The sequence below is a fragment of the Lactuca virosa genome, chromosome 1 (genome assembly GCF_052849685.1).
Source record: "Lactuca virosa cultivar CGN04683 chromosome 1, Lactuca_virosa_CGN04683_v6, whole genome shotgun sequence".
NCBI lineage: Eukaryota > Viridiplantae > Streptophyta > Magnoliopsida > Asterales > Asteraceae > Lactuca > Lactuca virosa.
Genome location: NC_136426.1, coordinates 316192553 through 316480910, shown reverse-complemented (window position 1 = coordinate 316480910; position 288358 = coordinate 316192553). Strand labels below are relative to the sequence as shown.

General features: G+C 40.0%; 1 protein-coding gene across 1 annotated transcript; it reads left to right on the top strand.

Annotated features, from left to right (window-relative positions):
• Positions 1-107781: 107781 nt before the first annotated feature.
• On the top strand, positions 107782-109690 carry LOC145168025 (Putative pyridoxal phosphate-dependent enzyme, YBL036C type). Its single transcript, XM_079087195.1, has 7 exons — positions 107782-108087; positions 108228-108294; positions 108464-108510; positions 108606-108693; positions 108940-109073; positions 109154-109252; positions 109414-109690. The coding sequence occupies exons 1-7, from the start codon at positions 107866-107868 to the stop codon at positions 109486-109488; spliced, it is 732 nt and encodes a 243-aa protein (XP_078943321.1). The 5' UTR covers positions 107782-107865; the 3' UTR covers positions 109489-109690.
• Positions 109691-288358: the final 178668 nt, after the last annotated feature.

Below are 288358 nucleotides of genomic sequence, written 5' to 3'. Positions count from 1 at the left end.
CTAGGTTCCTAGGGCTTGATTAACACGTAAAGTTTCCAACTTTACGTGTAAATAAACACCAATGAAGGTTTTAGGGCTCAAAATGCACTAAAAGAGTAGATCTAGGGCTTTCATGCAATATGGCTTCATAAAGGCAGTGGATCCGAGCTCCTAGAGCTCAATCATGCCTAGATCTAAAGGTTGATCGGCTTATCACAGACCCTAGTTCATACCCAAGCTTGGAAATGGCTCAAGAAGGACTTTAATGGAGCTCTAAGGGACTATAAGCATGAGAACAGAGGGAAACTGAGTTATACCTCAAGGAAATCTCTGAAATAACACCAAGATGCCTGGCCTCCTTCCTCTCCTCTTGATCTACTCTCCTTTCTCTCTCAAAGTCTTCAAGAAATCACACCAAGCAATTCAATTTCACAAGGAACGATGTTAGAACGATATAGGGGGCTCTGAGGGTGAATGGGGGCGAGCTTGGGGCGCATAAGGTTGGTTTAAATAGGGTGCAAACCCTTGGAATTAGGGTTTCACCAGACAGCGGGGACTCGCCGAGTCGCCAACTTAAACGTGTTCCATGTCCCGGCTCTACTCGGCGAGTCGGGCCTACAACTCGCAGAGTCCAAGGCTAAAAATGCAAAATACTTAGATAAATTTACATACCAGGAACCAGGTGCTACATTATCCTTGTGAGGCCTTAAATGCACTTAAAGTTTGCAACTTTACGTGGTAACTACATTAGGGAAGGGCGGATATGGAGTTTGGAACCTTAGATCCCACTGAAAAGGGCTGAACACAAAAGGGACTGAAGGAACTCGTCGAGTCCCTTAGTTAACTCGACGAGTCGGGTAGGGTTTACCCGTTTTCGAGATTCAGAATGAGTGCAGTGAAGGATTAGGGTTTTGGGACTGTATGAACTTTTAGTTTTCTTGTAAGTCCCAAATCTGCTTGTGTATCAATCAGATTCGTTTGATGGTGAGGAATCCCGATCAAACGGATGATGCTAGATCAAAATAGAAGAGAAGGAGAAGAAGAATAATACGAATCTTGTATAATTTGATTAGAATGAAATTCCCTTACACAAGATTCACACACTAACACACACTTAAGCTCCTCTCTTATCTCTCTCTTGGGCGTACACTCTCACAACCATGCACTCCTCACCACTAATACAATATATAGTAGACATGGGCCGTGAATGAGTTTACGGCCATAAACCTGTTCACGGCCGTAAACACAACTGTAAACACATATACAGCCGTAAACACCAAGCTATTTACGGTCCTAGACATAAAAATACATTTTCCTAGAAAAGTAAAGTATAAACCATATTTTTGACCCAACAATCTCCCCCTTGGTTTATAGCTTTCTTTTTCTAATGACCCAACAAACTCCCCCTAAAAAGTAGCTAGCTTTTCTTGTTAATCTTCATTGGGAGCTTGGCTCCAACTTTAATATTCAATTTCTTCACAGTTTCAAGATGAACTTGATGAATCTTCAATAAATGACTTCATCTTGAGCAGTTGAACTTTTCTTTAGAATTTGACATTGAACGCACATTGGGTGAGGAGGCTTCTTGTAGAGATTCTTGAAAATTGGCGCTTTCATCTTGAGAATATTCAGAGAGAATGACAAAGAGATCTAATCTTCTGGATCACTTCAGCCAGTTCATGAATAGCAACAAATTGATTGAGGAGGCTTCAATGCAATCTGTCACATGATCTCCAAGTGCAACTTCACCTTGCTTCTGGGGTTGAAGGATTGAATGTTTAAAGAATAATCTTCATTTCTTGCTCCTTCAAATGAGAATTCTTCGATGATCACGGATGAAGCTTCGGCTCAGAAAATCTCGATACAGACTCCATGAGTCTCATCTATACCTGAATTCACTTTTTAAGACAAAACAAAACTAAAAGAAAACTTAGCATACAATATTTTTGTATTTTTCATATTTTATGGAAAAATAAAAACAGACAAAAATATTTTTTTTGGATTTTTAATTTTTTCTGAATAAGAAATAAAACAGAAATAACACTATTTTTGATTTTTGAATTTTCTGACTTTTTGTTTGATTTTTGATTTTTTTTTTAATTTTTTTTATCCCAAATCTGCTTGTGTATCAATCAGATCCGTTTGATGGTGCGGAATCCCGATCAAACGGATGATGCCAGATCAAAATAGAAGAGAAGGAGAAGAAGAATAATATGAATCTTGTATAATTTGATTAGAATGAAATTCCCTTACACAAGATTCACACACTACCACACACTTAAGCTCCTCTCTTCTCTCTCTCTTGACCGTACACTCTCACACCCATGCACTCCTCACCACTAATACAATATATAGTAGAGATGGGCCATGAATGGGTTTACGGTCGTAAACCTGTTCACGGCCGTAAACACAACCGTAAACACATATACAACCGTAAACACCAAGCTGTTTACGGTCATAGACATAAAAATACATTTTCCTAGAAAAGTAAAGTATAAACCATATTTTTGACCCAACATTTCTCTACATTTGATGAACTCGGCGAGTCACTTAGGTGACTCGACGAGCTGACATAGGATTCAGTGGAATGGACTCGGGAGGAACTCGACGAGTTGCTAGGATGCACTCGACGAATTGAGGTCAACATGGACTTCGACCGGGGTTGACCAGGGTTGAATTTAAGGGTATTTACGGGATTACGATAACTTAATCATTTGTTGATTATAGGCAGTTGAGGAGGAGCAGTGCGTGGGATATATCTGATCTTAGCTTGTCAGTTCAACACTCGAGAGGTGAGTCTCCTCACCATACCAATGGGTCCAAGGCACCAAGGTCGGCCCATTATTTGTTATGTGATATGCTAGTTGGTTATGGAATATGTGATATGCTAGTTATTTGTGATACTTGCATGAAAGACCTCGGGGGGTTCCCGAGGCACCTATGTGTAAGAACTTGGACGGTTTCCAAGGCATCCTTAGTAAAGACCTCGGCGGGTTCCCGAGGCATTTGGGCTAAGACCTCGGGGGGTTCCCGAGGCACCCGGAGTAAGACCCTGGAGGGTTTCCAGGGCATCCTTGGGCTAAGACCTCGGGGGGTTCCCGAGGTACCCGGAGTAAGACCCTGGAGGGTTTCAAGGGGATCCCTATATGTTGTATGCATGGATTATGTGATATATGTAGCTGTTATAGCTAATATGATATGTGTTATGTGGATTGTGTGTGGGGTATGCTCTGGGGAACTCACTAAGCATTAGCTTACAGTTTGTGGATTTTTTTCAGGTACATCCGAGCCTAAGGGCAAGGGAAATTGATGGCGCGGTGTGCACTCTCTCTCGGGCATTTTTATGGGACACTCTGATGTTTTGAAATAAAATTGTAACTGATATGAATTTTGAAAACAATTGTATTTAGATTTCATGGTTTATGGAAAAGTGTTTCGGCTAATCAAAAATGAAAAATTTCTTTTGAAAACTTGGGTCGTTACAGATTTTGGAATGTTGAGGGTTAAATGGTAACTTCTAGGACTTGAATTGTAATGAATTATTCAAAATGGGGGTTATTTGGTAAATAATGGATTTAAGTTGAAAAGATTTGACATGGAGGGGCTGGTAATGTAATTATGAGTGAAGATATCATATGAACGGGCATATACCCGTCACCACCTTGACTTCAAACCCTAAACCTAATTTATCTTGCAGCCACCACCTTCCATTTGAGACCTTTCAGCCTCCACCTCCCTTTCTCATCATTCCGATCAGCCAAGGCCACCAAGGGAGCCACCGTCGACCTTCATTCTTCCCCCACGTTGGGATAGCTCAATAACGTTGTGTAATGGTGGACTACGAATGTCACTGTTCCATCGACCACCGGTACCAGTCGATGCCTCGCCATCATGGTGAGTCGTCGTCTTGCACATCACATTTCTCGTTGCCGGCGACGACTAGGACCGCAAGTGGGCGGATGTTCTTTTATGCCGCCGCTATTGCTGCACTCGGAAGGAGCTGCAACGCCTTTTCTCTTCTCCATCTCGTTCTGGAAAAGCATTGTTGCATCGCCGCCGCCGCTAATGCCTACTATTAGTGGTGCTGTTGTTGTCGTTCGTTGTACGACACCAGGTGGGTGGTTGCATTCAGATCTCGTGCGATGTGTGTGTGTTGGTGCGTGTGTTGCATGATCGGAAACCAAAAGAGAACCACCACCACCACCACCACCACCATTGTGAGGTGGTGGCTATCAACTCCGACCACCGCCTGCCGCCACAAGGGTGGCTGTGTGTGTGCATGTGTTATATTGCGTGTATGTTTATTTTGGGATATTATGTTGTATAATCGGATTTTTGGCCGGAATAATCAAGGAAATCGCCACCACCACCACTGTGAGGTGGTGGGTGCCGCCTTCTGCCCCCACCAACCACCGTGTTGGGTGGTGGTGTGCATTTATGTGTGATTGGGTTATTTTATTGAGTTTCTTGGGCATGTTTTGGACTAGAATCGTAACCACCACCACCACGAGGTGGTGGCCGCCGCCGTTGACCACCACTACCCGAGGAGGTAGTGGTTGATGCCCAACTTATTTAACCCTAATTGACCTAGTGAAGCCCTAATTGATCTAAAAACCTAACCATTTGACTAATTGACACGCGATTGGGTTGGAAACCCTAATTAGGGTTTAGAAAACCCTAATTTTGGAAATGTGAGTTTTGGATTTGTCGGGACCTGCGTTTGGACCACTGGATTTGGAATTTTGAATTATACCCGACCATATTGTATGTTTGGTCTAGTGGAGTGATGGACTTAATGGATTAAGTCCTTAATGGGTTAAGTAGGAACACTTAACCCTAATCGTCATTTTATGTGAAAAACCCTAATTAGGTTTGGGTTCTTGTTGGGCCACTTCTTGGACTGAGTTGTTGTGGTCCTTTGTGGGCCAAATGGGAACAAGTTTATGGACTAAGGAAATTATTGGGCTTTAGGATAAGGCCCATTGGAAAGGCTTGAGCCCAATTTGGAAAATTATGCCATAGATGGGCCATAACTGGGCCTTGATGATTATGAGATATTGGACCATCTGAATGCCAAATGTTTGGACTATAATAAATGGTTAGGCCTTAGGGTAAGACCATGTATAGGTTTGGGCCAAATTTGGAAAATTGGGCCATATGTTGGGCCTTGGTTGATTATTGGGCTTTTAGGCCTTCAGAGTTTTATCCGCGGGACTTTGACAGTGTGAGGTGGGTCTCCTCACCATACCAATGGGTCGAATGCACCAAGGCCGACCTATTATGTGTTATGTGGAATGCTAGTTGGGTATGTGATATGCTAGTTGATTATGTGATATGTGGTATGCTAGTTGTCTTTGTGATACTTGAATGAAAGACCTCAGGGGGGGGGGGGTTCCCGAGGTACTAGGGAGTAAGACCTTGGAGGGTTTCCATGGCATCCTTAGTAAAGACCTCGGGGGGGGGGGGGGGGGGTCCCGAGGCACTAAGGTGTAAGACCTTGGAGGGTTTCCAGGGCATCCTTGGGCTAAGACCTTGGGGGGTTCCCGATGTACCCGATGCAAGACCTTGGAGGGTTTCCAAGGCATCCTTATATGTTTCCATGTTTAGCTCATATGTTTGTATGTATGGTTTGATTGGTAGTTAGTGAAGACCATGTGGGGGTTCCCATGGAAGTGGGCTAAGACCATGAAGGGGTTCCTATGGCACCCGGAGTAAGACTATGGAGGGTTTCCATGGCTTCCTTATATGTTTATGTGCATGGCTTATGTGATTGGAATGGTTTATGTAGCTGATATAGCTAATATGGATTATGTGGATTGTGTGGGGTATGATCTGGGGAACTCACTAAGCTTTGTGCTTATAGTTTTGTTTATGGTTTCAGGTATCATCGGTTTGGAAAGGAAGGGCCCGACTTGATCATAGCGCACACATCCGTGTTTTCCGTAATATTTGATTTTGGGATGAACTCTGATAAATGTTTTTAATTAGCAATGTTTTTGGAAAGCTTGGATTTAAATGGTATTTGTGTTTTAACTGTAATGAAAAATAAAATTTTTACCCTGAATTTTTGGGTCGTTACAAGTTGGTATCAAAGCTTTGGTTTGAGGGATTCAGACCTACTTTCGGGTGTGTCTGAACTCAAACTAAGGATCTATACAGTTTTCAAAAGAAAATTGTTTTCAAGGAAAGAGTTTTCTAAAACAAGAAAGGGTGTGGTGCATGCAATCGGCCGAGGTTAAGTAAGTTTTCCCCAGAATACTCATATATGTTATCTGTTATGACTTTATCTATGAATCTATGAATCACATGCTAGTTATGTTGGATTAATGTCTAAGTCCATAACTATAATTGGTAAGACTTGACCCGACCCGACATGGTCCATTTGGGTTGCATGGCATCATGCATTTGGATAGACTATAATGAGAGAAATAACACTTAAGGTTGGTTAATATATTATAAGTTCTAATATATTTATAATGTTATTTAATTAGTATTGATCAAGAATTAATTTGGAATTAATTAAGTGATCAAAAGGAGACTAATTAAATATATGGGTTGATTGTGTAAATCATTCATTCTTATATATGTGGGCTTGTGATCCAAGATTCCTTATGTTGGACTAAGTCCATGGGGTGACCCATGGATACTCCATGGAATCCATGGAGCATAAGGAATGGGTAAAGTTATGAGTTACATGGTGTAACCCTAATAGCCACCATATAAAAGAATCCCATGGCTCAAGAAATCGTGCACTAATGTGTGAATATGAGGGCTAGACGATTTCAAGGAGTGTTCCATTTCTCTCAAGTCATTCCATGTGCATTTGGTGTTGTGTGAACCATTTGAGGTGTCACACTTGGGGCACTAGGCACTCAAGCTTCATGGAGACAAGCTACATCAAACAAAGGTATGTATTCTATCCATTTGATTACCCAAGTATCAAGTATTGTATGCTAGATAGGGTAATACCTTGGAAAGTTCATAATTGCATGTATAATAGAGAAAACATAGATCCAAGGTATTTAGGGTTGCATGTACACTTAGGAGTGTTAGAATGCGCAAAACCCATCAAGTTAGGGCTAGGAGAGATGCCTTTATATGTTGCATGAGCTGGTAGACTGCATGCTAGTGCTGAATAGTCATCGATAGATTGGCCTGATATGTAATGCTTGTATCCTTTGGGATGTTGGATGCCATGCTAGAATGAGAATGATTATTGGTATTGGTAACTGCTAAGTGTATGCTTTGAAAATTATATACGGTTAGGATCTTATAGCCTTAGAATAATTGATTTGTCCTTATTTCCTGATCTGTGTATAATTTGCATGCATAAGGCAACCGACAGTGAGGGTGGATGTGGATAGCATGAGTTGTGGTATGTGGGCCGAACGTTCTATGATAGTTTCATGGGTCGGAGATTACCCTAGGGTAAACCTAGGATGAGATTAGTGGCATGAGTTACCTGATTGCGAATTGTTGGGTCAAAAATATGGTTTATACTTTGCTTTTCTAAGCATTTATTGTTTTTATTATTTGGGCCGAAAATAGTATAGGATTAATTGTAGCTTGGACCGAGCATTGGATTATTTGTATTTTGGGCTTGGCCTTAGGTCCATATATATATAGGGTGAGGAGTGCATGTGAAGGATGAACACATAGAATAGAGGAGCTTAAGTGTGTGCATTTGAAGGTGTTCTAGAGAGAGAGAGAAAAGAGAGTGTGTGTTAGTGTGTGTGAATCTTGTATTCGGATCTTCATTCATATCAATACATACAAGATTCATCATCTTCTTCTTCTCCCTATCTTCTATTTGATCTGACATCATCCGTTTGATTGGGATTCCACACCATCAAACGGATCTGATTGATACACAAGCAGATTAGGGACTTACAAGTGGTATCAGAGCTTGGATTGTATCAGTCATTTTTGTCAGATCTAGAGCATATTTGATCTTATTTTTGAAAGATTCTTGCGTTTTTGGATAGATCTCTGAAAATTAGGGGGGGTTTGTTCTTCGCGTTTTTGATAAAAACGAGTTTTTGATCGAGTTTTGAAGCAAAAAGAGGTGAAAAACGCTGTTTTTCACGTAATCTGCGAAGAGTTTACGGTCTTTGAAGGGTTTACGGTCGTCGGCGGCGGCGGCTAGGGTTTTCCGGAGTTTACGGCCGCCGGAGCTTACGGTCGGCGGTTTACGGTCGCCAAAGCTTACGGTCGCCGGAGTTTGCGGCCTCGGCTCGGAATTCGGCTCGGTGAACAGCTAGGGAAGCCGGCTCAACAGCAGCAAGCTTCGCATCAGCGCTTCGCACCTCGCCTCGTTCAGGAGCCTCGGTCTCGCGCCTCGCACCAGGTCCTCGCATCGCGTCGTCGGTCTTCACATCTCGCATCGCAGCAGCGCCCTCGCATCGCAGCAGTCTCCTCGCCTTCGTACTTCAAAAATTGAAACGGATTTGGGGGTGCCGGGGATCGAACCCGCAACCTTTGGTTCATCAGCTTTCCGCCTTACCAGTTGATCTAGATTGGTGGATGTTACATTCCTTCCCTTTTTAACTTAAATACAATACCTCCGGTTCCCAGTTTCGCAAATTGACAATTTTAGCCCAAAAATTCGATTTCTTTTATTTTAAAATTCCATTTTCAACCAAAAATTTTAGTTTTTAAATTTTGACTTTTTACTTAAAATTTTGACTTTGTCTTTTAAAATTTGACCTTTGACTTTAAACTTTGACTTTCTCAGTTAACTTTTAAATTTTCAAATTTAGCTTTTCGGTTTGACTTTTAAGTTTGACTTTTGAGTTTGACTTTTTAAATTTGACTTTTAAGGTTGACTTTTGAGGTTTATAGTCAAAGGGCATTTTTTTTGGGTTTGACTTTTAAGTTCTAGTTGTGCTTTAAATGGTTTTTGAGGTCTACGAGGGAATTGAAGACATGAAAGAGAGTCGTCAGGAGATGTTAAGACAAAACTTCAACATGTTCGATTATATCCCTGGAGAAACCCTGGAAGCTCAGTTGCAGCGATTTACCACACTCACTACTGAGATGAATATAGCTGGGATCTTCTTGACTAAATCTGAGATAAACAAAAAGCTATTGAATTCACTTCCGAAATCGTGGGATATGAACGTGGCTGTCATCAAGACGACAAAATATCTCAATCGTCATAGTCTTGCTGATTTAATTGAAGAACTTGACGCTTTGAATTGTCGAAAAACAATGAGTTCTGCAAACCTTCCGGTCAATGAAGTTTCATGTTCTCAATCATGTGAAGTTTCATGTACACTATCTAGTGAAGATACGATTAAATTTCTTCGGGAACAAATTGATTTATTAAAAAGAGAAGTTGAGGACCTGAGATATGAAGGATATCAACTCAGGAAAGGACAGAAACCACTGAAGGCTGAATTAGAAACAAAGATAAAGGACTTTAAGAGAATTCAGCAAGACTACAGTGAAAAATGTGAACATTATGATTATATCAAGAGACAGAATGCTGAGTCAATTACTGAGCTTGATACATTAAAAGGGCAATTTGAAACTGCAAATTTTGATTTTAAAAAGTTTGATGTATCAAGCGAAGTAGTTTCCAACATGATAGACCATTGCATGCAATTTAAACATAATCAATCAAAGGGTTTAGGATACGATAATGTACCTCCTCCTTTTAATCATACATATCAGTATCAACCTTTGTCTAAAGAGGAGATTGCCAACGAACCATTCATGGTTTATGGCAAGCCATCTGGTTTTGTTTCAGGAGGATTTATTAATGTTGAAAATGCTAACGTTTCTACTTCCCCTGCAGATCAATCCTTAAATAAATCCAAGCAAGCAGCTGAAGAGAGTGTGTCTGATAGTAAAGTAGCAGAAGATGAGAATAAGGAGAAAACCATTGAACAAACCAACATCTCCTTGAGCTCTGAATCCGTTGCTTTGAACTCAGTTGCTTCTGATCAACCTGTTGTTGAGAAGTACAGGATACCAAATCAAGTTAAACAGAATGCATGCTGCAACTGTGTGTGTGGGAAAAGCAAGAGACAAGGCAAAGACACGCCACCAGGGGCAGGAAGAAACAATTTCCCAGTGAGGAAAAAGACTTGTTTTCACTGTGGAACACCTGGTCACATTGCCCGAAACTGTCCAAATCGCGCATACGTTCCCTACTACGCACATGGATGGCAAAACGTGCCAAGAGGGAGATATTCCAAAAGAAATCCCTCAAGGTCACGTTCAGACAATGATGACTGGAATGCGCAGAAGAGAAATAATCAAACTCCAAAGGACAAGAATCAAAATCCCAAAGTCAAGAAGGAAATGTCGGCCAAGTAGCCAAATCCAAGAGATGCTCTCGTGAAGCCAAAGTCAAAGGCATCTCAACGGCCGACATCAAGTTCAAAATCAAGTACCGAGCCACCCATCATATCGAAAAAGAAATGGGTTAAACCCAACTACAAATGGGTTCCAAAGGCTCACTCTCCCAAATCTTCTAACGATTATAATATTTCTACATCTTCTGTTTGTGATAAGCAGGACATGTCATGGGAGAGAGTACTATGCAAGGATGACAAAGGTCGACCCAGTTTCAAAATGGATTGGGTTCCAAAGAGCAACTGATCCCGCTCTGTGTCAGAGCAGCTATGGAGGCATATCATCAGACTTCAGTTTGTTGGTAGTGGCTGTTCCAGGCACATGATAAGGGACATCTCTCAACTGTACAACACTCAGAACATTGTTTGAGAGTATGTGTCCTTTGCGGGAAAGGAAGAAAGGAAGGGATCACTCATGGGGTTAGTGCTTAACGATGTGAAGAATTTTTGGATCTGTTCTGAGATTACGCGTGTTGTTCTCAGACCTTCTGGATGCAAATTCAATCGGTGACTTACAGTTTGAGTTTTCTTCTCTATACTCCTGAGTTTTTCTTAAGCTGATTCACTTTAAAGACTAATTTTTGTTTTAGGATAGTTTAAATTTGTGCATTTACTTTCGTTTCTCTCCTATGCACAAATTTAGGGGGAGAAATAAAATCAAAACAAAAATTAGAAAAGTTAAAAAAAAAAATCCAAAAACATTAGAAAATCAGAAAATCAAAAATATGTTGCTGATAGTTTTTGTTTGTAGATGATGTTTTGGGAAGTGATATAATCATGTGATAACATGCAATATGAATATGTATAAGGGACTGAATCTGAATTGTCTAGGCTCTGTGTTCGATGCGCTGGTAGGCACGAGAGATTAAAATGGACTTGACTAGGCATTAATGAACTTAAGGAAATCATAGACTTGACAAATTTTGACCTAGTTAAATCCGTTTAGCCTGACAATACGATGCTCGGATAGGTTGAGCAGGGAGATAAACACGGGAATCTACTGGTTACATTAAAGAACCTGTACTTGGAACTGTGGATTAACTTTTCCTCGATGTGCGGATTTTGTCCTTAATTCCGGTATTGGTGGGGTGACTGGTGAATTCCGATGAATTAGGTCTGTAGAAAATTGTTTTCTCTCTATCTGTCTGTTAGTCATATGTTGCTTCCTCTGCGTGATTGAACTACATCCGACCTGGACTGCAACATATGCAATTCTATTTCTCTGCATCTTCTATCTATGCAATTCTTTCTATCTGTTAGCCATATACTGTCTCCTTTGCGTGAATCACAATCCGACCTGGTACACAGTATATGCATCATTCTTTTTCTCAATCCCTGTAAAACTTCAGTTAGTCATATGTTTCACCCTCTGCGTGATTGGAAGAGATCCGACCTGGGTGTATATCATATGCATTCTAAATCTATCTTCTATCTTAACAATTGTCTGCTCACCCGATGTAAGGAGTATTCTGGAAGTCCTTGATTACTGGAGCATATCAGGAAGCGGGAAACATGTTCTAGTACAACTAAAACTGAACACTTACAAATTGTCTGTAGATCTCGCTGCTCAATTTAGGTGGACAACAATATCCCTGGTCGTCGTCAGCTGAATGGTCCTTAATGAATATTATCTAGGAACTTAGGATCACATTGTCTCGTCACTTAGAGTATGTCCTAATTTTGTCACAATCTCTCGTGTTTAAGTGGACCACAATACCGACGATTGACCAGATCTATTCATGAAGGGAGAGGTACTGATAAACGGATAAAGGTTGTTTAAAAACTTTGATCCCAAATCACTCTTAAAGTTAGATATCATTTTATTTTTGTTAAATTTGTTCATAGTTTTCTTCTAATTTAAATATTAGGGGAGAATTAAAAATTTTAAAAGCCAAACAAAAATCAGAAAATAAAAAAAATCCAAAAATAGTGTTATTTCTATTTTATCTCTTTTTCAGAAAATATGAAAAATCCAAAAATATTGTGTGCTAAATTTTCTTTTAGTTTTTGTTTTGTTTTGAAAAGTGAATTCAGGTGTAGATGAGACTCATGGCGTTTGTGTCAAAGATTTCTGAGCCAAGGCTTCATCCATGATCATCGAAGAATTCTCATTCGAAGGAGCAAGAAATGAAGATTATTCTTTCGACATTCAATCTTTCAATCCCAGAAGCAAGCTGAAACCGAAATTGAAGATTATGTGACGGATTGCATTGAAGCCTCCTCAATCAATTTGCTGCTATCTTGAACCTGCTGAAGTGATCCAAAAGATTAGTTCTCTCTGATGTTCTCTCTGAAGATTCTCAAACTGAAAGCATTATCTTTCAAGAATCAGTACAAAAAGCCTCCTCACCCAATGTGCGTTCAATGTCAAATTCTGAAGAAAAGCCTAACTGCTCAAGATGAAGTCATTCATTGAAGATTCATCAAGTTCATCTTGATGTTGTGAAGAATTTGAAGATTAAAGTTGAAGCCAAAGCTCCCAATGAAGATTAACAAGAAAAGCCAGCTACTTTTTAGGGGGAGCTTGTTGGGTCATTTAAGAAAAGAAAAGAAAGCTATAAACCAAGGGGGAGATTGTTGGGTCAAAAATATGGTTTATACTTTGCTTTTCTAAGCATTTACTGTTTTTATTATTTGGGCCGAAAATAGTATAGGATTAATTGTAGCTTGGACCGAGCATTGGATTATTTGTATTTTGGGCTTGGCCTTAGGTCCATATATATATAGGGTGAGGAGTGCATGTGAAGGATGAACACATAGAATAGAGGAGCTTAAGTGTGTGCATTTGAAGGTGTTCTAGAGAGAGAGAAAAGAGAGTGTGTGTTAGTGTGTGTGAATCTTGTATTCGGATCTTCATTCATATCAATACATACAAGATTCATCATCTTCTTCTTCTCCCTCTCTTCTATTTGATCTGACATCATCCGTTTGATTGGGATTCCGCACCATCAAATGGATCTGATTGATACACAAGCAGATTAGGGACTTACAGTTGTATGTGTGGATAGACAGTCTTGATTATTGTATGTTGGTTAGATTTACCGTTACCTGAATGCTGCTTGCTTTGTGCTTTGTCGGATTCCTATTGATGTGGATCAACTACTAAGTGAATATGTTAAGTCACATGCAGTACAGGTTAAATAATCTAAGAGTGATGAATTTGACCCTATTGCACAGCTCTCGTCTGAGTCCAACCGTTCTAGGGTTGAATCTTTTACTCGAAAGATTATCTGATCTCTGTTGTATGTGACTATATTCATGAGGTAGTTGGTCGAAATTGGTGAGAATCTTTCAGCATCTGAGGGCAGGGTGAGGTTGGGAACCTAGTAAATCATAAGATATGCTCAAGTGAGTTTAGTGGGGCGGTTCGGTGAAGTTAGGAACCTAGGGGGAAGCCTAGGAGGTGCTACGGTGGGTGTTGTGTTGCTGTTTAGCAAACATTTAGTACATCAGTGAAGTAGGTGACTTAGAGGATTCGGGATGATTCTGGAAGAAAGTATGGATAGGTGTGGAATGTGGTATTGGGCCCGTACTACTGAAAGCACAGGATCCATACTCGAATCGGGAAAGTCTTGGAGAATCTAAGAATCCTGGGAAGGAGAATTATTGGTTATGCTCTGATCGTGGGGACAACTGTTTTTACAGATGAGGATGAGCACACATGGGGAAGGACCAGGGTTTGGTCCCGGCTCCGGTGGTGAGCCAGTTAGTGGAAGGACTGCCAAGATTTTGAGTTCGCCTTGGATATCTTGTATCAGGCGGTAAGGATTGATGGTGCGATCTATTGCACTTTAGGGATTGGAGACTATGTCTCGGGGGTAGTTTGTAGCCCGGTTTAGAGCAGAGGTTGCTCCAACTATTGCAGTTCAGCCGTTGACGATTGAGCTGGTGAGTATGTCAGGGTGCGAGACCCTGAATGATATGCATCCCAGAGCCCGAGGACGGAAGATCGATTGGAATACCCCAGGAAGAGAGGTTCAGGTCAGGTGCATTTAGTGGAGGGTCTTAGGAAGAGACCCAAGACTTATGAACGACGTTTGAGAGGCCAGTAGGGTCGGAGTCAGTACGACACATGCGGAAATTGTACGATGGAGTTATCGCTCCAGGAGTATGGGTTGTTACCAGCATAGCAGGATTGATCGTGTCAACAGGTTACATTGCGAGTGAATGCTCGACTTTGGCTGTGTCCGATCCGAAGGATCAGCGGTAAGGTTTTGGACCATTGTGAGGAGGCGAGAGTGTTGTAAGACTGTGGGGTAGCCCGTAACATTTACCGGTCCATAGGCTGCGGTAAGAGGGTGGTAAATTTGTATTTGCCTTCAGATTTTTTTTGGTAAAAGGGAGACTTGGGAAGTGATTGGATCATCCGATTGGTTAAGAATACAATAGTATTCTTCGGGATTTCCAAAGCTGAGTGATCATTGTGTTTGGATAACTATGGGGCGCTTGTGTTGTTCGGTGCAGGATTTGGGCTGGTCATGCATATTGATGGAAATGGATCGGAGATCCATAAGGCGTAAGAGGTGAAAGAGCATCGTCGAATCCAAGTGGTAGAGAAACAAGTGGCTGCTTAGGCCTAAGTTGTGTTGGTTGGAGTTCAGGAAACTCCCAATCGTCGGATGACATCGCCTTAATTATGCATAGTGAGCAGTGGGAATCCATAGGTGCGACCCAAACTACTGATGGGATATAGGATTCGGCTCGAGAGGTGCGACGATGTAATAGTGGAGTGTGGAAAGGCCATGGGTGGTAAGCATGGTTGGATGGAATTAGTGTTAGGCTGCGATAGGATCTTAGTGTCACACCCCCAAACCAGAATGGCGGAGACATTCGGGGGTGGGTGACTTCACGTAGTATCATAACAGTTGAATATTGTAAAGAAAGTAAACACAACCATCATAAATATAATAAAAACTTACATTGTTGCGTGTAATACATGTTTCAAAAGAATATTACAAATATGATGATTTAAAATGTTTTGATAATAGACGCCTTAGCGTTCCTTCTCCAAAAGCTGATGGTTACCTGTATTACTGATTACCTGAGAAATACAAGTAGTTTTGAAAAAGTGTCAACAATTAAGTTGGTGAGTTCATAAGTGTTTTTGTACTGATATTTGTATGTCCTTTAGTAAAAATAACTGAACGTGTTTTCCAGAAAATCCAATATTTTCTACATATAGTTTGAAAAAGTTCCAAAGGCTGGAGTGCAATAGTATCTTTCGTGCTCAAAATGGTGAAAGTGTATTTATACTTAAATAATGTATTTACTGAATGCATTCAAGAGTCTCGTAAATCAAACTTATTCTAATACTTCCGTGTGAGTTTTATAACCATGCTATTGACCCAGACTGCCTGTAACAACGTTCTTCAGGCGTTGTAGTGTTATGACGTTTGTCACCCCAGACCTGCCGGTCTAACTGTAGCTAACAGTTTAGGTGCGGGATTGTCAATCCCGTATAGATCTATACACAAGAATCACGCTCTCCCTCCAAGAGATTATGGTTTATAATACAGGACTTGAAATGCATACTCGAAAGTACGTTGAATATGAGTGTCTCACAAAACATAGTATCAAAAGATTTACGGAATGAAAAGTCTTTATGAAAATAGTTCCTTTTTCAGTGTTTATGTAAAGATGTAATGAATAACTCGTAAACTATACCCATTATAGTTTTTCGAAAGTGTGTTCCATTTGATGATATAAACTTGGTGTAATATCAACTTTGCATGTGAAGTGTAACATTGGTATTAATGTTGTTTAACATCCATAAACAAAATCTAGATAAAATATTTGAAAACATTTCTAACGACGTGTATTTTAAGTGTGAGTTTATCTCGTGTTTCACTTGTATTTCCCCCCCCCCCCCTAAAACATGAAAAAGACGTGAAAATGTAGGGGTATGAACTCACCTGGAAATTGTGGTGATTTGAAGAAAACGAGTTTTTCTCGAGCAGCACTTCGACCGGGAAGTGGTAAGTTTTCTCGGGATTCTTGGCGCTTCGGACCTTCGTCGGGGCTTGGATATGTAACCAGGGTGTCGGGGTCGTCTCGGGGTGCTAAACGTGGAGTAGAAGTGAGGGAGAAGAGTGAAATGAGCAAGGAAAGTCGGAAGTCTCGCATGCTATTTATAGGGTGAATTCTCAGGATTCACGTCGTGAACATGGGATAGTTCACGTCGTGAGTCTGGTCTGTAGACGCGACGCCTGGTGGTCTAGTTCTGGCACACATCAGTCATAGACTCACGTCGTGAGTCTCTTGCTCACGTCGTGAGTTTCGGATAAGGTTGGTGTGCGTGCCTCGAACTTCAGAAATTCATATCTCTCGCATACGAGCTCCGATTTCGATGTTCTTTATATCCACGCGTAGGTGAGAATATACTCTACAACTTTCATTTAGACTCCGTCGGCTAATTTTGAATTTAATTTTTAATATTATATTTTAAATAGGTCGGGACAGGATAATTCCGTTAAAAATCCATAACTTCTTCATCCGACGTCAGTTTTTGTCTGTCTTTTTACCGTTGTACTACTATTGTCGAGACCTTCAATTCTCGTTTAGGTTGCGTCGGCTAAAAATCGCTCGATCTTTATTTCGAGTTTTTAGCTGTCTACTGCTGTTCTGAAACATTAGAAAAATCATAACTTCCTCATACGAAGTCAGATTTGGGCGTTCTTTTTATGTATGCTCATGGTTTAACATAATCTACGACTTTCGTTTAGATACCTAAGGCTAAAAAGTATTTTATTGAAGTTTCACTTTTTACGCTTAATAGTGTTTTACCGGTTGTGTCGCGGATTTTCGATTGGTCATAACTTCTTCGTTATAAGTCGGATTTGGGTGTTCTTTATATATTTGGAAACCTTGACAATATATCTAACATTTTATGCAACCCAAATGAGACTTTAGAACACTTCATTTTTGACGCCATTTTATTACATCAAAAATAGTTTAATATTATTTGACTTTTTGAACATTACATTGACTTGAAATATCGGGTTGTCACACTTAGCATTCATCGGTTCGAATTAGACTAACTGTGTGATGGTCACAAGCATGAAAGGGAGATCAGCTCGTGCTTCGGGCACACCGACCAGGGTTGGCAAGGAATTACTCTCTGTTCAGGGACGAGGACCTTTGGGGTCCGCGGGCGAGCCAAATGATTATGAGAATTCAAGATGGAACTGGTAGAGACTGTTGAGTCAAGGGTTTGGATCTTGAGTTGTTGGATCATATGGATAATCAGTATGTGACGCAAAGGAGTCTAGGTTGGGTAGCATCGATAATGATCTCTTGGGAATCTGGTGGTTAGACCAGGAGCGGGACTGGTAGTCTCGGGGAATGGCTTAAGGGTATTTACTTATCGGTCAAGTAAGGGATGTCCCGAGGCACCCGGTGTAAGACCTTGGAGGGTCTCAAGGGAATCACTATATGTTTGCATGTTTAGCTCATATGTTTGTATGTATGGTTTGACTAGTAGTTAGTGAAGACCATGTGGGGGTTCCCATGGCAGTGGGCTAAGACCATGAGGGAGTTCCTATGGCACCCGAGGTAAGACCTTGGAGGGTTTCCACGACTTCCTTATATGTTTATGTGCATGGCTTATGTGATTGGTATGATTTATGTCGCTGATATAGCTAATATGGATCATGCGGTTATGTGGATTGTGTGGGGTATGCTCTGGGGAACTCACTAAGCTTTGTGCTTACAGTTTTGTTTATAGTTTCAGGTATCATCGGTTTATAAAGGAAGGGCCCGACTTGATCGCAGCGCACACACCCGTGTTTTCCGCAATATTTGATTTTGGGATGAACTCTAATAAATGTTTTTAATTAGCAATGTTTTTGGAAAGCTTGGATTTAAATGGCATTTGTGTTTTAACTGTAATGAAAAATAAAATTTCTACCCTGAATTTTTGGGTCGTTACAGAGATTTGGGAGAGATTTGAGAGGGAGAGATTTGGTGTTGAAGATGGAGTGCCAATGTCTCTATTTATAGTATTCATAGAGCCTTCATGCATCAGGTAAGATTGGATACTTACCCACCAAGGCTCAGAGTAGTGACTTTCATTGCACTTTGATGGGTGCTGTTTTTAAGGTCGGCCTAAGTGGTTGAACCTACACCACGACTTGTGTTTGTAGCCCTTGCTAGGGTTTGCCCCATAGTGTTAGGTTTGTAAACCCTACTACATTGGGTTACGAGTATTATTTAATCCCAAATAACATATATCTGAATTATCAAGTTTGTTACGTTACTAACCCTAATTAGGGTTTATATTAGATAGTTGGCAATCCTGAGTGATAATTTGTATTATAATAGTAAGTTGTACATTAGGAAACATAACGTTTATCCTAAAACCCTAATACTAGTCGAGTTGACTTGGTTGACTTGTTGACTTTGGTTGACCCAAAATTGACAGTTGTCACATCATCCCCCGTTAGAAGGAATTTCGTCCCAAAATTATCATTTTGAGTGGGTCCTCAAGGGTTGGGGAAAAGATGTGGGTATTTTTGTTTTATCTGGTCCTTGCGTTCCCAAGTAAATTCAGGTCCTCGCTTGGCGTTCCACGGACCTTCACTATAGGTAAGCGGCTTTGTTTTGTTCTCTTGATTTCCCTATCCATGATTTCCATTGGTTCTTCGACGAAGTGGAGACTCTCGTTGATTTCGATCTCGTTAAGTGGGATGACGAGAGTCTCATCAGACAAGCACTTATTTAAGTTGGACACATGAAAGGTGGGATGCACGTTGCCGAGTTCCTGTGGTAGTCAAAGTTTGTACGTTCCCAGGCCGATCCTGACAAGGATCTCGAATGGCCCTATGTACCTTGGATTTTGTTTTCTCTGTTTCCAAAACGTATCATCCCCCTTCTAGGGTGAGACCTTCAACTACACACGATCACCAACATGGAATTCCAAGGGTTTGTGTCGTTTATCTGCATAACTCTTTTGTCGATCCCGAGATGGCTTTAGTCGCTCACGGATCTGAACGATTTTCTTTGTCACCTACTGTATGATCTCAGGGCCGGTGAGGGTGCTATTGGTCGTTTGACCCCTTAGCCAGTTGGGAGTCACCAACTTCAGTCCAACCTAATGGTGATATGCAATTATGTCCATATAGTGCTTCAAACGAAGTGGTTTCGATGCCGGCGGGGTAGTTACTGTTATTAGAAAACTCAACTAGTGGTAGGTGAGCGTCCCATGCTTTGTCAAAGCCTATTACACAGGCACGAAGTATATCTTCCAATGTTTGAATGTTTCGCTCATTCCGACTGTTTTTTTAGGGATGGTAAGTTTTACTCAAGACGAGATGGGTTTCCAAAGACTTCTGTAACGACTATCAAAAACACGAGGCGAGTCAACTGTCCCTTATTCGAGATAATAGATAATGGCACGCTGTGCAGTCTCACAACCTCCTTGTGATACGTTCATGTCAGCTTTTCTATTTCATATGTTACTTTGTGTAACATCCCAAGTCCAGATATACCTTATAAACCTTGATCTTTTGAGCATTTGTCCATTTTGGCCCTTTTTAGAAAAAGGTGGTAAATGAGTACGCGGGGCGTACTAGAGTGTACGCTCAGCGTACTCATATGCGTGCATTTGACGCAGAGACCACCTAGTACACTGGGCGTACCAGAGGGTACGCTGGGCGTACTAGGCCCAGAATGAAAACCCTAATTGTTGGTGAGTCCCCTATATAAAGGATATGATGGCCTCATTCCTGGCCGCCATTCCCAGACACCAAACCCTCATAACCCGAAATCATCGTTCTTATAGCTTGTGAGTGCATTTGAGAGCTTGTGAGTGTAATCTTGTGTTCTTGAAGTGGAGAAGAAGCCTTGGTGAAGAAGGAGTGAGAGTCCAGGCTTTTGGATCTAAGCTTAGCTGTGTGGAAAGCTTCACATATAAAGCTTCAAGCTTTCTCACTCTTTTGATTTGTGCATTTATATGGAGTATTTTAGGGTTTTATCCCAAAAGATGGAGACTTTATGAGATAATGAGCTCCAGAGGCCATGATCAACCCACTTTAGTGTATTTTGTGGAGTAAAGTCATAAAAATCCAATCTTGGACGTTAGAAGCAAGCCATGCATGAGTTATGAGCTTTAAGAGGAAAGATGATGAGTGTTTTGAGTGTTTGTGACCTAATCAGCCATGCAAAGGCTTAAAGTCACTGACTTTATGGATTAAGAGATATTAGGGAGTCCAGATCTGTGATATGAGCCAAGGTCTTAACTGATTAAGACCAAATATCTGAGGAGATTGAAACTGGGACTTACGATGGGCGTAATCCTAGTACGCGCAGCGTAGGGGTCGAGCATCCCCGATATCTGCATGGCAGCTGAGTACGCCCAACGTAGAGAGTTGGTACGTGCAATGTACTCTCTGCCGTTGACTTTTGGTTGACTTTTAGGGTTTTGGTCAACGTGTGGTCTATTGAGCCAATGGAGGGGTAAAATGGTCTTTTACCCTTCTGTGAGTATATGGAAGGGTTAGTCTAGCTTCATGAGAGCAGCTATTAATTAGGGATAATTATTGTGTATGTTAGGCGGATGCTAGACTAGTGATTCGAGTTCGAGGTTGTCCAATTCTTACGAGGTGAGTCTTCTCACTATACTTTACCTAGAGTGGTATTTATGTGTGACCATAGGGTTGTATGTGCTTACTTGAGTTATGCATTTGTCTGTGTGATATATATGCTATATTATGTGTTACTGAGACCGGACCGGAGGGTCCAACGAGCTGTGAGACCGGAGGGTCCTCAATGAGACCGGACCAGAGGGTCTAACGAGCCATGGGAATGGAGGGTCCCACTGAGACACATAGGCCAGAAGGTCTTATAGAGTTATAGCCTCGAGTGGCTAATGTGTTGTATGTGGTATTTTGGGGAACTCACTAAGCTTCATGCTTACCGTGTTATGTGTTATGTGTTTCAGGTACTTCTTAGGATCACGGGAAGGCGCCGACATCATTGTACACACACACATCAGAGTTTGAGTTATGATTTAGAGGATCCTGGAGTTTGATATATATATATATATATATATATATATATATATATATATATATACAGTCTTTGATTATGAGATTTGATGATTGACATTGTGACATTTTAAGGTTTCATTACCGTGATAAATGTTTTTTTTAAATTGGAAAATTTTGGTTTGAAAATTTACGTCGTTACAAGTTGGTATCAGAGCCTTTGTTTGAGGGATTCGGATGCACCTCCGGGTGTGTTTGGACTCAAAATGAGGATTTGAGAAAAAAATTCAAAAATAAATAATTTTTCAAAAATGGGAAAGAGTTTAAGAGCAAACGAGTTGGAGCAGTGTGTACAATCAGCCAGAGCCTGAACGATGATTTCCCAAAATACCCTTACTTTTGTGTTATGAGATTTACATGAGATATTTTATGAGATATTATGAATACTAGAGAGTAGGCTAGGTATTTCATATGTTAGGACTAGAGTGGCCTGATTTGTGATGCCTTATCCTAGGAGTTGCTACTATCTGTGATTTGCTTTGAGTATGAGTATTTAGCAGGGATCACCTAGATGAGCTTGTGCGAGGTCTACTGCGAGAGTAGTCTGCGCTTTGTGAGATATAGAGTACTTGTGAAATCGGGATCCTAGGAGGAGGACTTGGGGTAAATACAGATGTGGTGTGGAAGGTAGTATTGGGCCCGTACTACTAAAAGCACTGGATCTGTAAGCAGTCCAAGTAAGAATCCTTAGGATGCTAAGGAACAAGTAGGGGGCGAGTGATCGAGTGTGAGTATACTCGAGCGAGTCTCTGATTATTTTGTGTTGTGTTTCAGAGACATCATGGTGGGTACGCGCCACAACCCCGAGAGCAGTGGAGCTAGCGATAATGAGATTCGCAGGATGATTCATGACGAGGTGGCCGCATCCATCCAGGAGGCTATCCCGGAGATGTTTGGGTCTATTAAGACCACCTTGATCGAGACGTTTGATGAGCGTTATGCTGCTTTTACCGAGGCGGCTGCTGCTGCAGCCACCGCAGCTGTTGCTGCTGCCAGGCCACAGGGGGGTGACTCGTTGCTGTACCGGGAGTTCAGCAACACGAAGCCACCAGAGTTTGATGGGAGTCATGATCCGATTGCTACGATGAGATGGATCTCTGATATTGAGGGGTGTTTCTACACTTGTTCATGTCCGAAGCACTTGAGGGTACGATTCGCTTTGAACCAGCTTCACTTGGGAGTGAAGGACTGCTGGAAGTTTGTGACAGCCAGTTACACTCCTGCAGAGCACACTGCAGTGACATAGGAGAGATTTACTGTGATGTTTCGAGATGAGTATTTTCCCCCGGTGGAGAGGGAGCGATTGGCCCAGGAGTTTCTGTCCCTCAAGCAGAGGACAAAGTCAGTGACAGTGATTACGAGGATGTTCCATGAGAGGGCATTGTTCTGCCCTGAGCACGTGTCTACCGAGCAGGCACGTATGAGCCAATATTTGAGCATTGCGAAGAGGGATATTCGCGAGTTCGTGGCGAACTCGTCCTATCGGTCATTTGTTGAGCTTCAGGCAAATGCCCAAAAGAGGGAGATTGAACTTGAGACTCAGGCCAGGGAGGAGGCGGAGTCTCAGGGGAGGGATCGGCGACCGGCACAGTCTCAGCCGGCAGCCAAGCGGGCTCAGCCCGCTGATTCGAGATCTGGAGGCCAGAAGGGCCACACTTGTGGGAAGTGCGGCAAGAGTCACAAGGGGATATGTCGAGCGGGTGTTTGCTACAAGTGTGGCAAGGAGGGGCATATCGCGAGGGATTGCCCCAAAGGGTCTGCAGTCTGCTTTCGCTACAACCAGACCGGCCATCGGAAGGCCGAGTGCCCCCAACTGCTACAAGGATCAGCACAGGGATCTGCACCCGCTACTGTACGAGCTACCGAGAGTCTGCCCGTGAAGGCCTAGGCACCAAAGGTTTGTGGGAGAGCTTTCCAGTTGACAGCGGAGGAGTTCCGCACAACACCTGATGTTGTGGCCGGTATGTATTCCTTTATTTATTCTATTTTGAGTTATTTGTTCTTATATTGCGATATGCTTAAGTACTTTTCTTGTGAGTTCTGTACCTGCCTTAGTGTTATTTGACTCGGGTGCGAGTCGATCCTTCGTATCATTAGCGTTTAGTCGCCACATCAGTATCTGACGTGAGTCGTTGAGTCGACCTCTGAGAGTTTCTATAGCCGATGAGCATGCGGTGGTTTTCACTGATGTGATCCGGGGACGTGTGCTCGAGATTTTTGGTGTTGAGTTTCCGATAGATTTGGTACCGATCACGATGGGTGATGTCTTTGTCATTGTGGGCATGGACTGGTTGAGCCGGTACGGAGCTGTAATCGACTGCGAGCATCAGTTGGTGACCATACGAGACCCTAGTGGGGGAGTGATTACAATATATGGCGAGGGTACCCAATCTGGGTCAGCATTCTGCTCGACTACCAGAGCAAGGCAGAGTCTACAACAGGGTTGCAGAGGCTTTTTAGCGTATGTGATGGATACACGAGCTGCTACCGAGGGACTAAGTTCTATCGCCGAGGTTCCAATAGTAAGTGAGTTCCCAAATGTCTTTCCGGAGGAGTTACCGGGTGTGCCTCCCGAGAGGCAAGTGGAGTTCCGGATTGATTTGGTTCCGGGAGCGGCACCTATCGCCAAGGCACCTTATCGCCTTGCGCCACTAGAGATGCAGGAGTTATCCTCATAGCTCCAGGAGCTTCTGGGGAAAGGATTTATCAGACCGAGTAGCTCGCCGTGGGGAGCACCGATCCTTTTTGTCAAGAAAAAGGATGGTTCACACCAGATGTGCATTGACTACCGGGAGTTGAACAAGCTGACGGTCAAGAACCGTTATCCACTTCCGAGGATCGACAATTTGTTCGATCAGCTGCAGGGCACATCTTGGTTTTCCAAGATCGATTTGAGGTCTGGATATCATCAGATGAGAGTCCGTGAGGAGGATATCCAGAAGACAACCTTTAGGACTCGTTATGGGCATTACGAGTTCGTGGTGATGCCTTTTGGGCTCACCAACACACCGAAAGCATTCATGTATCTCATGAACTGGGTGTGCAGGCCTATGTTGGATTAATCAGTGATCGTGTTGATCGAGAGAGGCTGTATGCCAAATTCTCCAAGTGTGAATTCTGGTTACGAGAGGTCCAGTTCCTAGGACATCTCGTTAATCAGATTGGGATATTGGTCGACCCGACCAAGATTGAGGCAGTTATGCGATGGGAGGTGCCGAGATCCCCATCCGAGATCAGGAGTTTTCTGGGATTGGCCAGCTATTATCGGAGATTTATCAGAGATTTCTCCAAGATTGTCGTCCCCCTCACCAGGTTGACCAGGAAGGGCGTTACTTTTACTTGGGGTCCCGAGCAGCAGACCTCATTTGAGACTCTTCGCCAGAGATTGTGCGAAGCCCCGATGTTAGCCCTTCCCGAGGGAGTGGAGGACTTTGTGGTTTTCTTTGATGCATCTATATCCAGGTTGGGTGCGGTGCTGATGCAGATATGGCATGTGATAGCATACACATCGAGGCAGTTGAAGCCTCATGAGACGAGATATCCCACCCATGATCTGGAGCTGGGGGCGGTGGTGTTCGCCCTCAAGATCTGGCACCACTATTTGTACGGGGTCCGGTGTACCATATACACAGACCACAAGAGCCTGAAGTATCTCATGGATCAGCCCAACCTAAACATGAGACAGAGGATATGGTTGGATGTGGCAAAAGACTATGACTGTGAGATCCTGTATCATCCGGGCAAGGCTAATGTGGTAGCCGACGCCCTGATCCGTAGAGCAGAGAGTGCTCCGATCCGAGATGTGTGTATGAGGATGACGGTGATGACTCCGGTCTTAGATACCATTCGAGAGGCTCAGGTTGTCACACCCCGCTAAAGCGGAAACGCAAGGTATGACAGCGACAAAGGTTTCATTGCAAAAGATAAAGATACATCACCATAGCAATATTTAAAAGTTTACAACCCATAGCTTAAACAAAACAAAGTACAAGTTTTCCAAAATGACATTGTTCAAAATATAACTTCATAAAATAACTTCCACACGATGCAGCATGCTCTATGATGATGAATCTCTATATCCACTTACTAATTATTTCCTGAAAAAGCATGTAAAACGAGCGTCAACTATGAAAATAGTTGGTGAGTTCACAGGTTTATAAAATCAAGATTTGGTATAAGACTTTTCATAAATACAAGTACATTGCTTTAATCAGAACAAAGTTCATTGCTATAATGAGAAACAAAGTTGATTGCTAAAATTGATAAACGAGTTTATTGCCATAATAGATAACAAGTTTATTGCTATAATGTGTAACGAGTTTGTATGTGTATGAGCAAACAATGAGTCTCAACCAAACCTATGACTGAAGCCCTATCAAGATCTGTGCTTATCGTTCCATAGATGAATATGGTATCATGCACTCCAGCAATAGGGCGAGTGAGGAGTTGTCAATTCCTAATAGCGCTATCCATAATGACCATTGGCTCAAAGAGTTAATGGTTAGAGATAAGGGAAGGGCCTTAGTACGATAAGTTCTCATGTTCCGTGTTGCATAGACATACATAGAGAGACATAGCAATAAAATAGCAATCATGTTTGATACAAATTAATTTAAATACAACATTAAAATAATAGTTTTTCGGGACATGATTTTCCACCCCAAAACATAAAAACTGAAAATAGGGGAGTGCGTGAATACTCACAACGTTTCGAGTAGGTACAAGTGGTACTTCGGAATGCACCAACGTCTTACTACCGGGATCCTACGACATCAAACACACACTAGTGAGTTTCCATGTCGAAATCTAATGCTAATATACTAAATTCTACATATAGTGAAATGCCAATTTATGTTTTAGTATTTGATTTTATATTAATTGGTTACACTTTTTCTGAAATAATGAAATTCTACAAATCGTGCGATTAATTACAACATTGGAATATAAATTTTCCAAATTTTTAAGTCCTTATTACAACATAAATTCACGGAAATAGCATTCAAAGGATAAAAATTCTCAAACTTTTTATTTAACTGTTATTACACAATACTAAGCTGGGAAAATTATAAAAGATATTTTTCAGTGGGTATTTCTATTTTTCCTTGTTTTATTCCTTTAAATAATCTTTAATTGAAGAAATAATATTAAACAGTTAAAATAAATTACCAAAAATTTTTGTAACATCATTTACAGTATAAATAACCTGAGAAAAATATCAAAAGTGGTCTTCATATTATATAATCCGGTTTTGGGTATTTATGTGTATTTAAGTGTAATTAACTTTAGAAATTAAGAGAAAAATAGTTTACAGTGGAGAAAAATCCTTAAACTTTTTATGTAACCTCCTACTGTAAAACATGATGTTCTGGTAAATTTTCATGAATGTTGGATAATCAGAACTATTTTTCCTATTTTTAAACCATTATAATTACCAAAAATTGGGAAAAATAGCAAGGCATGATGAAAAATGTTGAAATTATTTTTCTGAGTCATCCATCACAGGTAAGGTATGCGAAAATTGTTAGATAAAATTTTCACACTCTCCAAAGTGGTTTTGTGATTTATTATATCCTAACAAAAAGAAAAATTGGAAATCATACCAAACAGCAACAAAAATTGATGAAATTTAGTGAGGGGTCATTATCCATCATAAGAGTCATTCAGGAATTTGTTCCGGATTTATTGACCTCTGGAAGTATTTTATGTGATTTATGCCCTTGGTTTCTAGCAATAATTTTAATAAATCAAAGAAATAATAAAAGCTTTTGGTATTTTACAGATTATCACATGCATGTGAGGGCTTTCAAAAGGAAAAATGTTCGAAATTTATTCAGAAGGGAAATAGGGGTATTGAACCCAAACAAGATAAGAAATGTTGCATGCAATGGTGCATGCGATGTAAATGTGGCTGAAGTTTATGAATTTATGTAGCCCATTCAGTGGGGTTTTAAGCCACGAAATTTCAACCATCATTCACTGCATATGTTAAGTTTCTAAATTATTTTTCCCCAGATTTATGGTTGGGTTTAAGGCCATTGATAATGCTAGGCAAAAATGGTGATCATAGAAAAAGAGCTGTTTGCGCAACCATTTTGTAAAAATTGCCAAAAATCGGATATTTAATAGTTTACAGTGAGACCAGTTGGGTTTGAAAGTTAACTCATGAAATTATCCAATACAAAAAGAATATCATGATTTGGTTAAGAAATAACCGAGTTATGGTCTTTCAAAGTTGAACAAAGTAATCTGGCAGATTGCATGTTTGCTTTGAGTGCATCCTTAGGACATTTTGACAAGAACATCATGCATGCCTTTGATAAGGTCCGATTTCTAGCACATGCATGGAGTGAATGAGAATCCAAGATGTACTAGAAATGGTTTAAATGCTTTTGACCATGCAAGAACACAAAAGAAATGGAGAAGAAGATGTAATACTTGTTTTTGAAGTCACATGAACATATGTGCATCATTTTCACTCCTTGCATGGGTTTGATCCCGGATTTTCACCATTTCAAACACATGCATTGTGTTATGGTGAGAATCTACAAACCACAAGGGGAAAATAAAGATTTCTAGCCATGGAAAGGCATAGAATCCGAAAAGAAGAGAAAACTAAGAAGAAAAGGAAGTAGAATCATGAAACTATGGAAGAAGATGTTGTTGTTTACCTTGGTTTTGATCTTGAGGGAAGTAAGAATACTTCAAGGTCTTCTAAATCTCGAAATTTGGCAGAGGAATGGGGAGAATTTCGTGAGTTAGAGAGAGAGAGGAAGAGAGTTTGTGTGTGTTAGGAGGGTGGAGTGTGAGAGAGTGAAGAGAGAAGAGGTAGAGTGAGGGGGAAGTTCTAATGATTGAGTTTTGGGAAGAGGGAGCATGGGGAGAGGGGAGATGGCTGGTTTTTGAGTGGGTTAGGAGCCCTCTCTCTCCAAAAATTCAAATTAATAATTTCCCTCTTCATTTTTTTATAAAAATCTAATTTTTATAAAAGTGATTCTTTAAGCAATTGATTTATTTAAAAGTCTTGTTTTTAACTAATTAATTATGATTAATGCATGATAAATTATATTTCTATTTCATTGGTATAATCCATAATTTGATTAATAAAAATTTGATATTAGGAAGTTTATAGCCAAATTTTATAAAGTTTTTAAGCTTTAAGATTAATAAATTTGGATTTTGGGCTCTTTAGGGTTTTTGGAATATTGTTTGATATTCATCATCATAATGAAGTATAATTAGAATATTTTAATTTATTTTTAGGGTTTTATACCCTTTTTCAATTATAACAAAGCTTGAAAGTTTCATTCAAATTATAGCATTGGCATTTCCTATTGTAGTTAAGCAACTTACTAGAATCGTAAGTGTCAAGTATATTAGTCCTAGGTCTTAGATGGATCCTAGTTTATGTAAGATTTTGACCTAATTTATACTACTAGGCCATGACATGATGTGCATGAATGGTTATTATAAAGATGCATGAGTCCGAGAATGACCTGAATTGACAGTTCTCACAGTATCCCCCACTTAAAAAGAATTTCGTCCCGAAATTCATTTTATGTCATCGCTTGTCATCGTATGGGAAAAGTTGTGGATACTTTTCCTTCATGAAGTCCTCACGCTCCCAGGTGTACTCCGTTCCGCGTTTTGAGTTCCATCGAACTTTCACAATCGGGATCTTACTCCGCTTAAGTTGTTTTACCTCCCTGCCAAGGATTTCTATCGGTTCCTCAACGAAGTTTAGCTTATCATTGATCTTAATTTCCTCCAGGGGTACTATCAATGTTTCGTCGGCTAGACATTTCTTAAGATTGGAGACGTGGAATGTGTCGTGAATGGCGCTTAACTCTTGGGGCAACTGGAGTTTATAAGCTACCGGACCAATCCTTTCAATGACTTCAAAGGGTCCAACATATCTCGGGCTTAGTTTTCCTTTCTTACCAAAACGCACAAGCCCTTTCCAAGGCGACACTTTTAAAAGTACCTTGTCTCCTACTTGGAATTCTAATGCTTTTCGACGATTATCCGCATAACTTTTCTGACGATCTCTAGCAGTTTTAAGCCTATCCTTGATGATAGCAATCTTGTCAGATGTTTCCTGGATAAGTTCGACTTTAGTCAACTGTCTGTCTCCGATTTCTGTCCAGCATAAGGGCGAACGACACTTGCGTCCATACAATGCTTCATATGGAGCACATTGGATACTCGTGTGGTAACTGTTATTGTAGGAAAACTCAATTAGAGGCAAATGAGTATCCCAATTTCCTTTGAACTCAATGAAACACGCTCGTAGCATGTCTTCCAATGTTTGTATTGTTCTCTCTGTTTGCCCATCTGTCTGAGGGTGGTAAGCTGTGCTCAAATCTATCTTGGTTCCTAGTGCCTTCTGTAACATCCACCAAAATCGAGATGTAAAACGACTATCTCTATCAGAAATGATAGATAGGGGGTAGACCGGGCAATTCCTCCGGAAACACCTCGGGATAGTTTTGAACCACTGGAATCTCCTTGAGTTGCTTAGCTTCAGGTTCTCTTTCTAGCACGTGGGCCATGAATGCAATACAATTCTTTTTCAGGTACTTGTGAACCTTCACGCTTGATACTATGTTTAAACTTCTTCCTGGCTTCTCACCGTGTATGATAAGGGTTTCTCCATTAAGGAGAGGCACTCTAATGACTTTCTCGTAACAACCAATTTCTGCTTTATTTTTGGATAACCAATCCATCCCTACTATCACATCAAAACTACCTAGCTCTATAGGAATTAGGTCAATGCTAAAGAGTTTATCAGCTAAATTCAGAGTACAACCAGGAATTATATCGTCAGCCCTAATTTCATACCCATCAGCAAGTTCAATAGCATAAGCATTCCTCATCTTTCTCTATTTCAAGCCAATTAACGGTCTAAATGCTAAAGAAACAAAACTCCTATCTGCTCCCGCATCGAATATTACTGATGCAAAATGGTTGTTCAGGAGAAACGTACCTGTTATCACTTCAGGGTTCTGACGAGCTTCTTCTGCACCAATCACAAAGGCTACACCTCTTGGCCGCCCACCTTGATTTCCTTGGAAATTTTGCCTAGCTTGGCCTTGTCCATTGTTACCAGGTCCATTGTTCAGTTTGGGACATGCTCTACGGAGATGATCAGTACTCCCACACTCGTAACATGTCCTTTTTCCCTCCTTATTCACCTAACAATACTTCGAGTAATGGCCTGTTTGCTTACAGTTTTGGCACACTGGGCAAGCTCCCTTGTGATGGAAGTTACACTTATTGCACTTCGGGTGCGGTCCCGTGTACTGCTTTCGCTCCTGCACTTCCATGACTTTCTGTTCCTGAGTTTTCACTGGTTCTTGCTCCTGGGATCTTACCATAAAGTTTCTTGAGACTTTCTGCTTCCTCCCTGATTTGCCTCCATACTTCTTCTCTCCCTGATCTGCTGGCTTCCTCTTGCTACTAGAGCTTTCCTTTGTTGATGCTCCCATCCTTATCACATCATTGGTTAGTCGATTTGCTAGGCTTACTGCACTTTGAATAGTAGTTGGGTTTGCTGAGGTAACCATTCCCCGAATCTCTGGTGCCAGACCCCAGATGTAACGATCTATCCGTTTCTCCTCAGGAGTAACCATGTGAGGTACCAGTTTTGCTAGTTCATGAAATCGGACTGTGTACTTCTCTATTTGTGTTCCAACCATAGAATGGTTCCAGAATTCAGATTCAAGCTTCTGAAGTTCATCCTTGGGACAATACTCCTCTATCAGCAGCTTCTTTAGGTCTTCCCAAGTTAGCTGATATGCCGCTGTACGGCCTCGGGTTTGCACTAGAGTATTCCACCAGGTTAATGCCCTATCTTGGAATAGGCAAGATGCATACTCAACTTTGTTGCGTTCGAGGCATTTGCTAATGTGAAGGACCGACTCCATACTGTCAATCCATTTCAGCAACCCAACCGCACCTTCCTTTCCATGGAATTCCTTAGGTTTACAGGCCATAAAGGACTTGTAGTTGCATTCTCTTTCATTGTTTCCCCGGTTTCCTCCACTACTTCCTTGGTTAGCATTATGTCCCGCAGTTACTTGAGTGACAATGTTTGGGATTGCTGCCATGAGTTGTTGTGCTACCACTTGAGCAACATCGGGTGTTTCGTTCTGTGGGCGGCCGCGATTAGGCCTTCCTAACATGGTTCTAAGACACAAGAGAAGAAATACGTATGAATACATAAAATAATGTATAATTTTTAGTTCACTACTATTTTGAAAACCATAAGTGTTGTCAAATTAATGGTTTGCATTAATACTATGCAGATAGATTTGAGAAAGGAAAGAAAAAAAAAATCTTTTTATTCAACTATTGACTAAATAAATTCTAGGGTTTGACCTCATAGTAAAAGTTTTCAAACATAAAATAAACTTCTTCATTACCATTTGAAATAGTCTTAAAACCAAAACAATACATCAATCCCAAAATAAAGTTTTAATGTCCTTCCCCAAAAGATACCCAACATGGGTTTTCATTTCATGACACAATAAAATACTAAAATCAGAACCAAGTACGAATCGCTATCCCAACAAGAAACATGCACACCACAATCAGTAACAGCCCTCCATACACATAACATGCGGTCATCGCACGACCTGCCACTCGTCTAGCAGCACTAGCAGTGTCAGCAGTCTCCATCAAATGCTGAAACAGGATTTCCATCCTTGTCAACACTTCATCCAAAACTTCCCGATGCTCAGCTATCACAGCAAGACTGTGATGTAGGCCCGCTGCCATCGAATGCATCCTCCGGGACTCCTCCGGGGTCATACCTGACTGCCTGATAGGTATCCCTATAACTCGCTGAGGTGGGGGTGCTCTCGGTCCTGCCATGCTGTGTCCTACCCGACTGGTTCCTGCCGTGCCAAGTCCTGCTGTACTGGTTGCTATCCTTCCTGGGATAGGGACACTCTTCCTTGCTGTCCTCCGAATACGAAGCCCATAAAGTGGTGGTTGTGGCAACACTGATGTAGGTGATGCCTCGCGTCGTTGACTCGGGGCGTTGTCATTTCTGATCTCCACCGAGTTCCCTGTATCTTCCGTATCCTCTGATGGGTCTTCTTCTACCGAGGCGGGGGGATTACGTCGAGGGATAATAGTGACGTAGCCGGACTCATCAGCTGAGGCGGTAGCGTGAGAAGATGACGATGTCGACATAGTGGACTGAGACATAGATTCAATGAGATATGAAATAAATGACAATGCATGGCTATAATATGCAATGCTTACACACACCAAAATTAACCTTTTTGAATTTTTGAAATAAAGTTTTCTCAAGAATTTTGTTGAACATATTCCTATTATAATTAGCTCAAGCTTTGTATAAATCTTTCCTTAATTAAACATAGGTGATCAGGCTATGTTTAATCGAGGTCCAATAATACAACTCCCGACCTAATTATACTCGTAATATGTTTGATGTAAAAAGAATTTCTTTGTAAGTTTTAGTTATAGGTTGTGTTTTCTTAAAAAAAAACCGATGTTCTCTATAACTTTAGCTCTGATACCACTTATGTCACACCCCGCTAAAGCGGAAACGCAAGGTATGACAGCGACAAAGGTTTCATTGCAAAAGATAAAGATACATCACCATAGCAATATTTAAAAGTTTACAACCCATAGCTTAAACAAAACAAAGTACAAGTTTTCCAAAATGACATTGTTCAAAATATAACTTCATAAAATAACTTCCACACGATGCAGCCTGCTCTATGATGATGAATCTCTATATCCACTTACTAATTATTTCCTGAAAAAGCATGTAAAACGAGCGTCAACTATGAAAATAGTTGGTGAGTTCACAGGTTTATAAAATCAAGATTTGGTATAAGACTTTTCATAAATACAAGTACATTGCTTTAATGAGAACAAAGTTCATTGCTATAATGAGAAACAAAGTTGATTGCTAAAATTGATAAACGAGTTTATTGCCATAATAGATAACAAGTTTATTGCTATAATATGTAACGAGTTTGTATGTGTATGAGCAAACAATGAGTCTCAACCAAACCTATGACTGAAGCCCTATCAAGATCTATGCTTATCGTTCCATAGATGAATATGGTGTCATGCACTCCAGCAATAGGGCGAGTGAGGAGTTGTCAATTCCTAATAGCGCTATCCATAATGACCATTGGCTCAAAGAGTTAATGGTTAGAGATAAAGGAAGGGCCTTAGTACGATAAGTTCTCATGTTCCGTGTTGCATAGACATACATAGAGAGACATAGCAATAAAATAGCAATCATGTTTGATACAAATCAATTTAAATACAACATTAAAATAATAGTTTTTCGGGACATGCTTTTCCACCCCAAAACATAAAAACTGAAAATAGGGGAGTGTGTGAATACTCACAACGTTTCGAGTAGGTACAAGTGGTACTTCAGAATGCACCAACGTCTTACTACCGGGATCCTACGACATCAAACACACACTAGTGAGTTTCCATGTCGAAATCTAATGCTAATATACTAAATTCTACATATAGTGAAATGCCAATTTATGTTTTAGTATTTGATTTTATATTAATTGGTTACACTTTTTCTGAAATAATGAAATTCTACAAATCGTCCGATTAATTACAACATTGGAATATAAATTTTCCAAATTTTTAAGTCCTTATTACAACATAAATTCACGGAAATAGCATTCAAAGGATAAAAATTCTCAAACTTTTTATTTAACTGTTATTACACAATACTAAGCTGGGAAAATTATAAAAGATATTTTTCAGTGGGTATTTCTATTTTTCCTTGTTTTATTCCTTTAAATAATCTTTAATTGAAGAAATAATATTAAACAGTTAAAATAAATTACCAAAAATTTTTGTAACATCATTTACAGTATAAATAACCTGAGAAAAATATCAAAAGTGGTCTTCATATTATATAATCCGGTTTTGGGTATTTATGTGTATTTAAGTGTAATTAACTTTAGAAATTAAGAGAAAAATAGTTTACAGTGGAGAAAAATCCTTAAACTTTTTATGTAACCTCCTACTGTAAAACATGATGTTCTGGTAAATTTTCATGAATGTTGGATAATCAGAACTATTTTTCCTATTTTTAAACCATTATAATTACCAAAAATTGGGAAAAATAGCAAGGCATGATGAAAAATGTTGAAATTATTTTTCTGAGTCATCCATCACAGGTAAGGTATGCGAAAATTGTTAGATAAAATTTTCACACTCTCCAAAGTGGTTTTGTGATTTATTATATCCTAACAAAAAGAAAATTGGAAATCATACCAAACAGCAACAAAAATTGATGAAATTTAGTGAGGGGTCATTATCCATCATAAGGGTCATTCATGAATTTGTTCCGGATTTATTGACCTCTGGAAGTATTTTATGTGATTTATGCCCTTGGTTTCTAGCAATAATTTTAATAAATCAAAGAAATAATAAAAGCTTTTGGTATTTTACAGATTATCACATGCATGTGAGGGCTTTCAAAAGGAAAAATGTTCGAAATTTATTCAGAAGGGAAGTAGGGGTATTGAACCCAAACAAGATAAGAAATGTTGCATGCAATGGTGCATGAGATGTAAATGTGGCTGAAGTTTATGAATTTATGTAGCCCATTCAGTGGGGTTTTAAGCCACGAAATTTCAACCATCATTCACTGCATATGTTAAGTTTCTAAAGTATTTTTCCCCAGATTTATGGTTGGGTTTAAGGCCATTGATAATGCTAGGCAAAAATGGTGATCATAGAAAAAGAGCTGTTTGCGCAACCATTTTGTAAAAATTACCAAAAATCGGATATTTAATATTTTACAGTGAGACCAGTTGGGTTTGAAAGTTAACTCATGAAATTATCCAATACAAAAAGAATATCATGATTTGGTTAAGAAATGACCGAGTTATGGTCGTTCAAAGTTGAACAAAGTAATCTGGCAGATTGCATGTTTGCTTTGAGTGCATCCTTAGGACATTTTGACAAGAACATCATGCATGCCTTTGATAAGGTCCGATTTCTAGCACATGCATGGAGTGAATGAGCATCCAAGATGTACTAGAAATGGTTTAAATGCTTTTTACCATGCAAGAACACAAAAGAAATGGAGAAGAAGATGTAATACTTGTTTTTGAAGTCACATGAACATATGTGCATCATTTTCACTCCTTGCATGGGTTTGATCCCGGATTTTCACCATTTCAAACACATGCATTGTGTTATGGTGAGAATCTACAAACCACAAGGGGAAAATAAAGATTTCTAGCCATGGAAAGGCATAGAATCCGAAAAGAAGAGAAAACTAAGAAGAAAAGGAAGTAGAATCATGAAACTATGGAAGAAGATGTTGTTGTTTACCTTGGTTTTGATCTTGAGGGAAGTAAGAATACTTCAAGGTCTTCTAAATCTCGAAATTTGGCAGAGGAATGGGGAGAATTTCGTGAGTTAGAGAGAGAGAGGAAGAGAGTTTGTGTGTGTTAGGAGGGTGGAGTGTGAGAGAGTGAAGAGAGAAGAGGTAGAGTGAGGGAGAAGTTCTAATGATTGAGTTTTGGGAAGAGGGAGCATGGGGAGAGGGGAGATGGCCGGTTTTTTAGTGGGTTAGGAGCCCTCTCTCTCCAAAAATTCAAATTAATAATTTCCCTCTTCCTTTTTTTATAAAAATCTAATTTTTATAAAAGTGATTCTTTAAGCAATTTGATTTATTTAAAAGTCTTGTTTTTAACTAATTAATTATGATTAATGCATGATAAATTATATTTCTATTTCATTGGTATAATCCATAATTTGATTAATAAAAATTTGATATTAGGAAGTTTATAGCCAAATTTTATAAAGTTTTTAAGCTTTAAGATTAATAAATTTGGATTTTGGGCTCTTTAGGGTTTTTGGAATATTGTTTGATATTCATCATCATAATGAAGTATAATTAGAATGTTTTAATTTATTTTTAGGGTTTTATACCCTTTTTCAATTATAACAAAGCTTGAAAGTTTCATTCAAATTATAGCATTGGCATTTCCTATTGTAGTTAAGCAACTTACTAGAATCGTAAGTGTCAAGTATATTAGTCCTAGGTCTTAGATGGATCCTAGTTTATGTAAGATTTTGACCTAATTTATACTACTAGGCCATGGCATGATGTGCATGAATGGTTATTATAAAGATGCATGAGTCCGAGAATGACCTGAATTGACAGTTGTCACACAGGTGGAGGCCGTGAGACCGGAGAACCGCAAGAGGGAGCGGGTAATTAGACAGGTGTCCGAGTTTGCGACGGATAGCCGAAGGATTATGACTTTCCGGGGGCGGATTTGGATGCCCTTTACGGGTGGAGCTCGGCGTATACTGATGGAGGAGGCGCATAGGTCGAGATTCTCGATCCATCCCGGGGCTACTAAGATGTATTTGGACCTAAAGAGAGATTAATGGTGGCCCTGTATGAAGCAGGATGTTGCTTGGGTAGTTGAGAGGTGCTTGACCTGCCGTCGGGTCAAGGCAGAGCACCAACGTCTGTTGGATATAGTGTCTAAGTCCATAACTTATTTGGTATGTACTTGACCCGACCCGGCATGGTCCATTTGGGTTGCATGGCATTGCAATACTTGGATAGACTAAATGAGAGAATAAGGCACTTATGATTATTAATATATTATAAGTTCTAATATATTAATAATAGTATTATTTAATTAGTATTGATCAAGTATTAATCTAGGATTAATTTGGTGATCAAAGTGAGACTAATTAAATATATAGGGTTGATTATGACAATCATCAATTCTTTTATGGTGGATTAATGATCCATGGTTTATGGGTTATGGATGTAACCAGATGGAGCTCCATGGATAGTCCATGGGAGTTACAAATCCATGGGTCATGGGAAATGAAGAGTCATGACAATTAAGGGCATTCATGTGTAAACCCTAATTGTGACAACACTATAAAAGGAACCCTATGGCTAGCAAAATGGAGACTTAGTGGAGCTAGTGGACCTAGTGTTACTAGAGAGGGCATAACCAATTTTGAGTGCTAGAAGTATTCTCTCAAGTTATTCCAAGTCTTGTGGTGTTGTGTGAAGCATTTGAGGCACAACATTTGGGGTGCTAGGCTCACAAAGTCTTGAAGGAATCCAAGCAACAACAAGGTATGTATTTCTACTAGTTTTTATGTTTTATGTAATCCCCATGCCATGCTAGTTAGGAAATAACCTTGAAAAAGAAATTTGCATGTATATAGAGAAAACATAGATTCAAGGTTATTAGGGTTGCATGTACACTTAGGAAGTGTTAGAATGCTCAAAACCCATCAGTGGTATCAGAGCCTAGGATTGTTTTCTGTATACTTGATGCAAAACTACTTAAAAATCGAAAATTCTGCATTCAGACGACTGGACTCGCCGAGTCCATGGGGAGGACTCGCCGAGTCCATGAACAAATTCATTCTACTCGCCGAGTAGAATAGTGCACTCGGCGAGTAGGAGCGTGCTGGGCAGTTTTTTCGAGTTTTGTTACTGGAAATGGATTAAGATCATTATCCCAATCTGTTTTGGACTTGTAAAATCTGTTTTTCAAAATGATAATGATTATGTTAACCCATTTTACATGACTTTTATCAATTTTCAAGTATTGTATATGTTTATATGATTTCTTGAAATTGCTTGACATGAATTTGTGTTCTTATGAGTTTTTTAGAAGATCATAGGAATTATGTGTAACCACCATGTATGTTTAATTCATTATCTTAATGGCTATGATGGTGTCCATAACTTGTCCTCAAGTTATGGATAACCAAGAGTCACTTCTTTTAATTATGATTAAAGAACTAAAGAGGTTTCATAAAATGAGGAGTCTTCATTTTTTATGAATCATTAAAACTCATAAGTTACAAATTGAAGAGACTTGGAATAGTTTCAATTCTTGCCCTCAAGTTTTGGAATTTGAAAAGTCTTATACTTTAATACTTTAATTCCAAATTAAAACTTAGATTTTTAAAAGGTTTAAAAATCAACACTTATACTATTATTATAATTTTATTATATAGATATGTATAAGAATATGTCATTCTTACCGTTAGTAGGCCTCATTCACGAAGCCGGTCTATAAGGGGGGTATAAGGTTGTTGCCTATAAAATGGTGACTTAATGGGTGTCCACTCTCACCCACCGCTTCCTTGATCGGTGGAGGGTCGTTAGCCGAACGGGTAGGATACGACTTTAAATACTCGTTAAAAGTATAATGAATTATAAAGTAACTATACATTATAAATTCCCAATCTTAGTTACTTTAGGAAAATGTGAAATTGGTGCTAGCCCATAAAATTACACTTTGTACCTTACCAAGTCGTTAGTGGAGCGTGTGTGGTTAACCGGCACACTAACATGGACTAGTAAGAGTGGCAAAGGGTAACTTGACTTTATTATAGATCGGTGGAGCGTGTGTGGTTAACCGGCACATCGATTAGGTAATATTGTTGAGGGTACCAAGTCAATTTGTATGGTTATTCACACCTTGTTTGTGATCCTCGGCATCCCAGTCACAAACTTGAGAGGGCACAATCGAGAGTCAAACATGCCATTGAAAAGTTCAATGTATCTCAAAAGATCTAGGAGTTTCAAAACCAATAAAACCTAATAATAAAATATTTCGTTCTTATGGTGGAAATTAGTAAATCGTCATTTACCTACCTTCAAATATTTTATAGTATGGATTACGGCATCCCTCTTCCAACTATAAATAGTTTGTTGGATCCTAGCCTTAATATTTCATTTGGGTGAATTATTAAGGATTCCTAATCTAATGAAACTTGTCTTTCTTTCCTTTCAGATGTCTTCCAACAATGCTTATGGCTCAAACCCAACAGGCTCCTTTTCCCTTATGAACTTGTGTGGTAAGGTCATCTTTGATGGATCCAATTTCAATGAGTGGATCATAAACATCAGAATGATTACCCGCTATGAGGACAAAGAATATGTCCTCGATAGGGAGCTTAAGGTTGTGAATGAAGCCACTGCTACTCCTGAAGAGTTTGCGGAGTTTGTTGCACATGAAAAGGATGCTACTAAAGTAGCATGCATCATGATGGCCACCATGACTCCTGAACTTCAAAAATCCTATGAAGATTTCTACCCCTATGAGATGCACCTGGATCTGATGGAAAGGTACCATCAGAGCGCGCGTCAGGAGAGGTATGAAATCATCTCCTCCATGATAACCGCAAGGATGAAGGATGGTGAACCCATCACCGGTCACTTGCAGAAGATGCAAAGGTTCGTTGACCGGTTGCTGAAGCTAAATGTTGACTTTCCTGAGGAAATGGCGATTGACATCATTCTCCATTCCTTACCTCCAAGTTATGATCAGTTTCGTATGACTTATCATATGAACAAGGAGGAAGTCACACTTAGCAAACTTCAAGGACTCTTAAGGACAGCTGAAAATGGCCTTAAGGGTAAAGCGGTTGCTACTTCTACTCCTTCAACAGGCCCTGTTCTGGCTATTGGGCAGGGAAAGGGTAAGAAGAGGAAAAGCCCTTCAAAGGGTACCAATGGTAAGACTCTTGATGGTTCCTCTTCAAGTGGGACAAAGAAAGGTCCCATTACTCCTTCTTCAAACCCAAAGGAAGCACAATGCTTCTATTGCCAGGATAAGGGACACTTCAAGCGAAGCTGCCCCAAATATCTGCAAGATCTAAAGGATGGGAAGGTTAAACCCACCCATGCAGGTATTTACACAATATTGTCTAACAACTCATCTAATGCTAATTCTTGGGTGCTTGATACAGGGTGTGGTATTCACATTTGTACTGATTTGCAGACACTAAGAAGAAGTGAGCAAGTGGAGCACGGGAAGATAAACTTAGTCATGGGCAACAGGAAAGCATCACCTGTTACCAAGATAGGAGTTTATTCTTTATTGCTTAATAATGGGTTAATGTTAGATTTGAATAAGTGTTGTTACTCGCCCGAAATGGCGAGAAATATTATTTCTTTTCATGGCTTGTACAAACAAGGTTTTACATTTTCATTTGATAATAAAAATGGTGCTATTAATGTTTATTACAATGATGTACTTTACTTTAAAGCATTACCTTGTGATGGTGTATATGAAGCTGTGAATGTTGTAGACAATCTAGGAAATAATGTGTTGTATATTGATTCTTCAGATAGCTTGGATAAAGCATCCTTGTGGCATTGTCGTCTTGGACATGTTAACAAGAAGCGCATAGGCCAACTCCAAAAGGCTGGAGTCTTGGAATCATTTGACCTCAAGTCAGATGATAGTTGCGAGTCTTGTTTACTTGGAAAAATGACAAAGTCACCCTTCACAGGTACTTGTGATAGGGGTGAAGGTTTGTTGGACCTTGTACACACGGATGTGTGTGGGCCCTTCAGAGTTGCTACAAGGGATGCTGATCGCTATTATGTGACTTTTACTGATGATTACAGTAGATATGGATATATTTACTTAATCAAGCATAAGTCAGAAACCTTTGAAAAATTCAAAGAGTTTAAGCAGGAAGTGGAGAATCAATTGGGCAGGAACATCAAGATGCTCCGATCCGATCGGGGAGGAGAGTATCTTAGCATTGAGTTCCTTGACTATCTTAAGGAATGTGGGATTGTCTCACAATTGACACCTCCCAGAACACCACAGTTGAATGGTGTAGCTGAGAGGCGCAATCGAACCTTGTTGGATATGGTTCGTTCCATGATGAGTCGAGCTTCGTTACCAATCTCTTTCTGGGGGTATGCCTTAGAGACTGCCGCCCATATCCTTAATCTAGTCCCTACTAAAAAGGTTGCCAAAACACCTCACGAGATGTGGACTGGGAAAGTTCCCAATTTGGACCACATCAAAATTTGGGGTTGTGAAGCTTTCGTGAGGCGTGAGACTCATGATAAGCTTGAACCTCGAAGTGAGAGGTGTATTTTCATCGGCTACCCATAGAGATCCTTTGGTTACCTCTTCTACAGACCCAATGATAATGTGGTTTTTGTGGCAAGAAGAGGAGTCTTTCGTGAGAGAGAATTCATAAGCCAAGGGGACAGTGGGAGGCAAATTGACCTTGAAGAGCTTCAAGAGTCAAGTGGTGAAGGAACCTTAAATGCTATCGACCAACCTGAGGAGGACACTCCTGTTGATCCGATAGATGAGTCTGTACCTCCAAGACGTTCCACTAGGGTGAGGAACACACCTGATTTTTATTATGGTTATCACATCACCACTGAAGGTGATACATTTATTAGTGATAGTACACTAATAGATTTGGATGAACCTAATAACTACAGGGAAGCCATGGCAGGCCCTGAGTCTGCTAAATGGAAGGAGGCTATGGACAGCGAGATTCAGTCCATGTATGACAATCAAGTTTGGAACTTGGTTGACAATGTACCAGGTCGTAAGACAGTTGGGTGCAAATGGATCTTCAAGAAGAAGACCGACATGGATGGGAAGGTACATACTTACAAAGCGCGACTGGTTGCGAAGGGCTTTACTCAAACTCCGGGAGTTGACTATGATGACCTTCTCACCAGTAGCTAAGATTAAGTCTATTAGAGTATTGTTAGCCATAGCTGCATTTCATGATTATGAAATATGGCAAATGGATGTCAAAACCGCTTTCCTTAATGGAAAGTTGGCTGAGGATGTTTACATGGCTCAACCAGAGGGTTTTGTCGATACAAGATACCCTAATAGAGTGTGTAAGCTTGATAAATCCATTTATGGATTGAAACAAGCATCTCGCAGATGGAATCTTTGCTTTGATGAGAAAGTCAAAGAGTTTGGCTTTTCTAGGAGTGAGGATGAGTCTTGTGTGTATGTCAGGGCTAGTGGGAGCATAGTTAGCTTCTTGGTGTTGTATGTAGATGACATACTTCTCATAGGAAACGACGTCCCAACCTTGCAGGAGGTTAAGTCCTGGCTTGGGAAGTGTTTCGCTATGAAGGACCTTGGGGAAGCTGCCTATATCCTAGGGATAAGGATATTGAGAGATAGGAGTAAGAGACTAATTGGACTTAGTCAAAGTACTTACTTGGATAAGGTACTGAAGAGGTTCAGTATGCAAGAATCCAAGAAAGGAGAATTACCAATCCAGAGTAATGCCAAGCTGAGTAAGACTCAGAGTCCGAGTACAGAGGCTGAGATAGCTGAAATGAGTCAAATACCATATGCTTCCGCTGTGGGCTCGATCATGTATGCTATGACTTGTACTCGCCCTGATGTGGCCTTTGCTTTGAGCATGGTCAGTAGATATCAAGGGAACCCTGGCAAGGCACACTGGACAGCGGTAAAGAACATTCTCAAGTATCTGCGGAGGACTAAGGATTGGGTCCTTACCCTCGGAGGCAGTGATGACTTGAGAGTGGAAGGATATAGCGATGCTAGCTTCCAGACTGATAGGGATAATTTCCGCTCTCAGTCAGGCTGGGTCTTTATCCTAAATGGAGGGGCAATTACTTGGAAAAGTTCCAAGCAGGAGACAGTAGTTGATTCTACTTGTGAATCAGAGTACATAGCAGCAAGTGAAGCAGCTAAGGAGGCAATATGGCTAAAGAACTTCATCGGAGACCTTGGAGTTGTACCAGCTATAAAGAAGCCAATGGAAATTTTCTGTGACAATGAAAGTGCGGTTGCTTTGGCTAAGGAACCGAGAGATCACGGGAGATCTCGGCACATTGACAGAAAATACCATTTCATCAGACATCGAATAGAAGAAGGACTCCTCGTGGCAAAGAGGGTATCATGAGATGAGAACCCGACAGATCCCCTCACGAAGGGACTGAGCAGGGTTAAGCATTTACAGCATGCGAGGCGCATTGGGCTGAGGGATGATATTAGTTTCAATAATTAGATTCCTGAAACTTGTAAAATGTAATTGACATTTGATGATAAATAAAAGTTGTTATTTATTTATGAGCAAGGTGTTACTATCTTGTGTTGATTGTTTACTATGTTTCAATTTTGCATGTTTTTACTTCCAGAATAATTATGTTATTATTCAAACCATCCACAGTCAGTCAAACTTTGGAAGTAAGTATTGATTTAAGACTGTCATGAATTTGGCTTGTATGATTTGTCTAAAAGTGCTTTGGACAATGCAATGGTTGCTACAACATTCATGAGTACTCATAAGGGCTGAGTATTGGATCCAACCCACGCTCACTTGCATCACTTCATGGAATTTATCTCGAGTGATCGTGAGACGGTAATATCATATAAATCTTCAAACCTAGAGATATGAGTTGTTGACTATGAGTTGGTTATTCATTGATTGTACGAAAACGCATTGGTAACTCGATGTTATAAAATGTGCCTTTGTGAATAATTCAACAAGTAGTTAGTACAAGCATATCAGTCGAAGTTTATCTGTTCCTTTTAGAAATAGAAGCGATATCTGGGCCCCTCGATGATTTGGCTTTGACCTATGTACCGGGCCCGGTCAGAACCTAATTGATGTGTTCAATTTAGTTCTATGTCGAAACAAATCAGAGATCGAGAAACAAATGCTGGACAATAAGTAAGACCATGTTCCATGTGTTTGTCCGGCTGATATCATGAGAACAGAGGATTATATGATCACTTATCTTAAATGGCGTATCATCTTCATCTCAGTTCCGAGAGACTTTGAAAGAGCTACGATTGCTAGTCGGATTTTGAAGTCATATTTGCAAATATAGTTATTAGACTTATCCAAGTGGGAGACTGTTGGATATAGTGTCTAAGTCCATAACTTTATTTGGTATGTACTTGACCCGACCCGGCATGGTCCATTTGGGTTGCATGGCATTGCAATACTTGGATAGACTAAATGAGAGAATAAGGCACTTATGATTATTAATATATTATAAGTTCTAATATATTAATAATAGTATTATTTAATTAGTATTGATCAAGTATTAATCTAGGATTAATTTGGTGATCAAAGTGAGACTAATTAAATATATAGGGTTGATTATGACAATCATCAATTCTTTTATGGTGGATTAATGATCCATGGTTTATGGGTTATGGATGTAACCAAATGGAGCTCCATGGATAGTCCATGGGAGTTACAAATCCATGGGTCATGGGAAATCAAGAGTCATGACAATTAAGGGCATTCATGTGTAAACCCTAATTGTGACAACACTATAAAAGGAACCCTATGGCTAGCAAAATGGAGACCTAGTGGAGCTAGTGGACCTAGTGTTACTAGAGAGGGCATAACCAATTTTGAGTGCTAGAAGTATTCTCTCAAGTTATTCCAAGTCTTGTGGTGTTGTGTGAAGCATTTGAGGCACAACATTTGGGGTGCTAGGCTCACAAAGTCTTGAAGGAATCCAAGCAACAACAAGGTATGTATTTCTACTAGTTTTTATGTTTTATGTAATCCCCATGCCATGCTAGTTAGGAAATAACCTTGAAAAAGAAATTTGCATGTATATAGAGAAAACATAGATTCAAGGTTATTAGGGTTGCATGTACACTTAGGAAGTGTTAGAATGCTCAAAACCCATCAACGTCCACATGGTCCATTGTAGCCACTGGAGATTCCCCAGTGGAAGTGGGAACAAATCTCTATGGACTTTATCACCAAGTTACCGAGGACTGCGCATGGAGTTGACGCGATTTGGGTGATTGTGGACCGACTGACGAAGAGTGCTCACTTCCTTGCTATTAGTGAGAGCTCTTCTACAGAGAGATTGGCCGAGATTTATGTGAGATAGGTGGTATCTCGGCATGGAGTGCTGATCTCGATAGTGTCATATCGAGACGTGCGCTTTACTTCTAGATTCTGGAAGAAATTTCATGAGGAGTTGGGCACGCGCTTGCACTTTAGTACTGCGTACCACCCGCAGACGAATGAGCAGAGCGAGCGGACGATTCTGACGCTTGAGGACATGTTGCGTGCCTATGTCATGGACTTCGGAGGAAGTTGGGACACTTACTTACCCCTGGCTGAGTTTTCCTATAACAACAGCCACCATTCGAGTATTGGTATGCCTCCCTTTGAGATTTTATATGGAAGGAGGTGTCAGACTCCTATTTGTTGGGGAGAGGTGGGTCAGAGAGTGATGGGTAGCACTGGTATAGTGCTAAAGACGACTGAGCAGATTCAACAGGTTAGACAGAGATTACTGATGGCCCAAAGTCGCCAGAAAAGTTATGCGGACAGGCGGCGATCCGAGCTAGAATTCCAGGTCGGAGATTTTGTCCTCCTGAAGGTATCCCCATGGAAAGGGGTGATCCGATTCAGGAAGCGGGGCAAGCTAGGGCCCCGATACTGTTGGGTTTTGAGCATTCTAACACTCCTATGGTGTACATGCAACCCTAAATACCTTGGATCTATGTTTTCTCTAATATACATGCAAATGATAATATTCCAAGGGATTACCCTATCTAGCATACAATCATAGATACTTGGGTAATAATATAGATAGAATACATAGCTTTTGTAGTGTAGCTTGACTCCATGGGGCTTGAGTGCCTAGTGCCTCAAATGTGACACCTCAAATGGATCACACAACATCAAATGCTCTTGGAATAACTTAGAGAGAAATCCACACTTCAAGAAATCGGCTAGCCCTTCTTTTTCACACATAGTGGCCGATTTTGGTGAATAATATGATGTTTATATAGTATGTTACAATTAGGGTTACACCATGTAAACCCTAATTGTCATGACCTTTCATTTCCATGACCCATGGGTTAAGTAACCTCCATGGAGCATCCATGGAGCATCCTATGGGTTTAACCCAACTTGATTATCCATGGAGCTTTGGCCCACTATATAAGTTATGGATGATTTACACAATCAACCCATATATTTAATTAGTCTTCTTTTGATCACATAATTAATTCTAAATTAATTCTTGATCAATGCTAATTAAATATTATTATTCTTATTATTAATATATTAGAACTTATAATATATTAATAACCATAAGTGTCTTATTTCTCTCATTTAGTCTATCCAAGTGCATGATGCCATGCAACCCAAATGGACCATGCCTGGTCGGGTCAAGTACATACCAAATATAGTTATGGACTTAGACACTAATCCAACAGTCTCCCACTTGGATAAGTTTAAAACTATTATTTCGTATGACTTCAAGAACCAACTGGCAATCGTAGCTCTCAAAAGCCGTTGTCGAACTCTGACCTTGTAACTGAACTCTGACCTTGTCAATGACTTGTCCATTAGATAAGGGATCATATATTCCTCCATTCTAGATATCATATGGACTGAGACATGGATTATAAATCATTCTCTCTGTCCATCTGTTGTTTCCCGATTTCCGATTCATGATGACTGACTGATTGAACAAATCAAATCAGTCCTGGCTTGGCCAAGCACTCACATGTGTCATCACTAAATCATCGAGGGCCCCACAGATATCGCTTTTATCCCGAAGGTAAAAGGAATGGATAAACTTCGACTCATATGGCTTGTTCTGCTACTTGTTGAATCATACACAAAGGCACGTTTTATAACATCGAGTTACCAATGCGTTTTCGTGCAATCAATGTACTATCAACTCATAGTAACAACTCATATCTCTAGGTTTGAAGAATATAAGATATTATCGTCTCATGATCACTCGTGATAAAATCCATGAAGTGATTCAAATGAGCGCGGGTTGAATCCAATACTCAGAACTTATGAGCACTCATGAGTGTTGTAGCACCACTTTGTCCACCAACTTAGACCTCTACAAGCCAACTCATGACAGTCTTGATTCATATCTACTTCGAACATATGACCGACTGTGGATGGTTTGAATAACTTAATCATTCAGGAAGAGCGAATTAGTTATTCTGGAAGTCAAAACATGCAAAGTGAAACACAAGAATAAATGAATTAAATATGGTATCAAATCCTATGAATATAAATAGACCACTTTTATTTATCACCATATTGATTACTCATTATTCATTGTTTCGGTTTTATCAAATTTATACTTGAATTAAAACACTAGGTGTCCCATGCTCCAAGCATGTACACTATGTTTTTCTAAACAATAGCTTTGCAATGCATCAAATATGCACTCTATGTTTGTCTATGATCCTTACTTTGTGAAATAGATCGATTGAACGTACTTTCAATGATTCTAATTTCACACTCCCAAATCCTTATCGAAAAATGTAAGAATTCCAAATTCCTAACATTTACCAAAATCTGTTTAGATTTTAAACTTATATCAACAGACCCTCTTGTAATGAATATGTACAAAGTCACAAAGACTTGTCATCAGTCATTACATGTTATTCCAATGGAGATCAATTCCATGGAGACGAAGTCTCAAAGCACATTGCTTTGAATATCCTTCTTGCATTAAGTCTTCTAATCTTACACATATAACTTCCACTTATGGAGACAACTCCATATTCTCATTTTGACTATCACTTTTGAACGAGAGATGCCTCTTTTCAGAATATGTCAATATGGTCCTTCCAATATTAACAGTATACTTCTAACTATCCTTGAGCAACCAATCTTTGGTAAACCTTAGATTGTCCTCGACAATTGCTTAATCCTTTTAGTCATATCCAATTCTAGACCTTTTCCCTTCTTAATGCCCCAGGCATTCGGAAAATTTTAGAAAGGACAAATATTATAGCACATGCAATCGATCCTGTACCCAAAGCAAACGGGACACGATTCATGATGTCTCACATAAAGACATGATTCTAGACCAGTCTTTTGCTACAATAATTTTTGTTTGCCATGTTTTCAAAATTTGACTATGAAGAGGGATGCTGTAATCATAACCGAATTTTGAGAACGCAATATATAGAATTTCCTTAAGTTGAACCAATTCAACATGAAATTCATATATATATTCTTGACTAAAATGATTAAAATCTCAATCTAAGCCTTTTAGAATTGAAATGAAGTATAATTTCCTCTCCCTTAATTATAGTAAAACAACTTTTTCAACCCTTGCAACCTCACGAGTTGAACTTTTGTTTTCTATAATTAACATTGCTAACTTGCAATACTTATCATAATTATCATGCTCCCACTAACATGATGATTACGAACATAATACTTATGCTCCCACTAGCTTTGACATGTATTCAGAAATTAGTGGACTTCTAGAAATCAATACTTTATTGACTTTCTTACCAAAGTTCAAATTTCTGATACTAGATTGCTTTGATAAGACTTTATCAAAATCATACACCTTATTGTAAATAGCTCACTGGAGTGTCTAAACAATTTAAGAACTATGAAAAGGGATGCCGTAATCATAGTCTCAATTGGTTAGACCTTTGCTATTTCTCATAAGTTCATGTTAGTGTGCTCTACTAACGACTTTGAGAATGTAAAGATTACTATCTACTTAAAAATCTACTTAGTGAAAGTGTTTCCTCACCATCATTTTCATGAATCGGAGAGAAACCTTATAACACTTAGATTTTACGGTGTATGAGTTCCTACCCATATGAATTTGTCAAAACCATAATCACAAGACAAGGTTAGTGACAAATCCAAACTCATATGGATTGAACTTGTGCAATCTTAAGTTCTTGCCACCTGGCAGCATAAGGGCCTGCCATAGCTTCCAAGTAGCTGTGCAACCAATTGAGAACTTTCCGAACTCCTATGCAAAGTCAACTTGAATAGACACAGAAATGTCAACACGATAGGTTATACACCTCAAGTCGTGTGCTAGTGAAGAACTCTAGGTTTTATTCTTGATTAGGTCTTGAAACTTTCAAGAGCTTTAGGGCTCCCACTGTCCTCTTGACATATAAGACTCACTTGCCAAATATACAAGAGATAGTGCGGATTCTTTATCAAGACAAACACTTCACACATTTGGCCTAAGTTGGTCTTTGTTTAACCCAAAACATCACAACTTACCAATTTCAAATGTACAAGAGTAGGACACTTTTACTCTTACATTTGACAAGTGTTTTGAACCTTTCTATAAGATATGTCACTCAACTTACAGTCTTGGAGTATGACTCTAAGACTTTTTTTGAAACGAAGTATGACTCATCTTCTTGATTTAACCATTTCAACAATTCATGACTCCCCTTCTTATTCATAAGAATGCACTAAGATGTCTTTAGAAGACCAATTGCGATGTGGTTCTTTAATCATTAAGATGATCACAAAACATTATACTAAAGTACTCTCCCATCTTTTCAGATTTGAGAAACTTTAATCTTTCTGCCTAATTTGATTCTTCTCATTCGTTCTGCCATACATCGAGACTTTTCCAATGCTTCAGAATTATACTTAAACTTATAAGTATAACCATATTTACTAAACTTTAGTAAATCATGACGAATAGTCTTAACGAGCTTTGTGGTGGACATGACCAGTGCACAAGAATGTGTACTCGATACCTTTAGTCCTTCACTTGATTCACACATCCATGTGAACAAGTCTTAATTTTCCAATGCTTGAAAGTTCTCATTCATCATACTATTCAACTTGCATGATTCCAAGTTTCTATCCAACTGAAGCCTTAGGAATGAGAATCTTTCCTTATTTGGTAAATTATGACACTACCACAAACGAAAGAATCAAGTCCATTTTTTTTCAAATATTGCTATCAATGAAATCATATAAACAACCATTTTTCACAAATGCCACTTGTAAGGATATTTAAAATAAATATAAAATTAAAACCTTTTATTTTATTTCAAAACTTTGCGGAAAAAACTTATCCTTACAGTGCAAATGCATATGAAAAACTTGTTGTTATCTATTCCTAAGCAATTTATCATAACTCCTTAGTAACAGCTTCAAAAATTATGATCACTGAACCATGCGATCGAAATCCATCTTCGCGATCAGAATCAGCATATACTTCCTTTAAGTTTCTTCACTTTCTTTGATTCTTAAAGCATCAACATGTGACTTAGTCACATCATGTAATGAGAATCTCATAATAGAAACTTAACAGAGTTAGATAGTGGACTTTTACCTGAAGAAGAGTCAAACTTCTTGACTTGATCACCCTTATGATCTTTCAGGTAAATAGGCAGCTTCGCAATCAATGCCCCTTCCTTTGGCAAGATAAACATATGGACTCTTTGGTAATGGGACTATCCCAGACTTAGCCTTTCTCTTTACCATTTGGTCAACCTAGTTGACTATGGTCAAACCCTTTCTTTGGGATGAGAAGGCTTTTCTAGATATCCGATGTCACCATTGCCAATGTCCATTGAAGGCTTGGGAGTTGATCTACTAATCAGATTTGCTCTGCCAGTGCTCCAAATCATTGTTGATTCAGTAGCACCAAGCAAATAGATATGATCATTAAGGTTCATGTCATAGTCTGTTTCATAGTAGTCCCAAAGGAGCTCACTATGTGACTTAGAAAGTGATTGAACATCCAACTTCCTCAAGACTTTGACACCCAACTCTCCCGGCTTGTCAATATGTGACTTCATCTCCAAGATGCGATCACACATAGACCTTGCTTGCCAATAGGGCTTGAGTGACCTTGAACTTGTGGGTTAGGGAGAACAATTGGAGGAGGTGGAGGAAGTGAAGTTCCAATAGATTTGGGAAGATCATAGATGTCTGAACTAGACATCTTTTGGGAGATATTCAAGATAGTTGATTTAAAGTCCTTAATATAACACCCAATATGAGATATTAAGGCTAGGACCCAACACAATACTTTTATAACTTGGAAGAGGGATGCCGTAATCCAAGCTATAAAATATTTGAAGGTAGGCGAATGACGATTCACCAATTTCCACCATGAAAACGAAATAATTTAATTAGGTTTTACTTGGATTTGAAACTCCTAGATCTTTTGAGATTCATTGAACTTTTCAATGGCATGTTTCAATCTCGAGTGTGCCCTTCAGGTTTTGTGACTGGGATGCCGAGGATCACAAAACAAGGTGTGAAGTAACCATGCAAATTACTTGGTAGCCTCAATATTTACCCCTCAATCGATGTGCCGGTTAACCACACGAGCTCCATCGATACTATGATAAATATTAAGTTACCCTTTGCCTACCTTGTTAAATCCAGGTTAGAGTGCCGGTTAACGACACACGCTCCACTAACGGCTTAAACAAAGTGCAAAGTGTAATTTCATGGATTAGCACCTTATTCACATTTTCCTAAGTAACTAAGATTGGGAATTAATAAGTGTTTAGTTACTTACTATATATCATTAGTACTTTTAATGAAGGGAGAATTATAGTCCTTGTCCTACCTGTTCGGCTAACGACCCTCCACCAGTCAAGGAAGCGGTGGGTGAGAGTGGACACCCATTAAGCTGCCATTTTATAGGCAACAACCTTATACCCCCCTTATAGACCGGCTTCGTGAATGAGGCCTACTAATGGTAAGACTGACTTGCTCTTATACATATATAGATTATTAACTTATAATATTATAAAGTATAAGGGTTGAATTTTAACTTTTAAAACTCTAAGGGCTTAACTTGGAATTAAAGTATTCTTGAGGGAAACTTTACATATTCCAAAACTTGAGGGCAAGTTTTGAAAATATTCAAAACTAATTAATTCCATAATTTATGTGTTTAAAGTAGTTTTAATTAAAAAACTCTTCAAGTTCCATAACTTTAGGACAAGTTATGGAAGACTTTAAACTAATAAAAGAATGTATCTTTTCTTTATTTTTGTAACTTATGGAACTAATTAAGGTTACACATTTTATTACTTAATGAAGTGACTCTTGAACCTCCATAACTTGAGGACAAGTTATGGAGTCATAAAACCATTCAATGAAGACAAGACTCTTCATTTTGTAACCTTTGCCAACTTTTATGAGTTTTAAGAAACTTTAATGTGACTTTTCATGTAACTTGAGGACAAGTTACACAAACACATTTTAGAATCAACTTTTAGATTAAAATGGATTGAAAACAACTATTCAATTAACTTTTCTATTAATCTAAGCAACTCATATGAACAAAGATAATTCACATCAAACTTTTCCATGTAATTAGCAATACTCTTAAACTAATACAAAACATGAATCTATTGACAATTATCTTTGAAATTAGATTAGCATGAACATTACCACATCAAAAATAGGTTTATAAGTTCAAAAACAGCTTAGGGTAATGTTCCTAGTCCAATTCCAGCCAAAACAGTCGACAATCTGCCAACAGGAGGTCAAACTCGTCGAGTTCAACATGGAACTCGTCGAGTTCATGCTCAAATACATGAACTCGTCGAGTTTTCTTCCAGAACTCGTCGAGTTTTTTGTTCTGACAGATTCTTTGGCTTCGAAAAATCAATTTGCATCAAGTATAAGAGAAAGCAAGCCTAGGCTCTGATACCACTGTTGGGTTTTGAGCATTCTAACACTCCTATGGTGTACATGCAACCCTAAATACCTTGGATCTATGTTTTCTCTAATATACATGCAAATGCTAATATTCCAAGGTATTACCCTATCTATCATACAATCATAGATACTTGGGTAATAATATAGATAGAATACATACCTTTTGTAGTGTAGCTTGACTCCATGGGGCTTGAGTGCCTAGTGCCTCAAATGTGACACCTCAAATGGCTCACACAACATCAAATGCTCTTGGAATAACTTAGAGAGAAATCCACACTTCAAGAAATCGGCTAGCCCTTCTTTTTCACACATAGTGGCCGATTTTGGTGAATAATATGATGCTTATATAGTATGTTACAATTAGGGTTACACCATGTAAACCCTAATTGTCATGACCTTTCATTTCCATGACCCATGGGTTAAGTAACCTCCATGGAGCATCCATGGAGCATCCTATGGGTTTAACCCAACTTGATTATCCATGGAGCTTTGGCCCACTATATAAGTTATGGATGATTTACACAATCAACCCATATATTTAATTAGTCTTCTTTTGATCACATAATTAATTCTAAATTAATTCTTGATCAATGCTAATTAAATATTATTATTCTTATTATTAATATATTAGAACTTATAATATATTAATAACCATAATTGTCTTATTTCTCTCTTTTAGTCTATCCAAGTGCATGATGCCATGCAACCCAAATGGACCATGCCTGGTCGGGTCAAGTACATACCAAATATAGTTATGAACTTAGACACTAATGCAACAGATACATCGGTCCTTTTAGAGTGACCGTCAGAGTAGGCAGAGTAGCCTACCGGTTGGAGCTACCGGTGGAGTTGAGTCAGATTCATAACACCTTCCATGTATCTCAGTTGAGGAAGTGTGTAGCCGATGAGACGACAGTGGTACCCCTAGAGGACATTCAGGTGGATGCGAGCCTGAATTACATTGGGAGACCGATCGCGATTTAGATCGAAAGGTGAAGGTTCTAAGGAACAAGGAGGTGCCCCTGGTTGTCCAGTAGCAGCATCGGGAAGGGTCCGAGTCGACTTAGGAACCGGAGTCGGAGATGCGGGAGCAGCATCCAGAGTTATTTGCGGAGCATGACTTCGAGGGCGAACTCTGATTCTAGTGGGGGAGAATTGTAACATCCCAAGTCCAGGTATACCTTGTAAACCTTGATCTTTTGAGAATTTGTCCATATTGGCCCTTTTTAGAAAAAGGTGGTAAATGAGTACGCGGGGCGTACTAGAGTGTATGCTCAGCGTACTCATATGTGTGCATTTGACGCGGAGACCACCTAGTACGCTGGGCGTACTAGGCCCAAAATGAAAACCCTAATTGTTGGTGAGTACCCTATATAAAGGATATGATGACCTCATTCCTGGCCACCATTCCCAGACACCAAACCCTCCTAACCCTAAATCATCATTCTTATAGCTTGTGAGTGCATTTGAGAGCTTGTGAGTGTAATCTTGTGTTCTTGAAGTGGAGAAGAAGCCTTGGCGAAGAAGAAGTGAGAGTCCAGGCTTTTGGATCTAAGCTTAGCTGTATAGAAAGCTTCACATAGAGGCATAAAGCTTCAAGCTTTCTCAGCCTTTTGATTTGTGCATTTATATGGAGTATTTTAGGGTTTTTTCCCAAACGATGGAGACTTTATGAGAATGAGCTCCAGAGACCATGATCAACCCCCTTTTAGTGTATTTTGTGGAGTAAAGTCATAAAAATCCAATCTTGGACGTTAGAAGCAAGCCATGCATGACTTATGAGCTTTATGAGGAAAGAGGATGAGTGTTTTGAGTGTTTGTGACCTAATCAGCCATGCAAAGGCTTAAAGTCACTGAATTTATGGATTAAGAGATATTAGGGAGTCCAGATCTGTGATATGGGCCAAGGTCTTAACTGATTAAGACCAAATATATGAGGAGAGTGAAACTGGGACTTACGCAGGGTGTAATCCTAGTACGCGCACCGTAGGGGTCGAGCATCCCTGATATCTGCATGGCAGCTGAGTACGCCCAACATAGAGAGCTGGTACGCGCAACGTACTCTCTGCCGTTGACTTTTGGTTGACTTTTAGGGTTTTGGTCAATGTGTGGTCTATTGAGCCCATGGAGGGGTAAAATGGTCTTTTACCCTTCTGTGAGTATATGGAAGGGTTATTCTAGCTTCATGAGAGCAGCTATTAATTAAGGATAATTATTTTGTGTGTTAGGTGAAGGCTAGACTGGTGATTCGAGTTCGAGGTTGTCCAATTCTTACGAGGTGAGTCTTCTCACTATACTTTACCTATAGTGGTATTTATGTGTGATCAGAGGGTCGTATGTGCTTATTTGAGTTATGAATTTGTCTGTGTGATATATATGCTATATTATGTGTTACTGAGACCGAACCGGAGGGTCCAACGAGCTGTGAGACCGGAAGGTCCTCACTGAGACCAGACCAGAGGGTCCAACGAACCATAGGACTGGAGGGTCCCACTGAGACACATAGACCGTAGGGTCTTACAGAGTTATAGCCTCTAGTGGCTAATTTGTTGTATGTGGTATTTTGGGGAACTCACTAAGCTTCGTGCTTACCGTGTTATATGTTATGTGTTTCAGGTACTTCTTAGGATCACGGGAAGGCGCCAGCATGATTGTACACACACACATCAGACTTTGAGTTTTGATTTAGAGGATCTTGGAGTTTGATATATATACAGTCTTTGATTATGAGATTTGATGATTGACATTGTGACATTTTGAGGTTTCATTACTATGATAAATGTTTTTTTTAATTGGAAAAAATTGGTTTGAAAATTTACGTCGTTACACTTTGATCGGTAGGATGTGTGTAGGTTTTGGTTAATTTGTCTACGATCACCCAAATAGTAGTGTGTCCACCCGCAGTCTTGGGCAACTTTGTCATGAAGTTCGTGGTATGCTCCGTACCTGGTCCTTCTATAATCGCTTGGTGTATACACGTCGTATATAATCAAGATTGAAAAGACGGTCGAAATAAGTGATTCTACCCTTAGCCCACAACCAAACAAGGAACAGGAGTTAAAGTCAAATCACAAATCCTATGTCTGTAGAATCTTAATTATATATAACCCTAACGTATACACTTAGTAATCATAAATTACCAGCAAGGGCCTTACTTTCTACGTGAGTGATGTGATTAATTCGGGTGAGAAAGTGATTACGACTACTTTTTCCATAGCTACTGCGTAGGTTTCATGTTTTGTTGCGTTTCGAAACTTATGGTCGATAAGCTTTATTTGCCACTAGTATTAATAAATATTGAGACCTAAAAATTGTTGTTATGAAGCGTACCGATAACCACAGGTGGTTCCAGGAGAGCCTCTCCTGCAGTGATCATAAGTACCTTTCCATTTCCACCCTGAAAATTGTTGTGGCAGTCCTTCCTAAAATTCCCTGGCTAATTGTACTCAAAACAGTTATGGTTGTCTGCCTATGCATACTGCTGGAGCATTGGTCTATCTGAATGGCATAACTTACAAACTTGTTATGACTATATCGGGTTCTGAACGCCTTTATGGGGACATCTTCTTCCTGAACTCTAAGTTGATGGTACCCTGATCGCAAATCAATCTTTGAGAAGAAGTCGAACCCATTGTAATTGGTCGAACAAAACATCGATCCTAGAAAAACAGGTACCGGTTCTTGGCGGTCAGCTTGTTTAATTCCCGATGACTCAGTCTTCATCTCAACTCGTCCGTCTTTCCTCTTCACAAATAAGACTGGCGCTCCCCAAGGTGAGGAGCTTGGTTTAACGAATCCATTGTATTAATACTTTGTGTAGTTGACTAGACTATTCTTGAATTTCTGTCGGGGTTGGTCTGTACGGAGACTTTGCTACGGGGGATGCTTTTGCAATTAAGTCGATTTTGAACTCGACTTGTCGTAAGGGTGGTATTCATGGAAGGTCTTCTGGGAATACATCGGGAAGGTTACGGACTTCTGGAATATCCTTAATGTCTTTCACTTCTTGTTTCTAGTCCACAACGTGGGCTAGGAAGGCGTGGTACCTCTCGTATAGGTACTTCTGAGCCTTGAAGCACGAGACGATTCGGAGGTTTATGTCGGTTTTGTCATCGTAGATTACAAGGGTTTTGTTATTTGGTAAGTTAAGTTGAACGACCTTTTTGTAACACATGATATTGGTATGGTAAGGACTTAACCAAAGCATGCCGATTGACTACGTCGATGTTTCCTATTGTAACTGGCATTAGGCCGATTTGGAAGGATTGGTCGTTTAGTGTTAGAGTGCATCCTATGTATTTGTCTTTTGTGGTTTTGGTATTCCCGTTAGCCATTTCTACGGTAAAGGTTTCATTAAGTGTTTGAGGTTTTTGGTTTGGGAAAATGTTCAAATTTAAGGCTCACAAAACTCCTCTCCGCACCGCTATTGTAAGGTATGCATGCATATGAGTTATTTAAGGAGAAACGTACCGGTAAGAACAATGGGGTCCCTCGTTACTTCCTCCTGTCCTGTTGTTGAAACTCTCCCGACGCCTCTGACATTTTTGTTTCTAGTATTTAAGCAGTCCCTTTTGAAATGCCCCACCTCCCCACATCTGTAGCAAGCATGACCCATCCTAACATTAGTGGCTTAGGTGGTCTGTTGAGCTAGTACCCTACAGGAACGAGCGGTGTGCCCCTTTTTGCTACAGTTGTTGTAGTGCTTCTCTCGGCAGAATCCATTGTGATGGAAGTTACACTGGTTGCATTTAGGCAGGTTTCCAACATATGGTTTCGTCGGCACTGAGGCAGCAGGGACAATGGTGGTATGGACTTCCACAATTTGTTGTCTTTTGGCAGGCTCTTGAGTCGGACGACCCCTTTTCTTATTCAAGAACTTTCGTTTCTTGGGCAGCACTCCCCCTTTTTCGTAGGTGTTCTTAGGTTTTTAATTTGGGAAGTCTTTGCAGGAGCACACTCGTTGGTGTCCTTGGTTGTCACAATGATTGGAACTGTGGATATCGTTCCCATTTCCGTTCATGTTGTTAGCGCTAAGTTGGGTCATGACGGCTGTCACGGTAGCTACTACAACGACTTGGAATGTAGCGGTCTCCATTTGTAGAACTGGTGTTGCACCGGTATGCTGGTTACTTCCGCGTGGTGGCATGATTATGTTGCATGGTATGAAATGAGTTCGTAAGTAACTATGGTCGTTGCTAGTTGTATCCCATATATATATATATATATATATATATATATATATATATATATATATATATACATATAAATTACATGTTTTGCTGTACGATTCCTAATGTTACAGCCAACATCCTCGTAATGTACTTATGGTAGTAAGTAGTAGTAGGTATTGTACAAACGTTAAGTTACCAAAAATAGAACATAGATGCCAAAACATTAAGTTGATTCGTGTTTCCTTGGTTTTGGAGGGCGTACCTCGCTTGATTTACTACTACTAGTTTTGATGAAAGATGCAATAAGCCTAACACATAGTGTGAGTAGTGTAGTCACTAACTCACTAGGCTATACTAGTCTATCATATACCCAAAATGACACACAAGGGTCCCCGCCATCTCACACATCTTGCGAGTGGCCTCCTCCGCTCCCTATTCCGCTATGACTGCTCTAGTTTCAGCTGCAAGGATTTGTTGTCTTATGGCGGTTATCTCCTCCTCTAAGGAGTGTAGGCGGTCCGTATTGTTTTCCTGATCTGCTTGTAGGTTTGGCATGGCATCCGTATGGTGTTCTTGTTCCTTGTGGATGTGTCGAATTCGCACCGTCGTGTTCCGGGCTTCGCCACCGATCTCCATTACCTTATGATGGAGAGCCTGAAACCGAGTGCCCAAGTGGGTCACTCGTGGTACAATCAGAGGTAGTGCTCGATCTGTGGGGGTAATAGGGCCTGGAGCATGGTGTAGTGGGTATATGCTGAATGTGGATCGTCGACCGACTTCTCCAGCCCATGTATGTAGTTGGGTTGCCCATTGCGGGGGCGAACCCTTGAAAGAGAGAGGTGAAAGGGTCTCATGTCTCTTCTTTATAGGGTAAGGTTAACGATCTTCCCAGCGCCTGCCTCCTTGTTTGATCCCTCCTCATGAACCCCTTCTGGTTCCTCCTCGATCCATCTTTTGGCTGCCATGGCAGGGTAGTAGGGGTCTTTGTCGCAAAATCTGACCATATCGTTTGTGCGAGAATAGAGGTACATAAAGAATCTAGGTGTATGGTTCTATAGTATCATAAAATACTCCTATAGTATTTTAAACTTTATGTTTGGTTCCTAGGGTTTCTTTTTATGGGTGTTGGTAAGTTTTAGACTTGTTGTTCACCACGGCTATTCCCCGACATATGCTAGTCATATCCTGAATAAATATAGTTGATCAGACTATATTTATCCCAGATCTGATTGCATACCCCAAGGCCTACTCGTAGTGTCCAACTTATCATAATACTTTTATATGGTTCTTGTTATGACACAACCCTAGTATGTAGGTATGTACTTATACTTTACTAAAATATCATTATATTTTAAAAGTATACTTGTGCTAAAATGTTTAGTGAGAGGGTTTTAGTTCCATTGTATTTATATTTGTATATCTTACATGGTGCGATATACTTAGCCACTATAAACAATGCTCTGATACCAATCTGTCACACACCCAAACCAGGATGGCGGAAACGTTTGGGGGTGGATGGTTTTCATGTATTGTATCATAACATAGAGAATAATAGTGACCAAAGCAAACACAACCATCATAAACATAATTGAAATAGTTACATCGTTGTATGAGGTACATGTTTCTAAATCAATTACAATATGATGATAAAAGATTTGATTGATGCCTTAGCGTCTCATCCTCAAAAGCTTGGTGTTACCTGTTTTAGTGGTTTCCTAAGAATACAAGTGGTTTGAAAAAGTGTCAACAATTAAGTTGGTGAGTTTATAAGAGTTTGTATGAGAAATTGTAAACCTTTCCTTGTAAAATGATAGTGTTTAGTTCCAGAAAATCCAACATTTTCCTTAAAAACGAAATGTAGTCTTAGAACTCTAAGACCGAAATGTAGAAGTATTTCCATAATTAAAATAGTAATATGCAGTTTTATCATCATATAAAACCGTTTGAATGAAATTTTTCCGTAAACTAAATGTGTCGTTGTTTCCCATGTGAGTTATTATAACCATACTAATGACCTAGATGGCCTGCTGCGACGTTCTTCAGGCGTCAGAAATGTTTATGACATTTTTCACCTCAGACCTGCCGGTCTAACTGTAGCTAATAGTTAGGGTGCGAGATTGTCAATCCCATATAGATCTATACACAAGTGTCACGCTCTCTCTACGGGAGATTCTGGTTATAATTACGGACTTTAGTAGGTACTCTGGTAGGTACGGTGAAGACAAATGTCTCACAAAAATTGATTCAACGAGTTTACGTTTTATTGTAATGAAAACATTTGTATGTGTAATTATCCCTTTTTCCAGGATAATTATATACGTACTTTTATATAAGTATACACTTTGCTCAACATATTACAAAAGTGTTAAGGTCTCATAAACTATATTTATATAGTTTATTATAGTAATTAGTTTTTTTTACCCAAAATATATATATATATATATATATATATATATATATATATGTATATTTTTATATATAGGGGCTAGTATACTTAGACGTCCATAAATAACAAATATTTTGTATCTAGCACAAATAAATGAGTTTTTAGTATTAAAAATGTCCATTTTTCTAGTTTTTGACTTTTAGCGTCACAAACGGCGGATTAAGATAGTTGCGTAAAAACTTATTTTTACCTTTTTGTGATTTTTAGGTCAAAGTAACCTTATATGTTTGAAATAGCATATCTTAAGTCAAATCTCACAAAAATAATGTAATAACGTTTTTTTCATGTAAATAATACTTTTGCACAATTTCAAGAAGAAGTTTGCATAATAACTTAGATTATTGAACAATTTTACTTGTAATCCCCACCTAAAACACAGAAAAACTCAAAAATAAATGGGTATGAACTCACCTTGTGTGTTTTCTTAATGAGTGGAAGGTTGAGGATGAGAAGTTTCAAGTCGAGAAAACTTGAAAAATAGTTGGAGATATGATGCTCCTATGGATATTAATACGTGAATATGTGTGTAAATGATTCAAGATTAGCTTAAAAGTATGTAGAGTTTATTAGAGGTTAGAGGAAGTACTTACCCACAAAGACCCAAGAATAATCTTGGAAAATTCGTTGCTAGAGAGGGAGTGAGAGTTTTTTTTGGAGAGAAAAGTAAATTTTTGGAAGAAATGGTGAAATGAGGAACAACCTCCTGATCGTGGGTTATAAGGAAGAAGTAAAGCAATTGGAGGGGTGGTTAGGAGGAGTTATAAGGGGGACAAGGATTTGACTAATGGAAGACTAGCTAGAGTTAGAGAAGTGACATAAAGAAGACTTGTGTCATGATGGGGGAACCACTTGTGCTAGTAACTTTATGTATAAAATAATATAAATCTTTCTAACTCTTGATATTCTTTTACAAAATGGTGTGCTTTATATAAATTAAAGCTTCAAGATGGGCATAAAATATGAGGTTAGAGGGTCTAAGATATGAAAAATATGAGTTTGATGGAAATCCCGACGTCAAAAACTCAAAAAAATGAAGAATTGTTCGAAACTGCCAAAATTCCGGAGTGGGGTCCAGAGATGAGGGGAAATCCGAGACCAACAGGTGTTCCGGAGTGGTTGGTGCGAAGTCAGAAGACTTCCGGGGCAAACCTGATTCTGGAGTGAGCACTCTTCCGGAGCCGGGTGAGTTCCATGGCGAGAAGATCCGAGACGGCAGGTTCCAGAGCGATATTGTCCGAGATGAGGAGGTTCCGGAATAGCAGAAAAAGGCTCTGAACTAAGAGGGATTCCAGAATGAGAGGGTCCGAAGTCAGGGGGTCCGGAATGGCAAGAGAGGCTCTGAAAATGAACACTGTATTCCGAGGTTAGCTTGTTCTTTTTAGTTTTCTCATTCTGTTTCGAGCTGTTTTCAACAAGGGAAGAGGCGGAATGATGTTGGTGTTTATGGGGAAGGTTAGAAGTGTGGTTTTTGTTACTAAGAGAGATTTGGGAGAGAGAGGGATTTAGGAGAGATTTGAGAGAGAGAGAGAGAAAGAGAGATTTAGGAGAGATTTGAGAGAGAGAGATAGATTTGAGAGGGAGAGATTTGGTGTTGAAGATGGAGTGTCAATGTCTCTATTTATAGTATTCATAGAGCCTTCATGCATCAGGTAAGATTGGATACTTACCCACCAAGGCTCAGAGTAGCGACTTTCATTACACTTTGATGGGTGTTGTTTTTAAGGTCGGCCTAAGTGGTTGAACCTACACCACGACTTGTGTTTGTAGCCCTTGCTAGGGTTTTTCCCCATAGTGTTAGGTTTGTAAACCCTACTACATTGGGTTACGAGTATTATTTAATCCCAAATAATATATATCTGAATTATCAAGTTTGTTACGTTACTAACCCTAATTAGGGTTTATATTAGATAGTTGGCAATCCCGAGTGATAAGTTGTATTATAATAGTAAGTTGTACAGTAGGAACATTAGGAAACATAACGTTTATCCTAAAACCCTAATACTAGTCGAGTTGACTTGGTTGACTTGTTGACTTTGGTTGACCCAAAATTGACAATTGTCACAAAAGTCCAGATCTACAAGCTCCAATGCAAACAACACTTCTCCAATGAGCCCCTTCTTCTCCAAGATGCACCATGAACACTTCAAAGCACTCACAAACACCTTCTTTTAGCTCACAAGGCTCAAAATAGGGTTAGGGTTTCGTGGGAGGGTGTTGGAGAGGTGGAGGTTGAGAATAGAATGGTTTTGGGGAAGTTAAGGAGCTTAAATAGGGCTCAAACCACAAATATAGGGTTTAGGCATTGATCATGTATGCCCTACGAACTTTTGGTATGCCCAGCGTACTCAGGATGCCTTAGTACGCCCAATGTACTCCCTTCAGTACGCCCAACATACTCAACTTAACACAAAACCGTCCAAACTTCAAACGGTCATAACTTCTTCGCTTCAACTCCGATTTCAACGATCTTTATATCCACGGAAAGGTATTGAGGAGATCTAAAATCCTAATATTTACTTTTGACTTAAAACACATCGAACTAAAATCCATAATTCATAAAAGAAGTCTGAACACTACCTTCATATTTTAACCTTTGACTCCAAAGCACAAACCGAACTCTTGGATCACACAATGTACAATACCCACATCCAAATGGGTCTAAACCTCTCGTTACCAAAGCTTGAAGCCATATGAAACTTGACCTTAGGGTCACGACCTCAAATTATGAAACGACCCGAAACAGGGTGTTACAGATCTCCCCCAGTTAAATTAGATTTCTTCCTCGAAATCATTTCTTACTAACTCTTCTGCCGAACCAACGATCCTGACGGAACTCTATGAATCACGAAGATGACTGGGAAAGTCACGTCACTTCAATAACCATCCACCCTTACTACCATCGAACCCAAAATAAAGGAAATCACAAGCCCTATCAAAGAATGAACCTCAACTTTGATCTAAGCCCACGAGTGTCCAACCACTGCGCCTGGAATTGAAAACCCTGATTGATGTCTAACTCCCGGGAAGGAAAAAAAACTCCAAACCATTTCCATAATGACTCAACTTCATATCCCGGACTAGACAAACCTATCTGTCTAGAACAAATTTACGGATACCCGAAACATATACGCCCCGACCACTTACCGGTACCGAAAAATCCTCATCGAAAACAAAATCAGCTCCATACTCAAAAACTGAGTAGGTACAGGTGTACCTGGTCTATCCGCTAACACGACTCCATTAGTCATCCACTCCCAATTAAGGACAGATCAACCAACCAATGCTCAAACAATCACTAAGTCCGCTTAACCCCAATGACGGCTACAAACCGAACCGAGTTCTCACATCACATTTGGCCCCAACCCAGCCTACGATTTCCCAATTTTACAGATGTTGAGGCCCAATCACAACCCTTCAGCCAACCATGTGATAATCTAAATCATCCTAGAGAATGCCATGAGCCAATTCACAGACTTCCGTCACTGTTACCACCGCCTACCAACCGAGTGAATGCTACGGCTGCTCCACAGTCTTATAACACTCCCTCCACTGCATCTTATCCTAGTGAATGCTACGACTGCTCCACAGTCTTACATCACATTAACAACCACACACTAACCTGGTGAATGTTATGGCTGCTCCGCAGTCTTACATCACTTCCACAACCATACACTATCTTAGTGAATGCTACGACTGCTCTGTAGTCTTACATCACTTCCACAACTACACACTATCCTGGTGAACGCTACGGTTGTGCCGTAGTCTTACATCAATCCTACAATCGCACACTAACCAAAAACACTGCGAGTCAAAATCCTGCCTACCAAACTATATTAAGTGTTCGGGTCGTGCTTCAGACCCCAAAGCGTTCATCAGCCAAGAAAAGGCAGAGAGGTCCTAATGCAACCCTCGACCTGAACCTAACCATGAATCCATATCATTTGTTCCGATGTTCGTCACTGGCCAAAGAACATTTTTCCTTGCTTAACCCTAAACACTCTCGCAACTAGAACTGCCTCTATAGTTGACTTAGGATGATACTGAGATGACTGGCCTTCCCAGTTAATCCTTAATCAAATAATGTCTTACCCGCACCACCCGATTTGCCGTTCAAGGCCCCGCCGGCCACACGGTAGTATGCTCCGCACTCACAATACTGACCTATCTTGGATTCTGTTGGATTAGGTGTCTAAGCCCATAACTATAATTTGTATGTACTTGATTTGATAGTAGCATGGTCCTTTTGGGTTGCCTTCACTCATGCAACTTGACAGGATGGCTAGTGGAGAGAGAGTAGAATTTATTATTTGAAATAATAAATTGGTACTCAAATGATTTTATTAATATATTATAAGATTAATATATTATTTGGAAATCATATTATTAATTAGTGATTAATCAGAAATTAGTCTGGGATTAATTTTGGGATTAAAGGAACTGATTAATAATGGAGGGAATGGGTATTGGACTCCTTAATTAGGAGTGGACCGAATCTTATAGGGAGGCCCAATAGATTTCGACCAAGGCTTGCTAAATAAGATTCCATGGGCTGCTTAAGCCTTAAGCAGGAATTAGGGTTTCCTCCAGAAACCCTACCAGCCCACAACTATATAAGGAACCCCACCACATGGGATTTTCGGCCAATGCTTGTGTATGAGATACCCTAGCCGATTTTCCTTGTCTCTCCTCTCATCTTGTTGCATTGGGTGTTTGTGAACCATTAGAGGTGCGACATTTGGGGCACTAAGCTTTCAAGAGTCATGGATCTTCAAGATTGTCTTGTTATTACTATATAACAAGTAAGGTAATCTTCTAACCCTAATTTATTTGTGAATTTCGAAATTGTATGCTACATTACTGTTATTGCTTTGGTATACAATTCGCATGTTCAATTAGTGAGAAACTTAGATCCAAAGCAATTAGGGTTGCATGATTACATATGAATGTAGATATGTTCAAAACCCATCAGTGGTATCAGAGCCTAGGATTTTTTTCAATTGAATTGATGCAATAATGAATTGTCCAAGGCGGAAACAAAATCGATTTTGTTGTCTGCTCAAAGAAATCGACGAGTTCATGTAGGAACTCGACGAGTTGGCTCGTCAGTTCCCCATTTTTTCTATTTTCAGATCTTATCTTGATTAGGATTACTACCTTATTTCGTTTTTACTGCCTAAAATCGAATTCTTTGTATGGTAATATGATATCCTTATCATAATTAAAGGATTTGGTCAAATTTGGATAATGATAAGATTATTTTCCCTATTTAAAATTTAACCTAGTATTTTAAAAAGTTTTAAAATTCACAATTTTGATTTTATAATTTAAATTTGAAATTAAAAGTTTAATTTTTGGAAATTTAAGTGGAAAACCCTAGAAAATATCCTTATGGATTTTATTAATAATTTAATTAAAAGATTAATTAAAAGACAATTAATAAATCCATGTATGGTTTAATTTTAAATTAAAAGTTTAATTTATTAAAAGATTAAACCTTAGTATTTTAAAAGTTTAAAATACAACCTTATACTATTTAAAATTAAAAGTTTAATATATATATATATATATATATATATATATATATATATATATATATATATATATATATATATATATATATATATGTATAACAAAAGTCAGTCTTACAGTTAGTATGTCTCATTCATGAAGCTGGTCTATAAGGGGTGTTTAAGGAAGCGGCCTATAAAATGACTGACATTGGGTATCCATTCTTACCCACAACACTCTTGACTGGTTGAGGGTCGTTAGCCGAACGGGTAGGATAGGACACTAAACTCTCATTAAAAGTATAATGAATTATAAAGTAACTAAACGCTTTTACAAAATTCCCAATCTTAGTTACTTTAGGAAAAATGTGAATTTGATGTTAACACATGAAATTGCACATTGCACCTTTTTGGGCATTAGTGGAGCATGTGTGGTTAACCGGCACACTAATATAGGACCAATATTGTTTGCAATGGTTGTCTCGTAAATTATCGTTGATCAATGGAGCATGTGTGGTTAACCGACACATTGATTAGGTGATAATGACATTGAGGGTACCAAGCTAATTTGCATGGTTATTCACATCTCGTTTGTGATCCTCGGCATCCCAGTCACAAAGTGATAGCATAATCGAGATTAAACATGTCATTGCATAGTTCAATGAATCTCAAAAGATCTAGGAATTTCATCTAAAACCTAATTTGTTTAAGATTTCGTTTTCTTGGTGGAATTGGTAAATCGTCATTTACCTACCATCAAATAATTTACACTTCGATTACGACATCCCTCTTCTGAATTGTGAATTATTGTGTGTGGTCCTAACCTTAATATTTCATTTAGGTGTTATATTAAGGATCTAAATCAACTAACTTAAATTTTATCCTTTTATAGATGTCGAGTTTAGACAACTATGGTCTTCCTCATCCTTTTGGAAAAAGCTTTCCGTCTGAAGATGATCTTCCATGTGTCGATCAATGTGAAAGGTCACTCCCTTCGTCGTGTATTAGTGGAACTGGAAATCATACTTCTCTTCCTCCACCTCCTCCAATGATTCTCCCTAACCGACAATTTCGTCAACTTGAAAAGTTCAAAGTCACTCAAGCCCTATTGGCATGCAAAACACCAAGATGGAAATCCTATACGTGCACACGTCCTCAAGATGACAGATTCAGAATGTTGGGTGTCGTTTTCCCAAGGAAGCTAGCTGTTGACTTGGTTCTTTACTCGCTTCCTGAGTCATATAGTCAGTTCCTGAAGGACTACTACATTATTGATCACGATGTGACCGTAATCGATCTGACATATTTGCTAATTGCTGCTGAAGTAGAAATGCTTTGGCGCACTGGTCAGACAAATTTGTTTGGAGGATCTATCTCCCAAAGTTCCATGGACATTGACGATGGAAAAAGTGATAGTCCAGAAATGGTTTCTCCTCCTAAGGGAGAGAAATTGGCCAAGGTCAAAAGGTTTGGCCATAAGATAAAGGCCAGTTCTGAGATAGTTCCATGTGCCGATGCTAAAGAATCCATTTGTTTCTACTGCCAATCGAAGGGGCATTGGAAGCGAAGCTGCCCAGACTACCTGAGAGATCTTAGAGATGGTAAAGTCAAATTGTATGTTTCTACTTCAGGTACATCCACTATCTGACTTTGTTAAGTTCCTATTTATAGATTCTTATTACATGATGTGGTAATCACATTTTGATGTTTTGTAGGATCGAAGAAAATGAAGGAAGGTTAAGAGGAAGTAATGGCTGATTTTGATATGAAGAAATGGATTTCAGTCACATGGCTCAATGATCAGGATTTAGATTTGCTGCTTAGTAGTTACGATAGATTGCTTAGGAACATGTAGAAACATAGTTTTTGTAACATCCCGACTCCCAGGTATAATATTTATATATTTATTTATGAGTTGAGCAACTCGACGAGTTGGATGCCCCAACTCCTCGAGTAGAGGCGGATTGACCATGTGGGTTTTATGACCAACTCGACGAGTAGGAGAGACCAACTCGACGAGTTGGCGCTGTGAGAGGAAACCCTAATTCTTCGGGGTTGGGTCCTATTTAAAGGACCTTAAGCCCTTAAATTCGCCTCACCAGCCACCTTACTCCCCTGTGTGAAACCCTAATCGCCTATATTGAGCTTACCATGAGATTGAGACTTCAGATACGGACCTTGTGAGGTCCCTAGAGTCCAAAGGTCCCAGCTTTATCTAGCTAATAGAAGAGCTTTCATAATTAAGACCCTAAATGGAAGTTGTTTTGGCATTTTAAGCCCTAAGTGCCATGCATGGACGTAATGCTTGCAGCTTTACGTGGTATATTAGCCTTAGGAGGCTAGATCTATAGTTTGGGGTTATGAATCTGTCTTAAAACGTCTGAATGAGAAAGGAGACTTAAGGGACTCGCTGAGTTGATGAGCTAACTCGACGAGTCGGCTAGGGTTTTCCTCGATGAGTCTGGACATGAGTAACTCGACGAGTTGATGAGACAACTCGACGAGTTAGGTTGGGCTTTCGCGACTTTTATGAAGGAACGATGGGACTCGACGAGTCACAAATATGCACTCGACGAGTCGTGTCAACATGGACTGTTGACTCGAGTGTAGACTTCAGTTGAATTTAGGGTTTGGTCAAGACAGGGAGTATGGGGACCATGGAGGGGTAGAATGGTCTTTTACCCATTCCAAGAGTTAGAGAGAGAGAGAGAGAGCAGCCTTGGTTTATTTAGAGTTGTGAATGGAGTGTTAATTAGAAATAATTATCATATGTGTTAGGCGGAGGTTATATCGGTGATTCGTGTACAATATTTATTTGCTTGATTACGAGGTGAGTCTTCTCACTATACTTACCTAGAGTGGTTATCTTTGTGTGACCATAGGGTCTTATGTGCTTATCTTGAGTATTGTGATAGCCTGCACTATGTCTTTATGATTTATGTTGTGTATTATTCTGAGTTTACTGAGTTAGGACCGGAGGGTCCACCCGAGTTGTGGGACCGGAGGGTTCCACTGAGACACATTGGTCGGAGGGTCCTATTCGAGTATAGCCATGATAGGCTAATGAGATGTGTGTGGTATCTTGGGGAACTCACTAAGCTTCGTGCTTACCGTGTTATGTGTTATGTGTTTCAGGTACTTCTCAGGATCACGGGAAGGCACCGGCTTGATTGTACACACGAGGCGAAGTTATGTTTTGAGGATCCTGGATTGTGTTTAAACAATTTTATGAACATGTGTTTTGATAAATTGTCATTTTGGAGATTTGTGAACTATGTTTTTGAGAATTATGTGATTTTTAAAATGAAAATTTTGTTTGAAAATTTATGGTGTTACAAGTTGGTATCAGAGCCTTGGTTTGAGGGATTCGGATGTACCTTCGGGTGTGTCTGGACTCAAACTGAGGATTTGAGAAAAAAGTTCAAAAGAATTGATTTTTCCAAAATGGGAAAGAGTTTATGAGAAAAACGAGTGGAGCAGTGTGTTCAATTAGCCAGAGCCCGAACAGTGATTTCCCAAAATACCCTTACTTATTTGTGTTATGAGATATTTATGAGATGTTAGGGATGCATGCTAGAGGATAGGCTAGGTATTTCATATTTAGGGCTAGTGTTGCTTGATTTGTGATACATTAGCCTAGGAGTTCCTACTATCTGTTGTTTGCCTTAATTATGTGTTGAGTAGGAGTATCTAGCAGGAATCACTTAGAAAGAGTTCTGAGTCGAGGGATAATCTAGGAGAGGTATCTAGATGAGCATATGAGGGGTGTACTGAGAGAGTAGTCTGTTATTCGTGAGATATAGAGTACGTGTGAATTGGGATCCTAGGAGGAGGACTTGGGGTGACTACAGGTTGGTGTGGAAGTTAGTAGTGGGCCGTACTATTGAAAACACCGGATCTGTATGCAACCCAAGTAAGAATCCTTAGGGTTACTAAGGAGCATGTAGGGGCGGGAAATCGAGTGTGAGTATGCTCGAGCGAGTCTCTGGTAATTTTTGTGTTGTGTTTCCGAGACATCATGGTGGGTACATGCCACAACCCCGAGAGCAGTAATGCCAGTGACGAGGAGATCCGCAGGATCATTCATGAGGAGGTGGCCGCAGCTATTCGAGAGGCGATACCGGAGATGTTTGGGTCTATTAAGACCACCCTGATTGAGACATTTGATGAGCGCTATGTCGCTGTTACTGAGGCCGCTGCTGCTACAGCCACCACAACTGTTGCCGCTGCTAGGCCATAGGGAGGTGACTCGTTGTTCCGGGACTTCAACAACACGAAGCCACCAGATTTTGATGGGACACAGGATCCGATTATTGCTATGAGATGGATCTCCAACATCGAGGGATGTTTTTACACGTGTTCATGCCCCAAGCACTTGAGAGTTCGGTTTGCGCTGAATCAGCTTCGCTTGGGAACGAAGGACTGGTGGAAGTTTGTGACAGCCAGCTTTACTCTTGCAGATCATGTTTCAATGACATGGGAGAGATTTACATAGTTGTTCCGAGACGAGTATGTTCCCTAGGTGGAGAGGGAACGGTTAGCCCAGGAGTTTTTGTCTCTCAAACAGAAGACAGAAACTGTGACCGAGATTTCGAGGATGTTCCATGAGAGGGCGCTGCTTTGCCCTGAGCACGTGTCTACTGAGCAGGCACGTGTGAGCCGATATGTGAGCATACTGAGGAGGGATATACGGAGTTCGTGGCGAACTCGTCTTACCAGACATTGGCCGAGTTGCAGACCAATGCTCGACGGAGGGAGATTGAGCTAGAGTTACAGGCCAGGGAGGAGGGAGAGTCCCAAGGGAGGGACCGGAGACCGATACAGTCGCAGCCGACGACGAAGCGGGCAAAGCCCGCTGATACGAGAGTTGGGGGCCAGAAGGGCCGCGCTTGTGGTAAGTGCGACAAGAGTCACTAGGGATCGTGTCGGGCAGTGATTTGCTACAAATGTGGCAAAGAGGGGCACATGGCGAAGGATTGCCCCAAGGGGTTTGCAGTTTGCTTTCACTGCAACCAGACCGGCCATCGGAAGGCCGAGTGCCCTTAGCTCGTTCAGGGATCAACCCAGGGTTCTGCACCTGCTGTTTTGCGTGCTACAGATAGTCGGCCAGTGAAGGCCGAGACGCCGAGAGCTCGTGGGAGAGCTTTTCAGCTGACATCGGAGGAGGTCCGTGCAGCACCTGATGTCGTTGCTGGTACGTATTTCCTGATTTATATACTTTGAGATTTGTTGCGCTTATTTTGTGCTATATATAGGTACTTTTCTTGTGAGTTTTGTACCTGCTTTGGTGTTATTTGACTCGGGTGTGAGTCGATCCTTCGTGTCTTTAGCTTTTAGTCGTCACATCAGTATTCGACGTGAGGCGTTGAGTCGACCTCTGAGGGTTTCTATAGCCGACAAGCATGTGGTTTTCGCTACTGATGTATTCCGAAGATGTGTACTAGAGATTTTTGGTGTTGAGTTCCCGATAGAACTGGTACCGATCGCGATGGGTGACGTCTGTGTCACAGTGGGCATGAATTAGTTTAGTCGGTTTGGATCTGTGATCGACTGTGAGCATCAGATGGTGACCATATGAGACCCTAGTAGGGGAGTGCTTACGGTGTATGGCGAGGGTACCAGATCTGGATCAGCTCTCTGCTATGCTGCCAGGGTGAGACAGAGTCTACAACAGGGTTGTTTGGGCTTTTTGGCGTACATGATGGATATGCGGGTTGCTACAGAGAGACCGAGTTCTATCTCTGAGGTTTCGATAGTGTGCGAGATCCGGATGTTTTTCTCGAGGAGTTGCCGGGTGTGCCTCCCGAGAGGCAGGTGGAGTTCCAGATTGATTTGGTTCCGGGTGCGGCGCCTATTGCCAAGGCACCTTATCGCCTTGCGCCACCAAAGATGCAGGAGTTATCCTCACAGCTCCAGGACCTGCTGGGGAAGGGTTTCATCAGACCGAGTAGCTCGATGTGGGGAGAACCTATCCTTTTTGTTAAGAAGAATGATGGTTCACACTGGATGCGCATCGATTACCGGGAGTTGAGAAAGCTGACGGTCAAGAACCATTATCCGTTACCGATGATCGACGATTTATTCGATCAGTTGCAGGGAGCATCTTGGTTTTCCAAGATTGATTTGAGATCTGGATATCATTAGATGAGAGTTTGCATGGAGGATATCTAGAAGACGGCCTTCAGAACTCGTTATGGGCATTATGAGTTTGTGGTGATGCCTTTCGGGCTCACCAATGCACCGGCAGCGTTCATGGATCTCATGAACCGGGTGTGCAGTCCCATGTTGCATCGGTCGGTGATCGTGTTCATCGACGATATTCTGGTATACTCAAGGTCCAGAGAGCAGCACGAGGAACATCTTCGAGAGATTCTTAGAGTATTGAGGGCTGAGAGTCTTTACCAAATTCTCCAAGTGTGATTTCTGGTTACAAGAGGTCCAGTTCCTGGGACATCTCGTTAATCAGAAGGGGATATTGGTCGACCCGGCCAAGATTGAGGCAGTTATGAAGTGGGAGGTGCCGAGATCCCCGTCCGAGATCAGGGGTTTTCTGGGTTTGGCCGGCTACTACCGGAGATTTATCAGATATTTCTCCAAGATTGTTGTTCCTCTTACCAGATTGACCCGGAAGCGTGTTACTTTTGCTTGGGGCCCGATCAGCAGGCCTCATTCGAGACTCTTCGCCAGAAATTGTGCGAAGCTCTAGTGTTATCCCTTCCCGAGGGAGTGGAGGAATTTGTAGTCTACTGTGATGCATCTATATCAGGGTTGGGTGCGGTGTTGATGCAGAGGGGGCATGTGATAGCATACGCATCGAGGCAGTTGAAGCCCCATGAGACGAGATATCACACCCATGATTTGGAGCTGGGGGTGGTGGTGTTCGCCCTCAAGATCTGGCGCCACTATCAGTATGGAGTCCGGTGCACCATATACACGGACCATAAGAGCCTGAAATACCTCATGGATCAGCCCAACCTGAATATGAGAAAGAGGAGGTGGTTGGATGTAGTGAAAGACTATGACTGCGAGATCTTATATCACCTAGGAAAGTCTAATGTGGTAGACGATGCCTTGAGTCGTAGAGCAGAGAGTGATCTGATCCGAGACGTGTGTATGAGGATGACGGTGATGACTCCAGTCCTAGATACCATCCGAGAGGCTCAGGTGGAGGCTGTGAGGCCAGAGAACCTCAAAAGGGAGCGAGTGATCAGACAGGTTTCTGAGTTTGAGACGGATAGTCGGGGGCTTATGACTTTCCGTGGGCAGATTTGGGTGCCCTATACAGGTGGAGCTCGGTGCATACTGATGGAGGAGGCACATAGATCGAGATTCTCGATCCATCCAGGAGCCACTAAGATGTATTTAGATCTGAAGAGAAATTACTGGTGACCCTGTATGAAGAGGGATGTGGCATGGGTAGTCGAGAGGTGTTAACCTGTCGTCGGGTTAAGGCGGAGTACCAGCATCCACATTGCCCGTTACAGCCTCTAGAGATTCCTCAGTGGAAGTGGGAACATATATCCATGGATTTTATCACCAAATTACCGAGAACCGCGTGAGGTGTCGACGCGATATGGGTGATTTTGGACCGGATGACGAATAGTGCTCACTTCCTTGCTATCAGTGAGAGCTCTTCTATAGAGAAATTGACCGGGATTTATGTGAGAGAGGTGGTGGCACGACATGGAGTGCCGACATCGATAGTGTTAGATCGGGATGTGCGTTTTACTTCCAGGTTCTGGAAGAAGTTTCATGAGGAGTTGGGTACCCGATTGCACTTCAGTACCACATACCACCCACATACAGACGGGCAAAGTGAGCGGATGATTCAGACGCTTGAGGACATGCTGCGAGCATGTGTTATGGACTTCAGAGGAAGTTGGGACACCTATTTGCCCTTGGTTAAGTTTTCTTATAACAACAACCATCATTCCAGTATTGGTATGCCTCTTTTGAGCTCTTATATGGGAGGAGGTGTCGAACTCCCATCTGTTGGGGAGAGGTAGGGCAGAGAGTGATGGGCAGCACTGAGATAGTGCTCAAGATGACTGAGCAAATTCTGCAGGTCATGAAAAGGTTACTGACAGTCCAAAGTCGCTAGAAGAGTTACGCAGATCGGCGACGATCCGAGCTAGAGTTCCAGGTTGGAGATTTTGTCCTCCTGAAGGTATCCCGGTGGAAAGGGGTGATCCGATTCAAGAAGCGGGGAAAGTTGGGTCCTAGATATATCGGTCCTATTAGAGTGACTGCAATAGTGGGGAAGGTAGCCTATCGTTTGGAGCTACCTGTAGAGTTGAGCCAGATTCATAACACCTTCCACATGTCTCTGTTGAGGAAGTGTGTAGCCGATGAGACGACCGTGGTACCCTTAGAGGACATTCAGGTAGATGCTAGCCTGAATTACATCGAGAGACCGATAGCAATTTTGGATAGAAAAGTTAAGACCCTGAGGAACAAGGAGGTGTGACTGGTTAAGCTGCAGTGGGAGCACCGCAGGGGATTTGAGTGGACTTGGGAGCCAGAGTCCGACATGCGCGAACAGTACCCAGAGTTGTTTCCGGAGCATGACTTCTAGGTCAAAGTCTGATTCTAGTGGGGGAGAATTGTAACACTTGGATTACGACATCCCTCTTCTGAATTGTGAATTATTGTGTTGGGTCCTAGCCTTAATATTTCATTTGGGTGTCATATTAAGGATCTAAATCAACCAACTTAAATTTTCTCCCTTTATAGATGTCGAGTTCAGACAACTATGGTCTTCTTCATCCTTTTGGAAAAAGCTTTACGTCCGAAGATGATCTTCCATGTGTCGATCAAGGTGAAAGGTCACTCCCTTCGTCGTGTATTGGTGGAACTGGAAATCATACTTCTCTTCCTGCACCTCCTCCAGTGATTCTCCCTAACCGACAATTTCGTCAACTTGAAAAGTTCAAAGTCACTTAAGCTCTATTGGCATGCAAAACACCAAGATGGAAATCCTATATGTGCACATGTCCTCAAGATGAAGTCGCACATTGACAGATTGGGAATGTTGGGTGTCGTTTTCCCAAGGAAGCAAGTTGTTGACTTGGTTCTTTACTCACTTCCTGAGTCATATAGTCAGTTCCTGAAGGACTACTACATGATTGATCACGATGTGACCGTAATCGATCTGACATATTTGCTAATTGCTGCTGAAGTAGAAATGCTTTGGCGCACTGGTCAGACAAATTTGTTTGGAGGATCTATCTCCCAAAGTTCCATGGACATTGGCGATGGAAAAAGTGATAGTCCAGAAATGGTTTCTCCTCCTAAGGGAGAGAAATTGGCCAAGGTCAAAAGGTTTGGCCATAAGATAAAGGCCAGTTTTGAGATAGTTCCATGTGCCGATGCTAAAGAATCCATTTGTTTCTACTGCCAATCGAAGGGGTATTGGAAGCGAAGCTGTCCAGACTACCTGAGAGATCTTAGAGATGGTAAAGTCAAATTGTATGACTCTACTTCAGGTACATCCACTATCTGACTTTGTTAAGTTCCTATTTATAGATTCTTATTACATGATGTGGTAATCACATTTTGATGTTTTGTAGGATCGAAGAAAATGAAGGAAGGTTAAGAGGAAGTAATGGCTGATTCTGATATGAAGAAATGGATTTCAGTCACATGGCTCAATGATCAGGATTTAGAGTTGCTGCTTAGTAGTTACGATAGATTGCTTAGGAACATGTAGAAACATAGTTTTTGTAACATCCCGACTCCCAGGTATAATATTTATATATTTATTTATGAGTTGTTTGAGCAACTCGACGAGTTGGATGCCCCAACTCCTCTCGAGTAGAGGCGGATTGACCACGTGGGTTTTATAACCAACTCGACGAGTCAGAGAGACCAACTTGGCGAGTTGGCGCTGTGATAGGAAACCTTAATTCTCCGGGGTTGGGTCCTATTTAAATGACCTTAAGCCCTCAATTTCGCCTCACCAGCCACCTTACTCCCTTGTGTGAAGCCCTAATTGCCTATATTGAGCTAAGAGATAGCGAGAGAGAGGGAGCTAACCTTTAGGCATTTTAGTGCACTTTTTGAAGAGAAGAGTGGAGTATCAAAGCAAGGAATGAGAAGAGACTGTTGGATATGGTGTTATTTCATCTAGAGCTTCTGTTGAAGGTAAAAAGTCTCCACCTTGCTCATTAGTATGTTTAGATCTCATTTTATGGAGTTTTAGGGCTTATTCCATCTTTCCTTGAGGCTTTTAGTGTGTTGAGCTTACCAAGAGATTGAGACTTCAAATTTGGACCTTGTGAGGTCCCTAGAGTCCAAAGGTCCCAGCTTTATCCAGCTAATAGAAGAGCTTTCATAATTAAGACCCTAAATGGAAGTTGTTTTGGCATTTCAAGCCCTAAGTGCCATGCATGGACATAATGCTTGCAGCTTTACGTGGTATATTAGCCTTGGGAGGCTAGATCTACAGTTTGGGGTTATGAATCTGCCTTAAAACGTATGAATGAGAAAGGAGACTTAAGGGACGCGCCGAGTTGATGATCCAACTCGATGAGTCGGCTAGGGTTTTCCTCGATGAGTCTGAACATGAGTAACTCGGCGAGTTGATGAGACAACTCGACGAGTTAGGTTGGGCTTTCGCGACTTTTATGAAGGAACGAGGGGAATCGGCGAGTCACATAGATGCACTCGACGAGTCGTGTCAACATGGACTGTTGACTCGAGTGTTGACTTCAGTTGGCTTTAGGGTTTGGTCAAGACAGGGAGTATGGGTACCATGGAGGGTTAGAATGATCTTTTACCCATTCCAAGAGTTAGAGAGAGAGAGCGGCCTTGGTTTATTTAGAGTTGTGAATGGAGTGTTAATTAGAAATAATTATCATATGTGTTAGGCGGAGGTTAGATCGGTGATTCGTGTACAAGATTTATTTGCTTCATTACGAGGTGAGTCTTCTCACTATACTTACCTAGAGTGGTAATCTTTGTGTGACCGGAGGGTCTTATGTGCTTATATTGAGTATTGGGATATCCTGCATTATGTATTTGTGATTTATGTTGTATATTATTCTGAGTTTATTAAGTTAGGCCGGAGGGTCCACCCTAGTTGTGGGACCGGAGGGTTCCACTGAGACACATTGACCGGAGGGTCTTATTCTAGTATAGCCATGAGAGGCTAATGAGATGTGTGTGGTATCTTGGGAAACTCACTAAGCTTCGTGCTTACCGTGTTATGTGTTATGTGTTTCAGGTACTTCTCAGGATCACGGGAAGGCGCCGACTTGATTGTACACACGAGGCGGAGTTATGTTTTGAGGATCCTGGATTGTGTTTAAACAATTTTATGAACATGTGTTTTGATAAATTGTCATTTTGGAGATTTGTGAACTATGTTTTTGAGAATTATGTGATTTTTAAAATGAAAAATTTGTTTGAAAATTTACGGTGTTACAGTTTTCATATGTATTTGCATTGTAAGGACAAGTTTTTCGCGCATTATCAATAAAGTAAATTTTGGTTTTATCTTATTTTCTTTATGGTTACTTGCAATGGCATTTATGAAAATTGGTGTTTATATTTCTATTATTAGCAATGCTGAGAATGAATTTGATGCTTAACTATATCGCTTGTGGTAGTGTCATAATTTACCAAGTGAGGAAGGATTCTCATCACCCAAGTTTCAATTGGACATAAACTTGGAGTCATGCGATTTGAATTGTGTGATGTATGAGAATGTTGATCCTTGGGAAATTGAGACTAATTTGTTGTTCACATGCGTATGTGAGCCAAGTGAAGGACTAAAGGATCTAGTACACATCGATGTGGACCGGTTAGATCTACCACAAAGGACGATAAAGTCTATTCGTCATGATTTACTAATGGTTCAGTAAATATGGTTATGGTTATAAGATTAAGTATAATTCTGATACCTTGAAAATATTCAAGGTATATCAGAATGAATAAGAAGAATCCATTGGGCAGAAAGATAAAATTTTCTCCAATCTGAAAGGAAAGGAGAGTACTTTAGTATTATGTTTTATGACTATCTTAATGATTATGGAACCATGTCACAATTGATCCTCTAAGGACACCTTAGTGCATTTATATGACTAAGAAGAGGAATCAATTAATTGTTGATGAGTCATACTTCGTTCCAAAATCAAGTTTTGGAGTCATACTCTAGTTACTCCAAGTTGTACATTGAGTAACATGTTCTAAGTAGGTTTATAACACCTCATAAAATGTGGAGTAGAAATGTTTTCTTGCTCTAGCACATTTGAAATTGGTAGTTGTGATGTTTTGATTAAAACAAAGAACAACTAAGACGAATTATATGAAGTGTTTCTTGATAAGAACCCATAGTAACTCTTGGATATTTGTTTTTCGAGGAATGTTCCTTGATAGAGAATCTTATATGCCAAGAAGTCAGTGGGAGTCTTGTTGATCTTGAAAAGCTTCAGGAAGACAATCAAGAATAAACCTTTTAGTAATCACTAGCACACGATTTGAGGTTTATAACCTATCGTGTTGTCACATTCTTGTTTCTGTGCCCATTCCAGTTGAGTTAGCAATGCTTATGAGTTTTATGTTTTTTCATTTGACTGCATAAGGCAAGGCACCTTGATCAGTGAAAGTACATTGATCTGTATGGGTGAGCTGCTCAATAACTTGTAAACACTGGTAGGCCCTTGTGCTACTAGATGGAAAGAAATTAAGATTAAGCAAGTTCAGTCCATATGGGTTTGAATTTGTCATAAACCTTGTCTTATGATAGTGGTTGGAAATGACAAATTCACATGGATAGGAACACATACACCATAAAATCTAAGTGACAAGAGGTTTCGCTCTACTTCATGAAAATAATTATGGGTAAACGCTTTCACTAGTAGATTTTAAAGGATTGATTAAGGTCATTAGAGTTAGCAGTTGTGACAATTGCGTTCTTAAATTCGAGTATGATTACGACATCCCTATTCATAGTTCGAGTTGTGAGAAATGGCAAATAGTTTGAACATTTGGGACTTATTGCTACAAGTTCTAAAAAGGTATAGACACACACATAAGCTATCTAATGAAAGGTGTATGAGCTTGAGAAGTCTAGATAAAGACTTATTGAAGCACCACATATCAGAAATCTGAACTTTGGTAAGAAAGTCAATAGGTGTTGATTTCTAAAAGTCCAGCTGATTTCTGGGTACATGTCAAAGCTAGTGGGAGCATAATTGTTATGCTAGAAAGAGTATAGTTGTTATGCTAATGGGAGCATAACTGTTATACTAAGTGTTGCAAGTAGGCAATGCTGGTTGTAGGAAACAAAGGTTACAAATTTGCAAGTTGCAAAGTTTGGAAGTTGTTTCGCTATATAAAGTTATTGGGGAGAGAGCACTTATACTTCTTTTCAAATCTAAAAGTTTAGATTGAAAGGATCTAATAGAACTTAGTCACGAACATATATGAATATCATGTTGAAATGATTCAACTTTGGAAATTCAATATATGGAAATATTATAGCAAGGAAATGATCAAGTATCATGTCTTTATGTACGACATTATGTATCGAATCCCATATGCTTTAGATATAGGATTGATTAGATTTGCTATAATGTTTACTCGTTCTGATGCCTAGGGCATTAAGAGGGAAAAAGGACTAGAATAGGATATGACTATAGTTGCTAAACAACTATCAAGGACAATCTGAGGTTTGCCAAAGATTGGTTGCTTGTGGACAGTTGGAAGTATAGTATAATTTTGGAAGGACCATATTGACATGTTCTGAGTGGAGGTAACTCTTGTTCATAATTGATAGTCATATAGGAATATGGAAATGTTTCCATAGTGAAAGTTGATTATTGAAATCTATGTAAGATTAGTAACTTTAATGCAAGAAGCATGTTCAAGGAATGCTCTTTGAATGTGAAACTTCATTTCCATGGAATTGTTTTTGTAACCAATCTCCAATGGAATGTTTTGTAATTGGCAAAGTCTCTATGACTTTGGTGCCTTAACATTACAAAAAGGATCATTGCATGTAAGTTTAGTCTCTAGCAAATTTTAGTTGTGGCAAGAATTTGGTATTCTTACGCTTGTGATAAGGATTTGGAATTGTGAAATGAGCATCATTAAAAATGTGTTCGATTGATCTGTTTCACAAAGGAAGGACAATAGATAAACATATTGTGCGTGCTTGGAGCATGGCATGACTGTTGTTTTAATTCAAGTGTTAAGTTGATAACTCGAAACATTATACAATGAATAAAGTCTGATTAACATGGTGATTGAATAATAAGTGTTTTATTTATATTCAATTGGTTGAGACCATATTGAATTAGGTTATTCTTGTGTTTCACTTCGCATGTTTTACTTCCCAAATAACTAGGTTATTCAAACATCCACAGTCGATCATACTTTTGGAAGTAAGTAGGGAATTAAGACTGTCATGAATCTGACTGTAGATTATCTAAGAGCTTAGACATAGCATTGGTTTGCTGCAATGAGCATGAGTACTCTTGAAATGGGAAATTTGAGTATTGGATTAACCCACACTCACGAATTACTTCATGGATTTTATCACGAGTAATTTTGAGACGATAATATCTTATATTTTTGAAACTGAGACATATGAGTTGTTGTTTACGAGTCAGTTGTGCATTGATAATACGTAAACGCATCAGTAACTTGATGTTATAAAACATATTAATGTGCATGATTTGATGAGTGAATTGTACAAGAATATTAGTCGAATTTTATTCGTTCCTTTTACCCTAAATGGGATAAAAGCGATATCTTTGGGCCCCTCAACGATTTAGTGATGAAATCTTAAGCGCTTGGCCAAGCTTTGACTGAATTGATGTGTTCAATTGTAGTCAGTCGTCATAAATCGGAAATCGGGAAACAAATCTTGGACAGAGAGAATGACTATAATCCATGTCTCATGTCCATACGATATCTTGTATAATGGTGGAATATTTGATCACTTATCTAAAGGAAACATCATTGACTAGGTCAAATTTCGACAACGGCTTTTGAAAGCTACGATTGCTGGTCAAATTTTGAAGTCATACTTGCAATCATAGTTATTAGAATTATCCAAATGGGAGACTGTTGGATTAGGTGTCTAAGCCCATAACTATAATTGGTATGTACTTGATTTGATAGTAGCATGGTCCTTTTGGGTTGCCTTCACTCATGCAACTTGACATGATGACTAGTGCAGAGAGAGTAGAATTCATTATTTGAAATAATAAGTTGGTACTCAATTGATTTTATTAACATATTATAAGATTAATATATTATTTGGAAATCATATTATTAATTAGTGATTAATCAGAAATTAGTCATGGATTAATTTTGGGATTAAAGGAACTGATTAATAATGAAGGGGATGGGCTATTGTACTTCTTAATTATGAGTGGACGAAATCCTATAGGGAGGCTCTATAGATTTCGTCCAAGGCTTACTAAATAAGAGTTCATGGGCTGCTTAAGCCTTAACCAGGAATTAGGATTTCCTTCAGAAACCCTAGTAGCCCACAGCTATAAAAGGAACCCCACCACATGGGATTTCGACAATGCTTGTGTATAAGATACCCTAGCCGATTTTCCTTGTCTCTCTTCTCATCTTGTTGCATTGGGTGTTTGTGAACCATTAGAGGTGCAACATCTCCGACACTAAGCTTTCAAGAGTCAAGGATCCTCAAGATTGTCTTGTTATTACTATATAACAAGTAAGGTAATCTTCTAACCCTAATTTCTTTGTGAATTTCGAAATTGTATGTTAGATTAGGGTTATTGCTTTGGTATTCAATTTGCATGTTCAATTAGTGAGAAACTTAGATCTAAAGCAATTAGGGTTTCATGATCACATAAGAATGTAGATATGCTCAAAACCCATCAGATTCTTCCCAGCTTGAAGGAACCATGGCGCTCCCTCCAGATATATCGATCCAAAACTCTAACATGGACACAAATTCTATAGTGTATCACACTTGGAACTATCCCCGACACCCCCAAGTGACCATCCCTCACTTGGATTCATCTACATTCTGATAACTTCATATTCAATGGATTGCCTAACCATCCCACAATCTTCCTACCTAATCACCACTGCGTTGAGCTTACTGGACTAAGATCCCATGATCAAACGATATCGGGTGCTCGCACCCCAAACCATATGAAGCACTTTACTACTCTCGACCAAGATTGCCGTATCCAAAGTACCTTCCCTTGATAAAATTCCACATCCTTCTACAATCCCGACTGATGACAAGGAACCCAAAAGACCCGCAATTGGATTAGATAGATAGTCACTTCAATGTTCTTCCTACTACCAAAACAAGATTGAGTCTGCTATAGACGATAATTCCACAATCCAACAATTTAGGGCAACATACCCATAAGCCATGATATACCATAACAGAACATTAATATCGGTTGTCACGATCATTGACCTCCAATTATACAGCTCAAAACCCTCGAAGCATCCCTACCTATTGACAATGAACGAGAACAACCAGTGATCGAGAATGCACTGACAACAACTCGATAATCTGAAGTTTTCCACTGAACTAAACTCATGCAGAACTACATATACCCAACCCTGAAGTTGATTGACAGATCAATCACCACTTATCTCAGACTATAGGTAGCAATCTATACCATGCTGGCGAATCCTTCAAACACCGATATTCAACCCTAGCGACCCAAACAAATCATGAACTAAACATCAACGAACCCAAATGAACCATTGACTACAACGAGCTTCCTGACCAATAACTTCCTGCTGCGAAAACGACCCGTGCATTTCTGAACTCAAACAACAAAGGTTAACTGGCTTTACATCCCGTCTTGACCGCATCTTGAACCAAAGCCTCGCATATCCGGACCGCAAATCCCTATAACCCGTTCTTCTGAAACCATAAACTCAACAGATCCTTGATCTTTCAAATAGCATGCCCAGTTCTCCCCCACTTGGGTCCGAACTATCACCAACTGGCGTTGCAGACAAACCCCAATCAAACCAACTCAACCATATACATACCATCCCTGACTCTTGGATTGTATAACACAATGTAATATAATCTCCCATATAAAGACTCAACAACTCAAAGACATTCTGAATCTCAGATGGAGACCTCAGAAACTTGCCAGACCTAACCGCCTCTATCGTCGAGAATCCCATGAAAAAGCACAAGCAATAATTCTAATAGCCCATTTATAACATCAATTCTCTATCTAAGAACAATTGGACTACCACAAACTTCACCTCTGATTCCATGACCTTCACTCCATCGTGAGACGCAGTCATGCAACATGAGGAATCATCCTCACAGTCGAGACACAACAAAAGTTTTTGTTCCTGATTCACTTTTCCTGATCATTTGGAACAACCTGCCAGAACACGCTCTAACTGAACTCAAGGAAAGCATACTTATGGTCCTCATCTTGTACAGTCTCCACGAAAATGACTCTCTTTCCACACAAATTTTTAAAGAACATAATCCTCATCATAGAAAATGTCATCATAAACCATTGGCTGATCACTGAATCTCAGGACAACAATCCTCAAGCCGCTCATCCCAACCGCTCCCTCATTGAGTCCTACGACTCAGTCTGACACTACCTCAAGTAGTTCCCCCAAGACCTCGAAATCGAATACTCATCATGGTCTGCACCATTTAACCCCACTGATATGTCCACTAAGGCCCCAACAATCATCAGACCCATCTTCTTCCCTGGCAGCCATAACCGAAAAGCTGATAATAACCAAAATGCTGCAACAAATTCATCGTGCCAAACCATGTTCCTACCCTCAACCAGCTCCTTAGAATTTTTGGGACTTTCCATGATTCGAGTACGGATCTTGTGCTTCCAGTAGTACGGGCCCAATACTACCTTCCACGCCTATCCGTACTCTCCTCAGAATCATCCTGAATCCTCTAAGTCGCATCCTCATAATGACACTCTCCAAAATCTACTGAACAATTATTGAATATATTAGTGTTGCGTCATTGGGCCTATGTTATCTAGTCCATTATGTATAAACGAGTTGGGCATGTCCACTTGTATTTAATGCTAGGGTTATAGTATATAGGTGCATGCATGCTACGTATGTTAGCAAACTTTTCAGAATTATCTTTGTAACCCCACTTTGCGCCTCTACAGAAGTAATTCTTCATCGAGTTCTTCTAAGGCGTGATTATTAATCATTCAGCACCAGTTTGATCATATTGTGTTCTTTGCCTGTTTTAATCTATTCGATCATTAAGGATTCGTTCCTATCAATTGGTATCAGAGCAGGAGACTGTGTTCTTAATACGCATCTCTTCTGTTTGAAGAAATTATTAGGGTTTCCGCAAGTATTGGATCTGTTAAGAGCCGTCACTGATTTATTGACGTTACTCTGTGATCTCAATATTAACCTAATAAGTGTTTACAGTCTGATTAGTTGCAGGTATTAAAAGATAATTCACCATGCAGAACGAAGACTCAAATTTCAACTCCTTGAATATCTCAAGCAGCATCGGATCAACCACAAGGATTCCAATTCTCTTTCCTCAAGAATATGAAGTTTGGGTGATGCACTTTGAAGATTATGTTTTGGGTTCAGAAGATAATGGTTATCTGATCTGGAAAGCAATCACTCTAGGTCCATTTGTTCATACAGAAACCAAAAGAAAAATCAAAACCTAGAGAGAATACAACCAACTGCTTCTTGATGTAAAGGACGTGCCTCAAGATGAAAAAGACAAACTCATGAGCAAAATTAAAGGAATGAGGATCATCAGATTCGCATTGCAAGTAGATACTTTTTGTCTTGTAAGTTCGTATGATACATCGAAGGATATATGGGATAGGTTGAGAGAACTCTATTCTACAGACGCAGATCTAGAACACTCGACTCAAACCCTCTTGTTATCTGAGTTTGGCGAATTCCTCCAAAAGCCTGAAGAAACTCTAAGTGCTACTTTCAATCGATACAATCATATTCTCAGCAAGATGATGAAGCACGGGATTGGACGTGAACTGATTGAGCAAAAGGTCATGTTCATGAACAGACTTCGATCAGAGTGGCAAGCAGTGGTGTCAACTGCTAAAGCACACGAACAGTTGAAGAACTATACTCTTGCGAAGCTTGTGGGAATCCTGAAGGCACGATAGAGTGAGATAATGAAAGAAGCAAAGGTGATATCTGGGATGGGGTCTCTAGCCTTTGTTGCAAAAGGCAAGACTGTTGCTGATGACGGATCTGATTCAGATCATTCTGAGTACGAGATCTCAAACGAAGACTTTGCATTAATGGTGTCCAACCTTAAGCGATTTGTCACACCCCAAAACCAAGAACGGCGGAAACGTTTAGGGGTGGAGGACGTCATGTAAAGTATCATAACAGTGCAAAGTAGTAAACAAGCAACAACATCATCCATTGCATTAAAAGTAAAGTTTTAATACATGAGTGTTCTTTCATTGTAATAAGACACCAAAATATGTAATCAAAATAAAAGACGAGTCTTGTCTGTGCTCCGTCTTCTCAAAACCTGGTCATCGTACCTGTCTACCGGTAACCTGAGAATACAAGTTATTTTGAAAGCGTAGATCAGCATAAAGCTGGTGAATTCATAAGTATTATGGTGTCATTGATTCGAAAAGCTGTTATGAAAGACTTGTAAATGTTTAATAAAACATTTAGTATAAGTGTGAAAAACCCTAGAAAATCCCATATTTCCTACTAGTATAAAAAGTAGTCTTCTACCAAGACCCGAATGCTGTGAAAGTTTGCATTTCTGTATCAATGAAGATTTTTCCCTGCACAACTATTATTATAAAAATATAGTCTACCTCATCGTTTATGTGAATGTGTCACAAAATAAAAGTAATAGGGAAAATTATATAATCATTGAAATCGTATCCTTTTGCCTTAGGATAAACACGGCATGGAAACTCGCCGAACAGTACAACCGAGAACATCCGTCGATGAACAGGTCCCGCTGTAGCTAGCAGCCAGGTGTAGGATGGTCAGTCCCGTATAGTATATATATAGTATTTCTCTCTGTATAGATATAGTATTTCTCTCTGGAAACATGTAATAGTATCTCTTCATATAGTAGTATAGACTCATGAATGAACTGACTCTTGTATAATTCCTTGTAATAGGAATAGTAATTTGTATCCCCTAAACTATACCTATACTAGTTTACTGGAATGTAAATTGAATGTCCAAGTAGGTTTATACACCCTTGCTACTCAAGAGTGTTGGAACTGAAGAAAGAATGAAAGCTCTCATATCAATACATATATACATGAAACATAAGTGTATAGATATGGTTTTTAACAGTAAATTGAAAGAGGTTTTGTAAAACATTTAAGAGTTTTGAACAATAAATAATAATGACTTGATGTTAGTTTATAAAATAATTCAACAGTAATTTGTTGATAACAAAGTAAAAATAACCGAAAAGCTTTGTATTTATCACATTTTGAAGTATGTGAAATCAGTTGTTTGAAAACACAGTTATAAATCACATGTGATTGATTCCATAACTTCTTGTTTTCTACTTGTATCCCCCCCCCCCCCATGAAAGCATTTAAAATCATTTAAAAGATTGATTAAGGGGTATGAACTCACCTGTAGTGGGTGGTTTGGATGAATGGATGATGTAGGATGCTAGGTGTCAAGTGAAGACTTGTACACACACAATGATCCTAGTTAACATATAATCACACATATATGTATCCAATTAGTCGTTTAAACAACTAATTAACCATGTTAAGTCATCCTAAGACATGTAAAACACTTGATTTAAGTGTTACAAGTACTAAGGATTGCATCTAAGTGTTGTAGGACCTTGTAATTGAGTTTAGGGTTCAAGGGTAAACTCCTTTGGAGTTTACGGTTTTGTGACCAACTCTTATTGAGTTTACGGTCGTAAACCCATTCTTATTGAGTTTACGGTCGTAAACCCATGAGTTTACGGCCGTAAACTCATGGTACTCGACCATTTTGTGTTTTGAAGCCATAAAGATCATAAGAAGCATTCCTACTTCATGTTTAAGCCTTAGGAAGAGATTAGGGCACCATTTCACTCCTTTAGGGAGTTTACGATCCTTGGACCACTTCTCCTTGGGTTTATGGCCGTAAACCCAAATGGTTTATGGTCTTTTGATGTTTTCAAGTACTAAACACATCAAGGAAGGGGTCTAGGCTAGTTTCCAAGGCTTGGTAAGGGACTAGGGCCACTTTGGCCCCTTTGTTAGGGTTTACGGTCCAAGAACACCTTGGACCGTAAACACCTTTGATCCTTTGATTCATTGTGTTTCCTAGATGATTTGAAGTGTAACAAGTCTTATAATACACTAGGGTAAGAGTACTTACTAGGTAGAAGCTTGAAAAGGTGCTAAAAGTCCAAGAACACTAGTGTGTGTTCTTGGTGTTTTTGGTGAAACTTGAAGATCTACACTTTTGGAATGATTTCACGGATGGAATCATGTAAGATCACTAGATTAAGTAAGATATCAACTTTTTAGGGCTAGAAACACTTACAAAGTTGAATATCAAGAAGAAAATCGGATGATACTTGAGAGGATTTGAGTTCTAGCTTTGAAATTTTGAAAAAGTGTTAAAAATGGCTAAGTGCCATATTTATACCCTTGGGGTTTACGGCCGTAAACACCTTGTTTAGGCCGTAAACTCCAAAATCTTGGAGTTTTGGAATATTATTGTTGCACAATAAACCCTAGGGCATCCTCTCTCTTGTTATCTCCTGAAGTACTAACTTTAAAACACTCAAACTTTTTCCAAAAAGCTTGAAAGTTAGTAGAAACTGTTCTGACTTTTATTGAATCGAATGATTGTACAGAATAGAAATTTCGGGTTGTCACACGATTTGCTAGGAAGAAGTTTCCCTCAAGCAAAAATCGAAACTGGCAGGGAAGCTACAGCTCAAAGAAAGTGAAAGAGGAAAAAAAGGTGGTTCTCAGAAAGAGGAAGAGAAGAAGGAGAAAAAGTTAGTTGGAGACTCCGGATACGATTGCAATCTTGCTAAGGAGTGCATGTTGCGAAGGAAGAATGAGAAGAATGAAGAGGAGGATGAGGAGGCCTATCACAAACGAAAGCTGGAAGAGATTAAGAAGAAGAAATCTAATGATAATTCTATGCCTGCTTTTGTTGTACAGGAAAACATGGCTCAAGGAGAGTTCGGAGGAGTGGAAGTCTGGTCAACAGACTCAGAAGATGAAGAGGTACGCAAGCCCACACATGGAAGGCCGTTCACTGTGAAACTACAGAATTCGCAGTACTCAGGAAGGTGCTTGATGGTGTCTGAAGGTGGATCGCAGATGCAGGAGAATGCAAGTGAGAGTGGAAGGAGCAAAGATAGCTGTTTCGCGACAAAGACTGTTCCAGAACAGATCAACGAATGCGAACTGATGATCAATAAGGTAAATTCCATTCTTGAATCACGTAATATTCCTACATCTAGATACGAAACAGAATTTAATGATCTAAAATTCACCTTTTCAAGTATAAGCAATAGTTTAAAGCAAACATGGCTATCAAACTCTAACCTAATCGATCAATTGAGCAGGGCAACATCCAAAAGTAAGGAGAGACGTATGTGGATCCAGAAGGTTGATTCAGATTTATCTAAGTCTAGGGATGAATCTATTTATTTACAGAGAGATAATTTAATGCTTTTGAAACAACGAAACATCTTTTGTTTAATTGCAAAAAGGCTTTATTTTAGTATCACTCAACTGCACCTTGATTGTGAAATCGGTAAGAAAATCCATAAAATGATCTTGCCATTTCTCGAATTAAAGGAAGACGAAATAGACGCAGATTGTTACAAATGATAATCTATCGTTTCGTCTGAAGAAACTTCTGATGCATACAAAGTCGGTCTTGAACACATTGAAAATTAGATTAATTCCAAAGACCACAAAAACATGTTGAAACAAATTTTGGATGAGAGTGACAAAAAGCAAATCAAATCTGATACTGTGCATAAATTTAATTCATTGAATGCCAAATTAAGTTCAGAAAGCAAAATAAATGTTGATAGTACTTCTGAATTTGATGAGGATAATGATATGAGTGTAATTTCTGTAGAGGATGAGGTTGACTATTCAGAGTTTGTTAAAAGTGAATCTAAACCTGCGAAGCCTCTTATTTCTGAAAATTCTATTGAATTCGCAAGAGTTGTTCAAAACAAACTTGAAATCTTGAAAGAAAAAGCAATTGTTTTCCCAAAGGTTCAAATAACACCAAATCAAGTTTTTAAAGTCAATGGGGTAACAGAAACTCAAACCGTCGAGCTGAAAACCATTGTCGACGAAGACAACAAAGACGGATGTGATGAATTCTTCTGGTCAGTTCCCATCAATAATGCTGACGAAACTGTTGCTTTATCTAAAAGAACTTCCTGGAAAGTCAAAGGAAGATATGTGGCTGAACCTTTAAATAATCGCTCAGCGTTTGAAAAAGGTAGTCCTAGTGGTACCAAGGAGGTTCGCAGCGAACCCAACTCCGTGAAGAAAAGCGAACATGAAATGAGAAAAGCGATTCCTAAGGTGAATATCCATAAGTCGTCAAAGCAACTTGCTGATCAAAAACGACAAAGAAATGACAGATATAGAAGAAATCTCAGTGAAAGAAAGCAATTTTGGAAATCCCAAAGTTCGGATTATGTTCGCCACGAAAGAAGGAAGAATCCTAAAGCGAAAGCTCGTTCGCAAGTAAACTCCAATCAGTGTGTGCACTGTTGTTCTCATAGTCCAAGGGACTCTCAGCAAAAAGGGACTCCACAACCCTTCTTCGCAAAGCAACAAATGGAGAAACCAAAGCCTTGTTTCTCTAAATCCACGAAGTCAACAAATAATAATATCAAAGGCAAGGGAAAGCTGTTTTCAGAACCAAAAGCTCTAACTAAGAAAACTAACGCGAATCCCAAAGAAGCTTAAAAGAAGCTCGTAAAAAATCAAATCCATAACAAGAATAAAACCTTTGATTCCATAGAAACTAACTCAAAGGATAACAAAATCAAAGTTTTCACCGTCAAATGAAAAGATGAAACCACTCTCATAAAACGAACATATATGGTTAATCTTGATATTACTTTTCCTAGTTGTGTGAAAGGCTCACAAGGACCCAAGAAACTTTGGGTTCCTAAATCTGCTTAATTGTTGCAGGTTATTTGTGACGAACAGTACGACACTGAATGGTACATAGACAGTGGCTGTTCTCGTCACATGACAGGAAGGAAGGAGGAGCTGCGAGAGTTCAGGTCTCTCAAGGATGGCGGCAACGTAAAATACGGAAATAATTCATTTGGTAGAATAAAAGGCTATGCCATGATAACAAATGGGGAATTTTCTATTCGTAAGGTGGCTTATGTTGAAGGCTTGCAGCACAACCTCATCAGCGTCTCGCAGTTGGTCGTAGGGACATGAATGAAAGTGTCCTTTGATGACGAAGGTTCAGAAATTATTGAAAAGAAATCCAAAAACATTCTTCTAAAGTCATAACGAAAGGGTGAAATGTTTCCACTGAATCTGAACCCGATACGAGGAAAGCCTGCCATTTGCCTGCTTACAAAAGCTCACTCAGACGAAAGCTGGTTATGGCATAGGCGTCTTTCGCACTTAAACTTCAAAGACATCAACAAGCTAGTTCTTGGTGATCATGTGCGAGGACTTCCTCTATTGAAATTCGACAAGGATCATTTGTGTGCCGCTTGTGAAATGGGAAAGCAAAGTAGAAAAAGGCATCCAACTATCGTGAACACGAAAGTTATCTAACCTTTAGAACTTCTACACATCGACCTTTGCGGTCCTTCTTCTATTGAGAGCGTTGGTGGTAGTAAGTATATGCTAGTAATTGTTGATGATTTCTCTCGTTTCACTTGAGTTTTCTTTCTTAGACAGAAATCTGATGCAACTCCAAAGCTCAAGGATTTTATCAAGCAGATTGAAGTTCAACTGCGAAAGCTGGTTCGCAGTGACAATGGGTTTGAATTCAAAAACCAAGCGTTTGAAGACTTTCTTGATGAAAAGGGAGTCACACACAATTTCTCTGCTCCCTACACTCCACAACAGAACGACGTAGTTGAAAGATGCAACCGTTCCTTGTGTGAAGCTGCTCGAACCATGTTATCGTTCACATGTCTGCCACTCTATTTTTGGGCTGATGCGATAGCTACCGCTTGTTTTACCCAAAATTGATCCATCTTGAATAAGCGATTCTCAATCACTCCTTATGAAATCATAAATAATCGCAAACCTAACGTTAAGTTTTTCCATGTCTTTGGATCCAGATGTTTCATCTTCAATTCCAAAGAACAACGGAACAAATTCGATGTGAAAGCTGACGAAGGTATATTTTTGGGATATTCACTCACATCAAAGGCATATAGGGTTCTCAACAAACGCTCAAAGAAAATGGAAGAAACCTACTATGTTACGTTTGACGACAGGTACTTAAGACAAATTCAGTCGACCAAAAGTCAAAACCAAGAAATCTTTCCTAAACCAAGTCCAGCCATTATTCCTGTGTCCAACCTTTATGAAGAATTCATGTTACTCTTCGATGAACTTGCGAAAGCTATCTCATCGGAAGCGAAAGCATTGGATAATAAAGTCGACGAACTTAAGAAGATTATCGATGATGCTGCGAAAGACTTGCCTCAAAAGCCTTCTACTGCGTATGACCCTCAAGACACGAGCACAAATTTCCAGGGGGAGAATTTTGGGTCTAACACTCAATTCCAGGGGGAGGGTTTCGCAACACCCATTTCTACCGAGTCTCCTTCTGTTGGAGATAAATCCCCACACACTTTGACCCATGAACCTCCATTCGCAGGTGATGATTCAATTCCTGAAGTCAACGAGTTTGCCTCATTCGAGGGGGAGAATAATGAAGCGAATGACAACTCAGACGCTAAATCTGTTCAATCTGAATTTGAGGAAGTCAATGCTGAGCTGAATCCATCCTTAGATCCAAATTACCCTCCCATGACCAAATGGACAAAAGATCACCCAAAATCTCAAGTTCTTGGTGAATCCTCTGCAGGTGTCCTTACCCGTTCTCAACTAAAAGCGAAACAAACTGCATTATTCTCCAAAGTAGAATTTTGTATGTTTAATTCGTTCGTATCCAAGATTGAACCCAAAACCTACAACACTGCTCTCGATCACTCCGATTGGGTGCAAGCAATACAAGATTAACTCAATGAGTTTGAGCGAAACAAAGTTTGGAGACTAATTCCAACTCCTTCAGATGTATCGGTTGTTGGTTTAAAATGGGTGTTTCGGAATAAAATGGATAAAGAAGGAAACGTGATCCGAAACAAAGCTAGACTGGTGGTCAAAGGTTATTTCCAGAAAGAAGGGATTGACTACGAAGAGACTTTCGCACCCGTTGCAAGATTGGAATCCATTCGCATCTTCTTGGCATATGCAGCACACAAAAACTTTGAAGTTTTTCAAATGGATGTGAAGTGTGCATTCTTAAATGGAGAATTGGAAGAGACCGTTTATGTGGAGCAACCGCCCGGGTTTATAAATGAAAATTATCCCAACCACTGTTACATTCTTGACAAAGTGGTTTACGGTCTAAAGCAAGCTCCAAGACCCTGGTATGAAACACTAACTCGTTTTCTTAAAATGTCTAAATTCAATCAAGGTTCGGTTGACCCAACCTTCTTTCGCAAGAAAGAGGGTGACCACTTGATGATCGTACAAATTTATGTTGATGACATCATCTTTGGATCTACTAATCCCAGCCTAACTGCTGAGTTTCGAAAGTTGATGGAAACTAAATTTGAGATGAGCTCAATGGGTCCAATTAACTTTTTTCTTGGATTAAACATTAGACAGGGACCGGAAAGAATTTTCATTAATCAGGAGGCTTACACGAAAACCCTACTCTCTAAGTTTGGAATGTTGGGAGACTCAAAGACGAAGGTTCCAATGGCATTCAGAACGAAACTGACTCCTTCACTGGATAAACCAGCTGCTGATATGACCCTTTATCGTCAGATGATTGGTTCACTCATGTATCTAACAGCTAGTAGACCAGATATCATGTTTTCAGTTTGTTATTGTGCTAGGTTCCAAGCAAATCCACGCGAACCTCATATGGTGGCTGTCAAGAATATCTTTCGTTATCTGAAACGAACGTCATCTCTTGGAATTTGGTATCCTGCGAACTCAGGTTTCTTTGTACAAGCATTTTCAGATGCTGATTTAGGGGGTTGCAGTTTAGATAGAAAAAGCACAACTGGTGGATGCCAATTTCTCGATGGCAAGCTGGTGAGTTGGCAATAAAAAAAACAAACATGCATTTCGTTGTCAACAGCTGAAGCTGAATACATAGCTGCAGCTTCGTGCACATCTCAAGTCATTTGGATTCAAAGCCAACTTCGCGACTATGGCTTGAATATGAAAAGAATTCCTCTCTATTGTGACTCTGAAAGTGCCATTCGCATATGTCACAACCCAGTAAAACACTCAAAAACATAACACATAGCACTGAGGTATCACTTCATCAAGGATCATGTGGAAGATGGCAATGTTGAGATTCATTTCGTAAGATCCGCTGATCAATTGGCTGACATATTCACCAAGGCCTTACCTGAAGCAACATTTAATAGAATCCTTCAAGGGCTGGGAATGATGGAAGCTGATTCCGTACCAAATCCATTATCGCATTCATAAAATCTTCACTGCGAATCGGTGTGAATGTTCGTAGGCTTTCGCAGTCCACTGTTCATTAATAGTCGGTTTTATCAATGCGAATCAATGCGAACGTTCGTAGTAGTTCGCAGGGCACTGTTCATTCGTGGTTTGGTATTTCACATATCCTTTTGTATATTTTGTGTATCTTTGCTTATCTCTATGTTAAAATTGCTTATCTTATCTCTGTTTTCAAAATTGCTTATCACTGCGAATCGGTGCGAACGTTCGCAGCCTTTCGCAGTCCACTGTTCATTATCAGTCTATTTTTACCTTATTTTTCTTATTTTCAGAAAAACTCCAAAAACCAAAAATAATTTATTTGCTTTATTTTACTGCTTTTCAGAAACATCAAAATCATAAAAATATTTTTACTTTTTGTTCATTTTCTTTGCACACCAAGATCATAAACGAAGACGTTCGCAATGTCTATCTACTTGTGTGATGGGGCAGGTATGACTCTCGTTACTTATGTATTAGCTAAGTGTCCCTAGAAGCATGCTGCTGTATGTTGACCTAAGCCTCAACGACTCGAATGTGAAGCCTTAATATATTGATATCACCAATCAATTCTTCCCAATCAGGCTGCGAATTCACATTAGTCATGAGCTACCTTACTCTTCTCGCATTGAGTTAAGAGTTATTTTCATGGTCACATTCGCATTGCAAAGGTACTTTCGCTCTCTTCTAACCATCTTCTCTCTTCTCCGTCACTTTCGCATTCATCAATGTAACCCTTGAGACTCTCAGAAATTACCACTGAGGTTTATGGTTATACAAACATATGTGTTAATGATCTTAGTTTCGTTCTACCACGAACTGAGTGAAACCCAAAATTCAATACCCACAATGAATTGATGGTGAACAATCAAATGTTCTAGTTTTCACCTAAGGATTAACGAGACCACTTTTGTGGGAGGTACCATGAAATCTCTTTTTATCTTTTGCGTGATCTTTATGAAATTATCTAACACCAAGACTTTTCTACCCAAAAGATCCAGTTTATTTTTTTTTTGAGATTTCAATTTTTGTTCCAAGTCAATGACAATAAATTCCCAACCTACTCGTTCAACTGCCTACACTGGTCACACGAGTACCTTTTCCAACTTTCACACTTATGTCAAGTTCGTAGTTTGGTTAACGGATAAACCACCTTTACAAGCCTTTCACAAAAGATGCCTTTCAGTGTTTCTCATCAAACAACTGATCGTATTTAACAGGAAACCAAATAGACACATCTTAGTCTCTCGTGACTATGAAGAAAGAGATCTTTGCCTGGGATCAATAGTTTTATGTCACATATATGACATCACAACATCCCACAGATAAACTTTGTTTTATTTCTTTTTCTTTGACACTCTTGCACGAAGATCCTGGTGATTTTCAAAAGTCTTTTTCGTGGTTATATTTAACTTTCAGGTTCGCAGTCGTATGCATTCAACGTGATTTCCATACTGCGAAAGAAGATAGGCTAACGCGGCAAATTTTCAAAAGATCAGAATTCAAACAGACGCGTGAAAAGTTGAACGGACAACTATTCTTACGCCGAGTGACGCACGTCTCTGACTTGTCATAGCTGTCAAATCGCGCTTTTCCAGGCGACGGTTCAGTACTCGAGATTCTCTCTCCGGCTTCCTCTCACCAAATCAAATTGTATAAAAGGATTTTGATGGTTCATTATTTCATTATCACTTTCAAAATTCTCTCAAAGATTTCTGGTGATTAAAAGGCTCTCTACTGTTCATCTTCTTCAAAGCTTCATCAATGGCGGCTTCATCTGAGAATCAATATGTTCAAGATCAAACTGCTCATTCAACACTCCTTTCAGTGAAGCAACATCAAAATCTCATCATCGATTTGGATCCGGTAAAATATGATGCCTTTCTTCTACCTCTGATTGAGTGCTTGAAATACTCTCCTCTTACTATTGCTATGTCTCAAGTTGAGAATGTTCCTCTCTCGATTCTCTCCAATGCATACACCACTGCCAACTATGTCAAGGACGAGCAACAGATTTACTTCGATATCCATAATCACACAACCTCGATTTCCAAGACCCGTTTCTGCAATCTGCTAGGGCTCCCACAATCTGACAATCTAATCAATCCGGAAACCATCCCCAACGCAGCCATCTTGGAAATGTTCTATCAAATGGGATACAAGGAAACACTCACTGCTGTATCCAAGTTCAAGAACCCAATCTTCCACCAACTTGGAACGCCCTTTTCACCATCTTGTTCAAATCCTTTTCTGAAAGGGTCACAGGCAACGACTGTGCAAGCAAGCTCTTCATGGGTCTGATGTATGGCCTATACACTGGTGAAAACATACACTATGGTTCTATCCTCTGGGCTCAATTCATCCAGAGCACTCACTCTGTTACTCGTCACAGTGAGATCTCCTGTGCGAGATTTTGGACCGTTGTTGTCAACAAGGCTATTAAGCAGCTTTACAGTGATGACTGATGCACTGATGGCTTCTATTGGGACATTCCATACAACATGTATTATTATGGCAGATAGGTCCAAGTTCTCTTTCATTGGTTCAATTCCGGAAGCGATGTTTCGTGATGTTCCTCCCTCAAGTAAAACTCTAGAAGGATATCGCGCCCTTACTCCTTCAGGACCTCGACCTTTAACTGATTAGTTCCAAGCCATTTTGGCTGAGGCTGATAAACCCAAGAAAGGGGGCAAAGGTTCCAAGAGAACTACCAAGAAAGATTCTACGAAAGAACGAAGTTCTGAGGCTCCGAAACCTCCATCTCAGAAGCGAAAGGCTCCTACTACTTCTACTGTTGCACCAAAGCGAAGGAAGCAACCCGCTATAAGGTGAAAGTCTCCTACTCCTACTCCATCTCAGAGTGAAGACGCAAATTCGGATTCTGATACCGAGTCGGAGATTCGCATTGAGGAGGATCCCCCTATTCGCAATGAGGAAGATGAACCCATTCGCACTGAAGAACAAGAACACGTTCGCAATGAGGAAGAAGAACAAGTTCGCACTGAGACCCCGTTTTCTAATTGTGAGGTTACTCCACCCCTTAATGATTTTGTTCCTTCTCCACCTCCCTCACCAAAAACAACTACTTCTATACCAATCACCATTGCTCCTTTCCCACCACCTGTATCAACTCTAACAACCACAACTATTCCAGTTTCCATACCTATTTTCACAGATTCCACCATTCCACCTCAAACCTCTACTGCACCTGTAAGTTCAGTCAACGTATCTGATATGGGGGCTAACACTTCAAGTTTTTCATCTCATGTTACACCACCCATCTCTCCCATTCGTAAAGATGACCCGAAAATGATTTTCAGATATGATGACACTGATGATTTGGAAGGATTCACTTATAGTCCTTTTCAAATAAGGATTGACAATGACGATGATGTCTCTACTCCGAAAGCGGAATTCAAATCTCTTCATGAGAAGCTTTATCAGCTGCTTCTCGCATCCAGCGTTTCCACTTCTGAAGCTTACTCCAAAGCTGCGGTTGATTCAATCCTTGAGAGAGTCACAAAGGAACATACTGCCAACACTTCTACTTTGTCCAAGGCAGTTTCTGACTCTACTGTTGTTTGCAAGGAAACGACCGAAAAAGTCGATAAACTAATTGCTGACACAAGGCAATTCATGGAAGCCTACCAGGTTATCTACAACGCCAACACCACAACAACGAACAAGGCTATTCAGAATGTTGGTGCCATGTTCCAAGCAGAAAAGGCGAACTTTGCTGAGCTTCGCACCGTGTTCAAGTCCGATCATGAAGCATTCCAGACTTCTATCGATGCGAAACTCACAAAGCTTCAAGCAGAATCGGCGATGGAGAACAAGATCATGGATGCTATCGCAGTCAAGGAGGAAAAATGTAAGGTGTTGGAAACCAAGCTTCACTATACTAAAAAGACGGTCGATGATTTGCTAGCAGAGAAAGCAGTCACGCGAAGTTGTATTTATGATGTTAATGGACTGCTCTCTGATATCATTGAGACTCGTGATCCCATGCTTTCCATCACATTACGAAAGCATCTGGCTGAAAAGCTAAGACTGGTGTTCGCCATGTTGCACCGTTTGGAGGGTGTTTCGACAACGATGTCTTTTCCGAAACAAGGGGGAGAACATAGTTCTAAAGTTCAAACGGATGATGACAACCCCAAAGTTTCAGTTAAACCTCCTGTCATCAAGCCAGATCCAAAGGACAAGGAAACGTTATTCAGTAATGAACCCATTGTTGACGATAGTGAAGACGAAGAGCCTGATGAAGCTGAGCTTAAAAGGCAAAAGGCTCGCGAGGCAGAGATTGATGAACATGCTCGCATCGTCAGAGAGGCAGAAGAAAAAGAAAGAGCTGAAAAAGAAGCTCAGGCCACTCTTAAAAGCAAAATGCTATTATTTCCAAAGTGGACCCTGAAGCGCATGCAAAACCAAGTTGTGGATATGCCAAGTCAGTATTGGTTGGATCCTATTGCTTCCTTTGATGTCCAAAATACACAGGATTCGCAGTTAGACCTTCCTATCACACCAAAGGCGTTCAGGTTTCGTGCCTTTATAAAGGTTGCTAATGTACCTTTTTCAGACAACACTGGGGATCAACTGCTGTTTGCCTTCTACTTGAAGCATATGAAGCCCCAGTTCGAGACCTGGAGTGCGAGCAAAATTGTAGCTGTGAAGGTTACTAGGCCAATCGAGACTGAAAGCTTCCCTAATGCGAAGTTTAAAGTTGCGAGAGGATCTGCATGTCAAGCCTGCAAATTCACTCTCGCAGATCTGCCTTGTTTGAACCTCCATGACTGGATGGTGATATTCAATATTTTGTTGCGAGAGAAGGAGAAGTACGAACCTGTGGTTTCTTGTAACACCCATAAAAATTGAGCCAAATTAAAACATTTTAATTCATTAAAAAACCATTAAGTTCATACATCTCGTTTTCAAAATAGTTTGAACATCAGAGTATTCCCCAGAACCATATCACATAAATCATAAAACATAAGGAGCGGTACGATCACGCCTTCACCTTGCCACGATCTCCTGAAGTACCTGAAACAATACACTGAAACTGTAAGCCCGAAAGCTTAGTGAGTTACCCCCAAAATACCAACCACATATAACCATACTTATATCATATCACAATACAGAACAGCCATGCACATCGGGTCTATTGTGTGACTGGTCCGCCCGCACCGGGCCTTCAGTCCACCTGGTCCACCCTCCGAGTCTAGCAATGTACATCGAGTCTACAGTGTGATTGGTCCGCCCGCACCGGGCCTTCAATCCACCTGGTCCACTCTCTGAGTCTACAGTATGACTGGTCCGCCCACACCGGGCCTTCAGTCGGCCTGGTCCACTCTCTGAGCCTCGGCACGTCTGGTCTGCCCTCTTGGGGCCTTCAGCCTATTCGGACCGCTCGCTGGGCCTTCGGAATATCTGGTCCACCCTGGGTATGTTGGCCTACAGCACAAAGCAGGACCCGCCTCAACCCAACCCCCGTCAAACAACCATGTGCACATAAAACAATTAATCACATAACAAATCCTTAACCAGACAAACAGTCTAACAGATCACATAACATATCAACATCCTAACCAGGATTCCGACCTAACCGGTCACTAGCATAACATTACCCTATATACCGGGTACCGACCTTAACCAGGTCACTAACATAACAACATCCTAAATACCAGGATGCAGATCTAGCAAAGCAATAACATAACAAACAATACCCGGATTTCCATCCGATAAAGGGCCGGCCTTGGTGCCATAGACCCTGTCGATATAGTGAGGATAACTCACCTGAAATGAAGAACCGAACCACGGAAGCACACACCCGAAGCACTGCTCCAAACTCCAACACCTATTGCCATCAATGGACCATTCACATAAATAACCAATTACCATAACACCCTTGAAGGTCAAAGTCAAAGTCCAGGCCAAAGTCAAACCTCCTGACTGACCCTACTCGCCGAGTCAACCCGTTGACTCATCGAGTCCTTAAACTCTGAAAACTCTTAGAACACGACTCAACTCGCCGAGTCACCCCAAGACTCGTCGAGTCCAACGATCTCCGAGCCCCATCCTGTCCAACTCACCGAGTCACCCCTCGATTCACTGATCTGCATCTTAACCAGAAGAGGACCTTGTCCTTGCGTCACCCTCGAACCCTTCGGTTCGACTTAACGGAGTGCAACCCACTCACACCTCCCTATCACGATCTCTAGGTCCTTGACCTTCGACTGTAATATCCTCAAACAGTCCTCAGCACCAGTCCAGACTACTCCCGAGTCTGTTAACCTGCTGTCTCACCTTCCTCTGTCCCAATCTCCAATCTGGAACCACTTTCCTCCTCCTCTTCCAAGGAGACTGAAAACATGCCTGCGCATCATCCAACATTGCCACAACCTCAACGGGCATCCAACCCGTATGTGATTCCATATATCTGGTACAATCCCTGTGCTTACTACCAAGCACTTTCGATCATCCATTTACTCCACTGCCTTCCTTTCAGAGGACCCAAACTCCTTCCGGAGCTACATACCTTCCCTTTCCAGGAAGTCTACTCAACAACCCTTACCGCACCTATAAGTGCCACAGAGCTAAACCCCACTCTACACTATCCAGGTAGAGCAACTGCTATTCTCGAACTCCCATATACTCCGAATCCGATCACATAACTAACAAGGCCCACGCACGGCCTCCAGCCAACTTCATCATCATGATCAATACTTGGGGCTAGACCATATCGATTACTATTGCATGGCGACATATTCACTCATTCTCTGCATACAGATCTACTAACACATCCAGAGTCTTCAGTATGACTGGACCGCCTTACCAGGCCTTCAGCCTATCTGGAGATCTCTCAGAACCTTCAGCATGTCTGGACCGCCCTCCTGGGCCTTCCGCCTGTCTGGACCGTTCCCCGAGCCTTCGGTCTGACTGGTACGCCTTCCGGCCTTTAGTCTATCCGGACCGCTCAAAACTGTCATACGCCATCCTGAACCATTCTTCCTGGGAATCTCTCCCATGCATACTGTTCTAGCCCTCTTGGGGGTTCCGAACTCCAACTCCATTCCATATACTCAATTCCCGGCCTAACCCTAGGCTTTACAACAACCAGTCACCTTTTTCGAAAACCATGGTCTGTGCTCCGCCCCACTTGTCTACCACTTGCTCTCATCGATCCACACCCTCAGCAAAACACTGCTGAAAACCAAACAGCTAACCATCCTTGGATGCATGTTGTTTCACCGGAGAATTTTCCAATTCTCCCCCACTTAGTGCACCGACTACTAACCACCAATGCCCAAAACCGGCATAGCTCAATCGCCCTTACTCCATATATTCCCTCTTAACCATGAACTGACTCCCTCGGGAGTGAGTAACCTTCACCGAATAACCCTTCCGCAATCGCACACCCGAACTCCAAGGAAGTTCGAATCTCAACTGAACACTTCTCGCATCGCAGTTGCTATTCCTAGCAACGAGATCATAAACCTTATCTTTCGACCAAGAATCCTCCTGAACGCTAACCAACTACAACTCCTAACTACTAAATTCCTCAATCAAAGTAAGAAACATGCAGAACAATGCATACAGATTTACAATACCACACAAATAACAAGATAACAAGATGGAAACATACCCGCAGCTGCATCTGGCTCTGCCCTGACCTCCTCTGCTGTAAGCTGGAATGCACGTCCCTGAGCCCTCGGAGGCTCCGCTCCACCCTGACCCCTGCTAGTAATCCTCAAAGTGGCCGGCGCTGGAGCCTGCACCGATCCTGCAGCAAATTGTGGGCAGTTGGCCCTCAAGTCTCCAACCTGATGGCAATGATAACAAATCCTCATATCCTGCACCGGGGCTGACTGACGGCAATCCCTCGCATAATGCCCCTCTCTCCTGCACTTGCGGCACGCACCACCGGACCTACAGACTCCGGTATGACCCTTCCCACCCTTCTCACAAGTGTGGCTGCTCTGACCCCCAATCCTGGAGTCAACGGTTTTGAACCATTTCGCGCCGACTGCGACTGCACCGGGGCCTGCCTCTGCTCTCGCAACTGCAACTCAATCTCCAACTCACGCCGCCTGGCGGCCTCCTGCAACTCTAATAAGGTATCACACCTCTGTGTGGACACAAACTGTCGGATATCCCTCTTGAGCATACTCAGATATCGGGACATCTGAGCCTGCTCCGAAGCAAACTCCGGGCAAAACATCGCCCTCTCAGTAAACATCCTGGTGATCTCCGTCACCGACTCTGAATCCTGTTTCAGCTCCAGGAACTCCTGAGCCAACCTCTCTCTCTCAACCTGCGGAACATAATGAGTACTGAACATCTCCCGGAACTGATCCCAAGTAACCGCAGCCCGCTGCGCATCAGAATAAGATCCCGTAGTCAACCTCCACCAATCCTTCGCCCCGAGCCTCAAAAGGTTCAGAGCACACCTCACCCTCTGATCCGCAGGGCATGAACACGTGAAGAAACAACCCTCCACGTCTGACAACCATCTCATAACAATGATAGGATCCTGAACTCCATCAAAGGTAGGGGGATTCGTATTATCGAAGTCCCGATACTGAAAACCTCGACCGGTTCCTCCCCCTGCCGCTGCTACAGCCGCTGTAGCTGTCGCGACAGCCGTCTCCGCAAGAGCTGTATAGCGCTCATCGAAGTACTCTACCATGGCGGTCTTGATCGACCCAAACATCTCTGGCAACTCAGCCCGGAACATGGCAGCAACCTCATCATGCAGGATCTCACGAATCCTGGCGTCCAACTCGTCCGTACTCATCTGACCAATGACCTCGGGTGGTACTGGTCCATCCTGACCACCCTCTCCTGATCCCGATCCCGAACCGGATCCTGCCCCGACACGTCTCGTAATCGCCATACTGCAATACACCAACGAGACCCTTAGACACATCACATATCCACCCGGGGGAACTATCTCATAACCGACACCCTAGAGAGTTGTGACTTCCTTGATACGCGTATGGGTCCTGTGCTTTCAGTAGTACGGGCCCATACTACCTTCCACACCTACCCATATTTGTCTCAAGTATCACCACAACACTCTAACTATAAACACACACACGGCGAGCGCTCAATCCTCACTCCTAGAGGAAAGCTGAATATCTCATATAAGGAAAACCCTAGGCTAGCAGGCATCACATAATCAGGCAATTCTATCATGCAATTCCTGAAGATCCCTAGCCTAGTACTAGCATGCTGTTCTAACATATCACATAATCAAATAACTTGTATGGTATTTTGGGGTCTACTTACTGGCTCTGGCTGATCGTACCCTCTGCATCCTCCTTTACTGATTTCGAAAACCTTTTGAAAACCATTTTGAAAATTCCTCCTTGATTTGAGACTGGATTCACACGAATGTTCCTCCAATTCACTCAAACCAAGACTCTGATACCAACTTGTAACACCCATAAAAATTGAGCCAAATTAAAACATTTTAATTCATTCAAAAACCATTAAGTTCATACATCTCGTTTTCAAAATAGTTTGAACATCAGAGTATTCCCCAGAACCATATCACATAAATCATAAAACATGAGGAGCGGTACGATCACGCCTTCGCCTTGCCACGATCTCCTGAAGTACCTGAAACAATACACTGAAACTGTAAGCCCGAAAGCTTAGTGAGTTACCCCCAAAATACCAACCACATATAACCATACTCATATCATATCACAATACAGAACAGCCATGCACATCGGGTCTACTGTGTGACTGGTCCGCCCGCACCGGGCCTTCAGTCCACCTGGTCCACCCTCCGAGTCTAGCCATGTACATCGAGTCTACAGTGTGATTGGTCCGCCCGCACCGGGCCTTCAATCTACCTGGTCCACTCTCTGAGTCTACAGTATGACTGGTCCGCCCACACCGGGCCTTCAGTCGGCCTGGTCCACTCTCCGAGCCTCGGCACGTCTGGTCTGCCCTCTTGGGGCCTTCAGCCTATCTGGACCGCTCGCTGGGCCTTCGGAATATCCGGTCCGCCCTGGGTATGTTGGCCTACAGCACAAAGCAGGACCCGCCTCAACCCAACCCCCGTCAAACAACCATGTGCACATAAAACAATTAATCACATAACAAATCCTTAACCAGACAAACAGTCTAACAGATCACATAGCATATCAACATCCTAACCAGGATTCCGACCTAACCGGTCACTAGCATAACATTACCCTATATACCGGGTACCGACCTTAACCAGGTCACTAACATAACAACATCCTAAATACCAGGATGCAGATCTAGCAAAGCAATAACATAACAAACAATACCCGGATTTCCATCCGATAAAGGGCCGGCCTTGGTGCCGTAGACCCTGTCGATATAGTGAGGATAACTCACCTGAAATGAAGAACCGAACCACGGAAGCACACACCCGAAGCACTGCTCCAAACTCCAACACCTATTGCCATCAATGGACCATTCACATAAATAACCAATTACCATAACACCCTTGAAGGTCAAAGTCAAAGTCCAGGCCAAAGTCAAACCTCCTGACTGACCCTACTCGCCGAGTCAACCCGTTGACTCGTCGAGTCCTTAAACTCTGAAAACTCTTAGAACACGACTCAACTCGCCGAGTCACCCCAAGACTCGTCGAGTCCAACGATCTCCGAGCCCCATCCTGTCCAACTCACCGAGTCACCCCTCGATTCACTGATCTGCGTCTTAACCAGAAGAGGTTGGGTTCTGCGACCAGACTCGCCGAGTCCAAGAACAGACTCGCCGAGTCCAAGGCAATCTTTAACAGAATCGCCGAGTTGTTCTTCCAACTCGCCGAGTCCATGCACATGTTCATACAACTCGTCGAGTACACCCATGTGACTCGCCGAGTCTCTCCAGTTCTCAATCCATACAGAGGCTTTTCGAGCCATGCAGGGGCTCCAATCCATAGATCCACTCTTCTACAGTCTAACCCTCACATAAAGTTGCAAACTTTACGTGAAACCAAGGGGATATAAGCCCAAAACACTCTAGGGCTAGGGTTTATGACAAAGGGGCTTCACCAATAACTCTTAGACAGGAGCTTTATTGCATTAAGGACCATCACAAGCTTAGATCTGGAGTAGCAACCTCAGATCTAAACTCCAAACCCGAAATAGATCTCAAACAAGCTAAGGAACTCCAAATCAACCACCAAGGATGAACCCAAAAAGGAAATAGCTTAAGATAATGGCTCCTTACCTCTAAGATGTGCCCAAACTGATGTAGATCCCAGATCTACACAAGCCCCTTGATGCTAGCCTCTAATTTCTCAAGCTCCTTCCACCAAATTCGTCTTCCAAGCTCCAATCTCCTCAACAATGAAGTCTGACACGAAATTAGGGTTTTCTGGAACTCTCTGGGGGATTAGGAGGCTGGGAGAAGGACATAAAGTCCTTTAAATAGGGTGCAACCCTCGGGATTAAGGTTTTCTCATTCCAACACCAACTCGTCGAGTCCAAGCCGCCGACTCGGCGAGTTGGCCACTTAAACCGCGATAGAATCCCGCTCCGACTCGGCGCGTAAGCGGACCTACTCGTTGAGTCCCTTTCCTAAATTTACACTTTTGGCCCTTCATTGAACAATTGAAATTTGGGGTGTTACATTTCTCATCTTCAAATTTTGATCAAGTCTTACATTCAGGAAGTTGGATTGATGGATGTGGAAATTGCCACTGTTCTGAGGCAAAAACCAAGTGTTGTTCCAAAATAAGCTCCGAAAGACTTCTAGAAGCTCAAGCCAGGAAAGATTTACAAGAAAGGATGGTTTGTGGTATACACGTCTAGAGATCGTCCAGGAGCAGATCGACGCAAGTTATTCTTTCATCTTGAAGACAAACACTTGTTTACTACTTCTTGTCTGGAGTTTATTTTGGAGCTTGTTGTGAAGTTTAAGGGAAACAACAAAGATGATGTGAAGTGTTTCACTGATGTGATCACTTGGTACATTTATGTTCGCAAGCTGCTGTTGAGTTTCATTCCCAAAGTCTACGAATCACGAATTAACATGGCTATGGTTTCAATTGACGCAAAGGGGGAGATTGTTGAAGATATTAGTGTTGCGTCATTGCGCCTATGTTATCTAGTCCATTGTGTATAAACGAGTTGGGCCTGTCCACTCGTATTTAATGCTAGGGTTATAGTATATAAGGTGCATGCATGCTACGTATGTTAGAAAACTTTTCAGAATTATCTTTGTAACCCCACTTTACGCCTCTACAGAAGTAATTCTTCATCGAGTTCTTCTGAGGCGTGACTATTAATCATTCAGCACCAGTTTGATCATATTGTGTTCTTTACCTGTTTTAATACATTCGATCATTAAGGATTTGTTCCTATCAACAATGCATCACTCGCACTAAAGAGCTTCCTAGGCTCTCCTAGGATTCCCACCTCACCCTGCTATCGGCTGCTGAAGGACCTCTACTAATGTCAGTTAACTACTTCACAAATATAATTACGTGCAATAAAGCTTAGATAATCCTTCGACTAAAAGACTCAACCCTACAACGGTTAGACTCAAACGAGAGCTATGCAATAAGGCCAAGTTAACCACTTTAAGATTATTTAACCCTTACTGGATGTAACTTAACATATTCATGCGATAACTAACTTACATCAATATGAGTCCTACAAAGCACAAAGAAAGCAACATTCGGGTATCAAGAACTAATAACATCACATAAACAGGCAATCCTATCTCAGAAGCTCCTGAAGATCTCTAATCACTAACATGCGTCACTACCAGCTCACACAACATGCATAAAGACATCTCTCCTAATCAAGCATCCTACCATGCAACACCGAGCAGATCCTTAGCCCTAATCTAGCATGCAATTCTCATATACTCAAATCAAACATCAATCATATAACACGCATGGGTATTTTGGGAAATACTTACTTGAGCTTGGCTGATTGCACGCATCACACCCCTTTTTATTTTAAAAACTTTCTTAGAAAATCAATTTCTTTTAGAAAATTTTACCAAATCCTTAGTTTGAGTTCAAGCACACCCGAGAGTATTGTTGCTGGTCAAAGACCCGACTTCGAAGGGGAACCATGTGGGTTAGACAACAAATGGTCTAGAATTATTGATGCCTCATTGATGAGCCTATGGCCATGTGAAAACCGGTCAACATACGTATAAGGGAAGGCCATTCACCGAGATAAGCATAATACATGGAGGACCTGAGACGCCACACAGACATTGATCGATATGTCGAGCTCTCATCTGTAATCATGCCGCTAGCCTCTCGGCGTGATTGACCCTAATTTTTTCTGCAAGTGCTTCATGCTCATTCCTAGTCCCATTTGACGACTTACTCGATTATTGATTGTAGGCCAATCGAGTGTTGAACATGTCAGAAAATTGACCCCATGACATCAAATTCGTTTATCAATAAGGTACCTTATAAGCTACTTTATAAACTACGATTAACTATTTTTATGATTTTACTATAGGTTAAATTTCAGTAAGATAACTTATTTTTGCCAAAAAAAAAACGCTTATACATAATAGTATATTGGACCTATGATGGGCTGGATATTGGATGGGCCATCATGAAGTCTCAAATGCATTCAAAATTCAAATAGTCTATTTGGCCCATTTTTGAATTCATCTCACTCAAGTGAAAATGAAAATGAAAGATAAAATAGTAAATTACACGAATGGTCCCTATGGTTTAGAGTAATTTACATGTTTGGTCCCTAACATATTTTTTTAACTCGGAAGGTCCCTACAGTTTGTTTTTGTTGCGCTCTTGGTCTTTGTCTTACCTAAAAAGACTATTTTGCCATTGATTTTTTAATTTATTTAAATAAACACCTCCAACCCCACTTCCACCTCACCTTACCTTACCTACCCCACATTATTTAAATAAATTAAAAAATCAAGGGCACAATAGTCTTTTTAGGTAGGACAAGGACCAAGAGCGCAACAAAAACAAACTGTAGGGACCTTCCGAATTAAAAAAATATGTTAGGGACCAAACATGCAAATTACTCTAAACCATAGGGACCATTCGTGTAATTTATTCAAGAGAAAAAGAAGACGGGAAGAACATCAACACTGACGCCCCGTTCCCGAGTTCAACTTAAGGAGAGAAAGGAAAGGAAATGAGTGGAAATAAGAAGAAAATAAAAGAAATTGGTATTCCCGAGTTTCATTAAAGCAGGGAAGTGAAAGGAAGTTGAGGGAAATGAGAGGATCACTTCCCCTCCTAACTTTCCTTCACATTTGGGAGGATTTGAAAAGAAAGAAAAAAATGATTGATTTCCTTCCGCTTCTCTCCATTCTTCGGAAAATTTTGTTTTCTTTTATTTTCTCCTCTTTTCTCTTGTTAAACTTCGGAACGAGAGGGCATCCGACGATGGCAGCTTCCGCCATGGATGGCGTTGCAGCGACGGCTCTTAGGTCGGTCCTTCATCGCGTCAAACAAGCCGCTGAAAGATCCTCGCGTGTTCCTGATCGGATTAAAGTCGTCGCCGTTAGTAAAACTAAACCCGTTTCACTACTCCAGGAAGTCTATGACGCCGGACACCGTTATTTTGGTGAAAACTACGTCCAGGAAATTGTCGAAAAAGCACCTCAGGTTTTCATCCTTTTAATCTAATTTTAATCCCAGCAATTTCGAAACTGTAAAAATTTAGGGTTTTGATTTCTGGACTAGTAATTTGCCTTTATTAGGTAGCGATGAACATACTAAAGCAAAAAAGCTGATTAAACTTGCAGCTCCCTGAAGACATTGAGTGGCACTTTATTGGGAATTTACAGAGCAACAAAGTGAAACCTCTCTTGAGTAAGTGTTATAGGCCTCTTATTTAGGGTTGTAACACAGTAGCAATTAGGAAACTTGAATTCATGATGCTGAGTAAGAGAAAATAATTACAATTTCTCAATGCTTCTTTTGCTTATTTGTAGTGGGAGCATGTTTTAACATTTTGATCTTGCTATAATTTGATGTGCAGCTGGGGTACCAAATCTGTTCATGGTGGAGACTGTAGATGATGAAAAGGTAATACCAATATTCCTTGCTATATTGTATCAACCAGGCTTTTTAAATCACTGACTCATTGTATGTTATTTTTTCTTCATTTTTTTTCTTTCTAGATTGCAAATAATCTTGATCGAGTTATTGGGAACATTGGAAGGAAACCTTTGAAGGTGTTAGTCCAGGTTAATACAAGTGGAGAAATATGTGAGTGAACATGACATTAATTATTTCAATGACTCAACCCCATTTGCAAATATTATCTCTTGAAAATCTTCAACTAAAGAGTGTGTTTGGTCCATGATGGAATTGGAATTCAAGATTCCATTCCATGGCATGTTTGGTTGCCAATGGATGGACGTTCATGAAATTCTTACTTCCTTCCAAGACTGAAAGAACTTCACTATCTTTTATTTCCTTATTTGTTAAAAGACCAAAATACCCTCCTTGCAGCAAAATTTGGAGTTGACCCAGATGGGTGCTTGGAGCTTGTGAAACATGTTACTTCAAAGTGCACAAACCTTGAGTTTTGTGGGTTAATGACCATTGGAATGCCAGATTACACTTCAACTCCAGAGAACTTCAAGGTGATTTATTCTAAACACTCATCTTTATATTTTACATATTTTCGTTCTTCACATGTCATCATAATCAAAGCATTTTTCAGACATTAGCAAACTGCAGAAGTGAGGTATGCAATGCCCTTGGAATACCTGAAGAACAATGTGAATTATCAATGGGCATGTCAAGCGACTTTGAGCTAGCTGTAAGTGAAATTTCTAATTCCAGGAATCTAATGAGTATATAATCTTGACACTGTTGAAATTAGTCAAATGCCTACATCCATAAAAAAAAAAATATAACAGTTTAATCACTATAACTTTTTAAAAAACCAGCTTATAATATAATATTTTGTCATCTATGTAGATTGAAATGGGAAGTACAAATGTGAGAATTGGATCGACCATTTTTGGAGCAAGGGAGTACCCAAAAAAGCAATGAGTGAAATCATTTCGTGTTTAAATAAACCATTGATTCAACCTTCAAAGAGTTATTTATATGGACTTGAAACCACAAAATTGTTGTGTTATTTAAAGCAATTGGGTTTTGATTGTATTGATATCAAATGGGTAAAGTTGGAACTGTAGTCAAACATGAAATGGGTTAAAATGGGTCAAGCAAGTTGAAGGTCATTTAAATCGTATTGTGATGTGTGCATTTTTCTTGATTGTGCAAGTCAAATAAGTTAGATTAACTTTTTAATCATAGATCGTGGTGTAATCATGTTTTAGTTATCGGTAAACTCAATCTCTTTTACACTCAACACCCCATATGAATTCAAAATCTTCATTGCCAACAAATTCAAAGGAGTTGGTTTTTATTTCTCTTTGGAAAAAAAAAAGAAAAAAACAAATTTAAAAGGAGTCGCCAATTTTGAAAATCCATAATTTGATTTTCGATAATGACCAACTAGCACAATAGGTTGCCATATTTTGATGTGTTTCTAGATGGTTTAATGCTTCACGTTTCGTTTCATGTTGTCATGACTCACCACATGTCTGAGGAAGTGTGCCTTTTGTCATGACAATACCTATGCTTCAAAACTTCATGCGCCTTTTGTCATGACAATACCTATGTTTCAAAACTTCATGCGACAAGTGTTAAGCATGCTGGAACTCATTATTGGAATAAATACTTAGGTGCTATTTGTTTTTTGTAAAAAACTCTTCAGACATCTTATTGTTGCGCGGCGCAGCACACGTGCATCACTTTTAATCTCGCAGTTTGTTTTTTAGAAGTCTCCAGAATTAAAAACATCTGCGCATGTTCTGTTTGACGCAACACTTGTATTGTCTCTTCCAACCTCTTATTCTTTTTTTTGTTGAAATCTTGATTATATGTTGTTGAAATCTTATCTTACATTTTTTTGGTTTATTCTTGCTGAATTTTTTTTTTCGTTTTTTTATATTGAATAATGATAATTTCTTGATGAAATATCATTATTTTTTGCTAAAATATCTTTATTTTTTTTTTTTTGAAATATCATTATTTTTTGTTGAAATATCATAAATTTTTGCTGAAATATCATACATTATTAAAATTTCGGTATTAAAAAACTATTTTTGGTTTATAAAATTAGTTTATTTTAATTTTTTAATATCCGCAGCAGCATGCAGATGTTAAAAAAACAAACACGCTTCTTATTACAGTCTGCAGCCGTTTCATCCACCTCTTCTATTACAACCCTAGAGGTGGTCCGCAGACTTTATGAATTTTTGCTTCAAAAAAACAAACATCACCTTAGTCACTTAATGACATAAAAAAGCTTACAATGTCCATAACTTGTTATAAACAAGGATTTAGCTAAATAAACACCCTTATTTACCAAAAGAGATAATGACTTGAAAGAGTAATCAATTATATCTTTTGTATATATGTGGTCACTTAACTTTTTTTGGTCGACTATTAACCATTGAACTTGTTTTTTTGTTCAAAACATACCATTATTACCTACAATAGCAGGTAAAACCTATTTTGGGGGGTTGAGTTCCACCTCCGGTGGCTTTTCCGGTGGATGCAAGCTCCGACGACATCTCCGGTCATCTTCTCCGGCGACATTTCCGTTTTTTTTGTTTCAATCTTCTCCATTGTTAAATCATATAAAAATAATTTCAAAAAATGTTTCTTAAATCTTGTTTCTTCTCTTTCATAGCATGTATGGCCTGTTCAGATCCCATATCAGATTCATCACATTTGTTTACGTAGAAACTGTTAAACTCATACTTGTGAAAGGAAACCCACATTTCGTATGCTACATTAGTGTGTTTGTAAAAACCATACAAAGAAAAGGGTAAAGTTCCTGATAAGTTCAAAAAGCATCAATAAAAAATCGATTGTAGTGAGTTTTCCCCAACAGGGTTTGATTAACACGACCCTTTTGATCTTCAGATTGGTACACTCGTTTAAAAACCTGAATCTTCGTCTTTAAATATGGTAAATCTGTTGGTGAGTGTTGAGTTTTTGTTTGAATCAAAAGTGATAATATTGTACAACAGTCAAGATCTGCTATGGCGGAAAAAGCTTGAAGAACAGGCGGATCTGCAACATGCAATCGAAACCCTAAGTCGAATCTGGAAAAATCGTTTCACAAACCCAAACTCGAACATCAAGAAACCCTAAACAATTTCAAAACCCATTTGAATCTGGAGATTTCTAATTTTTGCAGAACAATGATGTGTGCGTTGGATGTGTTTCAAATGATAAAGAGAGAAGATGGAGAGATTCTGGGTTTAAGTTCTTGGGTTCTTTATCTTCCTCTTCAAGATTTGAAATTTCACACACAAACACCAAGAACACACAATTAGGTGTGTTTTGTGAGTTCTTTTTCTGATTTTTGGGTTCGATTCCTTCAATAAAACCCAGATTAAAAATGTAGCCGGAGGTAAAGAACACTAGAAATGTCGCCGAAGAATATTAAATGGAGATGTCGCCGGAGCTTGCGTCCGTTGGAAAAGCCGCCGGAGGTGGAATTGAAACCCCAAAATAAATTTTACATGCTATTGCAGGTAATAATGGTATTTTTTAAACAAAAAAACAAGTTTAAAGGTTAAGTATGCACCAAAAAAAATTAAATGACCAAATATATAGAAAGACTATAATTGGTTACCCTTTCATGTCATTATCCTTACTAAAAAAAATATTTTATACTAGAAAAACAACCTTAATGATTGAAAACACTTTTTAACTATTAATCAAGACTAAACTGCACAAATGGTCCTTGTGGTTTGCGGAAAATTGTCACTTTGGTCCAAAAAGGTTTGGACTAGCACCACAGGTCCAAAGTTTTCATTTTGTTGCGAGTTTGGTCCAATTAACTTTAAACTTTTTTGAAATGACGATTTCACCCTTCATTTTTGTTTTTTTAGTTTATTTATTTATTTATATATTTTTATGATTAAAAAAATTAATAAAAATCTCTCTCTCTCTCTCTCTCTTTTAAAAAACCCAAAGAACTCTAAATTGGTGGAACACCACCATCGATGACAAAACCATCACCTTCGATCGCATCGATGAAATCTATAGCCCACCATCATCTCCCACGTTTTCTCCCCCATAAATACCTTTTGCCTCCAGTACTATCTCCCTAAAACCATCCGATTGAAAAAATCAACTCAGGTCGATGGTGATGACTGATGAGGGAGGAGGGAGGAGATGTAGTCGGTAGTGAAGATGAAGGTGGTCGGAGAAGATGACCGAATGCCAAAAACCCAAAATCTGTATACGAAATCAACAACTGCGTTGGTGCTGGATGTTGTCATCGGAGATATACGAAGCTGTAACATCCCAAGTTCGGAACAAGAAGTGAAGGGTGCTAAGTGTAAATAAAGGAAGAGACTCGACGAGTAAGTACGCTTACTCGCCGAGTCGGAGCGGGTTTGGATCGCGAATTAAGTGACCAACTCACCGAGTCGGAGGCTTGGACTCGACGAGTTGGTGCTGGAATGAGAAAACCCTAATCTTAGGGTTTGCACCCTATTTAAAGGACTTTATGTCCCTCTTCCAGCCTCCTAAACCCCCAGAGAGTTCTAGAAAACCCTAATTTCGTGTGAGGCTTCATTGTTGAGGAGATTGGGGCTTGGAAGAGGAAATTGGTGGAAAGAGCTTGATAAATTGGAAGCTAGCATCAAGGGGCTTGTAAAGATCTGGGATCTACATCAGTTTTGGGCACATCTCTGAGGTAAGGAGCCCTTATCTTAAGCTATTTCCTTTTTGGTTCATCCTTGGTGGTTGTTTTGGGAGTTCTTTAGCTTGTTTTGAGATCTATTTCGGATTTAGAGTTAGATCTAAGGTTGCTACTCCAGATCTAGACTCATGATGGCCTAAGATGTCATAAAGCTTCAGTTTTTGAGTTGTTGGTGAAGCCCTTTGTCTAAAACCCAAGCCCTAGTGTGTTTTGGGCCTATATCTCCTTGGTTTCACGTAAAGTTTGCAACTTTATGTGAGGGTTAGGCTGTAGAAGAGTGGATCTATGGATTGGAGCCCCTGCATGGCTCGAAAAGCCTCTGTATGGATTGAGAATTGAAGAGACTCGGCGAGTCACATGGGTGTACGCGACGAGTTGTATGAACATGTGCATGGACTCGGCGAGTTGGAAGAACAACTCGGCGAGTCTGTTGAAGATTGCCTTGGACTCGGCGAGTCTGTTCTTGGACTCGGCGAGTCAGGTCGCATAACCCCAAACCTCTTCTGGTTAAGACGCATATCAGTGAGTCGAGGGGTGACTCAGTGAGTTGGACAGGATGGGACTCGGAGATCGTTGGACTCGACGAGTCTTGGGGTGACTCGGCGAGTTGAGTCGTGTTCTAAGAGTTTTCAGAGTATAAGGACTCGACGAGTCAACGGGTTGACTCGGCGAGTAGGGTCAGTCAGGAAGTTTGACTTTGGCCTGGACTTTGACTTTGACCTTCAAGGGTATTTATGGAATTGGTTCTTTGGTAGTGTTCTGTGGTGAAGATCGTGTCGGTGGTCGGAGCAGCTTGGTCTTATCTTTCCAGTCGACAATTGCAGGTGAGTTATCCTCACTATATCGACAGTGTCTACGGCACCAAGGCCGGCCCTTTATCGGATGGAAATCCGGGTATTGTTGTTATGTTATTGCTTTGCTAGATCTGCATCCTGGTATTTAGGATGATGTTATTTTAGTGACCTGGTTGAGGTAGGTACCCGGTATATAAGGTAATGCTATGCTAGTGACCGGTTAGGTCGGAATCCTGGTTAGGATGTTGATATGCTATGTGATATGTTAGACTGATAGTCTGGTTAAGGATTTGTTATGTGATGAATTGTTTTATGTGCACATGGTTGTTTGACGGGGGTTGGGTTGAGGCGGGTCTTGCTTTGTGCTGTAGGCCAACATACCCAGGGCAGAACGGATATTCCGAAGGCCCAGCGAGCGGTCCGGATAGGCTGAAGGCCCCAAGAGGGTGGACCAGACGTGCCGAGGCTCGGAGAGTGGACCAGGCCGACTGAAGGCCCGGTGTGGGCGGACCAGTCATACTGGACTCGGAGGGTGGACCAGGTGGACTGAAGGCCCGGTGCGGGCAGACCAGTCACACAGTAGACCCGATGTGCATGGCTGTTCTATTTGTGATATGTTATGAGTATGTTTATGTGTGGTTGGTATTTTGGGGGTAACTCACTAAGCTTTCGGGCTTACAGTTTCAGTGTATTGTTTCAGGTACTTCAGGAGATCGTGGCAAGGCGAAGGCGTGATCGTACCGCTCCTCATGTTTTATGATTTATGTGATATAGTTCTGGGGATACTCTGATGTTTAAACTATTTTGAAAACAAGATGTGTGAACTTAATGGTTTTTGAATGAAATAAAAATGTTTTAATTTGGCTCAATTTTTATGGATGTTACAGAAGCCATCGCCGCCTAACCAAACTCTAGCAAACTTAGATCTGGTGACGAACAAATCTGCTGGTGGAGAATATGATGGGTTTTAGGCTGTGATGGAGGGATAAGGGTGGAGAAAATGAAAATGGTGTTTCCGGCTTGTTTTTTCCAGCGCTTCCACCTTGACGACATGCTCGATTTGAAGTCGATTGGCTTTCTATTCAGGTTATTGATCTTTCTTAAAATCGGATTTCAAGGGGGAAACCAAATGTTGTCCAGTGGATCTTATCAAACGCTTCGATAATTTTCTGTAAAAAGAAACAAAGTTTCTTTGTGTTTCTTGATCTATCAAATAGGTTTCTTTCATTTTCGTGATTTCTCTAATTTAAAAGGAATCACTTAGCCAACATTTAAACATAATAGATCCGTGATGTTTCTTGATCTGTCCCCCACACACAAGTCGATTACAGATTTGTTTTTGGGTTTTTAGTTCCAGAAACAATTTTGAAGAACATACGATCTCATATTCATTTTCTGGGTTTTTTTAGTGTTTCAGATTCGGTTTTAAGATTTTTTTGTTTGTATAGTTCCAGAAATGTTTCAGATTTATGAATGTGTTTGTTTCGTATGTGTATGTGTTTTTTTTGAAGAACTTTAGAAATTATGGTGTGTTTTGGATTGTGTTCTTGTTGGAGAGAGAGAGAGAGAGAGAGAGAGAGAGAGAGAGAGAGAGAGAGAGAGAGAGAGAGAGAGAGAGAGGTAACTTTTTATTAATTTTTTTAATCATAAAAATATATAAATAAATAAATAAACTGAAAAAACAAAAAAGAAGGGTAAAATCGTCATTCCAAAAAAGTTTAAAGTTAATTGGACCAAATTCGCAACAAAATGAAAACTTTGGACTTGTGGTGCTAGTCCAAACATTTTTGGACCAAAGTGACAATTTTCCGCAAACCATAGGGACCATTTGTGCAGTTTAGTCATTAATCAAATGTAATTATTAGATAATGATTAAAAAAAACTTCTTTAATCAAGTGTCATTATTATAATGATAACTTATTATTACTTTACTTATAATTCATTAATATAAAATAAATAAATAATTATTTATTGTTGGTTAATAAAGATTATATATATATATATATATATATATATATATATATATATATATATATATATATATATAATTTAAAAAAATGTATATTACATTATTACGCTTATTTTTACATTGAATTTTACTAAAATTGTAGTTAATGAATGAAAAATGATTACATATTTTTTATTTGCCTATTAAAAACATTGCAGTATTATTTTTTTCACATATTTTTATTTATTGGTTTTATCGGTCAAATAATAACTTTTCATGAGCCCAGTCCAATGTAGAGCCAATTAGCCCACTAATCCACTTAAAACTAGAGCTGCACATCGGTGGTCCCACATCAGTCTTAGGTAGGTTTTGAAACGGTCTGGTCTTTTGGAGGCTGGTCTCGGAACCGTACGGTCTTTTTTCGGACCGGTCCTGTTTGGTCTTTTTCCATTCAGATCTTTTTTCGGACTCGTCTCTCAGTCTTTCCGTACGCCTTTTTTCGGTTCGATTTATGAGCTTTTTTTGTTCGGTTTCGGTATTTTTCGATTATTTTGTTTTGGTTTCGAGTTTTTTCCATTAACAAATATGAGATTATCACCAAAATGATAAATTAAGATTTATTAAAAATGATAATTTAATTTTAATAAAAGAAAAAAATGAAATAAATTAGATAGTTTGTTATTAAAAATTGTATAATTAACACAAAAAAGTATATATTTATAAAGTTTTGTTATCGGTATTTTTTTTCCAGACCGGTCTCGTTTGGTCTTAGATCGGTCTGTTCTTTTTTAGGACCGGTCTCGGAATGGTCCGGTCTTTTTCGGACCGGTCCGGGACGGTCTCGGGCTGGTCTTTTTTCGGTCCGGTCTCGTTTTATACCGGTTCGGTCTCGGTCTTTTTTTCGGTCCGGTCCGAGATCCGTTTTTTTGCAAGTCTATTTAAAACCTTAAACAGCTAGCCATACCTAAAAGCACATTTTACTTTCATTTTTCAATTGTCTGGAGAGATTATGTCAACAACCGTCGGAGCACTTAGCCATCGGAGCAGTGGAGCACCGCCGCCGCCTCCCAAGCATCGTTACCAAAGGTATACTATAACATCCTGGGTTTTCAAGTATTTTCAAATCCTTCTTTTGGTTTTAAAGTATGTCATTTTGGCGCTTGGATTATAAAGATCTAGTCCTAAGAAGCCCTAGTGGCAAAATAGAAATTTAAGGAGCTGGAGTTGTACGATGGGCGTACACATATGTATGCTGGGCGTACTAATGTCCGGGTGAAACCCTAATATTTAGGGTTTGAGGAGTATTTAAGCACCTTTATGGATCATTTAGCCCCATCCTTTCAGCCTCCAAGCCTTTGAGTCGTCCTTAGCAAACCCTAACCCCATAGGAGAGTGTTTTGAGCTTAAAGTGTGTTATTTGTGTGCTTAAAGGAGAAGGAAGTGCATCAAGGAGTCTAGAAGGGAAAACAAGCTTATGGATCTTGGATCTTCATCTTCTTGGGAAGCTCCAGAAGGTAAAAAGTTGCTACCTTTATGGTTGGTTTGCTTAGAGCTCATCTTGGTAGCTTTATGGCGTTCTTTTGTCCCAAAAAGTCTCATTGTTGTGCATGTTTGGTCTTGGACATTTTGAGCTGTCCTTGCAAACCCTAGGAAGGGTTCTAAGCCATAAAAATGAGGTCCCTTTAGCTAGTTTGGCTCCATGCTTCATTTGGAAGATCTTAATGGATTAAGACCATGTATTAAGGACTTTTTGGACGTCTAAAGTCATAAAGTTGGAGACTTTATGACTCTAAGGTGCATTTGGATCATGGATCTGAAGTTTGGGCTTAAGTGCTTAAGTCATTAAGCACTTATTGAGATTTTGGACTCTGCTATGGTACGTCCCGAGTAAGGGGGAGTACACCCCGCGTACTCGGTCAGCCACCCCGTTATGGGTCAATGCGAGGCGGTATGCCCAGTGTATCGAAGGAGTACGCCCCGCGTACGCCTTCAGTTGGACTTCGGATTTTGGGATTCAAGTTTTGGGCCACCTTATGGGCTTGAATGCTTGGGCCCTTATTGGTTTATCTGAGTACGAGTGTTTTGGGCCAAGTGAAGAGTTGGACCTTAGGATAAGGCCCAAAAAGGAGTCTGGACACAATTTGGAAAATTGGCTCGATGATGGGCCTTGTATAATTTTGGGCTTTTTGGATCAAGAATTGGGCCTGGGTCTTGGCCCAATTATGGATAGGGTAAAATGGCCATTTACCCTAAGTTTGGGTCATTATTCAAGGGCGGTAATTCAATTATTAATTGGATGTTTATTTGTTGTGATAGTTCAAGATTTTAGTGGGCCAGCAGCTGAAGGTTTTCTGTGTGATTCGTCAGTGTGAGGTGAGTCTTCCTCACTGTACTTTCGGGTCGAAGGCACCAAGGCCGGCCCATTGGTTTGATAACTTGATATTGTGGATATGTTGAGTATGGAATAGATATGCATGCTAGTTTTTTGATATGCTAGTTTTGGTAGATCTGTAGGACTACCTGTGATATTGTCTGGTTATCTGTATATGATATTATCTATTATATGTCGACATATTGTGTGGGTTGGGTTGAGGTTGTACTGCTCCGTGCTGTAGCCAACAAACCCTGGAGCATACCAGATATGAGCTGAGGGTTAGGGAGGGCATGCCAGACTCATACTGAGGACTCATGAGCATTCCAGATATGAGATGAGGGCTAGGAAGGGCATGTCAGACTCGTACTCAGGGCTTAATGGTATTCAGTCCGAGGACTGATCAGGCCAGGGAGCAAGCCAGACATAAGCTGTGGGCCCTTGGGGCAAGCCAGACTTATGATGTGGGCTCAGGGGTAATCCAGTCTGTTAGTTGTGGACCCATTGCATGCTGTTATTATATTTGTGCTATTTATTATGTATCGGTATTTTAGGGGAATTCACTAAGCTTTGGGCTTACAGTTTTGGATTATGTTTCAAGCACCTCAGAGGACCGCGGGAAGGCAAAGGCGTGATCGTGCACCTCCTCATGTTTTGTTTCACGATTTTGGGATTTCTCTGATGTTGTAATTATTTTGAAAACAATTTGTAAACAATGATGGTTTTTGGGTTTATTTAAAAGTTTAAATTTTTCATGAATTTTACGAATGTTACAACTTGGTATCAGAGCCTTGGTTTGAGTGAATTGGAGGAACCATCGTGTGAATCCAGTCTCAAACTAAGGAAAAAGATTTTAAAATGATTTTCAAATGGTTTTCAAAATATTCAAAGAGGATGCAATGTGTAGGATCAACCGGAGTCAGTAAGTAGACCCCAAAATACCATACTGTTATTGATATTGTGATATGTTAGAACATCATGCTAGTGATAGGCTAGGGATCTTCAATATTTGCATGATAGAATTGACTGATTATATGATGCCTGATAGCCTAGGGTTCTTCTCTAATGGAATTGGCATCATTACTGTAGTTGCTTAGTGCATGCATCATGGTCATGTATAACTAAGATTTTATAGCCTGAGAATGTTTGGTCTGACCTTATTTCCTGTTCTTGTTTAATGAAGGGCTTAGGGTAGGATCAGATATCCGTCTGTATATAGAGTCCAGTGTTATGTATGGCTAGCATACATGAGTGCTACAGAGTTGGTAGAAGTTTCATGGATGAGTGATGTGGGGTCAGCCGACCATTTTTGAGATACATATCCTTCCTCTAGGGTGTGAGGATTGAGCGTATGAGCATGCGAGAGAGTATTGTTAGGGTGTTGTGGTGATCCTCTAAGACAAATACGGGTAGGTGTGGAAGGTAGTATGGGGCTATACTACTGAAAACACAAGACCCGTATGCATATCAAGGAAGTCACAACCCCTAGGGATATGTTGGGAGTTAGTTCCCCATTTTGATATGAGTGTTATCTAATATCCTCCTTGTTTATTTTCAATATGGTGACTACGCGTCGAGTGGAGGTAGGATTCGGTTCGGGATCAGGAGTTGGCCGCCAGGGTGAGTCAGCTGCGTTGGATGACAAGATCAGGGAGATCCTGCAAGAGGAGGTTGTTTCTCGTTTCCGAGCTCAGTTTCCGGAGATGTTTGGGTCTATCAAGACCGCCATGGTTGAGTACTTTGATGAGCACTATGTTGCTTTGTCTGAAATTGCTGCTGTTGCAGCCACTGCAGCTGTTGCGGATGCATGGGTTAGATCGAGTCGGGCTTTTCAGTATCGAGACTTCGACAATATGAAGCCCCTGACTTTCGATAGGGTGCAGGACCCGATCATTGCCATGATGTGGCTATCTGATATGGATGGATGTTTCTTCACTTTTTTGTGTCCAACTGACCAGAAGGTGAGGTGCTCTCTGAACCTTCTGAGGACCAGAGTGAAGGATTGGTGGATGCTTGCTACTAGTTTTTATTATGTTGAGCAGAGAGCAGCTGTGACTTGGGAGTAGTTCTATGAGATGTTCTACTCCCGATATGTGCCGCTGTGGAGCGTGAGAGGTTGGCCCAGGAGTACCTGGATTTGAGGCAGGGTACTGAGACGGTGATGGAGATTACCAAGATGTTCATGAAGAGGGCTATGTTTTGCCCTGAGTTTGTTGCATCTGAGCAGGCTCAGATGACCCGTTACTTGAGCAGGCTCAAGACGGAGATCATGATGGGTTTTGGTATAATACAACATCCTATGGTGCACATACAACCCTAAAAGCTTTGGATCTATGTTTTCTCTAATTATACATGCAATATTGTTTCCAAAGCTTTAAGCCTACAACTAGCATACAAATGACATAATCAACATAAAAGAGAGTTATAGAATTACCTCTTTGTTGTAGCTTGTAGAACTTCTTGAGTTTGGCCTTTAAGAACTTAGTGCCCCAAGTGTTGCACCTCAAATGGAATCACAACACACCTTTGGACAAAGGATGACTTTTGAGAGAGAGAATATCTTGTGCTCCAAAATCGGCTCATGCAATTCCAAGAATCACTAGTGTACAATTTTGGATACTAAGGGACTTCTTATATAGTGTAGCATGATTAGGGTTACACCATGTAAACCCTAATGGGCATGACCTTCCATATTCCTTAGGCTCCATGGGTTTAAACCTCCATGGATCATCCATGGATTGTCATATGGGTTTAGCCCAACCTAAGGAATCATGGATCATTGGCCCACACCATAAGAATGAATGATTTACCAAATCAACCCTTTATATTTAATTAGTCTCTTTTGATCACGAAATTAATTCCAAACTAATTCTTGATCAATACTAATTAAATAATATGATTTCATATTAATATATTAGAACTTATAATATATTAATAAATCATAAATAACCTCTTCTCAAAAGTCCATCCTATCAAATTGTCCTGGTGATATGCAACCCAAATGGACTATGCTACTCTCAGGTCAAGTACATACCAATTATAGTTATGGGCTTAGACACCTAATGGAACAGTCTCCCACTTGCATAAGTCTAATAACTATGATTGCAATTACAACTTCACAACCCGACTAGAAATTGTAGCTCTTAAAATCCGTTGTCGAACTCTGACCTAGTCAATGACGCGTCCATTAGATAAGGGATCATATATTCCTCCATTCTAGATATCATATGGACTGAGACATGGATTATAATCATTCTCTCTGTCCATCTGTTGTTTCCCGATTTCCGATTTATGACGACCGACTAATTGAACTAATCAAATCAGTCCAGGCTTGGCCAAGCACTTAGGGTTGTCATCACTAAATCCTCGAGGGGCCCACATATATCGCTTTTATCCATATGGGGTAAAAGGAACGGATAAACTTCGAACCAAATGCTTGCTTGTACTTACTCACCAAATTACACACAACAATATGTTTTATAACACCAAGTTACTGGTGCGTTTGCATACTTCAATGTGCAACCAACTTGCAACTACAACTCACATGTCTTGGTTTCAAGAATATAAGATATTATCGTCTTACAATCACTCGTGATAAAATCCATGAAGTGATTCACATGAGCGTGGGTTGAATCCAATACTCGAATCTTATTCCAGGAGTACGCATGAACACTACAACTATGTCTAAAACACCTAGACAAACTACAACCCATTCATGGCAGTCTTGCCTCAATACTTACTTCCAAAGTATGATCGACTGTGGATGGTTTGAATAACCTTGTTATCCGGGAAGTCAAAACATGCAAAGTGAAATACAATAATAATACTAATCCTATATGGCCCCAAAACCTTTGAGTGTAAATAAATCACCTTTTATCTAATCGCCATATTGATTACTCATTATTCATTGTATAATGTTTCAAATAATCAAGTTAATACTTGAATTAAAACAATAGCTACGCCATGCTCCAAGCATGCACACTATGTTTGTCTATGGTCTTGACTTTGTGAAATAGATCAATTGAAAAACATTTCAATGATGCTCATTTCACAATTCCAAATCTTTATTGCAAGTGTAAGAATTTCAAATTCTTGTCACTGCTAGGAAGTGTTAGATTCTAAACTATCATGCAATGATTCTTTTGTAATGACTATGCACAAAGTCACAGAGACTTGGCAACAGACATTACAAAGTATTCCAATGGAGAGCAATTCCATGGAAACAAAGTCTCAAATTCAAAGTATATTCCTTTGAATATCCTTCTTGCATAAAAGTTTCCTAATATTACACAGATTTAAAGAATAACTTCCTCGTATGGAAACATTTCCATATTCCCATTTTGACTATCACTTCTGAACAAGAGTTGCCTATTCTTAGAGTATGTCAATATGATCCATCTATTTTTATACTTCCAACTACAAGCGACCAATCCTGGGCAAACCTTAGATTGTCCTTAACAGTTGTTAACCACTTTAGTCATATCCGGTTCTAGTCCTTTTTCCCTCTTAATGCCCTAGGCATTTGGAAAATTTAGAACATGAGAATATTATAGCATATGCAATCGATCCTATACCCGAAGCATATGGGATACGATTCATAATTTCGAGAACGCAATTAACATTTCCATATATAGAATTTCCTTATGTTGAACCATTCCAACATAACATTCATATAAATTTGACTAAATTTGATTTTGAAATGAAGTATGAATTCCTCTCCCTTAATTATAGCAAAACAACTTTTCAAACCCTGCAACTTCGCGATTTGAAACTTTTCTTTCTATAATTAACATTGCGAACTTGCAACACTTACCATAATAGTTATGCTCCCACTTGCACAATAATTATTATCTTACTAGCATAACACTTATGCTCCCACTAGCTTTGACATGTATTCAGAAATCAGCTGGACTTCTAGAATCAATACTTATTGACTTTCTTACCAAAGTTCAGATTTCTGATACGAGATGCTTTGATAAGAATTTATCTAGGCTTCTCAAACTGATACACCTTTCCTTAGATAGCTCACATGTGTGTCTAAACAATTTTAGAACATACAGCAACAAGTCTCAAATGTTTAGATCTTTGCCATTTCTCACAATTCGAACTATGAAGAGGGATGTTGTAATCATAGCTGAATTTGAGAATGCAAATATCACAATTGCTAACTATTAAAATCTACTTAGTGAAAGCGTTTCCTCACGATCATTTTCATGAATTGGAGAGAAACCTTATGACACTTAGATTTTTATGGTGTATGTGTTCCTATCCATGTGAATTTGTCAAAACCATAATCACAAGACAAGGTTAGTGACAAATCCAAACTCATATGGACTGAACTTGTTCAATCTTAATTTCTTGCCACTTGGCTGCACAAGGGTCTACCAATGCTTCCAAGTTGTTATGCAAACAGTTGAGAACTCATAGAACTCACATGCATAGTCATCTTTAGCTGGAATGGGCACAGAAACAAGAATATGTCAACACGATAGGTTTCAAACCTCAAGTCGTGTGCTAGTGTTTAATAATAGGTTTACTCTTGATTAGTTCTTGAAGCTTTCAAGATCTTTAAGACTCCCACTGACCTCTTGGCATATAAGATTCTCTTGTCATGAACATATTCAAGAGTTAGTGCGGATTCTTATCAAGAAAGACACTTCACACAATTGGTCTTAGTTGGTCTTTGTCTCATCCAAAACATCACAACTTACCAATTTCAAATGTACAAGAGTAAGAAACATGTTACTCTACATTTGATGAGTGTTATAAACCTTTCTTAAGATTATGTCACTCAAGGCACAATCTTGGAGTATGACTCTAAGACTTGTTGTTGGAACGAAGTATGACTCATCTTCTTGATTTAACCATTTCAACAATTCACGATTCCTATTCTTAGCCATACGAATGCACTAAGATCTCCTTAGAGGATCAATTGTGACATGGTTTTCATAATCATTAAGATGATCATAAAAAACGATACTCAAGTACTCTCCCATCTTTTCAGATTGGAGAAACTTCTATCTTTCTGCCTAATTTGATTCTTCTCATTCGTCCTACCATACATTGAAACTTTTCCAATGTTCAAAATTATACTTAAACTTGTAAGCATAACCATATTTACTAATCTTTAGTAAATCATGATGAATGGTCTTATCGTTCTTTGTGGTGGACCTGAGCAGCGCACACCCAGTGTACCTGATCCCCTAGTCCTTCACTTGACTCACATATTCATGTGAACAAGGAATTAGTCTTAATTTCCCAAAGACAAAAATTCTCATTCATCATATAATACTAGTTGCATGATTCTAAGTTTCTGTCCAATTGAAACTTGGGTGATGAGAATCTTTCCTTATTTGGTAAATTCTCGACACTATCACAAACGAATGAATCAAATTCATATTGCTAACATTGAAACAAACAAACATCAATTTTTCACAAATGCCATTGCAAGGAAATATAATAAAATAAAACAAAATTTTATTTATTTATAAAATGCGGAAAAACTTTTCCTTACAATGCAATTACAAATGAAAACTATGTTACTACATATTTCTAAACAATCTATCATAACTCTTAAGCAGCAGCTCAATAATCCGATCATCAAACCATGCGATTGAAATCCATCTTCGCGACCAGATTCATCATACTCTTCCTTTAAACTATTAAGCAGCAGCTCAATAGGGTTTGGAACTAAATGTTTCAAAGTGAGACTTTTCATTTACAAATTCGAAAACTTGAGGGCAAGTTTTGAACTATTCAAAAACTTTTGGTATCCATAACTTATGAGTTTAATATACGTTTTATGAAAATACTCTTGAAATTTAAAAATGAGACTCTTCACTTTCCATAACTTGAGGACAAGTTATGGATTTCATCAAAAACATTAAGATCAAAAACTGTAACTACCAAAATCAAACAATTTGCCTATGATCTAATTAAACTCATAAGTTAAGATAATTCATGTCAAACAAGTTTCAAGAAACTAGCCTAATCATACAAATCATGAAACTTTGACAATTATCTTTTATTTGGATGAGAATCATTATTACCATAACAACAAAATAAAATTTTATGAGCTAAAACATTTTGTGGTAATGATTCTAATCCAAAACAGGCCAAACAACTCGAAAATCTGCACACAGGGGCACCGACTCGTCGAGTACATGAACTGGACTCGCCGAGTTGGGCTGTTTCTGAGTGGACTCGGCGAGTTAGCCAGTGGACTCGGCGAGTCCATCAGTCAGATGCAAAAAATTCGACTTTTTCAGCTTTGAAAACCAATAAAACATCAAGTATAATAGAAAACAACCCTAGGCCCTGATACCACCGATGGGTTTTGGTATAATACAACATCCTATGGTGCACATACAACCCTAAAAGCTTTGGATCTATGTTTTCTCTAACTATACATGCAATATTGTTTCCAAAGCTTTAAGCCTACAATTAGCATATAAATGACATAATCAACATAAAAGAGAGTTATAGAATTACCTCTTTGTTGTAGCTTGTAGAACTTCTTGAGTTTGGCCTTTAAGAACTTAGTGCCCTAAGTGTTGCACCTCAAATGGAATCACAACACACCTTTGGACAAAGGATGACTTTTGAGAGAGAGAATATCTTGTGCTACAAAATCGGCTCATGCAATTCCAAGAATCACTAGTGTACAATTTTGGATACTAAGGGACTTCTTATATAGTGTGGCATGATTAGGGTTACACCATGTAAACCCTAATGGGCATGACCTTCCATATTCCTTAGGCTCCATGGGTTTAAACCTCCATGGATCATCCATGGATTATCATATGGGTTTAGCCCAACCTAAGGAATCATGGATCATTGGCCCACACCATAAGAATGAATGATTTACCAAATCAACCCCTTATATTTATATAGTCTTTTTTGATCACGAAATTAATTCCAAACTAATTCTTGATCAATACTAATTAAATAATATGATTTCATATTAATATATTAGAACTTATAATATATTAATAAATCATAAATAACCTCTTCTCAAAAGTCCATCCTATCAAATTGTCCTGGTGATATGCAACCCAAATGGACCATGCTACTCTCGGGTCAAGTACATACCAATTATTGTTATGGGCTTAGACACCTAATCCAGCAGATCAGGCAGTTTGTTTCTACTCAGCGATATGGTACATTGTTAGAGATGCAGGAGGCCGCCAGGCGGCGTGAGATTGAGATTGATCTGTAGACGAGAGCGCAGAGGCTGGCCCTGTCGCAGTTGCATCCTGCGCCAAAGCGGTTTAAGACCGCTGATGTAAGATCTGGGGGCCAAAAGGGCCGCAATTGTGAGAAGTGCGGCAAGTGGTATGAGGGTGCTTGTCAATCATCATCTGGGTGCCATAATTATGGCCGGTAGGGTCACATGGCGAGGGATTACCGCCCGCAGACTTCATCACCCGGTTCCAGGATTCGTTATCATTGCGACCAGGTTGTCCATGTGAAGGCCAAATGTCCATCTATTGCCTCTACGCCGGCCCAGGTTCTAGCGCCGGCTACGTTGCAGATAACTGACGGAAGTCAGGGCAGGGCGGAGCCTCCGAGGGATCGAGGTCGCACTTTCCAGCTTACGACGAAGGAGGCCAGAGCAGCTCCAGATGTTGTGACTGGTATGTTTCTATCCCTTATTCTGTTGATTATGTTTTGTGTTATGCTTATGTTTGTACTTCTGTTAGGTATGCTCCTAGTGAACTCTTTTCCTACTCTTGTATTGTTTTACTCGGGTGCGAATCGGTCCTTTATGTCTCGATCAATCAACAGGGAGTTTGATATGCCTATTGGGAGTTAGAGTGTCTGTTGCGAGTCTCTATCGCCAACGAGCACGAGGTTTCTGCATCATCGGTATATCAGAGTTGTGTTCTAGAGATTTTTATGGTGCCTTATCTGATCAATTTTATCCATGTCCCCATGGGGGATGTTTGCGTGATTGTGGGAATGGATTGGTTGATCCGTTTTGGTGATATGATTGATTGTGAGGGACAACACGTGGTAGTTCGAACCCCAAGTGGAGGAGAACTGGTTATCTATGGAGAGGGCACCAAGATGGGTTCAGGATTTTGTTCTGCAGCCAGAGATCGATAGTATATTCTGCACGAGTGTGCATGTTATATGGCTTATGTGGTGGATACGTGTGTTGGGGATCAGGTTTCAGTTTTAGAGGTCTCGGTGGTCAGGGAGTTTGCCGATGTATTCACAGAGGAGTTACCCGGTGTGCTTCCTGAGAGGCATGTCGAGTTAAGGATTGACCTCGTACCAGGTGAGGCCCCGATTGCTAAGGCGTCATACCGTTTGGCACCGCATGAGATGCAGGATTTGTTGTCTCAGTTGCAGGAGCTTCTAGGCAAGCAGTTCATCAGACCGAGTAGTTCTCTGTGGGAAGCGCCGATTTTATTTGTCAAGAAGAAGGACGGTTCACACCAGATGTGTATTGATTACCGGGAGTTGAACAAGCTAACGGTGAAGAACCGTTATCCCCTTCTGCGGATTGATGATCGCTTTGATCAGTGGTGTCACACCCCCAAACCGGAACGGTGGAAACGTTCGAGGGCGGAGGACGTCATGTACAGTATCATAACAATGCATAATAGTAAAACAAGCAACAACATCATCCATTGCATTAATAATATAATTTAATACAAGTGTGTTTTGTGTATAGTTTGAAAGACACCAAAATATGAATCAAAATAAAAGACAAGTCTTGAACATGCTCCGTCTTCACAAAACCTGGTCATCGGTACCTATCTATTGGTGACCTAAGAATACAAGTTATTTTAAAAGAGTAGATCAACATTTAAGCTGGTGAGTTCATAAGTATTTTAGTGTCAAAATCGGCTCATGCAATAATCCGATCATCGAACCATGCGATTGAAATCCATCTTCGCGACCAGATTCATTATACTCTTCCTTTAAGCTTCCTTCCTTTTGCATGATCCTACAAAACATCAAAATGCAACCTTGTCACATCATGTATTAAGAATCAAGAATTAGGAACTTAATAGAGTTAGATAGCCGACTTACCTGAAGCAGAACCATACAATCTGACTAAAGTTCTCAGGTAGTCAGGGCAGCTTCGATTCCAATGTCCCTTTCCTTGGCAATAGAAACAAACATGCTCTTTGGGAATGACATATGGAACAATCTCAGATTTGGCCTTTCCCTTATGATCAAAACTTTTGATTATGGCCAATTCCTTTCCTTTAGGAGAAGGAATCATTTTTGGGATATCCATGTCATTGCCCATGTCAGCTTGAGAGGTAGATTTTCCAGTCAAATTTGCTTGACCATTGCGCCAAATCATTGTTGATTCAGCAACAATCAACAAATAAGTAAGATCAATAAGGGTCATGTCATGATCTGTCACATAGTAGTCTTTAACAAACTCACTATATGACTCGGGAAGTGACTAAAGAACCCAATCAATAGCCAACTTCCTTGGGAACACGACACCCAACATTCTCAGCCTGTCAATGTGTGACTTCATATCCAAGACATGTGCACACACAGACTTTCCATCCTTGTGTTTTCTATCCAATAGGGCTTGAGTGATCTTGAACTTTTCAAGTCTTTAAACTTGTGGGTTGGGGAGAATAATTGGAGGAGGTGGAGGAAGTGAAGTTCCACTACAACACGAAGAAGGGATTAATCTTTCACCTTGATTGCCTTGTGGAAAATCATATTTATAAAGAAAGCTTTTTCCAAAAGATTCGGGAAGACCATAGTTGTCTGAACTAGACATCTATAATGGGAGAAATTCAAGTTAGTTGATTTAAGTCCTTAATATAACACCCAAATGAAACATTAAGGCTAGGAACCAACACAATAGTTTACAATTCGGAAGAGGGATGCCGTAATCCGAATGCAAAATATTTGAAGGTAGGTTAATGACGATTTACCAATTTCCACCATGAAAAACGAAATTGATTATTAAGTTTTAAATGGATTGAAATTCCTAGATCCTTTGAGATTCATTGAACTTTTCAATGGCATGTTTAAATCTTGATTGTACCCTTCAAGTTTGTGACTGGGATGCCGAGGATCACAAACAAGGTGTGAATAACCATGCAAATTAGCTTGGTACACCCAATGTTACAACCACCTAATCAATGTGCCGGTTAACCACACACGCTCCATTGATCTATGACTAACATCAAGCTACCCTTTGCCACGCACTGTCAGTCCCAGATTAGTGTGCCGGTTAACCACACACGCTCCATTAACGATTTAACAAGGTGCAAAGTGCAATTTCATGGGTTAGCACCAAATTGACATTTTTCCTAAGTAACTAAGATTGGGAATTTATAAGTGCTTAGTTACTTAGTATTTCATTATACTTTTTATGAAAATTTAAATGTCCTGTCAAACCCGTTTGGCTAACGACCTTCCACCAGTCAAGGAAGCGGTGGGTGAGAATGGACACCCATTAAACTGCCATTTTATAGGCAGTAACCTTATACCCCCCTTATAGACCGACTTCGTGAATGAGGCCTACTAATGGTAAGATTGACTTTGTTCTTATACACACACACACACACACATATATATATATATATATATATATATATATATATATATATATATATATTAAACCTATAATATTATAATAGTATAAGGGTTGAATTTTAAACTTTTAAAATTATAGGGTTTGGAACTAAATGTTTCAAAGTGAGACTTTGCATTTACAAATTCCAAAACTTGAGGGCAAGTTTTGAACTATCAAAAACTTTTGGTATCCATAACTTATGAGTTTAATATACGTTTTATGAAAATACTCTTGAAATTTAAAACTGAGACTCTTCACTTTCCATAACTTGAGGACAAGTTATGGATTTCATCAAAAACATTAAGATCAAAAATTGTAACTACCAAAATCAAACAATTTGCCTATGATCTAATTAAACTCATAAGTTAAGGTAATTCATGTCAAACAAGTTTCAAGAAATTATCCTAATCATACAAATCATGAAACTTTGACAATTATCTTTTATTTGGATGAGAATCATTATTACCATAACAACAAAATCAAATTTTATGAGCTAAAACATTTTGTGGTAATGATTCTAATCCAAAACAGGCCAAACAACTCAAAAATCTGCACATAGGGGCACCGACTCGTCGAGTACATGAACTGGACTCGCCGAGTTGGGCTGTTTCTGAGTGGACTCGGCGAGTCCATCAGTCATATGCAAAAAATTCGACTTTTTCAGCTTTGAAAACCAATAGAACATCAAGTATAATATAAAACAACCCTAGGCCTTGATACCACTGATGGGTTTTGGTATAATACAACATCCTATGGTGCACATACAACCCTAAAAGCTTTGGATCTATGTTTTCTCTAATTATACATGCATTATTGTTTCCAAAGCTTTAAGCCTACAACTAGCATATAAATGACATAATCAACATAAAAGAGAGTTATAGAATTACCTCTTTGTTGTAGCTTGTAGAACTTCTTGAGTTTGGCCTTTAAGAACTTAGTGCCCCAAGTGTTGCACCTCAAATGGAATCACAACACACCTTTGGACAAAGGATGACTTTTGAGAGAGAGAATATCTTGTGCTCCAAAATCGGCTCATGTAATTCCAAGAATCACTAGTGTACAATTTTGGATACTAAGGGACTTCTTATATAGTGTGGCATGATTAGGGTTACACCATGTAAACCCTAATGGGCATGAACTTCCATATTCCTTAGGCTCCATGGGTTTAAGCCTCCATGGATCATCCATGGATTGTCATATGGGTTTAGCCCAACCTAAGGAATCATGGATCATTGGCCCACACCATAAGAATGAATGATTTACCAAATCAACCCCTTATATTTATATAGTCTCTTTTGATCACAAAATTAATTCCAAACTAATTCTTGATCAATACTAATTAAATAATATGATTTCATATTAATATATTAGAACTTATAATATATTAATAAATCATAAATAACCTCTTCTCAAAAGTCCATCCTATCAAATTGTCCTGGTGATATGCAACCCAAATGGACCATGCTACTCTCGGGTCAAGTACATACCAATTATTGTTATGGGCTTAGACACCTAATCCAGCAGATCAGGCAGTTTGTTTCTACTCAGCGATATGGTACATTGTTAGAGATGCAGGAGGCCGCCAGGCGGCGTGAGATTGAGATTAATCTGTAGACGAGAGCGCAAAGGCTGGCCCTGACGCAGTTGTATCCTGCGCGAAAGTGGTTTAAGACCGCTGATATAAGATCTGGGGTCCAGAAGGGCCGCACTTGTGAGAAGTGTGGCAAGTCGTATGGGGGTGCTTGTCAATCATCATCTGGGTGCCATAATTATGGCCGGTAGGGTCACATGGCGAGGGATTACCGCCCGCAGACTTCATCACCCGGTTCCAGGATTCGTTATCATTGCGACCAGGTTGTCCATGTGAAGGCCAAATGTCCATCTATTGCCTCTACGCCGGCCCAGGTTCTAGCGCCGGCTACGTTGCAGATAACTGACGGAAGTCAGGGCAGGGCGGAGCCTCCGAGGGATCGAGGTCGCACTTTCCAGCTTACCACGAAGGAGGCCAGAGCAGCTCCAGATGTTGAGACTGGTATGTTTCTATCCCTTATTCTGTTGATTATGTTTTGTGTTATGCTTATGTTTGTACTTCTGTTAGGTATGCTCCTAGTGAACTCTTTTCCTACTCTTGTATTGTTTTACTCGGGTGCGAATCGGTCCTTTATGTCTCGATCAATCAACAGGGAGTTTGATATGCCTATTGGGAGTTAGAGTGTCTGTTGCGAGTCTCTATCGCCAACGAGCACGAGGTTTCTGCATCATCGGTATATCAGAGTTGTGTTCTAGAGATTTTTAGGGTGCCTTATCTGATCAATTTTATCCCTGTCCCCATGGGGGATGTTTGCGTGATTGTGGGAATGGATTGGTTGATCCGTTTTGGTGCTATGATTGATTGTGAGGGACAACACGTGGTAGTTCGAACCCCAAGTGGAGGAGAACTGGTTATCTATGGAGAGGGCACCAAGATGGGTTCAGGATTTTGTTCTGCAGCCAGAGATCGATAGTATATTCTGCACGAGTGTGCGGGTTATATGGCTTATGTGGTGGATACGTGTGTTGGGGATCAGGTTTCAGTTTTAGAGGTCTCGGTGGTCAGGGAGTTTGCCGATGTATTCACAGAGGAGTTACCCGGTGTGCTTCCTGAGAGGCATGTCGAGTTAAGGATTGACCTCGTACCAGGTGAGGCCCCGATTGCTAAGGCGTCATACCGTTTGGCACCGCATGAGATGCAGGATTTGTTGTCTCAGTTGCAGGAGCTGCTAGGCAAGCAGTTCATCAGACCGAGTAGTTCTCTGTGGGAAGCGCCGATTTTATTCGTCAAGAAGAAGGACGGTTCACACCGGACGTGTATTGATTACCGGGAGTTGAACAAGCTAACGGTGAAGAACCGTTATCCCCTTCTGCGGATTGATGATCTCTTTGATCAGTGGTGTCACACCCCCAAATCGGAACGGCGGAATCGTTCGAGGGCGGAGGACGTCATGTACAGTATCATAACAATGCATAATAGTAAAACAAGCAACAACATCATCCATGGCATTAATAATATAATTTAATACAAGTGTGTTTTGTGTATAGTTTGAAAGACACCAAAATATGAATCAAAATAAAAGACGAGTCTTGAACATGCTCCATCTTCACAAAACCTGGTCATCGGTACCTGTCTATTGGTGACCTGAGAATACAAGTTATTTTAAAAGAGTAGATCAACATTTAAGCTGGTGAGTTCATAAGTATTTTAGTGTCAAATGTTTGTATTAGTTTGATTAAAATGTTTGTAAGTGTTTTGATGTAATTGTTTGTTTACTTCCTAGAAAATCCTATATATTCTACTAAACTGGAAAGTAGTCTTCTACCAAGACCCGACTGTTTTGTATGTTGGTTCTTTTGTAAAAATGAGTGTTTTCCCAAGTTTATAACTATCTTTACTAGAAAATAGTTTGCATTACCTTTTATGTGAGAATATCACTATATGAATGAAATGGGAAAATGAAAGTGTACAGTAGTATTGTATAAAGTAACTACGGATGTACTAACTACCTTAAAACCAATAAGTTTAATTAAGGTAAAATGTGATGAGGTTATAACCATGCTCGATTGACGAGTATAAAACACGACGATCAAAAGACGTCGAATTGGTATGACATTCGTCACCCGTAGACCTGTAGGTCCCACTGTAGCTAGCAGAAAGGTGTATGCTGGTCAATCCCATATAGATCTGTACACAAACTCACGCTCTCCCTCTAGGAGACTCTGGTTACAAAACGTGACACAACAGTATATTGCCATGCCATGAAGTAGTGGCTCACATTAATGTTATCTTGTATATAGTTATAGTATGTATGTTCCTTCATGTTCTAGTGTATATTATGTTCCTTCTGTTCTAGTGTAGTATGTTCCTTCTGTTTTAGTTATAGTATATTCCTTTTTGTTTATAGTTATAGTATATTCCTTTCTGTTTATAGTATTAGTATGATTGAACTGACTCATGTATGAACTGACTCTTGTAAGTTTCATTGTTCTAGAAATAGTAAGTAGTAATCCTCTAAACTATACCTATTATAGTTCACTAGTAAGATTGTTTTACTGTTACACATGTATAGAAAAAGACTCAATTACTTACCAAGCAACTAAGTTAAGTATAATCCTTAAAAAAGGTTTAATATTCACATAACTATTCAATAAGTATAACTATGATTTAACCGACATTCAGACTAGTGATCTTACCCCGAGCCCACAACAAAACAAGGAAAATGAGTCAAGGTATCTAGCAATAGTCCTAAGTCTATTAAAGCATACTTATACGTAAATAGATAGACGAATATGATTTGATATAAAAGAAGTTTATCAAAGCTTTAAAAGTGTTTTCAACAAGTTTGAGTATAAGAAATCCTTTTGAATGTAGTTTTCACATGTAAATGATTAACACAATCTCATTGTGTTATACTTGTATTCCCCCCTTAAAAGCATTTAAAACATTAAAAGATTGATTATAGGGGTATGAACTCACTTGTAGTGAGTGATTCAGATGAAAGATCGATAAAGGATGCTAAGTATGCCAAGTGAAGTCTCGAGCACAAACGGATCCTATTAAGCATATAATGACACATATATGTATGTAATTAGTGTATATAACAACTAATCATGTAAGGGAACAAACTTAGGTACTAGGAAACACTTGTAATGAAGTGTTACAGTCACATATGATTGTATGAAAGGGTGTTCACGGCCACACTACAAGTGTTCACGGCCATAGAAGAGTTTACTGCCACACATGAAGTGTTTACGGCCCAAGGCTTGATCCTATGAAGGGTTTACGGCCATGGGTTGAAGGGTTCATGACCACCATGATCTTCATGAAGGGTTCATGGACCAATGAAGGGTTCACGACCATGAACTCTTGAAGAATCATGCATAAAAGGTGTGTTTCATGGGGATTCATGAGCTTCTAATGGATAACAAGAGTATAGAAATGATACTTACTTAATGGTATTCTTGAAGGTGTTCACGGCCCAAGAACAAGTGTGTGTTCTTGGTGAAAAGATGATGATTTGAAGATCTAAACCCAAAAGAGTTGAATTCATGGATGAAATCAAAGGGTTTCACTTGAATAAGAAGGATATCAATTAAGAATGGAAGAATCACTTACACTTTTGAAGATCAAGGAGGATATCCTTGATGATACTTGAGAGAGAAAGGAGAATTCTTGACTTGAAGATGTGAGAAATAAAGGAATAATGAAGGAATACCATACATAAGAAGAGGGATTCACGGCCGTGACCCTAGTTTGCGGCCGTGAACTCCTTGTGAAGGTGATTCCGGCTCGATTGCAACTCAAAAATCCCGAGCTAACACTTCATAACACACAAACCTTGAGTGTAATAGGCTTAGAACTCTCAAACAGACCCTTAACAATGCTAAAAGTTAACAGAAACAAGTCTGACTTTTGATTGAATGGATTGACTTTACAAGATAGAAATTTCGGGTTGTCACATCATCCCCCCGTTAAAGGGAATTTTATCCCGAAATTAGAGTTTAAGCAAATACAGATAGACTAAGGAAAAAGATGAGGATATTTCAGTTTCATTTGATCCTCGCACTCCCAAGTGAATTCAGGTCCCCGCTTGGCATTCCAGCGAACCTTCACTATTAGGATACGGCTTTGCTTCGTTTGCTTGACCTCTCGGTCCATGATCTCTACTGGTTCTTCCACGAAGTTGAGGCTCTCATTGATCTCGATTTCATCGAGTGGGACAACAAGAGTCTCGTCGGATAGACACTTTTTCAGGTTCGAAACGTGGAAAGTAGGGTGTACGTTACTAAGTTCGTGAGGTAGTTTGAGTTTGTAAGCTATAGGGCCGATTCTAGCGATAATATCAAAAGGCTCTATGTATCTTGGATTTAGCTTCCCACGCTTTCTGAAGCGTATCAAGCCCTTCCAGGGTGAGACCTTCAATAGAACACGGTCACCAACCTGGAATTCCAAAGGTTTCCTTCTCTTGTCTGCGTAGCTTTTCTGTCGGTCACTAGAGGCTTTCAATCGTTCACTAATCTGAACAATCTTCTCTGTTGTCGGACCTGTGAGAGTGCTGTCAGGAACTCGTCCTTTAGCTAACTGTGTATCACCCACCTCAGCCCAGCACAGAGGGGATCTTCACTTCCAGACATAGAGGGCCTCAATTGGAGCTGCCTTTATGCTTGTGTGATAACTGTTATTGTAGGAGAACTCGAAAATGGGTAAATGAGTATCCCATGCTTTCCCAAAATCTATCACAACGGCTCACAACATATCTTCCAGAGTTTGAATAGTCCTCTCACTTTGTCTGTCGGTTTGCGGATGGTAGGTTGTACTCATGTCCAGCCTAGTTCCTAGGGAACCTTGTAGCGACTGCTAGTACCTTGAAGTGAATCTACTATCTCTATCAGAGATAATGGATATGGGAACACCATGTAGTCGTACGATCTCCCTAATGTAGGTTCTCGTAAGCTTCTCCATCTTGTCAGTTTCTTTGATAGGCAGGAAGTGTGCGGACTTTGTTAACCTGTCTACGATCACCCAAATGGTTTCGAGACCATAAGTTGTCTTGGGCAACTTGGTTATGAAGTCCATTATGATACGCTCCCACTTCCATTCCGGTATCTCCGGTTGTTGTAGCAAACCTGAGGGTTTCTGGTATTCGACCTTAACCTTGGCGCAAGTAAGGCACTTGCTCATGAAGGTAGCAATCTCTGCTTTGATGTTAGGCCACCAGTATAACTTTTTGAGATCTAGATACATCTTATCTGAACTTGGGTGGACGGAATATCGGGTATTGTGTGCTTCGGTCATGACCACGCCTCTGAAACCACCGTGCCTCTGTGTCCAGATCCGATCCATGAGGTACAAGGCTCCGCCACCCTTGACTTCCAAGTTTTTATCCATCCCTCTAAGGGATTCGACCGCCACATTTTTAGGCTTCAAGGCTTCTAGATGAGCCTCCTTAATTTGTGTGGACAGATGTGAATGGATAGTCATAGTCAATGATTTGATTTTACGACCAGAGTATTCTTTCCAACTTAGGGCGTCAGCTACAACGTTGGCTTTACCGGGATGATAACGAATTTCGCATTCGTAGTCATTTAGTAGCTCGACCCACCGTCGTTATCTCATGTTGAGCTCCTTCTGGTCGAATATATGTTGAATGATTTTGTGGTCTGTAAAGATAGTACTTTTCGTACCATACATGTAGTGTCTCCAGATCTTCAGAGCAAATACCACTGCTCCTAACTCAAGATCATGTGTGGTGTAGCTGACTTCGTGTGTCTTTAGCTGTCTTGAGGCATAGGTGATGACCTTTCCTCGTTGCATAAGAACACAACCAATCCCTTGGTTGGATGCATCGCAATAAACCACGAAGTCTTCTATCCATTCTGGGAGGGATAGTATCGGTGCGCTGCATACGGCTTGTTTCAATGTTTGGAACGCCTTCTCTTGTTTCTCTTCCCAGTCAAAGGTCACACCTTTCTGGGTCAATGTAGTAAGCGGTTTCGCGATCCTAGAGAAGTTCTGCATAAACCTACGATAGTAGCCAACGAGACCTTGAAATTGACGAATTTATGTAGGTGTCTTCGGTGCTAACCAGTTCTCAATGGCCTTTATTTTGGAAGGATCCACGTGAATTCCCTCTTCTCTAACCACGTGACCCAAGAATTCGACTCTTCGAATCCAAAACTCGCATTTAGAGAACTTCGCATACAGCTTCTCTGCTCGTAGGGTTTCTAGAATCTGACGTTGGTGTTGACTATGCTCATCCTTGCTACGAGAGTAGATAAGTATGTCGTTGATGAATACAATAACAAACTGATCTAAGTAAGGACGGCACACCCGGTTCATTAAGTCCATGAACACCGCAGACGTATTAATCAATCCGAATGGCATCAATACAAACTCGTAGTGTCCATAACGAGTTCAGAAGGCTGTCTTGGGAACATCTTCCTCTAGCACTCGTAACTGGTGATACCCGGATCTCAGGTCAATCTTGGAAACGTAGTTCGCCCCTTGCAGTTGGTCGAACAAATCGTCTATGCGCGGAAGAGGGTATCTGTTTTTAATGGTTAGTTTGTTGAGTTCTCTGTAGTCGATGCACATACGGAACGATCCGTCTTTCTTCTTCACGAACAAGACCGGTGCTCCCCAAGGTGAGAAGCTTGGTCTAATAAAGCCCTAGCTGAGCAGTTCGTTCAGTTGACCGGATAGCTCCTGCATCTCGGTTGGTGCTAGACGATAGGGCGATTTAGCTACTGGGGTAGCTCCTGGAACTAAGTCGATTCTGAACTCGACTTGACATTGTGGAGGTAATCCTGGTAGTTCTTCTGGAAAGATGTCGGGAAATTCGCCTACTTCTGGGATGTTCTTTATGTCTTTCGTCTCTTGGCTCATATCAAATACATGAGCAAGGAATGCATGACATTCCTTTCGTAAGTACTTTTGGGCTTGAATACTCGAGATGATATGAAGATTCGTGCCTGGTTTGTCGCCATAGATAACTAGGGTTTCGTTAGACGGTAGATTAAGGCGAACGACTTTCTCATAACACATGATGTCGGCACGATGCAGACTCAACCAATCCATGTCGATAATGACGTCGAAACTTTTAATTGAGACCGGCATGGGGTCGATTGGAAATGAATGGCTATCTAGAGTTAGGGTACTACCTATATATATACAGCTAGTGCTCTCAGTCTTTCCGTTAGCCATTTCTACAGTGAACGGTTCTTTCAGTGCACGTGGTTTTTGTTTAAGTAAGTGTGCAAATTTTTGGTTCACGAAACTCCTCTACGCTCCACTATCAAACAGTATGCATGCATAAGAGTTATCGAGGAGAAACGTACCGGTGACCACTGTAGGGTCTGCCACCACTTCCTCGTGGCCTATTGATAAAACCCTTCCCACTCCGCCAGCATTCCCTGCCTTCGGGCAGTTCCTCTTGAAGTGACTCACCTTGCCACATCCGTAGCAAGCCTGGCCCACTCCAACGCCGGGGATCTGGGTGATTGGCCTAGCCGAAGCTTTGCAGAAACGAGCAGTGTGCCCTTTCCTGTTGCAGTTAGAGCACTGCATTTCCCGAAAGGGGCCGTTGTGGTGGAAGCTACACTTGTTGCACTTCGTAAAGCTTCCCGCATACTGCTTCACCGGCGCAGTGGCAGTAGGTGCTATCGCGGCATGAATAGCCACGACTTGCTGCTTTTTGGCAGAGTTCTGCGTCGCGTTGTTCTTCTTCTTGTTGTCCCAAAACTTCCGCTTATTATCGGTGGTTATGGAGGGTTCTGGGACGGCAAGGGTTGTTGTTGTCGGTGTGCGGACTCCATGATCGATGAGCCGCTGTGCCAATCGCTTGGCACTGTCGAAGGTAGTGGGGTTTGAAGCTAAGACATTCCCCTGAAATGGAGGCACCAGCCCCCAGATATACCTCTCGACCTTCTTTCCCTCAGTAGGGACCATTCCCGGAGATAGAGCCACCAGATCACTGAACCTGGCGGTGTAGGCAACTATGTCGGAGCCCTTCATGGTTAGGCTCCAGAGTTCCTATTCAAATTTCTGAACTTCGCCCCTCAGGCAGTACTCCTCTATCATCAGCTCCTTCAGAGCTTCCCAGCCCATCGCATTAGCCACTATTAGAGTTAGTGACTTGACATGGCTATTCCACCATGTGAGGGCTCTGTCCGAGAAGGTACATGCAGCAAATTTTACTTTGCTTCCTTCCGGACAGGAGCAGATCTCAAAGATCGACTCATTCTTTTCGAACCATTGCGAGAGGGCAATGATCCCACCGCTGTCATTGAAGGCTTTGGGTTTGTAGTTGGTGAAGTCTTTGTACGAACACTCCCTAGAGCGCCCGTGAGCATCACCTTGGGTGGAGTTAACACTCGATCCACTCCCGCTAGTACCGGTCGTGTTGAAGTGAGCTAGGGTTGCCGTAACAGCCGCAACCACTGCAGCTTGGATAGCTGCTGGATCGTATTGTGGTGGAGGTAGTGGTGGTTGAGTTGGAGTTATTGGAGGATTACGTCTTGTTGATCGACGTGGAGGCATCTTTCAACTAAAAGTTTACAAAGATGAAGATATTGGTAAGCATTCAATAGCGAGAATAATGAGAGTGATCCATGGACTAACTCACCATAGGCCAACAAATAGATGAGGGTATGATTGTAATTAAGATCTGAAAATAGAAGAATGAAAGCATTTGGATACAGATTTCCAATGAGATTAGATGTCTGTCACAATCATTGGCATTAAAGATGTAATAAGTTCGGGAAAAATGACCTTGGAGTAGGTCTTACATCAAACCAGAAATAAGAAAATTTTGACAGAACAAAGACCTAACAAACTGAAAGTTCAAGGTCTTAACATAAGCGGGAAATTAATACTAGAGTCTATACATAGACCTAATTTATATCCAAAATACAGAGTAGAGTAGGCTCTACTCGTGAGGAGGGTTGTTATGGTTGGTACTTGATCCAACCCTAGATTCAGCCAGATGCTGTTTCGATTCCCAAACACGCGTTTGTAGAACAACTTCGTTCTGACGAAGATCCCTAACTTCAGATTGGCAGGCATTCAGCTCCACCAGTAGGGAATCAGTACGAGTCCTTTCCAAGTTCTGGTCATCGGTCAGATGACGAAGACGGACTGTGTTGACTCGAGAGTTAGCACGGATCTCCATGACTTGGTCGAAGTTTGCGCTTCCCTGCTCAGCATTGCGATCAACTCGACGAACCATGATAGGAAGGACTCTGTCTGCTCAGCCTCCCTCGTTCAGGTTGTAGAAGCTTCGGTCGCCATTGTAGGGAGGAGGTTGTCCCTGTTCATTGCTCCACCTTCCCCAGTTTACCGCCCACAGAGGCGTCGGGCCTTGAAAAGTCGGACGTGGGTTAGGATTCTGAGCAACTTGGGGTGGATCTGATAGGTCATAATATAGTGGTTTGGGCTAGGCATCCATCTTGTATAGGTCTTGGTAGGATTTTGGGCTTTGTAATGGTGTTTGTAGCTTGTTGTGTGGCTATGTACGACCGGACTCGTATGTACGGCCGTACAGCCTGTGTACAGATGGTGGTCCTATAAATAGACAGTGCCTGTGTCAGTTTTAGGGTGACGTATGTGTGTGTATCCAAGGTGTACCTGACGTTTTTGTGATATTAACGTGTGCATTCTTGCCTTAATCTTTCCTCTACTCCATTATTATTCTGATTGATTGCTATCTGTTTGATCACTAGTTTGGATCATTGAAATCGGGACTTACAATTGGTGTAAGAGCCAAATCAGTGTCAAATTGGATCTTCGTGTGTGTACGGCCAGAAAACTTCATCATTTTTTAGACTAATTCGAGATTACCTATTGAGTTTCTGCTTCTGATCAACATTCAAAGTCTTAGAATCAAAACTTACTCGGAAATTCAAGTGTTTTTGGTGTGTACGGTTAAACCCAGTGTGTACGGTTGAACTTAGTTGAAGCATGTACGGCCGGACTCGCGTGTACGGCCGTACTCCATTCAAGATCCTTGATTGTAATCGAGTGAACGGTTGAAGTGTACGGTTGGAGTGTACGGCTGGAGTCTACGGTTGGCGTGTACAGTTGTGATCCTTTGTACGGCCGTAAACTCCTTAGTTGCTTGAACTTCTTAATTTTAAGCGTTTTTCTTGTTAAGTTTTCGATCTGTTCATTTCTGAAAAGCCAAAAACAACAAACAAAAAATGGAATCTCAAACCATATTTGCTCATCAAGAACTGGATGCTATCATGGGTACCACCTCACGCATTCCTAGACTATTATCTGCTGAGGGTTTTCCAGAATGGAAATACCGCATAGAGAAATATATCAAAATGAAAGACTTCAAAATTTGGAGAAGCATTTTAAGAGGACCAATTCGTATCACCACAACACTCGAAGATGAAACAGTCGTTGACAAGAAAATTGAACACTACACCGATGCTGACTTTGAAAAAATTGAAGAGCAAGAAAAAGCACTGGCTACACTCACAATGGCATTATCCCCAGAGATTGCACAAGGTTTTAGAGAATACACTTAAGCAAAGGCTCTATGGGAAGCTTTGATTGAAGTATATGAAGGGAATGAAGATATGAAACAGAGCCGTCAAGACATGCTAAGACAGAAGTTCAACATGTTCAATTACGTCTTGGGATAATCTCTTGAAACTCAAGTGCAGAGATTCATCACTCTTACTACTGAGATGAGCTCTGCAGGTATCCTGGTTACTAGATCTGAAATAAAAAAAAAGTTGCTGAATTCCTTGCCAAAATCATGGGACATGAATGTGTCCGTGATTAAGAAAACTAAAGATCTGAATCGTTTGAGCCTAGCCGAGAAAATGGCAATTATCAAGGCTTGTGATATGGATGACAAGCAGAGAGAAATCAATCATGTCAATTCATATTCAACTTCTAATCTCGGAATTCAATCAAAAAATGCTTTTTCATCCTTCGCCACTCCTCAAGTTCAGCCCTTTACTGCTCCCCAACCTTCAACATATGTCAATACAACCATGCAAAACGTTCAATCTCCAGTTTCTTATCCACAAGTTGCTTCATCCTCAAAGGCACCTGCTCAAGTTTCGGCTTCCAAAGAAAATGATGAGAATCTAGCTCTTGCTACCGGTCTTGTTAATTGCTACAATGCTCTCTTGGCAGGCGAATTGCCTCCTCAACTATCTTTTGCCGACTTGGACCAAATTCATCCTGAAGATGTTGAGGAGATGGACATAACATGGCAAATTGCTATGGCAGTGTTCAGAGCTAAACAATTCTCCAAAAAGACAGGCAAAAATAACTGGGGAATGAATGCAAAAAAGAAGGTTGGGTTCAACAAAGGCAAACTTCACTGTTTCAACTGCCATGAACCCGGTCATTTCGCCAGAGATTGCCCAAAGCCTGACAGAAGGGAAAACAGTGAAAGAACTATGGTGCCAGTAAATAGCAGCAGAGGAGCTACCATCAACAACCAGACTGCAAATCTTGCTGTAGTGGCTCAATCATTTGACTGGGAGGATCAAATTCAGGCGCTGAACATCTCAGGACCTGAAAATGCTCATCTTGCCCATATCAATGATGTTGCTGAAAGAGAAGCTGAAATTGAACCAGAAGCAGAAATGATGGAACTCCAATTTGCATTCATGGTCCAAACTACGCCAGAGCCTGCAAAGCCGGAGGTTAGTGAAAATAGTTGTTCTCAATCCTGCATTAAAACTGTCAAATTTTTGCGTGACCAAATCGAATTGATTAAGAGAGAAAATGAGGACCTAAAATATGAAGGATATCAACTCAGAAAAGGACAAAAACCATTAAAAGAAAAATTAGAAGCTAAAATAAATGATTTTAAGAAACTGCAAGAAGATTACAACAACAAGTGTGAGAATTATGATCACATCAAAAACAAACTTGCTGATGTAACCAAAGAACTTGAAACATTGAAAATTCGTTTTGAAAATGCTGATTTTAATTTTAAGAAGTTCGATGGGTCAAGTGAAAAGGTTGCAAAAATAATTGAAGAACAAATGCAGTGGAGAGACCAAAAACAAGTAGGTATAGGATATGAGAGTGTCCCTCCTCCATTTAATCATTCGTATTACGTTAATCCTTTAACAAAAGAAGAGATCGAGAGAGAACCTTATATGGTTTATGGTAAACCAGCTGCTGAACAGGCAACAAGTCCTAGTGCTAGGGTTTTGGTTACTAACATTTCTACTTCAAATGCAGATGTGTCAGTAAATCAGGGAAAGCAAGGGGATAAGAAGTTTGAGTCAAATAATTTGGTGTCTAAGTTTGGTGTTCCTATTTGTGATGAGTCTGTGTCTAATGTTAAGACTGATGTTTTTACTTGTGAAAATATGTCAAACTTAAACGTTTCTGATGTTGTTTTTGTAAAATCCACTTAATCTGGTGCTAACACATCCACACCCTCTACATCTGTCACACATTCTAATTCCTGCAATTGCACATGTGGGAAGGTTAGAAAGGTCCATAATAGCATGAAATCTAAAAATGGCAGTACCAGGTCTAAATATAATAAGCAAATTTGTTTCAACTGTGGTACCGCTGGTCACATCGCTCGGAATTGTCCCAATAGGGCATTTATGCATTTTCCTCTCCAAGGAGAGAGAACGAGTCTCGAGGAAGGTCTTTAACTAGAAAGTCCTCGAGATCTCGCCCTCGAGATGATGATTGGAAGGTTAATCATAACAAGGAAAGGGCCGTTTTTCAAACGAATAAACAGGTTTTAAATAAACAAGTCACAAATAATTTGCCAAAATAGAATAAGGCTAAGCCAAGGTCGATTTCATCAAAGAGCGAATCTGGATCTTCAACCAATTCTGGTCGAAAATCCACTTGCTCAAAACAAAGAGAAAAGAAAAATATTTCAAAATTACCCGTGATTTTTCAAAAACCTAAATACTAGTGGGTACCCAAATCTGCTTCCGGCCAATCAACATCACCATCTGAAAGTGTTTCCAATAATGTTACAAAGTCAAAAGATAAAATGGATAAATCTGTGAGTGTTAAGGGTCAACCCAGGGTTTTAATGACCTGGGTCCCCAAATCTAAATAATCCCGCTCATTGTGCAGGGACAATTGCGGAGGATTGTCGTCAGACCCTGGTATGTCGACAACGGCTGTTCCCGGCACATGACAGGAGACATCTCCTAGCTGAACGACATTCAAACTTTTAATGGGGGATACGTTTCCTTTGCGGGAGGTTAAGGCGGAAAGATAACTCAAAGAGGAACAGTGTCTAATGGAGTGTTGAGTTTTGAGAATGTCAATTATGCTCCCGAGTTAAAGCATAGCCTGTTGAGCGTTTCTCATATTTGTGACAAAGGGTTATTCAACTCATTTCACTGATAAAGAATGTCTGATTCTGAAGCCAGGCATTGTCATTCCAGATGAATGGATTCTTGTAAAATCTAAACGAGATGGCAATGCATACATCATTGACATGAATAGCAACATTCCTGAACAAGTCACTTGCCTCTTCTCCAAAGTCTCCGAACAAAATGCTATGCTGTGGCACCGAAGACTCGGACATGCTAACGCAAAGAACTTGAATCGTCTTGTGAAGATTGATATGGTGCGTGGACTTCCTATCAGAGACTTCATCACATTTGAAAAGTGTGTGTCATGTGCCCAAGGAAAGCATCATAGAAAACCACACCTGCCAAAACATGTCAATTCAATCAATCAGATGCTCCGATTATTGCATGTGGACTTATTTGGTCCGGTCAATGTCCTTAGCATCAATAGAAATTCATATTGTCTGGTTGTGATCGATGACTTCTCGCGTTTTACGTGGGTCTTCTTCTTGTCCAACAAAGCTGGGGTTGCTGATCTGATTAAGAAGTTCATTGTAATGATAGAGAACCAAACCAATCACCAGGTGAAGGCGCTCCGAACTGACAATGGAACAGAATTCAAGAATGCTATTCTTGATCTTTTTTGCGCAAAAAAAGGGATCGTGCGTCAATATAGTTCCGTTCGCACGCCTCAACAAAATGGTGTTGCTGAGCGGAGAAATCGAACATTGCAAGACGCTGCGAGAACGATGCTTTGTGACTCCAAGCTACCTGTTTTCTTTTGGGTTGAGGCGATCAACACAGCTTGTTATGTTCAGAATCGTGTTTTGATCAACAAAGCCCAGATGAAGACTCCATACCAAATTCTCTACGGTCACAAGCCTTCTGTCAGTCATTTCCACATTTTTGGCTGTCCTTGCACCCTTCTTCACCTGGAATCCAACCCAAAATTCAATGCCAAAGCCGATGACTGTTACTTTGTGGGGTATGACGCACGCACAACGTATAAGGTCTACAATAAGAAGATAAAACAAATCATAGAATCCTTTGACGTGCGCTGGTTGGAGGAGAACGAGACGTATGCTACAGTTGGTCTAGATTGGTTGTTTGATTACACATCTTTATTCAAATCTTTTAATGTGGTTTCAAATGATACACCTGGTTCCACTTCTGGTTCGAAGATTGTGATTGAAGATGAAGACGAAGAAGTTGTTTACACACCGCCGGTGGTGTCCTCTTCGACTCTTCCAGTGGATGAACCTGTTCCAAGTGATTCGTCAGAATCTCCATGTCAACAACATATTCCAGATGCTGATGCTACTCCTCTTACTCCTGATGAAAGAGAGTTTATGTCCAGAGATGCTTCCGCTGCTACTCAAACATTCATGGAACTACTCTTTCCTGAACCGATTGCTAATGACTTCGTGGCAGGCCCTTCTCACGAGTCAGGACCGTCTGAAGCGGATCATTCAACAGATGATGGATTTGTCAATATTCACAATCTTCCCGTTTCGATCAATGACATCAGCCAGGAGATACCTTCCAGAATTCAACGCGATCATCCGATCAAAAATGTCATTGGCCAGTTGGGCGATGGTGTTCAAACGCGGAGTCAGAGTGGGGATGTAAATACATGTCTCTACTCTTGCTTCATATCTCAAATTGAGCCTAAGAACGTTGAAATGGCTTTGAATGGGCCCAGTTGGGTGGATGCTATGCATGAGGAATTGAATCAATTTGAAAAGCTAGGGGTTTGGAAATTGGTTGAGTTACCAAAGGGCAAGAAGTCTCTTGACACACGATGGGTCTATCGTAACAAGCAAGATGATTCCGGGGTCATTGTACGGAATAAGGCTCAGTTGGTTGTATGTGGATTTAGACAAATCGAGGGTCTTGACTACACCGAAGTTTATGCTCCGGTGGCTCGCTTGGAGGCTATTCGTATTTTCCTTGCGTATGCCTCCTACATGAACTTCATAGTATACCAGATGGACGTCAAGACTGCCTTCCTGTATGGCGTTGTGAAGGAAGAAATCTATGTTGATCAACCCCCTGGGTTCGTTAACTCAAAGTTTCCCAATCACGTCTACAAGTTAGACAAGGCTTTGTATGGGCTACATCAGGATCCTCGAGCGTGGTATGCGACTATTACGAAGCACTTGCTCGAGCATGGCTATTCGCAAGGCACAATCGATCAAACCTTGTTCATTAAGCGTGTTGGTGCGGATCAAATCTTGGTTCAGATCTACGTAGATGACATCATTTTCGGGTCCACAAGTCCACAACTATGCAAGGAGTTTGAAGGTGTGATGAAGAAAAGGTTTGAGATGAGTTCACTAGGAGAAATGACCATGTTTTTGGGGCTTCACGTCAAACAAGATTCAACCGGAATCCTGATACATCAAGCAAAGTATGTTGAAGATATGCTGGAGAAGTTCGGGTTTCGAGACACAAAACCTGCATTGACACCAATGGCCGAGAGACCCCTGTTGACTCCTGATACTGATGGCGAATCCGTAGATCAGACTGATTACAGATCGATGATCGGATCGTTGATGTATATAACTGCAAGCAGGACATACATCATGTTTGCCGTTTGTCAATGCGCACGATATCAGGCTAATCCTAAACTTTCACATCTTATTGCCGTCAAAAGAATTTTTCAGTATCTCAAAGGCAGCCCAAAACTGGGTCTTTGGTATCCGAAAAATTCTGAATTTGATCTATATGCTTTTGCTGACAGTAATTATGGAGGCTGTGAGCTTGACAGGAAATCAACTTCTGGTGGGTGTCAATTTCTCGGAGACCGACTGGTGTCATGGCAGTGCAAGAAACAACACACCGTCTCAACCTCAACAGCAGAAGCGGAATATGTCGTTGCTTCTGCCTGTTGTTCTCAAGTTATCTGGATCCAACATCAACTGTTGGATTACGGTTTGAATTATCTAGAAACCCCTATCTTTTGTGACAATGAAGCGGCAATTCAGATTGCCAAAAATCCAGTCCAACACTCGAAAACCAAGCACATCGATATCAAAGTGCATTTCATCAGAGATTGTTATGAGCGTTCGCTCATTCGGTTGGAACAGGTTCCCACTGCTAATAATGTGGCGGATCTGTTCACAAAACCGTTTAATAAAGCTCGATTCGATGTGCTTGAGGGACTCTTGAAAATGATACGTTTTGAGGACTAATATTTTTTGTGTTTTTTGTTTTAGGTTTGTTTAAATTTGTACATTTTAATTTCATTCTCACCCATGCACAAATTTAGGGGGAGAAATAAACAAAAACCAAACAAAAAATAGAAAACCAAAAACTAAACAAAAAAAATAATAGAAAATCAAAAAGCCAAAAATATAGTGTATTTCTGTAGGTGTTGTGACTGGGGAAATGATATAAACTTGGTGATAACAGGCAACCTGAATCTGTGTAAGGTACCAAAGCTAAATTGTCCAGACTCTATGTTCAATGCACTGGTAGGCACGAAAGATTTAAATGGACTTGACTAGGTGTAGATGAACTTAAGGAATCTAGAGATTTGACAAATCTTAACCAAGATAGTTCCATTTAGCCTGACAATATGACGCTTGGGTAGATTGAGCATGGAGATATAATGAGAATCCACCGGTCACACTAAAGTAATCCGTATCTAGAACCGTGGTTTAACTCTTCCTCGATGTACGAACTCTGTCCTTAATTCCGGTACTGATGGGGCGACTGGGAATTCCGATAAAGTAGGTCTGTAGGAAATTATTTTCTTGCTTTCTTTCTGTTAGCCATATGTTTCCTCCTCTGTGTGATCGAAAGATCCGACCTGGACTGCAACATATGCAACTCTATTTCTCAGCATCTTCTATCTATGCTATTCTTTATGTCTGTTAGTCATATGTTGTCTCCTTTGCGTGATTGAAATACATCCGACCTGGTACACAACATATGCACCATTCTACTTCTCAATCCCTCTAAATCTGGTTAGTCATATGTTTCACCCTCTGCGTGATCGGAAGATCTGACCTGGATGTATAGCATATGCATTCTAAATCTGACTTCTCCCATAATAATTATCTGCTCACCTAAAGTAAGGAGTACTTTGGAAGTTCCTGATTATTGGGGTATGTTAGGAAGCGGGAAACATGTTCTAGTACAGTTAAAATTGAACTATCAATAGGTTGTCTGTAGATCTCGCTGCTCAATTTAGGTGGACAACAATATCCTTGGTTGTCGTCAGATGAATGGTCCTTAGAAATTTTTATCTAGAAACGTAAGGTCACAATGCCCTGTCATTAATAGTATGTCAAAATTTTGTCACGATCTTTCATATTTAAGTGGACCACAATACCGGCGATTGGCTAGATCTATTCATGAAAGAGGAGGTACTGACAAGTGGATGAAGGCTGTTCAATAACTTTGATCCCAATTTCACAAAAATATTATCTGCATTAGAAATTAGTGACACTTAATTTCAATTTAATTTAATTTAATTTTAATTTATTTTATCTTATTTTCCTTGAAATGTGTTATTTTTAATTCTATTGTGTTGTTGGGCTTGAGTTCAATGCTAGATGCGTTGCAGCCCATAACCGGGTTTGGGGGATTATATAACCCTTGTATGGCCGGACACTCTTCTTCATCTCACTTTCTGAGTACGGCCGTACACCCGACGAACTCTCTCTTAAAGCCTTAAAAACTCTCGATTTTCTTGAAATTAACCAATCAGCTGTGTAGCTATCTCATTAACGACCCTTGTGATGTTATTCTTGAGCAAAATCGACCAGAAATTCAGGGTTTATTGAAGGAAAAACGGGTTTTCGGCATCAATGAGGCGTGTACGGCCGGACACCCGTGTACGGCTGGACACCCGTGTACAGCTGGACTCCCGTGTACGGCCGTACACCCCAATTTTGCCCTAAAAATGAAAATTTCTCCATTGAAAGCTTAATTTAACTGTCAAACGGGAAAACACCTGATATTTATTGATAATTTTTTTTTTGTGTTTCTCTCACTTAGCTTGTTTTGTGCAGATCAATATGGCAGGACTTAAATTTGCTAAACTTCACAACTTGGCCATTTACCTAATTGATCCTCCAGAGGTTCACTCTGATTTCCAATTCATAGTCAATGGCTTAAGAAGATGCTGCTTGTTCACTGCTCTCACCACGAGTCCGATCATTTATCAACGATTGGTTAAGGAGTTTTGGAGCAACGCAACTGTGATAAAGGATGATAAGGGCACAAAATATCTTGAAGCTTCTATGCGAGGAAAGAAATTCTTGGTTACCGAACAAATCCTTCGAGAAACTTTGCAGATCAGTGACGAACCTAAATTCCCGAAGGAGATTGATCTAGATCAGACTCAAGAGATTCTGGATCAAATGGGATACGAAGGGATTTCCCTCCCACTCTCAAGAAATTATTGCCTCCGTACTGGAGATACTTAGCTCATGTATTTATGAGCTGTATCTCCGGTCGGAAATCAGGAGCTGATGAAATCTCTCTGATCAACACCGGTGCAATTGCAGCTTTAGCTTCAGGAATAGAGTTCAACTTCTCAAAGTTCATTTTGCACGAGATGATTGTGAACATTAAAGGAAACAAAAGAGATAAGTTCCTCATGTATCCAAGATTCCTTCAGTTAATCTTCAATGTCATGCACCCAGAGTTAGAAAGAGGAGCAGAGACCTTGGACCTTAAGTCTGTTGGTTCAAGTGCCTTTGGATTGATGAAGCAAAATCGAAAAGGAAAGTTTAATTTTGAAGGCAAGTATCCTCTGATCAAGTTTGGAATCTTTGCTGAAGAGAGTGATCCCTCTAAGTCTGATGATCTCTCAAGCCCCACGGAAACCGAGGATGCTATTATCTCGACTTCAGAGCATGAAAACGAAGAAGACCGTGTTCCTCCTTTCGCAATCGTGGCAGAGGAGCATGACCAACTGCAAAACGTGGAGGTTCAGAGTGATTACGATGGAGATGGTGATGATGAGGATGAGTTTGAAGAAAATTTAATGGATAATATGACGGTAAATGACGATGATGAAGGTGATGATTTTATGAAGGACATGGACTTTATAGGCTTTAACAATGAGGAAATCCCCCTTAACCTTGGTCTTGAAGATGATGACTTTGGTCCAAGTTCGGATTTCGTTGACAGGTTCTTTATAAGGGTCAATGAAGTTGTTCAATCAGCAACTGAGACTAGGGTTGCTGATGAGACTCTCGAAACTATGCCTCCTACGTCAAGATCGATGGAAGATACTTCAAGCCAAAGGGATGCAACTTCAAGGATTCCTCCCCTTGATTCTGATATTCCTACATCTGTGCCATCCAAAAGTGATCCGACACCGACACAAACCTCCCTGCCTTCTGTAAAAAGAATTCGACTCGATCCGAGGCAGGGAGTGTTTATTCAAGATCAAGCACCGCCAGCTCCATCCACAATCACCACCACAACAGTTACTGCACCACCTGTACCTACCCATCAAGGCCCAAGTACGATATATGAAACTGGAACATCTTCCGTTGTTCAAGGATACTCCCCTACAAGGCCTTCGCTAGATGAAGCCTCCATCAGTCTAGCAAGGCACTTGGCACAACATAGTTCAGAACCTTCCTCACGTGGAAAAGGGATATCTATTGAGGAAGGTCATTCAGGGGATGTTGATCCTGTTGTGTCCAAGCTCAAAGAAGAAATTGGCATTCTCAATCAGATAAATATTGAGAAGGACATTTTGATTGGGAAACATGATGTCAGGATCGCTGAGCTTGAAGCAGACAATGCATTGAAGTCAAATCAGATTTCTGATTTGCAAACTAATCTTGGATCCTTGACTGCTTTCTACTTCAACTTGAAGAACAAATTGTTTGAAGCTTTTGGTGATAAGTTCCAGTCCTTGTTTCAACAGCCTCATGGTATTGAAGATCCTCCCACTGCTCCCGTCCAGCCTTCCGAAAGCGAAAATCCTGTTGATCAACCACCCCCAAGAACAACAAGAATTGTCAATCTGTTTGAGAAAGATCCTGTGAATGCCAATCCCTGGATCACAATTAAACATGTCAAGAGAACAGTCACAGCTGAGAAGAAAGAAAGTTTTCTCTTCATGAAAAACTCAAATGAGAATCGTAAAGCAATAGAACCTCAACTCACTGTGACAGATCTTAAAAAGAGAAAATTTGGTGATCGATTTGGTGATCGTACAGGGATCAAAATGTGGGCCTATGATCATGAACTTAAACTGTGGGTGGTTAAGAGAAATTCTGGAAATACAGAGTACTACAAAAGCATTCATGACTTCAACTCCTGGACAATGGTTGATCTCTCTGAACTCTCAAGGGCTCCATTCCACAATCCTTCAAAAAATCCTAGTGCTTTCAACTTCAAACATTTTTTAGATAGACAGGTCAGGGATAATTTCCCATGATTAAGACAGCGGAAGCTTTGGTTAGAAAAGACAAAGATATTCTTGATCCTGAAACTGACAAACCGATGAAGATAATGTTGTGGCCAGCTACAAACCAATTGAAGGAGATTCCAATCCCACAACATTTTCATGATGGATATCTTGATGATATGGATTTTTGGGCCTTTGATGATGAAACAACAACTACAACCATAAAATTCAAAAACAGAGAATGAGTTCTCAGGCTCGTTAGCGCTAAGGATCTTCTGAGATTCAGAGAGAGAGAGACATTCACACTTTGGCCCGTCATCAAATCGTGTGTAGGAAGGAGATCATGGAGGCTTATGCAAAAGAATTTACAGGAATGGTTGCCACAATTATCAAGGATAGGCTCTGGCTGGGATCTATAGGAAAATCTGACCTAAGGCTGCTCGAGAATCCAAAAGATTGAAGACCAAGTCTATGCTAGCCTCAAACCAAGGGGGAGATTGATAGGTCATAATATAGTGGTTTGGGCTAGGCATCCATCTTGTATAGGTCTTGGTAGGATTTTGGGCTTTGTAACGGTGTTTGTAGCTTGTTGTGTGGCTATGTACGGCCGGACTCGTGTGTACGGCCGTACACCCTGTGTACAACCGTACACCCTATGTACGGCCGTACATAGGTGTACGGCTGTACATGCGTGTACAGCTGGTGTTCCTATAAATAGCGTGTGTCTGTGTCAGTTTTAGGGTGACGTATGTGTGTGTATCCAATGTTTACCTGATGTTTTTGTGATATTAACGTGTGCATGCTTGGCTTAATCTTTCCTCTACTCCATTCTTATTCTGATTGATTTCTATCTGTTTGATCACTGGTTTGGATCATTGAAATCGGGACTTACATGATCATATACTTTGGGGTCTGAGTCAGAGTCTTCATGATCACCCTCGTTCTCTTCGTCAGAATTATCCTTGGGGTCTTCTTCTGTTGGGACCACCGAGTTATCTTCTTCAGGCTCTACATCAAGCCATCCACCGTGTCCTTGATTGGGGAAGTAAGGGTCGCCAGGGAGATGAAATCCAGCCATGTTATCTAAGCGAGAAAAGGGATGTAAGAAACATGTAATAGACGTACTACCTAAGATAATTATAGGATGATCCTTACCAGTTACTTCAATATTTGCGTAGTGCATACCAGTCATATGTAACCAAGATAGAATAGACCTTCGAATAAGTGACCCTAACTCCAAGCCCACAACTAAACAAGGAACATGAAGTAAAGCAAAGATCACAGATTCTCAGTCTACGACACCTTAGTCATATATAACCTTAACGTATCCACTCAACAACTATTGACATACCAGTAAAGACCTTTTAGTTTTCACATAAGCAATTATAGTATCACAAAATACTCCTATAGTATTTTAAGTTTATGTTATGTTCGAAAGTTTTCATTATAGTAGTGTTGGTAAGTTTTTAGACTTGCTGCAACACCACAACCATTTCTAGGCACATGCTAATCACTTTTCGGAAAGATATAGTTGGTCAGGCTATATCACTCCCAGATCTGATTATATGTCCCCAAGCCTACTTGTGCTGTCCAACAACCGCAATACTTTTGTTATGTTCTAGTATGACACTGATCCTAGTATGAATGCTTGTATATATACTTTTATTAAAATATTTTATTATTTTAAAAGTATTAACTCTTGGTCATAGTGTTTTAATCCCGTTGTGTTTATAGTTGTATATCTTGTATGGGTTGATATACTCAATTCACTATAAACAAAGCTTCGATACCAATCTGTCACACCCCCAAACCGGAACGACGGAAACGTTCGGGGGAGGAGGACATCATGTACAGTATCATAACAATGCATAATAGTAAAACTAGCAACAACATCATCCATTGCATTAATAATATAATTTAATACAAGTGTATTCTGTGTATAGTTTGAAAGACACCAAAATATGACTCAAAATAAAAGATGAGTCTTGAACTTGCTCCGTCTTCACAAAACCTGGTCATCGGTACATGTCTATTGGTGACCTGAGAATACAAGTTATTTTGAAAGAGTAGATCAGCATTTAAGCTGATGAGTTCATAAGTATTTTAGTGTCAAATGTTTGTATTAGTTTGATGAAAATGTTTGTAAGTGTTTTGATGTAATTGTTCTTTTACTTCCTGGAAAATCCTATATTTTCTACTAAACCGGAGAGTAGTCTTCTACCAAGACTCGACTGTTTTGTGTGTTAGTTCTTTTGTAAAAATGAGTGTTTTCCCAAGTTTATAACTATCTTTACTAGAAAATAGTTTGCATTACCTTTTATGTGAGAATATCACTATATGAATGAAATGGGAAAATGAAAGTGTACAGTAGTATTATATAAAGTAACTACGGATGTACTAACTACCTTAAAACCAATAAGTTTAATTAAGGTAAAATGTGATGAGGTTATAACCATGCTCGATTGACAAGTATAAAACACGACGATCAAAAGACGTCGAATTGGTATGACATTCGTCACCCGTAGACCTGCAGGTCCGACTGTAGCTAGCAGAAAGGTGTAGGATGGTCAATCCCATATAGATCTATACACAAACTCACGCTCTCCCTCTAGGAGACTCTGGTTACAAAACGTGACATAGCAGTATATTGCCATGCCATGAAGTAGTGGCTCACATTAATGTTATCTTGTATATAGTTATAGTATGTATGTTCCTTCCTGTTCTAGTGTATAGTATGTTCCTTCTGTTCTAGTGTAGTATGTTCCTTCTGTTCTAGTTATAGTATATTCCTTTCTGTTTATAGTTATAGTATATTCCTTTCTGTTTATAGTATTAGTATGATTGAACTGACTCATGTATGAACTGACTCTTGTAAGTTTCATTGTTCTAGAAATAGTAAGTAGTAATCCTCTAAACTATACCTATTATAGTTTACTAGTAATATTGTTTGACTGTTACAAATGTATAGAAAAAGATTCAATTACTTACCAAGCAACTAAGTTAAGTATAATCCTTAAAAAGGGTTTAATATTCACATATCTATTCAATAAGTATAACTATGATTTAACCGACATTCGGACTAGTGATCCTAGCCCGAGCCCACAACCAAACAAGGAACATGAGTCAAACGATCTAGCAATAGTCCTAAGTCTATTAAAGCATACTTATACGTAAATAGATAGACGAATATGATTTGATATAAAAGAAGTTTATCAAAGCTTTAAAAGTGTTTTCAACAAGTTTGAGTATAAGAAATCCTTTTGAATGTAGTTTTCACATTTAAATGATTAACACAATCTCATTATGTTATACTTGTATTCCCCCTTAAAAGCATTTAAAACATTAAAAGATTGATTATAAGGGTATGAACTCACCTGTAGTGAGTGCTTCGAATGAAAGATCGATAAAGGATGCTAAGTATGCCAAGTGAAGTCTCGAGCACAAACGGACCCTATTAAGCATATAATGACACATATATGTATACAATTAGTGTATATAACAACTAATCATGTAAGGGAACAACCTTAGGTACTGGGAAACACTTGTAATGAAGTGTTACAATCACATATGATTGTATGAAAGGGTGTTCACGGCCACACTACAAGTGTTCACGGCCATAGAAGAGTTTACGGCCACACATGAAGTGTTTACGGCCCAAGGCTTGATCTTATGAAGGGTTTACGGCCATGGGTTGAAGGGTTCATGGCCACCATGATCTTCATGAAGGGTTCACGGCCCAATGAAGTGTTCACGGCCATGAACTCTTGAAGAATCATGCATAAAAGGTGTTTATTTCATGGGGATTCAAGAGCTTCTAATGGATAACAAGAGTATGGAAAGGATACTTACTTAATGGTAGTCTTGAAGGTGTTCACGAACCAAGAACAAGTGTGTGTTCTTGGTGAAAAGATGATGATTTGAAGATCAAAACCTAAAAGAGTTGAATTTATGGATGAAATCAAAGGGTTTCACTTGAATAAGAAGGATATCAATTAAGAATGGAAGAATCACTTAAACTTTTGAAGATCAAGGAGGATATCCTTGATGATACTTGAGAGAGAAAGGAGAATTCTTGACTTGAAGATGTGAGAAATAAAGGAATAATGAAGGAATTCCATACATAAGAAGAGGGGTTCACGGCTAACATGGGTTCACGGCCCTGGACCCTAGTTTGCGGCCGTGAACTCCTTTTGAAGGTGATTCCGGCTCGATTGCAACTCAGAAACCCTGAGCTAACACTTCTTAACACACAAACCTTGAGTGTAATAGGCTTAGAACTCTCAAACAGACCCTTAACAATGCTAAAAGTTAACAGAAACAAGTCTGACTTTTTATTGATTTGATTGACTTTACAAGATAGAAATTTCGGGTTGTCACATCATCCCCCCGTTAAAGGGAATTTCATCCCGAAATTAGAGTTTAAGCAAATACAGATAGACTAAGGAAAAAGATGAGGATATTTCAGTTTCATTTGATCCTCGCGTTCCCAAGTGAATTCAGGTCCCCGCTTGGCATTCCAACGAACCTTCACTATCAGGATACAACATTGCTTCGTTTTCTTGACCTCTCGGTCCATGATCTCTACTGGTTCTTCCACGAAGTTGTGGCTCTCATTGATCTCGATTTCATCGAGTGGGACAACAAGAGTCTCGTCGGATAGACAATTTTTCAGGTTCGAAACGTGGAAAGTAGGGTGTACGTTACTAAGTTCGTGAGGTAGTTTGAGTTTGTAAGCTTCAGGGCCGATTCTAGCGATAATCTCAAAAGTCCCTACGTATCTTGGATTTAGCTTCCCACACTTTCTGAAGCGTATCACGCCCTTCCAGGGTGAGATATTTAATAGAACACGGTCACCAACCTGGAATTCCAAAGGTTTCCTTCTCTTGTCCACGTAGCTTTTCTGTCGGTCTCTAGAGGCTTTCAATCGTTCACGAATCTGAACAATCTTCTCTGATGTTTCCGGAATGATTTCCGGACTTGTGAGAGTGCTGTCAGGAACTCGTCCTTTAGCTAACTGTGTATCACCCACCTCAGCCCAACACAGAGGGGATCTGCACTTCCGGCCATAGAGGGCCTCAAATGGAGCTGCCTTTATGCTTGTGTGATAACTATTATTGTAGGAGAACTCGAAGATTGCAGTACCCATCACTCGCCTGACGAGGAAGGGGTGGCTTTCCGGTGGGGCCCTTGTAATGCTTGTATATGGTATTAGCTAAATTCCCTATTTCATTGTATTTTGTGTGGGGACTCGACGATTTGGAAGCTCCAACTCGTTGTGTCGAGGGGGTTGTTAGTCGTGGACATTTTTGGTCTAACTCGGCAAGTCGGGGTGTCCCAACTCAGCGAGTTGGTGGCTGTGAAGAAAACCCTAATTTTAGGGTTTTGCACCCTATTTAAAGACCTTAAATCTCTTGGCTGGCCTCATTACCAGCCTCCTTGTCCAGAAAACCCTAATTTCATGTATTATTTTGAAGGAGTTTGAAGATTGAAGGAGCTTAGTTTGGAAGGAAGGCTTTGGATCCAGAAACTCTCCATTTGTTGCAGTTCTTTTGAGGTATAAAGTCGATACCTTGTGTGGTTATCTTCTAGATCTCTTTGTTGGATGTTTTAGCTTGATTTTTGGGTGTATGGTTGGGTTGTCCAAAAGGTTAAGGGTTCCAGGGGTTATTATGTTAGATCTGACCCTTTCATGACCTCTCTTGGCATAAAGTTGTACGCTTTGCTAGGTCCTAAGTCCCATCCATGCATTAAGTCCTTTATTAAGCCATTTTGGGTCCTAGGGTTTCTTTCTTGCATGCATGGACGTAAAGTTGGAATCTTTACGTGATATTCCAGCCTTGGGATGCCAGATCTGTGTTTTGGTACTATGTTTTGAGATTTTAAGGGCTTAATGGGTTAAGCCTCACTCTATTAAGTCAAGGATTCAGGTTTGGGTTCATTGTGGTGGGTTTTAAGGGTAAAGTTGGAATATTTACCGTTCTAGACATCATTTGGGAGGACATCTGAGAATTCAAGCTTCTAGATTCGATGGAAACAACTTAAGGCATTAAGTTGTTTGATTCCCGGCCAACTCGGCGAGTTAATTGGGAGAAATCGGCGAGTTGATGCGAGTTTTCCCGATCTGTGCAATTCATGGAGAAACTCGACGAGATGAAGGACAACTCGGCGAGTTGGGTCAACTCGTACCGTTGACTTTGACCTTTGGCTTTAGTCCTTGACCAAGTTTGACTTTTAAGGGGTTTTAGGGCATTTGGAGTTGTATTTAAGGAGTTGTTTATGTTTAGGGGTCGAGTTGATGTAACGACCCAAATTTTCGAAAGGAAAATTTTCATTTTTAATTAATGAAAACACATTTCCATAAACCATGAAATCACAATACAATTGTTTTCAAAATTCATATTCATAACAATATTATTTCCAAATATCAGAGTGTCCCATAAAATGCCTGAGCGAGTGCACACCGCGCCATCAAGCCTTGCCCTTTCCCTTGGGCTCAGATGTACCTGAAACAAATCCACAAACTGTAAGCTAATTTTTAGTGAGTCCCCCAGAGCATACCCCACACACAATCTGTCACACCCCAAAACCAAGAACGGCGGAAACGTTCTGGGGCGGAGGACGTCATGTACAGTATCACAACAATGAATAGTAGTAAACAAGCAACAACATCATCCATTGCATTAATAATATAATTTTAATACAGGTATGTCTTGCCAAATTTAATAGACACCAAAATATAATTCAAAATGAAAGATGAGTCTTGAACGAGCTCCATCTTCTCAAAACCTGGCTCCGGTACCTGTCTACTAGTGACCTGAGAATACAAGTTATTTTGAAAGTGAGTATCAGCTTTAAAGCTGGTGAGATCATAAGTATATTATTGTCTGTATTTGTACGAAAGTATTTGTAAGATGTTTTGTAAGACGTTTTGAACTCTCCTAGAAAACCCTATGTTTCCTACTAAAAGTAGCCTTCTACCAAGGCATCTAGTGTCTGTGTGTGTGTCTCTTGTAAGAGTATGTATTTTCCCAAATCTGACTATCATTAACCAAAAATATAGTTTTTACATTACAGTGCATTGTGTGAATGCTCACAAAGTGAATGTAATGGGAAAATGAAATAGTACTGTAGTGTTGTATTAAGTAACTACTGCTGTACTAACTACCTTAAACCAATTATTATTTAAAGTACCATGTGATCGGCCTATACCCTGCTACCGAATCATAGAAAAACGACGATGTAAGGCGTCGTAAGAAATGATGTTTGGCACCCGTAGACTTGCAAGTCCCACTGTAGCGAGCAACAAGGTGTAGGATAGTCAATCCAGTATAGATCTATACACAAACTCATACGCTCTCCATTTAAGGAGATTCTGGATACAAAACGGTCATGACAGGTAGTGTCATGCCCCTTTACGTGGCTCACATAACTGAAGTAATGTATATGTAATGTATGTGCTAGCTGTATTGTGTGTTCTCTCTTTGTCTAGCATGTATTGTAATGTACTGTGTGTACTAGCTGTATTGTGTGTTCTCTCTCTATCTAGCAAGTATTGTAATGTACTGTGTGTACTAGCTGTATTGTGTGTTCTCTCTCTATCTAGCAAGTATTGTAATGTATTGTGTGTACTAGCTGTATTGTGTGTTCTCTCTCTATCTAGCAAGTATTGACTCATATATGAACTGACTCATTGTATGATTCATTGGTCTAGTAATAGCATTAGTAACTTCCTAAACTACGCCTATCGTAGTTTACTAGTAATATGACTTGCATGTATAAACATGTATGTATGCCTTTGCTACCCAAAGGTTTTGAATAGAAAGAAGGAACTTTTATATCTATATACATATACATAATATATAACTAGGATTCAAACGACCTTCAGACAAATAACCGATACCCTAAGTCCACAACCAAACGAGGAACAGGAGGTAAGGTGAGTTATCAGTCTTAAGTCCTTTCAATCCTACTTATATAACTATATCTATAAAGATACACATTTAACAGAATATAAGTGTAAAAGAGTTTTAAGTAAAAGTAATTGACATGAAAAGGATTTAATAAAAGGAATTGACATGTAAAAGAGTTTGATAAAAGTATTTGATATGTAAAAGGGTTTGTAAAACAGTTTGAAAAGTAAGAAATCCACTTGTTTGGTAGTCATTAATCACATGTGATTGATATAATGACTATAAGAATTTAACTTGTATCCCCCCATAAAAATATTTAAAAACATTTAAAAGGTTAATTAAGGGGTATGAACTCACCTGTAGTGAGTGGTTTGGATGAACAGATTGATATAGGATGCTAAGTGTCAAGTGAAGACTTGAGCACACACAAGGATCCTAGTTAACATATAAAGACACATATATGTATCCAATTAGTTATAAAACAACTAATTAACCAAGTTAAGACATCCTAAGACATGTAAAACACTTGATTTAAGTGCTATAAGTCCTAAGGATTGCATCTAAGGGTTGTAGGACTTGGGTATTGAGTTTAGGGTTCAAGGGGACCCTCTATTGGAGTTTACGGTTTTGTGACCAACTCCTTTGGAGTTTACGGTCGTAAACCCATGAGTTTACGGCCGTAAACTCATGGCACTTCTACCATTTTGTGTTTTGAAGCTTTTTAAGGCATAAGGAAGCATCCTACTTCAAGTATAAGCCTTAGGAAGTGTTTGTGGCATCATTTCACTCCTAAATGGAGTTTACGACCCATGGACCACTTCTCTATGTGCTTACGGCTGTAAACCCATATGGTTTATGGTCTTTTTGATGTTTTAAGTCCTAAGCACATCAAGGATGGGATCTAGACTAGTTTCCAAGGCTTGGTAAGGGACTAGGGCACACTTTGGCCCCTTTGTTAGGGTTTACGGTCCAAGAACATCTTGGACCGTAAACACCTTTGATCTAGTGTTTCCTTGTGATTTCTAGATGTTTTAGAAGTGTAACAAGTCTTATAACAAGTCAAGGTAAGAGTACTTACTATGTAGAAGCTTGAAAAGGTGCTAGAAATCCAAGAACACTAGTGTGTGTTCTTGGTGTTCTTGGTGAAACTAAGAACACTTGAAGATCTACACAAATGGGAGTACTTACTAGGTAGAAGCTTGAAAAGGTGTTAAAATTCCAAGAACACTAGTGTGTGTTCTTGGTGTTCTTGGTGAAACTTGAAGATCTACACTTTTGGAATGATTTCACGGATGGAATCATGTAAGATCACTAGATTAAGTAAGATATCAACTTTTTAGGGATAGAAACACTTACAAAGTTGAAGATCAAGAAGAAAAGTTGGATGATACATGAGAGGATTTGAGTTTGGATCTTGAAAATGTGAAAAAGTGGTAAATAATGACTAAGTGTCATATTTATACCCCCTTTTAGGGTTTACGGCCGTAAACACCTTTGTTTAGGCCGTAAACTCCAAACTCTTGGAGTTTTGGGACATTATTGTTGCACAATAAACCCTAGGGCATCCTCTCTCCTGTTATCTCCTGAAGTACTAACTTCTAAACACTCAAACTTACTCCAGAAAGCTTGAAAGTTAGCAGAAACTGTTCTGACTTCTATTGAAGTGAATGGTTATACATAATAGAAATTTCGGGTTGTCACATCATCCTCCCGTTAGAAGGAATTTCATCCCGAAATTAGAGTTTAAGCAAATAAGTAGTTACAAATAACTAAGTAAAAAGACGAGGATATTTCAGTTTCATCTGATCCTCTCGCTCCCAAGTGAATTCAGGTCCTCGCTTGGCGTTCCAGCGAACCTTCACTATCGGGATACGACTTTGTTTCGTTTGCTTGACCTCCCGGTCCATGATCTTTACTCGTTCTTCCACGAAGTTGAGGCTCTCGTTGATCTCGATCTCGTCGAGTGGGATTACAAGAGTCTCGTCGGACAGACACTTTTTCAAGTTCGAGACGTGGAAAGTAGAATGTACGTTACTGAGTTCGCGTGGTAAGTTAAGTTTGTAAGCTACATGACCGATTCTAGCGAGAATCTCGAAAGGCCCTATGTATCTTGGATTTAGCTTTCCACGCTTTCCAAAGCATATCAAGCTCTTCCAGGGTGAGACCTTCAATAGAACACGGTCTCCCACCTGGAATTCCAACGAGTTCCTTCGTTTATCAGCGTAGCTTTTCTGTCGGTCTCTAGAGGCTTTCAATCGTTCACGAATCTGAACGATCTTCTCTGTCGTTTCCCGAATGATCTCCGGACCCGTGAGAGTGCTATCAGGAACTCGCCCTTTAGCTAACTGGGTATGACCCACCTCAGCCCAGCACAGAGGGGATCTGCACTTTCGGCCATAGAGGGCCTCGAATGGATTAGCCTTTATGCTCGTGTGATAACTGTTGTTGTAGGAAAATTCGACAAGGGGTAAATGAGTATCCCATGCCTTCCCAAAGTCGATCACATAGGCTCGCAACATATCTTCCAAGGTTTGGATAGTTCTCTCACTTTGTCCGTCGGTCTGTGGATGGTAGGCTGTACTCATGTCCAGCCTAGTTCCTAGGGAACTTTGTAGCGACTACCAGAACCTCGAAGTGAATCTACTATCTCTGTTCGAGATAATAGATATGGGAACACCATGCAGTCGTACAATCTCCTGAATGTAGGTTCTTGTAAGCTTCTCCATCTTGTCTGTTTCTTTGATAGGCAGGAAGTGTGCGGACTTGGTCAATCTGTCGACGATGACCCATATGGTATCAAGTCCACCCGTTGTCTTGGGCAACTTGGTTATGAAGTCCATAGTGATCCGCTCCCACTTCCATTCAGGTATCTCTGGTTGTTGTAGAAGACCGGAGGGTTTCTGGTATTCGACCTTGACCTTGGCGCAAGTAAGGCATTTACTTACGAAGGTAGCAATCTCTGCTTTCATGTTAGGCCACCAGTATAGCTTTTTAAGATCCAGATACATCTTATCTGAACCTGGGTGGACGGAATAACGAGTGTTGTGTGCCTCGGTCATGACCAAGTCTCTGAAGCCACCGTGTTTCGGTGTCCAGATCCGATCCATGAGGTATAAGGCTCCGCCACCCTTGACTTCCAAATTCTTATCCATCCCTCTTAGGGTTTCACTCGCCACATTTTCAGGTTTCAAATCGTCGAGCTGAGCCTCCTTAATTTGCGTGGACAAGTGTGAATGGATAGTCATAGTCAATGATTTGACTCTACGACCAGAGTATTCTTTCCGACTTAGGGCGTCGGCTACTACGTTGGCTTTACCCGGATAATAACGAATTTCACATTAGTAATCACTGAGTAGCTCGACCCACCGTCGTTGTCTCATGTTGAGGTCCTTCTGGTCGAATATATGTTGGAGGCTTTTATGGTCTGTAAAGATAGTACTTTTTGTACCATACAGGTAGTGTCTCCAGATCTTCAGAGCAAACACAACTGCTCCTAGTTCAAGATCGTGGGTGGTGTAGGTAACCTCGTGTGTCTTCAGCTGTTTCGAGACATATGCGATGACCTTACCTCGTTGCATCAGAACACAGCCGAGCCCTTGATTTGAAGCATCACAATAGACAACGAAGTCTTCTATACCTTCGGGGAGGGATAGTATTGGTGCGGTGCACAAGGCTCGCTTGAGCGTTTGGACCGCTCTCTCCTGCTTCTCTTCCCAGTCAAAGGCCACGCCCTTCTGGGTCAGTGTTGTAAGAGGTTTCGTAATTCGGGAGAAGTTCTGAATGAACCTGCGATAGTAGCCAGCGAGACCTAGAAATTGATGAATTTCTGTAGGTGTCTTCGGTGCTGACCAGTTCTCAATGACCTTAATTTTGGAGGGGTCCACGTGAATTCCCTCTTCACTAACTACGTGGCCCAAGAATTCGACTCTTCGAATCCAAAATTCGCACTTAGAGAACTTCGCATAGAGCTTCTCCGATCGTAATGTTTCAAAGACTCTTCGTAGGTGTTGACTATGGTCCTCCTTACTTCGAGAGTAGATGAGTATGTCATCGATGAAGACAATGACGAACTGATCCAAGTAAGGACGACACACCCTATTCATTAAATCCATGAATACTGCGGGCGCGTTTGTTAATCCGAACGGCATCACTACAAACTCGTAGTGTCCATAACGAGTTCGGAAGGCTGTCTTGGGAACATCCTCCTCTAACACTCATAGTTGGTGGTACCCGGATCGTAGATCTATCTTCGAGAAGTAGTTGGCTCCTTGAAGTTGATCAAATAAATCGTCAATGCGGGGTAAGGGATAACGATTCTTAATGGTAAGCTTGTTGAGTTCCTTGTAGTCGATGCACATACGAAATGTGTTGGGTTTTGAGCATTCTAACACTCCTATGGTGTACATGCAACCCTATAAACCTTGGATCTATGTTTTCTCTATTATACATGCAAATATTAACTATTCCAAGGTTTCATCCTAACTAGCATATTATGAAGCACCTATACTACAAAGTTCTAGTTAGATGACATAACTTTTGATGTAGCTTGATGTCTTCAAGCTTTAAGAGCTTAGCCCCAATAGTGTGGAAGCCTCAAATGGAATCACAAATTACCAAAACACCTTGGAAGAACTTGAGAGAATATGTATGCACACTAAAATCGACCCACTCTTATTTTCACACACTTGTGCCAATTTTGTGAGCCAAGGACCCCTTTTATATACTATGGAGGATTAGGGTTACATCCATGTAAACCCTAATACCCATGACCTTTCATTTACATAGGATCCATGGGTTAAAAGCTCCATGGACCATCCATGAAAGCTTAGCCCATCCTAAATGAACTTGGCCCATTCCATATATATAAGAGTCAATATTTAATTAGTTCTTTTTGATCACTTAATTAATTCTAAATTAATTCTTGATCAATACTAATTAAATAATATGATTCCATATTAATATATTAGAACTTATAATATATTAATATAAATCATAAATATACTATACTCAAAAGACTATCCATATAAATTGTGCCGGTGAAATGCAACCCAAATGGACCATGCCGGGTCGGGTCAAGTACATACCAAATATAGTTATGGACTTAGACATTAATCCAACAGTCTCCCACTTGGATAAGTCTAAAACTATTATTGAGTATGACTTCAAAACCTAACTGGCAATCGTAGCTCTTAAAGCCGCTGTCGAACTCTGACCTTGTCAATGACTTGTCCATTAGATAAGGGATCATATATTCCTCCATTCTAGATATCATATGGACTGAGACATGGATTATAATCATTCTCTCTGTCCATTTGTTGTTTCCTGATTTTCGATTTATGATGACTGACTGATTGAACAAATCAAATCAGTCCTGGCTTGGCCAAGCACTCACATGTGTCATCGCTAAATCATCGAGGGGCCCACATATATCGCTTTTATCCCGAAGGTAAAAGGAATGGATAAACATCGACTCATATGGCTTTTTCTACTACTTGTTGAATCATACACAAAGGCACGTTTTATAACATCGAGTTACCAAATGCGTTTTCGTGCAATCAATGTATAACCAACTCATAGTAACAACTCATATCTCTAGGTTTGAAGAATATAAGATATTATTGTCTCATGATCACTCGTGATAAAATCCATGAAGTGATTGAAATGAGCGCGGGTTGAATCCAATACTCAGAACTTATGAGCACTCATGAGTGTTGTAGCACCACTTTGTCCACCAACTTGGACCTCTACAAACCAACCCATGACAATCTTGATTCATATCTACTTCCAACATATGACCGACTGTGGATGGTTTGAATAACTTAATCATTCAGGAAGAGCGACTTAGTTATTCTGGAAGTCAAAACATGCAAAGTGAAACACAAGAATAAATGAATCAAATATGGTATCAAACCCTATGAATATAAATAAACACTTTTATTTATCACCATACTGATTACTCGTTATTCATTGTTTCGGTTTTATCAACTTTATACTTGAATTAAAAACACTAGTTGTCCCATGCTCCAAGCATGTACACTATGTTTTTCTTAAACAATAGCTTTGCCATACACCAAGTATGCACTCTATGTTTGTCTATGATCCTTACTTTGTGAAATAAACCAACTGAACATAATTTCAATGATTCTAATTTCACACTCCCAAATCCTTATCGAAAAATGTGAGAATTTCAAATTCCTATCATTTATCGAAATCTGTTTAGATTTTAAACTTATATGCACTGACCCTCCTGTAATGAATATGTACAAAGTCACAAAGACTTGTCAACAGTCATTATAAGGTATTCCAATGGAGATCAACTCCATGGAAACTAAGTCTCATATTCAAAGTACATTGCTTTGGACATGCTTCTTGCATTAAGTTTTCTAATCTTACACAGATAACTTCCACCTATGGAGACAACTCCATATTCTCATTTTGACTATCACTTCTGAATAAGAGATGCCTCTTTTCAAAATATGTCAATATGGTCCTTCCAAAATTAGCACTATACTTCCAACTGTCCCTGAGCAACCAATCTTTGGTAAACCTCAGATTGTCCTCGACAATTGCTTAATCATTTTAGTCATATCCAATTCTAGACCTTTTCCCTTCTTAATGCCTCTGGGCATTTGGAAAAATTTAGAAATGACAAATATTATAGCACATGCAATCGATCCTGTACCCAAAGCAAATGGTACACGATTCATGATGTTTCACATAAAGACATGATTCTAGACCAGTCTTTTGCTACAATATTTTTATTTGCCATGTTTTCAAAATTTGACTATGAAGAGGGATGCCGTAATCATAATCGAATTTTGAGAACGCAATATATAGAATTTCCTTAAGTTGAACCAATCCAACATGAAATTCATATATATATTCTTGACTACAGATGATTAAGGTCTCAATCTAAGCCTTTAGAACTGAAATGAAGTATATCCTCTCCCTTAATTATAGCAAAACAACTTTTTCAATCCCTGCAGCCTCACGAATTGAAACTTTTGTTTTATATAATTAACATTGCCAATATTGCAACACTTATCATAATTATCATGCTCCCACTAACATGATGATTATTAGCATAACACTTATGCTCCCACTAGCTTTGACATGTACTCAGAAATCAGCTGGACTTCTAGAAATCAATACTTTATTGACTTTCTTACCAAAGTTCAGATTTCTGATACGAGATGCTTTGATAAAACTTTATCAAAATAATACACCTTTCCTTAGATAGCATGCATGTGTGTCTAAACAATTTCAGAACTATGAAAAGGGATGCCGTAATCATAGTCTCAATTGTTTAGACCTTTTGCCATCTGCTTCAAATCTACTTGGTGGAAGTGTTTCCTCACCATCATTTTCATGAATCGGAGAGAAACCTTATGACCCTTAGATTTTATGGTGTATGTGTTCTTATCCATGTGAATCGTCAAAACCATAGTCACAAGACAAGGATAATGACAAATCCAAACTCATATGGACTGAACTTATACAATCTTAACTTCTTGCCACCTGGCAGTACAGGGCCTGCCATTGCTTCCAAGTTGTTATGCAACCAATTGAGAACTTTCAGAACTCCTATGCAAAGCCAACTTTAACTGGAATGGGCACAAAATATGTCAACACGATAGGTTATAAACCTCAAGTCGTGTGCTAGTGAAGAACCTCAGGTTTTATTCCTGATTAGTTCTTGAAATTCTTTTTAGGATCTTTAAGACTCCCACTATCCTCTTGATATATAAGACTATCTTGCCAAATATTCAAGAGATAGTGCGGATTCTTTATCAAGACAAACACTTCACACAATTGGCCTTAGTTGGTCTTTGTTTTATCCAAAACATCACAACTTACCAATTTCAAATGTACAAGAGTAGGAAACTTTTACTCTTACATTTGACAAGTGTTTTAAACCTTTCTTTAAGATATGTCACTCAAGTTACAATCTTGGAGTATGACTCTAAGAATTGTTTTGGAACGAAGTATGACTCATCTTCCTGATCTAACAATTTCAACAATTCATGACTCCTCTTCTTAGTCATAAGAATGCACTAAGATGACCTTTAGAGGACTAATTGTGATATGATTTCTAAATCATTAAGATGATCACAAACATGATACTAAAGTACTCTCTCATCTTTTCAGATTTGAGAAACTTTTATCTTTCTGCCTAATTTGATCCTTCCCATTCGTTCTGCCATACATTGAGACTTTTCCAATGTTTCAGAATTATACTTAAACTTGTAAGTATAACCATATTTACTAAACTTTAGTAAATCAAATAGTCTTAACGAGCTTTGTGGTGGACATGACCAGTGCACAAGAATGTGTACTTGATCCCTTTAGTCCTTCACTTGACTCACACATCCATGTGAACAAGTAATTAGTCTTGATTTTCCAATGCTTGAAAGTTCTCATTCATCATACTATTCAACTTGCATGATTCCAAGTTTCGGTCCAATTGAAACTTGGGTGATGAGGAACTTTCATGATTTGGTAAATTTAGATACTACCACAAATGAAAGAATCAAATCCATTTTCCAATATTGCTGTCAGTGGAATCATATAAGCAACAATTTTCCACAAATGCCATTGTAAGGATACTTCAAATAAATAAAATTAAACAATTTTCTTTTATTTTAAAACTTTGCGGAAAAACTTATCCTTACAATCCACATGGAAAATTGTTGTTATCTATTCCTTAGCAATATATCATAACTTCTTAAGCAACTGCTCAAAATTCTGATGCGATCGAAATCCACCTTCGCGATCAGAATCATCATATACTTCCTTTAAGATTTCTCTCTATTCTTTGATTCTTAAAACATCAACATGTGACCCAGTCACATCATGTAATGAGGATCTCAGAATAGAACTTAACAGAGTTAGATAATGGGCTCTACCTGATGTAGAGTCAAACTTATTGACTTTAACATACTTAGGTAAATTTGGCAGCTTTGCAATCAACGCCCCTTCCTTTGGCAAAATAAACATATGGACCCTTTGGTAATGGGACTATCTCAGACTTAGCCTTTCTCTTTACCATTTGGTCAACCGGGTTGACTATGGCCAATCCCTTTCCATTGGGAAGAGAATGCTTTTTCTGGATTTCCAGTGTCACCATTGTCACTGTCCATAAAGTTTTTGGGAAGTTGATCTTCTAATCAAATTTGCTTTACTATCGTTCCAAATCATTGTTGATTCAGCAGGACCAAGCAAATAGATATGATCATTAAGGTTCATGTCATAGTCTGTTTCATAGTAGTCCCAAAGGAACTCACTATGTGACTTAGAAAGTGATTGAACATCCAACTTTCTCAAGACTTTGACACCCAACTCTCCCGGCTTGCCAATATGTGACTTCATCTCTAAGATGTGATCACACATTGACCTTGCTTGCCATTAGGGCTTGAGTGACCTTGAACTTGTGGGTTAGGGAGAATAATTGGAGGAGGTGGAGGAAGAGAAGTATGACTTCCATGAGCCAAACTCGGGAAGTCATATTCATTAGGAAAGCTTGGTTTGGGAAGATCATTGTTGTCTAAACCAAACATCAACAATGGGAGAAATTCACGTAAAGTTGATTTAAGTCCTTAATATAACACCCAATATGATATATTAAGGCTAGGACCCAACAAACTATTTTATAACTTGGAAGAGGGATGCCGTAATCCAAGCTATAAAATATTTGAAGGTAGGTGAATGACGATTCACCAATTTCCACCAAGATAAACGAAATGTATTATTAGGTTTTAATTGGTTTTGAAACTCCTAGATTCTTTTGAGATTCATTGAACTTTTCAATGGCATGTTTCAATCTCGAGTGTGCCCTTCAGGTTTTGTGACTGGGATGCCGAGGATCACAAAACAAGGTGTGAAGTAACCATGCAAATATACTTGGTACCCTTAATATTTACCCCTCAATCGATGTGCCGGTTAACCACACACGCTCCAACGATACTATGATAAACATTAAGTTACCCTTTGCCTACCTTGTTAAGTCCAGGTTAGTGTGCCGGTTAACCACACACGCTCCACTAACAGCTTAAACAAAGTGCAAAGTGTAATTTCATGGATTAGCACCTTATTCACATTTTCCTAAGTAACTAAGATTGGGAATTTATAGGTGTTTAGTTACTTAGTATTTATCATTATACTTATAATGAAGGGAGAATTATAGTCCTTGTCCTACCTGTTCGGCTAACGACCCTCCACCGGTCAAGGAAGCGGTGAGTGAGAGTGGACACCCATTAAACTGCCATTTTATAGGCAGTAACCTTATACCCCCCTTATAGACCGGCTTCGTGAATGAGGCCTACTAATGGTAAGACGACTTGCTCTTATACATATAATATATTAAACTTTTAATATTATAATAGTATAAGGGTGTATTTTAGACATTTAAAATACTTGGTGGATTAATCTATTAATTAAACTAGACTTTTAATTTAATTAAACTCAAACCATATATTTATGGATTTAATAATACTCTTTTAATTAAACGCTTTAATTAACTATTAATAAAGTCCATAAGAGTTAATTTGAACTATTCAACAAAACATTATAATTCCAATTATTAAACTCAAAATTAAAACCATTTAATTAATTGTTTAAGTTATGAACATAAGAGTTTTAGAATTCAATTCTTTTTTTCATAAAAAACTTTTCTGAAATTCCAAAACTTTTCTCAAATTCCAAAACTTGAGGGCAAGTTTTGTAATTCTTGAAAACCTTTGGAATTAATGGTGTTTTATGATGAAACTTTCCATGTTCCATAACTTAAGAACAAGTTATGGAATTCTTGAAAACATTAACCCCAAATTTTGTAACTCCATAAAAACTTTGAATCAAATTTGTTTTTTTTTAAAAAAAACTTTCATATCCATAACTTATGAAAGTTTCAAAAACCCTTAAGATCACAACTTTAAAAAAAAACTTTTGAGCTCCAAAATTTTATGACAAAATATGTAACTCCTTAAAACATTTAGATCAAACTTTTAAAACTAATAAAATAATCATATCATTTTATCTTTTACTAAATTTGACCTAATTCAACTCATATAACAAATGATTCAAATTTTACAAATAATTCGTTTTTCACAAAACAAGTAATTATCTTAAAATTTGACAAACGTCATGTTTTTTTTCCTTTTTTTTCAACTTGAAAATAAAACATTTGCATCAATATAACAGAAAACAACCCATGGCTCTGATACCACTGTTGGGTTTTGAGCATTCTAACACTCCTATGGTGTACATGCAACCCTATAAACCTTGGATCTATGTTTTCTCTATTATACATGCAAATATTAACTATTCCAAGGTTTCATCCTAACTAGCATATTATGTAGCACCTATACTACAAAGTTCTAGTTAGATGACATACCTTTTGATGTAGCTTGATGTCTTCTAGCTTTAAGAGCTTAGCCCCAATAGTGTGGAAGCCTCAAATGGAATCACAAATCACCAAAACACCTTAGAAGAACTTGAGAGTTAAAAGCTCCATGGACCGTCCATGAAAGCTTAGCCCAACCTAAATGAACTTGGCCCATTCCATATATATAAGAGTCCATATTTAATTAGTTCTTTTTGATCACTTAATTAATTATAAATTAATTCTTGATCAATACTAATTAAATAATATGATTCCATATTAATATATTAGAACTTATAATATATTAATATAAATCATAAATATACTATTCTCAAAAGACTATCCATATAAATTGTGCCGGTGAAGTGCAACCCAAATGGACCATGCCGGGTCGGGTCAAGTACATACCAAATATAGTTATGGACTTAGACATTAATCCAACACTATTGAGGTGCAACGGATGGTGAGGGAGTTCTAGGAGCTTCAGCAGACCACCGAGACTGTGGCGGAGATCACCGCCAAGTTTCAGGAGCGAGCATTGTTGATCCCACAGTATGCTACTGATGAGGACATGTGGAGGACGAGATATCATTCCATGATGAGGGATGATATCTGGAAGTTTATGAGCTTTATACGGTGCAAAACCCTGAATGAGATGGTGGAGAAGGCCCGTGAGCGGGAGATGGAGTTGGACTTCTGCATCAATCGAAAGCCTGAGCAGGCACATGCAGTAGTAGGTCAGGCTAAAAAGCCTAAGACCTCGGATTCATCCAGTAGGGGTCAGCAGGACCATGGCCGGTGTGCCAAGTGTGGGAGATCTCATGGGGGAGCTTGCCGGGGGATGAGCCGGGTATGTTATACGTGTGGTCAGCCGGGCCACATGAGCAGGGACTGCCCCAAGAAGGGCTTGATATGTTTCCACTACAACCAAACCGACCATAAAAAGGCTGATTGTCGGAGGTTGCAGGGAGGGGGAGGAGTAGTGGCGGCGCCTGCACCCGCCACGATGAGGATTACTGATGGCCGCTCTACTAAGGCGGATGCTCCAGCGGTGAAGAGCCGCGTATTTGTGTTGACTACCGAGGAGGGTCGGGCAGTGCCAGACGTTGTGGCTGGTACGTGTTTATTCTTCTCTGCTCTGTGTTTATCTGTATTGCTTATATACATTGTGCTTATATGTAGGGACCTTTTTGGTCAATGGTATGTCAGCTCATGTTTTGTTTGATTTGGGTGCTACTCGATCGTTCGTGTCTCTTGCGCTTAGCAAGAATTTCCGGGATGCGCCAGGAACTTTGGATTCCCCACTCGAGGTAGAGATTGCAGATGACCGCACTGTGAGTGCTGCAAGGGAGTATCAGGACTGCGTCCTGAATGTGCTTGGGGAGAGGTTTCGTGTTGATCTAGTCCCAATACTGTTGCGAGGGCTGATATCAGTAACCCTATCTGAACATGTAATTACCCTGAAAACTCGACATGACGATACTACCCTCCTATGATCACTTAGTAGACACGAGTCGTATAATACCGAGATCGAATAGACAGTTGAATGGGTGAATCTGCCCTAAGCCCACAACCAAATAGGGAACAGGAAATGAGGCGGAAGCCACACATTCCACTGTCTATCGGACTTCAATTTTATCTAACCCTATTGTATATACTGAGAAATCATATAGTTAGTATCCCTTGGGAAAGTTTAGGAAAAGTATATCTTTATGTAAATAATTAGTTAATACTGTTGTGAATATTCATTATAACCATACTAATACAAAGTTAGTCACGTATAGATCTATACACCAACTCGCGCTCTCCCTTAAGAAGACTCTGGTTATAATTAAGATTCTAACGGGTACCCTGACTGGTACATCAAGTGGTTCACAATCCTGTATTAATTATTTACATAAAATGTAAAAGCTTTTTATAATTAAGATTCTAACGGGTACTCTTAGTGGTACATCAAGTGGTGTATAGATCTATACAGGACTAACTTTGTATTAGTATGGTTATAATGAATATTCACAATAGTATTAACTAATTATTTACATAAAGATATACTTTTCCTAAACTTTCCCAAGGGATACTAACTATATGATTTCTCAGTATATACAATAGGGTTAGATAAAATTAAAGTCCGATAGACAGTGGAATGTGTGACTTCCGCCTCATTTCCTGTTCCTTGTTTGGTTGTGGGCTTAGGGCAGATTCACCCATTCAACTGTCTATTTGATCTCGGTATTATACAACTTGTGTGTACTAAGTGATCATAGGAGGGTAGTATCGTCACGTCGAGTTTTCAGGGTAATTACATGTTCAGATAGGTTTACTGATAAACAAAACTGAATATCATTAAGCTAAGTATGGTAATTATACTTGTGCTTCTCAGTCTTGGAGCATTAAAGACTACAAATCGGTTTTATAGAAAATATAGGATTTTCTATGGTTTACATCGTTATTTTGGAAGATAAACTTATTTACAAAAGGTTTAATATTTATTATTAAACTAGTATTACATAAAGGACCTTTATGGTTAATTCTATAATTCCTTAGTTTATACATTCAAATTATATATAAATAATATCCGATAGACAGTGGAATGTGTGACTTCTGCCTCATTTCTTGTTCCTTGTTTGGTTGTGGGCTTAGGGCAGATTCACACATTCAACTGTCTGTTCGATATTAGGTTATATATAGTTAGTATAAACTAAGTGACTATAGAAGGCACTATTGTGGTTACCAATCTACCAGAGATTCGTTAATGTTAATTATGTAATTACTTGATGAATATATTAGGATTATATATAATAAAGATCTGGTAGACAGTGGAATATGTGACTTCCGCCTCATTTCCTGTTCCTTGTTTGGTTGTGGAGTTAGGGCAGATTCACACATTGAACTGTCTAATCGATTTGTATTATATATAATTAGTATTCACCGAATGATTACAGGAGGATTAACTACATTCATTTTACTTATTAAGAATATATAGGATTTTCTTAAGGAACATTTTAAAATTAAAGGATCATTAAACTTAATGTTAATTGTACTTAGTGAATACGTCAGGGTTAGATACATGAGGATCCGACAGATAGTGGGATGTGTGGATTCCGCCTCATTTCCTGTTCCTTGTTTGGTTGTGGGCTTGGGGAAAAACCACACAGTCGACTGTCTGTTCGATATGAATGTATATGACTTGTATTCACTAAGTACTCATAGAAGGAACAATCATGAGTCGTTTTACTTATCATTTATCAGCAGAAAATAAAGGATTTTCTGGAGGAACTGGCGAACTTTTCAAAAGAATAAAGGATATACTTTCTATAACAAAAATACTTATGAACTCACCAACTTTAATGTTGACACTTCTTCAAACCACTTGTATTCTCAGGGTCGTTAGTAGACAGGTACTCTCTCCCAGCTGTTGCAAAGACGGAGCTTTACGTCTTATCTTTTGTTGTACTTTGTATGTATTTCAAGTAATGTTTTGAACATACTGTAAATATTATATTATCAATAGGATGGTTTTTGTTACTTTGATTACTATGATGCATGTGTTGTGATACTTAACATGACGTCCTCCACCCACGAATGTTTCCGTCGTTCCGGTTTGGGGGTGTGACAACTGAAGGTGATTATCGGGATGGACTGGTTGGGGGCCAATGGGGCCATGATCGATTGTGAGCGCCAGTTGGTGAGGGTTCGAACCCCAAGTGGGGAAGAACTGGTTATTCATGGTGAGAGGGCCTCGCAGGGGCCAACCCTCTATTCGGCTGCGAGGGCTAGGAGATTTTTGCAGCAGGGATGTACGGGATTTTTGGCTTATATCTCGGATACGAGGGTTGAGACCACGACAGATGTGGGCAGTGTGCCGATTGTATAGGAATTTCGGGATGTCTTTCCCGAGGAGTTACCAGGAGTGCCTACGGAGAGGCAGGTGGAGTTTCGCATTGATTTGGTTCCGGGTGTGCTCCGATAGCGAAGGCACCATACCGGTTAGCATCGTCCGAGATGCAGGAGTTATCTACGCAGCTTCAGGAGCTGCTAGACCAAGGGTTCATCCATCCGAGCAGTTCCCCGTGGGGAGCTCCGATCCAGTTCGTGAAAAAGAAGGATTGATCACACATGATGTGCATTGATTATCGGGAGCTGAACAAACTAACGGTGAAGAACCGTTATCCGTTACCGAGGATCGATGATTTGTTCGATCAGCTGCAGGGTGCGTCTTGGTTTTCCAAGATTGACCTTCGATCAGGATAACACCAGATGAGGATTCGGGATGAGGACATACCGAAGACAGCTTTCAGGACTCGGTATGGGCATTATGAGTTTATGGTGATGCCATTTAGGCTCACCAATTCCCAGCAGCGTTCATGGATCTCATGAACAGGGTGTGTAGACCGATGCTGGATCGGTCGGTGATCGTTTTTATTGACGATATTCTGGTGTATTCTAAGACCAAGGAGCAGCATGTGCAGCATCTGAGGGAGGTATTGGAGACCTTGCGGACGGAGAGGTTGTATGCCAAGTTCTCCAAGTGTGATTTTTGGCTGCAAGAGGTACAGTTTTTGGGGCACATCATCAACCAAGAGGGTATTTCGGTTGATCCAGCCAAGGTTGAGGCAGTGATGTGGTGGGAAGTACCGAAGAATGCTTCCGAGATCCATAGCTTCTTGGGTGTAGCGGGCTATTATCGAAGATTCATCCAAGATTTCTCCAATATTGCTGTGCCTTTAACTCGCTTGACCAAGAAGAATGTGACATTTCGGTGGGGCACGGATCAGCAGTTGGCTTTTGAGACCCTGAGACGGAGGTTATGCGAGGCTCCGATTTTAGTACTACCGGAGGGGTTACATGATTTGGTGGTGTACTGTGATGCATCGATCTCAGGGTTAGGCGTGGTACTGATGCAATGGGGGCATGTGATAGCTTACGCTTCGAGGCAGTTGAAGCCTCATGAGGCAAATTACCCCACTCACGACTTGGAATTGGGGGCAGTGGTGTTTGCCGTCAAGATTTGTAGGCACTAGTTATATGGAGTTCGGTTCACAATCTATACTGATCATAAGAGTTTGAAGTATTTGATGCATCAGCAGAACCTCAACATGCGACAGAGGAGGTGGTGGACGTGCTGAAGGACTATGATTATGAGATCCTATACCATCCCGGGAAGGCCAATGTGGTGGCCGATGCTTTGAGCCGCAAGGCAGCAGGTTCCCCGATTGGGAACGTTTGTTTGAGGATGACCGTGATCTCTCCATTGTTGGATATGATCAAGGAGGCCCAGGTCGAGGGTGTGAAGAAGGAAAATTGGAAGATCGAGCGGATTCGGGGACAATTTCCTTTGTTTGTTAAGGATAGTCGAGGTCTTCTGACACAGTGTGGCCAGGTATGGGTACCGGTGACTGGAGGGGTGAGACAGAAGATATTGGAGGAGGCACACAAGTTTAAGTTCTCTATATATTCAGGGGGTACAAAAATGTATAGAGATTTGAGACTAAGTTACTGGTGGCCCTGCATGAAGCGGGAGATCGCGTGGTTTGTGGAGCGGTGCTTGACCTGCAGGAAGGTCAAGGCCGAGCATCAGCGGCCTCATGGCAAGGTACAGCCGCTATCAATTCCCATGTGGAAGTGGGAAGAGATCACTATGGACTTCATCACGAAGTTGCCGAGGACGGCGAGGGGTGTGGACGCCATATGGGTGATTGTGGATAGATTGACGAAGAGTGTCGACTTTATTCCGATATCTGAGAGCATATCCACTAAGAATTTGGTGGATATTTATGTACGAGAGGTGGTGGCTAGACACGGGGTGCCAGTGTCGGTGGTCTCTAACAGGGATGTTCGGTTTACATCTAGGTTCTGGAAGAAGTTCCACGAGGAACTGGGCACTCAGTTGCATTTTAGCATCGCATACCACCCCCAGAAAAATGGTCAGAGTGAGAGGAAAATCCAGACACTTGAGGACATCCTTCGAGCATGCGTGTTCGATTTTGGAGGGAGTTGGGATACGTACCTTCCACTGGCATAGTTTTTCTACAATAACTATTACCATGCTAGTATCGACCGACCTCCATTTGACATGTTGTATGGTAGGAGATGCAGGACCCCGGTTTGTTGTGGTGAGGTTGGACACCGAGTCATGGGGAGCACTAAGGTAGTGCTCAAGACTACTGGGCTGATTCAGCAGGTGCGCGACCGGCTGCGGGCCGCGCAGAGCTAGTCAGCAGCTCGATCGAATCTTGAGTTCCCGGTGGGGACTTTCTGTTATTAAAGGTGTCATCATGGAAAGTTATCATCAGGTTTCGAAAGAGGGTAAAGCTAGGACCCCTATACATAGGACTGTTCAGGATTACGGCCCGGGTGGGCAAGGTGGCATATCGCTTGGATCTGCCGGATGAGCTTAGCCAGATTCACAACACCTTCCATGTATCACAGCTTCGGAAGTATGTCACTGATGAGTCCGCAGTCGTTTCGTTGGATGATATTCAGGTGGATGAGAGCCTGAACTACATTGAGAGGCCGGTTGCAATCTTATATAGGAAGACCAAGGTTCTTCGGAACAAGGAAGTGAAGCTGGTAAAAGTACAATGACAGCACCGTAGGGGCTCCGAGTGAACTTGGGAGCCGGAGGACGAGATGCGATACCACTACCCAGATTTCTTTGGACCAGCAGACTTCGGGTATGAAGTGTAGTTCAAGTGGGGGAGACTTGTAACACCTGTTCCAGGTATTGATTAGTTATATCATTTTAGGTCTTTGTGCATAAACTCAACAAGTTGGGTGCTCCAACTTGTCGAGTAGAGCCTATATAGGGACGTGGGGTTTGGGTCCTACTCCATGAGTCTGTAACACTAGTCAAAATAGGTCAATAGACAATCATATGTGATTATGCCAATCATGTAATGTGATTTTGTTAAAATTAGTAATGTGATAAGAGTGCTATGTAGTTCATGATAAATTCTAATACAAATATGAACTTTCTTTATGTCACACCCCGCTAAAGCGGAAACACGAGGCGTGGCAGTATAAAGGGTTTCATAGCAAAAGTTAAAAGACAACACCAACCATAGTATTAAAAATCATTACAATTTTACAATGGGTTTGAACAACTTTTAAAAGAAATTACAATGTAAATTGAAATACAACACATGCGAATGCTCCTAAAACTGAAGTGTCCCTAAGTGCCACTTACTCGATGATTCCTGAAAAAGCATGTAAAACGAGCGTCAACTATAAAAATAGTTGGTGAGTACTCACAAGTTTAAAAATAATATTGGTTTCATGAATCGAAATCAAATTTTGATATAAGTTTCCATAGATAAAAATATATTGCTAAAATGAGTAAATAAGTTTGTGTAAACAAAGTTCGTTGTCATCATGAGAAATAAAGTATGTTGCCCAAAAGAGATGCAACGTTCATATCCTCATGGGAAATAAAGTTTGTTACTAAAATGAGTAATCAAGTTTCATTGCTACAAGGAGCAAACAAGTTTGTTACTATAAGAAGCAACCAATTTTGTTGCTAAAACAAGTAAATAAGTATTTAGTAACAAAAGTTCGTTGTTATAATGAGATACAAAGTTTATTGCTATAATAAGAAACAAAGTTGATTGCTATAATTGATAAACGAGTTTATTGCCATAATAAATAACAAGTTTGTATGTGTATGAGCAAACAATGAGTCTCAATCAAACCTATGACTGAAGCCCTATCAAGATCTATGCTTATCGTTCCATAGATGAATATGGTATCATGCACTCCAGCAATAGGGCGAGTGGGGAGTTGTCAATTCCTAATAGCGCTATCCATAATGACCATTGGCTCAAAGAGTTAATGGTTAGAGATAAGGGAAGGGCCTTAATACGATAAGTTCTCATGTTCCGTGTTGCATAGACATACATAGAGAGATATAGCAATAAAATAGCAATCATGTTTGATACAAATCAATTTAAATACAACGAACAAATAATAGTTTTTCGGGACATGCTTTTCCACCCCAAAACATAAAAACTGAAAATAGGAGAGTGCGTGAATGCTCACAATATGCAAAATATAGCAACCAAGTTTATACGAGTCAAATAAATATAACGAACATAAATAGTTTAGGACATGCTTTTCCACCCCAAAACGTAAAAACCGAAAATATGGGAGTGGTAAATACTCACAATGCATTGAGATGATGCAAATGATGCCTTGATCTACGCTCCACTCGTACCACTATCGTTTTCCTACAACGATGTTACACACTAATGAGTCTCTAACTGAAATCTAATACTAGTATACTTACTACTACAATAGAATTATGCCAATAATGTGTCAAAATTTAATATTGATAAGTTACAAACATTTTTCTGTGGAAATTAAGTTTCAAAGAATCAATTGTTATATAACAATTTAAGTGGAAAATTTCCATTATTGAAATGTTAATATTTAACATTTTAGAGGTGTTCCAATGATTAAATATTCAAAACGAAATCAATTTAGTTCTAAACTTTCCCAAACTTTGTATTTCATTTTTAATTGAAGTCAAATACCTTAAGATAAATTTTCTTGAATTTTTGATTCGTCTAACTATTTTTCACCATTTAATTCGATGAATAATCATAAAATCATGGAAAAATAGTAAATTATCATGAAAAATTCTTGTAATTTTTGTGTAACTATTTTACAGTGTACATAATCTAGGAAAAATATTAATATGTGTTTTCAAAAGGTTTAACATAATTTTTCTGATTTTTGTACATTTAAGTGTATTAAATCTTGGAAAAATAGAAGAAAAATAGCATACCGAAGATAAAAATCATCAAAATTTTTATGTATCATCCTAACATATTATAAGAGTTCCTGGTAAATTTTCATGAATTTTGGATGAGTAAAACTATTTTTCCTGTTTTTAGTCCATTATAAACACAAAAATTCAAGAAAAATAGATATACATTTTCAAAAATTGCCAAAATATTTTTCGGAGTCTTAAATATAAGGTACAAGCTGCGAAAAATAAGAAATAATATTTTCACATTCCCTAAAGTGGTTTTATGATTTATTAGAGCTAAATAAAAAGAAAATTAAAAACCATACTAAACAGTAACAAAAATCGATGAAACTTCATGAGAGATGTTTATTAACTTAAAGGGTCATCCACAAATATTTCCATAATTTATTTACAAGTTTAAGTATTTTATATGCTTTAACACTCTATTTTATTATTATTTTCATGTAAAAATAAAGAAAATATATATTGAGCTGAAAATTTCCAGAATGCAACTTCAAACAATTTAATAACAATGAAAAATTGTTTTCTTATTTTTGATGTCGAAAAAACATGCCTAAAGGCTCAAACAATTATAGAGAAAACTTGATTCTTGTGATTTTGGTAAAAATTATTGATGTTACTTTGAGAATTTTTGCAACATGTTCCAAAGGCTTTTGAATGAAGATATTTTTATACCTCTTAATACATGATGTTAAGTGCTCAAGTTAATTTTTCCTTGATTTTTAGTGATGAATAAGATCTTTGAACATGCAATACAAAACTAGTATTCACAAAAAGGTGCTGATTGAGCAACAGTTTTATAAAAATTGCTAAAAATCGAAATATTTGAATTTTCCAGTGAGGTCAGATGGGTTTGAAAGCTAACTCAAAATATTATATTTCAGAAAAAGAATCCCGAATTTTGGTTAAGAAATGAGTGAGATATGACAGTTTAAAGTCAGGTAAAGAAATCTGGCAGATTGCATGCATGGTGATTGGTTAGAAAAATGAGTTTTCATCATTTCTTTGAGTAAATCTTTTGAAATATTTTAAAAGATATCATGATAAACTTATATTCTAGTCATGTTTCCAGAGATCAAAAGATTAAAACTTATCAAAATGTATACATTCATTTATGAACAAAATTTTGTTTCTCAAAAACTCTTAACTTGAGTTTGATGTTTTAATCCTTAAAATCGATTTTTGCACTAAGATCATGAACATGCAACCTTGTTTATCATACATGCATGGTCTTAAAACACATCCATGATGTTCTAAAAACCATTTTAACAAAAAGAAAACAAGTTTGAAGAAGATGAAGAAGTAGAAGTCGGTTTTTGAAGTAAAATGCACATGCATGGCTTAAATCATTGTTGTGGATCTTCAAGAGATGTATGTTCTTTACCTTAAATTTATTTGTGGCTTGAAAACCCTTATGAATCTCCATAATTTCGTGGTTAAGAGGCTGTGGTTGTGGTGTTTGGAGAAAAAAAATTAGAGAGAAGGTAGAGAGAGTTTTCTAGAGAGAGAAAGAAGAGAGATGTGTGTGTGTTGGAGAATGAGAGTGTGAGAGAGAGATATGGGAAGAGAGGGGTCCGAAATTTTGAGTATAATAACCCTTTCTCATTCATTTTGTTTTATAAAATTTAAGTTATTTTATAAAATATCTAAATTTTATATAAAATGTGCACTAAAATCAAGTTTTTATTCATGAAACCTTGATTTTTGACTTATAAATTAAGGATGAATGTTAATGACTTAAATTTTTATTTTCCTTGATTATATTTCCCTGAATTTAATTGTTTTAAGATAATATTATAAGTTTCATAACTATTTTTATAGAATTCTTGATGTTAAACTTTATAAAATTTAAGTTTTAGGGTTTTTAGGGTTTTTGAGAGTTTGTAAAAATTTGGATATCAAAATAAATAGAATATTTGAGACTTTAAATTATCTTATGGTATTATAACTCTTTTATAGTTATAAATAATGTTTGTAATTTATTTTTATCGGTTTATTGGCATTCTATGTAGTGATTCCGAGATTCAAGCGAAATTGAGGAATCAAGTATACTAGTCCTAGTCTTCAACTTTGACTTAAGTTTCTATGAGACTTTGACCTAATTTCTACTTCTAGGTCAAGTGCATGATGTGTGTATATGATTCATGAAAAGGTGTTCGAGTCAAAGAGTGACCCGAATATGGATAGCCTCTACAGTTAAGTAGTTGTAGAATTCACATATCAATGTGAAATCTAAGTACATTATCCATTGTTTCTAGTTGCTTCCAAGTTTCTAGTAGGTTATAACTGAGCTTCTAGTCACTAAGTCTAGTATGTGTCGTGCGTATATGTGCAACTAAGTTTATTCAAATCTAGAACCGACTCGAATTTTGACGGTTGTCACAGCCTTAGAGACTTCCGCCCATATCCTTAATCTAGTCCCTACAAAGAAGGTTGCCAAAACACCTCACGAGGGAGGTGTGGACTGGAAAAGTTCCCAATCCAGACCACATCAAGATTTGGGGTTGCGAGGCTTTCGTGAGACGCAAGACTCACGATAAGCTCGAACCCCGAAGCGAAAGGTATATTTTCATCGGCTACCCACAGAAATCCTTTGGTTACATCTTCTACAGGCCCAATGATAATGTGGTCTTTGTAGCAAGAAGAGGATTCTTTCGAGAGAGAGAATTCATGAGCCAAGGAGACAGTGGGAGGCAAATTGACCTTGAGGAAATTCAAGAGTCAAGTGGTGAAGGAACCTCAAACCCTAGCCCTCAACCTGAGGAGAAAACTCCTGTTGAGCCGACTGAAGAATCTATACCTCTGAGGCGTTCCACCAGAGTTAGGAATGCACCTGAGCATTATTATGGTTTTTATATTACTACAGAAGGTTAGACACTTATCAGTGATAACACACTGGTAAATCTGGATGAGCCTAACAGCTACACGGAAGCCATGGCAGGCCCTGAGGCTGCTAAATGGAAAGAGGCTATGGATAGCGAGATACAGTCCATGTATGACAATCAAGTTTGGAACTTGGTTGACAATGTACCTGATCGTAAGATAGTTGGGTGCAAATGGATCTTCAGGAAGAAGACCGACATGGATGGTAATGTACACACTTATAAGGCACGACTGGTTGCAAAGGGTTATTCTCAAACTCCGGGAGTTGATTATGATGAGACCTTTTCACCAGTGGCCAAGATTAACTCTATTAGGGTTCTGTTAGCCATTGCTGCATTTCATGATTATGAAATATGGCAAATGGATGTCAAAACCGCTTTCCTTAATGGAAAGTTGGCTGAAGATGTTTACATGGTTCAGCCAGAAGGTTTTGTCAGTACAGAGTACCCCAGTAGAGTGTGTAAGCTCGAGAAATCCATTTATGGATTAAAACAGGCACCTCGCAGATGGAATCTTTGCTTTGATGATAAAATCAAAGAATTTGGCTTTTCAAGGAGTGAAGATGAATCTTGTGTCTATATCAAGGCTAGTGGGAGTATAGTCAGCTTTTTGGTACTGTATGTGGATGACATACTACTCATAGGAAATGACATCCCAACCCTGCAGGAAGTAAAGTCCTGGCTTGGGAAGTGTTTCGCTATGAAGGACCTTGGAGAAGCTGCCTATATCCTAGGGATAAGGATTTTGAGAAACAGGAGTAAAAGACTAATTGGACTTAGTCAAAGCACCTATGTGGACAAAGTGTTGAAAAGGTTCAACATGCATAACTCCAAGAAAGGAGAGTTACCCATCCAGAGTAACGCCAGATTGAGTAAGACACAAGGCCCTAGTACTGAGGCTGAGATAGCATAAATGAGTCGAATACCTTATGCTTCAGCTGTAGGATCGATCATGTATGCTATGACGTGTACTCGACCTGATGTAGCCTTTGCTTTGAGCATGGTTAGCAGGTATCAGGGGAACCCTGGCAAGGCACACTGGACTGCGGTAAAGAATATCCTCAAGTACCTACGGAGGACTAAGGACTGGGTCCTTACCCTCGGTGGCAGTGAGGACTTGAGAGTTGTAGGGTACAGTGATGCTAGCTTTCAGACTGACAGGTATAATTTCTGCTCTCAGTCGGGCTGGGTCTTTACTCTAAACGGAGGGGCAATTACTTGGAAAAGTTCCAAGCAGGAGACAGTGGCTGATTCCACTTGTGAATCAGAGTATATAGCAGCAAGCGAGGCAGCAAAGGAGGCTATATGCCTAAAGAACTTCATCGGAGACCTTGGAATTGTACCAGCTATAAAGGAGCCAATGGAGATTTTCTGTGACAGCAATAGTGCGTATATGTGCAACTAAGTTTATTCAAATCTAGAACCGACTCGAATTTTGACGGTTGTCACACTTTATGATACAACTCAAAGTATACATCCATACGATTCCAAAAATATAGAGAATGTCTGAATCTGACTTCGCATGAAGAAGTTATGATAAACCGCACACTATAAATCTCTATAATAAGAGGAATTTAAAATAGACTTAGAATTAGCTATTGGAGTCTAAAAGAGAGTTGTAGTACTTGTAAATACCTATGCGTGCATATAGAGAACGTCAAAAACAGAGTTCGTATGTGAAAGTTACGACCTTCCGAAGATTCAACTGTCAGAAACCCTAATCTGACTGAGCTCACGACGTGAGCACGGAACTCACGACGTGAGGGGTCATCTATCCACATCTCAGAATCTAGAAGGTGTTTGACGAGGCTGCGAGGGGATAAGATCCAGAACTCAAGTCGTGAGCAAGGATATCCCACGACGTGATGAGTCACATGGACACCTTCCGCAGCTAGGGACGCAAATGGCAAGTCTACGGGGATAAGATCTTAAGTCACGACGTGGGCCTTATAAAACCCACGACGTGGGGGTCCAAAATCCCTACTATAAATAGCAGGTCCGACTTCAGCCATTCTTACACTTAAACTTCTTTCTCCTCTCTCCTTTGCTGAAGCCATTTTGCATCCTGAGCCCCGACGACCTTGTACGCTGACCGTTTCTGCTTAGATTACATAAAATCACGCTACTAGGGTGAGTTTCACGGCCCCACTTTCTAATATTTCGGGGGAAAACACATTCTAAATATTATATATACATTATTATTATGTCTATATGATAGTATATAGTTATATTAGCCAGGTATAGTTGTTCTAAATATAATATTTTGAATATATACAACTATTATCAACCTGTCGGCATGTTATTTTACTAATGTAGATCTTGAGTTATACTTAGGATTCTATATATATGTTGTGTGCGATATAGTTCTGAAGTTATATTCGGAAGTTCTATATGTTAAGTTATAAAGTATGTTGCTATTATTGGTTTTATGTCAAGATAAAACTGAATATGTTATATGTTGTTATTGTTAGTTTTATGTTAAGATAAAACTTAGTATTGTTATTGATAGTTTTATGTCAAGATAAACCTAGGAACGTTATATGTTGTTATTATTGGTTTTAGGCCAAGATAAAACATGGTTTTTCTTCAAGATATAGCTGTTATACTGCCTAAATGTTATGAAGTTAGGAGTAATGTTTAAAAGCTTAGTCTAGTAACTTAGGGTTTTAGACATGAAGATGCTTTTGTTGTTAGAGCTATATGAAGCTGTCGAAGTCTACATGAGTAATTGTATTCATCAAGTAAGATTGGGGATCTTAGCGGAAATCCTCTGAACTGTAACCGTTAATTTGGGAGTAATATTTGATAGACTAAAACTCTTGGTGATCCAAAACGTATCAGAATTCGACATAGCATATTCACGAGAATGGATAATCATCGAGGATACGGATGAAGAAGAGGAAGTTTCATTCCCCATGATGGTAGGAGATCCTTACTACCCTATAAATCCAACCACCTTTCATCCAATACCTTCTGACGATGGAGCACCTTTACCCTCCAACGAATGGGAAGAGAGTGAACCAATGGAAGAAAGCGAATCCATGGAGGAGACAGAGTCGGTGGCATCATCTTTACCACCATTGAATATTCTTTACCGTAAAGTTCCAGGAGGAGTAAAAATGAAACGCACGGCACGTAAATCCATACCGATATGGCAAAAGATTAAGAAGAGTCAGAAGGCGACATCTTCAGGAAGTCATAGAGTTCAAGATGAACCTGCACGGATCGCACAAACCGTTGATAGGTGGGTGGCGGAAGAAAGAGCTGCTAAGATGTATGAGACTGGTCAATCATCTCGACCACATCACCTACATTCTTCTGAAGATAACACTTTATCTCAATTGCTTGAGAAAAGTGTGAAAATTGAAGATAAGATGGAAACTGTAGAAGGAAGGGCTACTCATCTCTTTGGAAGTGTACGAAGGCTAGAAGAACAAAGGACGCGAGATCAGGAATCGGTGATGGATGTCCATCATCGTATAAATTTCGCCTATAACGACATGATTACTCACGATGCAAGGATTGCAGAGTTAGAACTCTACAATAACACCTCAAGAAATGAAGAACGCACGGGAAGTCTTGAGCAGAGAACTCAAGCACTTGAGGAGCAAGTGGTTAATGTCACTGACATGCTAGGTCATCATTTAGGTTTCTGGTAAATAAGCTAAAACTAGTGGTTGTGTAAATAGAGAAATCAGACTAGTTAAGGCGAAAAGAGGAAAGTTTATAGCAAGGATGTAGAAAACCTTGCAAATTTTACAATGTTTATAGAAACTTTTCTCATATAAACCTAAATAAACTGATGTAACCGCTGGTAATAATATGAAGCATATATTACAGTAATCATTGTGTTGTCCATTATGTTTTACACTTTGAAGAATAATTGAAGTATTTAGTACTCGTGTATTAAATAATTAACAAAACTTATAAAATTCTTATTATTTTAGGAACTAAAACAAAATGCCTAGAAGGAGTAATCGGCTAAACCCTAACCGACCATCAGCACCACAACAACCACCAGAACCAAACCCCCCAATAGGTACAGCACAACTGGAAGAAATCATAGCTCAAAGAATTGATGCAGCTCTATCTAATGTCACAAGAGATGGAGTTAGAAATGAAGGCCATGTAGGGACCGCTAGAACGTGTACCTACAAAGATTTTATGAATTGCAGGCCAAAAAGCTTTCATGGAAATGAAGGGGTAGTTAATTTGACGAGGTGGATAGAAAAGACAGAGTCCTTCTTTCAAATAAGCTTCTGTCCAGATGATTTAAAGTACGATTTGCATCATGTACTTTCGCTGATGCAGCACTCACATGGTGGAACAACCATGTGAATACAATGGGAATTGATACTGCAAATTCCATGAAATGGGAGGAGCTAAAAATGATGCTAGTGGAGGAGTATTGTCCTAGGGAGGAGATACATAAACTGGAACAAGAACTGTGGACCCTAATCATGAAGGGTTCAGAGATAAAAGCTTATACTGCTAGATTTAATGATCTTGCAGTAATGTGTGCAGCACTTGTAACCCCTGAATATAAGAAGATTGAGCGATATATCTGGGGTTTAGCATCGCAAATCAAAGGCCTGGTGATCGCATCAAAGCCTACGACCTATGACAGCACCAAGAGAATAGCTCATCAGCTAACCCTCACAGAGATCCAAGGAACAGAGGTGGTCTCAAAGGCTGAGTCTCCCAAATCTGGAACAAACAAGCGTAAGTTTAATAGGAAGAATCCCAAATAATCATCTGAGAAAAGACAAGAAGTGGCAACCAATTATGCAGCCACGATAGCAGTACCTACGCAATCAAAATCTTCATGGTGCAATGAGTGCAACCGTCATCATCTAGGTGACTGTTTTGTCTGCACGAAGTGCAAGAAGAAGGGACATACTGCTAGTCACTGCAGGAGCACAACCCCTGCAACAGTGAATCAGGGAACAAATACTGGAGCAGGCCATGGTGAAGGAAGAAAGTGTTATGAGTGTGGAGAGGTTGGACATATCAAGAAATAATGTCCAAAGTTAAGGAGTCAAGGAGGCATAGGGCGTGGCAGGGCGTTCGTGATAGGAAGCAGAGAAGCTATCCAGGACCCTTCGATCGTATCTGGTACGTTTCTTATAGATAATTTATATGCTAATATACTCTTCGACTCTGGAGCAGATCGAAGTTTTATAACTCCGACGTTTAGAAAATTGTTAAGTCATAAGTCTAGCAGATTAAAAGAAATCTATGAAGTAGAAATCGCTAACGGTCAAACTGAGAAAACACATGAAATCCTAGAAAACTGTCTGTTACCTCTTAATAACTACCTTTTTCACGTCAACCTCATACCAATGCCTAACGGTAGTTTTGATGTCATAATTGGCATGGATTAGTTATCTTCACACCGCGCCGAAATTCTATGTCATGAGAAAGCCATACGACTACCCTTACCAAACGGCGAAGCCCTGATTATCTATGGTGATAAATCTGGGAAGAACCTCAAAGTCATCTCTTGTACTAAGACCCAGAAATATCTACATAATAAATGTAGCGCATTCTTATCCCATATTGTAGATAGGAAGAGAAAGACAAAAGAAATCAAGGACATACCTCAAGTATGTGATTTCCCTGACGTGTTTCCTGAAGATCTACCTGGAATACCTCCCGTCCGAAAAGTCGAGTTTCAAATCGACTTAATTCCAGGAGCAGCACCAGTAGCGAAATCTCCTTATCGGTTGGGTCCATCTGAAATGCAAGAATTGTCTAGCCAACTACAAGAGCTTCTTGACAAAGGCTTTATTCGACCAAGTTTTTCACCTTGGGGAGCACCAATCTTGTTTGTCAAGAAGAAGGACGGATCCTTTCAAATGTGTATTGATTATCGGGAGCTGAACAAGCTAACGATCAAGAATCGTTATCCGCTTCCGAGAATTGATGATCTATTCGATCAACTGCAAGGATCCAGCTACTACTCAAAGATAGATCTCAGATCAGGATACCATCAACTCAGAGTACAAGAAGACGACATTCCAAAGACAGCATTAAGAACTCGTTATGGTCATTATGAGTTCTTAGTTTTGTCTTTTGGATTGACCAATGCCCCAGCAGTGTTTATGGATCTCATGAATCGTGTTTGCAAACCATACCTGGATAAATTCATGATTGCATTTATCGATGATATATTTATATATTCACGAACCAAGGAAGAACATGGTCAACACCTGCAAATAATCTTGGAACTACTAAGAAAAGAAAAGTTGTACGCTAAATTCTCCAAATGTGAGTTTTGGATTAGAGAAGTACAATTTTTAGGTCATGTAGTTAGCAATGAAGGAATTCATGTTGACCCATCCAAAGTTGAAGCAATCAGGAATTGGGAAGCACCAAAGACGCCAACAGAGGTGCGTCAATTCCTAGGACTTGCTGGCTATTACCGTAGATTCATAGAGAATTTCTCCAAAATAGCCAAGCCGCTTACAACACTGACCCAGAAGGATACGAAGTTCAACTGGGAAGACAAACAAGAAGCTGCTTTTCAGAAACTGAAGCAAATGTTGTGCAGTGCACCAGTCCTATCCCTTCCAGATGGAACAGAAGATTTCGTTGTATACTGCGACGCATCAAATCAAGGATTGGGATGTGTGTTGATGCAAAGAGGAAAAGTTATCGCCTATGCATCACGACAACGTTAGGTGCATGAGAATAATTACACTACCCATGATCTTGAATTGGGAGCTGTAATTTTTACACTAAAAATTTGTAGACATTACTTATACGGTACTAAGTGTACTATTTTTACCGACCACAAGAGTCTCCAGCACATCTTCAACCAAAAAGATCTTAATATGAGACAACTAAGATGGGTCGAATTGTTGAATGATTACGAATGTGAGATTCGTTATCATCCCGGAAAGGCAAACGTGGTAGCAGATGCCTTGAGCCGGAAAGAATATATTAAAACCCGACGGGTACGAGCATTAACTATAACTATCCATTCTAACTTTACCGCACAAATAAGAGAAGCTCAACTTGAGGCTCTAAAAGAAGAAAACATCAAGAACGAAGCTTTGTGAGGAATGGAAAAGCAACTTATACAAAGAGATGACAGAACGCGACACTTTATGAACCGAATTTGGACACCTAAGTTCGGTGGAGTCATGGACTTGGTCTTAGAAGAAGCCCACAAGTCCAAATATTCCGTACATCCAGGCTCTGACAAAATGTACTTAGATTTAAAGGTACATTATTGGTGGCCAAACATGAAGGCAGAAATTGCTACTTATGTGAGCAAATGTTTGACTTGTTCTAGAGTAAAGGCAGAACATCAAAAGCCTTCAGGTTTACTTCAACAACCGGAAATACCTTAATGGAAATGGGAGCATATATCAATGGACTTCATCACTAAGTTACCTAAAACTCCTAGTGGGTTCGACACTATTTGGGTGATAGTCGATAGGTTAACTAAGTCCTCCCATATCTTACCAATTAAGGAGAACGACAAGATGGAGAAGCTAACTAGAGTTTATCTTAAGGAAATTGTCAGATTGCATGGAGTTCCAAAGTCTATTATTTCTGACCGAGATAGTAGATTCACTTCACGATTTTGGCAATCTCTACAAAAATCCTTAGGAACACGTCTAGATATGAGTACAACTTACGATCCACAGACTGATGGTCAGAGTGAGAGAACCATTCAGACTTTAGAAGATATGCTCCGAGCCTGTGTAATAGACTTTGGAAATGTGTAGGATACACATTTACCGTTAATTGAGTTTTCCTACAACAATAGTCATCACACCAGCATCAAGGCTGCACCGTTTGAGGCTCTTTATGGACGAAAATGTCGTTCCCCATTATGTTGGGCAGAAGTTGGAGATACACAGATGACCAGAGAACGTACAGGCGATGCCTTACGTACTGGACCATAAATAATCCACGAGACAACTAAAAAGATCGTGCAAATTAAGGATCGATTAAAGGCTACGCGTGATCGTCAAAAGAGCTATGCTGACGTAAGACTTAAGCCTTTAGAATTCCAAGTTGGAGATAAAGTAATGTTGAAATTCTCTCCTTGGAAAGGCGTAATTCGATTCGGAAAACGAGGCAAACTAAACCCACGGTATATAGGACCTTTTGAAATTCTAGCAAGAATTGGTTCTGTCGCATACCAACTTAAGTTGCCTCAAGAGCTAAGTAATGTGCACGATGTTTTTGACATATCAAATCTCAAAAGATGTCTTTCCAATGACACTCTTGTTATACCTCTCGAAGAGATACAAGTCAATACGAAACTCAACTTTGTAGAAGAACCTGTTGAGATCATGGATCGAGAAGTCAAACAATTAAAGCAAAGTCGTATTCCCATAGTGAAAGTTCGATGGAACTCTTTACGAGGACCTGAATTTACTTGGGAACGTGAAGATTAAATGAAAGAAAAATACCCCCAATAGTTTGACAAAACTCCATCCATAAGATAAATTTCGGGACGAAATTATTCTAACGGAGGGGGGGGGGAGAATGTAACACTAGTCAAAATAGGTCAATAGACAATCACATGTGATTATGCCAATCATGTAATGTGATTTTGTTAAACTAGTAATGTGTAAGAGTGCTATGTAGTTCATGATAAATTCTAATACAAATATGAACTTTCTTTATGATACAACTCAAAGTATACGTCCATATGATTCCAAAAATATAGAGAATGTCTGAATCTGACTTCGCATGAAGAAGTTATGATAAAGCGAACACTATAAATCTCTATAATAAGAGGAATTTAAAATACACTTAGAATTAGCTATTGGAGTCTAAAAGAGAGTTGTAGTACTTGTAAATACCTATACGTGCATATAGAGAACGCAAAAACGGAGTTCGTATGTGAAAGTTACGACCGTCCGAAGATTCAACTGTCAGAAACCCTAATCTGACTGAGCTCACGACGTGAGCACAGAACTCACGACGTGAGGGGTCATCTATCCACATCTCGTAATCTAGAAGGTGTGTGATGAGGCTACGAGGGGATAAGATCCAAACTCACGACGTGAGCAAGGATATCCCACGACGTGATGAGTCACATGGCCACCTTGCGAAGCTAGGGACGCAAATGGCAAGTCTATGGGGATAAGATCTTAAGTCATGACGTGGGCCTTATAAAACCCATGACGTGGGGGTCCAAAATCCCTACTATAAATAGCAGGTCGGACTTCAGCCATTCTTACACTTAAACTTATTTCTCCTCTCTCCTTTGTTGAAGCCATTTTGCATCCCGGGCCCCGACGACCTTGTACGTTGACCGTTTCTGCTTAGATTACATAAAATCACGCTACTAGGGTGAGTTTCACGGCCCCACTTTCTAATATTTCGGGGGAAAACGCATGTTAAATATTATATATACATTATTATTATGTCTATATGATAGTATATAGTTATATTAGCCAGGTATAGTTGTTCTAAATATAATATTTTGAATATATACAACTATTATCAACCTGTCGGCATGTTATTTTACTAATGTAGATCTTGAGTTATACTTAGGATTCTATATATATGTTGTGTGCGATATAGTTCCGAAGTTATATTCGGAAGTTCTATATGTTAAGTTATAAAGTATGTTGCTATTATTGGTTTTATGTCAAGATAAAACTGAATATGTTATATGTTGTTATTGTTAGTTTTATGTTAAGATAAAACTTAGTATTGTTATTGATAGTTTTATGTCAAGATAAAACTAGGAACGTTATATGTTGTTATTATTGGTTTTAGGTCAAGATAAAACCTGGTTTTACTTCAAGATATAGCTGTTATACTGCCTAAATGTTATGAAGTTAGGAGTAATGTTTAAAAGCATAGTCTAGTAACTTAGGGTTTTAGACATGAAGATGCTTTTGTTGTTAGAGCTATAGGAAGCCGACGAATTCTACATGAGTAATTGTATTCATCAACTAAGATTGGGGATCTTAGCGGAAATCCTCTGAACTGTAACCGTTAATTCCGTGTGAGCGAGGAAGTCGTGTATAATTAGTATACGGGTTGACCACCCCACTTGTGACTGTTAGCTACAGTCAACCATAAGCAAGTAACGAACTATCCTTTTACTTGTTATTGTTCCGGCGTCGATGAAGCGTGCGGTGTTCCTCATGGAAATCATGAGTGGGTTTTCCTCATGTAAATCATGAGTGGGTTGTCCTCATGTAAATCATGAGTGGGTTTTCCTCATGGAAACCATGAGTGGGTTTTATCAGAGGTATTATGTCATAGCAGCGGTTACAGGCTCATGGTAGCAATTTGTTAGAAGCATTATACTTTGTCGTATACAAGTATTAATGTTAAGTATAAGTCTCCCCCTACTTATACCTTAAGTTTAAGGAATGTTTAGGTATAACACTTAATTGATAAGTAAACTATTATACCTAATATACCTACTAAATGTTGGAGAGTCAAAATGATACTTTCAAACTATACTTTTGAACGTGGAAAAATGTATTATTTTATGGAGTCAAAACCTGTGGACTCACCAAATTTATGTTGACGTATTTTAAAATGCATGTGTTTTCAGGAACTTGAAAAGCGGGTATGTATTCGAACAGAAGAAGTTTTACTATTACCTTTCTGTTCATTAAGAAGTATTCCATAGTCGGATATTATGTAATAGGTTCTAGAAAAACAGTTATGTAACTTTCAATTATCAATAAAGGTATGTATTTTCTTAGTACTGTTCAATGTATGTTATATAACTGTGATACGAAGAATGACGTTACACTACCCGGTGTTTCCGCCGATGGCTGGGGGTGTGACAGAGTCGGAAGGCCCCGACTCGACGAGTAGGAGCTGTAGAGAGAAACCCTAATTTTTAGGGTTTGCACCCTATTTAAAGAAATTATTGCGCCTCTTGTATCCTCCCTTATCACCCTAATATCCAGAGAAGACCATAGATCGACCTTGCACCTTCTTGAGTGAGAGAAAGAGCTTTTGTGAGTAATTTTAGGGCATTTGTGAAGGATTCTAGAGCTTGAAGAGGAAGGAGAAAGGAGAGGAGCTGTAGATCCAACATCTACTCTGTCTTGGCCATCATTTTGAGGTATAAAGTCGTCACCTTGATCTCTAGTTGATTAGATCCCTTTTCTTGGAAGTAAATGGCCATTTTTGGTGCAAAATGGAGTCAAGCTTGGATCTGGACTTATCACAATGATATGGTTCCAGATCTGGGCCTCTCAAGGTCCCGAATGGCATAAAGTTGCTCATTTATTGCAGCCTGGCCCCTTTCCATGCACAAAAACCTTGGAAGAAGCATAGTTTTGATGTTATAGCCTTGGAGGGCCTTGCATGCACGTAAAGCCTGCAACTTTACATGGTATCTGCATAAGGGGAGTTTGGATCTGAAGTTTGGAGCTTAGATCCCACTGGAAAGGGATAGACTTGGAAAGGACTGAAGGAACTCGTCGAGTCCCTTAGCTGACTCGACGATTCAGGATAGGGTTTGCCTGTTTCTGGGTTTCTGAATGAGTGTAGTGAAGGATTAGGATTTTGGTGTGATTAGACATTAGTCTTTTGGACATATGATGAGCTCGACGAGTCACTAGGGTAACTTGGTGAGTTGAGGCGGGATTCAATGGAATGGACTTAGGAGGAACTCGACAAGTTACAAAGTTAACTCGGTGAGTTAACCAATCATACAGCTAGCTCAACGAGTTGCTGGATGCACTCGACGAGTTGAGGTCTACATGGACTGTTGACCTTGCCTTTGACCAGGGTTGACTTTAGGGGTAGTTATGGGATTATGACAAGTTGATCACATGTTGGTTATAGGTAGTTGAGGAGAAGTGGTGCGTGGGATATATCTGACCTTAGCCTGACATTTCAGCACACGAGAGGCGAGTCTTCTCACCATACCATTGGGTCTAAGGCACCAAGGCTGACCCATTTTATGATATGTGGATTGTTGACTGATTATGCGTTATGTTAGTAGGACATTTTCATAAAAGACCCCGGGGGGTTCCTGTCACTACTAGAAAACAGCCCTTTAATAACGCGCAAACAATGACACTCGATGATAGAGGACGTGTATTTGTGCGTGCCCTAAAAATATTGTCAATTTTGCAAAATTTGAAGGATAGAGGACACACATTTGTGCGTGCCCTAAAATTAGTGTCAGAAAAGAAAAAAAAAGGAAATGCGGAGGGCGCCTTTCATAAAATGTGCGTCGTCTAAATGTGTCGCTTTATAACATTTTAATGAAAGACGCGTTTTTAAGGCGGGATTTCACCCGCCTATTGAATCCCAAAAATTAACCCCCCCTCATCCAATTAGCAAGAAAAAGCCCTAGGCCTTCGTCTTCATAGCAGCATGGCACCACCACCCAACCTCCGATCTCGCACCGCCAAGTGTCTCCGACCATCTTCTCCAACCATTCTTTCCTGTCGCACTACACCGATAACAAAACCCCCATCACTATTTTAAACCACCCGTGATACGCATCCTCACCCTCTCCTCTAGATCTTCATTCTCTGTAAAAACCCTTCTACCATGGATGATCGAATTGCACTCCCAAAAATTACAGAATGAAATCCCAAAAGAATTATAAAAAATCCCGCTACTAAGAAAAACCCCAAACAACCGGTGGTATTTTCCCTAAAATTCATGGATTCTCTCATGCGATTTTAGCGATTTTCGTTCCCCCCCTATTTTTTTTGGCATCGATCACTTCTTAGGCGGTCTTTATATAAAGAATCCGAAAACGTAAAATAGAGGCAAGGGAAACAATGAGACGGGGTGTTCATGAGGAGCAATCTCGTTTTTCTTGAATCTGTTATTGTGTGCGGTGGATGTTACGGCGATGAAACTCCTATGGGTTAGATCGACACCCTTGATTTGTCCGGTTGTACCGGATGAGTAAAGTATCCCCACCGTATCGGCATGTTGTACATCTCCACTTGAAGATATCCCATCTTTGTTACAAGATACAAACATTGACATAAGTTCACTTGAAATCGGGTCGTTGGTGATGGTCTATCGGTGAATATCGCCAGAATGTCAAAGAATCAACTCTATGATATCATGTCCCAGATGAATGTAAAAACACAAACCCCTCTTTTTCTGTCTTTTTCTTTCTTTTCAAATTGATGTTTCCTCTGTTTTTTCCCAAAATTTACAACAAGTTCGATGTATGTCGTTGCTGGTGTTAAATGAATGCGAGGAGTTTAGACTAAATTTGATTCTTATTTGAACAGAACCAGGATCAAGTGAGACAAATCTTGATTCAAAACCCTTTACTCACTAAAGCTCTCTTTCAGGTCTTGTTCTCATCTAATATCTAGGGTTTACTTTTACTTATAATTTTTGTGTTTTTGTTCTTATGATTCAGACCTACTCCTGGTTTCTAATTCTCCTTCAACAAATCAAAGTTTAGGGTTCCATGTAATTCCTGATGTTTGTCTCTCTTCTTTCTTTATACCTTCAGGCACAAATAATGCTAGGAATGCTGAAACCACCTCAAGAGATACCCAACATTCAACCTGTCGGAACTCACCATCCTCAGCCAGCACCACTGCCAGTTTAGCCGTCAGCACCACCACCACGACATTTTGCTGCTGTACATTTCTGTCTTTCATGAATCTGTTATTGTGTGCGGAGGATATGGATATAGATGAAGTTGGAGCTCCAAATAGCCAAAAGAAAGTTGAACCATGTTTGTCTGGAAAACTACTCCAAACATTGACACAGAGTATTCAAATCAAATCTCGTCTGTCAAGATTTCTAGTTTAGCACATGTGGGTGATAAAAAAACTCAAGTTGATAGTAGTCCATTACCATTGGTTAAAAAAGATTCAGATTCTCATGGTGATCTTGCTGTTGGAAGCTCTGATGTGGGCCCAAGTGAACAAACAGTGGATGTTAATCAAAGTGGTCTCAAGTGCTCTAATCCATTGGAGACAACCCCTATTTCTTGTGATTTATCAGAAGAGGCCAATAATGCTGATGCTGGAAGCTTGTTGGATTCAAAATAATCAATGGCAGGAGAAGGTGGAGTGGAACCTCTAAATTTAACAGGTGAATCTTCCTTGTTCCTTTTCAACGACATTCTTTCGTTTTCATATCAAAGTTGTTCAAATGCAATTTTGTTTTGTTGTTCTGATTACCTGAATTGTTTTTGCAGTCAACATCTCAAATGAAGAGCATGCTTCTGTTAGTGTAGTTGTTCCATCTGTACATGAGACTGAAGGTGGTTCTGCTTCTTTAGGTCCCACTTACAGGAATTCCTTCTTTCACTACAAGGGTACTTATGATTCTGTACATCCATGATTTTGATTGTATGATTTGTAAAAGTAATTTCTTTTCTACGTATTGCTTTTCGATTAATTGTAGCTAATTGCAGGTGGTTGGAGACATGCACAATCCATGGAAAATATTCTTCTTCCTTTGAATTCTTACAACTTCTTTCATAGGAAAGGTAGATTAATCACAAATTGATTTTTTGCGGAATCAATTTCCAGTTCCGCCCTTCATCAAAATGTACATATAATTTTTAAGTTATAATAAGAATTTTAGATAAGTAAATACTTAATAGATTAATAATACAATTATGTTTGCTATTTTATAACTTTTATTGTTTTGTAGTTTCTTGAAAAAAAAACAATTTCTAATTGTTTTTCACTACTTTAATATATGTAGTATGTTTTTTTGAAGAACAACAATAACTAATTTAATTACTCAATATTTTTAAGAACAATTCATTGTTTTATAATAACTAAGTTGTTATGGATGTTTAATATCTTGCATTTCAATGTGACAACTGTTAACTGTTATGTGTGTTAATTACCCTATGCAAATCCCTATCTTCACTATAAATGACTTAATGCCATAACATAATCATATTTCATGTTTTAATATCCTTATGTGAAATTTAAACTTTGCTTATAATTATATTATGGATTTTTTTTAAGATGGAATGGTCAAGGCCATGTCAACAGGTAGAGATACCAAGTCCATGAGCTGGCCATGTTGGCGTGACAGTTGGTGAGAGTTGGTTCATTGTGGGTGGTTGAGATAACAAGAGTGGTATGTATAAACTATAATGAATTTCATAATTAAACATTTAAAAGAGGGAAAAATTATTTTTTGGTGATAATTAAATTATTGCTTTATTATATTTTTTGCAGGAGTTTCGAAAACCGTTGTCCTTAACATGTCTACTTTGTCTTTGTCGGTTGTAACAACTGCTGAAGGACATGTTCCTCTTGCCAGCAAGGTATTTTTTATTTTTTATTTTTACAAGAAATGTTAATTTTATGATTTTCTTAGGTTCAAGATAGAATATGACAAAACAGGTTGCATTGCGTTTAGGTTGTACTGGGATTGAGACAAATATCACTGGGACACAAATTGTATTTTTTTTTTGTCTAGATGAAAAGGATGGGATAGGGATGTGATTTGGGAGTTCACATCTTTTTATATATATGAGAGATTGAGAGTGATTTCATGTCCCGCCTTTTTGAGTGGGACAAAAAAATTGCAATTTTTTTTTGACTCATTGACTTCGGTCTCAGTCCTGGCCCAATGCATGACAACATGTTTTGTGTTATCCTATCAAATGATAAAAATGCACCGACAAGTGTGTTAATAATCATAATGAACCACAGGTAACAATATTAATTATTAGTTGTTATAAATATGTTTGTTATAATTTACAAATACAATTAATTGTTGCAGACAAATGAAGTTAAGGAAGTGAGTGAAGGTTTCATATCTAGGCTTAAGACAGAAAATGAAGAACTAGAATTGCAACTTAATAAGGAAAAATCACAATCACTTGAGGAAATGAGTGCCCCATAGGTTGTTTTTTTGTTGTTTATAAAATCTTTTTATTTAATATGTATATAGATTTTTTTTCCAGTATAACATTTTTTGAACATGTGATGGTTACAGGGATGCAGTAGTTTCTGCAATGATTTTCCATCCAAGTCTTGTCATGGCTGTTAGTGCTTCTTATGGTGGTGATTTCAAGGTAAAGTTTTTTAATTTATTTTATAATTGTGAATCTATGTTTGTATAATTAATTGTTGTTTGTGAAATGTTAGGTAACATTGTCTTTTGACTTGTGGTGTACAATGTTTTTATTATTTGACATTTAGATGAAATTGAATGTTTGGTATTATATTTTTTTCTGTATTATAAGTAAATGCACGTTGTAAATGTGTATCATAAATGCACGTCGTAAATGTGTATCATTATTTGGCTGCTAAGTTTATGACACACAAATGTGTGTCATCTTCATTTATGACAGGGGCTATAATGATACGCAATGCGTGTCCTAAATGCGCATCATAAGGTTACGACACGCAAATGCGTGTCGTCTTCCTTTATGACAGGACCTTCCTTGATACGCATTGCGTGTCGTAAATGAGCGTCATAAATGTGTGTCGTAACTGCGCGTCGTCTATAGACGACGCGCAAAAGCGTGATGTCTCTCGTTATGACAGGGCCTTCCTTGACACGCATTTGCGCGTCGTCTGAGCGTTTTACGACACACATTGCGTGTCGTAAAATCCTGTTTTTCTAGTAGTAAGTGGAAGTAGTTTTAGACCATGTGGGGGTTCCCGTGGCATTTTGTATAAGACCTTGGAGGGTTTCCATGGCATCCTAGTATGTCTGCATGTATAGTTTGGATTGTGTCTTGTTTGGTAGTGAAGACCTTGTGGGGGTTCCCAAGGCAGGAAGACCATGTGGGGGTTCCCATGGCAGGCAGTTAAGACCACGTGGGGGTTCTAGTGGCACTAGGTGTAAGACCCTGGAGGGTTTCCATGGCTTCCTTATATGTTGTATGCATGGCTTATGTTGAATGTGTAGCTATTATAGGTAATGTGATATGTGTTATGTGGATTGTGTGACAACCCGAAATTTCTATTATGTACAACCATTCAATTCAATAGAAGTCAGAACAGTTTCTGCTAACTTTCAAGCTTTTTGGAATAAGTTTGAGTGTTTTAAAGTTAGTGCTTCAGGAGATAACAGGAGAGAGGATGCCTTAGGGTTTATTGTGCATCAATAAAGTTCCAAAAACTCCAAGAGTTTGGAGTTTACGGCCCAAATGGTATTAGGGCCGTATACCCTAATGACTATATAAGTGACACTTAGTTTATTTTTAACTTCTTTTCACACTTCCAAGTCTAGAACCAATTCTCTCTCAAGTATCATCCAAAGTTCTTCAAAAATATTCAAGAAAGTAAGTGTTTTATTCCTTGTTTAGTTGATATCTACCCTAATCTAGTGATCTTACATGATTTCATCCATGAAATCATTCCATTTGTGTAGATCTTCAAGTGTTCTTAGTTTCACCAAGAACACCAAGAACACACACTAGTGTTCTTGGGTTTCTAGCACCTTTTCAAGCTTCTACATAGTAAGTACTCTTACCTTGACTTGTTATAAGACTTGTTACACTTCTAAAACATCTCGAAATCATAAGGAAACACTAGATCAAAGGTGTTTACGGTCCAAGATGTTCTTGGACCGTAAACCCTAACAAAGGGGCCAAAGTGTGCCCTAGTCCCTTACCAAGCCTTGGAAACTAGTCTAGATCCCATCCTTGATGTGCTTAGGACTTAAAACATCAAAAAGACCATAAACCATATGGGTTTACGGCCGTAAGCACATGGAGAAGTGGTCCATGGGCCGTAAACTCCATTTAGGAGTGAAATTATGCCACAAACACTTCCTAAGGCTTATACTTCAAGTAGGATGCTTCCTTATGCCTTGAAAAGCTTCAAAACACAAAATGGTAGAAGTGCCATGAGTTTACGGCCGTAAACTCATGGGTTTACGACCGTAAACTCCAAAGGAGTTGGTCACAAAACCGTAAACTCCAATAGAGGGTCCCCTTGAACCCTAAACTCAATAGCCAAGTCCTACAATCCTTAGATGCAATCCTTAGGACTTATAACACTTAAATCAAGTGTTTTACTTGTCTTAGGATGTCTAAACTTGGTTAATTAGTTGTTTTATAACTAATTGGATACATATACTATTACTAGACCAATGAATCATACAACGAGTCAGTTCATACATGAGTCAATACTTGCTAGATAGAGAGAGAACATACAATACAGCTAGTACACACAATACATTACAATACTTGCTACATAGAGAGAGAACACACAATACAGCTAGTACACACAGTACATTACAATACTTGCTAGAGAGAGAGAGAGAACAGACAATACAGCTAGTACACACAGTACATTACAATACAGGCTAGACAGAGAGAGAACACACAATACAGCTAGCACATACATTACATCTACATTACTTCAGTTATGTGAGCCACGTAACGGGGCATGACACTACCTGTGATGACCGTTTTGTATCCAAAATCTCCTTCAATGGAGAGCGTATGAGTTTGTGTATAGATCTATACTGGATTGACTATCCTACACCTTGCTGCTCGCTACAGTAGGACTTGCAAGTCTACGGGTGCCAAACGTCATTTCTTACGACGTCTTACATCGTTGTTTTTCTATGAGTCGGTAGCAGGGTACAGGCCGATCACATGGTACTTTAATTAATAATTGGTTTAAGGTAGTTAGTACAGCAGTAGTTACTTAATACAACACTACAGTACTATTTCATTTTCCCATTACATTCACTTTGTGAGCATTCACACAATGCACTGTAATGTAAAAACTATATTTTTGGTTAATGATAGTCAGATTTGGGAAAATACATACTCTTACAAGAGACACACACACAGACACTAGATGCCTTGGTAGAAGGCTACTTTTAGTAGGAAACATAGTGTTTTCTAGGAGAGTTCAAAACGTCTTACAAAACATCTTACAAATACTTTCGTACAAATACAGACACTAATATACTTATGATCTCACCAGCTTTAAAGCTGATACTCGCTTTCAAACTAACTTGTATTCTCAGGTCACTAGTAGACAGGTACCGGAGCCAGGTTTTGAGAAGATGGAGCTCGTTCAAGACTCATCTTTCATTTTGAATTATATTTTGGTGTCTATTAAATTTGGCAAGACATACTTGTATTAAAATTATATTATTAATGCAATGGATGATGTTGTTGCTTGTTTACTACTATTCATTGTTGTGATACTGTACATGACGTCCTCCGCCCCAGAACGTTTCCGCCGTTCTTGGTTTTGGGGTGTGAGAGATTGGTATCAGAGCATTGTTTATAGTGAATTGAGTATATCAACCCATAAAAGATATACAGACTATAAATACAATAGGGATTAAAATACTATGATAAAGAGTTTATACTTTTAAATAATAAAATATTTAATTAAGTATACATGCCTGCATTCATACTAAAATCAGTGTCACTAGGATAGAACAAAAGTAATACGATTGTTGGGCAGCACGAGTAGACTTAGAGACATATAGTCAAAACTGGGAAGATATAGCCTGATCAACTATATTATCCGAGGGTTGACTAGCATGTGCCTAAGTGTGGTTGTGAGGTTGCAACAAGTCTAAAAACTTACCCACAATACCACAATGAGAACAATAGAACATAAACCTAAAATACTATAGGAGTATTTTGTGTGTTACTATAAACTACTTATGTGCTAGATTCTTATATCCCTTTTCTCGCGTAGATAACATGGCTGGATTCCATCCCCACGCCAACTTGTACTTCCCTAACCAAGGTAATGATGGAGGGTTTGAAGCAGAGCCAGAAAATGATCACCCAATCCCTATGGATGGTCACCAGGCTGAAGGATTTGCAGATGGTTCTGACTCAGAGCCTGAAGTTGAGAACCTACCCCCGATGGCTCTTGTCCCAAATACTAACCCTCGTCCGGCTTTTCAAGGCCCGACGCCTCCGTGGGTGGAAAGCTTGGAAACATGGAGCCAAGGGCAAGATCAGCTCATGCCATTTAATGGAGACCGAAGCTTTTATGACCTGAGCGAAGGGGGCTCAGCAGACAGAGTCTTGCCAATCCTGGTCCGCAGAGTGGCCCGAAATGAGATTCAAGGCAGGACAGCTCTCCATCAAATCATGGAAGTTGTCACCAATACGAGAATGCATACCCACCGCACCATTCGTCTGGAAGATGCTCGTGACAGATCTAGAGTAGACCATGAGACCCTGCAGCAAGAGCTAGCTGAAACTCGAGCTGAAGTCATAGAGCTCCGAGTACGCCAAAGGGTGTACGAAAGATACTTACTTGATATGGAGCGTCAGTTGGCTGAACTGAGGGTTCACCCAAGGGATAATCATCCCCAGTAGGAGATATTCTACCTTTCTCTCCCGGGTAGAAAGAATAGTCTTCCTATCTATGCTCCAAGTAGCACTTTTCTATGTAACTAACTTTGTACTGTAAGGGCTTTCTAGTTAGGCCAGTATGCCGTCAAAACTTTTGTTACTTTGTATAAGATGTAAGACCTACTCCAAGGTCATTTTTCCCAAGCATATTACATCTTAAATATCAATGATTTTGAAAGTCGGCAAATTTTTATGCCAATCATTGTTCAAATACTTCCGTTTTGCTGTCATTAGTATTCTATCTGAAACGTACTCTAGTCAAATTATTGAGCTATGGTAATTTAGCTCAGAGATCACTTTCAATCCTTGTCAAAGGTGTTGGATTAATGTCTAAGTCCATAACTATATTTGGTATGTACTTGACCCGACCCGGCATGGTCCATTTGGGTTGTACTTCACCGGCACAATTTATATGGATAGTCTTTTGAGAATAGTATATTTATGATTTATATTAATATATTATAAGTTCTAATATATTAATATGGAATCATATTATTTAATTAGTATTGATCAAGAATTAATTTAGAATTAATTAAGTGATCAAAAAGAACTAATTAAATATGGACTCTTATATATATGGAATGGGCCAAGTTCATTTAGGTTGGGCTAAGCTTTCATGGATGGTCCATGGAGCTTTTAACCCATGGATCCTATGTAAATGAAAGGTCATGGGTATTAGGGTTTACATGGATGTAACCCTAATCCTCCATAATATATAAAGGGGTCCTTGGCTCACAAAATTGGCACAAGTGTGTGAAAATAAGAGTGGGCCGATTTTAGTGTGCATACATATTCTCTCAAGTTCTTCCAAGGTGTTTTGGTGATTTGTGATTCCATTTGAGGCTTCCACACTATTGGGGCTAAGCTCTTAAAGCTTGAAGACATCAAGGTACATCAAAAGGTATGTCATCTAACTAGAACTTTGTAGTATAGGTGCTTCATAATATGCTAGTTAGGATGAAACCTTGGAATAGTTAATACTTGCATGTATAATAGAGAAAACATAGATCCAAGGTTTATAGGGTTGCATGTACACCATAGGAGTGTTAGAATGCTCAAAACCCAACAAAAGGTTGGATAGCAATCGTCTTATAACCATTCTATGAACTTACATATTTTGTCATAAAATTTTGGAGCTCAAAAGTTTTTTTTTTAAAGTTGTGATCTTAAGGGTTTTTGAAACTTCCATAAGTTATGGATATGAAAGTTTTTTTTAAAAAATAAAATTTGATTCAATGTTTTTATGGAGTTACAAAATTTGGTGTTAATGTTTTAAAGAATTCCATAACTTGTTCTTAAGTTATGGAACATGGAAAGTTTCATCATAAAACACCATTAATTCCATAAGTTATGGAATCCAAAGGGTTTCAAGAATTACAAAACTTGCCCTCAAGTTTTGGAATTTGAGAAAAGTTTTTTATGAAAAAAAGAATTGAATTCTAAAACCCTTGGGTTCATAACTTAAACAATTAATTAAATGGTTTTAATTTTGAGATTAATAATTGGAATTATGATGTTTTGTTGAATAGTTCAAATTAACTCTTATGGACTTTATTAAAAGTTAATTAAAGCGTTTAATGAAAAGAGTATTATTAATCCATAAATATATGGTTTGAGTTTAATTAAATTAAAAGTCTAGTTTAATTAATAGATTAAACCACCAAGTATTTTAAATGTCTAAAATACACCCTTATACTATTATAATATTAAAAGTTTAATATATTATATGTATAAGAGCAAGTCGTCTTACCATTAGTAGGCCTCATTCACGAAGCCGGTCTATAAGGGGGGTATAAGGTTACTGCCTATAAAATGGCAGTTTAATGGGTGTCCACTCTCACTCACCGCTTCCTTGACCGATGGAGGGTCGTTAGCCAAACAGGTAGGACAAGGACTATAATTCTCCCTTCATTATAAGTATAATGATAAATACTAAGTAACTAAACACTTATAAATTCCCAATCTTATTTACTTAGGAAAATGTGAATATGGTGCTAATCCATGAAATTACACTTTGCACTTTGTTTAAGCTGTTAGTGGAGCGTGTGTGGTTAACCGGCACACTAACCTGGACTTAACAAGGTAGGCAAAGGGTAACTTAATGTTTATCATAGTATCGTTGGAGCGTGTGTGGTTAACCGGCACGTCGATTGAGGGGTAAATATTAAGGGTACCAAGTATATTTGCATGGTTACTTCACACCTTGTTTTGTGATCCTCGGCATCCCAGTCACAAAACCTGAAGGGCACACTCGAGATTGAAACATGCCATTGAAAAGTTCAATGAATCTCAAAAGAATCTAGGAGTTTCAAAACCAATTAAAACCTAATAATACATTTCGTTTATCTTGGTGGAAATTGGTGAATCGTCATTCACCTACCTTCAAATATTGTATAGCTTGGATTACGGCATCCCTCTTCCAAGTTATAAAATAGTTTGTTTGGTCCTAGCCTTAATATATCATATTGGGTGTTATATTAAGGACTTAAATCAACTTTACGTGAATTTCTCCCATTGTTGATGTCTGGTTTAGACAACAATGATCTTCCCAAACCAAGCTTTCCTAATGAATATGACTTCCCGAGTTTGGCTCATGGAAGTCATACTTCTCTTCCTCCACCTCCTCCAATTATTCTCCCTAACCCACAAGTTCAAGGTCACTCAAGCCCTAATGGCAAGCAAGGTCTATGTGTGATCACATCTTAGAGATGAAGTCACATATTGACAAGCCGGGAGAGTTGGGTGTCAAAGTCTTGAGAAAGTTGGATGTTCAATCACTTTCTAAGTCACATAGTGAGTTCCTTTGGGACTACTATGAAACAGACTATGACATGAACCTTAATGATCATATCTATTTGCTTGGTGCTGCTGAATCAGCAATGATTTGGAACGATAGTAAAGCAAATTTGATTAGAAGATCAACTTCCCAAAAACTTTTTGGACAGTGACAATGGTGACACTGGAAATCCAGAAAAAGCATTCTCTTCCCAATGGAAAGGGATTGGCCATAGTCAACCCGGTTGACCAAATGGTAAAGAGAAAGGCTAAGTCTGAGATAGTCCCATTACCAAAGGGTCCATATGTTTATTTTGCCAAAGGAAGGGGCGTTGATTGCAAAGCTGCCAAATTTACCTAAGGATGTTAAAGTCAATAAGTTTGACTCTACATCAGGTAGAGCCCATTATCTAACTCTGTTAAGTTCTATTCTGAGATCCTCATTACATGATGTGACTGGGTCACATGTTGATGTTTTAAGAATCAAAGAATAGAGAGAAATCTTAAAGGAAGTATATGCTGATTCTGATCGCGAAGGTGGATTTCGATCGCATCAGAATTTTGAGCAGTTGCTTAAGAAGTTATGATATATTGGTAAGGAATAGATAACAACAATTTTCCATGTGGATTGTAAGGATAAGTTTTTCCGCAAAGTTTTAAAATAAAAGAAAATTGTTTAATTTTATTTATTTGAAGTATCCTTACATAGGCATTTATGGAAAATTGTTGCTTATATGATTCCACTGACAGCAATATTGGAAAATGGATTTGATTCTTTCATTTGTGGTAGTGTCTAAATTTACCAAATCAGGAAAGTTCCTCATCACCCAAGTTTCAATTGGACCGAAATTTGGAATCATGCAAGTTGAATAGTATGATGAATGAGAACTTTCAAGCATTGGAAAATCAAGACTAATTACTTGTTCACATGGATGTGTGAGTCAAGTGAAGGACTAAAGGGATCGAGTACACATTCTTGTGCACTGGTCATGTCTACCACAAAGCTCGTTAAGACTATTTGATTTACTAAAGTTTAGTAAATATGGTTATACTTACAAGTTTAAGTATAATTCTGAAACATTGGAAAAGTCTCAATGTATGGCAGAACGAATGGGAAGAATCAAATTAGGCAGAAAGATAAAAGTTTCTCAAATCTGAAAAGATGGGAGAGTACTTTAGTATCATGTTTGTGATCATCTTAATGATTTAGAAATCATATCACAATTAGTCCTCTAAAGGTCATCTTAGTGCATTCTTATGACTAAGAAGAGGAGTCATGAATTGTTGAAATGGTTAGATCAGGAAGATGAGTCATACTTCGTTCCAAAACAATTCTTAGAGTCATACTCCAAGATTGTAACTTGAGTGACATATCTTAAAGAAAGGTTTAAAACACTTGTCAAATGTAAGAGTAAAAGTGTCCTACTCTTGTACATTTGAAATTGGTAAGTTGTGATGTTTTGGATAAAACAAAGACCAACTAAGGCCAATTGTGTGAAGTGTTTGTCTTGATAAAGAATCCGCACTATCTTGAATATTTGGCAAGATAGTCTTATATTTCAAGAGGATAGTGGGAGTCTTAAAGACACTAAAAAGAATTTCAAGAACTAATCAAGAATAAAACCTGAGGTTCTTCACTAGCACACGACTTGAGGTTTATAACCTATCGTGTTGACATATTCTGTGCCCATTCCAGTTAAACTTGGCTTTGCATAGGAGTTCTGAAAGTTCTCAATTGGTTGCATAACAACTTGGAAGCAATGGCAGGCCCTGTACTGCCAGGTGGCAAGAAGTTAAGATTGCATAAGTTCAGTCCATATGAGTTTGGATTTGTCATTATCCTTGTCTTGTGACTATGGTTTTGACGATTCACATGGATAAGAACACATACACCATAAAATCTAAGGGTCATAAGGTTTCTCTCCGATTCATGAAAATGATGGTGAGGAAACACTTCCACCAAGTAGATTTGAAGCAGATGGCAAAAGGTCTAAACAATTGAGACTATGATTACGACATCCCTTTTCATAGTTCTAAAATTGTTTAGACACACATGCATGCTATCTAAGGAAAGGTGTATGATTTTGATAAAGTTTTATCAAAGCATCTCGTATCAGAAATCTGAACTTTGGTAAGAAAGTCAATAAAGGATTGATTTCTAGAAGTCCAGCTGATTTCTGAGTACATGTCAAAGCTAGTGGGAGCATAAGTGTTATGCTAATAATCATCATGTTAGTGGGAGCATGATAATTATTGTTAGTGTTGCAAGTTAGCAATGTTAATTATAGAAAACAAAAGTTTCAATTCGTGAGGCTGCAGGGATTGAAAAAGTTGTTTTGCTATAATTAAGGGAGAGGATATACTTCATTTCAGTTCTAAAGGCTTAGATTGAGACCTTAATCATCTTTAGTCAAGAATATATATATATATATATATATATATATATATATATATATATATATATATGAATTTCATGTTGGATTGGTTCAACTTAAGGAAATTCTATATATTGCGTTCTCAAAATTCGATTATGATTACGACATCCCTCTTCATAGTCAAATTTTGTAAACATGGCAAATAAAAATATTGTAGCAAAAGACTGGTCTAGAATCATGTCTTTATGTGAGACACCATGAATCGTGTACCAATTGCTTTGGGTACAGGATCGATTGCATGTGCTATAATATTTGTCATTTCTAAATTTTTCCAAATGCCCAGAGGCATTAAGAAGGGAAAAGGTCTAGAATTGGATATGACTAAAATGATTAAGCAATTGTCGAGGACAATCTGAGGTTTACCAAAGATTGGTTGCTCAGGGACAGTTGGAAGTATAGTGCTAATTTTGGAAGGACCATATTGACATATTCTGAAAAGAGGCATCTCTTATTCAGAAGTGATAGTCAAAATGAGAATATGGAGTTGTCTCCATAGGTGGAAGTTATCTATGTAAGATTAGAAAACTTAATGCAAGAAGCATGTCCAAAGCAATGTACTTTGAATATGAGACTTAGTTTCCATGGAGTTGATCTCCATTGGAATACCTTATAATGACTGTTGACAAGTCTTTGTGACTTTGTACATATTCATTACAGGAGGGTCAGTGCATATAAGTTTAAAATCTAAACAGATTTCGATAAATGATAGGAATTTGAAATTCTCACATTTTTCGATAAGGATTTGGGAGTGTGAAATTAGAATCACTGAAATTATGTTCAATTGGTTTATTTCACAAAGTAAGGATCATAGACAAACATAGAGTGCATACTTGGTGTATGGCAAAGCTATTGTTTAAGAAAAACATAGTGTACATGCTTGGAGCATGGGACAACTAGTGTTTTTAATTCAAGTATAAAGTTGATAAAACCGAAACAATGAATAATGAGTAATCAGTATGGTGATAAATAAAAGTGTTTATTTATATTCATAGGGTTTGATACCATATTTGATTCATTTATTCTTGTGTTTCACTTTGCATGTTTTTACTTCCAGAATAACTAAGTCGCTCTTCCTGAATGATTAAGTTATTCAAACCATCCACAGTCGGTCATATGTTGGAAGTAGATATGAATCAAGACTGTCATGGGTTGGTTTGTAGAGGTCCAAGTTGGTGGACAAAGTGGTGCTACAACACTCATGAGTGCTCATAAGTTCTGAGTATTGGATTCAACCCGTGCTCATTTGAATCACTTCATGGATTTTATCACGAGTGATCATGAGACAATAATATCTTATATTCTTCAAACCTAGAGATATGAGTTGTTACTATGAGTTGGTTATACATTGCTTGCACGAAAACGCATTTGGTAACTCGATGTTATAAAACGTGCCTTTGTGTATGATTCAACAAGTAGTAGAACAAGCCATATGAGTCGATGTTTATCCATTCCTTTTACCTTCGGGATAAAAGCGATATCTGTGGGCCCCTCGATGATTTAGCGATGACACATGTGAGTGCTTGGCCAAGCTAGGACTGATTTGATTTGTTCAATCAGTCAGTCATCATAAATCGAAAATCGGGAAACAACAAATGGACAGAGAGAATGATTATAATCCATGTCTCAGTCCATATGATATCTAGAATGGAGGAATATATGATCCCTTATCTAATGGACAAGTCATTGACAAGGTCAGAGTTCGACAGCGGCTTTAAGAGCTACGATTGCCAGTTAGGTTTTGAAGTCATACTAAATAATAGTTTTAGACTTATCCAAGTGGGAGACTGTTGGATTAATTTCTAAGTCCATAACTATATTTGGTATGTACTTGACCCGACCCGGCATGGTCCATTTGGGTTGCACTTCACCGGCACAATTTATATGGATAGTCTTTTGAGAATAGTATATTTATGATTTATATTAATATATTATAAGTTCTAATATATTAATATGGAATCATATTATTTAATTAGTATTGATCAAGAATTAATTTAGAATTAATTAAGTGATCAAAAAGAACTAATTAAATATGGACTCTTATATATATGGAATGGGCCAAGTTCATTTAGGTTGGGCTAAGCTTTCATGGATGGTCCATGGAGCTTTTAACCCATGGATCCTAGGTAAATGAAAGGTCATGGGTATTAGGGTTTACATGGATTTAACCCTAATCCTCCATAATATATAAAGGGGTCCTTGGCTCACAAAATTGGCACAAGTGTGTGAAAATAAGAGTGGGCCGATTTTAGTGTGCATACATATTCTCTCAAGTTCTTCCAAGGTGTTTTGGTGATTTGTGATTCCATTTGAGGCTTCCACACTATTGGGGCTAAGCTCTTAAAGCTTGAAGACATCAAGCTACATCAAAAGGTATGTCATCTAACTAGAACTTTGTAGTATAGGTGCTTCATAATATGCTAGTTAGGATGAAACCTTGGAATAGTTAATATTTGCATGTATAATAGAGAAGACATAGATCCAAGGTTTATAGGGTTGCGTGTACACCATAGGAGTGTTAGAATGCTCAAAAACCAACAAATAGCTGGTGCAAACTCCAAATCAAATCGCCGAAAAAACTCGGCCCATGTCATCTCATCCACGCCGGCTACTCCCACCTGACTAGTCACCTCGCCCCACCAGTCCCGGGCTCTGTCTCTCAACATGCATGAAGCGAAAACCACCTTTGACGCATCCGAGCAAGAACTCATGCGCTGGGCGTTCTCGATGTCCGCCACCCATCGTCGGCTCACAGTGGGGTCCCTGAACCCGAAAAACTCTGGCGCTCCACACGCCTTGAACTCCCGAAACGAGGGAGTTTCGGCCCCGATCTAGCCCGCAACTATCTCGAATCTAAATGACCTAAGCCTCTCCTCCATGATCTCCATCATGCCCTCCTTGACCGTCCCAAAGATCACCGGGGTCGCGTCAAAGATGCCCTTCGTAACCTCGGTTGCAATGATCTCGCGTAGTCTCTCATTAATGGGCTCTGCACCGCTGCCCGATCTGGATCCATATCCTGATCCTGATCCTGATCCCCCTGTCCTAAATCATGTCACCACCATGCTGAACTGAAATGTCATAAATCAAAATGATCAGGATATCTATATAGGGGATCTTCCCACACCGATCCTCCTTAGAGCTGTCAGATCTAACATTGGTTCGAGCTAGCTGTATGACTCGTTAACTTGCCGAGTTACCTTTGTAACTGTAACATCTAGATCTTTAGGGATATTATTATATATGTTAACCTTGAGGTTGAAGAAGAGACCCGACGAGTTAAGGGTCCAACTCGCCGAGTCGAGTCGAGATTGCCCGCGTGGATTTAATGAGTGGACTCGACGTGTCAGAGGAGTGACTCACCGAGTAGGCGCTGGGCAGAGAAACCCTAATTTTCCGGACTTGTGCCCTATTTAAATGGCCTTAAGCACTTATTTCCGCCTCCCTTATATCCAGAGAGCCCTGTGGGAAACCCTAGAACAGTTCCATCCATTGTGAGAGAGAGAGTGGCTAAATTGGGTGTTCTTGTGCAATTTTGAGAGGGGATTTAAAGAGCATCTTGGCTTGGATCAAGAGAAGGCTTTGGATCCAGAGATTCTTCAGAGTTCTGCTTCAGTTGGAGGTAAAAAGATGCTATCTTGATCATTTCCTGATGAGATCTTGTTTTAAGGGAACTTTTAGGGCTTTCTTCCATTTATCTTGTGTCATGGAGTGATTTGTGTATGGTTTGAGGTTGGGACCTTAGATCTGGACTATGAGTGGCCTTGTGAGTCCAGAAACCCGAGCTTTATTGAGTTGGAAGCAAGCTTTTGTACATCTAGCCCTTATTGGAGCATGTTTTGGCAGTATGAGCCTTATATGCCATGCATGAACATAAAGCTTGCAGCTTTACGTGATATTCGAGCCTTAGAATAGTAGATCTAGTGGTTGGAGTGATAGATCTGCCTTAAATCGTATGAATGAGAAATCAGATCAAAGGGACTCGTCGAGTCCATGAACTGACTCGACGAGTCGACGAGGGTTTGTCCCGATGGATTGATTGTGCGATAACTCGGCAAGTTGGGGGTCAACTCGATGAGTGGAGCTGGACTTTTGAGAGTTCTGAGGATACGAGGGGACTCGACGAGTCGCAGGAGTGCACTCGACGAGTCGGGTCAAACATGGACTGTTGACTCGAGTTGACTTCTGTTGACTTTGGGGTTTTGGTCAACATGAGTAATAGAGACCATGGAGGGGTAAAATGATCTTTTATCCACTTCAAAGAGTTAGAGAGAGAAAGAGCAGCCTTCGGTTACTTGAAGTCGTGAAAAGAGTATTAATTAGAGATATTCATCCTTTGTGTTAGGCGGAGGCTAGTTCGAGATCCGAGCGCAAGGTTATCTGCTCACCTACTTGCGAGGGGAGTCTTCTCACTATACATACCTTGAGTGGTGATTTGTGTGACCAGAGGGTCTTATGTGCTTATATTGAGTATTATGATATCCTGCATGATGTCTTTGTGATTTATGATGTGTGTTATGCTGAGATTTATTGAGTTAGGACCGGAGGGTCCACCTGAGTTGTGGGACCGGAGGGTCCCACTGAGACACATTGACCGGAGGGTCTTATCTGATTTATATCCATGAGAGGCTAATGGGATATGTGTGGTATTTTGGGGAACTCACTAAGCTTCGTGCTTACCATGTTATGTGTTATGTGTTTCAGGTTCTTATCAGGATCGCGGGAAGGCGCCGGCTTGATTGTACACACATCTGAGTTGGAGATATGCCTTTGGAGGATCCTGGAGTTGTGATAAAAAATTTTGAAATGTGTTGATAATTTGATACTTGTGATTTTAAGAAAATTTGACATGTGGTTTATTGTGTTTTATAATGAAAAATTTGGTTTGAAATTTACGGTGTTACAAGTTGGTATCAGAGCCTTGGTTTGAGGGATTCGGATACACCTTCGGGTATGTCTGGACTCAAACTGAGGATTTGAGAAAGATTTTCAAAAGTGATAAATTTTTCTAAAATGAGAAAGAGTTTAAGAGAAAACGAGTTGGAGCAGTGTGTACAATGAGCCAGAGCCTGAATGGTGCTTTTCTAAAATACCCTTACTTTTGTGCTATGAGATATTTATGAGATATTTTATGAGATATTATGCATGCTAGAGATAGGCTAGGTATTTCATATTTTAGGACTGGATTTTCCTGATTTATGATGCCTTAGCCTAGGAGTTGATGCTATCTGTGATGTACTTTTGAGTATGTGCTGAGTAAGAGTATCTAGCAGGAATCACCTAGAGAGAGAGTTCTGATTCGAGAAATAATCTAGGAGAGAAACCTAGATGAGCATTTAAGGAGTCTACTGAAAAGAGTAGTTAGATACCTCGAGAGGTAGGATTGCCTGAGTTGGCGATGTCTTTGAGTTGTGAATAGAGCAAGAGGAATTATATGCCAGAGTGGCCTTATGTTTCAGTGCAGGTTATTCGATGCCCGAATGCTGCTTGCTTCGTGCTTTGTGGAACTCTTGATGATGGGAGTCAACTACTAAGTGGATATGACAATATTCATGAGGTAGATGGTTGGCATCATGAGGAGTTCCTCAGCAGCTGATGGCAGAGGAGTGTGAGAACCTAGGAAGAGCCTAGGGAGTGACTTTAGTTAGATGAGTATGCTGATAAGAGGGAAGTTTTCGTTGGAGAGCGACCAGGTATGATAGGATTGGTGATCAGGAAGGTTGAGCAGCTACTTAGAAAATCTGGGACGATCCGTGTGGAAAGTATGGGTAGATGTGGAAGGTAGTATGGGCCCGTACTACTGAAAGCAGAGGACCCATACTCGAAACAGGGAGAATTCCAGAGGTTCTAAGTAGCAGATTGAGAAGAGAGATAACATGGTTCGGTTACCATGATTCGTATCAGATTGAGAGTTGATCACATGGTTCGAGTACCATGATTTGTGGCGGTTAGTGCTTCTGGTTTTACCAGTTATCCCGTTGTGATTGATTAGACCGGGATCAGATGTGATAGCGTATGCGGCCCGAGGGCCATGTCGAGCAAGTTTTTAATAAAGCCTACCTTGAGAGGGAAATCGAGTTATTTTCTGGGAGATTTATTTGGTGAAATGCCACCTGGAGTCGCAAAACTCAGGGATGAGTAGAGGTGATGCTTATTGGAGGATCGCGGTCTGAGTTGAGCAACCGACCGATAGATGAGACGTCACCTTCTGAGACAAGAGTTGCGCTGTCACCATTTCTGGGAGAGGCGAAGGAGATAAGAGTTTCCGATTTCAGAGTTGGAGGTAAACCTTGTGGGGTAGCATAGGGTTGCAAACTTTCACCAGAGTATTTGGGTAGTATGTTTGCTGTGAGGTAGTCCTTAGGCCACGAGAGAACTATTAGTGGAGAGTGAGATGAGGACAAAGAGATGCCTTAGTCGAGTCAAGTATGTTTTTAGCAGCGGTTCCAAGTGATCAAGAGGAGTATATTGGGGCAGTGGCCCTCGTCGTTATGTTGTGTATCGGCCGTGAGAGTGAGGTCTCGTGCTTTGATGATGATTCCTATATTAGGAGGCTGGTCGAGGAGTCAGAGATGAGGTGGGTAATAGTGCATTATTTCCGGACCAAGAGTCAGGATTATTCGGAACAGTTGAGGTATCTAGCGGTGCGTCGGTCTGAGGCTTCGAGATGACTAGAGACAATCACGCCGAGAGGATTCTGAAAATTTTGCCTGAGTTACGGGATATTGAGTGTTGCTTGGTTTCCATCGGGAAGATCATTGATGTGACTACGTGGTACGTTCCAAGAATTGAGTATGATGTGCCCAGAGAAACAGTCTGTGGAATAGACTGTTGGTATGCCAATTGGTGATGGTTCGAACCCTGAGTAGGGGAGAACTAAATACTTTCTTGAGAGTGTCAGAGATTTGTTCGAGAGCAGTTAGAGGACTGGATATAGTGACCTGCAGTATCAATACATGAGACTAGGGTTATTGGTGGTCGAGGCGAGGTGCATAGTGAGATAATGCATGTTGTACGTGTTTAGTAAGGGACGAGTGTCTCCATAGCAGGTGGCCGTTGGTCTCGTGCTTTGATGATGATTCCCATATTAGGAGGCTGGTCGAGGAGTCAGAGATGAGGTGGGTAATAGTGCATTATTTCCGGACCGAGAGTCAGGATTATTTCGGAACAGTTGAGGTAGCTAGCGGTGCGTCGGTCTGAGGCTTCGAGATGACTAGAAATAATCATGCCGAGAGGATTCTGAAAATTTTGCCTGAGTTACGGGATATTGGGTGTTGCTTGGTTTCCATCGGGAAGATCATTGATGTGACTACGTGGTACGTTCCAAGAATTGAGTATGATGTGCCCAGAGAAACAGTCTGTGGAATAGACTGTTGGTATGCCAATTGGTGATGGTTCGAACCCTGAGTGGGGGAGAACTAAATACTTTCTTGAGAGTGTCAGAGATTTGTTCGAGAGCAGTTAGAGGACTGGATATAGTGACCTACGGTATCGATACATGAGACCAGGGTTATTGGTGGTCGAGGCGAGGTGCATAGCGAGATAATGCATGTTGTACGTGTTCAGGAAGGGACGAGTGTCTCCACAGCAAGTGGCCGTTGGTCGGAAACCTTGTGGTGGTTAGGGATTCTTCAAAGTTGTAATGATAAATTCGAGGTGGTTGGCTCGAAAGGATAGTTTCGGCAGTTGAGAATTTCCGGTTCAATGTATGGGTTGTGATTAGGCAGCCAAATTCAGGGTCAGTATGTGTATTTTTGCATGGGTTTTGAGCAATAGAGGAGGGAGTTTCGGATTTTCGTCAACATGTTCTGAGTCATTGACGATTCCTCCATGTTTCAATTGAGAGTCGGAATAATCTGAAGTTACGAGTTGTGCGAGAGGAAGGTCGGTGGTAGAGTCGAGATATTGTGAGATTCTGGATGGATACATTGTGGTATCCGAGTATGATGCCATGGGTGGCATATCAGTGGTGGAGGCAAGACATCGTGAGATGCTGTGATGGTGTACCGAGGTACCCGATTGATTTATTGTTCCAGTGGGAACCCATCAGTTAATTGTCGTCGGAGTAGGACTGTCTAAGGGTGTATCTGTGCTGAGAAGAGTGCCTTGCCTACGAGAACTTACATCAGGAGTGGTGGTGCATAAACTGAGTGGGTGTGTGCACTTACCTATGTTGGGTTGTGAGGCATGAGCTAGTGAACTCAGTGTTGTGATGACTTGATGATGAGATTTTGAGGTGATAAGAGAGCGAGTGGATCCGAGTGGGGGTAGTCACTTAGGATTATCGGGGAAAAACCATGGAGTGAGCCCATGGCGATTCAATGAGTAAGAGAGTGTTGTAAGCCTACGGGGAGCCGTAACATCCATGAGTCAGTGAGAGAAAGAGTATCGTGTGACTGCGGAGAGCCGTAACATACATGAGTCAGAGAAAGGGGTATCGTAATACTGCGGGGAGCCGTGGTATTCACTAGCCAGCGAAAGAGTATCGTGATACTGCGGGGAGCCGGAGTATTCACTAGTCAGCGAGAGAGTGTCGTGATACTGCCGGGGGGGGGGGTAGTATTCACTGGTTAAAGGGAGAGTGTTGTGATACTGCGGGGAGCCGTAGTATTCACGAGTCAGTGAGAAAGTTTCATAGGCCTGCGGGGAGCCGTAGTCTTCACGGGATAGTGAGAGGGAATGTTATGATACTACGGGGAGCCGTATTATTCACTAGTCAGAGCATGACGCAGAAAATTTTAGGCTTGGGTAGCCTTATTCTTTGAGTTTTAGGGGAACCTGGAGGTCGGACTAGGGGCGAGACTGGGGTCTCCTTAATGATTGGGAATCGTTATATTCTGAGTTAAGGTGTGGTTATCGCAATCAGAAGGAATTGGAGAAAGTGATGTACGCGTGAGTTGCGGGTCATGGGGCGTGAATTGAGTGCTTCATTCGGACGAGTGGCTCAAATTCAGAGTCGGACCAGACCTTAATGAAGCATTCAACTCACGCCCCATGACCCGCAAGTCACGCGTACATCACTTTCTCCAATTCCTTCTGATTGCGATAACCACACCTTAAATCAGAATATAACGATTCCCAATCATTAAGGAGACCCCAGTCTCGCCCCTGGTCCGACCTCCAGCTTCCCCTAAAACTCAAAGAATAAGGCTACCCAAGCATAAAACTTTTCTGCGTCATGCTCTGACTAGCGAATAATACGGCTCCCCGTAGTATCATAACATTCCCTCTCACTATCCCGTGAAGACTACGGCTCCCCGTAGGCCTATGAAACTTTCTCACTCCATGGTTTTTCCCCGATAATCCTAAGTGACTACCCCCACTCGGATCCACTCGCTCTCTTATCACCTCAAAATCTCATCATCAAGTCATCACAACACTGAGTTCACTAGCTCATGCCTCACAACCCAACATAGGTAAGTGCACACACCCACTCAGTTTATGAACCACCACTCCTGATGTAAGTTCTCATAGGCAAGGCACTCTTCTCAGCACAGATACACCCTTAGACAGTCCCACTCCGACGATAATTAACTGATGGGTTCCTACTGGAACAATAAATCACTCGGGTACCTCGGTACACCATCACATCATCTCACAATGTCTTGCCTCAACCACTGGTCCGCCACCCATGGCATCATACTCGGATACCGCAATGTATCCATCCAAAATCTCAATGAGTTCCTTCATTCCTTTCCAAGTCCAGTCCTTTCCAGCGGGATCTAAGGTCCCAAAATTTATATCCAAACTTCCCTAGTGCAGATACCACGTAAAGTTGCAAGCTTTACGTGCATGCATGGCCCTCCAAGGCTATAACATCAAAACTATGCTTCTTCTAAGGTTTTTGTGCATGGAAAGGGGCTAGGCTGCATAAAGTGAGCAACTTTATGCCATTGGGGACCTTGAGAGGTCTAGATCTGGAACCATATCCTTGTGATAAGTCCAGATCCAAGCTTGACTCCATTTTTCACCAAAAATGGGCATTTACTTCCAAGAAAAGGGATCTAATCAACTAGAGATCAAGGTGACGACTTTATACCTCAAAATGATGGCCAAGACAGAGTAGATGTTGGATCTACTGCTCCTCTCCTTGCTCATTCCTCTTCAAGCTCTAGAATCCTTCACAAATGCGCCAAAATTACTCACAAAATCTCTTTCTCTCACTCTAGAAGGTGCAAGGTCGATCTATGGTCTTCTCTGGATATTAGGGTGATAACGGAGGCCACAAGAGGCACAATAAGTTCTTTAAATAGGGTGCAAACCCAAAAAGTTAGGGTTTCTCTCTACAGCTCCTACTCGTCGAGTCAGGGCCTTCCGACTCGTCGAGTAGGACCCAAACCCCGCGTCCCCATATAGGCTCTACTCGACGACTTGGAGCACCCAACTCGCCGAGTCCATGCACAAAACCCTAAAGTGATATAAATAATCAATACCTGGAACAAGTTTTACAGTAGAGCTGATATTCGAAGCCGATACCTAGTCAGCTACCGTTCAAGATTGAGGTGAGTCTTCTCACCACACTCATGGGTCGAAGGCACCAAGGCCGGCCCATTACTAATTATGAAAGTTTCGTATGGGAATATGTAATTGTTTGTTAGTGATTTATATGTGGACTTATGTGCAGACCATGGGGGGAGCCCATGGCACTTGGCAAGACCATGGGAGGAGTCCATTGCATGGGGATACATGACCATGGGGGTAGCCCAGGGCATTCCATTGAAGACCATGGAGGGAGTCCATGGCAAAGTTGTATGTATATGTGTGTGCATGGCATTATGTGATTATATGATTTGTGTGTTTGGGAAACTCACTAAGCTTGTGCTTTGTTGGGTCAAAAATATGGTTTATACTTTGCTTTTCTAGGCAATTGTATTTTTTAGTCTACGACCGTAAACATCCTTGGTGTTTGCGGTTAGATGTGTTCATGGGTGTGTTCACGGCCAGGTTGTGTTTACGGCCGTGAACTGGTTCACGGCCGTGAACCCTTCATGGCCCATGTGCACCATATAAATAGATGTTAGGTGGGTGAGGAGTGTACGACTAGAAAAGGAGAGCATATTGTAGAGAGAGAAACTTAGAGAGAAGAAGAGTGTGTGTGAGAGAATCTTATGTGTTGGAGCATCAATCTTATTGAATACATCATAGATTCATATTATTCTTCTTCTCCTTCTTCTTCATTAGATCTGGCATCATCCGTTTGATTGGGATTCCACACCATCAAACGGATCTGATTGATACACAAGCGAATTGGGGACTTACAATTGGTATTAAAGCAAATCTGGTGTCAAAACAAACTTTGGTGGTGCTTACGGTTGAAAGAAGCTTAAATTTCTTCTTTGTTCAAGGCTTGGTTCTGCATTAGATCGTGTTTTCACAGCTAAGGGAATCAAGAACTGACTGAAAAACACTTGTTTTCACCGTTTCTGGGAATTTACGGTTATTGGTGTTGAAGGGAGTACGGCCGTAAACATTCTATACAGCTGTAATCCATTGATCTTCAATGAACGTAAATAGTTAATCTTTTAAAGCCGTAAATTGTTAATCTTAAAGGACCGGAAACTCTTGCTTGACCGTAAACTATCAAACCGTATTCAAGTATACGGCCGTAAACAACTTTCGGCCGTAAACTAGTGTGGATTGAGTACGGCCGTAAACCAGTTCTTGTACTCAAATTTTGTTTTCAAGTATCTTTTCATTTGATCTAGAAAATAAAAAAAAATAAAAAAGGGAAAACAAACAAAAATGGATTCACAAAACTCTTACCAAGAACTGGACTCCATAATGGGAACAACCACACGTATTCCTCATTTGTTATCAGCTGAAGGTTTCCCGGAATGGAAATATCGGATGGAAAAATACATCAAGATGAAAGATTTCAAAGTTTGGCGCAATATTCTAAAAGGTCCAGTTAGAATCACTACCACTCTTCCAAATGGATCTTGTGACACTTACGATGGAATTATCTCCAGATATTGCTCAAGGTTTCCGTGAATATGACTCAGCAAAAGCTTTGTGGGAAGCTTTAATTGAAGTGTATTAAGGAAATGAGGATATGAAGCAAAGCCGTCAGGATATGCTGCGACAGAAGTTTAACATGTTCAATCACATTCTTGGAGAAAGTTTGGAAACACAACTACAACGTTTTATCACACTCACCACTGAGATGAGTGTACGGCCAAGAGAGAGAGAGAGACGAGCTTAAGTGTGTGAAATCCAAGGTGTTTTAGAGAGAGAAGAAGAGTGTGTATGAGAGAATCTTATGTGTTGGAGCATCAATTGCTCTAATACCAATTGTAAGTCCCCAATTCACTTCTGTATCAATCAGATCCGTTTGATGGTGCGGAATCCCAATCAAACGGATGATGCCATATCTAATGAAGAAGAAGGAGAAGAAGAATAATATGAATCTATGTTGTATTCAATAAGATTGATGCTCCAACACATAAGATTCTCTCACACACACTCTTCTTCTCTCTAACCTTCTCTCTCTACAATATGCTCTCGTTTTCTAGCCGTACACTCCTCACCCACCTAACATCTATTTATATGGTGGACATGGGCCATGAAGGGTTCACGGTCATGAACCAGTTCACGGCCGTAAACACAACCTGGCCGTGAACACACACGTGAACACATCTAACCGGAAACACCAAGGATGTTTACGGTCCTAGACTAAAAAATACAATTGCCTAGAAAAGCAAAGTATAAACCATATTTTTGACCCAACAATCTCCCCCTTGGTTTATAGCTTTCTTTTCTAACTGACCCAACAAACTCCCCCTAAAAAGGTAGTTGGCCTTTCTTGCAATCTTCATTGGGAGCTTGGCTTCAGCATTAATCTTCACATTCTTCACAACTTCAAGATGAACTTGATGAATCTTCAATGAATGATTTCATCTTAAGCAGTTGGGCTTTTCTACAAATTTGACTCTGAACGCACATTGGGTGAGGAGGGTTGATGTACTGATTCTTGAAAGATAGCACTTTCAGCTTGAGAATCTTCAGAAAAAATATCAAAGAGAACTAATCTTATGGATCACTTCAGCAGGTACAAGATAGCAGCAAATTGACTAAGGAGGCTTCAATGCAACTTGTCACATAATTTTCAAGTGCTTCACCTTGCTTCTGGGGTTGAAAGTTTGAAAGTTGAAAGAATAGTCTTCATTTCTTGCTCCTTCGAATGAGAATTCTTCGATGATCACAAATAAAGCCTTGGCTCAGAAAATCTCGATACAGTCTTCATGAGTCTCATCTACATCTGAATTCACTTTTCAAGACAAAACAAAACTAAAAGAAAACTTAGCACACAATATTTTTGTATTTTTCATATTTTTCGAAAATTAAAACAGAAACAAAAATATTTTTGGATTTGTGATTTTTTCTGAACAAGAAAAAAAACAAAAATAACACTATTTTTGGATTTTTAATTTTCTGATTTTTGTTTGATTTTTGATTTTCTTTTAATTCTCCCCCTAAATTTGTGCATGGAGGAAAACTATTAACAAATTTAACAAAACCAAAATATTTGGGATCAAAGTTGTGAGACAGTCTTAACTTTGTTTATCAGTACCTTCACCTTCATGAATAGATCTGGCCAATTGCTGATATTGTGGTCCACTTAAACACGAAGAATATTGGCAAACTTTTCCAAATATACCATTCAGCTGACGACGACCACGGGTATTGTTGTCCACTTAAATTAAGCAGCGAGATCTACAGACAACCTCTAAATGGTTCAATTTTAGTTGCACTAGAACGTGTTCCCCACTTCCCGATATACCCTAGTTATCAAGAACTTCCAAAGAACTCCTTACTTTAGGTGAGTAAACAATTATTATGGAGGGAGTCAGATTTAGAAATAGGTGCATATGTTGTGTCTCAGGTCGGATCTCTTTTAATCACTCAGAGGGGACAACATATGGCTAACTAGGATAGAGGGATTGAGAGGTAGAATGTTGCATATGCTGTGTTCCAGATTGGATCATTTCAGTCACGCAGAGGAGACAACATATGGCTCACAGATAGGAAGAATTGCACAGATAAAGAAGATGCGTAGAAATAGAGTTGTATATGTTGCATTCTAGGTCGGATCTCTTCCAATCACGCAGAGGAAGCAACATATGACTGACAGATAGAAAGCAAGAAAATAATTTCCTACAGACCTACTTTATCATAACCCCCCAGTTGCCCTATCAGAACCAGAATTAAGGACATAAGTCCGTACATCAAGGAAAACTTGAATCACAGTTCTAGATGCGTGTTAATTTAGTGGATCCTGTAGGTTCCCGTGTTTATCACACTGCTCAATCTACCCGAGCGTCATATGGTCAGTCTAAACAATCCTATCTAAATCCACACTGTCAAATCCTTCGTGCCTACCAGCACATTGAACACAGAGTCTAGACAATTCAGATTCAGTCCCTTACACATGTTTAGATTGCCCATTATCACTTTCTTGATATCACTTCCCACACAATACTTACAAACGAAAAACTATAAGAAAATAAAAAATTGTCTTCAAAACGAATCAGTTTAAGATAAACTCAGGAGTATCGAGAAGAAAACTCAAACCGTAAGTCATCGGTTGAATTTGCATCCAAAAGGTATGAGAACAACACGCATAATCCCGCAAAGGACATATACTCTCAAACAAAGTTCTAAGTGTTGTACAGTTGAGAGATGTCCCCTACCATGTGCTCGGAACAACTACTATCAACAAACCGAAGTCTGATGATAATCCTCCATAGCTACTCTAGCACGAAGTGCATGATTAGTTGGTCTTTGGAACCCAGTCCATTTTGAAACTGGGAGTGAACCTTTGGAACCCATCTATAGTCGATTTTAACCCATTTCTTTTTCGATCCGATGGGTGCCTCATCGCTTGCTTTTGAACTTGAAGTCGGCCGTCGAGATGGCTTTGACCTAACCGGTCTTGGCTTCACTGGAGCATCTCTTGAGCTTGTCTTCTTGGCCGACTTTCCCTTCTTGTCCTTGGGATTTTGATTTTTCGCCTTCTGTGCGTTCCAATCGCCATTGTCTGAACGTGACCTTGAGGGGTTTCTTTTGGAAAATCTCCCTCTTGGCGCGTTTTGCCATCCTTGTGCGTAGTAGGGAACATACGCACGATTTGGACAATGTCTGGCAATGTGTCTAGGTGTTCCATAGTGAAAACATGTCTTTTTCTTCACTGTGAAATTGTTTCTTCCTGCCCCTGGTGGCATGTCCTTGCTTTGTCGCTGATTGTTTCCACAAGCACACTTGCAGCATGCCGTTTGTTTCACTTGCTTTGGTGGCCTGTACTTACCAACAATAGGTTTGTCAGAAGTAACAGAGTTGGAAGCAACAGATTCAGAGTTCAAGGAGTCATTGGATAGTTCAAGAGTGTTATCCTTCTTCTCATCTTCTTCTACTTTACCTGCACAAGAAGTAGAAGCATTAAAATCGTTTAGCTCAACACTTTCTGGCACAACCACGGTAGAATTATCAAAGATATCATCAAACATATCAAAAAAATTTGAGTCATCAGACTTTGACACACTTTCTTCAGCTGCTTGCTTGCAATGACTTAACGGTGGATCTGCATAGGAAGTAGAAACATTAGTATTGTCAACCTTATCCGGCACAGATACAACAGGTTTGCCATACACAAGATATGGTTCTCTGTCAATTTCTTCCTGGGTCATAGGGATGACAGTGTAATTATGATTGAATGGAGGAAGAACTTTATCATACCCTAAACTCTTTTGCTGGTTATTTTTAAATCTCAAAGTATTTTCCATCATTGACGCAACAACTTCACTTCACACATCAAATTTTCTGAAATTAAAATCTGCATTTTCAAACTTATTTTTCAATGTGTCAAGCTCGGCAGTCACAATGGCAAGTTGTTTCTCGATAAAATTGTAGCACTCACACTTAATGCTATAATCTTCCTATAGTTTTCTAAAGTCCTGAGTCTTGATTTATAATTTTTCTTTTAGAGGTCTTTGGCCTTTTCTAAGTGTATAACCTTCGTACTTTAGGTCCTCATTTTCCCTTTTTAGTAACTCAATTTGTTCACAAAGAAATTTAATAGTAGTTTCACAATGTTGAGAGCATGACACTTCATTTACCGGGATGTTTGAGGAACTCATTGTTTAAAAATATGCCCTTTGACTTAAAACCTCAAAAGTCAACCTTAAAAGTCAAATTAAAAAAGTCAAACTTAAAAGTCAAACTTGAAAAGTCAAACTTAAAAGTCAAACTTAAAAGTCAAACCGAAAAGCTAAATTTGAAAATTTAAAAGTTAAACGAGAAAGTCAAAGTTTAAAGTCAAAGGTCAAACTTGAAAGTCAAAGTCAAAATTTTAAGTCAAAAGACAAAAATAAAAGTCAAAAATTAAAAACTAAAATTTTTGGTAGAAAATGGAATTTAAAAATAAAGGAAATTGATTTTTGGGTTAAAAGTGTTAAAAATGTGAACTTGGGTGCGAAAGATAAATATTTGATTTAAATTTCGAAGGCTTGTAACAAGTTCCTTGCTGGATGAGATGGTAATGTGCATGGTTGAAGAATTGAGTGACCTGGGTTCGAATCCTTGCAACGCCAAAATCCCTTTTGATTATTTGCTGCTGCTGCGAAGACTATATGAGCTAAATGGGGAAGACGAATAACAAGTTACAGTCTAGAGCAATTGGTAAGACGGAGGGAAGATGAGGCGAGGCACCCGAGTTCGAATCCTGAAACCCTCAAAATTTGTTTTTAAGTAAACGCTGAACGAGAAAGAGGCATTGCTGAACGTGAAAGATGCTGAACGCTAAATGCTGCTGAACGCTGAACGAAGGTGGGTCATGAACTCCTGCTGGGCCGCAAACGATTCGGCCGTGAACTCATGCTGGGCCGAATATCTGAGGACCGTAAACGAGTTGGGCCGACTTTCGAAGCCCAAAACACCGAGGAACCCTAATCCGCGATTAGGGCCGCCGTCGAGAAACCCTAGCCGTAAACGGGTTTACGGTCGTAAACCCTTCAATGGTCGTGAACACTTTAATGGTCGTAAACCCTTCAATGGTCGTGAACACTTTAATGGTCGTAAACCCTTCAATGGCCGTGAACACTGCTTCAGATGACGTGAAAAACAACGTTTTCACTACTTTTTTCTCCAAAACTCGATCAAAAACTCGTTTTTATGTAAAATGCAAAGAACAAACGCCCCCTAATTTTCAAAGATCTATCCAAAACACAAAAATCCTTCAAAAATAAGATCAAATTCGCTCCAGATCTGCAAAAATTGATTGAAACAATCCAAGCTCTGATACCAATTGTAAGATCCCAATTACACGAATCAAACCAGTGATCAAAACAAACAAGAGCAAGAATGAGTAGAAGAGGAGAATTATCAAGCAATGCACACGTTCATTCAGAAAAACGTCTAGTACACCTTGAAGATACACACACTCTGAACGTAGACACTATAATACGTCATCTCTCACAGACACTGACACAAACTATATATAAGGACAGACTGGCCGTAAACAGGTGTACGGCCGTAAACCTGTTTACGGCCAGTCTGTCCTTATATATAGTTTGTGTCAGTGTCTGTGAGAGATGACGTATCATAGTGTTTACGGTCAGAGTGTGTGTATCTTCAAGGTGTATTAGACGTTTTTCTAAATGAACGTGTATATTTCTTGATAATTCTCCTCTTCTACTCGTTCTTACTCTTGTTTGTTTTGATCACTGGTTTGATTCGTGTAATTGGGATCTTACATGCTTACAGTTTTATTGAATGTTTTAGGTACTTCTATTAATAAGGGCAAGGGCTCGACTTAAGGGTGTGGCCTGCATTCTGCAGTGTTTTCAAATTTAGCTTTTTGTACTCTGAATTTTAAAATAATATGGACATGTACTGGGATTTTTGTACTTCTTATGGATGATGTTTGTGAAATTATAAGTTTAAAAATTTTCTGAAAATTAGGCTGTTACAAGTTGGTATCAGAGCCTTGGTTTGAGAGATTCGGGCACACTTTTGGTTGTGTCAGAACTCAAACTGAGCAAATGGTAACAATAGCTTTTCAAAAAGAAACCAAAGCTAAATTTCTTGAAAACAATTTTGTAAGAAAAAGGGGGAGAATGCAATGCGTGTAATTGTCCAAGCTCAAGTAAGTATTCCCAATGTTTTAGACATGCTATAGTATATATGGATATATGCCCTAGAATGAGGGAATCTGCCTTATTCCTGTTCCTTATTTAGTTGTGGTTTAGTGTAGAAGCTTTAATTGACAGTCTATGTGATTCTCTTTGTGTATAACTTGCATACATATGGTAACCTGCTATGATCTGGGTTTCTTGTTGGGTGAGGGTTAAGAATCCTAGGGCAGTCTAGGATCTGAGTTAGTGATGTGTTTATGAATTATGATTTGTGATTGGATGATTTAGGGATATCAGGTATGGACTTGGGGAAGGTACATGTAGGTGTGGAAGTTAGTATTGGGCCCATACTACTAAAAGGACAGGACCTGTACCCGAAGCAATGACATACCTGATAGTTCTTAGAAGACCGTTGATGAGGAATATCTTTTGAATTCCTTATCTTGGTTATTTGTTTTATTTTCAGTTGAGGATGGTGATGATCATGCGAGGTTCAGGTTCAGGATCAGGATCAGGTTCAGGCTCGGATGCAGAGCCCATTGATGAGAGGTTGGGCGATCTTATCACAACCGAGGTTACTCGTGTCATCCTTGACGCTACTGTAACATCCCAATTTTCAAGGCCAAAAATTTCGTTTTTAAATCATTATCAAACCATAGCTTTCCAATCATAAACGTAAGTCGTAACATCAAATCAGATTATTAACTTAAAACATATTCATCTTATCAGAGTAAAACATCCCAGACTGAATAAACAATGGTGTGTGCCATGCGATCACCCCGAGCTCTTCCCTCCGCTACCGGAAGTACCTGAAACAAAAACTAAAAACCGTAAGCACGAAGCTTAGTGACTTCCCCAACCTAACACATACCATACATAATCACATACTGCAAACACTGGGCCACGCCCGCTACTTCGGGCCTCGCCCGCTACATCAGGCCCCGCCCGACCCCAGGCCCCGCCTGGCTTGAGCCCCGCTCGGTATATAGATCTGTTTCTCTTAGGCCCCGCCTATCTCTGGGCCCCACCCGCTAAACACATACAAGCATATAAATAATTCATAATGTGAGAACAAGATCTTTGCGCAGGGACAAGGTTTGAGAACTCAAACCTTGAGTGAATGCTTGAGATCAATGTCTGCTTAATAATGGATGTTCAAGTCGAGACTGGAAAGACCAGTCAAGTCTTAGATAATCAATTCAACAAATGATCAAGATATTAATTGAGAACAAGTAAATAGTGATCAAGGTAAAGTTAATAAATGAGGAACAAGAAGAATGTTTTAAATGTGATAAGAGTAAATGCCAAAAGTGAGTGAAAAATCTGTTGTTGACTTGTATTGAATGCTCCTATATATAGGAGAGAATGTTACAGTGAATTAACCCAAGTGTTTACATAGGACCGGACAAAAGATACAAGTCTGACATTCTGATTGTCCTAAATCAACTTTAGACTAAGTCCTATGAAACGTTACATCAAAATACAAGACAAAAGAAATAAATGCATAATAGACAAAAAAAACTTCATTCCGGACAAGTAATGTTCCGGAGATAAAAGTTTGGTCCGGATCAGCATACATTCCGGACTTCAGGATCAGCTCCGGAATGTTTTCCTCTTCAAAATACTTCACTCCTTTTCTCCAGCTCCGGACAAGGTTCCGGATCACATCTTCTTTCGGAACCAACAACCTTCGGAATATGTTCTTAGGATTGCTAGAGGTTCACTTTCAGGTTCCAACAATCTCCCCCTAAGTGAACTTAGCAATCCATCGAGCTTAGTTCATTTCTTCCTTGATGAAGGTGTATGCTCGGAACAACCATTCTCGCACCGCAATCTACCAAGTCAGTTGACTTACAAACTTTGCCTTAACCTGTTCCGGAGCATCAGACTTGGACGCCCGGGATATGAACTTCTGCAGAGCTTTGGTAGGAACCAGGTGTTTGTCAAGGACTCGGAAGAAGTCCTTCTTGTTTGTTCTTCTGGTGGTGTAGATAAACCCTAGAACCGGTTCTTCGATAGGACCATTTGCAAGAATTTTAGCTTCTGGAAGAACAAAGTCGATCTTTGCAACAAATTGTTCGGTTCCGTAGAGATGAGCAAGTTCGTAATCTCAACGGCAAAACTCAGCAACATAGTCTTTGAGAAAGCTGAGAGCTGCGTGATAGGCACCCATACTGATGTCATCCTTTTGATTTTCTCTGAAGTAAGTAGCAAGAGTAAGGATGTCGTTCGGATTCATTGAAGGAAAATCTGCATCAGTAACAGTCTTGGGAGTTGGTTTGTTCCGGAGGAGATGGAAACGGAACAGAGGACAGTTCAACTGAAATTTTACCAAAATTTTTCTTCCAAAGCCATGAACTTTGGTAATCCTCTTTCTTGTCCATACCTCCTTGAATGGTTGAGAATTCTTGGCGTAAAAGGTTTTGAGCCTTTCACGTTCTGTCCGGATGATCACTTCCGGATTATCGGTTGGATGGAGCGGAGCAAACTTTGTGTAGAACTTGTTGAAGGGAGAGAGAGGAAGATCCAGTTGATCAGTGTCATTTGAGGGCAGGTCATAGTAGAGAGTTGGGATGATATCCTTGGCTGGAAGGATGCCTTATCGACACAGAGGAGAGATGCCACGCATCGGATCGGGATGATCTTTTAAGGCTTGAATCAGGATGCTGTCCTCCAGTGCCTTGTGAATTTCTTCCTCAGACCATCCAAATTTTTGTTTAAGGGGAGGTCCGGAGTGAAAGGCTTGTTGTTCGGAAGTCATCAGTTTCTTCCCTTTGTCTCTCTGAAGAGCATCAATAACCATATTCATATTCTCGTCAATGACAAACTCCGGAGTAGGAGTTGGAAGCGGTTCTTCCGGAATTTAATCTGGAGTACGAAGAGGAGAGCCTTGATCAATTGGGGCTATTTTTGGTTCCAGAATGGGAGAGGGAGACAACATGGAGGGAGTGGCTCGGAAGGCTTGAGCTGTGAGGAAAGATTTTGCCTTAGCCATTTTGACGGCCATTTCAAAAGCGTCCGGAAGAGAGGATGGCCAGGAGACATCGGACCAGATCCTCTTCTGTTCTTCTGATAACACCTTCGGAGCAGTCAGCTTTGGAGCTTGAAGACCGAGAATTCCTTTGGGAGCTTCATCCGGAATGTCAATTTCATAATCTTCATCTCCTTCGATTCCTTCAGTAATTCCCAGGATTCCGGAGACAAATTGGACATCTTCTTCTTCGGAATCGAGGTCCTCATCTCGGAGTGTGAATTCCGAGGCTGGCTTCCATCTTCTGCTTGGGCCTTCTCCCCCTCTTGCATCGGTGACCCTGGAAACCGGTACAAGCGATAAGTCCTCCTTGATATCATCAAGTTTGGAGAACACCTTTTGAAGACCGGTGGAGAGTTGAAGAGTAAGAGTGTCATAGGCTTCAGAAGTAGGAGCTTGTTCGGAGAGATGCTTAAATGTGCTGCTGAGGATGGCAATCATTTCATCAAATTTCCTGTCCGGAACATCCACAATGTTCCAAGTTGAGCGCAGGAGTTGGATGAGGACTTGTTGAATGATCAGATTCATCTCATCCTTCTTCCGGATCTCCTTCTCTAATCATTGAATTTGTTTCTCATGACGAACATGAGTCTGCTTGATTAGGTCGTTGGTACCAGACACAAGATCGTCATGAACCTTAGGCATGGAGGAGATGGTGTTGAGATAATTGTCGACAAGAGCATCATACTTGGAATCAAGTTGCTCAACAGTGTGTTTCAGCCGGATGGAAATCAGCTGGTCAAGTTGGGTTTCTCTCTCTGCTACTGATGGTCCGGACTGTTGGGAGAGAGATTGAAGGATGGCATCAAGTTTTGAATCAAGTCCGGAGACTTTTTGATCCAGTTTCGAATTCAGCTCTGTTATGGATGTCTCTACAGATGACACTTTAGCCATAGTGTCTGAGACATTGTTGCGGATCTCCAGTAAGGCAAATGGGTCAACATGTTCACCAGCGGAGGATTCAGAATCAGAATCTGAGTGTTGCGGAGGAGGTTGGTGAGCATCCGGATTGGAGGAGGGACCCGGTTTGGCAGTATCATCGTCTTCTTGAAGATTTGAGTTAGAGCCGTCGTCCGGAGTGGTAGTGGAGGAGGATCCGAAGTCAAAGGTAGACTTGGATACGGATGCTTTGGATTGATAGTGAATGGAGGTCATGAGATGGGCATCCATAACTGTTGTTGCTTCTTCCTCCAACATAACTTCTTCTGAGATTTCTTCTTCCGGATCAGTATGGAAGATGCTTTGATGAATGACGATTGGGGGTAGTTCCGAAGTGAGTTCTTTGATGGCATCATCATCAGAGGGATGGACATAGGGCATATTGCTTTGGATAGCCCGGTTTCTCATGGAGATGAGAGTGGATTCAACTTGAGCACGAGTCAGGTCCGGACGCCTTGATGTATCCCTGTTCACATAATCTTCCCACAAAGGATCATTAGAACCTGGTTGTCACACCCCCAGCCATCGGCGGAAACACCGGGTAGTGTAACGTTATTCTTCATATCACAGTTATATAACATACATTGAACAGTACTAAAGAAAATACATACCTTTATTGATAACTGAAAGTTACATAACTGTTTTTCTAGAAACTATTACATAATATCCGACTATGGCATACTTCTTAATGAACAGAAAGGTAATAGTAAAACTTCTTCTGTTCGAATACATACCAGCTTTTCAAGTTCCTGAAAACACATGCATTTTAAAATACGTCAACATAAAGTTGGTGAGTCCACAGGTTTTGACTCCATAAAATAATACATTTTCCACATTCAAAAGTATATTTTTTGAAAGTATCATTTTGACTCTCCAACATTTAGTATGTATATTAGGTATAATAGTTTACTTATCAATTAAGTGTTATACCTAAACATTCCTTAATCCTAAGGTATAAGTAGGGGAAACTTATACTTAACATTAATACTTGTATACGACAAAGTATAATGTTTCTAACAATTTGCTACCATGAGCCTGTAACCGCTGCTATGACATAATAGCTCTGATAGAACACACTCATGATTTACCATGACAAACAAACACACTCATGATTTACCATGAGAAACAACACCGTACGCTTCATCGACGCCGGAACAATAACAAATAAAAGGATAGTTCATCACTTGCTTTTGGTTGACTGTAGCTAACAGTCACAAGTGGGGTGGTCAACCTGTATACTAATTATACACGACTTCCTCGGTCACACGGGATTAGCGGTTACAGTTCAGAGGATTTCCACTAAGATCCCCAATCTTAGTTGATGAATACAATTACTCATGTAGACTTTGACGGCTTCCTATAGCTCTAACAACAAAAGCATCTTTATGTCTAAAACCCTAAGTTACTAGACTATGCTTTTAAACATTACTCCTAACTTCATAATATTTAGGCAGTATAACAGCTATATCTTGAAGTAAAACCAGGTTTTATCTTGACCTAAAACCAATAATAACAACATATAACGTTCCTAGTTTTATCTTGACATAAAACTATCAATAACAATACCAAGTTTTATCTTAACATAAAACTAACAATAACAACGTATAACATATCCAGTTTTATCTTGACATAAAACTATTAATAGCAACATACTTTATAACTTAACATATAAATCTTTCGAATATAACTTCGGAACTATATCGCACACAACATATATATAGAATCTTAAGTATAACTCAAGATCTATATTTGTAAATTAACATACTGATAAGTTGATATTAGTTGTATATATTCAAAATATTATATTTAGAACAACCATACCCCGACTATTATAACTATATACTATTATATAGACATAATAATAACATATATATAATATCTAGCATGCGTTTTCCCCCGAAATATTAGAAAGTGGGGCCGTGAAACTCACCCTAGTAGCGTGATTTTATGTTATCTAAGCAAAAACGGTCAGCGTACGAGGTCGTCGGGGCTCGGGATGGAAAATGGCCTCCAAAAACGAGATAGAGAGAAGAGTTTAGGTGTGAGAAGTGTTAAGGTCGAATTTGCTATTTATAGGCTGATTTTTGGCCATTCACGACGTGAACCAAGCATGTTCACGTCGTGAGCTCGATCCTGCTCACTTCGTAGACCCGCCATTTGGTCCCTAGCTTCGGATGGTGTCCCTTTGACTCCTCACGACGTGAATCAATCCTTGCTCACGTCGTGAACTTTTGGTTTATCACTTCGTAGACTTGCCATGTGCCTACTAGCTCCGAAATCTAGCCTTATGACTCCTCACCTCGTGAACATTTATGTTCACCTCGTGAGTTCAGTCAGATTAGGGTTTCTGACAGCTGAATCTTCGAAAGGTCGTAACTTTCACATACGAACTCCGTTTTTGTCGTTCTTTATATCCACACGTAGGTATTTATGAGTACTACAACTCTCTTTTAGACTTAAATAGCTAATTCTAAGTTTATTTTAAATTCCTCTTATTATAGAGATTTATAGTGTTCGGTTTATCATAACTTCTTCATGCGAAGTCAGATTCAAACATTCTCTATATTTTTGGGATCGTATGGACGTATACTTTGAGTTGTATTATAAAGAAGGTTCATATTTGTATTAGAATTTATCATGAACTACATAACACTCTTACCACATTACTTGTTTAACATAATCACATTACATGATTGGCATAATCACATGTGATTGTCTATTGACCTATTTTGACTAGTGTTACATTCTCCCCTCGTTAGAATAATTTCGTCCCGAAATTTATCTTATGGATGGGGTTTCGTTAAACAGTTGGGGGTATTTTTCTTTCATCTGATCTTCACGTTCCCAAGTAAGTTCAGGTCCTCGCAAAGAGTTCCATCGAACTTTCACTATGGGAATACGACTTTGCTTTAATCGTTTGACTTCTCGATCCATGATCTCAACAGGTTCTTCTACAAAGTTGAGTTTCATATTGACTTGTATCTCTTCGAGAGGTATAACAAGAGTGTCATCGGATAGACATCTTTTGAGGTTTGATATGTGAAAAACATCGTGCACATTTCTTAGTTCTTGAGGCAACTTGAGTTGGTATGCGACAGAACCAATTCTTGCCAGAATTTTAAAAGGTCCTATATATCGTGGGTTTAGTTTGCCTCGTTTCCCGAATCGAATTACACCTTTCCAAGGAGAGACTTTCAACATTACTTTATCTCCAACTTGGAATTCTAAAGGCTTACGTCTTACGTCAGCATAACTCTTTTGACGATCACGTGCAGCCTTTAATCGATCCTTAATTTGCACGATCTTTTCAGTTGTCTCGTGGATTATTTCTGGTCCAGTACGTAAGGTATCGCATGTACGTTCTCTGTCCATCTGCGTATCTCCAACTTCTGCCCAACACTGGGGAACGACATTTTCGTCCATAAAGAGCCTCAAATGGTGCAGCCTTGATGCTGGTCTGATGACTATTGTTGTAGGAAAACTCAATTAACGGTAAATAAGTATCCCACAATTTTCCAAAGTCTATTACACAGGCTCGGAGCATATCTTCTAAAGTCTGAATGGTTCTCTTACTCTGACCATCAGTCTGTGGATGGTAAGCGGTACTCATGTTTAGACGTGTTCCTAAGGATTTTTGTAGAGATTGCCAAAATCGTGAAGTGAATCTACTATCTCGGTCAGAAATAATAGAATTTGGAACTCCATGCAATCTGACAATTTCCTTAAGATAAATTCTAGTTAGCTTCTCCATCTTGTCGTTCTCCTTAATTGGTAAGAAATGGGCGGACTTAGTCAACCTATCGACTATCACCCAAATAGTGTCGGACCCACTAGTTGTTTTAGGTAACTTAGTGATGAAGTCCATTGATATCTGCTCCCATTTCCATTCAGGTATTTCCGGTTGTTGAAGTAAACCTGAAGGCTTTTGATGTTCTGCCTTTAATCTAGAACAAGTCAAACATTTGCTCACATAAGTAGCAATTTCTGCCTTCATGTTTGGCCACCAATAATGTACTTTTAAATCTAAGTACATTTTGTCAGAACCTGGATGCACGGAATATCTGGACTTGTGGGCTTCTTCTAAGACCAAGTCCCTGACTCCACCGAACCTAGGCGTCCAAACTCGGTTCATAAAGTATTTTATTCCGTCATCTTTTCGTATAAGTTGCTTTTCCATTCCTCGCAAAGCTTCGTTCTTAATGTTTTCTTCTTTTAGAGCCTCAAGCTGAGCTTCTCTAATTTGTGCGGTAAAGTTAGAATGGATAGTTATAGTTAATGCTCGTACTCGTCGGGGTTTAATATATTCTTTCCGGCTCAAGGCATCTGCTACCACGTTTGCCTTTCCGGGATGATAACGAATCTCACATTCGTAATCATTCAACAATTCAACCCATCTTCTTTGTCTCATATGAAGATCTTTTTGGTCGAAGATGTGTTGGAGACTCTTGTGGTTGGTAAAAGTAGTACACTTAGTACCGTATAAGTAATGTCTCCAAATTTTTAATGCAAAAATTACAGCTCCCAATTCAAGATCATGGGTAGTGTAATTATTCTCATGCATCTTAAGTTGTCGTGATGCATAGGCGATAACTTTTCCTCTTTGCATCAACACACATCCCAATCCTTGATTTGACGTGTCGCAGTATACAACGAAATCTTCTGTTCCATCTGGAAGGGATATGATTGGTGCACTACACAACATTTGCTTCAGTTTCTGAAAAGCAGCTTCTTGTTTGTCTTCCCAGTTGAACTTCGTATTCTTCTGGGTTAGGGTTGTAAGTGGCTTGGCTATTTTGGAGAAATTCTCTACGAATTTACGGTAATAGCCAACAAGTCCTAGGAATTGACGCACCTCTGTTGGCGTCTTTGGTGCTTCCCAATTCCTGATTGCTTCAACTTTGGATGGGTCAACATGAATTCCTTCATTGCTAACTACATGACCTAAAAATTGTACTTCTCTAATCCAAAACTCACATTTGGAGAATTTAGCGTACAAATTTTCTTTTCTTAGTAGTTCCAAGATTATTTGCAGGTGTTGACCATGTTCTTCCTTGGTTCGTGAATATATCAATATATCATCGATAAATACGATCACGAATTTATCCAAGTATGGTTTGCAAACACGATTCATGAGATCCATAAACACTGCCGGGGCATTGGTTAATCCAAAGACATAACTAAGAACTAATAATGACCATAACGTGTTCTAAATGCTGTTTTTGGAATGTCGTCTTCTTGTACTCTGAGTTGATGGTATCCTGATCTAAGATCTATCTTTGAGTAGTAGCTGGATCCTTGCAGTTGATCGAATAAATCATCAATTCTCGGAAGTGGATAACGATTCTTGATCGTTAGCTTGTTTAGCTCCCGATAATCAATACACATTCGAAAGGATCCGTCCTTCTTCTTGACAAACAAGATTGGTGCTCCCCAAGGTGAAAAACTTGGTTGGATAAAGCCTTTGTCAAGAAGTTCTTGTAGTTGGCTAGACAATTCTTGCATTTTAGATGGAGTCAACTGATAAGGAGATTTCGCTACTGGTGTTGCTCCTGGAATTAAGTCGATTCGAAACTCGACTTGTCGGACGGGAGGTATTCCAGGTAGATCTTTAGGAAACACGTCAGGGAAATCACATACTTGAGGTATGTCCTTGATTTCTTTTGTCTTTCTCTTCCTATCTACAATGTGGGCTAAGAATGAGCTATATTTCTTATGTAGATATTTCTGGGTCTTAGTACAAGAGATGACTTTGAGGTTCTTCCCAGATTTAACAGCCTAGATAATCAGGGCTTCGCCATTTGGTAAGGGTAGTCGTATGGCTTTCTCATGACATAGAATTTCGGCGCGGTGTGAAGATAACCAATCCATGCCAATTATGACATCAAAACTACCGATAGGCATTGGCATGAGGTTGACGTGAAAAAGGTAGTTATTAAGAGTTAACAGACAGTTTTCTAGGATTTCATGTGTTTTCTCAGTTTGACCGTTAGCGATTTCTACTTTATAGATTTTTTTTAATCTGCTAGACTTATGACTTAACAATTTTCTAAATGTTGGAGTTATAAAACTTCGATCTGCTCCAGAGTCGAAGAGTATAGAAGCATATAAATTATCTATAAGAAATGTACCAGATACGACCGAAGGGTCTTGGATAGCCTCTCTGCTTCCAATCACAAACGCCCTGCCACGTCCTATGCCTCCCTGACTCCTTAACTTTGGACATTCTTTCTTGATATGTCTAACCTCCCCACACTCGTAGCATTTTCTTCCTTCACCACGGCCTGTCCCATTATTAGTTTGTTGATCGACTGTTGCAGGTGTTGTGCTCCTGCAGTAACTAGCAGTATGCCCCTTTTTCTTGCACTTCATGCAGACAAAACAGTCACCTGGATGATGACGGTTGCACTGATTGCACCATGAAGATTTTGGTTGTGTAGGTACTGCTGTTGTGGCTGCATAATTGGTTACCACTTCTTGTCTTTTCTCAGATGATTGTTTGGGATTCTTCCTATTAAACTTGCACTTGTTTGTTCTAGATTTGGGAGACTCAGCCTTTGAGACCACTTCTGTTCCTTGGATCTCTATGAGGGTTAGCTGATGAGCTATCCTCTTGGTGTTGTCATAAGTCGTAGGCTTTGATGTGATCACCATGCCTTTAATTTGCGATGCTAAACCCCAGATATATCGTTCAATCTTTTTATATTCAGGGGTTACAAGTGTTGGACACATTACAACAAGATCATTAAATCTAGCGGTATAAGCTTTTATCATTGAACCCTTCATGGTTAGGGTCCACAGTTCTTGTTCCAGTTTATGTATCTCCTCCCTAGGACAATACTCCTCTACTAGCATCATTTTTAGCTCCTCCCATTTCATGGAATTTGCAGTATCAATTCCCATGGTATTCACATGGTTGTTCCACCAGGTGAGTGCTGCATCAACGAAAGTACATGCTGCAAATGGTACTTTACAATCATCTGGACAGAAGCTTATTTGAAAGACGAACTCTGTCTTTTCTATCCACCTCGTCAAATTAACTACCCCTTCATTTCCATGAAAGCTTTTTGGCCTGCAATTCATAAAATCTTTGTAGGTACATGTTCTAGTGGTCCCTACATGGCCTTCATTTCTAACTCCATCTCTTGTGACATTAGATAGAGCCGCAACAATTCTTTGAGCTATGATTTCTTCAAGTTGTACTGTACTTATTGAGGGGTTTATTTCTGGTGGTGGTTGCGGTTGTTAAAAGTAGTACACTTAGTACCGTATAAGTAATGTCTCCAAATTTTTAATGCAAAAATTACAGCTCCCAATTCAAGATCATGGGTAGTGTAATTATTCTCATGCATCTTAAGTTGTCGTGATGCATAGGCGATAACTTTTCCTCTTTGCATCAACACACATCCCAATCCTTGATTTGACGTGTCGCAGTATACAACGAAATCTTCTGTTCCATCTGGAAGGGATATGATTGGTGCACTACACAACATTTGCTTCAGTTTCTGAAAAGCAGCTTCTTGTTTGTCTTCCCAGTTGAACTTCGTATTCTTCTGGGTTAGGGTTGTAAGTGGCTTGGCTATTTTGGAGAAATTCTCTACGAATTTACGGTAATAGCCAACAAGTCCTAGGAATTGACGCACCTCTGTTGGCGTCTTTGGTGCTTCCCAATTCCTGATTGCTTCAACTTTGGATGGGTCAACATGAATTCCTTCATTGCTAACTACATGACCTAAAAATTGTACTTCTCTAATCCAAAACTCACATTTGGAGAATTTAGCGTACAAATTTTCTTTTCTTAGTAGTTCCAAGATTATTTGCAGGTGTTGACCATGTTCTTCCTTGGTTCGTGAATATATCAATATATCATCGATAAATACGATCACGAATTTATCCAAGTATGGTTTGCAAACACGATTCATGAGATCCATAAACACTGCCGGGGCATTGGTTAATCCAAAGACATAACTAAGAACTAATAATGACCATAACGTGTTCTAAATGCTGTTTTTGGAATGTCGTCTTCTTGTACTCTGAGTTGATGGTATCCTGATCTAAGATCTATCTTTGAGTAGTAGCTGGATCCTTGCAGTTGATCGAATAAATCATCAATTCTCGGAAGTGGATAACGATTCTTGATCGTTAGCTTGTTTAGCTCCCGATAATCAATACACATTCGAAAGGATCCGTCCTTCTTCTTGACAAACAAGATTGGTGCTCCCCAAGGTGAAAAACTTGGTTGGATAAAGCCTTTGTCAAGAAGTTCTTGTAGTTGGCTAGACAATTCTTGCATTTTAGATGGAGTCAACTGATAAGGAGATTTCGCTACTGGTGTTGCTCCTGGAATTAAGTCGATTCGAAACTCGACTTGTCGGACGGGAGGTATTCCAGGTAGATCTTTAGGAAACACGTCAGGGAAATCACATACTTGAGGTATGTCCTTGATTTCTTTTGTCTTTCTCTTCCTATCTACAATGTGGGCTAAGAATGAGCTATATTTCTTATGTAGATATTTCTGGGTCTTAGTACAAGAGATGACTTTGAGGTTCTTCCCAGATTTAACAGCCTAGATAATCAGGGCTTCGCCATTTGGTAAGGGTAGTCGTATGGCTTTCTCATGACATAGAATTTCGGCGCGGTGTGAAGATAACCAATCCATGCCAATTATGACATCAAAACTACCGATAGGCATTGGCATGAGGTTGACGTGAAAAAGGTAGTTATTAAGAGTTAACAGACAGTTTTCTAGGATTTCATGTGTTTTCTCAGTTTGACCGTTAGCGATTTCTACTTTATAGATTTTTTTTAATCTGCTAGACTTATGACTTAACAATTTTCTAAATGTTGGAGTTATAAAACTTCGATCTGCTCCAGAGTCGAAGAGTATAGAAGCATATAAATTATCTATAAGAAATGTACCAGATACGACCGAAGGGTCTTGGATAGCCTCTCTGCTTCCAATCACAAACGCCCTGCCACGTCCTATGCCTCCCTGACTCCTTAACTTTGGACATTCTTTCTTGATATGTCTAACCTCCCCACACTCGTAGCATTTTCTTCCTTCACCACGGCCTGTCCCATTATTAGTTTGTTGATCGACTGTTGCAGGTGTTGTGCTCCTGCAGTAACTAGCAGTATGCCCCTTTTTCTTGCACTTCATGCAGACAAAACAGTCACCTGGATGATGACGGTTGCACTGATTGCACCATGAAGATTTTGGTTGTGTAGGTACTGCTGTTGTGGCTGCATAATTGGTTACCACTTCTTGTCTTTTCTCAGATGATTGTTTGGGATTCTTCCTATTAAACTTGCACTTGTTTGTTCTAGATTTGGGAGACTCAGCCTTTGAGACCACTTCTGTTCCTTGGATCTCTATGAGGGTTAGCTGATGAGCTATCCTCTTGGTGTTGTCATAAGTCGTAGGCTTTGATGTGATCACCATGCCTTTAATTTGCGATGCTAAACCCCAGATATATCGTTCAATCTTTTTATATTCAGGGGTTACAAGTGTTGGACACATTACAACAAGATCATTAAATCTAGCGGTATAAGCTTTTATCATTGAACCCTTCATGGTTAGGGTCCACAGTTCTTGTTCCAGTTTATGTATCTCCTCCCTAGGACAATACTCCTCTACTAGCATCATTTTTAGCTCCTCCCATTTCATGGAATTTGCAGTATCAATTCCCATGGTATTCACATGGTTGTTCCACCAGGTGAGTGCTGCATCAACGAAAGTACATGCTGCAAATGGTACTTTACAATCATCTGGACAGAAGCTTATTTGAAAGACGAACTCTGTCTTTTCTATCCACCTCGTCAAATTAACTACCCCTTCATTTCCATGAAAGCTTTTTGGCCTGCAATTCATAAAATCTTTGTAGGTACATGTTCTAGTGGTCCCTACATGGCCTTCATTTCTAACTCCATCTCTTGTGACATTAGATAGAGCCGCAACAATTCTTTGAGCTATGATTTCTTCAAGTTGTACTGTACTTATTGAGGGGTTTATTTCTGGTGGTGGTTGCGGTTGTTGTTGTTGTGGTGCTGATGGTCGGTTAGGGTTTAGCCGATTACTCCTTCTAGGCATTTTGTTTTAGTTCCTATTATAAATAATAAGAATTTTATGAGTTTTGTTAATCATTTAATACACGAGTACTAAATACTCCAGTTATTATTCACAGTGTAAAACGTAATAGACAACACAATGATTACTGTAACATATGCTTCATATTATTACCAGTGGTTACATCAGTTTATTTAGGTTATAAGAGAAAAGTTTCTATAAACATTGCAAAATTTGCAAGGTTTTCTACATCCTTGCTATAAACTTTCCTCTTTTCGCCTTAACTAGTCTGATTTTCTCTATTTACATAACCACTAGTTGGAGCTTATCTACCAGAAACCTAAGTGATGACCCAGCACGTCAGTGACATTAACCACTTGCTCTTCAAGTGCTTGAGTTCTCTGCTCAAGACTTCCCGTGCGTTCTTCATTTCTTGAGGTTTGATTGTAGAGCTCTAACTCTGCAATCCTGGCATCGTGAGTAATCATGTCATTATAAGCAAAATTTATACGATGATGGACATCCATCACCGATTCCTGATCTCGTGTCCTTTGTCCTTCTAGCCTTCTCACTCTTCCAGAGAAATGAGTAGCCCTCCCTTCGACAATTTCCATTTTGTCTTCAATTTTGACACTTTTCTCAAACAATTGAGATAAAGTTTTATCTTCAGAAGAATGTGGGAGATGTGGTCGAGATGATTGACCAGTCTCATACATCTTGGCAGCTCTTTCTTCCGCCACCCACCTATCAACGGTTTGTGCGATCCGTGCAGGTTCATCTTGAACTCTATTACTTCCTGAAGATGTCGCCTTCTGACTCTTCTTAATCTTTGGCCATATCGGTATGGATTTACATGCCGTGCGTTTCATTTTTACTCCTCCTAGAACTTTACGGTAAAGAGTGTTCAGTGGTGGTAAAGATGATGCCACCGACTCCTTCTCCTCCATGGATTCACTTCCTTCCATTGATTCACTCTCTTCCCATTCGTTGGAGGGTAAAGGTGCTCCATCGTCAGAAGGTATTGGATGAAAGGTGGTTGGATTTATAGGGTAGTAAGGATCGCCTACCATCATGGGGAATGAAACTTCCTCTTCTTCATCCGTGTCCTCGATGATTATCCATTCTCTTGAATGTGCCATGCCGAATTCCTATACGTTTTGGATCACCAAAAATTTTTAGTCTATCAAATATTACTCCCAAATTAAATAGTTCATATGATCTAATCATAATAAAATATAGTTGCGCACCTACACCTAGTTGTGATAGGATATATGCACATATAAACTTTAGTTGGAATATTTGATCTAAATCCTTGAGATCAAAAACATTCAGGGTATTAAGGTGTATTCTCATCACGGGTCTGAGTCTTTACATATGACTCTATATTCTTATTTATTGTATTCATGCTTTAATTATTGTTTGTTACTTCAGGTCTATCTAATAAGGCTCCGGCCAGTCAGGACAGTCGAAAGGGCATGATCATTTTAGCATATAGCCGTTCTGAAATCCAGCAACCCAAATCAACATGTCTATCCTTGTCACCGCTCCCGTAAGTAGTCCTTCAGTAGAATAATTAATAATACTTTTTATTTATAGGCTAAGGGATATACCTAAACCTAATAGAGTAAGTCCTAAACTATAGATGTGCTTGATGGGTTTTTGAGCATTCTAACACTTCCTAAGTGTACATGCAACCCTAATAACCTTGAATCTATGTTTTCACTATATACATGCAAATTTCTTTTTCAAGGTTATTTCCAAACTAGCATGGCATGGGGATTACATAAAACATAAAAACTAGTAGAAATACATACCTTGTTGTTGCTTGGATTCCTTCAAGACTTTGTGAGCCTAGCACCCCAAATGTTGTGCCTCAAATGCTTCACACAACACCACAAGACTTGGAATAACTTGAGAGAATGTCACTTAGCCTCAAAATCGGTTATGCCCTCTCTAGTAACCCTAGGTCACGATTTTGCTAGCCATAGGGTTCCTTTTATAGTGTTGTCACAATTAGGGTTTACACATGAATGCCCTTAATTGTCATGACTCTTGATTTCTCATGACCCATGGGTTTGTAACTCCCATAGACTATCCATGGAGCTCCATGTGGTTATAACCAAACCCATAAACCATGGATCATTAATCCACCATAAAAGAATTGATGATTGTCATAATCAACCCTATATATTTAATTAGTCTCACTTTGATCACCAGATTAATACTAGATTAATACTTGATCAATACTAATTAAATAATACTATTATTAATATATTACAACTTATAATATATTAATAATCATAAGTGCCTTAGTCTCTCATTTAGTCTATCCAAGTATTACAATGCCATGCAACCCAAATGGACCATGCCGGGTCGGGTCAAGTACATACCAAATAAAGTTATGGACTTAGACACTATATCCAACAGTCTCCCACTTGGATAAGTCTAATAACTATATTTGCAAATATGACTTCAAAATCCGACTAGCAATCGTAGCTCTTTCAAAGTCTCTCGGAACTGAGATGATGATGATACGCCATTTAAGATAAGTGATCATATAATCCTCTGTTCTCATGATATCAGCCGGACAAACACATGGAACATGGTCTTACTTATTGTCCAGCATTTGTTTCTCGATCTCTGATTTGTTTCGACATAGAACTAAATTGAACACATCAATTAGGTTCTGACCGGGCCCGGTACATAAGTCAAAACCAAATCATCGAGGGGCCCAGATATCGCTTCTATTTCTAGAAGGAACAGATAAACTTCGACTGATATGCTTGTACTAACTACTTGTTGAATTATTCACAAAGGCACGTTTTATGACATCGAGTTACCAATGCGTTTTCGTGCAATCAATGAATAACCAACTCATAGTCAACAACTCATATCTCTAGGTTTGAAGATTTATAAGATATTACCGTCTCACGATCACTCGAGATAAATTCCATGAAGTGATACAAGTGAGCGTGGGTTGGATCCAATACTCAGCCCTTATGAGTACTCATGAATGTTGTAGCAACCATTGCATTGTCCAAAGCACTTTTAGACAAATCATACAAGCCAAATTCATGACAGTCTTAAATCAATACTTACTTCCAAAGTTTGACTGACTGTGGATGGTTTGAATAATAACATAATTATTCTGGAAGTAAAAACATGCAAAATTGAAACATAGTAAACAATCAACACAAGATAGTAACACCTTACTCATAAATAAATAACAACTTTTATTTATCATCAAATGTCAATTACATTTTACAAGTTTCAGGAATCTAATTATTGAAACTAATATCATCCTTCAGCCCAATGCGCCTCGCATGCTGTAAATGCTTAACCCTGCTCAGTCCCTTCGTGAGGGGATCTGCCGGGTTCTCATCTGATGATACCCTCTTAGCCATGAAGAGTCCTTCTTCTATTCGATGTCTGATGAAATGGTATTTTCTGTCAATGTGCCTAGATCTCCTGTGATCTCTTGGTTCCTTAGCCAAAGCAACCGCACTTTCGCTGTCACAGAAAATTTCCATTGGCTCCTTTATAGCTGGTACAACTCCAAGGTCTCCGATGAAGTTCTTTAGCCATATTGCCTCCTTAGCTGCTTCACTTGCTGCTATGTACTCTGATTCACAAGTAGAATCAGCTACTGTCTCCTGCTTGGAACTTTTCCAAGTAATTGCCCCTCCATTTAGGATAAAGACCCAGCCTGACTGAGAGCGGAAATTATCCCTATCAGTCTGGAAGCTAGCATCGCTATATCCTTCCACTCTCAAGTCATCACTGCCTCCGAGGGTAAGGACCCAATCCTTAGTCCTCCGCAGATACTTGAGAATGTTCTTTACCGCTGTCCAGTGTGCCTTACCAGGGTTCCCTTGATATCTACTGACCATGCTCAAAGCAAAGGCCAAATCAGGGCGAGTACAAGTCATAACATACATGATCGAGCCCACAGCGGAAGCATATGGTATATGACTCATTTCAGCTATCTCAGCCTCTGTACTCGGACTTTGAGTTTTACTCAGCTTGGCATTACTCTGGATTGGTAATTCTCCTTTCTTGGAATCTTGCATACTGAACCTCTTCAGCACCTTATCCAAGTAAGTACTTTGACTAAGTCCAATTAGTCTCTTACTCCTATCTCTCAATATCCTTATCCCTAGGATATAGGCAGCTTCCCCAAGGTCCTTCATAGTGAAACACTTCCCAAGCCAGGACTTAACATCCTGCAAGGTTGGGACGTCGTTTCCTATGAGAAGTATGTCATCCACATACAACACCAAGAAGCTAACTATGCTCCCACTAGCCCTGACATACACACAAGACTCATCCTCACTCCTAGAAAAGCCAAACTCTTTGACTTTCTCATCAAAGCAAAGATTCCATCTGCGAGATGCTTGTTTAAATCCATAAATGGATTTATCAAGCTTACACACTCTATTAGGGTATCTTGTATCGACAAAACCCTCTGGTTGAGCCATGTAAACATCCTCAGCCAACTTTCCATTAAGGAAAGCGGTTTTGACATCCATTTGCCATATTTCATAATCATGAAATGCAGCTATGGCTAACAATACTCTAATAGACTTAATCTTAGCTACTGGTGAGAAGGTCATCATAGTCAACTCCCGGAGTTTGAGTAAAGCCCTTCGCAACCAGTCGCGCTTTGTAAGTATGTACCTTCCCATCCATGTCGGTCTTCTTCTTGAAGATCCATTTGCACCCAACTGTCTTACGACCTGGTACATTGTCTTATGAATTCTCTCTCACGAAAGACTCCTCTTCTTGCTACAAAAACCACATTATCACTGGGTGTGTAGAAGAGGTAACCAAAGGATCTCTGTGGGTAGCCGATGAAAATACACCTCTCACTTCGAGGTTCAAGCTTATCATGAGTCTCACGCCTCACGAAAGCTTCACAACCCCAAATCTTGATGTGGTCCAAATTGGGAACTTTCCCAGTCCACATCTCGTGAGGTGTTTTGGCAACCTTTTTAGTAGGGACTAGATTAAGGATATGGGCGGCAGTCTCTAAGGCATACCCCCAGAAAGAGATTGGTAACGAAGCTTGACTCATCAATGAACGAACCATATCCAGCAAGGTTCGATTGCGCCTCTCAGCTACACCCTTCAACTGTGGTGTTCTGGGAGGTGTCAATTATGAGACAATCCCACATTCCTTAAGATAGTCAAGGAACTGAATGCTAAGATACTCTCCTCCCCGATCGGATCGGAGCATCTTGATGTTCCTGCCCAATTGATTCTCCACTTCCTGCTTAAACTCTTTGAACTTTTCAAAGGTTTCTGACTTATGCTTGATTAAGTAAATATATCCATATCTATTGTAATCATCAGTAAAAGTCACATAATAGCGATTAGCATCCCTTGTAGCAACTCTGAAGGGCCCACACACATCCGTGTGTACATGGTCCAACAAACCTTCACCCCTATCACAAGTACCTGTGAAGGGTGACTTTGTCATTTTTCCAAGCAAACAAGACTCGCAACTATCATCTGACTTGAGGTCAAATGATTCCAAGACTCCAGCCTTTTGGAGTTGGCCTATGCGCTTCTTGTTAACATGTCCAAGACAACAATGCCACAAGGATGCTTTATCCAAGCTATCTGAAGAATCAATATACAACACATTATTTCCTAGATTGTCTACAACATTCACAGCTTCATATACACCATCACAAGGTAATGCTTTAAAGTAAAATACATCATTGTAATAAACATTAATAGCACCATTTTTATTATCAAATGAAAATCAAAAACCTTGTTTGTACAAGCCATGAAAAGAAATAATATTTCTCGCCATTTCGGGCGAGTAACGACACTTATTCAAATCTAACATTAACCCATTATTAAGCAATAAAGAATAAGCATTAGATGAGTTATTAGACAATATTGTGTAGACACTTGGTAACAGGTGATGCTTTCCTGTTGCCCATGACTAAGTTTATCTTTCCGTGCTCCACTTGCTCACTTCTTCTTAGTGCCTGCAAATCAGTACAAATGTGAATACCACAACCTGTATCAAGCACCCAAGAATTAGCATTAGATGAGTTATTAGACAATATTGTGTAAATACCTACATGGGTGGGTTTAACCTTCCCATCCTTTACATCTTGTAGATATTTAGGGCAGCTTCTCTTGAAGTGTCCCTTATCCTGGCAATAGAAGCATTGTGCTTCCTTTGGGTTTGAAGAAGGAGTAATGAGACCTTTCTTTGTCCCACTTGAAGAGGAACCATCAAGAGTCTTACCCTTGGTACCCTTCGAAGGGTTTTTCCTCTTCTTACCCTTTCCCTGCCCAATAGCCAGAACATGGGCTGTTGAAGGAGTAGAAGTAGCAACCGCTTTACCCTTAAGGCCATTTTCAGCTATCCTTAAGAGTCCTTGAAGTTTGCTAAGTGTGACTTCCATCTTGTTCATATGATAAGTCATACGAAACTGATCATAACTTGGAGGTAAGGAATGGAGAATGATGTCAATCGCCATTTCCTCAGGAAAGTCAACACTTAGCTTCAGCAACCGGTCAACGAACCTTTGCATCTTCTGCAAGTGACCGGTGATGGGTTCACCATCCTTCATCCTTGCGGTTATCATGGAGGAGATGATTTCATACCTCTCCTGACGCGCGCTCTGATGGTACCTTTCCATCAGATCCAGGTGCATCTCATAGGGGTAGAAAGCTTCATAGGATTTTTGAAGTTCAGGAGTCATGGTGGCCATCATGATGCATGCTACTTTAGTAGCATCCTTTTCATGTGCAACAAACTCCACAAACTCTTCAGGAGTAGCAGTGGCTTCACTCACAACCTTAAGCTCTCTATCGAGGACATATTCTTTGTCCTCATAGCGGGTAATCATTCTGATGTTTCTGATCCACTCATTGAAATTGGATCCATCAAAGATGACCTTACCACACAAGTTCATAAGGGAAAAGGAGCTTGTTGGGTTTGAGCCAGAAACATTGTTGGAAGACATCTGAAAGGAAAGAAAGACAAGTTTCATTAGATTAGGAATCCTTAATAATTCACCCAAATGAAATATTAAGGCTAGGATCCAACAAACTATTTATAGTTGGAAGAGGGATGCCGTAATCCATACTATAAAATATTTGAAGGTAGGTAAATGACGATTTACCAATTTCCACCATAAGAATGAAATATTTTATTATTAGGTTTTATTGGTTTTTGAAACTCCTTGATTTTTTGAGATACATTGAACTTTTCAATGGCATGTTTGAATCTCGATTGTGCCCTCTCAAGTTTGTGACTGGGATGCCGAGGATCACAAACAAGGTGTGAATAACCATACAAATTGACTTGGTACCCTCAATAATATTACCTAATCAATGTGCCGGTTAACCACACACGCTCCACCGATCTATAATAAAGTTAAGTTACCCTTTGCCACTCTTACTAGTCCATGTTAGTGTGCCGGTTAACCACACACGCTCCACTAACGACTTGGTAAGGTACAAAGTGTAATTTTATGGGCTAGCACCAATTTCACATTTTCCTAAAGTAACTAAGATTGGGAATTTATAATGTATAGTTACTTTATAATTCATTATACTTTTAACGAGTATTTAAAGTCGTATCCTACCCGTTCGGCTAACGACCCTCCATCGATCAAGGAAGCGGTGGGTGAGAGTGGACACCCATTAAGTCACCATTTTATAGGCAACAACCTTATACCCCCCTTATAGACCGGCTTCGTGAATGAGGCCTACTAACGGTAAGAATGACATATTCTTATACATATCTATATAATAAAATTATAATAATAGTATAAGTGTTGATTTTTAAACTTTTTAAAAATCTAAGGTTTAATTTGGAATTAAAGTATTAAAGTGTAAGACTTTTCAAATTCCAAAACTTGAGGGCAAGATTTGAAACTATTCCAAGTCTCTTCAATTTGTAACTTATGAGTTTTAATGGTTCAAAAAAATGAAGACTCTTCATTTTATGAAACCTCTTTAGTTCTTTAATCATAATTAAAAGAAGTGACTTTTGGTTATCCATAACTTGAGGACAAGTTATGGACACCATCATAGCCATTAAGATCATGAATTAAACATACATGGAGGTTACATATAATTCCTATGATCTTCTAAAAACTCATAAGAACACAAATTCATGTCAAGCAATTTCAAGAAAATCATATAAACATATACAATACTTGAAAATTGATAAAAGTCATGTAAAATGGGTTAACATAATCATTATCATTTTGAAAAACAGATTTTACAAGTCCAAAACAGATTGGGATAATGATCTTAATCCATTTCCAGCAACAAAACTCGAAAAAACTGCCCAGCACGCTCCTACTCGCCGAGTGCATTATTCTACTCATCGAGTAGGATGAATTTTTTCATGGACTCGGCGAGTCCTCCCCATGGACTCGGCGAGTCCAGTTGTCAGAATGCAGAATTTTCGATTTTTTAAGCAGTTTTGCATCAAGTATACAGAAAACAATCCTAGGCTCTGATACCACTGATGGGTTTTTGAGCATTCTAACACTTCCTAAGTGTACATGCAACCCTAATAACCTTGAATCTATGTTTTCACTATATACATGCAAATTTCTTTTTCAAGGTTATTTCCAAACTAGCATGGCATGGGGATTACATAAAACATAAAAACTAGTAGAAATACATACCTTGTTGTTGCTTGGATTCCTTCAAGACTTTGTGAGCCTAGCACCCCAAATGTTGTGCCTCAAATGCTTCACACAACACCACAAGACTTGGAATAACTTGAGAGAATGTCACTTAGCCTCAAAATCGGTTATGCCCTCTCTAGTAACCCTAGGTCACGATTTTGCTAGCCATAGGGTTCCTTTTATAGTGTTGTCACAATTAGGGTTTACACATGAATGCCCTTAATTGTCATGACTCTTGATTTCTCATGACCCATGGGTTTGTAACTCCCATAGACTATCCATGGAGCTCCATGTGGTTATAACCAAACCCATAAACCATGGATCATTAATCCACCATAAAAGAATTGATGATTGTCATAATCAACCCTATATATTTAATTAGTCTCACTTTGATCACTAGATTAATACTAGATTAATACTTGATCAATACTAATTAAATAATACTATTATTAATATATTAGAACTTATAATATATTAATAATCATAAGTGCCTTATTCTCTCATTTAGTCTATCCAAGTATTGCAATGCCATGCAACCCAAATGGACCATGCCGGGTCGGGTCAAGTACATACCAAATAAAGTTATGGACTTAGACACTATATCCAACAGTGCTTTCCTAAGAAAGTACTAGTTCACTATAGTTAATAGCTCTGATACCAATTTATGTCACACCCCCAGCCATCGGCAGAAACACCGGGTAGTGTAACGTTATTCTTCGTATCACAGTTATATAACATACATTGAACAATACTAAAGAAAATACATACCTTTATTGATAACTGAAAGTTACATAATTGTTTTTCTAGAACCTATTACATAATATCCGACTATGGCATACTTCTTAATGAACAGAAAGGTAATAGTAAAACTTCTTCTGTTCGAATACATACCAGCTTTTCAAGTTCCTGAAAACACATGCATTTTAAAATACGTCAACATAAAGTTGGTGAGTCCACAGGTTTTGACTCCATAAAATAATACATTTTCCACATTCAAAAGTATATTTTTTGAAAGTATCATTTTGACTCTCCAACATTTAGTATGTATATTAGGTATAATAGTTTACTTATCAATTAAGTGTTATACCAAAACATTCCTTAATCCTAAGGTATAAGTAGGGGAAACTTATACTTAACATTAATACTTGTATACGACAAAGTATAATGTTTCTAACAATTTGCTACCATGAGCCTGTAACCGCTGCTATGACATAATACCTCTGATAGAACACACTCATGATTTACCATGAGAAACAAACACACTCATGATTTACCATGAGAAACAACACCGTACGCTTCATCGACGCCGGAACAATAACAAATAAAAGGATAATTCATCACTTGCTTTTGGTTGACTGTAGCTAACAGTCATAAGTGGGGTGGTCAACCCGTATACTAATTATACACGACTTCCTCGCTCACACGGGATTAACGGTTACAGTTTAGAGGATTTCCACTAAGATCCCCAATCTTAGTTGATGAATACAATTAATGATGTAGACTTTGACGGCTTCCTATAGCTCTAACAACAAAAGCATCTTTATGTCTAAAACCCTAAGTTACTAGACTATGCTTTTAAACATTACTCCTAACTTCATAATATTTAGGCAGTATAACAGCTATATCTTGAAGTAAAACCAGGTTTTATCTTGACCTATAACCAATAATAACAACATATAACGTTCCTAGTTTTATCTTGACATAAAACTATCAATAACAATACCAAGTTTTATCTTAACATAAAACTAACAATAACAACGTATAACATATCCAGTTTTATCTTGACATAAAACTATTAATAGCAACATACTTTATAACTTAACATATAAATCTTTCGAATATAACTTCGGAACTATATCGCACACAACATATATATAGAATCTTAAGTATAACTCAAGATTTATATTAGTAAATTAACATACTGATAAGTTGATATTAGTTGTATATATTCAAAATATTATATTTAGAACAACTATACCCCGGCTATTATAACTATATACTATTATATAGACATAATAATAACATATATATAATATCTAGCATGCGTTTTCCCCCGAAATATTATAAAGTGGGGCCGTGAAACTCACCCTAGTAGCGTGATTTTATGTTATCTAAGCAAAAACGGTCAGCGTACGAGGTCGTCGGGGCTCGGGATGCAAAATGGCCTCCAAAAACGAGATAGAGAGAAGAGTTTAGGTGTGAGAAGTGTTAAGGTCGAATTTGCTATTTATAGGCTGATTTTTGGCCATTCACGACATGAACCAAGCATGTTCACGTCGTAAGCTCGATCCTGCTCACTTCGTAGACCCGCCATTTGGTCCCTAGCTTCGGATGGTGTCCCTTTGACTCCTCACGACGTGAATCAATCCTTGCTCACGTCGTGAACTTTTGGTTTATCACTTCGTAGACTTGCCATGTGCCTACTTGCTCCGAAATCTCGCCTTATGACTCCTCACCTCGTGAACATTTATGTTCACCTCGTGAGTTTAGTCAGATTAGGGTTTCTGACAGCTGAATCTTCGAAAGGTCGTAACGTTCACATATGAACTCCGTTTTTGACGTTCTTTATATCCACGCGTAGGTATTTATGAGTACTACAACTCTCTTTTAGACTTAAATAGCTAATTTTAAGATTATTTTAAATTCCTCTTATTATAGAGATTTATAGTGTTCGGTTTATCATAACTTCTTCATGCGAAGTCGGATTCAAACATTCTCTATATTTTTGGGATCGTATGGACGTATACTTTGAGTTGTATTATAAAGAAGGTTCATATTTGTATTAGAATTTATCATGAACAACATAACAATCTTACCACATTACTAGTTTAACATAATCACATTACATGATTGGCATAATCACATGTGATTGTCTATTGACCTATTTTGACTAGTGTTACACTGGTCGTCCTGTATGCCTTCCGGGTATCAGACCAATTATGGCATCGGAAGTTGGAGAGACTGCTCCTCCTTCCGGATGCTTGGGTTCCGGAACAACGGTTCCGGAGTGTGTGCATGTGGAAGAGATAATGGGATTATCAAATATGACACGTGGGTGTGTTCCAGGGGGCTGCAAGGAACTTTGTTCAACACCGGCATCACACTTTTGGGAGGGTGAGGGTGGAATATGTGTAGAATCCCCGTGAGTGTGTGCTTGTGATGATGAAATATTGAGGGGTACCTCAGATGAGTGGGCAAGAGGGGTGTGCGGACGGCCAGAATCAGCCGGAATGTCATGGGTGCCCTCCTTTGCCCTATAGACTTGATTGTACCCGATGAAGTTGAGAAACGTCTGGAACTCTTCAGCAGTTGGTTCCACCACTTCGAAACTAGCAGGGTTTAGTGAAATTCCAATGGCCTTGAGAAAGGTTGCTTTGTAGACGGGAATGGTGTGATCATCGATAATGGAGGTTAACAGAACATCATCTTCAAGTTTGATGCTAGTGAATGCATGATGAAGATGTGAGAGAGGGAGTGGAGGATCAGAGATTTTGGTAAGTGGAATGGAGAGAGGATGATGCGCAAGGAACTCAATCATTATCCTGATTGATTCGTCGTAGTCAAGTGGATTCAAAGAGAACAGCTGGGTAGTGTCCCTAAGAAAGGGTTCTTGATCTGCAGATGATGATGAACCCTTCGATCCTTTGGATGATTTCTTCCTGGCTATGGATTTCTTGGGAGTTGGAGCAGTTGAAGCCTAGTTCTTGGAGGACTCCATTGATGAAGATGAAGAAAGCTTGAAGAACACGAAGAACTATGAGGGTTTTTGGGAGGTTTGAGAATTGAGAGATCGTAAAGAGGTAAAGGTAAATGCGAAAAAGTATTTATAGGTAGGGAAAGACGGATCGGGTGTGTTCCAGGGGGCTGCAAGGAACTTTGTTCAACACCGACATCACCCTTTTGGGAGGGTGAGGGTGGAATATGTGTAGACTCCCCGTGAGTGTGTGCTTGTGATGATGAAATATTGAGGGGTACCTCAGATGAGTGGGCAGGAGGGGTGTGCGGACGGCCAGAATCAGCCGGAATGTCATGGGTGCCCTCCTTTGCCCTATAGACTTGATTGTACCCGATGAAGTTGAGAAACGTCTGGAACTCTTCAGCAGTTGGTTCCACCACTTCGAAACCAGCAGGGTTTAGTGAAATTCCAATGGCCTTGAGAAAGGTTGCTTTGTAGACGGGAATGGTGTGATCATCGATAATGGAGGTTAACAGAACATCATCTTCAAGTTTGATGCTAGTGAATGCATGATGAAGATGTGAGAGAGGGAGTGGAGGATCAGGGATTTTGGTAAGTGGAATGGAGAGAGGATGATACGCAAGGAACTCAATCATTATCCTGATTGATTCGTCGTAGTCAAGTGGATTCAAAGAGAACAGCTGGGTAGTGTCCCTAAGAAAGGGTTCTTGATCTGCAGATGATGATGAACCCTTCGATCCTTTGGATGATTTCTTCCTGGCTATGGATTTCTTGGGAGTTGGAGCAGTTGAAGCCTAGTTCTTGGAGGACTCCATTGATGAAGATGAAGAAAGCTTGAAGAACACGAAGAACTATGAGGGTTTTTGGGAGGTTTGAGAATTGAGAGATCGTAAAGAGGTAAAGGTAAATGCGAAAAAGTATTTATAGGTAGAGAAAGACGGATCGGGTCGAAAAAGGTAATGATGAGGATCCGAGATCCATCGGGTCGCATTTAATGTTGGGAAATAGAGAGTAGACATGTGAGGTGAAAGGGCAAGGCAATTGGTCTAAAAAAGGAGAATGTAACCGTCAATTCGTTTTCCATTTTAGAGGGCGTGCAATCGTGTCACGCAAATCGAGGAAGATTGGATAAGGATCTTCCTAAAAAGTAACCGTTGAGAAAAACCGTTCCACCTTATTACCTCTTGGTATTTAGGATGAATTGTTCCGGACAATGCATGATCCGGAGGATAAAAGGGATGTTCCGGAATATATATGATAAAAAGGGTTTCCGGAGCAATTTTGAAAATTCCGGAGCATAATTGAGAATTCCGGAGCACTTTGAATTTCTGGAGCAAATTTGAAATTCCGGAGCACTTTGAATTTCTGGAGAAAATTTGAAAATTCCGGAGCAAGTTTAAAATTCCGGAGCAAATTTTGAAAATTCCGGAGCAAGTTTAAAATTCCGGAGCAGATTGAAAATTCCGGAGCAGATTTTGAAAGTTCCGGAGCAAGTTTAAAATTTCGGAGCAAATTTTGAAAATTTCGGAGCAAGTTTAAAATTCCGGAGCAGATTGAAAATTCCGGAGCAGATTTTGAAAGTTCCGGAGCAAGTTTAAAATTTTGGAGCAAATTTTGAAAATTCCGGAGCAAGTTTAAAATTCCGGAGCAAATTGAAATTCCTTTTCCGGAGTGGATTTCCGCAATTCCTTTATTGAGTGAGTTCCGAAATGGTGATCCGGATTATGGTCGATCTTGATAGTCGTGATGAAGAGAATGAACTGTACAGCTTAAAAACTCAAGGGATAATTACTAAAAAAGACAGGTAAAAGGATCCTATGTATTTAGAGGGAAAATAGTTCCGAAGCAAAAATAATTGAGTTCGGAGCATATTTTTCTTCTGAATACTTCTATCAAAGAGAACATGTCTCCTGAAAGAATTGAGGATCAGACATCATCATACCCATTTTGTTCAGAAAAACATTAAATTTGGTTTCGTCTAATGCCTTAGTAAAGACACCAGCAATTTCATCGTCAGATGGAACAAAAATAAGTTCGATGTTACCATTTAGAACATGATCTTTAATAAAGTGGTACCGAATGTCAATGTGCTTCGTCATGGAGTGCTGAATTGGATTATGAGAGATTGCAATGGCACTTTGAGAATCATAGTAGATAGGAATGCGTTGAAATCGGTAATCATAATCCAAGAGTTGAGATTTCATCCAGAGAACTTGAGAGGTACAGCTGGCAGCAACAATGTATTCAGCTTCAGCTGTAGAGAGAGCAATTCAGTTCTGTTTCTTGGATGACCAGCTGACTAAACGACCACCTAGGAATTGACATCCTCCTGATGTACTTTTCCTATAGAGTTGAAGACCACCATAGTTCGAATCAGAGTAAGCTTGCAGAAGGAAACTTTCATTTGCTGGATACCAGATTCTGAGGTTCTTTGTACCTTTGAGGTACCGGAATATTTGTTTCACAGCCAAAAGATGAGACATCTTCGGATTGACTTGAAATCTGGCACATAAGCATGTTGAGAACATTATGTCCGGGCGACTTGCAGTGAGATAGAGTAAGGATCCAATCATTCCACGATACTTCTTTTCATCTACTGAAACACCCGAAGGGTCGGCAAAGATTTTGCGACCGAAGCCCATAGGTACCTTGGCTGAGGCACAGGTGTCCATAGAGTATTTCTTGAGAAGCTCAGAAATGTACTTCTCTTGGTGAATGAAAATACCTTTGTTAGTCTGTTTGACTTGAAGGCCAAGAAAGAAGCATAATTCTCGATGCATGCTCATCTGGAAACGACTGACCATACGTTTGGCAAAATCAGCAACCATAGATGAATCCGTAGATCCAAAAATGATGTCGTCCACATAAATTTGTACCAGCATGAGATGCTTTCCATTTGATCTTCGAAATAGAGTGGGATCAAGTATACCTCTTTGAAAACCTGAGCGCTTGATAAAATCGATGAGTGTCTCGTACCAAGCCCGAGGAGCTTGCTTGAGTCCGTAGACAGCCTTTCGGAGTTTATAACAGTAGTTCGGAAAGGAAAGATTAATAAATCCGGGCGGTTGTTGAAGGTATACTTCAGTGTCAAGTTCACCATTAAGAAAAGCACTCTTAACATCCATTTGATAAACTTTGAAGCCTTTGTGGGCAGCATAAGCAAGAAAGATTCTGATAGCTTCAAGTCGTGCAACAGGAGCAAATGTCTCGTCGTAGTCAAGACCTTCAATTTGAGTGAAACCTTTAGCTACCAATCTTGCCTTATTTCGGATGATAACTCTTGCATCGTCTAGCTTGTTGCGAAATACCCATCTTGTACCAACAATAGGGTGATGTTGAGGAGGAGGTGCTAGAGTCCAGACTTCATTTCGGTCAAATTCTGCCAGTTCTTCTTGCATGGCTGTAATCCAATCAGCATGCTCTAATGCCTCCTTGATGGATTTGGGTTCAACCATGGATATGAATGATGAAAAATGGCATTCATTTTGGATGTTGGTAGCTGAGCGAGTTTGTACACCAACATTCAGATTGCCTATCACTTGGTTTGGAGGATGATCCTTCGTCCAAACATGCAATCGAGGGAGTTCTTGTGCAGCCGAAGATCCTACATCAACAGTACAAATCATTTGCTCCCGATGAATGATTTGAATATTGGGATGATGCTCCCCTGAACTTCTGAACCGGAGAGGTTGACATCATCATCAGAAGGAAACTCAAAGAAATTTTCGTTTTCATCAATGTTGAGAGGATTTGAGTCATCGAAATCAGCAGCTGCATCTTGGAAGCCATCCACATTTGATTAAAGAGAGGGATTTACATTATTCTCCCCCTCAACCTGAGAAGGTTGAAACGGTTCGGAATCAAATGAAGGTAGGATCAGAAGTGGACCGGAGAGGTTGTGAGAAACTGGGGCTTCCGAAGGAGGAATTTGGAATCAGAGATGGTCGTGATCGAGATTCGGAATCAAGAGCTGTTTCGGAAGGACCAAAGAGGGTTTCAAAGTCAACCTCGAGAATGGTTTGAGGGTTCGGACATCCTGGCGGAGGAGCATCAGACTCCATGATGTGGGTTGTGACGTGAGTGGGGCTAGAATTCCGAACAAAGTTGTCATCAAAGGTAATATCAAAGCTTTCTTCCAGAACACGAGTTCTTCGGTTGAGAACTCTGTAAGCCTTGGATTTGGAAGAGTACCCTAGAAAGATAGCTTCATCAGCTTTAGATTGGAACTTTGTAAGCTGATCACGGTTGTTTTTGATGAAGCATCTGCATCCGAAGATATGTAGGAACGAGATCGTTGGCTTTCGACCATTCATTGCTTCGTATGGTGTCATGTTGAGCCGTCGATTGATAATACTTCGATTTTGAGTGAAGCAAGCAGTGGATACAGCTTCAACCCAAAGATAGAGTGGAAGGTTTGCATAGTTCAGCATGGATCGAGCAGCTTCAACGAGTGTTCTATTGCGTCTTTCAACTACACCATTTTGTTGTGGAGTGTAGTGAGCTGAGAAGTTGTGATCGATTCCTTTTTCTGTGAGAAACTTCTCAATGGTGGAATTAACAAATTCCGAACCATTATCACTTCAGATTCTTCTGATCGGGATTTTGATAAGAACTTCTATTCCTTTGATAAAATTGATGAGCTCAGAGGCTGTTTCGGATTTCAGACTTAGGAAGAAGACCCAGGTGAACCTTGTAAAGTCATCAACAATCACAAGAATGTATTTCTTATGATGAAGACTTTCTACAGTGGATGGTCCACAAAGATCAATGTGTAGAAGTTCCAATGGATCCGAAATGGATTTTTCGATGATAACAGGATGACCCTTCTTTGATTGCTTACCACACTCACATGCATCACATAAATGATCATTTTCGAACTTGAGAAGAGGTAAACCTCTTACCATTTCACCTGATACAAGATCATTCATGTACCAGAAGTTCAGATGTGCGAGCCTGTGGTGCCATAACCAACTGACGTCAGGAACAGCTTTGGAGAGAAGGCAGAGTTGCGGTTTGCCAATAATCATATTGATGTCAAGTGGGTACATGTTTTTGTTGCGAAGAGACTTTATCAAACATATTTTTCGGTCTTTAGTCATCACATAGCTATATTTTTTGCAAAATTCCACACGTCGGCTTGAGTCAGTGAGCTGAGCAACACTTATCAAATTATGTTTCAAGTCAGCTACATAAGCAACGTGTGAAATAGGGAAGTTTCCATTGGTGAGAGTTCCATAACCACGAATTTGAGAATTGGAGTTGTTGCCATACGTCACGTAACCAGCATTTGGAGAAAGCTTTAAATCTCGCAGAAAATCCTTCTGCCCCGTCATGTGCATGGAGCAAGCACTGTCAATATACCATATTGTTTCTTGCTCTGAAGCACAAAGTGCCTACAAAATTAGTGAGCAATGGAGCTTTTAGGCTCCGAGTTAGACTTTGGGACGTAGGCATGGACTTTGGACTTTGATTGTGACATTGGAACAACTACGTGTTTCTTGGTGAGATTACTTGAGTTCTTTGGAAATAGACAGAATGCTAAAGTCTTTTCATCTATCCAGTAGTCATATTCAACTACTTGTGGGTTTGGAGCTGACTTCTTTAGAACGGTGGTATCCAAAGGATTGACACTTTTTGTTATCTCCGAGACAGTTGTTTTGTTAACAGATGTTTTGATTTTCCACACAAGATTTTTGTTTGAAGATTTTGAAATAGTGGTTTTTGAACTTGTGGATTTGTTTGATGACACATTGTTCTTTGAAATTTTCGGTTTAAAAATTGTGCCATCAGATTTTGCCGGCGAAGTATTTCGGATGGTTTTGACATTGACATTAACATGAGCTTGAGGTGATTTGGAGTTAATGACTTCCTTTGGTTCCGAACGAACAGGACGTTCGGAAGGTCTTTTTAGGATCCTTGTGGGAACAAACGAATTTTGAATATGGTTTTGACACAAGGACGTCCTTGTGTTGTTCCAAGATGAGTTTGGTTTAGAGTTAGCAAGGAACCTGGAATTTTGTCTAGTCTTAACTTCCTTTTTGTAAGCATTTCTAGCTTCTACCTTGGGATCTACAACATCTTTTCTATTCAACATTGGTTTTCTCTTAGGATGAGGAGAGGATCCAGAAGTTTGTCCTTTGGATGGATTTGTAAACTCAGGAGTAATGGGAACCAATTTGGTCTTTGAAAGAACTACGGAGTCCGATTCACATGAATCAGAGGACACATTGCTCGAGACTTCAACTTTATCATCTAAAGATGCCCATACAAATTCCGAGGCATTGACTTCAGTTGTTTCCAGAATAATTTCCTCAATCACAGAGTTGTTGACGTGATTGCTTTTAGGAACATGGTCTATACAATTTGGAAGACTATAATGATATTCCGTGGTCCGATTCAGGTCCAGGTTTTTCAGAGGCGGAAGAGGCGTGGAACCAGGACATTTGACAACTATTGGTTGGAACTCAGGAATTAGAGACTCAAAAGATCTTTTAGCCTCCGGAAGGGGTGACAATGGAGAAACAAGGGTGTCCGAATGTTTAATGTTTGAAACCTCTCCCATGAATGTCAAATTTTGCAATTCCTTCAGGAGACTAACAATTGGTTTCGGAAACTCGCTTCCGAGACCAGGAGCTTTGGACCATGGATGACGAAAATTATGAGTCACCCGAATGTCAGCTTCAAGCATGTCTACAGAGTTATGCAAAGCATCTATTTTGGCATTGAGACGTTTGTTATCAGAAATCAAAATATTTCGTTCAGAGTAAGTGATTTCACATTTATCTTTCAAAATGATACATTCATCTTTTGACATTACAAGTTCATGCTCTAGAGACTCGATTTTCAATTTCTTATCCTCAAAACGTAATCTAAGACGACTTAGTTCACAGTCTTTCTTCTCACTGGCTTCTATGGCAGACTCATAGGCTTTATAGATGGTGTTCATATCTGTTTGGATCTGGGTCAGATAAGGTTCACATAAAGTCAAATCAAAATTATTATTAGAGATCATGGATTTTACCTGCTGAACAATGCTCCGACCTGGTGGATCGTCAGTGGCCATGTAGCAGTAGTGAGGTTCAGCAACATTATCTTCATCTTTGGATCCAGAAGACCAATAACCTTCATCACATTCAACCGTTTGTCTTGCCATCAAACACATGTTTCTTCCAGTCACTAAATCATCATCATCTCCGGATGACCAATATCCTTCGACATCTCTTGAAACGGTAGTAACAAATGCTTTCTCACTTTCAGCCATTTCTTGTGCTCTTCGGACATAATAAACTGAGTCCTTGACTTTTGGTTTTTGTGGAGCATCAGCTAGACAATCTTTGGCAAAGTGGTTTGCATGGCCACATTTATGACACAAGATCTTTGATTTGTCTGATTTGAAATTTTGAGAAGATTCCGGAGCGGAGTTTGGTTTAGTGAGATTTGGCTTATACGCAGGAGGATTTTCAGAGGTCTGTTTCGGTTCCAGAGTAGAATATGGTTGAGGATGATTTTAGTGAGGAGCGTTGAATCTGTTTTGGTATGGTTTGTAAGAGGGATTGAAAGGTCGTTTGTATTTCATTGAGAGTAAGGCAAATTCTTGTTGGAAATGGAGTTCAGAATCTAAGGTTTCAGAATCATCATCAGGATAGATGTGTGTGGGTAAAGAAGTTAAGGATGACTGAGTTAATGGAACAGTGGGGTTGTAAGGTTTCGGAGCAGGTGGGTTTGGAATGGTTGATTCAAAAGAACTGACTAGAGCAAGTGGTCCTCCGGAAAGTTCTCTTAAGGTTTGAGCAACGTTTGATTCATGTCCTTGAAGCTCATCAAAAAGTTGATAGAGTTTCAATTTTTTTAAGGAACCATTGCTTTGAAGACAGGACTTTACATTTCCCCATCCTTTACCAAGACTGTTAATAAACTTGAGATTGTACTCGAGAGGAGTTCGAACAATCCCATGGGCAGTCATGTTGTTGACAACGATTCGATATCGGTTGGAGGCTGAGGCTACGGATTCACCTGGAGTAGTAGTGAAGGTGTCAAAGTCATTGACAACCGAGGTGAGGCGTTTGTCCTTCATATTTTCGGAACCTTCAATTAGATCCTGAAGAGTGTCCCAAATTTCTTTGGTTGATTTGCATAGCTTGATGTGCTCAAAGAGTGATGGAGGAACACCAAACACCATTTCCAAGAAGGCAACTTGATCAGCATGCAGCTTCTCAATATCATCAGCAGTTAGAGGGGCTGGACGAACTTCATCCTCTCGCATGAGCTAAGCAGCTGCATCTCTTACAACTGTTCTTACAGGAACATGAGGGCCTTCTTTGACTGATCTCCAGATTTGTTCACCTTTCTCTTTGGCTAGTAAAAACCTTTCCATTCTAACTTTCCAATGATCATATTCTTCCGCAACTAGCAATGGGGCACGTGTAGGGCCACCCATGCTATTTGCAATTTGCATTGAAATCATTTGTTGAGAATTTGAAGCAGCCATTGAAGTCAAGATATCTTCAAGCTTAAGTGGTATATAGAAGAACTTTTATCCTTAACACAGAAATGGTTGAAATACAAAGGTAAATTCAAACCAACTATAATATGATCTTATGGATTCAAAGGACAACCACTCGAGCTCTGATACCAAATGTGAGAACAAGATCTTTGCGTAGGGACAAGGTTTGAGAACTCAAACCTTGATTGAATGCTTGAGATCAATGTCTGCTTAATAATGGATGTTCAAGTCGAGACTGGAAAGACCAGTCAAGTCTTAGATAATCAATTCAACAAATGATCAAGACATTAATTGAGAATGAGTAAATAGTGATCAAGATAAAGTTAATAAATAAGGAACAAGAAGAATGTTTTAAATGTGATAAGAGTAAATGCCAAAAGTGAGTGAAAGATCCGTTGTTGACTTGTATTGAATGCTCCTATATATAGGAGAGAATGTTACAGTGAATTAACCCAAGTGTTTACATAGGACCGGACAAAAGATACAAGTCTGACATTCTGATTATCCTAAGTCAACTTTAGACTAAGTCCTATGAAACGTTACATCAAAATAAAGGCAAAAGAAATAAATGCATAAGAGACAAAACAACTTCATTCCGGACAAGTAATGTTCCGGAGATAAAAGTTTGCTCCGGAAATAAATGCATACGCTCTGAGTAATGGAGGCTACAAATGAGGCTGATAGAATGAGAATGAGATGCTAAAATAGGGTACCAGGTCCCGAAATTAGGGTTTCACAACCCAGACCAGACTCGCCGAGTCAGTCCCCAGACTCGTCGAGTTCCTCCATGGACTCGACGAGTTAACTCCTTGACTTAGGGTTTCTCCTTTCCTTTCTTGGTCTTCTGGATTAGGGGTGTTACAACTCTCCCCCACTTAAACTAGACTTCGTCCTCGAAGTCTGCTATGGCCAACTATCCTGCAATCTGCTCACACCCTTCCTGCCCGATGCACACTTCACTTGCTCGGTCCAATCCTCGGAGGACAGCCTCCAATGGCCTTCTGCCTGGTCATTCCGGCTAAAACTAGTCCTTGCAGATAATAACCTCAAGTGCACTCTAATCCCCGTCAATCCTGGGAACACAACTTACTCAACCGGCAATCCTTCCGATACTCCCCGAGTACTTATGTTGGACATCCTAGGGGTTCACCCCTTTTCCTTGCGCGTTTACTGGCCTTCCCAAGGCAACGTTCCATAACTAACTATCTCCTCTATCACTATTAAGGGCATACCCTTCACGGTATCCATTACTCCAGCCACTCCCAGTGCTGGTCACTACTGCCGATACACACTGAATGCTTCTTACTTCTATAACTTAGTGCTGAGCACCCAACCTAGCGAATGGATCAAATAATCCTTCGAGCAAAAGATTCATCCCTGCAACGGTTAGACTCATACGAGAGCTGCGCAACAGGGTCAAACCCTTCCCTCTAAGATTATTTAACCCTGATGTGAGAGGCGTAGCACTCCCTGGTCAACTAGCTGCCCCATACGGTACTTTTCTTATCACCACTATCCTTGTCTTAAGATTCTGTTGTCCCTTATCCGCCTTCTGGATGAACCGAGACCACCCTGGTCCCACTAATCTGCCGATAACTGGGTTACCGGACTCCCACCGGTTACTACACCTCAACACAACCTCTCAGTCGCTCCCATCGACTTCCAAAGAAACTTCAGCTATCTACAACTGCTCTATCTACCCTGCCACTCTGGCCCTACAAGTCCTGGGATCCTCAATCCCCTATCCTGACCCTACGGTCTCTACCAGGTCCCACCTGTATCACTATAATCGCACGGGCCTCGCCCACGGGTCTCACCCGAACCATTCTACTGAGCTACTCTGCTCCTAGGTCTCACCTATACTACTACTGACATACAGGCCTCGCCCACGGGTCTCACCCAACTGCATCTTGGAGCGGCCTCTCCTAAGGTCTCACCTCTCTAGGTCTATGCAGGCCAACTCCATACTAAATCTCAACGAACTATCCTTTTCGGATCCCTACTTTGCTAACTAGGAGATACGGGCCGTCGCACACACTCCTCTGACTGGCTACTAACGAACACTGCAGCTGTCCTGCAGTCCTACCATGCTCTCCATGCTGTCTTTGCCACTGACTACTAATCCGGAAACATCGCATGCCGGTCATTCGCACAATCTACAGCCCAACTTACTCGAGTCCTGCTAGCGATCCTCCGACCTGGTTTCCAAAACCATCCCTCAGCTGTCATAATATACGATCTCAACGTTGGGAAGTTTCTCAAACTCCCAACTCCTTCACTTCTCTACCTACACAGCCCCTCAGACTGCTTTCCTTTCCTTTTCGAAGGTCACTAATTCCTCTAGGTTTCGCATGCCGCTGCCCCTGAATATTTGGAGGTTTCTCCCCCACTTCGATCCTGCTAAATCCTTACAGTTCGCAACTTGGAAAAGATTCCACTCCTTCCTGTTATCCCATGACGAATCTTCTAATGACCCAACGCTTACTGCTACTAGTGATCCGAAACTCGCTAGTGTCAAATCCGAACCGCTCTTGAAGACTAATAGGGCACTTCCCGAACCCCACTCACACCTGTTATAGTGACTGCATCCTGCAACGTCCGATGTTGCACGCGTCTCCCCTGTAGATAACTGAAAAGCCCTGCTCCTCACTACAGGCGCCTCTGCCCGACCCTGACGGCCATCAGTGATCCTCAACGTCACAGGGGCATGTGCTATCACCTGTCCTGCAGAAAGCAAACTCGGGTACTGGGCCTTCTTGTGGCCCCGCTGACTGTAGTGGAAAACAGATCAGATCTGATCCCTGGATGGTTGTAGCAATACAATCCCTGCTAAAATGACCAGTTCGGCCGTACTTGAAGCAACCAGAATCACCACCACTGCCACTACTGTACGCTCCCTCGTGCGTCCTCCCACACTTGTCACAACGACCGCGGCCCCGGTAATCTCTCGATCTCGTATCTGGCCCCTTGGGCCTCTTGCCTGAGCCTGTGGCTGTCTGAGTCCCATCCGGCTTCCTCTTTCTCTCTGTCTCCAAATCAATCTCCCTTTCTCTGGCTCGAGCAATCATATCCTCCAACGTCTTGCAGCTGGACCTGGTCACAAACTGCCTGATGTCACTTCTCAGCATCTCGTGATACCGAGCCTTCTTCATCTCCTCATCCGCCACATACTGCGGCACGAGAAGGGCTCTCTCTCTGAACTTGGCGGTTATCTCCGCCACAGTCTCAGTCGTCTGCTTCAAATCCTGAAACTCTCGTGCTAGTTGCTGCACCTCGATCACTGGTGCAAACTCAGCCCTGAACCTGGCCGAGAAATCACCCCATGTCATCGCGTCTAACGCGACATCATCCCCTATGGCGTGGCCAGCCTCCTCCCACCAATCTCGCGCTCTGTACTTTAGAAGACAGGAAGCGAGTCTGACCTTGTCCCCCTTGGGACACCTGCTGGAACGAAAGGCGTTGGCAACATCGTCCAACCACCTGCTGCTAGCAATGGGGTCCCTAGCCCCATGATAATCTGGTGCTCCACAAGCTCTGAACTCTCGAAATGTCAGGGTACGCGCCCCCATCATGGCTACCATCTTAGTGCGAAAGGCTCCCAACCTCTCATCCAAAATCTCCAGTATACCCTCCTTGACCGAACCAAAGATCACAGGAGTCTGGTCTAGGATACTGCGCATAACCTCAGCTGCAATAAACTCTCTCATCCGCTCCTCGAGCTGCTCAGCTCCTGAACCTGAGCCTGATCCCTCTCCAACGCCTGATCCGCCCACTAGTCTCTCACGCAAAGTCACCATGCTCGCAAACATGCCATAACAATCATCAGGATACACATTACTAACGAGGGATCACACACGCACTACTAGTTCCCTGGTTTTATCTCAGCCCTCCTCGAATCGAGTACGGATCCTCTGCTTTCAGTAGTATGGGCCCCTACTACCTTCCACATCTATCCGTACTTTCCTCAAGAATTGCCTTGACTCCACCAAGTCCCTTACTACTACTACTGCTCCCAGCACTACTCTCATCCTAGGCTTGCCCTAGGGTAACCTCCAACTCATTCCGTCCTCAGCTGCTGAAGGACTTCCTATTAATGCTAACTAGCTACCTCATGAATATAGCCACATGCAACAGAGATCAGATAATCTTTCGAGTAATAGACTCATCCCTAGAACGGTTAGACTCAAACGAGAGTTGCGCAATATGGTCAAATCCGTCACTCTGAGATTATTCGGCCTGTGCCACATGTGACTTAGCATATTCACTTAATAGCTAGCTCACATTACTAAGAGTCCCACAAGCACAAATCAAGCAACATTCAGAAAATGGGAAATAAACTAACCACACAATCCAATCAAACCGTTCTATCCTCTACTGAGGAATCTGTACTAGCATGCAATTCATAAAGCTCATACACATATAACAGGCACATAAGGCATCCTCCTAGATCCTTAGCCCTAATCTAGCATGCAGTTCTAATAAGCATATCATAACATAACTTGTATGGGTATTTTGGGGTACTTACTTGAGCTCGGCTGATTGCGTGCACCACCTCTTTTCTTCTTTTTTGAAGTTCTTTTCTCTTTTCAAAACTCTTTTCTTTTTCTAGAAATTCATTTCTTTTCTCAAAGCTCTTTTTCCAAAAATGATTTTCCTTTTGAAAATTTTCATACCAATTCCTCAGTTTGAGTCCAGACACACCCGAGAGCACGCCCGAATCCCTCAAACCAAGGCTCTGATACCAACTTGTAACATCCCAATTTTCAAAGCCAAAAATTTCGTTTTTAAATCATTATCAAACCATAGCTTTCCAATCATAAACGTAAGTCGTAACATCAAATCAGATTATTAATTTAAAACATATTCATCTTATCAGAGTAAAATATCCCATGCTGAATAAACAATGGTGTGTGCCATGCGATCACCCCGAGCTCTTCCCTCCGCTACCGGAAGTACCTGAAACCAAAACTGAAAACCGTAAGCACGAAGCTTAGTGAGTTCCCCAACCTACCACATACCACACACAATCACATACTGCAAACACTGGGCCACGCCCGCTACTTCGATCCTCGCCCGCTACATCGGGCCCCGCCCGACCCCAGGCCCCGCCTGGCTTGAGCCCCGCTCGGTATACATATCTGTTTTTCATAGGCCCCGCCTATCTCTGGGCCCCGCCCGCTAAACACATACAAGCATATAAATAATTCATAATACACAAGATAACTGAGTCTACTATATTCCTGTCCTAAGGTCTTGCATATCTTGGGCCTCGCCCCTGTCCTGCTACTGGTGAGTCATGAAACCCCGTCCATGCTCCTACTGTTAGTGAGATACGGGCCCCCGCCCACACTCACTCCTCTCCTATCTCGAGACTCGCCCCTGCTCTGCTACTAATGAGGTATGGAACCCCGTCCATACTCTGCTAATGATGAGATACGGGACCTCGCCCACACTCACCTCCCTACCAGGCACATACAAGTATTGATGGGTTTTGAGCATTCTAACACTCCTAAGTGTACATGCAACCCTAGAAAACCTTGGATCTATGTTTGTCTAAAATACATGCAAAATACTTTCCCAAGGTTCATAAACCTTTCTAGCATACATGGGGAACTTTTAACATATAAGATAGCTAGAATTACATACCTTGTAGTTGTTATGATTCCTTGAAAACCTTAAGAGCCTAGCACCCCAAGTGTGATGCCTCAAATGTTTCACACAACACCAAATGCTTTGGAATAACTTTAGAGAATGTATAACACTTGTAAAAATCGGCTTGCCCTCTCTTGTTCTTAGTGTAGCAGATTTTGGTGAGTAACATAGTCTTTATATAGTGTGTCACATCTAGGGTTACACCATGTAAACCCTAATGTGACATGACTCTTCATTTCCATGACCGATGGGTTTGTAACTCCCATGGAGCCTCCATGGAGCATCCAATGGGTTTAACCCAACTTGATAATCCATGGAGCCTTTTAGCCCACTATACAAGTTATGGATGATTTACATAATCAACCCATATATTTAATTAGTCATCTTTTGATCACTTCATTAATTCCAAATTAATTCTTGATCATTACTAATTAAATAATATTATTAATATATTAGAACTTATAATATATTAATAAACCACAAGTGTTATTTCTCGCATTAAGTCTATCCAAATGCATGATGCCATGCAACCCAAATGGACCATGCCGGGTCGGGTCAAGTACATACCAGAAATAGTTATGGACTTAGACACCTTATCCAACAGTCTCCCAATTGGATAAGTCTAATAACTATAACTGCAAGTATGACTTCAGGAACCTATCAGCAATCGTAGCTCTTTTCAAGGTTTCTTGAAACTGAGAAGATGATGATACGCCATTTCAGATAAGTGATCATATAATCCTCTGTTTTAGATATCAGCCGGACAGATACAGGGAACAATGTCTTACTTTTGTCCAGCAGTTTGTTTCCCGATTTCCGATTTGTTTGACATAAAACTTAATTGAACACATCAACTTAGTTCTGACCGGGCCCGGTCCATAGGTCAAAACAAAATCATCGAGGGGCCCAGATATCGCTTCTAATCCAAGAAGGAACAGATAAACTTCGACTCATATGCTTGTTCTACAACTTGTTAAATCATACACAAACACACGTTTTATAACATCGAGTTACCAATGTGTTTTCGTACGATCAATGTATAACCAACTCATAGACAACAAGACATATCTCTAGATTTGAAGACTTATATGATATTACCGTCTCGCGATCACTCGATATAAATTCCATGAAGTGATACCAGCGAGCGTGGGTTGAGTCCAATACTCAGAACTTATGAGCACTCATGAGTGTTGAGGCCATGTACAACATCTTAGACCTCTACAACCAACTCATGACAGTCTTAATTCATATCTACTTCCAACATATGACTGACTGTGGATAATTTGAATAATATGTAAAACACAACATAAATATTCTAGAAGTCAAAACATGCAAAAGAAATAATAGTAAACGATTGACAAAATATAGCCACACTTTACTCATAAATAAACACAACTTTTATTCATCATCAAATGTCAATTACACTTTACAAATTTCAAAACTATCTAACTACTAAAACTAATATCATCCTTCAGCCCTATGCTCCTTGCATGCTGGAGATGCTTAACCCTACCCAGTCCCTTCGTGAGGGGATCTGCCGGGTTCTCATCCGATGATACCCTCTTTTCCACAAGGAGTCCTTCTTCTATTCGATGTCTGATGAAATGGTATTTTCTGTCAATGTGTCTGGATCTCCCATGATGCTTTGGTTCCTTTGCTAAGGCAACAATACTTTCACTATCACATAAAATCTTTATGGGCTCCTTTATAGCTGGTACAACTCCAAGGTCTCCAATGAAGTTCTTTAGCCATATCGCCTCCTTTGATGCCTCGCTTGCCGCTATATACTCTGATTCGCAAGTTGAATCAGCTACTGTCTCCTGCTTGGAACTTTTCCAAGAGATTGCTCCTCCGTTTAAGGTAAAGACCCAACCCGACTGAGAGCGGAAATTATCCCTATCAGTCTGGAAACTAGCATCACTATACCCTACAACTCTCAAGTCATCACTCCCACCAAGGGTAAGGACCCAGTCCTTAGTCCTCCGCAGGTACTTAAGAATGTTCTTTACCGCCGTCCAGTGAGCCTTACCAGGGTTCCCCTGGTACCTGCTAATCATGCTCAAAGCAAAGGCTACATCAGGACGAGTGCAGGTCATAACATACATGATCAAGCCTACTGCAGAAGCATAAGGTACTCGACTCATTTCTGCTATCTCAACCTCGGTACTCGGGCTCTGAGTCTTACTCAATCTAGCGTTACTCTGGATGGGTAACTCTCCTTTCTTGGAATCTTGCATGCTGAATCTCTTCAGCACTTTATCCAAGTATGTACTCTGACTAAGTCCAATTAGTCTTTTACTCCGGTCTCTCACAATCCTTATCCCTAGAATATGGGCAACTTCTCCTAGGTCTTTCATAGCGAAACACTTCCCAAGCCAGGACTTCACTTCCTACATGGTTGGGATGTCATTTCCTATGAGTAGTATGTCATCCACATACAATACCAAAAAGCTAACTATACTCCCACTAGCCTTGACATACACACAAGATTCATCTTCACTCCTCGAAAAGCCAAACTCTTTGACTTTCTCATCAAAGCGAAGATTCCATCTGCGAGGTGCTTGCTTTAATCCATAAATGGATTTCTCAAGCTTACACACTCTGTTAGGGTTCTCTGTACTGACAAAACCCTCTGGCTGATTCTTGTAAACATCCTCAGCCAACTTTCCATTAAGGAAAGCGGTTTTGACATCATTTGCCAATTTTCATAGTCATGAAATGCAGCAATGGCTAACAACACCCTAATAGACTTAATCTTGGCTACTGGTGAAAAGGTATCATCATAATCAACTCCTAGAGTTTGAGAAAAGCCCTTTGCAACCAGTCACGCCTTATAAGTGTGTATATTACCATCCATGTCGGTCTTCTTCTTGAAGATCCATTTGCACCCTACTGTCTTACGACCTGGTACATTGTCAACCAAGTTCCAGACTTGATTATCATACATGGACTATATCTCATTGTCCATTGCCTCTTTCCATTTGGCAGACTCGGGGCCTGCCATGGCTTCCGCATAGCTGTTAGGTTCATCCAGACTTACCAGTGTCTCATCAGTGATAAGTGTCTCACCTTCCGCAGTAATATGGAAACCATAGTAGTGCTCAGGTGCATTCCTAACCCTTGTGGAACGCCTCAGAGGTACAGACTTGTCATTTGGATCAACAGGAGTTTCCTCCTCAAGTTGACTGCTAGGGTTTGAGGTTCCTTTACCGCTTGACTCTTGAATTTCTTCAAGGTCAATTTGCCTCCCACTGTTTCCTTGGCTTATGAACTCTCTCTCTCTCGAAAGACACCCCTCCTTGCTACAAAGACCATATTCTCACTAGGTCTGTAGAAGAGGTAACCAAAGGATTTTTGTGGGTAGCCGATGAAAATACACCTCTCACTTCGAGGTTCGAGCTTGTCGTGAGTCTCGCGTCTCACGAAAGCTTCGCAACCCCAAATCTTGATGTGGGCTAGACTAGGAACTTTTCCAGTCCACATCTCGTGAGGTGTTTTGGCAACCTTCTTTGTAGGGACCAGATTAAGGATATCGGCGGCAGTCTCTAAGGCATACCCCCAGAATGAGATTGGTAGCATAGCTCGACTCATCATGGAACGAACCATGTCCAACAAGGTTCGATTACGCCTCTCAGCTACACCATTCAACTGTGGTGTCCTGGGAGGTGTCTATTGTGAGACAACCCCACATTCCCTAAGATAGTCGAGGAACTCAGTACTAAGATACTCACCACCGCGATCGGGTCGAAGCATCTTAATGTTCCTGCCTAATGGATTCTCGACTTCCTGTTTAAACTCTTTAAACCTTTCGAACGTTTCTGACTTATGCTTGATTAAGTAGACATATCCATATCTACTATAATCATCTGTAAAAGTCACATAATAACGATTAGCATCCCTTGTGGCAGTTTTGATGGGTCCACACACATCCATGTGCACTAGATCCAACAAACCTTCACCCCTAGCATACGAACCTGTGAAGGGTGACTTTGTCATTTTTCCAAGTAAACATGATTCACAACTATCATCTGACTTTAGGTCAAATGACTCCAAAACTCCATCCTTTTGGAGTTGGCCTATGTGTTTCTTGCTTACATGTCCAAGACGACAATGCCATAATGATGCTTTATCCAAGTTATTATCATTAGTAGAATCAATACACAACACATTATTTCCTAAATTATCTACAACATACATAGCTTCATACACACCATCACAACGTAATGCTTTAAAATAAAACACATTATTAAAGAAAGCATTTATTCCACCAACTTCATTATCAAAAGAAAAGGTAAAACCTTGTTTGTACAAAGCATGAAAGGAAATAACATTTCTTGCCATTTCAGGTGAATAACAACATTTATTCAAATCTAAAGTAAACCCACTACTTAGCAACAAAGTATAAACTCCAATCTTGGTGACAGGTGAAACTTTCCTATTCCCCATGATCAAGTTTATCTTTCCATGCTCCACATTCTCACTTCTTCTTAGTCCCTGCAAATCAGAACAAATATGAATATCACAACCGGTATCAAGTACCCAAGAGTTAGAACAAGGTGAGTTATTAGATAATATCATGTAAATACCTGCATGGTTGGGTTTCACTTTCCCATCCTTCAAATCTTGCTGGTACTTCGGGCAGTTCCGCTTCCAGTGTGCCTTTTCATGGTAATAGAAGCATTCAGCCTCTTTTGGGTCTGCAGAAGGAGTGACGAAACCTTTCTTGGTTCCGCTTGAAGAGGAGCCATCAAGGGTCTTACCCTTGGTACCCTTCGAAGGGTTCTTCCTCTTCTTCCCTCTACCTTTCCCGATTGCGAGGACAGGTGCGGATTTTGGAGTAATAGTAGGAGTGGTAACAACCGACTTACCTTTAAGACCTGATTCTGTGGTCTTTAGGAGTCCTTGAAGTTTGCTGAGGGTGACTTCTTCCTTGTTCATGTGGTATGTCATGCGGAATTGATCATAACACGATGGTAAGGAGTGCAAAATGATATCTATTGCTAACTCCTCTGGGAAGTTCACATTCAGCTTCATCAAAGGGTCCACATATCTCTGCATTTTCTGCATGTGGCCCGTGATGGGTTCACCATCTTTCATTCGGGTTGTTATCATGGAGGAGATGATTTCATATCGCTCTTGACGAGCACTCTGATGGTAGCGGTCCATCAAATCCTAGTGCATCTCAAAAGGATAGTAGTCCTCATAGGACTTTTGGAGCTCGGCTGACATAGTGGCCATCATGATGCATGCCACTTTGGTAGCATCTCTTTCATGTGCCTCATATTCAGCAAACTCCTCAGGAGTAGCAGTTGGCTCGGGTACCTTAAGCTCCTTGTCGAGATCATATTCTTTGTTCTCGTATCGAGTGACCATCCTGATGTTTCTGATCCAATAAGTAAAGTTAGATTCATCAAAGATGACTCTCCCACACAGGTTCATGAGAGAGAATGAGCCAGTAGGGTTTGAGCCAGGAGCAGCATTGTTGGAAGACATCTGAAAAGAAGAAAAACAAGTTTAGTTTAGATATAAGTATAGTCCTTAATAAAACACCCAAATGCAATATTAAGGCTAGGATCCAATCACAATATATTATAACTTAGAAGAGGGATGCCGTAATCTAAGCTAAAACATATTTGAAAGGTAGGTGAATGACGATTCACCAATTTCCACCATGAAAACGAAATCTAAGTTATTAGGTTTTATTTGGTTTTTAGAAACTCCTAGATTCTTTTGAGATTCATTGAAATTTACAATGGCATGTTTCGATCTCGAGTGTGCCCTTCATGTTTTGTGACTGGGATACCGAGGATCACAAAACAAGGTGTGAAGTAACCATGCAAATTACTTGGTACCCTTAATGTTTTTCACTTAATCGATGTGCCGGTAAACCATACACGCTCCAGCGACCTATGAAAAACCTTAAGTCACCCTTTGCCTACCTTGTTAAGTCCAAGTTAGTGTGCCGGTTCACCACGCACGCTCCACTAACGACTTAATCAAAGTGCAAAGTGTAATTTCATGGGTTAGCACATTATTCACATTTTCCTAAAGTAACTAAGATTGGGAATTTATAAAACATTTAGTTACTTTATAATAATCATTATATTTTTTAATGAGAATTTTAAGTCATTGTCCTACCCGTTCGGCTAATGACCCTCCACCAGTGAAGGAAGCGGTGGGTGAGAGTGGACACCCATTAAGCTGCCATTTTATAGGCAACAACCTTATACTCCCCTTATAGACTGGCTTCGTGAATGAGGCCTACTAACGGTAAAACGACTTGATCTTATATATATATATATATATATATATATATATATATATATATATATATATATATATATATATATATCTATCTATTATTAAACTTATAATATTATAGAGTATAAGGGTTGAATTTTAACATTTAAAATTCTAGAGGTTGGAACTAAAGTTTATTAAGATGGCTTTACATGTTCCAAAACTTTAGGGCAAGTTTTGTAACTTTACAAAACCTTTCAATTCATAACTTATGAGTTATTAAAATGAAGACTCTTCATTTTTGTAACTTATGTGTTCTTATAATGGCTTTAATACAAAGAGGCTTTTGGTTATCCATAACTTGAGGACAAGTTATGGACTCCATTAAAACACATAAAGATCATGAATTCAGCAATAATCAAGTAATTCCTATGATCTATCAAGAACTCATAAGAACATGAATAATCATATCAAAATTTCAAGAACATATGAACACATATAATCATGTAATTTTGATATTAGCCATTATAAATGGATTAGAACAATCATTACACCATCTAAAACAAGTTTAATAACACCAAAACAGTTTAGGGTAATGTTTCTAGTCCATCTCCTGCAGCAAAAGTCGAAAAACTGCATTCTGAGGCTCCTACTCGTCGAGTGCATGAACCTACTCGACGAGTAGGATGAGTTTGGTCATGGACTCGGCGAGTCCCCCCATGGACTCGGCGAGTTCATCATGCAGACAGCAAGAAAATCGACTTTTTTCACTATTTTGCATCAAGTATCAAACAAGCAAGCCTAGGCTCTGATACCACTGATGGCTTTTGAGCATTCTAACACTCCTAAGTGTACATGCAACCCTAGAAAACCTTGGATCTATGCTTGTCTAAAATACATGCAAAATACTTTTCCAAGGTTCATAAACCTACCTAGCATACATGGGGAACTTTTAACATAAAAGATGGCTAGAATTACATACCTTGTAGTTGTTATGATTCCTTGAAAACCTTGAGAGCCTAGCACCCCAAGTGTGATACCTCAAATGTTTCACACAACAACAAATGCTTTGGAATAACTTTAGAGAATGTATAACACTAGTAAAAATTGGCTTGCCCTCTCTTGTTCTTAGTGTAGCCGATTTTGGTGAGTAACATAGTCTTTATATAGTGTGTCACATCTAGGGTTACACCATATAAACCCTAATGTGACATGACTCTTCATTTCCATGACCCATGGGTTTGTAACTCCCATGGAGCATCCAATGGGTTTAACCCAACTTGATAATCCATGGAGCCTTTTAGCCCAATATACAAGTTATGGATGATTTACATAATCAACCCATATATTTAATTAGTCATCTTTTGATCACTTAATTAATTCCAAATTAATTCTTGATCATTACTAATTAAATAATATTATTAATATATTAGAACTTATAATATATTAATAAACCACAAGTGTTATTTCTCTCATTATGTCTATCCAAATGCATGATGCCATGCAACCTAAATGGACCATGTCGGGTCGGGTCAAGTACATACCAGAAATAGTTATGGACTTAGACACCTTATCCAACAAGTATCACACAGATAACAAGTACAATCTAACATGCAAAACATTCCTTGGGCACCCGCCCGGTATCGGACCTTCGTCCAAAATATCATACTAGCATACAGTGCCTAGGGCTAACCCCCGGGTCTTCCTACTCATAACTACATGGGCCGGCATTGTGGCCTTAGACCCATTCACACAGTGAGGAGACTCACCTCGCACTGCTGAAGACTAACTGAACACTTTTGGCTGCTAACCAGCAACTTCTGAACTGCTGACCCTTCAGTTTCCCGAACTATCAATACCCAAAATAACATTTAGACCACAATAATCCCAAAAGTCAACCCTGATCAAGCTTGGTCAAAGTCAACGGTCAAAATCAACCTCCAGTTGACTTGACTCGCTGAGTTGGTCTGCCAACTCGTCGAGTCCACACTCCTACTACCCAATACAACCTCGACTCCACTCGTCGAGTTTAGCAAGGACTCGACGAGTTCTCCTTCAACCATACAATCGGGACCATCTTCATCCGACTCACCGAGTTCGACCTTGAACTCGTCGAGTTCATCATCCACATAAGAATGTGTCTAGGCTGTGACTCGCCGAGTTGTATGAACATCTCGTCGAGTCCATCTTCATAAACGAAGGAGATTGCCTTAGACTCGCCGAGTTCTTCCTTGAACTCGTCGAGTACGATGAACTTCATGACCGCTATGGACTCAGACTGGCTGAGTCCCTAACCATTCAACTCATACCCTTTAACAGAAGGGTTTTGGGGCAATAACTGGCCTAACTCGCCGAGTCCCATAAGTGACTCGTCGAGTCCTTCTATGTCCAACTCTATTCAAACAATTTCAGTCGAGCACAAGGCATCCAGGACCTAGATCTAACCTTTTATGGTCGGAATATCACGCAAAGCTACTACCTTTACATCCATGCATGGCCCTTTTTGCTCAAAAGGCCCAAACAACCTCTTAAAATTTGCATGGGGAGTTCTAATGGCATAAAGCTTGCACGTTTATGCCATAACAGCCCTTAGTGGTGCTAGATCTGAAACCACAAGCCCTTGTGATGTCCATTCCTCTCATGCTAGGGTTCTTGGACCAAAACCCCCAAAAGTGACAAATAAGAGATCTATGAAACCACAAAGCAAGGTAGAAACTTGATTACCAGAAAATGATGAAGATGAAACAAACCTCCTGGATCTACCACCTTCTCCTTGAACCTCTAACCTCCTTCTCTATTCTCTAGCCTCCAAGATCACTCTAAATCCTTCAATAATGACTCACACACTCCAAGAGAACACTAGGGTTTCGTAGGTTAGGCTCTGAGTAATGCAGGCTACAAATGAGGCTGATAGAATGAGAATGAGATGCTAAAATAGGGTACCAGATCCCGAAATTAGGGTTTCACAACCCAGACCAGACTCGCCGAGTCAGTCCCCCGACTCGTCGAGTCGGTCACTTAATTCGCGACCCGGAACTCGCTCCTACTCGTCGAGTTCCGCCATGGACTCGACGAGTTAACTCCTTGACTTAGGGTTTTTCCTTTCCTTTCTTGGTCTGCTGGATTAGTGGTGTTACAGCTACCCTGCTTATTTTCGATACCATCAAGGAGGGAATCATGGAGATCATGGAAGAGAGGCTCAGGTCCTTCCGAGCCGAGATTGCTGCAAGTTAGATTGGGGCCCGAGCTCCCTCGTTCAGGGAGTTCAAGGCGTATGGAGCGCCTGAGTTTTTCGGGGTCATGGATCCCATCACTAGCTGACGCTGGGTGGCAGACATAGACAATGCACAGCGCACGAGTTTTTTTCCCCGAGGCGGCAAAGGTGGGGTTTGTATCTTGTATGTTTCAGGATCGAGCACGAGACTGGTAGGAGGAGGTGACCCGTGAGGTGGGATCAATAGGGGTGGCTGATATGACTTGGGAGGAGTTTGTGAGGAGGTTTGATCTGTAGTTTGCACCATCCATTGAGGTGCAGCGTTTGGTGAGAGAGTTTCAGGATCTACAGCAGACTACCGAGAGTATGGCGGAAATCACTGCCAAGTTTCGAGAGAGGGCACTTTTGGTTCCGTAGTACGCTATGGATGCGGAGATGAAGAATACTAGGTTTCATTCCATGCTGAGGGATGATATTCAAGAATTTGTGTGTTTTTCAGGGTGCAAGACCATGAATGAGATGGTGGAGAAGGCCCGGGAACAAGAGATTGAGTTAGAGCTCCACACGAAGAGGAAGCCGGAGGAGGTTCAAGAAGCAGTGGGTTAGGCCAAGAAGCCTATGACCTCCAATCCTCTCATCAGGGTCCAGCAGGGTCGTGGTCGTTATGCCAAGTACGGTAAGCCGCACAGTGGAGCCTGCCGAGCAGCGGGCTCAACATGTTGTGCGTGTGGCCATCCGCGTCACATGAGCTTGGATTGCCCCCAAGAAGGGCTTGATTTGTTTCCACTGCAACTAGACCAGTCATAAAAAGGCCGATTGTCCGAGGTTGGTTAGAGGAGGAGGAGCAGTGGCGGCGCCTGTGACCACCACGATGAGGATTATAGATGGCCGCCTGATCAAGGTGGAGACTCCTACGGTGAAGAGCCGCACATTTCATCTGACTACTGAGGAGGCCCGGGCAGCGTCTGACGTTGTGACCGGTATGTGATCTAATTCTGTTTTGTTTATTTTATTATTATGCTTATGCTGTTATGATTTTATATAGGGACCTTTTTGGTCAATGGTACGTCATCTCAGATTCTCACTACAAATAAAATTACATTTAGTGGCACAAGTTTTTAGTGACAAAATGTTTTTGTGCCACCATAGTAGGTGTTTTAGTGGCACATATTTTTCTGACACCGTGCGTTTTTAAGGAATCAATTTTTGGTTCCCTCCTATTTTGCCCGCTCTTATGTCTAAATTTTTAAAGAAACAAATTTTTAGGGCAAAGTTTTAAAGGGAAAAATTGATAGATATTCTCTTTAACTTTTCCCCTCATCGCTCACCTCTGGTCAGCGCCTCCATCACCGTCGCCCTCTTATTAGCAACCTTCACCGTTGGGACCTCGTCGTGGCTGTCACCTCCAACGTCGGTGACCAACTTGGAATGAGTCTTTTGTTTGCTATCTCATATAGGTTTAGCTTCGTTCATCTGCTCTCAGTTCTTCTACAGCGGCATATTCGAAGGTATCATTAGATTTAGTCATGTTATTGATTACTTTATTTGTCCGACTAGATGTAATTGTTAATGTGTTTTATACGAATTCGAGAATTACGTTAATTAGATGGTTTGGTGTCTGATTTTTGAAAGTTCTAAGGGTTTACTATCTTCAGAGCTTTTGATTTTATTTACAACCTTTGTGTTGGCAGAAGATATATGTGGTAATTAATTAGGATCAGTGGAGTTTTAGTTTTTCTTCAGAGATTCATGTGTTTCTTCTTTTTTCTGGCATTGTTATTGCAAGACATGAAGGGAGTGCATATTGTTATGCCTTTTTTTATGTGAATTAGTACTTTGCAGTTTCATTTGTAGGTTGAGTGGATTGCTTTTTATGCTGGAACTCAAAGAATCGTAGCAGGATTATGACCACTAATTCTTAATTCACAAGCATCTACATGTATACAATCAGGTAAATTTCTCAAATTATCTTTAAGTTCAATATTATTATTTAGATTTGATTAGTTTGATTTTATAGGGTTTATATGTTTCTTTTCTTAATTTCTTATATTTTTCTCAGATATATTTTACTGCATTTTTATTTATATTTTTGTATTTTATTTGTTTGATTAATGATTTTGGTAATTGATTTGTTTGAATTCGTTCTTGTATCTTTGGAGCAATTTACTTTTGTTAGTATTGCATGAGCTACATATAATTATCATAAAGTTCCTGCAATAATTCTTAAATGCTACATATTTTAGTGCGTGGCCATTTGTTTTTATGTTTAACTAATGCTAAAGAATGTAGGCCTAATATAATGTTAGACCTTTTTGGTCAAAACTTTCCATGTTTGTTATTAAATTGATTAATAATAATCACAAAGGTAAGAGTATTTATCAATTGTCATATTTGCTCATACATACGACATAAATTCATCGTAGAAGAGTTATTCTTATTGGTTAATATTATTGTGTTTGTGGTTGTTTGTTGATATATTTATCTTTTTAATCTATATGAAAGCATATACATGTCAGGATTGCACCAAGGACTTATCATGAAGTTAAATATAATATTTGCTATGCAATTAATAAATTGATTACAATGTAATTTTACAACTATATGAATTTCATCAATATCAATTTCAATTCAAGAGACATACAATCTTACATCTTTCTTAGTTATTGTTTTTACTTTCTGCACTTTATTATATAATGTGAGTTCTTAATAATTTTGACCTTTATTTTAGGGTAGAGAAACTCTTTTCTAGTTAGTAGTTGATGATACTTCAGTTCTATTTGATGCTGTTGATATATCACTAGGTTCTGATGTATCTGAGTCTTTTGACTGTGGCTTGACCACCGAAGGAGTAGACTTCTCATCAACAAATCGCTACTAATTTTGTAAGTGTTTTTTTACCGATTAATATCCTTTATTAAGCATCTTATTTTCATTTGATCTATGTAGGTTTATTTTAAGGGTTATAGCATCTTTGTCTGAATGCATTCAAGAAGCCACAAAAATTGTCCTAGAAAGACTAGTTTGAGGTACTACTACAAAAATGGTCCATGTTGCTGGAAAAAATGACTAAAATGGTTCCTTAAAGAATTTGTTACAGAAATTGTCCATGTTACAGAAATAGTCTCTTTAAGAATCTGTTACATGTATACTCCTTGTTTCTTTCTGCTGTTTTTTATCCATTTTTTAGAAGGAATTCAAAAGATGGGTAGAATTCTCACTATAAAATCTATGACATGGGAAATGAGTAATGATAAATTTCATTTTAGTGACAATATTATTCTAAATTTGTTGCAGGTTCTTGATAACTTTTCTATGGATCCTAATAACTCTGCTCTAGGAATTCATAGATCCCCATCTGAAAGTCATCATGACAATGGTAAATACTTTCAACTTGGATAACCAAGTGATCAATGATTCTTTTTATATGTCACGATTATTAGTGATATTCTTATATATTTTTGTGACTTGTTATGGTTATTTTATAAGAAATAAATGTAAGTGGGATAAAAAAAGAGGAGCAATTATACAGAGTTCATCTTCATGTCGACTTTCGTGTTTCTTTGTGAACTAGTATTTATATTGATGGTTTAATATCTTGAGTAGTTACTAGCACAATGTTTAGACTTATAAAGCATCTTAGAAAATATTTTTGTTTTATGTTTGAAAATATTATTGTAAGACAAGTTAAGTTTTAATTTAAATAATGTCTTTGAGTTTTTCTTTTATTATCTTAATTGTTTTTTTTAAGTTTATATTCAATTTAAATTTGTTTAAAAAAATTGGACCTAAATTTTAAATATAAAAGTTTTACGGTAAACAAATGCAACCAAAAATATAAAAAATAATTTTATTTGTAGCAATTATATAGTGGCATAAAAAAAGTGCCACAAAAACCAAAAAGTGTTATAGTGGCATAAAAAAGTTCCATTAAAACCCGAAAGTGCTGCAGCAACACAATGAAAAAGTACCACTAAAAGCCTTTAGTGGCAGCGCTTCTAGTGACACTTTTTTTTGTGCCGCTGATTGTCAGGAGGGCTTTTAGTGGCACTTTTTTGGATTTCAGTGGCACTTTTTTTGTGCCACTAAATGTCATTTTATTTGTAGTGTCTTTTTGATTCCGGGGCTACCCGATCTTTTGTATCTCTTACGCTCAGCAAGAAGTTTCGTGATGCTCCGGGGACCGTAGATTCCCCACTCGAGGTGGAGATTGCGGACAACCGCACCGTGAGTGCTGCAAGGGTATCTCTGAAGAATGTTCTGAATATGTTCGGGGAAAGGTTTTCTGTTGATTTGGTTTCGATTCCTTTGCGGGGATTGAAGGCTATCGTCGGGATGTATTGGTTGGGGCCCAATAGGGCCATGATAGATTGCGAGCGTCAGTTAGTGACGGTTCGAACCCCTCGTGGGGGAGAACTGGTTATTCATGGAGAGAGAGCCTCGCATGGGCCAACTTTCTGTTCGGCTGCGAAGGCTAGGAGACTTCTTCAACAACGTTGTTCTAGGTTTCTGGCTTACATTTCGGATATGCGGGTGGAAGCCACGCCAGATATGAGCAGGGTACCGATTGTATGAGATTTCCCAGATGTGTTTCCAAAGGAGTTACCTGGGGTGCCACCCGAGAGGCAAGTGGAGTTCTATATTGATCTAGTGCCTGGTGCGGCTCCGATAGCTAAGGCTCCGTATCGTCTAGCTCTGCCTGAGATGCAGGAGTTGTCTATGGAGCTTGAGGAGCTGCTAGACCAGGGATTCATTCGTACGATTAGTTCCCCCTGCAAAGCACTGATTTTGTTCGTGAAAAACAAGGATGGGTCGCACAGGATGTGTATTGATTATTGGGAGCTGAACAAGCTAACAGTGAAGAATCGTTATCCGATTCCGAGGATTGATGATTTGTTCGATCAACTTCAGGGTGCTTCTTCGTTTTCCAAGATTGACCTTCGGTCAGGGTATCATCAGATGAGGATCCAGGATGAAGAGATACCGAAGATGGCGTTCAGAACTCGTTATGGTCACTATGGGTTTGTGGTGATACCATTTGGGCTCACCAATGCTCCACCAGCGTTCATGGATCTCATGAACCGGGTTTGCAGATCGATGTTGGATCAGTCTGTGATTGTTTTCATTGATGATATTTTGGTCTATTCTAAGACGAAGGAGCAGCACGAGCATCATTTGAGAAAAGTGTTGGAGACCTTGAGGAGAGAGAGGCTTTATGCCAAATTCTCTAAGAGCGAGTTTTGGTTGCGTGAGGTGCATTTTCTGGGGCACATCATCAATCAAGAGGGTATTTTGGTGGATCCTGCCAATATTGAGGCAGTAATGTGTTGGGAGGTTCCGAAAAACGATTCCGAGATCAGGTTGCGTGGTTTGTCGAGCGGTGTTTGACCTGAAGGAAGGTCAAAGCAGAACATCAGAGGCCTCACGGCAAGATGCAGCTGCTACCTATTACCATATGGAAATGGGAAGATATCATCATCGATTTTATCACGAAGCTACCTAAGACGACGCGGGGTGTGGATTCCATTTGGGTTATTGTGGACAGGTTGACCAAGAGTGCGCATTTTATTCTGATTTCCGAGAGTATCTCCGTCGAGAAATTAGCAGACATTTATGTGTCGGAGGTGGTGGCCAGGCACGGGGTTCCGGTATTTGTGGTCTCGGACCGTGATGTTCATTTCACCTCCAGATTCTGGAGGAAGTTTCATGAGGAGTTAGGTACTCAATTGCATTTCAGCACTGCTTACCACCCCAGACCGATGGTCAAAGCGAGCGGACGATCCAGACGCACGAGGATATGCTTCGGGCATGTGTATTGGATTTCAAGGGGAGTTGGGATACTTACCTTCTATTAGCAGAGTTCTCATATAACAATAGTTATCTTACTAGTATTGACCGACCCCCGTTTGAGATTTTGTATGGTCAGAGGTGTAGTACTCCAGTTTGTTAGGGGGAGGTAGGGCATCGGGTTATGGGAAGCACCGAAGTGGTGCTTAAGACCACCGAGTTGATACATCAAAGCCGTCAGAAAAGTTATGCTGACCGACATCGTTCAGATCTCGATTTTCAAGTGGGGGATTTTGTTTTGTTGAAGGTGTCACCATGGAAGTGTGTTATTCGGTTTCGGAAGAGGGGAAATCTGGGGCCCCGATTCATTGGTCCGCTTAGGATTTTTGTCCGTATTGGTAGGGTTGCTTATCGGTTGGATCTACCGTATGACCTTAGTCAGATCCACAACAGCTTCCACGTGTCTCAGCTTAGTAAGTGTGTTGCTGAGGAGGTCGTAATCATTTCTTTTGATGATATTCAGGTTGATGGGAGCCTGAATTATGTTGAGAAGCCCATTGCGATTTTGGACAGAAATACAAAAGCTCTACGGAACAAATAAGTGAAGTTAGAGAAGTTGCAGTGGCAGCATCGGAAGGGCTCAGAATGGACGTGGGAGCACGAGGAGGAGATGAGAGAGCATTACCCAGGATCGTTTCATGTAGCAGACTTCGAGGACGAAGTCTGATTCAAGTGGGGGAGATTTGTAACGCTTGGATCTGGTATTAGCTAAATTCCCTAATTTATTGTATTTTATGTGGGGACTCGATGAGTTGGAAGCTCCAACTCGTCGTGTCGAGGGGGTTGTTGGCCGCAAACATTTTTTGTCCAACTCAGCGATTCGGGGTGTCCCAACTCGGTGAGTTGGCGGCTGTGAAGAAAACCCTAAGTTTGGGGTTTCGAACCCTATTTAAAGACCTTATATCTCTTCGTTGTCCTCTTTACAAGCCTCCTTGTACAAAAAACTCTAATTTCGTGTATTATCCTCCAAGGTTGAGTGTGTGAGCTTGTGGTGTGCTTGGAGAGTTGGTTTTTGGTATTCTTTGGAAGGAGTTTAAAGATTGAAGGAGCTAAGTTTGGAAGGAAGGCTTTGGATCCAGAAACTCTCCATTTGTTGCAGTTCTTTTGAGGTATAAAGTCGATACCTTGTGTTGTTATCTTCTAGATCTCTTTGTTGGATGTTTTAGCTTGATTTTTGGGTGTATGGTTGGGTTATCCAAAAGGTTAAGGGTTCTAGGGGTTATTATGTTAGATCTGACGCTTTCATGACCACTCTTGGCATAAAGTTGCACGCTTTGCTAGGTCCTAAGTCCCATACATGCACTAAGTCTTTTATTAAGCCATTTTGGGTCCTAGGGTTCCTTTCTTGCATACATGGACGTAAAGTTGGAAACTTTACGTTATATTCCAGCCTTGGGATGCCAAATCTATATTTTGGAACAATGTTTTGAGAGTTTAAGGGCTTAATGGGTTAAGCCTCACTCTATTAAGTCAAGGATTTGGGTTTAGGTTCATTATGGTGGTTTTTAAGGGTAAAGTTGGAAACTTTACCCTTCTAGACATCATTTGGGAAGAGATCTGAGAATCAAAGCTTCTAAATTCGATGGAAATAGCTTAAGGAATTAAGCTGTTTGATTCCTGGCCAACTCGGCGAGTTCATTAGGAGAACTCGGCGACTTGATGCGAGTTTTCTCGATCTGTGCAATTCATGGAGAAACTCGACGAGTTGAAGGACAACTCGGCGAGTTGGGTCAACTCGAACCGTTGACTTTGACCTTTGACTTTAGTCCTTGACCAACTTTGACTTTTAAGGGGTTTTAGGGCATTTGAAGTTGTATTTAAGGACTTTTTTCTATTTAGGGGTCGAGTAGAGCTAATGAAGAAGTCGGGACCTAGTCAGCTACCATTCAGTATTGAGGTGAGTCTTCTCACCACACTCATGGGTCGAAGGCACCAAGGCCCGCCCATTACTTATTATGAAATGTTTCGTATGTGCAGAACATAGGGGAGCCCATGGCACTTGGCAAGACCATGGGAGGTGCCCATGGCACGGGGATACAAGACCATGGGGGTAGCCCATGGCATTCCATTGAAGACCATGGAGGGAGTCCATGGCAAACTTGTATGTATATGTGTGTGTATGCCATTATTTGATTATATGATTTGTGTGTCTGGGAAACTCACTAAGCTTGTGCTTACAGTTTTATTAAATGTTTCAGGTACTTCTATTGATAAGGGCAAGGGCCCGACTTGATTTTGTGTCGTGTATTCTCCAGTGTTATCACATTTAACTGTTTGTACTTTGATTTCTAAAATAATATGGACATGTAATGGGATTTTTGTACTTATTATAGATGATCTTTATGAAATTAAAAGTTTAAAATTTTTCTAAAAATTGGGCTGTTACAGCCCTGAGCAGCAGTCATCATTTGAGAGCCTTCGTCAAAGATTATGTGAGGCCCCGTGTTTAACCCTCCCAGAGGGAATTGAGGATTTCGTGGTATTTTGTGATGCTTCCATCACTAGTTTGGAGGCGGTCCTTATGCAAAGAGGATGGGTAATAGCATATGCTTCGCGGCAGGTGAAGCCGCACGAGACGAGATATCCCACCTATGATCTGGAGTTGGGGCAGTGGTTTTTGCACTCAATATTTGGAGGCACTATTTGTATGGGGTCCGTTGTACTATCTACACGGATCATAAGAGTTTGAGACACATTATGGATCGACCGAACCTGAACATGAGGCAATGCAGGTGGCTGGACGTAGTCAAGTATGATGACTGCGAGATCCTTTACCATCCGGGTAAAAAGAATGTGGTGGCAGATGCTTTACGCCGCAAGTCGGCTGTATCTTCAGATGGGGTATCATGTATGAGGATATCAGTGGATTACCTGCTTTTAGGATTGATTAGGGAGGCTCAGGTCGAGCATGTTCGAGAAGAGAACTAGAAGATTAAGAGGATCAAGGGTGAGATCACCAGATTTGTTTCAGATAGTCGTGGATTGTTGACCCGATGTGGTCGGGTATGGGTTCCTATGTCTGGTGGGATCAAACAGATTATGTTGCAGAAGGCTCATAAATCTCGCTTTTCTATCCATCCGGGGCCACCAAGATGTACCAGGATTTGAGATTAAGCTACTGGTGATTGCGTATGAAGAGGGAGATCGCCTGGTACGTGGAGAGGTGCTTGACCTACAGGATGGTCAAGGCCGAGCATCATAGGCCGCATGGAAAGCTGCAGCCTCTGGAGGTTCCCATGTGGAAATTGGAGCAGATTTCAATGGACTTCATCACCAAATTGCCGAGGACAACAAAGGTTTTTGATGCTATTTGGTTCATCGTGGATCGATTGACCAAGAGTGCCCATTTCCTAGCGATTCGGGAGAGTTCTTCGACCGAGAATTTGGCCGATGAATATATTCGCGGGATTATTGCTCGCCATGGGCTTCCGGTCTCCATTGTTCCAGACCGCGATGTTCGGTTCACCTCCCACTTTTGGCAGAGGTTCCATGAGGAACTGGGCACGAGGTTGCACTTCAGCACAACTTATCATCTGCATACCGACGACCAGAGTGAGCGGACGATACAAAACCTTGACGATATGTTGCGGGCCTGTGTTATTAATTTTAGTGGGAGCTGGGACTCCTACCTACCTCTTGCGGAGTTCTCCTACAACAAGAATTTTCACTACAGCGTTGGTGCTCCGCCTATTGAGCTTTTATATGCGTGGAAATGTCATACCCCGGTCTGCTGGGGCGAGGTTGGTCACAGGGTTATGGGGCAGACCGAGGTGGTCCTCCAGACGAAGGAAATGATTCAGCAGATCAGGCAGAGATTGCAAACTGCTCAGAGTCGGCAGAAGAGCTATGCTGATCGGCGCCATCCAAGTTGGAGTTTCAGGTCGGCAACATGGTGTTATTGAAGGTCTCACCTTGGAAAGGTGTGATTCGCTTCAGGAAGAAGGGGAAATTGGGTCCCATATATATTGGTCCCTTCCGGGTTATTTCCATGGTTGGAAAGGTTGCTTACAGATTGGATCTTCCTGAGGAGCTCAGTAAGATTCAAAGCACTTTCCACATTTCACAATTGCCAAAGTGCGTATTGGATGAGGGTATGGTAGTCTCCTAGGATGATATCCAGGTTGATGAGCGCCAGAACTATGTTGAGAGGCCCGTAGCTATTCTGGAGAGAAAGGTGAAGGTTTTGCGCAGCAAGGAAGTGCCTTTGGTAAAGGTACGATGGCAGCATCGGAGGGGCTCCGGGTGTCCCTGGGAGCCGGAGGCTGAGATTCGGGAGCATTACCCGGATTTGTTCGTTGCAACAGACTTCAAGGACAAAGTCTAGTTAAAGTGGGGGAGAGTTGTAACATCCTGGGTTTTCAGGTATTTTCAAATCCTTCTTTTGGTTTTAAAGTATGTTATTTTGGTGCTTGGATTATAAACATGTAGCCCTAAGAAGCCCTAGTGGCAAAATGGTAATTTTGGAAGCTGGAGTTGTACGATGGGCGTACATGTGAGTACGCTAAGCATACTAGGCCGCATCCTAGTACGCTGGGCGTACACATATGTACGCTGGGCGTACTAATGTCTGAGTGAAACCCTAATTTTTAGGGTTTGAGGAGTATTCAAGCACCTTTATGGATCATTTAGCCTCATCCTTTCAGCCTCCAAGCCTTTGAGTCGTCCTTAGCAAACCCTAACCCCATAAGATAGTGTTTTGAGCTAAAAGTGTGTTATTTGTATGCTTAAAGGAGAAGGAAGTGCATCAAGAATTCTAGAAGAGAAAACAAGCTTGTGGATCTTGGGTCTTCATCTTCTTGGGAAGCTCCAGAAGGTAAAAAGATGCTACCTCTATGCTTGATTTTCTTAGATCTCATCTTCGTACCTTTATGGTGTTCTTTTGTCCCAAAAAGACCCATTGTTGTGCATCTTTGGTGTTGGACGTTTTGGGCTGTCCTTTCACACCCTAGGAAGGGTTCTAAGCCATAAAAATGAGGTCCCTTTAGCTAGTTTGGCTCTATGCTTCTGTGGAAGGTCTTAATGGATTAATACCATGTATTAAGGACTTTTTGGACGTCTAAAGTCATAAAGTTGGAGACTTTATGACTCTAAGGTGCATTTTGACCATGGATCTGAAGTTTGGGATTAAGTGCTTAAGCCATTAAGCACTTATTGAGATTTTGGACTCTACGAGGGTACGCCGCACGTAAGAAGGAGTACGCCCCGCGTACTCGGTCAGCCACCCTGTTGTGGGTCAATGCGAGGTAGTGTATGCCCAGCGTACCGAAGGAGTATGCCCCGCGTACGCCTTCAGTTGGACTTTATATTTTGGGCCACCTTTTGGGCTTGAATGATTGGGCCCTTATTGGTTTATCTGAGTATGAGTGTTTTGGGCCAAGTGAAGAGTTGGACCTTTGGATAAGGCCCAAAAAGGAGTTTGGGCACAATTTGGAAAATTGGCCCGATGATGGGCCTTGTATAATTTTGGACTTTTTGGATCAAGAATTGGGCCTGGGTCTTGGCCCTATTATGGATAGGCTAAAGTGGCCATTTAACCTAAGTTTGGGTCATTAGTCAAGGTTAGTAATTCAATTATTAATTGGATGTTTATTTGTTGTGATAGTTCGGGATATTAGTGGGCCAGCAGCCGGAGGTTTTCTGTGCGATTCGTCAGTGTGAGGTGAGTATTCCTCACTGTACTTTTGGATCGAAGGCACCAAGGTCGGCCCATTGGTTTGATAACTTGTTATTGTGGATATGGTGAGTATGGAATAGATATGCATGCTAGTTTTTGATATGCTAGTTTGGTAGATCTGTAGGACTACCTGTGATACTGTCTGGTTATCT

What these genes read in the sequence shown, in the direction of transcription:
- LOC145168025 (XM_079087195.1), top strand. Translation starts at nt 107,866, where the DNA reads ATGGCAGCTTCCGCCATGGATGGCGTTGCAGCGACGGCTCTTAGGTCG. An exon ending in CAACTCCAGAGAACTTCAAG is followed by an intron (nt 109,074 to 109,153) that starts GTGATTTATTCT and finishes AGCATTTTTCAG; the next exon opens with ACATTAGCAAACTGCAGAAG. An exon ending in CAAGCGACTTTGAGCTAGCT is followed by an intron (nt 109,253 to 109,413) that starts GTAAGTGAAATT and finishes TCATCTATGTAG; the next exon opens with ATTGAAATGGGAAGTACAAA.